General features: G+C 45.8%; 1 protein-coding gene across 3 annotated transcripts; it reads left to right on the forward strand.

The window, feature by feature from the left end:
* Positions 1-58,442: 58,442 nt before the first annotated feature.
* On the forward strand, positions 58,443-232,288 carry SLC38A5 (solute carrier family 38 member 5). 3 transcript variants are annotated; one of them, XM_029610924.1, is made up of 18 exons: positions 58,443-58,588; positions 119,546-119,626; positions 201,459-201,670; positions 202,148-202,349; positions 204,494-204,575; positions 207,736-207,851; positions 209,235-209,308; positions 209,549-209,641; positions 210,702-210,783; positions 211,590-211,672; positions 211,786-211,844; positions 212,454-212,603; positions 216,254-216,333; positions 223,708-223,808; positions 224,349-224,473; positions 224,664-224,808; positions 225,569-225,672; positions 230,895-232,288. In XM_029610924.1, exons 4-18 carry the CDS (start codon positions 202,231-202,233, stop codon positions 230,994-230,996), a joined length of 1,515 nt encoding a protein of 504 aa, XP_029466784.1. In that variant the 5' UTR covers positions 58,443-58,588; positions 119,546-119,626; positions 201,459-201,670; positions 202,148-202,230; the 3' UTR covers positions 230,997-232,288. The 3 variants fall into 3 exon arrangements, with proteins under 3 accessions (XP_029466784.1, XP_029466791.1, XP_029466801.1); XM_029610931.1 differs by lacking the exon at positions 58,443-58,588 and adding an exon at positions 81,455-81,583; XM_029610941.1 differs by lacking the exons at positions 58,443-58,588; positions 119,546-119,626 and adding an exon at positions 176,624-176,692.
* Positions 232,289-270,509: the final 38,221 nt, after the last annotated feature.

Genomic DNA, 270,509 nt, shown 5'->3' on the forward strand with positions numbered 1-270,509 from the left:
AGGAGTATCTGCTCCAGGTGCCAAATACTCCAGGTACGCCTCTGACTGTGTGTTTTTCCTAGTCCCCTAAGGGCTCACACTCTAACTTTCTTCCTGAGGCAATGGAGAGTGAAGTGACTTTCTCAAGGATACAGTGAGGGTTAGTGGGATTTGAAATTTGGCTGCCCTGGTTTGCAGTCGGCTGCTCTAACCACTGTGCGCCTCCTCCACTCCTTAAAGCTAAACTGAGCATCCTTGGTCTGGGCCCTAAATGACTGAGTTAGACTGGTTGAGTGGGAGGCCACAAAGGGCAGTGGTAAATGGAAAGAGGCGTTACTAGTGAGGTGCTGCAGGCATCAGACCTTGTACTGCTTCTTTTCAACATTTTCATAAGCAATAGTGCGGAAAGATTGTCAGGAAAGGTTTATGCTTCTGCCGATGATACCAAAACCTGCAACAGGGTAGATACCTAGGAAGGTGTGGAAAACATGGGGAGAGATCAAGTGAAGCTTGAGGAATGGACTAGAGGATGGCAACTAAGATTTAATGCTAAACAAATGCAGATTCGTGCCTTTGAACTGCAAAAAATCCAAGGGAGCGGGAACAAGTAATTTGGACAAATGTTTTTAAAGAAATAAAGGGGTAAAATCCTGCTATAGGAAACAAGAGCGGGATCTAGGGGTGATCATATCTGGTTTTAAGGTGGCCATACAGGTGAATAAAGTGACGGCAAAAAAACAGAAAAATGTTTGGGTGCATAGCGAGAGGAATGGTCAGCAGGAAAAAGGAGGTCATATTGCCGCTGTATAAATCCCTCCTAAAACCTTCTGTGGAATACTGCATGCGATTCAGGAGCCCACACCTTGAAAAGGGTATAAACCGCATGGAGTCAGCCCAGAGGGCGGCTAGTAAATTGGTCAGTGATCTTTATCATAAAGCCATATATGGCTAGACTTAAAGATTTGAACATGTACTCCATAGAGAAAAGGCGGGATAGCAGAGATGTGACAGAAACATTTAACTACCTCCAAAGTATCAAGGCACTGGAGATAGGTCTCGCTCAACAAAATGGAGGCTCTGGAATGAGGAGTCATGGGGTGAGGGTGAAAGGAGGTAGACTCAGGAGTAATCTAAGGAAATAGTTCTTTACAGAGAGGACAGTGGATACATGAAGCAACCTGCCAGTGAAAATGGTGGAGATCAGGATAATCTCTGAATTAAAGAAAGCCTGGGACAAGCCCAGGGGTTCCCCTAAGGGAGTAGTAGGGGTTGTAGAACTGAGCAGTTGGTATGAATGAGCAGACTAGATAGGCCATTTAGTCTTTTTCTGCTGTCATGTTTCTATGTTTAGCCCCTACTTTAGGGTTTTAGCTGAAATGTGCAGGGGATACTCTCAATCCTGGGGCCTCAGTCTCTGGACACAGTTGCACAGTCCATTCAGCCCTGGAATGGGATGTGTCTCCTGTACATTTCAGCTAAAAGCCTAAAGTAGGGGCTACATAAAATGGCACCCAACGTGGGGCACAAGGGCATTAGAAGGGAGGAAACAGGTGTAAAACATGACTTTTTTTGAGATTGTGAGATATTTTGGAAAAATTTGAAGAAAAACTGAAAAAAGACCCATAGAACTGAATGATTAAAAAATGGCCATCATCCCTGTCTATGAGGGAAGGGAGGAGAAGAAAAAAAAACAACCCTATGCCACTTATCAGAGGCTGGAGGAGCTGGTGTTGGTGCACAAGAAACCTGGTGGTCATGCTGATGGCTGCCAGGAGGCCTAGTGATGTCAGGACAGGAGGAACCTGAAGGTCCTGTGGACTTTTGCTTAAGGATGGAAAGAAGTTTGCCGAGACTCCTGAGGCCTGTTGCTGGTAAGAGAGTGAGGTATAATGCCCTGAAGATGGCAGAGGCAACAACCCAGGAAGAAGAGAAGGAGCCGTCTGCTTCTGCACCCAGCATTTTTCTAGCTACTGGGGAGATGTGCGGGCCTCTGGTGAGGAGTCTCAACTGGGGCCAGGATATTCTGCATCCTGCTGCGCATCACCCTGATCCCTGGAGAACTAAGAGACAGGTCAAGAAGAGCCAGCAGATCGCAGCATCGTGGGAGCCATTGACAGCCACCACGCTATTGAAGGAGCAGCTGCTGGACTGTCGCTGAGGAGAAGCAACAGTTTAGCACAGGCGCGAGCCTGCCGAGAAGAGGCTGGTGGGGAGGCAGCAGAGCCAAACCCAAAAGTACTGAGCTGGGCCTGCGAGGCACAGGCGCGTGCCTGAAGAGAATCAGCTCAGAGCTGTTGCCTTCTACCTCCAGTGTTTGATCCCTTGCCAGAGAGCTAGGGGAAGGGGGGGGGGGGGGGGCGGCAGGACCTGAGAGGAAGAGAGCTATGGCAGCATGATGGTGCACCAGAAGAGAGGAGACTGGTTTCGGGTTTCACTGTTGCCGTGGGAATGGAAGAGACAGACGTGAGAGGAGCCTTGGGAACAAGTCACAGCCCCACAGGAGGAGTTGGTTGGAAGGAGGAGCATGGCTGCTGCTGCAAAGGAGAGTCAGGACAGCAAGAAGCCTCTCTTAAAGGGGCAGGACACTTACTGGCGCTAACAGAAGAGAAGACAGACACAGTACTACAGGTGCTTGCTTTTCAAGGGGCAGCATCTAGGTTAAATGGCAACTCGTTAAAGAGAAGCTTAATCCTTGACCCCTGGACCAGTCCCCTTGAGGAGGTGGTGGTGGCTGCTTGGATGTCACTGAGAGACCCCTGCCACTGTAGACAAGTATCTGGAATTGGATCCAGAACAGATGCCAGACGAGGGGGCCAGTGAAAGATGCTGTGGTAGGAGGACCCGGGAAGAGCATGCCGATGCCAGCAGAGAATCCATGGAGAACAGATCCCTTCCATTGCCTCTGATGGTGCCACTGCTATTGATTGAACTGTATTTCCTTGTTTCAGTTGAATCCAGTTTAAAATGTTGAGAAGTGAAGAACTTAAAAAAAAAGACTGCTTTGCCTTCTCTGTATGTGTCATTTGTCCTGCTCTCTCTCTCTTTCAGGTCCCGGAATATTCTTTGTGAGCAGGACCCCTTTATTTCTGTGGTACTTTATTAAAAAAAAAAAGACGGTGACCCTATCCGTCCAAGCAGGTTCGAAGACCAGAAGAAGCAGCAGCAGTGTATGGTCATCTCTTAGCTAAATCAAGGATCTTTGAATTTGAAGTTACATTTTTAAAGAAAGAAAAGAAATCTACAAAAAAAAAAAAATAGAAAAATCATAAAAAATGGTGTTCCTTAGTTTCATTTTAAAATCATTGTTTTAATTAATTCTCTTTTACCATTACGAATCCATGCACCCAGAATCCACCCTTCTCAAGAATTTTGCTTGCTTTATAGCTGTGAAGAACTCTGGCATCTTCTTGTGTTTTGGTGAAGAAGTGTATTTAACCAGTTTTGCTCCCACAGGCCTTGCAGGAGGCAGTACATCGGAAGTGGAGGGCACAGCTCCTTAATCCAAGGAACCAAGGAGCCCAGCGGTTTGAAAGATGCTTCACAGCATTTCTCAGTGGAAAATGTGATGTGGTGTTTTGTGATATTTCTGTGCGAGATAAGCAGGCATGGGTGGGCATGCCAGGGGGACCCATCTGCCTCCTTATTGGCTATGTCGCCCTCTGTGCTGGCTAGTAATGTGGGGATTAGGTTCGTTATGAGTTGTGCCCATGGTCCTGAGGGATTACTAACTAAGAGCCTGATTTAATAAAGTGAGCTCACAAAATACGTGCATGTAAAACTGTGTGTTCTATTTAGTGCCCTTGCATGGAAATTCCATACAAATTAAGGCTTTAACTATTACTCCCCCCTCCCCCTATGCTGAGGTGCACTGGCTTAACTCAGGTGTACATAACACTGGAATTTTAACTCCTGGTCAGAGGTGGAGGAAAGTTTCCAGAGCTAGTGTTTGACTACGGGCAGAAACCGGAGTTACGGCACTGAGACCCGTAACCTGGATTTATGCGCAAAATATGCTTTGCACACACAAAGCATGTTTTCTGTGCATAAATAAGCTTTCTGCACACAAAAATATGCTTTCTGCACTGAATGCATTTTTTGTGCACAGAAATCATATATTTTTTATTTATTTTAAAACTTTTATATACCGGCGTTAGTGGGGACATCACACCGGTTCACATATTAACAGCAGATCGGAAATTACATTATAACAAGTCGAGGGAACTTGGAGGGGGGGGGGGGGAACACTAGGAAAGCGTAGAAGGAAAGTGAACAAGCCAAAATAAACAATAACAAGCGTTTACAACAATATTTTATCTGCACAAATCATGCTCTGTGCACATAAAAGTCTTTTCTGTGCACCAAACCTGAGTCTCTCAGAAGTTATGTGCACAAAACATGAGTTTTGTGAACATAAATCAAATCTGAAAGACCTGCTCCCCTATTTAAAATGTCTGATCATCCTGTGCTGAACGCACCTTCTAACTTGGGTTTGTGCACACATTTTCCAGTTAGTGCACTTTTTTAACTCCCAGTATGCTGTTTCAGCACACAATTTTAATCCACACCTTATTACACTAGGCCCCTGATGGCCCAGTGTGTGTTCAGTATAAAGAGGAGTCAGTGACGACTAACACTGGAATATTCTCCCTCACAGGAGAGCAAAGTCTACAGTAATCAAGGCCAATGCAAGGGTATTGGGCGCCCTAGGTGACCCATGCACTAACCCCCCCTCCCCCCTACCTGTTTAGGCGTCGACTGTGTGCTTCTCTATTTCTCTTTGCCGCGAGCGGGATAGGCCCCACTTGTGGCACCACGTGGCTGCCCTTTGGCGCCGCCTATGGCTTGACGCTCTAGGCAACCGCCGAAGTTCGCCTAATGGATGCGCCGGCCCTGACAGTAATATATTTATATTTTGCCTTTCAGCCACTTCAAAGTGGATTACATTCAAGTACAGGTGGTATTTGCCTTTTTCCTGGAGGGTTCACAATGTAAGCTTTGTACTTGAGTCAATAAAGGGTAAAGTGACTTGCCCAAGGTCACAAGAAGTAGCAGCAGGATTTGGATGCCATTTTTGCTGGTTTGCAGCCCATTGCTCTAACCACTAGGCTACTCTGCCATATGGAAAGTATTATGAAGGACAAGTTATTATGTGGGGATACTGTTGTTGTGGTTGTGTTCTGTGTGATTTGGAAGTACTTTAAGTAAAGTCTATGCCGGACGCAAACTCCATTTGGGGTTAGAAATCCCCCAGGTGGTCATACTTGGTTTAACAATTTAATTCTTTAATGCTTTATTACTCGGCCTGCCAACAAGCACTTTAAGACCATTACAACTGTTACAAAACGCGACTGCTAGAATTCTAACCAGAGCCAGAAAACTTGATCATATAACACCAATTTTAAATTCTTTACACTGGCTCCCTGTCAAATCAAGGATTGAGTTTAAAGCCTTATTACACAAATACTTAAATAATAATAATACAGAATGGTTGAATGCATCCATTCATCCTTACACCCCACAAAGAAACTTACGATCTGCAGATAAAGGCCTCCTGGTGGTACCAACTATACGTACTGCACACCTTAGTGAAGTTAGAGAGGAGCCATCTCAATAGCCAGACCAATATTGTGGAATTCAATATCTTTGGAGCTAAGAATTAAAACAGATCACTGTTTTTTTTAGAAATAACTTAAAAACATAGCTCTTTGCAAAGTCATTTAGCACTGAGAATTAGTAACTGACTAAGGTTTCTAGACTGTGGCCAAGCTTTATTTTTTAATTTGTTATTAATTATAATGTTCTGTTTATATCATTAATACTTTTTAGCTAGCACTTTTTATTTTTTTGTTATTTTAAATTTTTTATTATTAATTTAATAATTTTGGTTATTTTTTAAAACTTTACATTTTTTTTGTATTTTCTGATTATTTTAATTGTTTATGCCCTACTTATTGTAAACTGTCATAACTGAAAATCAGAATGATGGTATATAAAAGTTTTAAATAAATAAAAATAAATAAATTTCCAAATATTAGGGGACCGAAATTCAAAACAGAACTTAGCCAGATAAGTAGCATCGCTGAATATCCGGCTATGGTCAGCGGATGCCACTTAGCCAGATAAGTGACTTATCTGGCTAAGTTTTTAGCTACATAACACAGGGGTGAGGAATGGGCAGATCGGGGAGGAGTCAAGTTGGTTGAATAAGTTAACCAGCTAACTCAATATTCAGAGTTAACTGGGTGAATTATCTGGCCAACTCTGGTCAGGCCATAGGGCTGTCTTAAAGTTAGCCAGTTTAACTTATCTGGCTAACATTGAGAGAGCCGGGTATATTCAGCGGCGTGGCTGCACTACTGAATATAAAGCTTTAGTTAGCCGAATACGTTTATCTGGCTAATTAGGTGTGTGTCTGTGTGTGTGTGTGTGCAAGAGAGTGTGAGTGTGTGTGGGTGTAAGAGAGAGAGCATGGGTGTGTGTGTGTGTGAGAGAGAACATGAGTGTATGTGTGTGTGTGTGTGTGTGTGAGCAAGAGCTTGTGAGTGTGTGTGTTTGCAGGCCTGGATTTGTCAAGATTTACTGCCTTCCAGCTGTGCTGAATCTCACTCAGCAGAAAACAGCCTTTTGCTTCCTCATCCAGCCTCTCCCTTCCCAGGCAGCATGCAGGGATCAGGCTGGGAGGAGAGTGAGCCTGCAGCACACAGTACAGAGGGAGATCATTTTGGTCAGGTTAGGAGGGGCCAAATGGGGATTAATGGGAGAGCAAAGAGAGGCTTGATGGATGAGAGTGGATTAGCTGGGGGGGAAGGGATAGTGTTTGTGTGCGTGAAGGAGAAGGAGAAGGGATTAGTGCTGGTGTGTGAGTGTAAGTGACAGATTCAGAGGTTAGAGAAGAAATGCAAGAGGAAGCAGGACCAGAGCACAATGGGGTCATCTGCCTCCTCTCCTTCCCCTCCCCCTCCCCCCCCACTGCAATTCAGGTTCTCTCTCCCTTGGTCTCAGATTCTGTCCCTAAGATCCTGGAACCCACGCCCCCAACATATCCTTCTCCCTCCTCCCCTTCCTACATCCCAGAAACCCTATCAGTCTCCCTCTCCTTCCTTTTCTCCCATTTCAGATTCCTAATTTTCTCCCTTTCTTCGATCTTCCCCATTCCCAGCCCCCTTTCCTTCTCATACTGCTCCCTCCTATCCCCAGTCCCTTCAGCACTTTCTCCCCCATTCCTAGTCCATTCCTGGTTCTCACCCTCTCCTACTCTCTTGCCCATCCCTGAGATCTCATCCCTGTACGGATACTTAAGATCCCTTTTCCTCACCCAATAAAATAATTAATTATACAGACAGAATCAAGGTTGTAAAATTACCTTTATAACATAATATAAAAATGGAAATGTTTGCCACAGAATCTAGCCCTGGCTGTCACAGGCCTTGTAGGGCTAAGCCTTAGACCTGCTTCCCCTGCTTCTGATCTTCCTGGGGGGGGGGGGGGGGGCAATAACAGCAACAGTGCCCAGGGGTGGCAAAACCCTAAATCCGTCTCTGTGTGTTTGAAAGAACATGTGAGAGAGCAAGAGAGTGTGTAAGCATGGGGGAGGGGGTGAGAGAGAGAGAGCACATTTGTGAGCAAGCAGGTTTTTGTGTGTTGGAGTGTGTATGTGTGTGAGAGAGGAGAAAGTCTATGCACCTCCCACACTCTGCTAATCCATGACAACCTCAGGATGACTGGAAATCAAAGGTTCCCAGGTATGGCGTGTAGGGGATTTTTAAAACCCTTATTAGTTTACATTATTGGGTGTTGTTTCATGTGTCTGCTGTTTTGAAATATTTTATTGGTGTTTGAGAACTTTCTGAAAATGTATAAGAGGTTTTAATTATTGGATATTCTACTTGTCAGCTGTTTTGAAATATGTATTCTGTCTATGAATATGGTTTTCCTATTATGATTGATGTTTTATGAGGCATGTTGATGTTTCTGTTATCCATTATTTCACTGCATACAGAGTCTGGCTTGTTGCAGTTTCCAGTTCAGTTTTTGTCTGCACGTTTCTATTCATACATTCTGGTCTCTTTATTCTGAATTTGGGGAGGATCCATCTGTATTTCATTTGTGACTGAGGTAAGGTATTCTGCTGGCATGTAATTTCTGTGTAGGGATATATAGCAGCCTGACATTTTCTGTTTTCCTAATAGGTGTTATGATAAGTGGGCCCTTGTGCTGTGTGGTGGATGGTAAGATTGGACAGACTTCTGTCTGAAGCACAGTACAGCAGGCGGGCATACCTTTAACCAGTAGACATCAAAATCTAGTGAGCAGGTCAAGTGTGCAGGCACGCAGCAGACAACGTAATCCAGTAATCAGTCCAAAGATTGAGGCAGGTAGTAGACAACGTAATCCAGTAGCCAGTCCAAGGGTCAAGGCAAGTGGCAGACAATGTAATCCAGTAACCAGTACAAGCTAGAGACAGGAGGCAATCCAGAGGTCCAATACCAAGCCAAGGTCAGAATCCAAGGAAACCAGCAGAGTCAGACAGGGCAATAATAACAAGACAGACTGAACAGCAAGAACACCATGGGAGGCAGGCGAAGGGGAACCAAGACCAGGGGAAAAGAACATAGGCAGGGGAAACAGCAGACCAATGGGGAAGCAATGAGAAGGATACAGGAGCAACACGCACTGAGAACCAGGATCTCAGAAGACCTGTTGTCAAGGCAAGGAACGCCAGGCGGAGTGCGCTAATATGCTAGCAGGTAGGTGTTGTCATCTTCAGGCGACTCCAGAAGGTTCACGCCAATACGTGCATATCATGCACGTACATGTGCACGTACAGGCCTATAGCGTTTATTGGCAGAGTCTCGGAGTCTGCACGTGGTGACACTGTTCTCTCCCGACGTGTCGGCAGGGAACCGGAAGGTCTGGGATGCACAAGTCTCTGATGGTGAGTCCTAACAATAAGAGGTGCATTTGTGTTTTAGGGTCTGGTGTAATATTTGCAGGGTTTGTTGCCTTTTCATAGGTAGGGTTGTTGTTTGAGTGCTGGCAATTATTACTGTTTGGCTATGGGGGGTTTACTATATTGCAATTGTAATTCCATTTACTCGTGGCTTTCTGAGAGCCAGGCCCACACCCAGCATGTGATACAGTAGGCCTAATACACAAATAGTCTGTGGTAAAATAGTTTGAAGTAATAAATATTTTCTTGGCTTGTTATCCAATCTGGGGATATAATTGGGGTGGTAGAATACAATTGACCTAATACCATATGGATTCCAAGAGTCTTTGCAAGGTTTTCTGGTTGGCACCACAGTAGTGCATGTAAATATAAGATATTTACATGCACTACTGCACTACATCTCAAATCCGTCTCATTTCAAAAAATCACTCAAAACACATTTGTTCCAACTTGCATTTCAAACATCCACTCAAGAACAAGTTTAATGCTCATTCATTTCATTTCCATATTCATCAGATTCATCTCATTCCTTCCCCCCTTTTTTACCATTCCCCCACTCCCCTCTTACTAGCTACATTTCCATTTTCTCATACCCCCCCTTCCCCCCCCCCTCCTTCCCTTCCTCCCCCCGATAGGAAGTCCATGGCAACATATTCTTATTATTTTGTTTTTGAGTAATTAATTTGATTTATTTTTTTTAAAGCTAAATTTTTAGCTATTGACTAATTTTTGTATATTTAACTTATTTTTAATTTGACTTTCTTTGAATAATTTTATTTTAATTATGTAAACCATTTTGACAAAAACTCATTTTATAAAACGGTATATAAATATTTTAAATAAAAATAAATAAAATATAGTAAATATTGTTCTAAAGTGATCTTTTTACCTCAAAATGTCCTATTCATGTAAAATCTGTTGTTATAACTGTACAATTTTTAATCATATGTGGAGAGGTTGGGAGTGGGGGTGGGGTGCTAGGCTGTAAGGTTTGCCTAGGGTGCCTAATAGCCTTGCACCGACCCTGCTTTCTGTATATAGACCTCCTGCCATTAGCACGTTACATCCAGTAGTGAGATATGTAACCATTTCCAGTTCTGTTTTACAGAATCTGTATTGCTCCGTTTGACCATTCTTTTCTATGCTGGTGATGAACCACCTTATCCGCAGTCCACTGTCCTGTGCTGCAATTATCAGTCTCTCATTTTTAGGTTTAAGTTCACCCCTCCTAAACCACTGCTGTGTCAAATCGTGATCTATGTGTCTTGGTGCATCTGCCAGTTCTCTCGCCTTGTTTGCTGGCCTGATTCTTTCTCTTCTTTTGCCCTTTCTCTTGCCTCTTTCCCCTTGTGCAGTGGTGGAGCCTCACTCGTTCCTTCTACTCACTGGAACCATTGTCCAAGCTCAAGGGCTGAGACCGATGCTGCTTGTCTGCTTTCGTACCTTCAGCACTTTTGGGGCATTTGGGTCTGTCGATGCCATTAAATAAGGCCTATGATGGCAGCTCTGTAGGCGTAAGACCATATTGCCCTCAGCTCCAGGGGCACACAATCTTGACATAAACTGGTTCTTATAGACTGCCTCATGGGCGTGGAGCTTTCTTGTTTTTATGTAACCCTTATTTGGGGTGTGTTAAGTCCCAAGGGCACTCAATTTAATTTATTTCTTTGGGGCTGCTCCGGCTAATTCTGCATCCCACGCTCTCAGTCCCCGGGGGGGGGGGGGGGGGGGGGGGGGGGGGGGGAGGAGTTCTCGCTTACGGCCCAGACGATGAGAAAAGGTCACCAGTGTGAGTGCTGTACCTTAAGTGCTTCTCGTGCGGTGAAAGGTTATAAGAATTAGGCAGGACCAGGTCTGGGGGTTAAAATAAAGCTTACTGATTCATACTGTTCAATAAAGTGCATTTTGTCCAAATTGATGAGTATACATCTGACTGTAGTTACAGGGTGTCCTTATTATAGACCCCTGGATAGAGCCCAGGGCTCCCTTTTAACTGCAAAAATCCTACCTTTGCCATCTTCTTTCCCACGGACACCCAGCCTGCCCTGGTTCCTCGTTGTGCAGAGATCCAGATGGGGTCTCCTTCTCTTATCCTTTCTTCCTTTATCCTCAGCTGTTACTTCAGGTGATTTCTCTTGTGGAAAAATCAGGGGCTCAGCCTATTCCTCAGCACTGCAATCCCAGTGGGAAGGGGGATCCAAAAACCCCTCCCCACTAACTCAAAGTCTAAAAAATACTTTAATGCTTAACTGGATACTTCTTCCTAAACTGGGGTTCATGCTGTCACAGGGGTTTGCCACATTCAGGGTGTGAATTGGTTAACTGGTCTTCAGCCCTTGTCCTTTGAGTACGGCCAGCAAGGATGACTTTCTACTAGGGATGTGAATTGTTTATCTGACGATTAAAATATCAGACGATATTTTCAATTTCATCAGATATCGGGGGGTCCCCAATAGCGATAGGAAACCCCACGATTAATTTTGTGGGTTCTCTTATCATTATGGGGGGTGGGCGGGAAGAAAGGGCACTTAAAAGTAACACAAACACACAGCCCAACCCTTTAAAATTAGTTCTTTAGTATCCCCCCACCCTCCGGATCCCTCCAACCTCCCCCCCCAAATTTTTAAGTACCTAGTGGTCCAGTGGGGGTCCCGGGAGCGTTCTCCCGCTCTTGGGCCGTCGGCTGCCAGTAAACAAAATGACGCCGATGGCCCTTTGCCCTTAGCATGTGACAGGGTATCCGTGCCATTGGCCGGCCCCTGTTACATGGTAGGAGCACTGGATGGCCAGCGCCATTTTTAAAAATGGCACCGGCCGTCCATTACCAGTTCCTGGTAATGCCATCTTTTGCTCATTCTATTCTGACCTGAGGAAGAGTATTTGTTCTCAAAAGCTAGTTAAGAAATATATTGGGTTAGCCCAATAAAAAGATATCACTTTCTCTTTGTATGTATATTTGTGTATTTGTTAACCTTTATATCTCTGTAGAAAGTTTAATATTATTGTGGAAAGAAGATCTATGGATTTATGAGACAGCTTGAGGATCCGTTAGGTCTTGTAACTTGAAGCCAGTGTCCTTACTTTCTTCAGAGGGAACTTAGTAAGGATTTGTGTAGAATAAGCCTTTTTACACAGCAGTAACCTGTTGCTGTTGCAGAATGCTCCTAATTCTTGCTCCTGCTGAACACGGCAAAAATAAACAATTGTGCCATCTACTGGCAGACACTAAATGACTGGTATCAAAGCCCAGACGATCTACACTTGTGCATGGAAAGAAATCATGATCCTTATATAGCAAAGGGGTTTTTTTCTCATAGACACAGCAGTAGGAGAAGTCGGTACTGAGGTGCATTTGTCAGAGCTGTGTAAGGAATAAAAACCAGAAACTGATGCCATATGAAGACCACAAAGCCCATCTAATCTACCCATTCCAGATGTAATACCAGATATCAGGCTTTCTCCTCACATCCTCACATCTAGGTGTAGCCTTGCTGCACTCCTGCTTTCTCCTCATCAGTTTTCTCCATCCTGCCACAGGGTTCTGTCCTGCAGCTGAGGTTATTTCCCCCCTCCCCCTCCTTTTGTTGTTCTTCACAGTTAGCACCAATGATGCCACCACACCTCTTGCTCCTTCCCAGTAAGAGCATTTGGGATGCTGCTTGAAGAAAAAATGTGTAAAACTTCTGCAATGTTAGATGAGTATGGTACCTGGAGACCATAAAAGTGCATAACATGTATTACACAAAGTAAAATTAAACTAGAATATTTGTTTACAGAGTATAAGCATTAATTAAGAAAACACAAATAATCCAGCTTCACTTTTACCCTAATGCAGTAAAGTAAGCTGCAATATTCTATTTGATATTAATGAAATAAGATCAGGTGCTTTTAACAAACTTCTACAGCAGTGGTTCCCAAACCTGTCCTGCGGGAGCCCCTCAGCCAGTTGGGTTTTCAGGATATCCACAATGAATATGCATTGCATGCAGATTTATCTCATGCATATGCATTGTGAATATCCAGAAAACCCGACTGGCTGAGGTCCTCCAGGACAGGTTTGGGAATCACTGTTCTGCAGTCTCCTCTCTAACAGATCAATACTCTAAGGCCGCGGTAGAAACAGTGCGGCAGTGCCGGGTGCACCCTCGTTCCCCGCATGCACAGTTCACTTCACCTACCGCTCGATACTCTCTTCAAATTGCATGCAAATGCATGCCGAGGCTGCGAAGCGTTAGGCAAGCGTTAGGCCTGCACAACCCATTTTACTGTATAGGCGCTAATACAGCGCGTTGGATCCAGGTGGCGGCGGGAGCCGGCGGGCGCCCGTTCATTCAGGCGGTGGCGGTGGCGGGAGCCGGCGAGCGGGTGGGCGCGCGTTGGATCCAGGCGGCGGTGGGAGCCGGCGGGCGGGTAGGCGCGTGTTCGATCCAGGCCGCGGCCGGGTGGGCGTGCATTCATCCAGGCAGAGGGAGCCGGCGGCGAAAGCGGCCTCCGGAGGCAATAAGTAGCAGTCACGCCTGAAATACCTTAGGGCTTTCCTTCATACTGGTACACCCCCAGGGAGCAAATGAAGGCTATCTTCTTCTTGTCTTCCAGATTCATTGGGATCTGATAATAGCCACTTCAGAGATCCAAAGCATAGAGCCATTTGCTACCTATCAAGCTACCTATTATCTACCCAGGGTGCAATGTACTGATCAGGGATAGTTCTCTTATTTAGGGTGCAATAGTCCACACTTATCCGCACTTGTCCATTCGTATTTCATATGACTGCTATGGATAATGCTTAAGGGCAGAAACTCTCAGTTTTGATGCCAGCATCTACCAACTAATGGATATGCTTAATCCTTACATGTTCACTATCATCTGAGGCCAATCTATTAGCATGATCTCAGTCATCCCTGTACTCCAGTGGCACGTCCTACATCTCACTTTCCACTCAGAATACATTAGGTCTCTCATTCAGATATTTCTTCAAACATTTTTTCCAATATGAAGGAGCGGTGGAATCTACAAAGTTAAGTAGTTCTTGATCTATCAGATTCTGGGCTGTTTGCAAACCAATAGCAATGACCACACTTTCTACTTTGTACCGATTTACCATCACTAGGTATTTCTGAATGGTCACTGACTGGACACATTCCTCACTCTCACAGTAATGAGGGGAAGAGCTAATAGTCCCTACTGTTTCATCAGCTCATTGATCACATTCAGGCTGATACAGTACAGTGCAGTACAACTGCTTTTCTGTATATCCTCCGACTTAATATCATGGCGATATTAGGTCAGAGTTCCCAAAAGTTAAAAATAATTAAAAATAAAAAAAAAATTTTAAATCGGCCCACGGCTCGAAAACCAGATGCTCAGTTTTGCCAGTGTCCGGTTTCCGAACCCATGGCTGTCAGCGGGTTTTGAGAACCGACGCCGGCAAAATTGAGCATTGGCTGTCAAACTCGCTGACAGCTGCCGCTCCTGTCAAAAAAGAGGCGCTAGGGATGCGCTAGTGTCCCTAGCGCCTCTTTTTCCCGCGGTCCCTAATTTGAATATTTTTTTTTTACTGAATTGCACGCACAGGAGAGTGGTCTGTGCGTGCGACTTTTACTGTATCGGCCTGATTGTCGCCATCAGAAGACTCCTCAGCCATAGTCTTAACTGCATCCTGCTGATCTTACACGATTTTCCTAATAAGGTCAATGTCTCTTCCTGGAGGTGATACCAGGATAGCTTTAGATACTTTAACTATCTTTTCTATAGATTGCTTCACATTTTTTTCAACATCTGGGGACTCAGGTTTCCCTAACATCAAATAGTTCCTGTACCCAGGTAGGAGATCTCTTGCACCCTTGATTCATCTGCAAAAGGTATCTAATGATTTAAACATGGGAGGGCAATAATGCAAGTAAAAATGTCTATTTGATTATTGTCTACCCTCTTTGCAAGTAAAAGAAGGTGAACATGTGCACTTTTTCCCACATAGTTTGTAGATGTTCCCAGGGGCATGGTTAGATTGGGGGAGGCAACTACATGCATAGCTACAGATATTCAAAATTTTGATGTTTTACATTTAAAAAGTACCTGCACATAAAGCAGGTGGAAATTTGTTTGGGTTTTTTTTTTAAAAGGGCAATAATCAAAGCACAACTACCCACACAACTTTGCTTTGATTATTGAGGCAGACCCTGTGGGTTTGCCAAGCCATGGTTAGTTTGATTATCTGTCCCATTACTATTGGTCGCAATCAGTGTAGGCGAAGTGGACCCTTGGGCTGAAGGGGAGTTGGCGCTACCTGCGGGTAGGAGCCCTACAGGTCCCCACCATTGGCAGGCAGAGCCAACTGTAGAAGAGGCTCAACTGGAGCTTCGCCAATACCACCCCATGTTCCCCTTAGTGTTGCGTCCGTCGGTGCTAGACGGCTTCATCCCGTTTGCCTCACCTTGTTCACGGCTCCTCCCGCTTACCTAGGAAAGATGGCTATCGCCGCGTCTACAAGCTGACCTCTCCGGCGTCCCCGGAACGGCTATGGTGCAGCCTCCTGCCATGCTCCTCCCAGGTACCTACTAGGGTGCGCGCGTGCGTGCCACCCACGTCTTTATTCCAACCTTGGCGCGAACCTCGGGGGCGTCCCCCCTTGCTGCCATCATGCCATCCGGGTATATAACCTATTCTAATTTGCTGGCTCATTGACGGGCCGATACAGTACCGACGCGGTAGAAAGAGTGCGGCAGTGCCGGGCGCACCCGCGTTTGCCGCACGCACAGTTCGGATGACATACCGCTCGATACAGTATTTAAATGGCATGCAAATGCCAGCCGCGTCCAAAGCGCATCCAAGAAGCGTCCATGAAGCACAATCCATTTTACTGTATAGGCATTGGAAGAAGGCCTGAGACGTCCTGAATTGCTAGCAGGGGAAAGACCAGGGTCGTCCTCATGGAACAGGAGGCAGCCAGGAGATCATGGCAGTCAGATATGGCCCGAGAGCGGGGCCTGCCCCGGTGTTGGGCACTGGGCAAGGCAGTAGATGAGTGTGGCGGCTGGTGGGGGAACGCCATGAACTGGCAAGCATAACCATCAATAAAGGCATTCCATCATGTGAAGAGGAATGGCAGATAGCCCCAATCCCCACTCAAGTGACAAGTACAAGGAAGGAGAAGCAGAAGCTCAGGAAACACAGGAAATAAAGAAAACTTCCTAGAAACTACATTTCCCAGGTTCTCCAGCACCAACAAAGGTCTCTGGGAGGCTCCCACTGGTGAGACTGACAAAGGGTAGGACCAGCCCTAAAATGCCAACAGTAGTCTAGGAGAGGGAAGAAAGGAAGGATGACAGTTCCATGAACAGGAGTAGGAGATCTAGAAGGCACTGAGCCCATGGAGGTGGAGGAGGTAGGCCTTGGAGATACTCCTGAACTAATGGATACCTCAGAATGACAAGCAAGAAGGTAAAAGGATTTCAGAGAGAGGTGAGAATAGCTGAAATCCTCCACACTCTTTGTGCCTTGCTCAAGTGGATTACTGCAGGATAATTACAGCTGCAACAGAACTCTTAATATACGGGCCGATACAGAAAAACCCGCAGGAGAACCGACGAGCGCCTGCTCTCCTGGGCGCGTGATTCAGAAAGAAAAAATAATGAAATGAGGGCCCACGGTAAAAGGAGGCTCTAGGGACACTAGCGCATCTCTAGCGCCTCCTTTTTGACAGGAGCGGTGGCTGTCAGTGGGTTTGACAGCCGACGCTCAATTTTACCGACATCGGTTCTCGAACCCGCTGACAGCCACAGGTTTGGAAAACGGATGCCAGCAAAATTGTGCGTCCGTCTTCCAACCCGCAGGCAGATTTTAAATTTTTTTTATTTTTTTATTTAAGATTTTTTTTTTATTTTTGGGGCCTCCGACTTAATATCTCTATGATATTAAGTCATAGGGTGTACAGAAAAGCAGGTTTTTTTCTGCTTTTCTGTACACTTTCCCAGTGCCGGCTGAAATTAACTCCTGCCTTTGGCAGGCATTAATTTCTGAAAGTAAAATGCCTGCAACATGCATTTGCATTTGCATTTGCATGTTGCAGGCGCTATTAGGTTCGGGAGGGGGGGGGGGGTTTGGCCGCATGTTTTCCACGCGCTATTACCCCTTACTGTATAAGGGGTAAAAATAGCGCGTGGAAAATGTGCGTCCAACCGGGGGCTAACGACTGCATCGGCCCGTAAGTGCTTTGCTGAGAGAAACTTTGTGCCTTGCTCTAGTGTGCTACCACAAGGTAATTGCAAGCTACTAGGGAACTGTTAATTAAGTGCTGGCCCAGAAAAGCTTGGTGCCTTTCTCAGATGTGCTGTGATAGGGGATTTAGAGTGACAAGGAGCCTAGTAACTTGTGGTGGTACTAACAGAAGCTTGTGTCCCATTCAAGTAAGAGCTTACCTTTAGCTTTCTCATGGAGATTGGAGGGGGACTGAACCTGCCCACTGACAAACTACAAGGCCAGCAGTGAGCTCCCAACTGCAAGCAGAGGGCGTTTTCCCGACATCACTGTTCAGAAGTTTTCTACAAATCAAAGTTAAGGCCTCACAAATTTGTTGTGTCCCTGCTAATTCTTTGGAGAACTGAATGGTTACCACCAGGGTTGGATTTAGGCAGGTGCCCTCCATACCCTCAACGAGGATGGAGGTGTAGTGACCTACTGCAAAGAGAAACCCGGGTGCTAACTTCTTTTGAAGGGAAAAGGACTTAAGTTTTGAGACCCAGAAGCTGCCCCTTCCTGCCTGCATTGGAGCAGGGTGAGTTGCCTGTTCCAAGGGATTCCTCCCACCTGGGATCCAAAGAGAGTCTGAGAGAACCAGAGAAGTAACAGAAGGTCATCTAATCACGAGTAAGAGCAACTTAACGACCTCGGAGGACACCCATATGGCGTCTTCAACCCCTGGATAGAGAGAGAAGGTTTCACTTTCTGTGCAAAGGAGAGTGTTAACATTTTTACCAGAGATGTTAGAGGTTTTCCATCCATCTAAAAGGAGCCCCCTGCCCACCTGGGACCTCCACTTCCCCAAGCCCTCGGCCCTGGTCTAGAGATGCATGCACAGATAGAGGGGAAAGACTGGAAGACAAAGAGAGACATTGTGGTGCACAGATAGAGGGTAAAGACTGGAAGACAAAGAGAGACATTGTGGTGCACAGATAGAGGGGAAAGACTGGAAGACAAAGAGAGACATTGTGGTGCACAGATAGAGGGGAAAGACTGGAAGACAAAGAGAGACATTGTGGTGCACAGATAGAGGGTAAAGGCTGGAAGACAAAGAGAGACATTGTGGTGCACAGATAGAGGGGAAAGACTGGAAGACAAAGAGAGACATTGTGGTGCACAGATAGAGGGGAAAGACTGGAAGACAAAGAGAGACATTGTGGTGCACAGATAGAGGGGAAAGGCTGGAAGCCAAAGAGAGACATTGTGGTCCACAGTTAGAGCGGAAAGGCTGGAAGCCAAAGAGAGACATTGTGGTGCACAGATAGAGGGTAAAGACTGGAAGACAAAGAGAGACATTGTGGTGCACAGATAGAGGGGAAAGGCTGGAAGCCAAAGAGAGACATTGTGGTGCACAGATAGAGGGTAAAGACTGGAAGACAAAGAGAGACATTGTGGTGCACAGATAGAGGGGAAAGACTGGAAGACAAAGAGAGACATTGTGGTGCACAGATAGAGGGGAAAGACTGGAAGACAAAGAGAGACATTGTGGTGCACAGATAGAGGGGAAAGGCTGGAAGCCAAAGAGAGACATTGTGGTGCACAGATAGAGGGTAAAGACTGGAAGACAAAGAGAGACATTGTGGTGCACAGATAAAGGGGAAAGACTGAAAGACAAAGAGAGACATTGTGGTGCACAGATAGAGGGGAAAGACTGGAAGACAAAGAGAGACATTGTGGTGCACAGATAGAGGGGAAAGACTGGAAGACAAAGAGAGACATTGTGGTGCACAGATAGAGGGTAAAGGCTGGAAGACAAAGAGAGACATTGTGGTGCACAGATAGAGGGTAAAGACTGGAAGACAAAGAGAGACATTGTGGTGCACAGATAGAGGGGAAAGACTGGAAGACAAAGAGAGACATTGTGGTGCACAGATAGAGGGGAAAGGCTGGAAGCCAAAGAGAGACATTGTGGTCCACAGTTAGAGGGGAAAGGCTGGAAGACAAAGAGAGACATTGTGGTGCACAGATAGAGGGGAAAGACTGGAAGACAAAGAGAGACATTGTGGTGCACAGATAGAGGGGAAAGACTGGAAGACAAAGAGAGACATTGTGGTGCACAGATAGAGGGTAAAGGCTGGAAGACAAAGAGAGACATTGTGGTGCACAGATAGAGGGGAAAGACTGGAAGACAAAGAGAGACATTGTGGTGCACAGATAGAGGGGAAAGGCTGGAAGCCAAAGAGAGACATTGTGGTGCACAGATAGAGGGTAAAGACTGGAAGACAAAGAGAGACATTGTGGTGCACAGATAGAGGGGAAAGACTGGAAGACAAAGAGAGACATTGTGGTGCACAGATAGAGGGGAAAGGCTGGAAGCCAAAGAGAGACATTGTGGTCCACAGTTAGAGGGGAAAGGCTGGAAGACAAAGAGAGACATTGTGGTGCACAGATAGAGGGGAAAGACTGGAAGACAAAGAGAGACATTGTGGTGCACAGATAGAGGGGAAAGACTGGAAGACAAAGAGAGACATTGTGGTGCACAGATAGAGGGGAAAGGCTGGAAGACAAAGAGAGACATTGTGGTGCACAGATAGAGGGGAAAGGCTGGAAGCCAAAGAGAGACATTGTGTTGCACAGATAGAGGGGAAAGACTGGAAGACAAAGAGAGACATTGTGGTGCACAGATAGAGGGGAAAGGCTGGAAGCCAAAGAGAGACATTGTGGTGCACAGATAGAGGGTAAAGACTGGAAGACAAAGAGAGACATTGTGGTGCACAGATAGAGGGGAAAGACTGGAAGACAAAGAGAGACATTGTGGTGCACAGATAGAGGGGAAAGACTGGAAGACAAAGAGAGACATTGTGGTGCACAGATAGAGGGTAAAGGCTGGAAGACAAAGAGAGACATTGTGGTGCACAGATAGAGGGTAAAGACTGGAAGACAAAGAGAGACATTGTGGTGCATAGATAGAGGGGAAAGACTGGAAGACAAAGAGAGACATTGTGGTGCACAGATAGAGGGGAAAGGCTGGAAGCCAAAGAGAGACATTGTGGTCCACAGTTAGAGGGGAAAGGCTGGAAGACAAAGAGAGACATTGTGGTGCACAGATAGAGGGGAAAGACTGGAAGACAAAGAGAGACATTGTGGTGCACAGATAGAGGGGAAAGACTGGAAGACAAAGAGAGACATTGTGGTGCACAGATAGAGGGGAAAGGCTGGAAGCCAAAGAGAGACATTGTGGTGCACAGATAGAGGGTAAAGACTGGAAGACAAAGAGAGACATTGTGGTGCACAGATAGAGGGGAAAGACTGGAAGACAAAGAGAGACATTGTGGTGCACAGATAGAGGGGAAAGGCTGGAAGCCAAAGAGAGACATTGTGGTCCACAGTTAGAGGGGAAAGGCTGGAAGACAAAGAGAGACATTGTGGTGCACAGATAGAGGGGAAAGACTGGAAGACAAAGAGAGACATTGTGGTGCACAGATAGAGGGGAAAGACTGGAAGACAAAGAGAGACATTGTGGTGCACAGATAGAGGGGAAAGACTGGAAGACAAAGAGAGACATTGTGGTGCACAGATAGAGGGGAAAGACTGGAAGACAAAGAGAGACATTGTGGTGCACAGATAGAAGGGAAAGACTGGAAGACAAAGAGAGACATTGTGGTGCACAGATAGAGGGGAAAGACTGGAAGACAAAGAGAGACATTGTGGTGCACAGATAGAGGGGAAAGGCTGGAAGACAAAGAGAGACATTGTGGTGCACAGATAGAGGGTAAAGACTGGAAGACAAAGAGAGACATTGTGGTGCACAGATAGAGGGGAAAGACTGGAAGACAAAGAGAGACATTGTGGTGCACAGATAGAGGGGAAAGGCTGGAAGACAAAGAGAGACATTGTGGTGCACAGATAGAGGGGAAAGACTGGAAGACAAAGAGAGACATTGTGGTGCACAGATAGAGGGGAAAGACTGGAAGACAAAGAGAGACATTGTGGTGCACAGATAGAGGGGAAAGGCTGGAAGACAAAGAGAGACATTGTGGTGCACAGATAGAGGGGAAAGACTGGAAGACAAAGAGAGACATTGTGGTGCACAGATAGAGGGGAAAGACTGGAAGACAAAGAGAGACATTGTGGTGCACAGATAGAGGGGAAAGGCTGGAAGACAAAGAGAGACATTGTGGTGCACAGATAGAGGGGAAAGACTGGAAGACAAAGAGAGACATTGTGGTGCACAGATAGAGGGGAAAGACTGGAAGACAAAGAGAGACATTGTGGTGCACAGATAGAGGGGAAAGACTGGAAGACAAAGAGAGACATTGTGGTGCACAGATAGAGGGGAAAGACTGGAAGACAAAGAGAGACATTGTGGTGCACAGATAGAGGGGAAAGGCTGGAAGACAAAGAGAGACATTGTGGTGCACAGATAGAGGGGAAAGGCTGGAAGACAAAGAGAGACATTGTGGTGCACAGATAGAGGGTAAAGGCTGGAAGACAAAGAGAGACATTGTGGTGCACAGATAGAGGGGAAAGACTGGAAGACAAAGAGAGACATTGTGGTGCACAGATAGAGGGGAAAGACTGGAAGACAAAGAGAGACATTGTGTTGCACAGATAGAGGGGAAAGACTGGAAGACAAAGAGAGACATTGTGGTGCACAGATAGAGGGGAAAGACTGGAAGACAAAGAGAGACATTGTGGTGCACAGATAGAGGGGAAAGACTGGAAGACAAAGAGAGACATTGTGGTGCACAGATAGAGGGGAAAGACTGGAAGACAAAGAGAGACATTGTGGTGCACAGATAGAGGGGAAAGACTGGAAGACAAAGAGAGACATTGTGGTGCACAGATAGAGGGGAAAGGCTGGAAGACAAAGAGAGACATTGTGGTGCACAGATAGAGGGGAAAGGCTGGAAGACAAAGAGAGACATTGTGGTGCACAGATAGAGGGGAAAGACTGGAAGACAAAGAGAGACATTGTGGTCCACAGTTAGAGGGGAAAGGCTGGAAGACAAAGAGAGACATTGTGGTGCACAGATAGAGGGGAAAGACTGGAAGACAAAGAGAGACATTGTGGTGCACAGATAGAGGGGAAAGACTGGAAGACAAAGAGAGACATTGTGGTGCACAGATAGAGGGGAAAGACTGGAAGACAAAGAGAGACATTGTGGTGCACAGATAGAGGGGAAAGACTGGAAGACAAAGAGAGACATTGTGGTGCAGAGGATTTTGTTATTGTTGCCATTCTACTAATTGATTTTTCAACAGTAAAGACTTGTATTTGGACACTCAAGTGACTCCAGCGTGTTTTGGGTTTTTTTGGCTTAAACCGCACACACTGAAGGTAATGAGAGAATGTACATCTGTACATCCAGATCACCCCCAGCGCTCCGGGCCCTGGAAGAAATGTTCTCCACCCCACCCCACCCTCCGCGCCCCACCCCCAATAGAAAAAGGATGCATGCCCTGGGGGAAAGAGCCAGCCAGGGTTTCAGCCCCAAAGAGACAGCAAATAAGTATATGGCCCTATTGGTGTGCAGCCTGCCTCCCGGGATGAGATTACATTTACATTCATTGAAGGGGAAATTTTGAGAAGCCCATGATGTTGCACATGTACACGCTGACCCTGTAGCTAATTTTTAAAGGGCAACTACCCAGGAGCATTGACAAAACTCAAAGGTTTACATGTAAACCGTTGCGATGGTATATAACTTAGCGACGGTATAGAAAAGATTTTAAATAAATACATAAATTAATAAATAAAGGGGGCGGGTGATACCTAAATACTGGGATAGCAGAGGGGGTGCTGCAGGTCAGGAATGAGGTGCATTGGCAGAGTTGTGTGTGAGGGAGGGTCTCTCTCAGTACTGGAGCAGCAGGGAGTGTTGCAAGACAGGACTGAGGTATGTTTGCAGAGCTGCATGTGTGGGTCTAAGTACTGGAATAGCAGGGGAGTGCAGCTGCAGTATTGTTGAGTTGATTTTCTTACTGTCTTCAATGCAGAACATATGTACCTAATATGTTCTAGGATTATGAATGTAGTTCAGATTCTGGGGTCATCTCAATAACAGTGTAAGCCAGTGGTTGATTAAATTCTTCCTTTCCCTGCCTAAGGTGAATTAAATTTCAAAGGAGATAGCCCCTAGCTACTTGTTGGTTACAGAGGAATGCAAATGCCAAATATTCCTGTGAAGCCAACAGAAGATAGTAGACAGAAGCACCTGGCACTATAGTAAAACTAAAGTATTAACCCTGGGAAATAAAGAACATTAGTTTATTTTATGTTAAAACAGAAAATTACTACCCACCCAATGTCTCAATTCACTTCAAGAAAAAAAAAATCAGAACTCCCACCTGAATTAGTTCTCAGTTAAATCTTTGAATCCTTTAGACAAACTTCTCTGTTATTCTGATGACTGAGGAAGTAAGTTATCAGACTGGCTGCGGCTGGGGAAGGCTCATTTCCAACACGTTGCATGAATCCAGGATTAACTTGCTTCCCTGATAGGAATGTCCAAATCTCACAGAAAGAAATAATGATTTTCCATATCTACGCTAAATAAAATGGCAACAAATCTTCCTAAACTTCCCTGAATTAAATTAGTCTTTGTTTATTTAAGTCTGCAGCCAGCTGCAGATAACCCTCAAGACTACTTCTCCGTATCTCTGCCTCTCTAAACAAAAAGAAGTTTGGTGTCAACCTAGTGTTGCAATTACTACAACAATGGCTTTAGCCAAAACGCTCCCTTTGAATATCAAAGGCAAATGTAAATAGCAGCACAGGTAAGTGACAATTGCTAGAGTATAAGGATCCTAATGCTTTGTATGCACGCACTGAATCTGTTTGCATTACTTTTAACAGTAATACATTGTGTGTTTTATTTTATTGTGTTGTTATTTTCTGCTCCAGCCTCTCCTCCCCACCCCTGGTTAAACCTTGTGCTGGCTTGCTACACTTCCCGTGCTAAATCACCAGCGGAGAGGTGAAGTTATTTATTTGGCCCCTCCTAGATTGGTGGGGGGTTTACAACAGCAACACAAATTCATTCTATTACCAGACTCTCTGTGAAGTAACACAAAACCCCAGGCTAAAACACACTCAGCACCTATGTGGCAAACCTGTCATAGCAATCCTGCACTAACACATGGAGCTCAGACAACTACAACCCAGTATACAAAAAGCACTGAAAATACTTGCAGTGAGCCCTAGAACAACAATATGCCTCCTGTTGGGAGAAGCAAATTGGAAAACAGAAAAAGCTGTACTGCTGTAGATACCTACAGAGAAAATATACGCTAGCAGAATACTCACCTTTGTCACAAATGCAAAAAAAAAAAAGAAAAGGCAGACTAGATGCGTTGCTAGGTACCTAAAATTTCCAGGACCTGGCTCATAAACCCTCATTTTTAATCCTCTGACATTTTGATAATTAACTCAATCACAATCAGCAGCTTCCCCTTCCCCTCCAAGAACAATCCTATAAGAACAAATAATTTGACATCACATAATGATCTCTTTTCTACCTTCCCATACAGCTGTCTCTAGACAGAACCTTCTAAGTAACAGAAACCCCTGGACAGTTTCAACCATCTAGCAAAAATTACCACTAAAATTATTCGAGAACATCAATGAATAAAAATTCTTCTATAAGGGAGTGACGTCTGAGGTCTATACAGGATAGGACAAAATCCCAAAATTTACAGTTTGTTCTCCAACAAAGGGTGCAGAGCAGAACAAGGACATTTCCCCTTGCAACTCACCATAGAAATGGTGTGGGCCGTCCATTGCCCCTACCATGTGATGGGACCAGCTAATGGCACCAGTAGCCCCTGTCACATGGTAAGGGCTAAAGGCCACCGGCGCCATTTTGGTTAGTGGCAGCCGATAGCCTGGGAGCAGCAGATCGCTCCTGGGCCCCCACTGGACCACCAGGCATTTTCGTGAGTCTTGGGGGGGCTCAGGAGAGTGGTGTGAAGGGGGGGGGGGGGAGGCTGGGTGAGGCGGAGGCTTGGCAGAATTTAGAAGGCCTGAAGCGGCCACCTCATTCTGCCTCATTATAGAACCGCCCCTGCCTACCTCTTGCGAGCGGTAGTGGCAAAGAGGAATGGAGATTCGAATCCCCACTCCTCTTTGCTGCTGACGTTTGTGGCATGGCTCGTGAGCAGCGGCAGTGCCCCCTAATGGTCGGCGCCCTAAGCCTAGGCCTAGCTTGCCTAATGTTTCCACCAGCCCTGCTCACACATGCACTCTCACATCCACTCCCTCTCTCATGCACATGCTCTCACACCCTCTCTCTCTCTCACACACACACACACACACCCACACATGCTCTCATACAAACTTTCTCTTTCTCACAAACAGATACACTTTTATACACACTTCCTTTCTCTCTCACACATGCTCTCATACACACTTTGTCTCTTTCTTTCTCTCTCTCTCACACATACACACACACACACACACACACACATGCTCTCAAACATACATATGTTCTCATATGCACTTTCTCTCTGTCTCTTACACAAACACACACACACATGCTCTCAATCCGAAAGGCTCTCTCTCACACACACTAGCCCTCACTCCCCAGGCTTCCACAGGCTCCCTCACACACACACACACACCCCCTCACAGGCTCCCTCACATACACATGCCAGCTCTCACTCCCACAGGCTCCCACTTTCACACATACACAAACATGCCCTCAGTCTCACAGGCTCCCTCTCACACACACATATACCCACATGCTTTCAAACCCATTGGTTCCCTCTCACACACCCACATGCTGACGCACACTCTCACAGACTCCCTCACATACACAGACACACTTACTCACACATGCTCTCTCTCACTCACAATTGCTCACTCTTTGACTGCTGTGGAATGGGGTCCACAGTGGCCTATCAGGCTTCATTTTTGGCCATGCTGATATGGGGTTTGCAGTGGCCCGTTGAACCTTCTCTTTAGCCATAATGCAGTGGTTTCCGTGATCTTCCAGGCCTTTTCTTCGGCTGCTATGGAATGGGATCCACAGTAACCCCACTGGGTCTCTCCTTTTTTTCACAGCCCTACAGCTGCTGAAGGAGACTCAGAGCACTGAAGAGATTTGGAGCACCATGTGCCCAGGGCTAACGATGCCCCTGAGGCAGACCCTCATCAAATACAGTTTAAGTAATCACAGACTAGAAATAGAAAGATGCAGTCAAAAATTTGTAACCCCTGAGTTGGATCAGACCTGGACACAGGACCCAGAGGCACATAGAAATAAATTAGACCATCTTTGCAACCGGTTCTCCATGATAGCTTTTTACTTCTGAGGTGCAGGGCTCCCTGTGGGGGGAAGCATAACTTCAAGGCCCTTTTGCATTATTCAAAGTACACAGCCTTTTTCCAGTCCCCGTAAAATCTCCATAGTCTACTCTACAGCAGCGATAATCACACTGAGAAGCAATGTGGTTTCCAACTTATTTATTGATATTGATAAACTGACTGAAGAATCTTTATAGCATTTAGATGTCAAATGAAACTGATGAACAATAATGAAAAATAAAGATTAATACATTTGTGACCTCACTCTTCCAGTAAAGTCTCTGAATTTATGGAAGCCAATTCCTATTTATTTATTTATTTATTTATTTAAACATTTTTATATACTGACAGTCGTTGGGAACATCTTATCGGTTTACAGATATCATAATGCAGCAACAAGCTTTACACGGAACTCGGAACAAGTAACATAATTGGAGCAACAGGCTTTACGTGGGATAGCAACAGGGTTTAAAAGGGACAAGGAAAAAGGGGATGAAATCTAAAGGGATCAAAACAGGGGACAAGGAACAGGGTATAAGATCTAGAAGGGAACAAAGTAAAGGGAGGAACTATGTGTGGACAGCATAAAAATAATAAGTTAAGAGACAATTGAATAAAGATAATTAAATGCAACAGAAAGACCTGGATAGCTGGTTACATTCAATGGGAATCAAGGGCGAGGCTAGTGGGAGGAGGTATATACATGGGAGGGGGGGCAAAGGTTAGGGTTATTCAGGTGAACGCCTGGCTGAATAGCCAGGTCTTGAGGTTCTGTTTAAATTTATTTGGGCACAATTCTTGGCGAAGACTGGGGGGCTTATTGTTCCAAAGAGCCGGACCTGCAATAGAGAGTGCACGGTCTGAGGTGGACTTAAGTTTTGGGAGTTTGGGAGAGGGTGTGAGCAGCATCGCTAGGTATTGGTTTCTGGTGGGTCTGTCTGGGATACGGAATTTGAGGTGTTCGTTGAACCACTGCATGTTTTGGCTGTGGAGGGATTTATGGATGATGGAGAGGGACTTGTATAGTATCCTAGATGTGATAGGCAGCCAGTGCAGATGTTTGAGTACAGGGATGATATGCTCATTTCTGTGGGCATTAGTAAGGATACGGGCAGCAGCATTTTGGAGCATCTGTAGGGGTTGTATAGCATTTTTGGGAAGGCCAAGGAGGATGGCATTGCAGTAGTCAACTTTGGACAGTAGGGTAGCTTGGAGAATTGTGCAAAAGTCATTGAGATGTAGCAGGGGTTTGAGTTTTTTTAACGTATGAAGTTTGAAGAAGCCGTCTTTGAGGGTAGCACTAATGAACTTTTAAAGTTATATTGATTGTCCAGAGTGACGCCGAGGCTGCAGACATGGTGGGAAAAGGTGAAGGAGGCTAGAGGAGTGATGGGCTGGGGTAGGTTAGAATTGATATTGCAGGGTGAGATGGATAGCAGTTCAGTTTTAGAGGTGTTGAGAGCAAGGTAGTTGTCTGAAAGCAGGGTGCAGATAGCGGTGAGGGCTGATTTCCAGGTCTTCATGGCATTAGGCAAAGTGTTGGTTATGGGTATGAGGATCTGTACGTCATCCGCATATATGAAGTGTGGAAGGCCAAGTTTAGTCAGGAGATGGCAGAGGGGGAGTAGGTATATATTGAAAAGGGTGGATGACAGTGAAGAACCTTGTGGGACGCCTTGTATCAGGTTAAATGGCTTAAGAATATAAGAACTTAAGAAAATGCCATACTGGGTCAGACCAAGGGTCCATCAAGCCCAGCATCCTGTTTCCAACAGTGGCCAATCCAGGCCATAAGAACCTGGCAAGTACCCAAAAACTAAGTCTATTCCATGTAACCATTGCTAATGGCAGTGGCTATTCTCTAAGTGAACATAATAGCAGGTAATGGACTTCTCCTCCAAGAACTTATCCAATCCTTTTTTAAACACAGCTATACTAACTGCACTAACCACATCCTCTGGCAACAAATTCCAGAGTTTAATTGTGCGTTGAGTAAAAAAGAACTTTCTCCGATTAGTTTTAATTGTGCCCCATGCTAACTTCATGGAGTGCCCCCTAGTCTTTCTACTATCCGAAAGAGTAAATAACCGATTCACATTAACCCGTTCTAGACCTCTCATGATTTTAAACATCTCTATCATATCCCCCGTCAGTCGTCTCTTCTCCAAGCTGAAAAGTCCTAACCTCTTTAGTCTTTCCTCATAGGGGAGTTGTTCCATTCCCCTTATCATTTTGGTAGCCCTTCTCTGTACCTTCTCCATCGCAATTATATCTTTTTTGAGATGCGGCGACCAGAATTGTACACAGTATTCAAGGTGCAGTCTCACCATGGAGCGATACAGAGACATTATGACATTTTCCATTTTATTCACCATTCCCTTTCTAATAATTCCCAACATTCTGTTTGCTTTTTTGACTGCCGCAGCACACTGAACCGACGATTTCAATGTGTTATCCACTATGACGCCTAGATCTCTTTCTTGGGTTGTAGCACCTAATATGGAACCCAACATTGTGTAATTATAGCATGGGTTATTTTTCCCTATATGCATCACCTTGCACTTATCCACATTAAATTTCATCTGCCATTTGGATGCCCAATTTTCCAGTCTCACAAGGTCTTCCTGCAATTTATCACAATCTGCTTGTGATTTAACTACTCTGAACAATTTTGTGTCATCTGCAAATTTGATTATCTCACTCGTCATATTTCTTTCCAGATCATTTATAAATATAGGGGCGGATTTTAAAAGGCGCGCGAATAGCCTACTTTTGTTTGCGCTCCAGGCGCAAACAAAAGTACGCTGGATTTTAGTAGATACGCGCAGAGCCGCGCGTATCTGCTAAAAACCTGGATCGGCGCGCGCAAGGCTATGGATTTTGTATAGCCGGCGTGCGCCGAGCCGCGCAGCCTACCCCCGTTCCCTCCAAGGCCGCTCCGAAATCGAGCGGCCTCGGAGGGAACTTTCCTTTGCCCTCCCCTCACCTTCCCCTCCCTTCCCCTACCTAACCCACCCGCCCGGCCCTGTCTAAACCCCCCTTACCTTTGTCGGGGGATTTACGCCTCCCGGAGGGAGGCGTAAATCCCCGCGCGCCAGCGGGCCTCCTGCGCGACCTGGGGGCGGGTACGGAGGGCGCGGCCACGCCCCCGGACCGCCCCGGACCGTAGCCACGCCCCCGTACCCGCCCCCAAAACGCTGCCGACACGCCCCCGAAACGCTGCGACGACCGGGCCCGCCCCCTGACACGCCCCCGACACGCCCCCCTCGGAGAACCCCGGGACTTACGCGAGTCCCGGGGCTCTGCGCGCGCCGGGAGGCCTATGTAAAATAGGCTTCCCGGCGCGCAGGGCCCTGCTCGCGTAAATCCGCCCGGTTTTGGGCGGATTTACGTGAGCAGGGCTCTGAAAATCCGCCCCATATTGAACAGTAAGGGTCCCAATACAGATCCCTGAGGCACTCCACTGTCCACTCCCTTCCACTGAGAAAATTGTCCATTTAATCCTACTCTCTGTTTCCTGTCTTTTAGCCAGTTTGCAAATCCACAAAAGGACATCGCCACCTATCCCATGACTTTTTACTTTTCGTAGAAGCCTCTCATGAGGAACTTTGTCAAACGCCTTCTGAAAATCCAAGTATACTATATCTACCGGTTCACCTTTATCCACATGTTTATTAACTCCTTCAAAAAAGTGAAGCAGATTTGTGAAGCAAGACTTGCCCTGGGTAAAGCCATGCTGACTTTGTTCCATTAAACCATGTCTTTCTATATGTTCTGTGATTTTGATGTTTAGAACACTTTCCATTATTTTTCCTGGCACTGAAGTCAGGCTAACCGGTCTGTAGTTTCCCGGATCGCCCCTGGAGCCCTTTTTAAATATTGGGGTTACATTTGCTATCCTCCAGTCTTCCGGTACAATGGATGATTTTAATGATAAGTTACAAATTTTTACTAACAGATCTGAAATTTCATTTTTTAGTTCCTTCAGAACTCTGGGGTGTATACCATCTGGTCCTGGTGATTTACTACTCTTCAGTTTGTCAATCAGGCCTACCACATCTTCTAGGTTCACTGTGATTTGATTCAGTCCATCTGAATCATTACCCATGAAAACCTTCTCCATTATGGGTACCTCCCCAACATCCTCTTCAGTAAACACCGAAGCAAAGAAATCATTTAATCTTTCCGCGATGGCCTTATCTTCTCTAAGTGCCCCTTTAACCCCTCGATCATCTAACGGTCCAACTGACTCCCTCACAGGCTTTCTGCTTCGGATATATTTTTAAAAGTTTTTACTGTGAGGTTTTGCCTCAACAGCCAACTTCTTTTCAAATTCTCTCTTAGCCTGTCTTATCAATGTCTTACATTTAACTTGCCAACGTTTATGCTTTATCCTATTTCTTCTGTTGGATCCTTCTTCCAATTTTTGAATGAAGATCTTTTGGCTAAAATAGCTTCTTTCACCTCCCCTTTTAACCATGCCGGTAATCGTTTTGCCTTCTTTCCACGTTTCTTAATGCGTGGAATACATCTGGACTGTGCTTCTAGAATGGTATTTTTTAACAATGACCACGCCTCTTGGACATTTTTTACTTTTGTAGCTGCTCCTTTCAGTTTTTTTCTAACAATTTTTTTCATTTTATCAAAGTTTCCCTTTTGAAAGTTTAGCACGAGAGCCTTGGATTTGCACACTGTTCCTCTTCCAGTCATTAAATAAAATTTGATCATATTATGATCACTAATGCCAAGCGGCCCCACCACCGTTACCTCTCTCACCAAGTCCTATGCTTCACTGAGAATTAGATCTAAAATTGCTCCCTCTCTCGTCGGTTCCTGAACCAATTGCTCCATAAAGCTATCATTTATTCCATCCAGGAATGTTATCTCTCTAGCGTGACCTGATGATTCATTTACCCAGTCAATATTGGGATAATTGAAGTTTCCCATTATTACTGCACTACCAATTTGGTTAGCTTCCCTAATTTCTCTTAGCATTTCACTGTCCGTCTCACCATCTTGACCAGGTGGACGGTAGTATACCCCTATCACTATAGTCTTCCCCGACACACAAGGGATTCCTGCCCATAAAGATTCAATTTTGTATTTAGTCTCATGCAGGATGTTTATCCTGTTGGACTCTATGCCATCCCGGACATAAAGCGCCACACCTCCTCCCAAGTGCTCCTCTCTGTCATTGCGATATAATTTGTACCCCGGTATAGCACTGTCCCATTGGTTATCCTCTTTCCACCATGTCTCTGAGATGCCAATTAAGTCTATGTATCATTTACTGCTATACATTCTAATTCTCCCATCTTACTTCTTAGACTTCTGGCATTAGCATACAAACATTTCAAAGTTTGTTTTTGTTTGTATTTTCATTCTGCTTTTTAATTGATAGGGATAAGTTAGAATTTTTTAGCTCAGGTGAGTTTTTAGTTAAAGGCAATTGGACTACTTTTCTAATTATTGGAACCTCACTGTCGGGATGCCCTAATTCTAATGCATCATTAGTATCCTTTAATGCCGCTGTGGCAGTAGCCACAGCGGCATTCAAACACTGCACGGAGCGGCAGTAGCCACAGAGGCGTTCACGGAGCGGGATGCCAGTGGCCAGTAGTTGGTGTTCCACCTTCACGGAGCGGAAGGATGGAGGGCTGCTATTTCCAAAAAAAACAAAAAAACAAAAAATAAAAACAGGGGTGGGTAAGAGTATGGGGCAAGGGGGTGGCCTGCTTGTTGCAGCGGTTGCTACCCCCAATTGAGCTGGATGTCACTTGGATGCAGATTCAAAGCTGCTCTCTAAATTGGGTGGAGGGGAATTAGGGCTGGAGGGTACTGGAAGCCAATAGAACAGGTGGGAGAGAGAAAAAGGGAAAAAAAATGGATAAAGTGCGTAGCTTGCTGGGCAGACTCGATGGGCCATTTGGTCTTCTTCTGCCGTCATTTCTATGTTTAAAGATACCTCTCTCTGAACCATGCGCTGCTGAGCGACTGTCAGCTTTCCCCTTTGTTCTAGTTTAAAAGCTGCTCTACCTCCTTTTTAAAGGTTAGCGCCAGCAGTCTGGTTCCACCCTGGTTAAGGTGGAGCCCATCCCTTCGGAAGAGACTCCCCCTCCCCCTTCCCCATAAGTATTCCCAATTTTTACTCTGTATTGTCTGTTGCTAAGGTATGATTGCAACCAGCGGAGGGCAATGCCAGAGATGCCAATTTCTTCAAGTCGTGTTATTAGGTTGACAGTGTCGAATGCAGAGGATATATCCAAAAGGGCAAGAATATATGATTGGCCTTTGTCTAAGGCTTTCAGGATGTAGTCTGCAAGGGTGATGAGGAGTGTTTTGATGCTATGGTGTTTGCAGAAATCATATTGGGAGGGGAGGAGGATTTGATGTTCATCTAAGTAATCCATAAGTTGATGATTAATTATTTTTTCTAATATTTTTAATATAAATGGAAGATTGGAAATGGGGAGGAAGTTGGCGGGATCGGAAGGGTCGAGGGCAGGTTTTTTAGAATGGGTTTTATGATGGCTTGTTTAAGTTGGTTTGGGACTGTGCTAAGGAAGATGGATCTATTGATGATGTTGGCTATGGGTTTTGAGATGATGTTGGGGATGGTGAGGAGGATTTTGCTAGTAATCGTATCTGAGGAGTGCACAGCGGGTTTGATTTTCTTCAGGATGGATTCTATTTCGATTGATGAGATGATTTCGAATGAATTAAGGGTGGCGTTGGTGTTAGTTGTTTGAGTATTGGAGGGCGTGGGAGTAGTGGTTTTATTATTATGTATTTGGGATATTGTGGGTGTGGGCGGAGATGGGAAGCGAGACATGATTTTATGTATTTTATTGTGAAAATATAGAGCAAGGCTTTATCATTCAAATCAGGGGTAGGGTGGAGGAGTTTTTGTTAAATTTGATACATATTCAAAGAGGGCACGACATTGTATTGTAGTTGGTGAATTCTTTGGGAGTAAAAGTCTCTTTTGGTTTTGTCTATTGCTTCTTGGTAGGTGTGGAGGTAGGATTTGAATTTTGCCAGATGGGCAGGCATGGGATCTCTACGCCAGCTTTTTTCTTGTTTACGTAGGTTGTGTTTCATGGTTTTGAGTTCTGGCCTGTACCAGGGTTGTTTTTTGTTATTTGCTGGGTTAATTTGACGAGACTGTGTGGGTCAGACGTTGTTACCAACAGTGCTGGTGAGTTGAGACCAGGAAGAGATAGTGGATTAGCATCAGTTAGGTCAAGTTTGGAAAGTTCATTGGAGAGGGCTGCGATGAGGTCATTAGTTTTGTAATGTTTGCGAAAGTGAATAGTTTTTTTGGGGGGTGTGGGATTGCAATTATTTTTTGTGGTGCAAGTAGTTTCGATGCAGAAGTGGTCGGACCAAGGGATAGGAATGCATGTGTGGTGGGGGGGGGGGGGGGGGGGGGGGGGGGCGGTCTGGTAGTATCAGGGCATTGGTAAAGATGAGATCCAAGGTGTGGCCTGCCTTATGTGTAGGGCTGTTGATTATCTGCTTGAAGCCTAGTGCATTCATGGATCCAAGGAGGGAGTCGCAGGAAGAAGATAGGGGTACCTCAACTACAAGGAGATTAAAATCCCCAAAGATAATTGCAGGTGAGTTTATGTCTATGTTTTTGGTGGTATATTCGATCAAAGGGGAGGGGTTGGTTTCGAGGAGCCCTGGGGGGGGGGGCGTATATTAAGCAGATTTGGAGGTTGGGTGCTTTAAATAGACAATTTCCAGTTTGTGGGGGAAGGAGATCGGTTGTCAAATTAGTTTAAGGCTCTTTTTTGCGGCAAGAAGGAGGCCTCCTCCTCGTTTCCTGGGTCTGGGGATGGATATGATGTCATATAGGTCAGTTGGAAGTTAGTTTAGTAAGACAGCATCAGAGTCCTTTAGCCATGTCTCGGTGAGAGCAAAAATGTCAGGGCTTTCATCAATGAGAATGTCATTGAGTAAGCCGTTTTTTTGACGATAGATTGTGCATTTAAGAGGAGATTTGTGAAGGTGGTAAGGCCAATTAGTTGGGTGAGGGGTGTAATCATGATGGGGAACAGTGTTCTTTGGTGTTCATGGGGGGGTTTTGGGCTTGGGAGTATGAGCTGTAGGAGTGTAGTGCTTGAGAGTGGGAATGGGGTGGGAGCGCATAGTGAATGGGTGGTGGAGCATGTTTCACCATGGGGTGTAATGGAGGAAGAGGAGTAGTGGGCCAGAGGAAAAGGCCAGAAATAATGGAGGGGATATTGGGGAGAAGGGGGGAGGGGGGGAGGGGAGGGTGAGAGGTAGAGGGGGAAGATACGAAAGGGTGGGTGAGGGGGGGCAAGAAGAGGGTGGGTAAAGAGGGGGTGAAGAGAGGGAAATCAGGTAGAAGTCACAATTGAATCGTCACATATATGGAATCAATACTAAAAAGTAAAACATAGGCAAATGACGGATATAATCGTGATGTATTGAAGGGAAGGCAAAATAATAGAATTGATACTGGCGATGAGGTCAAATTTTGGGCACAATACTAGAAATATATGTTGTAACCTGAGGCGAAAAAGGATAATAGGATTGTAAGAGCAGAGAGGAGCAGAAGGGGGAGCACGAAGGGGCGCACTAAGGGGCAAGCCCCTTAGTCGCGCGCCTTTGGCACGCGACACCTGCGGTCTATGCTGGCTTTTAAAGATCCCCTTCGGCCCCGCTGATGACATGTTCCGGGGGGTGGGGCAATGGTCGAGATGGGGAAAGGCAGCGGTGAGGGTGTCCAAATGGCCGCGTGGCCGCGTGGCACAAGAGAGGCTCCTTTGACCCCGGCGGGTTGGTGCCGATAGCGCAGGGCCTGGGTGCCGGCGTCAGAGGATGGGAACGAAGAGAACTACCTGCGGTCTGCTCTGGCTTTTAAAGATCCCCTACGGCCCCGCTCCTTCTCCTTATCAATTACTCAAGTTGAAGAAAATGCAGTCCTTCTTCCAACTCACAAATCTATCTGAAGCTTCTCCCCATTGAAGAATGGTTAGAATTTGGTCCCAAATTACCTATCAGAACACAGCAAGTTCTAATTCTAATACCTCTCCTGCAGACTTCTTCAATATCTCAGATCTCCTTCTGGAAACACCAGGTGGCAGTTTCCTCCCAAATATAGGATGTAATGGATATGGGGTGAGCCATTGCACTGCGATGTAGTTGATGCAGCTTCGAGGCTAAGCCCCTGAGGCCTATGGCAGCAGCTGTGAACGCACCCTGTAACGGGTCAGTCTAGAGCTTCACCTTTACCAGCCACCTCCTCCGCAGGTTGAGCCCTTAGATTCTGGCAAACGGTGGGACTTAAGCAGTCCCTGGGGCAGAGGTGATAGTTTATAGACACACCAGAGACAAAGTAGACAGCAGGCTTATGGAAGTCAGAGGAGAGCCAAGGTCAGAGAAGGCAGCGAGCAAGAGTAGTCAGGTCCAGGCAGGAGGTCAAGATCTGAAGCGGCAATCCAAGATAGAAGTGGATACTCAGGAAACACTGACAACGAGAATGAAGAAGGCAGGCTGGACAGGCAGGGCAGGAAGGTGAGGCGCGGCATGGCAAGGCCGAACTAGAAAACAAGACAAGGCACAGGAATGCTGGCAACACACACTGCAAGGAATGCAGGAGACCCATTGCTGAGGCAAAGTGGGGGCATCCCAGGGGTCCTTTCATAGGGCAGCGTCAGTGATGTCATCTAAGAGTGCCACGTCCTTTTTCCACTATGTTATCTTTAAATCTGGCAATGTCAGGCACGCACGCGCCTAGAAGGAAGGCTCAAGACAGCAGTCCCGGTGGCGTCCTACCACATCTACAAGATCCAACAGATCTTGTCATTGAAGAGAGGAGTCCCAGTGTTTCGTGGCATCGGGGGTGAGTGTGGTGGCCTGCGGAGACATCCCACTGGCTGCCAAACATAACATAGGGCACTTGGGTCAGCAGATAAAACTCTTGACCACTACCTTCAGCTCTTTCTCTCTGGTAATGGAAAGGAATCCTCCCTCCTCAGGCTCTTCCTAAGTGAAAGACATCTCTTCTTCCCAATGATTTGGAAACTGGGTCCCTGGAACCAAGGGCACTCAGTCCCAAAATGGAACAAAATACACTCTACCTCAAAAGGGGGAAAAAACAAAGAAAGAGACAGGAAAGGTAGAACAACTTCCTTGCCTCCCAAAAGCAGAAGATAGTTCCTGAGGAAAAGCAACTCAGAAGTGAAACTCCTCTGCATCGGGCCACTGACTGATGCTAATCTGTCCATGTGAGGTGAGATAAAGAGCAGCAGATCTTCCCTACCCCTCAGTCTAACTTTACACAGAAACTCCCCAAATCCTCCATGAAGGGGCACCAAGGATCTCATGGGGAAGGCTTCCAAAAAAATGGTTAAAGAGAACAGCCCTGCAAAAATGGGTCAGTCTGATAGGTTGAACCAAGGAGGGAACTCAAGAGACTCTAACAAAAATCCACAAAGCAAATCCAGAACTAAAATCCTCACCCTACAATGGTGGCAGGGGTTTCTACACCATCTGCAGTTCCCATTTGGGGGACTCAAAACCTAAATCTCTCTTCACTTAATCTCTCTGAACCTCCCTAGCTAGATAGTACATTACTTTTGGTAAGGAAACCAAAGGTTCCCTACAAACTAAGGACCTGATTTAATGCGGCCTTTCTCCCATTCTGTATCTACAGGAAAAATGCTCAAGTCAACGAGGCACTAAACTGGAAACTCCAAGAAGCCAGATTCTGTATGCAGTGCAACACTGGAGAAATAGAAACAGAAATATATTTCCCCATGTGCTGTGCAAAATAGAAAAAGATCAGAGAGGCACATTTCCCAAAGCTGACAGAGAAAATCCAAGATTTCCCACATAAGAATGAACAAGAAAAACTCTGTATAATCCTGGGGAAAAGAAGAGAAACAGTGGCTATAGCCACAAAATATGTGGCATCCTGCCACCAGGCCAGAAACGAAACCTGGGCAGGGGCAACACCAAGCAGCCCCAAAATCTGAGGCATGTCCCTGAAGCTGTGCTTTCTGTAACCTATGCCTTGGCTTGACTTGTTACCATTTTGTAATTTTTCCCTTCTTTTTCCATCCTTTTATTTTAATCACTGTGTATATCACTTTGTCAACGCATGTAAAACTGTCATGCCAATAAAGTTATCTGAATCCTTTCGGTATGAAAAGCTTGCTGTACAGTGACTTCCATAACACACTTTTGTAGCTGTTAGCTGGAATTTGGCCAGTGCAGGGGGATTTTAATCAAACTAATTCATGTCGTTAACAGATTAGCCACTTGATGCCGCCAGAGCTGCATAGAAAGGCTGGTTATGTTGCCCTGTGCATGGGTGTAGATGGGACAGGTAATTTCTACAAGGGGAATAGTCAAACGTTTCCATTTAGACAGATAACATGCGAGTTATCTGGCTACAGGCCTTTGAACATTGACCACTATATGTGCACAAAATATAAATCTATCAAAGAACTCAGCTGAACATGGAGACACACAGTTCAGGAATAAGTGGGTGTTTGTGCCTTTTTTTGGGCTCGGAAAAGGTGGTGTGTGTAGCTCATGGCACAGTATTCTTGGTTTTGCCGTCTGTTTTCTCACCAAGAGAGGGAGACCCACTAAGTTCCAGAATGTTTTAGGATGAAACAGGAGTTTAAATCAAATTAAAAAGAGAAAAATACTGAGATTTGTAAATCCGCCTTTGCTGGATCAGGGGACTGGCTTCAAAGGGGGTTCCGTAGAGAGGGGGTGTTGTTTGTTATAGGGAATGACATTTCCAGGCCATGCAGTGTACATGGGGGTTGGCGACTGTCAACGTCTTCCCTCCTAGTATACCACCCCCATGGTCCTCCTCTAGCACCGTGCTCATCTTCAAAACTTGCAGCCTGGCTCTACTAATCCCCCACAACTTGCAAGATTAACAGAGCCGACCCGTGAGTATCGGTGCGAAGAGGCACCAGCACTGCCGGGGGAGCAGTGTGCTGTATGGCCAGAAGAAGCAGGATTTTGCTGATGCCCTCCCCGTCTGAGGCAGGGATGGCAGAGCAACATGCTGTGGCATGCGTCTTGTCACTTTGACAAAAAAAAAAAATCATTGCTGGCTTCTGTAGCAGAAACTTCTAACTAAGATTCTTGTGGGCTAAGGGGTCCATTTTGAAAGGGTCCAGGCAAATATTTAAAAGAGCTAGGTGTGTAAATTGCTGGCTTGGAAAACTGGCTAGCGCTCCTAAAATGTGGAGAACTATAGGAGTGGAATTAGTACGGGGGGGGGGGGGGGGGGGGGGGGGGAGAATGATAGGCATCTAATGTGGATTTTCAATGCTAGGCATCTAACTTAGGTCTCCAAATCTAGGTGAATGAACTGCAAGCTTAAATGTAGGTTCATTTTAACCTGAAAATTTTAACACCTGACTTCTACTGAAAATGTTCCTAATCGTAGCACTGTACATTTTTTGAAAATTGACCATGAGATATTTTTCACAAAATCATAAAGGGGGTAATTTTTATAGAGACCCCCTGGTCTCCACTAGTGGCCCTAGCTCCCTGCCCTTAGATGGATAGCAAGGAGGGAGATACCATCCCATTAGCATCTCGGAAAGGGTTACCCGTTGATTTAAAGAAGCGGTAAGGATGGGTTAAAAGGGATAGTGAATCGCGGGTTGGACTTATGCGGCCAAATTGCGGGTACAAAGCGGGTTAGAAACGGGGTAATTGCGGCCGCGCTTTATTGTATCGGCCTGTTTATTTTTCTCAGATAGCAAAACAGTTACTCACAAAAATCTCCTGCTCAGCTCAAGGGAAAATCCTACTGGTGCATCTTCAGGATCCTCCAAACCCCAAAACAAGCTCCCTCTAGCACAGTTAGACTTCCTGGCACAGATGCCTTGGTTAAATTCAGACTTTATCTTTTAACATCCAACTTCCAGGCTGTACCACACTCTCTGCTTCTCTGCTCTCAAGCCTCTGGGGATTTTTAGAGAAAAATCCCTGCACTCGTACTGCTCCCTTCTGAGATCCCGGGTGAGGGTCACAGCTCCATTCAACTCTCTTTCCCTGCAATCTGGAACAGCTCCAAACTCAGGAGAGTCGGGGTCTTTTATCACCTCTGCTCCATATCTGAACCCCTTAAGGGATGAACTCCCTTGTCTATCAAGAAGGCAAGTTACACCTCCTGACACAGAGCTGACCCAGGGAATATTCCTATACTGGTTCCAGATTAACCTCTTGCCCCATGCACAATATGTGCATTTACGGCAGATGCTGGAACACTTTACAGTCCTTCAAGGCTCCCATAAAAAAAGGAAACCTGCGTTTTTTAACATTAAACCTTTCAGCACCTTTAACCTCTATGCACTTTCTGTGGCATAGGTGCCACATGTGCATACCGGATGCACACAGCCCTGTGCACAGACAGTCATTTTCAAATAATGCGGCCAGGGCTCGGTTCTGAGGTACTCTGTATCTGCAGACACGAGCCCAGATTTCCAAAGCAGGCGTATGTACACAAGTCGGCTTTGAGAATTCCCGGGTGGTGCCACGACCCCCGCCACAGACATTCATGTGCAGGATTAAACCTGCTCCCATGTGCAGGGAGATTTACACGCATACTTTATCGAAATGTGAAAATATGTGCATAAATCCTTTCCCCGCCCCCAACTCCATCCCTGGAACATCTGCACTAGGCCATGCACAAAAGTTTGCAGGAAACTGGGTTTTGCCGAAACGTCTGTGGGCATAGGCCCCTCGTTGATTTTCAAAAGGCCATTTACACACATAGAGCTGGGATTTATGCACATTAATCCTTCTGAAAATCAGCACCCACAATATAGTCAGTCCCTGCTTCTTGGAGTTCACAGTCTAGTCAAGACAGCCAGAGAGAGATGGAGGAGTCACACAAGCAACAGACAAACAAGAGGCTTTGAGTTAAAACAGTGAGGCCATGATTGAGAACAGCTAAAGCAGGGACTGTCAAACTCTACTCTGAGACGCCCAAATTGACACCCAGACTGATCAGAGGTTCAAGTTAACTTACAACAGCTTTCTGCAATTCTAAACAAGAGAACAGGGGAGAAGATTTAAAGTCTCAAAGGTGGGCTTAATAGCAGATCTGAAAAGTGTCCCACACTAAATGGGAGACTTCTGCTCTCCAACACAAGAGTGGAAAACCTGCCTTACCTGAGCATATGGGCCCTGAACCTGAGAAAGAGAAGAACCTAGGTTTGTTGGCTGGAGGTGGGGGGAAGGAAGGAAGGAATCCAAGAAGATAATGTTACGCTCGCACCCGCAGCCCCGCAGTGCAGTCCTCTCACTTTTCCAAGCAACCTCCAGGCTCCAGGCTCCAGCACCCTGTTGCCTGCGGCAGTGGGCTGCTAGCTCCGACCTCGGGCTCCTGCCAGCGCCTCCGGACCTGCTCCACTTCCCGGCACTTCCAGCCGTGATGCCTCCATTGGTCGGGCCTCTCTGCAGGGTTCACGGAGAGACGCCGCCAGCAGCGCCATGCCCCCTCCCTAGGTGCACATGCGCACATCAGTAAAATCTTTAAAGGGCCAGTGGCGAGAACCTGGCCGCAGATCCGGATGCTGACGTCAGATCCTTCAGCGTATAAAAGCTCAAGCCCTGCACTGAAGCTTTGCCTTTGCAACAGGTCTCCTCAGTTCCCTGTCAGTTCGGAGTACTCGTTGCCTCCGTGCTTCCTCGTTCCTTGTTCCTGAGTGTCTTCCAGTTCCCGTGTCTTCGTTTGTCTTGTTTGTTCTTCGACTGATCTCCTGGTGCCAACTTCTGCTACGTCCGACCATTGCCTGCCTTCTCCAACCCTGACCATTGCTACGCCTGACCACACCTGCCTTCTTCGTGCCTCGACCATTGCTTCGCCTGACCACGCCTGCCTTCTCCATGCCTTGACCATTGCCATGCCTGACCACACCTGCCTTCTCCGTGCCTTGACCACTGCTAAGCCTGACCATGCCTGCCTCATCCATGCCTTGACCACTGCTATGCCTGATCACGCCTTCCTTCTCCGTGCCTTGACCATTGCTACATTTGACTACGCTTGCCTTCTCAGTTCCCTGACCATTACTACAGATGACTACGCTATAGACACCTTAGTGTCCAGAGTTCTACGTTGCTTGCTACACCTTCTATTTGCCGCCAGCTCTCATTCGAGTTTGACAGTGATGCCTCTGTCCCTATCCTCTGGACTTGGACTCCTAAGGCTCCAGCCTTTCTCTGCTCAAGCACCTTCAGTCAAGCCTCGTTCCTTGGTGATTGGGTTCCTGTACTGAGACCAGTCCAGGATAATACTTCACCACCTGCTGGCTGCTGTCTCTGAGCTATCCGCCCTTTTTGTTCCACCCAAGAAAGAAATCTAGGCATCATAGTGAATAACACATTGAAATCGTCAGTTCAGTGTGCTGCAGCAGTCAAAAAAGCAAACAGAATGTTAGGAATTATTAGGAAGGGAATGGTGAATAAAACGGAAAATATCATAATGCGTCTATATCGCTCCATGGTGAGACCACACCTTAAATACTGTGTACAATTCTGGTCGCTGCATCTCAAAAAAGATTTCATTGCGATTGATATAATTCATAACTCTGGTTCAGAACTGTGGCTCATTCAGCCATTCCCAGAATCCTCAGAGGGCTGAATCACACTGACACTGTTGAAATATAGTGACTTTCTGACCCTCTCAGACTCAAAGAATGTAGAAGAGTTGGGAAACTTGTGGCTCTGGAAAGCCTATAATTAAAGGCCAGGTGGGCATCAATGACAATATTTGCACCATAATACAGGGAAGCTTGGTTCGCATGAAGCCAAGATGCAAGCTTTTGTCTTACAGATGCCTATCTCAACGACAGGAGCCAGGTGAAAAGAAGATTCTTTTAAGGTTACAGTTTTAATTAAAGTCCTGGCGCCAGCAAACGGAATTCAGGCCTATTTTCTATTCAGAATACAGACTTGCTATCTGTTTACACAACACAGCGGATCAAGAGAAGATCAGAAGAAACAAAGGGCATCAAAGCCATGTAGATAAAGGAACTTTTATGGTGGGAGGATGGACAGGTTTAGCTGGTGAAGAATTCTCAGGGTGGGGGAGTGATCCTCACAAGCATTTTCTATACATGATAGATTGTCATGACAACAGCATAATGTGTCTCTGTAAGTGAGTCTTTGGGCAGTCACGTGATTCTAGAAACTTTGGCAATACTGTATGTTTAACTATAAGGAGCCAGGTGAAAAGAAGATTCTTTTAAGGTTATAGTTTTAATTAAAGTCCTGGCGCCAGCAAACGGAATTCAGGCCTATTTTCTATTCAGAATACAGACTTGCTATCTGTTTACACAACACAGCGGATCAAGAGAAGATCAGAAGAAACAAAGGGCATCAAAGCCATGTAGATAAAGGAACTTTTATGGTAGGAGGATGGACAGGTTTAGCTGGTGAAGAATTCTCAAGGTGGGGGAGTGATCCTCACAAGCATTTTCTATACATGATAGATTGTCATGACAACAGCATAATGTGTCTCTGTAAGTGAGTCTTTGGGCAGTCACGTGATTCTAGAAACTTCGGCAATACTGTATGTTTAACTATAAAAGTAGAGTTACTTCCTGTATTCAATGAGATGCTGGTTTTGAAAGATAAAGGGCACCCAATATGCAGCATCTCCCAGTAACACTTTTAAAGACAAATAAAATTTACTTTATACCTTTTGCTGAGTCTAAGTATTCTTGTTGCCCTGGCCCTGAGTACAGAAATTATGTACACGATGGAGAAGGTACAGAGAAGGGCGACCAAAATGAGAAGGGGAATGGAACAGCTCCCCTATGAGGAAAGACTAAAGAGATTAGGACTTTTCAGCTTGGAGAAGAGATGGCTGAGGGGGAATATGATAGAGGTGTTTAAAATCATGAGAGGTCTAGAACAGGTAGATGTGAATCGGTTATTTACTCTTTCAGATAATAGAAAGACTAAGGGGCACTCCATGAAGTTAGCAAGTAGCACATTTAAAACTAATTGGAGAAAGTTCTTTTTCACTCAACGCACAATTAAACTCTGGAATTTGTTGCCAGGAGATGTGGTTAGTGCAGTTGGTGTAGCTGTGTTTAAAAAAGGATTGGATAAGTTCTTGGAGAAGTCCATTACCTGCTATTAATTAAGTTGACTAAGAAAATAGCCACTGCTATTACTAGCAACAGTAGCATGGAATAGACTTAGTTTTTGGGTACTTGCCAGGTTCTTATGGCCTGGATTGGCCACTGTTGGAAACAGGATGCTGGGCTTGATGGACCCTTGGTCTGACCCAGTATGGCATGTTCTTATGTTCTTATATTCTTATCTCGAGGCCCGCCTAAGTCCTGCTGGCCCCGGCACCCAAAGGCTCAACTTGAGGGGAACGTGGGCTGGTATAGATGAAGCTCCAGTGGCCTCCAGCTTCAGCTCACTCCACCTGCTGACGGTGGGGACCCGTAGGCCCTTGCCTGTGGGTTGCGTCAACCCCACCTCAGCCCAAGAATCCACCTCCAGCACAACAAATAATGGAGGAAACAGCAAAGGAGAAAGGAGAGAATGAGAGAATAAGAGAATAAGAGAATAAAGGAGAGAGGCAGGAGAAGAAAGGAGAGAAGCAGAGGAAAAAGGCAGAAAGAAAAAGAAAAGTATTAAAATTTCCTCTCTGAGGGGAAGAGACAAAGAAGGAAGAAAGAATACAAAAGAAAAGGAAAAAGGAGAAGGACACCAGAAAGAATGAGAAGAAACTAAACTGAGAGAAGATGAAAAACAAGCAGGTATAAGAGGATGGGAATAATACTACAGACACATAGGCTGGAAAATTGTTTCTTTTCATTTTTGCAAGGATTTCCTGCTTTTGTTTTTCCCTGTGCTAGGTAGTTAGTCTAAGGCAAGGGGCTCCCCCAAGTACAGGAAATTGCTTTTATATTCATCCCTGCTGTCACTGATGTAAATAAGTTATTTTTGTGGAAGGACTGGGAGGGAAGAGGGAACCAGGTGCACTGGACGCTGAAAATCTTCCTTTTAAAATTGGCTGCCCTTTGGCTGCTAATAGCTGGGGATTGCTGCTAAAACTGAGGACAGTGCAGTTTCTGGAATCCATTGGGTTACATTATCCGAGGCAGCATGGTTTTACCAGAGGTAAATCCTGTCAGACAAATCTGATCAATCTCTTTGACTGGGTGACCAGAGAGTTAGATCAGGGAAGAGCACTAGATGTAGTGGGGTAGATTTTCAAAGGGGTACGTGCGTAAGATACGCGCATACCCCCCGAAAACCTACCCCAAACCCCCCTTGCGCCCACTGAGCCTATTTTGCATAGGCTCAGCGGCGTGCGCAAGCCCCAGGATGCGCATAAGTCCCAGGGCTTGCATGGAGGGGTGTGTCAGGGGGGCGTGTCGGGGGCGTGCCGGGAGTGACGCGGCATTTCGGGGGCGTGTCAGGAGTGACGTGGCATTTCGGGGGCATGGTTCCGGCCCGGACCAGAACATGGAGCGCGGCAGCCGGCCTGGTGCGCGCAAAGTTACGCCTGCTTCGAGCAGGCGTAACTTTCGTGATAGAGGTAGGGGGGAGGTTTAGATAGGGCTGGGGGGGTGGGTTAGGTAGGGGAAGGGAAGGGAAGGTGGGGGGAGGGCGAAGGAAAGTTCCCTCCGAGGCCGCTCTGATTTTGGAGCGGCCTCGGAGGGAACGGAGGCAGGCTGTGCGGCTCGGCGCGCGCAGGCTGCCGATTTTGGGCAGCCTTGTGCGCGCCGACCCCGGATTTTAATGGATACGCGCGGCTACGCGCGTATCTATTGAAATCCCGTGTACTCTTGTTCGCGCCTGGTGCGCGAACAAAAGTACGAGGTTTTATAAAATCTCCCCAGTGTACTTAGATTTCAGTAAAGACTTTCGCACGGTTCTCCATAGGCAACTTATATGTAAATAAACGGAGCCCCCTCCTTGGTATGGTCCCTAAAGTGACTAACTGGATTAGAAACTAGCTGAATGGGAGGTGACAAAAAGCAGCGGTAAATGAAATTCACTCTGAGGAGAGTGGCGCTACTAGCGGTGTGCCTCAGGGATTGGGTCTTGGCCCAATTCTGCTCAACTTTTCATAAGCGATATTGTGGATAATACCAAAATCTGCAATAGGGTAGACACTCAGGAAGGTGTGGAAAATATAATGAAGCTTCAGGAATAGTCTAGAGCCTGGCAGCTAAGATTTAATAATAAAAACTGCAGCAATGAATTTGGGTTTCAAAAACCCAAGTACAGTATTAGGATGCAAAAAACAGGTACGGGATCCAGGGATGATCATATCTGATGATATTAAGGTGGCCAAACAGGTGAATAAGATGATGGCAAAAAGCCAGAAAGATGCTTGGGTGTATAGAGAGAGGAAGGGCCAGCAGGAAAAAGGAGGAGATATTGCCTCTCTGTATAAGCAGAGCTCTAATGGGTCTCAACTAAAAGTGTAGGCAGAAGACAGGCCCCCTCGTGGGCTGCTGTATTGGCAAAATCCGGTTTCTATAAAAACCAGAGACACCATTTTGGGGTGTGGATTTTTAGTTGTCTTTTTCAGGAGGCAGGAGGGGGAAGAAGAACCCTTGGACTTTATGTCTTAGAGTCTTCATTGAGTCTCCCTTTTGTTTTGGGAATAGAATTGTGTATCTTCAAAGTTCTATGGAAGCAGGGCTGGAGGAACCACTAGGCGAGCTAGGCCTGTGCCTAGGGCACCGCGATTTAGGGTGCGCCGCGGCCGGCAGCAGAATTTTGAAAGGGCAAAAAGTGCCCTTTCAAAATTCTGCCAGCCCCTGCCTCACCCCCCCCCCCCCCCATGCCACCCTCCCGACGCCCCCCTTGTGGTCCACCGGAGGGCCCGGGAGCGATCTGCCGCTCCCGGGGCCTCGGCTGCCACTAAGAAAAATGGGGCCAGTGGCCTTTAGCCCCTACCATGTGACAGGGGCCAACCAATGGCACCGGAACTCCTGTCACATGGTAGGGGCTAAAGGCCACCGGCACCATTTTGGTTAGTGGCAGCCGAGGCCCCGGGAGCAGCAGATCACTCCAGGGTCTCCACCTGGACCACCAGGTATTTTGTAAGTTTTCTATGGGGGGGGGAGGAGTCGGGGCTACGACCGGGGGCAGGACTGGGGGCAGCACGACAGGGGGGCGGCACAAGGCTGAAGGTACCTAGGGCGCCCAATCCCCTTGCACCGGTCCTGTATGGAAGGATGATATATCCACTCTTCCTTCTCCTTTGGAGATTGGTCCTATTTTTGTTGTCACCTAAAGTCCCCTTGCCAGAGGAATTTAGACCCCCATCAGCTACAAGAACTCCAAGGAGCCTGGGAGATTTAACCATGTATTTGAAGAGGATGTTAAAGTGAAAAGAGAATAGTGGCACCTCTCTGGTGTTAACCACTTGAAATATCATCAAGATATTCTGGAGAGGAGTTGGGAGGTGCCATCCAGGTACCATTAAGGGAATGGAGGAGGTTGAAGAAGCAGTGAGAATTTCATTCAAGACATCTTGATGAAGGCATTAGAAATGGGACATCAGGAGTGAATTGGCCTATTGGGGTTTTGGGCATGCCCCGGTGGGCTGGTAGGCCCAATCATGTGGATGATGTTGATCACAGCGGCCCATGCCTGCAGAGCCTCTGGGTCCAACATCAGCCTGTATCAGCAATTCTCTTGCTCAATTCTCTGCTTTTAATTTACAATGTAGTGGCTGCATGGGGCCAGCACTCCCCTTCTCCTTAACCAACACAGAAGACTGAAGCCGCTGGCTGCTGCTGGAGACCAGGCCGGAAGAGCTGAAGACTGGAGCCACTGGCTGCTGCTGAAGATCAGGCTGGTGGGGCCAAAGACTGGAACCACTGGCCACCACCAGAGACCAGGCCAGTGGGGCTGAAGACGAGCTGCTCAGCTATGGACCAGTGTGTGTATATGTGTATGTATTTGAGATTGAGAGGGTGCTTCTGTGTGTGTCTGTGTGTGTGTGTGTGTGTGTGTGTAGGTAGTGTGTAGGGTACGTGTGTGTGTGGTGGGGAGGGTGCTTGTTTGTGTGTATGTGGTGTGTATGTGAGACAGTGAGGGTGCTTGTGTGTGTGATGTATATGTGAGAGGGCGAGGGTGCTTCTGTGTGTGGTATGAATGTGAGAGGAGGAGGGTGCTTCTACGCGTGTTTATGTGTGTTGGGTGTGTATATGAGAGAGAGATGGTGCTTTTGTGTGTGTGTGTGGTGTGTATGTGAGAGAATGAGGATGCTTCTGTGTGTGCATGTGTGAGCATGATTCTGTCTGTGTGTAAGAGAGAGATGGAGCATGTTACTGGCTTTCTGTGGCTGTGAGAGAAAGAGGGAGTATGCTTCTGATTTTGTGTGTGAGAGAGAAAAGGAGATTGCTTTTAACAGGGTTATGTGGGTGGGAGGGAGAAGAAAGTTTGTACATCCACCCTCTCTTGCTAATGTATGACAATCTTAGGATGACTGGAAATTGAACATTCCCAGGAATGAAGAGCACAAGATTTTTGTATCGTTATTATTTTTAATTATTGGATGTTATTTGGTGTATCTTCCAAACACCAAAAACATATTTCAAAACAGTAAATAAAAAAAAGGTTTTAATTATTGGTTCTTCTATTTGTCAGCCATTTTGAAATATTTGTTCATTATTTTAGAATGTTTTTACTATTGTATTTTATATTTCTTAGTTTTATTGTTTGATGTTTTATGAGAAATGATAATGTTTTTGTTTTTCATATACAGTGTCTGGCTTGTTGTGGTTTCCATATTTATTGTGTGTCTGCACATTTATTTATATTTTTGACTAGAATAAAAAACTCTCAAGTATAGAGAATGGTGATTTTTTTTATTTTTATTAGTTATTTGATGTGTCTGTTTTGAAATATTTTATTGCTGCTTGGGAAATATTTTAATTTTTTTATTTATGCTTTATTAGGCTTTTTAAATCATATAAAATATGATACAAAAACTAGGAATATAAAAAAGAAGCAAATATAATAAATCAAAAACACCATATGATAAAGTTCACATTACTAGGGACTGCTAATACAATACCCGTTATAAAGAAAAATACAGCCTATTTAGATCAATTATCCCTTTCAGCACACAAAAACTCCATGGAAGATTATGTTGATTTATCTACAATAAATGTTTCCAAATGCATAGGATCTACAATAATAAACTTATTGCCTTGATAATTAACTATACATTTGCGTGAAAACTTCAAGAAAAAAGTAGCTCCCATTGACAAGAGCTTAATTTTCATCTGTATAAATAATTTCCTCTTTAATTGAGTCTCCTTAGAGACATCAGGAAAGATTTGTACTCTGCGGCCACGGAACAGTGAATTCTTACATTTAAAATATTGTCTAAAGAAGATCTCTCTATCACTGCTCAAGGCGAAAGAGTCAATCAGTGTAGCTCTAGAAAAAATCATGTATAAATAACATAGCGCTAAAGACTGTAGGATCCTTGTAGAAGTAATGTGAATCACAACATAAGTCACTGAGGACTGTTCCAGATACTTTAGATCTCGCTCTATCCTACAGTCTTTAGTGCTGTACTATTTATATATGGTTTGCTACCAGTGGGTAAACTGCTCATCTCCTCCACCTTATTTTTTGCTGTGCTCTAGAAAAAAATATCATCATTGGATGTCTGAAGAAATAAAGGTAAGATCTGAGCTTGGGGAGGGGGACAAAACATCCATAGCCCCCTCTACAGGATTCAGGGCTCTAGATTTATCAGGAAGATAATAACAACTGGAAAGCAAAAAAAGGTTTATCTGGTGTAAATTGAAGGACTGCAATTCATATCTCTTAAACAACTCATTGCAGGAGATGAACCTAGTTTAAGGGAAATTCAGTAAATGTAGAGTATTAGCTCTCAACCGATTTTCCTACTGCGCATTCTTATGATGTAATAATAAACTATCTTTAATACCAGCAGCTACTGACTGCTGTAAATTGGCAACTGCGCCTTTCCGTAACTCCAGTTGTATTTCTACATTATTAAGCCTATTTATCCACCTCAGATACTTTATCAGATGTGCCTGTCGAAAATTCAAATAATTGAGACACTACATTGGACAAATGTAATTCAGTACGATTAACTGTATTCCCAGGGCTGGTGCAAGGGTATTAGGCGCCATAGGCAAACCTTACAGCCCCCTTCTCCCCCCCCCCATACACAATTTTAAATTATGTATTTATAACAACAGATTTTACATGAAAAATGACATTCTGAGGTAAAAATAATATACATGTTGTTGTGATAGTTACATGCATAGTTGTGATGCCAACGAGAAAACTTTGCAACTTGGAATTCATATGGCATCACACCTATTGTAACATGTTTAGTGTCGGCATGGTCCTCCCGTATCAACACAGTACTATTTGCCAACACTCAAACAGTAACAACCAAAGGAATACCACAAATATTACACCATAATCTAAAATATCAATACACCTCCTATCAGGAAAACAGAACAGGCCAAGCTACTACAGATCCCTGCAGAGAAATCACATGCTAAAAGAATGCGTCATCTCAGTCTTTGCATGCAGAACACAAACCCTCACCAAATACAGAATAAAGCCACCATAAAGTATAAATACAAATGTGCAGACAAAAACTGAACTGTAAAATGCAATACACCAGATTCTATACTGTGCAACAATGGAAAACCAAAACTTCCACCATTCCTCATGAAACAAACAATAAAATCAAGATATATAAATCATTAATCATAATAGTAAAATCATACTAAATAATTTCAAAACAGCTGATGAATAGAGTATCCAATAATTAAAGACTTGTGCAAATTTTGAAAGCTTTCCCAAACACCAACAAAATATTTCAAAACAGCAAACACAAAAACACCACCCAATAATTAAAAATAAGGATAAAAAACTCTCCCACACTCCATACCTGGGAACTTTTGATTTTCAGTCTAGCTTATCATAGATTAATGGGAGGAGGTGGTGGCTGCAATACAAAGACTTTCTCCTCTGTCTCACATACACAGGCTCCAATGCAGGCATACTTGCTTACTCACACATATTCATACACACTCATTCTCTCCCCCACATGCTCTCTCACACAACACATATGATCTCTCCTCCATATGCTCTCACATCCACATACACTTGCTTTCTCTCCCCTACATGCTCTCTTTCTCTCTCTCACACACACACACACATACATGTGCTCTCTCCCCCTCATGCTCTGTCAAACACAAATGTTCTCTCTCCCCCACAGGCTTTCACCCCACACACTCGCTCTTCCTCACATGCTCTCTCTCACAAACACATACTCTTTTTCCCCCACATGCTCTCTCTCCCCATATGATCTCATATACACATGCTCACATGCATATACTCTTTTTTTTTTTTTACTCTCCCTTCTAGGTGTAGGCAGCAGCAGCAGCAGCAGCTTTCTTCTTGGACTTCACAGCATCAGGAGATGCTGCTTCTCTTCTGCAGTGAGCCTGGCCAATCCTGCCTCTTTCCTTTCATATGGTCCGGCAGATCCTGCCTCTCTCCTGCCTCACGGCCTAGCCAATGCTGCCTCTCTCCTGCTGCATGACCCGGCTGATTGCTGCCTCTCTTCAGCTGTGCGGCCTGGTCAATCCTGCCTCTCTCTTGGCGCTGCCGAGCCAATTGTGCCTCTGCCTTTCACGCAGCCTGGCCAATTGCGCCTCTCTCCTGTCACGCAGCCTGGCCGATCATGCTTCTCTCCTGTGGCACGGCCTGGCTGATCGCGCCTCTCCTGCCACACAGCTCGGCCAATGCTGCAATTGACCCTCTCAGTCTTTCCTTCCAGCTGCTCCTTCCATCTATGACGATTGGGCATCCTTCTTCCTGCCCACGTGGGCCCGCAACACATTTTCTCTTCCAGTCCTCGAGGGTTAGAAGAAGGAAATCCAGTTGCCTAGGTCCTGCAACTGCCACCAGTGTCGGGAATCGGGACAAAGGTTTTTCACAATTCTAAGCAGGTCCGATGGAAGCAGTAGGTGGCTGCTGGGTCGCCCCCGAACCTGTAGCACCCTAGGCGATCGCCTAGTTCACCTAGTGCTTCCACCGGCCCTGTGTATTCCAAATATCCCTTAAGGAAATATCACCAGTATTACCTACTACATCTGAACCAGCCACTTGAATCCCCTGAGGCAGGGAAACAGGAGCAGGAACAGGGCGTAGTGGTCTCTCATTAGGTAAAACAGATAAAGTTTCCAAAGTTCCCTCTGGAGCATACACTTGATTGGAAATAGGAATTACTGTCTTCTGTTGTAAGGGGGAGTTTATAACTTCCACTGCATCTACCTTTTGAAGACTCTGTGCGTTGGGAGGGGGGAGACTAGCCTTGGGGCTCAAGGAAGTTTCCAGTTCATTACTCAGATTAAACTGCAGTGTTGAACTTGGACGATTAATGTGACGATCTATTGGTCCTCTAATTGGTGAAGACATCTGGGGGGATTTATAATCTTCCCTTTTCTTTTCCTTCCCATCTTAGAGTCGGAGAAAGCTGACACAAAGGTGCACCCCTTTGGTGCGTGGCTTCAGTGCGCCGCAGGGCGCTGCTTTTCAAAGGCCCCGCGGCACACAGATGGTGTCCCTGCGAGGTGGCTCCAATGTTGCCAGAAGCAGCGAATTCCCTCCCAGGGACTTGCGATCAGGGAAGATAGAAAGCACGGTCCATTCTCCCTGCCACAGGGCGCCGCTTTTTAAAGGCCCTCCTCGGCACACAGATGGTGTCCCTGCGAGGTGGCTCCGATGTTGCTAGAAGTGGCGACTTCCCTCCCAGGGTCTCGCAATCAGGGCAGGTAGAAAGCACGGTCCCTTGGGAAATATTTTAAACATTTCCCAATGAGTTTTTATTTATTGGATGTTCTATTTATCAGTTGTTTAGAAATATTCGTTCATTTGTTTAGTATGGTTTACTAATATATTTTATGTGTCTTGATTTTATCGTTTGATGTTTTATGTGGAATGGTTACTGTTTATCCATTGTTGCACTGCATACAGAATCTGGCTTATTGCAGTTTCCAGTTCAGTTTTTGTCTGCACATTTCTATTTATACTTTATGGTGTCTTTATTCTGTATTTGATGAGAGCCTGTATCAGATCTAGGTGCGGTAAGAATATGAGTGAGTCAAATACCCCGTGGGCTGGTTTTGAAAAACTCCTCTGGGCTGATATTTTCCTGCAGTCTGACCCTGTGGGACATTGAATTGTGTCATTTAGTTCAGTTCAAGTATCAGAACCACCATATTGGGAGGAAGCTTCAAAACTGACCCTGAAGTTGGGAAAGAATATTGAACAAAAGATCAGGCATTACCAACAGATTTATTGGGAATGGATTCACTGGTCTACATTTGAAAAAAAGTTTTCTGCTGACCTAATTATTTTTGCTGATTTTACCCAAATGAAAGGAGCTGATTCCAAATATGACATAAAAAAATATGCAATACTTCAAATTTTTTCACAAATGAGAAATGTTTGATTAAAGATTATAAAGTCGACTATCAAGGGTAAGAAGAAGTTCTGAAGAAGCGATAGCACGTAATATATTTGTTTCATGCAAAAAACCAGTCTATCGTCTAACCAAGAGAGCAATAGTTGTGTAAATTTTAATTGTTAGGGAGAAATTTTCTCTTTTTGGATGCTCTAGAATAGTTATGATCAGGGTTGTCATGCTGTAAACACCAGCAGTAGTCTGCCATCATGTTTGTGTCTTATAGCTGAGGGGAGATTTGGGTATTGGTTGGAAGATTTTGTCTTTGTGTTCATGCCTGTAATAATTACCACGCAGAAGTAGCAGTCATCAACATGGTTTTGGGGCTCTCGCCACATCATTGGAACTCTGAAGCTGAGATTTTTTCTCTGACCTTTAGTCCACTGTCTCAGGTTTTCAACACATGTCCTGCACACTTTGAGGTAGATCTTTAAAAAGTATGCCGGGTTTTATAAGATACATGCGTTGCCGCGCGTATCTTATAAAATCCGGGGACAGTGCGCACAAGGCTGTGCAAAATTGGCAGCCTGCATGTGCCGAGCCGCACAGCTTGCCTCCGTTCCCTCCGAGGCCGCTCTGAAATCGGAGCGGCCTCGGAAGGAACTTTCCTTCCGTGTCCCCCACCTTCCCCCCCCTTCCCCTCCCTTCCCCTACCTAACCCACCCCCCCCCGGCCCTACCTAAATCCCCCTCCCCTACCATTGTTGGGCAAGTTACGCCTGCTTGAAGCAGACGTAACTTGCGCGCGCCGCCTCGCATCCCCCAGCACAGGCTGCAGTGCAGGGGGACTCGGGACCGCCCTCCCGGCCTGCCCCCGAACCATCGCCACACCCCTGGACCCACCCTGGACCGCCCCCCCCCGACCCCGGACACGCCCCCTCCTGCCCTTTTTACGAAGCCCCGGGACTTACGCGCATCCCGGGGCTTTGCGCGCGCCGGCGGCCTATGCAAAATAGGTGCCCCGGCGCGCAAGTGCCCTGTGCTCGTAAATCTGGGAGGATTTACGCGTGCAGGGCTTTTAAAATCTAGCCCTTTATGTGGTGCCCAAGGTTTGTCCTGGACACCCAGTTTAACCCTGAAATATGCATGCTAAGCTTTTCGTACAAAGTCAGATATATTTGTCCTTTGTTTGGGTGTTGTAAAACAACCACAAATGTAACAGAATATATCAGGATCATTCCGGCACCGTCCACGAACTAGTCGAGTGTTGGATAACATTCAACAAAAACAGATTTAACAGAGTTAAATTTATTGTGACTTCTAAGCCTCTTGAACGACTGAATGCTGCCGTCGGTTTTCACGCTGCTTATATAGCCATAAACTGTTTAATAAGCAGTCTTCCTATTGGTTATACCGATTGCATATTCAGCATGTTTTTCTGCGCATTAATTATCTTTTTGCGTATTCAGCATATCTACATAATAATGTTACGTTATTGCTATAAGAGTTTATGAGTAGACAGCGTTTTGTGGAAAAACCGGACGTGACTGGAGGAAACGGATGTGATTTTTGGATTCAGCACACTAAAATACATAACGATCACATGTCTCTTGTAGTCAGCAAAATTGATGTAGACCTGGTTATGCAATGGGCAATATTGAACAAGGACTTGCACTTTGTCATTCACATCATAAAATCAACTACCAATAACGTTATGTTGGAACTACGTCACGAGTCCAGGGTGCTTATTTTTGGTTACTTCACAGAGCGTTGGAAAATGCCCAGGGCCTTGGAGAGTAATCTTCACTCCCACCCCCACCCCAGAGAAGGAATCCTGGAAGAAGAGTGGGGCTTATGGATGGCATGGATGGTGAGGCCATCATAAGCCCTTGAAAGAAACGCGTGTCGTTGGTTCCTCAGTGAGGACTTCAGCCCAGGAGGTGACATATAAATCCCCGGTAAGATCGCATGGTCAAAGGCCTTTATCATAAAGCCTATGGAGACAGACTTAAAGATCTAAACATGTACACCCTGGAGGAAAGATGAGAAAGAGGAGATATGACAGACATGTTTAATACCTTCAAGGAATAAATGCACAGGAGGTTGGTCTCTTTTAATGGAAAGGAAGCTCTAGAACAAGGGATCATGGGATGAGGGTGAAAGGGAGTAGACTCGGGAGTAATCTTAGGAAATATTTCTTTACAGAAAGGATGGTGGATGCCTCAAACAACCTCCCAGTGGAAGTGTCGGAGACAAAAACAGTATATGAATTCAAGAAAGCATAGGAAAAGCAGGGAGGATCTCTGAAGGAGAGGAAGGGACTATAAAATTGAACAGGAGATATGGATCGGTATACTGGCTGGGCCCTATGGTCTTTATCTGCCCTCATGTTCCATGTTACTATGATCAATTGAGAACAGCAGGGACCTCTTTAAATGCCATGATGACCTCTTTTCCAGTTCTCCAGCATAGCAGTGCACAGCCTGCCCTGTGCCTATAGGGTGGTCAACTGACCAGTTTTGAACTGAACAGCCTGGTTTTAAAGCTTGCTGTACAGTGTCCGGTTACAATGGGTAACCGGACACTGTAAAGCCCGGTCAAGCAAGGGAGGGCTGGGCATCTCAAGAATCAATCAGCTGGCTAAGGGCTTAACTAGGGCCTATTGATGCAGCCACAGAGTTGGAAATAAAGAAGCAGGCTTTGCCTGACCGCATGCTTCTCATCCTGACTCCGCTGCTGCTGCTGCTATCGCTGCTTTGCACGCCGGCCAGTGGCGTACCAAGGTGGAGGGGCAATGCCCCTAAATGCAGGGCCATTGGGGGGCGCTGATGGGCGACATGGAGGCCTATGCGGCAGCCGGTGGACCTCATCCCACCGGCGGCTGAGCAGAGAACTATTGCTGTGCTGTGTGTACCAGCCACACACAGCAGGAAGATCCGCAGGACCGTGGTGGAAATCATCTCACCACAGCTCGAAGGAAAAGGTCACATCCAAACCTGCAGGTGCTCCTCCTCCTTCCTGCCTGCGTGGCCGTGGAAGAAAAACTTTGTCAGAAGAGTAGCCGTGCTTATGGACAGCCTCGGTTTCCACGTCGTGGCGGCCCCAGGAGGAGGCCCGGTAGCAAGGCTGCCGCGGATCCCATGTTGAGGCGGCCTGAGAAGATCAGGGCTGCCACAGAGCCCATCCTGCAGTGACCCGTGAAGAGGAGGCCCAGAGGCGAGAGAGAGGCTGAGGGCCTGTAGAGTGTGTGTGTGTGTAAGAGTGAATTGAAAGACTGTGTGTGAGAGTGAGTTGAGAGCCTCTTTGTGTGTGAGAGAGACAGCATGTGACAGTGAGAGCCTGTGTTTGAGTAACACAGCATGTGGGAGAGAGCCTGTGTGGATGTGTGTGAAATTGAGACAGCATATGCAAGAGAGAAAGTGTGTATGTATGTATGTATGAGAGAGAGCATATGAGAGTGAGAGTTGTGTATGCATGAGACAGTATGTGAGTGTGAGAGCCTGTGTGTGTGTGTATATGTATCAGCATGTATGTGCATAAGAGAGCATATAAGAGACAGTGAGAATGCATGTCAGCAAGCATGTGAATGAGAGTGTGTGAGGGTCAATGTGTGTGTGTGAGCATTCCTGCTTCTTAATCCAGCTTTCATTGAGACTGTGTGTGACTGATCGTGTGGGTGTGTTATATAAGAGAGAGAGGAGAACGTTTATGCACACCGTCCACCCCCCACTAATGCAAGACAACTTATTTGATTTTAAATTCCCCTTTTAAGCCACTTTAAAGTAGATTTCATTCTCAGGATGACTCTAAAAAAATTTCCAGGTATTGGGAGTGGAGGATTGTTTTTAATGATTATTAGTTTTAATTAGTGGGTGTTAATTGATATGAATCCTTTTTGAAGTATGTTGTCGGTGCTTAGGAATTTTTAAGAAATGAGTTTTTAATTATTGGTTGTTCTATTTGTCAGCTGTTTTGAAATATTCTTTTTATTAGTATGATTTTACTATTATGTTTTATTTTTCTTGATTTTATGGTTAGATGTTTTATTTATTTATTTATTATTTATTTAATGTCTTTTTTATACCGATAACCGTTCACACATCGTATCGGTTTACAGTTAAACAGGAACCATTGGGCAGAACCCTTACATATAACATTGCAAACAGGTTAACTTTTGGGCAGGGCCCTTACATAAAATTGAGAACAGCAAAATCACTATATACATATCACCAAAACTATATACAAAAGATAAGTACATAAATAGCCGAGTCAAAGTACAAAATCGATAGGCATACAACATTATGAGGAATGGTGATGTTTCTGTTTTTCCATTGTTGTACTGTATACAGAGTTCAGCTTGTAGTATCAAGTTCATTTTTTGCCAGCACATTTTCTATTTATACTTCATGATCTCTTTGTTTTTATTTAGTGAACATAAGAACATAAGAAATTGCCATACTGGGTCAAACCAAGGGTCCATCAAGCTCAGCATCCTAATTCCAGCAGTGGCCAATCCAGGCCATAAGAACCTGACAAGTACCCAAAAACTAAGTCTAACCCATGCTACTGATGCCAGTAATAGCAGTGGCTGTATTCTGCATGTTTGATCAAGATGAGGTATTTATTCTGCTAGCATGTAGTTCAGTTTGTTTACTTTCTAGATAGCTTTTAGATCCCTACACCAGAAAAGAAGCTTGGTTTGGACTGTTTTCCTTATAGGAGGTATATTGCTGTCTTAGGGTCTGGTTTAATATGTGCAGTGTTACTATTTCATAGGTATGGTTCTTACTGTTTTGAGTGCTGGTCGTGTGTGTTGTTTACCCCATCTTCAGTTTACAATAGGCCTAATACCATATGGGCTCCAGGTTGCATGATATGAAAAAATGCAAATTGATGCAAAAGAGGGGGAGGGAATAAACATGGCCCTCGGCCCTCAAGTGTCCAGTCCTGATCTGTGGAAAAGTTGGCAACCCTATGTGCCTATCAGTCAGATGCCTGTATGGAGCTCTGATTAAGATCGGCACAGCAACGCCCCTCGATTTTCAGATACACGTATTGACAGGACAATTTTTACACGTGTTGCCAAAGTGATATAAGGTGATTTAACATCCATATGTGTAGGAGAGGCTACGTTAGGAGCAGATTACAGAAACTTTAAACACTAATCTCTTAGAAATCGGAGGCAAACTTGAGCTCACCCAGGGACACATCTGCCTGCTTTCGGTTTGTTACCCCACATCACACTTCATGGTTTTTTTTTTGGGGGGGGGGGGGGGTGTCATCAGTCATGTAGAGATAGGACATGCTCTGTACTGGAGGGGAGGAGGAGGAGGAGAGAGGCAGCGAGGCGCTGGGCTGGCCGCCTGCATTGGCAGTAAAACATTTTGTTTGCTTTCCTGCTCTCTTGTCTTTCTGCTGGTGCCGCCCGCGCGTGTCCCGAGAAGCGGTGGCAGGGAGCCCCCGTGACCTAATAAACTTCCAGTAACCTGATCTTCCCTATCCGCCCCCTCTGCTGCCTGCCTGCCTCCTCTTCGCCTCCTCCTCCTCCTCCGCAGGCTGCTGAAGGCTCTCCCTCTTGGCAAGAACACCCCCCCCCCACACTCTTCACTTTCACGCGCGCACCCCCACCTCCAAATTTGGATTCTCGACTGGAACCCAATAACCTCCTCGTGTCCCATCCCCAGGTCTAAAAAAAAAAAGTGAGTTTTTGCTTCCTTTTTTTTTTTTTCTTGATTAAAAAAAGAGTTTGCTTGGCACTTGGTAGGGTGGGGGGTGGGGGGAGAAGAGGGAGCTGAACTTGACAGAGAAGAGGGGCCGGACCCTGTGTCGGATCTCAGGGGGGCCGGGGGGGGGGGGGGTCCCAGCCTGTGCTTTCCGCGTGAAATCCAGAGAAACGCTCAGTAAGTCGCGCTGCAGCTCGCGCGCCTCCCTCTTTGTCACTTGCTTGTCAGGAGCTGGCGGAGAGCGCTGCAAGTTTCCAGACAGAAAGGGGACGGTGACAGAAGCTGGGAGGGGGGGGGGGGGGGAGATTAACGTGGGAGAAAAAAAGGGGGGGACGGGACGCTGACCATGCCCAGGACTCAAAATATTTCCAAGTGCCCCTTCCTCCCCGCCCGTCCCCGAAGTCGCTCAGGAGCTGAGGGGGGGGGGGGGGGGGGGAGCCCCGAGGGGAACCGAGGAAGTGTCCCTGAGCTGTTTTTCCAAGAATCCCATAACAGGCGCGTGCCAGACTGGAAACCTCGGCTCGGGCTTGGCTTGGGGGATCTTCTTGTAGCTTGACCAGTTCCATTTACAACTGGCAGCCTGGGAGTCCCTGCCTTTTGGGAACTGGGGGGTGGGGGTGGGAGGTAAAACTGTGCTTGGCTTAGAATGGCCCCGGGGACCCAGAGCCACCTGGGATAAAGCAGTGTGGTTGCCACGTTAGAGAGAGCACCTCCACGCGCAGAAAGAAGAGTTCAGCAAACCAACAAAATTAAGCCATAGGAAGATGATCACTTTTTTATTGGACTAACAATACATTTTTTAAAAATAGCTTTTATTTATTTATTTGAATTTTTTTTATATACCGAAGCTTGGTGTCATCCTTCACTCCGGTTTACAATTGTAACAACGATTTACATTAATACATCAGGGAACCAATTAACATTAGGTAACAATGGAAACATAATAACCATTAGACACATTGAGTAACACTGAGTGACATTAGAAGCATTGAGTGACATTGAGTAACAGTGGGAAGCATTGTGTAACCATTTAGGTTGATTGATGAGTAAATATAAGTAAAAATTATAAATAAATCAATAATGATATATAAATGGTAATATATAATGATCATTAACATTGAGTATCATTGAGGGTGGAGTGATAAGTCTGGTAGTAGGTATGAGATGTTAAAGAGGTATGGTTGAGGTGTAGTGAGAGATATTAGGTGGTTGGTTGGGTAGTGGGGAGGATTATTGTCTTATTATTGTATTATTGTCTTTTGGGTGCTAGCACTCTCTCGGGTCAAAACAGAATGAGCAAAAGATAACATTTGTGTTCCTTTTTAATACGTTTGCTAAGGAATATTTTCTGGTAATGCCACCTTTTGTTCATTCTGCTCTGTATCTATCTATCTATCTATCTATCTATCTATCTATCTATCGATATATATAGTTGTTCACCTTTATTTCCCTCCAGAGTCGTTTAAAAGAGAAACCACTGAAAACTTGAGGCCACGGGTTTGAAAATGCCTTGAGCTGTGTAGCTGCTGTTTTTGTGTCTTTCTTGATGCACGATCTTATTTGAGTAAGTTATTGAGAGTAGGGGGCTTTCTTCCCTTTCTTCATATACTTTGGGTGTAGACTAATTATGGAATAACTAAGAGGTTACAGGAGTAGGGTGTGAACTAGCTTATGCACTCTAGGAACCGAAACTCCGCACACAAATTCTTAAAGCAGCGGTTAAAGAAAAAAAATGTTTAACCCTGGATACAGTAAGCTAATGGAATGCTAATGCGTGGAGAGCTAGAACATGTGTGCACAAACCTGAATTAAAATGTCCATTCAGTACAAGCTGATCGCATATTTTAACTCGGGGGAGCCTCCCTGAGCCATGATTTATGCACACAAAAATCTTCAGCGCAGAAAACATTTTTTTGTGCTCATAAATCATATTTATGCTCCAGGAACATGCTTTGTGTGTAGAAAGAATGTTTTCCTGCACAAATCCTGATTCCAGGGCCCAGCGCTGGAACTCCTGTTTCTGCCCATAGACTGATACCACCACAGGAAACTTTACTCCACCTCTGGCCCGGAGTAAAATTCCTATCACAAAAGAAAGCCTGAGTTTACTCAGCGCATGCACCTCTCTGCATTGGAGATGGGGGGGGGGGGGGGGGAATTGTTAATGTCTTCATTAGCATGGGCTTTCCATGTGAGGGCGCTAAGCAGGATGCACAGTTTTACACACACATTTTATATGAAGAAAACTCCTTGCTGTATCAGGAGTAATATTTGCAGACAACTGTGGGTAAAAACGTATGCTCTGCTGAGTGGAATAGAATGGGTAAACGTTAATCAGTTGATTACTCTTTCAAAAAGTACAAAGACTAGGGGGACACACAATGAAGTTACTGGGTAATACATTTAAAACTAATAAGAGAAAATATTTTTTTACTCAATGAATAATTAAGCTCTGGAATTTGTTGGCAGAGGATGTGGTGAAAGCTATTAGTGTAGCTGCGTTTAAAAAAGGTTTGGACAAGTTCCTAGAGGAAAAGTCCATTAACTATTATTAAGGGAGAGTTGGAGAAATCCACTGCTTATTCTTGGGATAAGCAGCTTGGAATCTATCTACCCCCTGGGATCCTGCCAGGTACTTGTGACATGGATTGGCCACTGTTGGAAACAGGATACTGGGCTTGATGGACTCCAGTATGGCAAGACAAAGAGTACACCTTTTTACAATGGGCTCCAAAGAAGGGACTTCATGCAGGCAGTGTGGTAAAAACCAGAACAGGATTTGCCTTTCCTGAAAAAAAGCCTCCAACTGGTACTGACAGCTCATAATCTATTTGTGAGGAGAAGTTTGGTATTAGTTAGGGACAGGGTTACCATTATGCCAACTCTGTGGGTGCACTGGATGCTTGAGCACCCCATTATTTGAGCAAACTCCTTCACTGTGTCTAGGAAGGGATCATTTCCTTTTGAGTTTAGCAGGCCCCCCCATTGGTTTTGAAAAATTAGCTCCTATGGTTGCTGTCTCACCCAGGTCAACCTGAAGAGGCCGAGCCAGTCCTGGCCTTTAGCTCACTACCTGTATGGAGATGTGGGCTCTGCTTAAGGGAAGAAAAGTCCCTGCCTGCAGGGGGGGCAAAACTAGGAGTGGATCTGCCTGTTGTGTTGACTTACACGAGGTGGCAAGTCGAGTGGTAATATCCCCCAGTTTAAAGGCGCTAGAAAAGGCAGGACTGGTGCTTCCATTAGGAAAACGAGGCAGTTGCCTAGAGCAGTGGTCCCCAACCCTGTCCTGGGGGCCCACCAGCCAGTCGGGTTTTCAGGATATCCACAATGAATATGCATGAGAGAACATTTGCATGCACTGCCTCCACAACAAATTTTCTCTCATGCAAATTCATTGTGGATATCCTGAAAACCCGACTGGCTGGTGGGCCCCCAGGACAGGGTTGGGGACCACTGGCCTAGAGCACCAAGATTTTGGGGATGGCAAACTTCTGCCAGCGTGAGGTCCAGAAGGGCGCTGTCTGAGAGCCAATACTGCCAAAGAAAGGAGGCAGTGCCGTGCTGGAGCTTCTGCTAATAATTGTTGGGGTTGGGCGGGGTGAATGACCAAAGCTTTACCTAGGGTGCCAAATCTGCTTGCACCGGCCCTGAGAGAAGGGATACCAGGGCTTGAGGTAACTAGGAAAGAAAAGTCCTCAGATCCCACCCTGACCTGCCAAAAAAACAAAAAACCCACTCTCGCCTGCAATGCAGACAAGAAGATATGAGACCACTCTTCCTCTTCATAACCAACAGACATGGGGGCATCTTTGTAATGCGGAGAATTTTTGCTGCCATTACAAAGTTCTCATCGTAAAACTTCTTGGTCATGTGGAAGAACTCGTTCAGTGGCCTTGATGAAGTGAATTTGATTGAAAAGATGGAAGCTGGGAGAGAGTGCCGGGACCAGTGAAACTGAGTATTACATAAAGGTTGTGATTGGGGAATGTGTTTTTTGCTGCCCCGGGGAGCAGCGGCATGCAGCCTCACCAGAGAAAGGGGAGGGTGGGGGAGGCAGTCCCTGCTGATTACATTATCTCAGCCAGGCAGGAGAGGTTCCACTTCGGAGAAGTGGGGCCAGGTTATGCACTGCACCGGGCTTATGGCTGGGCAGATTTTATCAGTCTTCGTGGTTACCATACCGAGCAGGAAGCTGTCTTGAGGCGAAGCAGTAGGCTCCAGTTTGATTCCTCTCCTTACAGGGAGTGCTGGCTCTGCATGGGAGGAATGGTACAGAATAGTATATTCTAATCCTTAGGGGCCCATGTCCTGGAGAGTAGTGCAGGGAATTGTGTAGTCCTAGCTTCTTCCAGCAGGAGGCACCATGGGGGAAGCGTGCAGGAGTGCTGGTTGCGGGAGAGGGGAGCTCACAGAACTGTATCCTAGAACAGGTTAAGGGCACTGCTCACGTTCCAGCATTTGACACTGAACATGATTCTCAGTTACAGGGAAGAACAGCTCTGTGATGTCCTGAAACCTTGTTATAACCTGTATTATATCACTCACACTGATCTACCTGTTCTAAGATATATGTAGACACAGATACATAATATATATATGTAAGGCTGAAAACATATCCTGCTTCACATCCTCCTGATTATTTCAGCACCAAACACCAAAAGAATCTGTGGCATGAAACATTCTCCCCTGGGGTGGATCTCTCTGCTCCAGTGTAGTTTTACATTGGCTTGCTGACTTTCTTTGCAAATTTCTTGCTGGTCTCCTGCCCCCGATCCCTGGTGCAGGCTGATTTGGAAATTAGGTCTCCGCTATTTATACAGGTTGTGCACCTAGGTTAGTGTTTCCCAACCAGTGTGCCATTAGGACCTGGTCAGGTGTGCCACGGAAACGTCACCACTGCCTGAAGCTTCGATCCAGTCCAGCACCCGGGCCCTACTCTCAGCGCCTCACAGCAACAAAAGACACCGGTGGTGGTTCTTAAACACGTAGGAGCTCCTTTCTGAGTATACGCCTTTCTTTCCTCGTTACTGCATGAGCCCTGGAGTTTGGGAATTAACAAGCAACCTGCAGGGTACAGATAACTGGGCTCTGCTTTGTGCAGCAAATGCATGGGCCGATACAGTAAAAACGCAGGAGAGCGGGCAAACGCCTGCTCTCCCGGCGCGCGCACAGGCCTCTCTCCTGTGTGCGCGATTATGTATTTAAATGAGGCCCGGCGGTAAAAACAGGCAAAAGGAGGCGCTAGGGACACTAGCGCGTCCCTAGCGCCTCCTTTTGGACCGGAGAGGTGGTTGTCAGCGGGTTTGACAGCCGCCGCTCAATTTTGCCAGCGTCAGTTCTCAAGCCCGCTGACAGCCACGGGCTCGGAAACCGGACGCCGGCAAAATTGAGCGTCCGGTTTTCGACCCGACAGCCGCCGGCCGACTTCAAAATTTTTTTCTTTTTTACTTTTTTTTACCCTTCGGGACCTCCGACTTAATATCGCCATGATATTAAGTCGGAGGGTGCACAGAAAAGCAGTTTTTACTGCTTTTCTGTGCACTTTCCCGGTGCCCGAAGAAATTAGCGCCCACCTTTGGGTAGGCGCTAATTTCTGAAAGCAAAATGTGCGGCTTGGCTGCACATTTTGTTTTCTGTATCGCGCGGGAATTCCTAATAGGGCCATCAACATGCATTTGCATGATGCGGGCGTTATTAGGTTCGGGGGATTGTATGCGCGTTTTCGGCCCCTTACTGAATAAGGGGTAATGCTAGCGCGTCGAAAACGCACGTTCAATGGCGGGTTAACAGTGAGCTCCGTCGGAGCGCACTGTACTGTATTGGCCCGACAGTGATCACAGAACTTCCTTATTTCCCCCTCCTCCTCAGCCATTCTCCTTTGAGCCCTTCCAGCTTCTGTCTGATCCCCCGGTGCTGAGTGAGAAAGGGAAACTGCACTGAGAACTGAATGTGATTCATTCTGGACTTTGGGAGCAGCAGCGGTGGAGGAGCTCTGGCAGACAGATGCAGTAGCCAGGGGAAACTAACTGATCCGGCTGCCAGCACCACACCAGCTTCTCCCTTCTCTTGCACTTGTGTATAGACTAGAGAATTGGGCCATTGTGATGGGTTCCTGTGCGCCTCTGTCCCGCCTCTGCCCTAGTTTTACTATTTGAAAGAGAGACTGGTGGGGCTCTCAGTGCTACGTACCAGTCCTCTCCATCTCTGAGTCTGCACTGCCTGCCCTGTGGAGGCTGGTGAGCCACACACCATTTTTGTTAAGGTAGGTGTGTGCCTTGGGCTTGAAAAGGTTGGGAAACACTGACATAGGTAATGATGGGAGTTTACACCCACTCTTTAGGACTGGATTGCTATAATTATGATAGACTGCCTCTTTGACATTTCTTTGTTGCTTTTCATAAGTAAACAGTTATCCCTGGATACCATGTAGTATTGAAAAGGGGCAGAGCTGCACTCACTGTGGTCTTGCTTGGTTGTGTGCACATTTTTGTGTGCACATTTTGCAGAAAACATTGCATACAAAGATGAGTAAAACTGTGTATACAAATTAGTGAAGTAGTAACCTAATGGTATTCTAATGCATCGGGAGTTTAAAAAGCACACTAACCCTAAAATGTGTGCACACTGGCTTGCTTAGAGTCCATAAAACAGGTTCTCTGCATTGAAAGTGCATTATGTGCACAAATTGTGTTTTCTACACATAAAAAGGAAAATTGGTTCTTACCTGATAATTTTCGTTCCTGTAGTACCACGGATCAGTCCAGACTGCTGGGTTTTGCCTCCCCACCAGCAGATGAAGACAGAGAAGTTTTGACTGACTCTGCCCTATACCTTCAGGTGCCACCTACAGACCATCAGTATTACACTGTATCCAAGCAGAACATTTTAAAAACTAACCTAAACAATAAACTAGTACACTTCAAATTCCACCCCGGCAGGAACCTGGGGAAGATAACCATCCTACAACAGTCACTGCCTGGTCACTAACCCCAAGAAGGAGCAGAATCCGTGAAAACATTGAAACTTTGAAAGTAGTGTGCAGAAAAGATAAGGAAGTACTGAACGAGCAGACTCTCCGTTATCTCATACTGAAATGGGCGGGACTCTGGACTGATCCATGGTACTAAAGGAACGAAAATTAGCAGGTAAGAACCAATTTTCCTTTCCCTGTATGTACCCGGATCAGTCCAGACTCCTGGGATGTACCAGAGCTTTCCTACACTGGGTGGGACCCTGAGAGTCCCACTTAGATCACACCTTCACCAAACACACCAGAGCCTGGGGCCTGGACATCCAACCGATAATGCCTGGCAAAGGTGTACAAAGTTTTCCAAGTAGCCGCCCTACAAATTTCTTGCGGTGAAACTTGTTGACACTCCGCCCACGAGGTTGCCTGCGAACGGGTAGAATGTGCATGAAGTCTGACGAACTGGCTGGCCATGAATCAGATATGCCGAACCAATAGCCTATTTCAACCAGTGAGCAATTGTCACCCTAGATGCCTTATGCCCTTTTTTTGGGCCACTCCACAGCACAAAGAGATAGCCTGACATTTGGAAGCTATTTGTAACCTCCAGATAACTCAACAGCACTCGACACACATCAAGTTTCCTCAGATTTCTAGACTGGGGATCAGAGCGGTCCAAATCTGGAAAGGATGGGAGCTCTACCGACTGATTCAAATGAAAGTAGGTCACAACCTTTGGGAGAAAGGAAGGAACCAATGCCATCCGCAAGGAGACTTCCGCATCCATAATCCTCAAAAAGGGCTCTCTACAGGATAATGCTTGAAGCTCCGACACCCGGCGAGCTGAGGAAATAGCCACGAGAAAAAACATCTTTAACGTGAGATCTTTGAGTGTTGTCCTCTTCAGAGGCTCAAATGGCACCACACACAGAACCAAATTTAGGTTCTATGATGGACAAGGATTTCGTACTGGAGGACTCAAATGTTTCGCCCCTCGGAGAAAACGCACCACGTCAGGATGCACGGCTAAGGCTACACCACGTATTTTACCACTGAGACAACCGAGGGCCGCCACCTGCACCCTTAGAGACCTGCATGCTAAGCCTTTAGCCAGGCCGGCCTGTAGGAAGGACAAGATATCAGATACTGATGCCTGAGCAGGGACCACTTCACGCTCTATACACCAAGACTCAAAAACTTCCCACACCCTGACATAAGCCAGGGAGGTAGAGGTCTTCCTTGATCGCAAAAGGGTAGCTACGACTGCGTCTGAATATCCCTTATCCTTTAGCCGTCGCCTCTCAAAAGCCAGGCCACTAGACAAAAGCGATCTGCCTCTTCCAAACAAAAGGGCCCCTGACGCAAAAGGTTTAGGAGGTCCCGAAACCTCAGGGGTCTGTCCACTGTTAGGTTGACTAGATCCGTGATTCATGGACATCTCAGCCATTCTGGGGTCACCAGGATCACCTCCGTCGGATGAGCTTCTATGTGCCATAACACCTTGCCTATCAGAGGCCAGGGCGGAAACACATACAGCAGAACGTTTGTCGGCCAGGAGAGAACCAGAGCATCCACCCCTTCTGTCCCTGGCTCCTGACGTTGACTGAAGAAGCGTGGGGCTTTGGTGTTCCGAAACATTGCCATCAGGTCCATGCTTGGTGTGGACCATCTGTCGCATATGAGAGGGAACACCTCCTCAGAGAGCTCTCACTCCCCTGGATCGAGGCGGTTGCGACTGAGGAAATCCGCTTGAACATTGTCAACCCCCACAACTTGGGAGGCCGCAATCCTCTGAGATGTTGTTCTGCCCAGGCTATCAACAGTTGGGCCTCGATTGCCACCGGCTCTTGGTGTTGCGGCTCCGGGTCGGCCCCGTCCGCTTCACTTACAATTGCGCGGTTCCGCTCCGCTCCAGCCCTCCCCGGGCCTCCGAGGACCCGTGCCGCCACGTTTCCGGCGTCCCTACGCGGCGCCCAGGCCTGCCTCCGCTTCCCCTGTGCTGCTGCCGCGCCGCCGAAGCAGCCGGCATCTTGCCGCGGCTGGCTCCGCCCCCTAGGGGCACGCGCGCGTCTCGGCCCGGGATTTAAAGGGCCAGGCGCGGGGAACCTGCCTCCACCCTCCAGTGATGTCAGACGCGACTGGGCTACTTAAGCTCTGCAGCTCCTCTCCTCAGAGCCTTGCAACGAGGTTCCCAGGTTCGTCCTGCTCCCAGTTGCTGTGTTCCTGCTCGTCACTTGATCTCCTGGTTTTCGACTTCGGATTGGCTTGTGGTTCTTCCTGGCTCCTGACTCTGGTTTGGCTTCGGTGTCTTCTGGCTCTCGACTTGGCTTGGCTTTCGGTACTTCTCTGGCTCTTGACTTGGACTGGCTGACGACGATCCCCTGGCTCTAGACGCGGACTGGCTGACGGCGATTCTCCGGCACCTGACCCTGGCCTGGTGAGCAACGACTCCGTCGGTAGAGAACTCCTAAGTCCCAGCGGCCGGGTTCCTACGGGCTCCTCCCGGGGGGACACCGGCTTCCAGGGTGAATCGCCTAAGTCCCAGCGGCCGGACTCCTACGAGCTCCTCTCGGGGGAGTACCGGCTTCCAGGGCGAAGATCCTCTTCCACCGGGTCAGCCTCTCCTCCTGGCCCTTGGTCGCATAGGGCCCTTCGTGTCCTCCTCTCAGCTGTCCGCGAGCCTGTCTTCGCCGCCTCCCAGTTGGAACCGGTGTCTCTACCTCTCTAAGGTATTCCATCTCCTGGTTCCGATCGGCCCAAGGGTCCACGAAGCTTACAGATTGCAAGGCCATGGACCCGGCGGACCTTGCTGGTCTCAAGGCTATTCCAGGCCTGGCCCAGAAGTTGCAGCAACAACAGAGCTGCCTCGACACGCTGATGTCGACAGTACAACGTCTGGCAGATCGCGTTGATGGAGCCTCCGCAGCAAGTTCCCGGGCGTCTATGTCCTAGGCCAGTCCCGACTCCGCCGCTCCCGTACAGATGCCTGCTCCATCCCGATATTCAGGGGATCCGAAGGCATGCCGGGGGTTCCTCAATCAATGCTACATCCGCTTCGATCTACTACCCGCCCAATTCCCTACGGACCGAGTCAAGACGACCTTTATAATCTCCCTCCTGGAGGGGAGACCTCTGTCTTGGGCTTCAGCTCTTTGGGAACGACAGGATTCCCGACTGAATAATCTGGTTCAGTTTGTCAAAGCCTTCCGCAGAGTCTTCGACGAGCCTTCCCGGGCCTCCACGGCCGCTTCCGAACTGCTTCAGCTCCGGCAGGGCAATCGGCCCCTAGAGGAGTACGCCACAGAGTTCCAGACCCTGGCCACTGAGCTGGCCTGGGGGACCGACAGCTTGCACGACATCTTCATGGAAGGCATCTCTCCTCGTCTTCAGGATGAGCTCGCCGGCCGTGACCTCCCCGACAACCTTCAAGAGCTCATTGAACTAGCTGGGCGCGTAGACCGACGAATTCAGCGGCGGTTCCGAGAGCGACGGCCTACTCAGGGCCAAACCACACGCAGGATCACTCCGCCTCGAGTCCGGACATCTCCGCCTGCAGCCACCACTCCATCAACCGAGGAACCCATGCAGTTGGGTCGTGGTCCCCTATCTTCTGAGGAACGCCGACGCCGCCGTACCCAAGGACTGTGTCTTTACTGCGGGGGCCAGGGGCATTTTCTGGCCCGTTGTACCGAGCGTCCGGGAAACGCCCGAACCTACAGCTCAGAGGGAGTTGACTCTAGGCAACATTTCACCTAGCTCCCCATGTACCGTTCCGGTACGCCTGTGTCTTCCGGAGGGAGGCTTCGACACCCTAGCCTTACTCGATTCTGGGTCCGGGGGGAATTTTGTCCTCCAGGAGCTGGTACAACAGCTACAGCTCGAGGTTTGCCCACAAGAACCGCCTGTGCGGGTTTCCTCCATTCAAGGGAACCCACTTCCTGGTATAATATCCACTCGCACCAGCCCTCTGAAGCTTCAGGTGGGAGCCCTCCACCAGGAGGAAATCTTGTTTGTTATCCTGGAAAAATCCATCCACCCAGTCATCCTGGGCTTACCCTGGCTTAGGGAGCACTCTCCGGTGATCGATTGGAGGTCTCTACAGATTACCTCCTGGAGTTCTGCGTGCCACCGTCATTGCCTTCCTGCACGCCCGCTGCAACCCATTTCGCTCTGCACGGCCTCGTTAACAGTACCTCCACAGTACCATGCCTTTCAGGATGTTTTCTCCAAGGAGAAGGCAGAACTACTCCCGGAGCACCGACCCTTTGATTGCGCAATTAATTTACTACCAGGAACCACACCGCCCCGTGGGAGAGTCTACCCCCTGTCTCTGCCGGAAACCCAAGCTATGTCTGCCTATATTAAGGAAAACTTGGATCGGGGTTTCATCCGACCCTCCAAATCCCCGGCTGGGGCCGGGTTTTTCTTCGTAGGGAAGAAGGACGGGTCTCTTCGCCCCTGTATTGATTATCAGGGTTTGAATCAAATCACTCGCCGAGACCGTTACCCGTTGCCTCTGATTCCAGAGCTGCTGGACCGCCTCCAAGGGGCTCGTGTTTTCACAAAACTAGACCTCAGGGGTGCTTACAACCTCGTTCGAATACGCCCAGGGGATGAGTGGAAAACCGCTTTTAACACCAGGGACGGCCATTACGAGTACCTTGTCATGCCTTTTGGTCTCTGTAACGCCCCAGCAGTATTCCAAAATCTTATGAACGAGGTCCTCCAGGACTTCTTATATACGTCTGTTATCGTGTACCTGGACGACGTATTGATCTATTCCCAGGATCTCAAGTCACATCGGCAACACGTCCGGCAAGTTCTTCGGAAGCTAAGGGAGAACCACTTGTACGCTAAGCTAGAGAAGTGCCAGTTCGAACAAGAGGCACTGCCCTTCCTAGGATATATTGTCTCCTCTACGGGCTTCTGAATGGATCCGGACAAGGTGAGCGCCATCAAGGGTTGGCCACAACCATCGGGAGTGAAAGCTCTTCAGCGGTTTTTAGGCTTCGCGAACTTCTACCGCCAGTTTATCCCGCATTACTCTAGCCTGGTTGCCCCTCTGACGGCCCTCACACGGAAGGGTGCGGACGCCCGAAACTGGTCTCCAGCTGCCAGACAGTCCTTCCAGGATCTCAAGGAGGCTTTCTTACAGGACACTTGTCTCCGGCATCCAGACCCTCAACGCCAATTTATAGTGGAGGTGGATGCTTCCGATGTCGCCGTCGGGGCGGTGCTGCTCCAAACCTCTTCGACTGGCAAGACCCGGCCTTGCTCATACTTCTCCCGCAAGTTTTCTCCGGCCGAGAGGAATTACGGGATTGGCGACAAGGAGCTGTTGGCCATAAAATTAGCGTTCGAGGAATGGCGGCAGTGGTTGGAGGGAGCCCAACATCCGATCACGTATATACCGATCATAAGAATCTGCAATACTTGTCTCATGCTCAGAGGCTGAATCCCCGACAGGCCCGCTGGTCCCTCTTTTTTAGTCGGTTCGACTTCTCGCTTCATTATCGACCCGCAGCCAAGAATGTCCGGGCAGATGCCCTCTCTCGCACCACAGAGGTTGACGACACAACGGAGTCCCCTCAGTACATATTGGACCCAGCTAAAGTCCTCCTGGCCGCCACGGACGTAGGACCTGAGGGGAGGACGGTGGTTCCAGTCCGTTCCCGGAGGAAGGTTCTGGCGTGGGCACACGACTCCTTGACGGCTGGTCACCCTGGGATTTCGCGAACCCTTGAGTTGCTCACTGAATTTTATTGGTGGCCGCGGGTGAAGGAGGATATCCGGCACTATGTTCAGTCTTGTCCCACGTGCGCTCAGCAAAAGCCGCCACCAGGACACCCGTGGGGTCTACTCCAGCCGCTCCCTATTCCCACAGAACCGTGGTCCCACCTATCCACCGACTTTGTGGTGGAGTTGCCTCCCTCTGAGGGGAAAACCGTAATTTGGGTCACGATTGACCGCTTCTCTAAGATGGCACATTTCATCCCTTTACCCAAGCTACCTACGGCTCCTGAGCTGGCTGACCTCTTTGTCCAGCATATTTTCTGACTACATGGACTGCCCTCGCATATCGCTTCGGATCGCGGTCCCCAATTTACGGCTAAGTACTGGAGGGCATTATGCAAAAAGTTTGGGATACAGTTGGATTTCACCACGGCATTTCATCCCCAGGGTAACGGCCAAGTGGAGCGGACCAATCGGTCTCTTAAGACCTTTCTCCGAGCTTTTGTGGATGAGCTCCAAGACAACTGGGTCTCTCTCCTTCCCTGGGCAGAATTTTCTCACAATCGCCATAAGCACTCCGCTACGCTACAGTCCCCCTTTCAGCTAGTCTATGGGAGGGTCCCAAGACCCCCACTGCCATTACCGGTGACCGTTACCTCTCCGGCAGCACAGCTAACGGCTAGCCAGCTTCACCACCTCTGGCTTTCCACGCAGGAGAAGCTCCGCAGCACTGCAACTCGCTTCAAGACGTATGCAGATCGGTCTCGACGGCCCGCTCCGGTATTCTTACCCGGGACAAGGGTATGGCTAAGTACTAAGCACATTCAATTGCGGACCCCCTCCATGAGATTAGCGCCTCGTTACATTGGACCCTTTCCGGTGGCCGAACGCATAGGGGCTGTATCCTATAGATTGCGACTGCCCTCCTCGCTTAGGATCCATGATGTCTTCCACGTGTCCCTCCTCAAACCGCTGGTACTCTCTCGATTTCGGGCTTCCCCGCCGGAGCCCTCCAATGTTTCCTTGGATCCGGATGTCATCTACATGGTACAAGAGGTCTTGGATGTCCGGTGCCGTCGCCACCGCTGGGAGTACCTACTGTCTTGGGAAGGTTACGGCCCGGAGGAGAATTCTTGGGAGCCTGCTTCCCACGTCCTGGATAAGGACCTTCTTCGGCAGTTCCACCTCCGCCATCCGGACAAACCACGGCCCCCCGGGAGGGGGCGTAAGGGGGGGGGGTACTGTTGCGGCTCCGGGTCGGCCCCGGCCGCTTCACTTACAATTGCGCGGTTCCGCTCCGCTCCAGCCCTCCCCGGGCCTCCGAGGACCCGTGCCGCCACGTTTCCGGCGTCCCCACGTGGTGCCCAGGCCTGCCTCCGCTTCCCCTGTGCTGCTGCCGCGCCGCCGAAGCAGCCGGTGTCTTGCCGCGGCTGGCTCCGTCCCCTAGGGGCACGCGCGCGTCTTGGCCCGGGATTTAAAGGGCCAGGTGCGGGGAACCTGCCTCCACCCTCCAGTGACGTCAGACGCGACTGGGCTACTTAAGCCCTGCAGCTCCTCTCCTCAGAGCCTTGCAACGAGGTTCCCAGGTTCGTCCTGCTCCCAGTTGCTGTGTTCCTGCTCGTCACTTGATCTCCTGGTTTTTGACTTCGGATTGGCTTGTGGTTCTTCCTGGCTCCTGACTCTGGTTTGGCTTCGGTGTCTTCTGGCTCTCGACTTGGCTTGGCTTTCGGTACTTCTCTGGCTCTTGACTTGGACTGGCTGACGACGATCCCCTGGCTCTAGACGCGGACTGGCTGACGGCGATTCTCCGGCACCTGACCCTGGCCTGGTGAGCAACGACTCCGTCGGTAGAGATCTCCTAAGTCCCAGCGGCCGGGTTCCTACGGGCTCCTCCCGGGGGGACACCGGCTTCCAGGGTGAATCGCCTAAGTCCCAGCGGCCGGACTCCTACGAGCTCCTCTCGGGGGAGTACCGGCTTCCAGGGCGAAGATCCTCTTCCACTGGGTCAGCCTCTCCTCCTGGCCCTTGATCGCATAGGGCCCTTCGTGTCCTCCTCTCAGCTGTCCGTGAGCCTGTCTTCGCCGCCTCCCAGTTGGAACCGGTGTCTCTACCTCTCTAAGGTATTCCATCTCCTGGTTCCGATTGGCCCAAGGGTCCACGAAGCTTACACTTGGTTCCTCCTTGGTGGTTGATATAAGCCACTGCGGTCACATTGTCAGACAGAACCCTGATCGACTTTCCCTGCAGAAGCGGCAGTAGAGCTTGCAACACTAATCTCACTGCTCTGTCTCCAAATGATTGATCAATCACCAGGTTTCTTCCACTGACCATTGTCCCTGCACCGATCTGTCCTGACAAACCGCTCCCCAACCAGAGAGGCTGGCATCTGTAGTGACCACTGTCCAAGTGGGAACTTCCAGGGCCACTGCCTGGTGCAAATTGTCTGAGAGGAGCCACCAATCAAGACTGGAACGTGCAGAGTCTGTAAGAGGAAGGAGGAGATGAAATTGTTCGGACACCGGGTTCCAATGGGATAGCAAAGCTGACTGAAGAGGTCTCATATGAGCAAAGGCCCATGGGACTAACTCCAAGGTGGAAGCCATTGAACTGAGGACTCTCAAATAATCCCAGACTCTTGGAAGACTCTTGCACAAAAAATCCTGAACCTGCCCTTGCAGTTTGGTGATTCGCTCCTTGGTCAGGAAGACCCTCCCCAGCTGTGTGTCAAATAGGGCTCCCAGGAATCCAGGGACTGGGAGGGAACTAGATAGCTCTTGGCTAGATTGATCACCCAACCTAGTGACTGCAACAGATGAAGAACTCGGTGTATCGCTGAGCGACAGAGAGACTCCGATTTTGCCTGAATCAGCCAATCGTCCAGATATGGATGAACAAAGAAGCCTTCCTTCCGAAGTTGCGCTGCCACCACAACCATTATCTTGGTAAAGATCTGGGGCACCGTGGCAAGTCCAAATGGCATAGCACAGAACTGGAAATGGTCCCCCAAAATGGAAAACTTCAGGAATGTCTGATGGTCGGCTCTGATCCTGATGTTCAAATACACTTCGGTTAGATCCAGGGATGCTAGGAACTCTCCTTTGTGCACCAATGCCACGGCTGCCCTCAGGGTCTCTATGCGAAACCTTGGAACCCAAAGACAACGATTGACCCTCTTTAAGTCCAGAATGGGTCGGAATGTGCCTTCTTTCTTGGGCACCATGAAGTAGATGGAATAACGGCCCCCTCCACTGCTCCACTGGAGGCACTGGTACAATGGCCCCGAGATCACGTAAGCATTGTTTTCTTGTTCTCAATTTTATTCATTGTAAAGCCTATTCACTGTTGTTATGTTCTGTGTAAACCAATATAATGTTCCCAACGAATGTCGGTCTAGAAAAAGTTTAAATAAATAAATAAATAAATAAATAAATAAATTGTAAAGTGTCTTTCACCACCCGACGCTTCTGTGTGTAGGAGCATGGAGAGACAAGAAAGCGGTTGTGAAGGAGCCGTGCAAAATTTAAAGCGTAACGTTGTCTTATCACATTGAGGACCCACTGGTCTGCTGTGAGTTTGGCCCACTCCTCGTAAAACTGAGACAACCTGCCTCCTATAACGGGAACCGAGGAGTGGACCGGCCTCATTTAATTGGGAAGATTTGTTCCTCCCACAGCCTGGGGTCCGGTCCTACCAAAATGATGCCCCTGAAAGGATTGGGACCAGGACTGTTGCCTACTCGAGCCTTGTCTGGACAACGAGCCCAATGACCTGGAAGAGTGGAACCTCCAAGACCCCAGAACCGAGACCAAGGAGGAAAGGAACCCCTCACCTTGGATCTGTCCTCAGGCAGGTGATGAACCTTGTTCTCCCCCAATGATTGAATCATGTCTTCCAAATCTTTACCGAACAGCAGTTTGCCTTTGAAAGGCAGAGAGCCCAGCTGAGCTTTGGAAGAGACATCTGCAGACCAGTTTTTCAGCCAAAGTAGTCTACGAGCTGACACTGCTGAAATCATGGACCTGGCCGAGGTGCGGAGCAGATCATACAGGGCATCTGCACTGTAAGCTACCGCGGCTTCCAAGCACCCTGCTTGCACAGCCTCCTTCTCTGACAGTGACGTGTTATTCTGCAGGAGCTGTACCCAGTGAAGTCCTGCCCACAAGGTGAAACTGCTGCACATGCAGCCCACACTCCCAGTGTGAAAACCTCGAGAAGCTTCTTCGAGCTTACGATCCTGAAGATCCCTAAGAGCTGCTGCCCCTGTCACCGGGATGGTGGTCTTCTTAGTGACTGCAGACACCACCGCATCCACCTTGGGGACACAAAGAAGATCCAGGGCTTCTTCTGGTAAAGGATACTGCTTATCCATCACTTTACTGACTTTTAGACCCAAATCTGGGGTGTCCCATTCAAGAAACAGTAAGTCCGTAACAGAAATATGGAACCGGAAGGACCAGGACGGACCACGAAGACCCACTATGACAGGACCAATGGACCCCATCCGGGAGTTCTCCGGAAGGGAATCAATGCCCAATTCCTCCAACACCACGGGGATAAGTTGACCCAACTCATCCCTCCGGAACAGACAAACCACCTTGGGGTGATCCCTTTCAAGAATTGGGGGGCCATGTCTGATAGATTGGGCCTGGACCTCCTCCTGGTCCGCCCCCGGTAGAGGCTTGTCCCAGGGATCTCCATCCTCAAGATCAGAAGCCTCCGAGGAGGAAATGTCCAGTGGCCGGGATGTCGTGGACCACAGGGGGTGCTTCTTTCTTGTTGCCCTCTCCTCCTCCAGGTCTCTGGACCACTTAGGACCTTTGTCCCCTGGAACTGAACCATGCCTCTTGGTGGCTTTCCTTGCTTTAAATGCTTTGTGCAGCAACATAATAAAGTCAGAGGAAAAGGAGGATGAAGAGGAGCCTGAAGCACCTTCAGGGCTCTCCTCCGCCGTGACTATAGCCTCCCCACTCAGTCTGCCCCCCCCCCCTTAGAGGCCACCTGCTGTGGAGATAAATGCGGTGGAGATTTCCCCTCCCCCGCTGCGGCCCACGCACCCACGTCAATTGAATCCAAAATGGCATCCATTCCCACGCTGAGTGGGAATGGATCTGCTGAAGAGAGTTGCAGTCCCCCGAGCCTCCCGGGATCTTGAAGCACCTTAAAAATGCCTCCCCCGGCAGCTTTGGATGTGCCCTCCCCTCCGGTAAGGCAGGCGGAGCATAAGCCACTCATAAGTGAGTGGCTTGAAATAAATTATCTGAAATTCAGAAAAGGGGTAAAGACATGGTTGAAACTTAAATTGTAGGGATTGATGGAGGTTGGAGTAATGGGGATTGATATTTTAAATCATTTATTTATTTATTTATTTTTATTCTTTATTTTGCATATTTCAAATTTGATACATTCAAATTCTGAAAACCATAATTCAGGAGTAAAGATAATATTATCACTTATATTATCCAAGACAATATAATCTATTCATAACAATATCACATAACATATATTCTTTTAACTCCCTGTTACCAAACAAGAAAGGGGAGTACCATTCTTTAAGCAAGTTACACAAAAAAGAAGAAAAAATATTTCTAAACAAAACATTGAGAGACTGCAGAGTATCTACTTTCCTCCTACAACTATTAAGAAGATTCTGTTTCGTGCTCTGCCTCGTGGTTCCTACGATTCTCGAGATATTTCGCTAACTGTTCAGGTTCATAATATACAAATTTAACACCATCAATTTTCATTACACATTTACAAGGGAATCTGATATTTAATTGAATCCCAAACATTCTAGCCTGGTTTGCCAATATTAAAAATTTCTTACGTCTTGTCTGCATCTCCTTAGAGACGTCAGGATAGACCCACAGTTTTTGGCCCAAGTATAACAAAGATCTTTTACTTAGAAATAATTTTAATACGGTATCTCTGTCCTCTGAATACTTAAATTTTACCAATAAGGTTCCTCGCATTTCAACTTGAGAGCTGTAAGGACGAGGAGGCACTCCATGAAGTTAGCAAGTAGCTCATTTAAAACAAATTGAAGAATATTCTTTTTCACTCTGCACATAGTTAAGCTCTGGAATTCATTGCCAGAGGATGTGGTTACAGAAGTTAGTGTAACTGGGTTAAAAAAAAAGTTTTGATAAGTTCCTAGAGGATAAATCCATAAAATGCTATGAAGGTAATTAATAAGCAATAGTAGCTTGTGATCTGTCTAATGTTTGGGTACTTGCCAGGTACTTGTGACTTGGATTGGCCACTGTTGGAAACAGGATACTGGGCTTGATGGACCCTTGGTCTGACTCATTATGGTATTTCTTATGTTCTTATTAGAAAGAGACATGGGTGAGGGAGGTCCATCACCAGGACAGGTAAGTGGATTGTGGTGGATGGAGAATGGGGAGGAGAGCTGGGAAGCAGGAGGGTGAGGGCTGGCTGGAGGAAGATGCTGGGGCAGGAGGAAGAGACGGAAAGAGGAGGGAGAGAGGGAGGGAGAAGAAATGGCAAGGGGTGTGGGTGCAGGCGAAAAGAGGTGGAGGGCGGGAGGGAGAGATGGAGGAGAAAGGCTGAAGGGAGAGGATGGGGCAGGGACAAGAGCAATAGGGAGTGGGGATAGGGAGAGAAAAGAGGAGGAAGGGAGGAAGAAGGGGGAGAGAGGTTGGGTGCTGAAGGAGGGAAAGGAGAGGGCTGAGAGCAGCAGGCAGGGGAGAGAGAAGAGGAGGCTTCTCCCCTACCACAAGTTGCCTTCTCTCTTTCTCCTGCTCCCCAGCACTCTCCTTGCTCCCCCATCCCACTCTTCTCCCTTCAGCCTCTTCTCCTTCTTCCTATCCCACCCTCCTCTTTCTTTTGACCCCTGCCCCGTTCTCTCCCCTCAGCCTGACTGTGGTGGCTGGGTGTGGGTGAATGGAAGCCTGCCTGGGATGGGTGGAGTGTGGGTGAATGGAAGCCTGCCCGGGATGGGTTGATGGGTATAAATGGGATAATCAAACGAGCTGGTGTTAAATGTGAATATCTAGGAGCGCTGTTATTTGTGGATAACTTTATCAATAATTTCATCAAGAGGAAAAGAGGACCTCAGCACTGGTACAGTTTCTGAATATTCAATCAGATTTGAAACCAGTCGGTGCAATCATGAAATTATTAAACACTCACTTTTTTTATTTTTACATTTTTAATTAAAACAAATTTAGTGCTGGATCAGCTACTTCCTATCTTGTTAATGCCAAGATTCCAGTGCCACATGGGGTAATTGTTTCAAAAATGGCTGTTCAAACAACATCCAGGCAACATTGTAGCTATTGGAACAGACTGTGATAACTTGTTACAACATTATCCAAGTTCTAATAGTTACAAGGTTGCCTGGATGTTGTTTGAACAGCCATTTTTGAAACAATTACCCCATGTGGCACTGGAATCTTGGCATTAACAAGATTGGAAGTAGCTGATCCAGCACTAAATTTGTTTTAATTAAAAATTTAAACACCAGCTCATTTGATTATCTCATTTATATACACTGGTGAATCCTTTGATGGTTGGGTATAAATGGGAGCCTGCCTGAGATGGGTGTGTGGGTGTGGGTGTAGGGGTGTGTGTGTGTATGTGCACTCGTGCATGCATGCATGCATGGAAGCTTTCCTGAGATGGGTGGGGTGTGTGAGAAAATGTGATGGGTGTGTGCAGGGGCAGCTAAAGGTAATCTGCTGCCTGAGGTGAGGGATGAGATGGTGCCCCTTGCCCTGCCTCCTCTCGCTCCGTCCCCCCGCTCGCTCTGCCCCCTCCTCCATGCCGCCGGTCTGGCCTCTGGTGGTGGCAGTGGAGGCCCTCCTCCCTGCCGTTAGCCTGGCCTCAGTGGCAGCGACCCTCACATAAGAACATAAGAAATTGCCATACTGGGTCAGACCAAGGGTTCATCAAGCCCAGCATCCTGTTTCCAAAAGTGGCCAATCCAGGCTACAAGTACCCAAACACTAAGTAGATCCTATGCTACTGATGCCATTAATAGCAGAGGCCATTCCCTAAGTCAACTTGATCAATAGCAGTTAATGGACTTCTCCTCCAAGAACTTATCCAAGCCTTTTTTAAACCCAGATACACTAACTGCACCAATCACATTCTCTGGCAACAAATTCCAGAGCTTAATTGTGCACTGAGTGAAAAAGAATTTTCTCCAATTAGTCTTAAATGTGCTACTTGCTAACTTCATGGAGTGCTCCCTAGTCCTTCTATTATCCGAAAGTGTAAATAACTTTCTTTTCTGCTGCCACCAGCCTGGGTCGGTAGCCGCGGCAGAGGCAGGCAGGGTGAGGCGGATGCCATAGTGGCGTTCTGAGAGGGACATTTTTTTCCCCTCAAAATTCTGCCACCTGAAGTGGCTGCCTCACTCTGCACCATTATAGAACCTAGGTATGTATGTGTGCACGTGCGCATACATGCATGCATGAATAGGACCCTGTCTGGGATTTGGGTGGATGTGAATAGGAGTTTGCCTAAGATTTGAGTGGGTGAGGGTGTGTGAATGGGAACTTGCCTGGGAGTATGGGTGTGAATGGGAGAGTGCCTTGGTTGTGTGTGTGTGCATGAGTGAGAGAGAGAGAGAGCATAGGGCTGCAGGTGGATCCCAACCTGCCAGCAGGTGAAATGGAGGGCCCGAGACTGCTGGCAGATCCCAATCATAGAAGAGCTGGAGGCACCTGGTTGTGTGTGCGAGTAAGCATGTGTGAGTGAGCTTGTGTGTGTGTGTAAAAGAAAGAGAGGACAAAATTTGTACACCCCACTCCCACTAATCCATGATAATCTTAGGGTGACTAGAAATCAAAGGTTCCTATGTATGGAGAGCGTGAACTTTTAAAATCCTTTTTAGTTTTATTTTTTGGGTGTTATTTGATGTGTCTGCTGTTTTGAAATATTTTATTGGTTTTTGGGACCTTACAAAAAAGCTTTATAAGAGTTTTTAATTATTCAGTCTTTTATTTATCTGTTTTTGAAACATTATTATTAGTATGTTTTTATTATTATGATTATGTATTTATTATATTTCTTGATTTTGTTTGATGTTTGAGGAATGGTGATGGTTCTGGTTTTTTTTATTGTTGCATTACACAGAGAATCTGGCTTCTTGTGGTTTTCAGTTCAGGTTTTGTCACATTTATATTTCTACTTTATGGCTGCTCTATTCTGTATTCCCCAGTTCCTTGTAAACCGGTGCGATATGTATTCTTTACAGGAACATCGGTATATAAAAATAAAAAATAAATAAATAAATAAATATTTGGTGAGGGTTTGTGTTCTGCATGTGTGACTGAGGTGAGATGTTCTCTAATAGGGATTTCGGAGGGTCAGATTTCGGAGGGTCAGACCCACACACAACACACATTACAACAGGCCTAATACCATATGAGTACCAAGTGGGGTTTTTTTTTGCCAGGATTTCTGGTTGGCATCACAGCAGTGCATGTAAATATAATTTAAGTGATATTTTTACCTTAGAATACGGTGCTTTGATATTTTTCACATTAAATCTTGTTATAAATGTATAACTCTTAACTTTGTGAGAAGAGCAGGCCGGGGGCATTGTGCAAGGCTATAAGGTTCACCTAGGGCATCTGATACGCTTGCACCGGCCATGGATTCCAGGGCAAGGGGTGAAAACCCAGGGCTTGAAGGAGGTGTCAGTTTTTAGAGTTTGTATGGCTGGAGAGAGCTGAGGGTTTTGGTTTTTTTTTGTGGGCCCGAGACAGAGAGTGAATGAACCGGTGGGTGGGGGTGGGGGGTGGAGGGGGCAGCACAGTAATTGTTCGCACAGGGCAGCAAAAAAAAAAAAAAAAAAGCTAGCACCGGCCCTGGGCTTAGCCAGTGCTCAGGACTGAGGTCTCTGTCTGTAGGCAGCCAAAGGGGCATTGGAAAGGGGCAGGTAGCTCCTCTGGGGAGACAGCTGTCCTTTTTTTTCTCAAGGGCTCAGCCCCTGTGAGAGAAATAGGAGCTGAGGGGCAGGGCTGGCTTCGTTTCACAGCAGCCTCTGATAGTCTGATTGGTTAAGGAGGGGCTGCTTCGCTCTGTGTGTGTAGGCGGGTGTGTCCTTAGCAGTAGTGGTTTGGCAAAAAAAAAAAAAATTCATTCTTTCTTCCAATGCTTTTAAAAGGCAGCAGGGGGGAGAAAAATAAAAAGGGGGGTTTACCACAGCAACAAGGAAAGAGAGAGACCTCCTTCTCCTTCCACCCCCCACCCCCCCCCTCCCTAGAGAGGAAGCCATCCAGAAGGAGAGCACCGCTGGGGTGAGTGAACGAGACGCAGAAGTGGTGGGAGGGTGGCAGCGAGTGTGACATGAAGCGCTGCTGCTGCTGCTGAAACACCGCCAGCCTCTTGCATCAGACTCACGTTCTCCACAGTTTTGGGATGGGGGCGAGAGAAAGCGAGAGCACCAGAGTCAAGGGGGGGGGGGGCGCTGTGACTTTTCACCCCCAACTGGGGGGTGAGGGAAAAGGAGATGAAACCTCACCAAATGCAGCTCTCGTTGAAAACCGAAGGTGGGGGTGGGTGGATGATGCAACTGTCAGCCAGCAGCAACTCATGTGGCGGTTTTGTAGAGTTGGATTTTCAAGAGCATTTGGCACTAGTTTGAAAAGTAGGGCCCTGGGTCTGCCTCTCCTTGGCTGGTGTTTGCTTACAGTGCTGACCCTGGTAATGTGCAGGGAGTGCCTAGGTAGGGGCCATCTGGAATAAGATTCTTTGCCCCCCCCCAGAGAGGAGCAGGTGCTGCCACAGGACCCCCTGACTAGCAGGGTTAGGGGGTGGGCACGCTTTTTGTCTTAAGTCGGTGGCAGGAGAGGCCTGAGGAAAGGGGAAGTGAAAGCCAAGGCTGTGGGCCTCTAGTTAGGGAGCAAAGGACTTGAGTGTGGGGTTCGGTCAAGTAGCACATTTTTGGAATTCCTAGAATTCTCTGTGGAGAAGCAACACGTACAGTGGACTTCTGTTGCGAGAGTACTTTCTGATCTTAAGTCAAATGTCATGTTCTCATCAAGAATCCGTGTCATAGGAAGTAGGGGTGCGCCTGGAAAAAAAAAGTTCCGTTTCGTGTCATTATGCTGTTTCGTTTCAGATTTATGCTGTATGCAGCCTTTTGGATTTATGCCGTTTTTTTTTCTGGTTTTCAGCTTGTCATTGAGGGTTTTGGTGTTATCATTCCTTATTTGGATGTTTTATTTTACTGTTCATAAGGCAATCTGGACATCAATAAAAATTACTAGGGCATCTGAAACCATACTTGGAGTTGTCTGCTCTTAAGAGCGTGGCTTATGCCCTGGTTCCTTCAAATCTGGATTAGTGCAGGGTAAAGTGAATCAAAAATTGCAACTTATTGAAAATACGATCGCCTGCTTAGTTTTGGGGAAATCTCGAAGAAGTTCTGCCAAACCTTTGTTGCTGGAACTGCACTGGTTATCCATAGTGGATAGAAGCAGATTCAAGAACTTAGTATTGGTATTTAAAACCATAAATGGTGCTAGTTCTCCCACTTTGAGGGGAATCTTACAATGGCATGTTGCTAAGAGAATTTTGTGTTCTGCAGGAAGGCGGTATTTGGACCTTCTGTCTGCAAAAAAATGTATTCATTCCCAATTGGGTGCAAAATCATTTTCAAATGTAATCCCGAGTTTATGGAACAGTTTGCCCTTGGAGATAAGAGAGGAGTTAAATTTGGCTAAATTTCGGAAGAAACTGAAGACTTTGTTTATGTTGGCAAATAATTAACATCTATTTATATATGATTAACGTCTGATCCAGGTTTGGCAGGAGGTGGTTCTTGACCTGTATAATTAGGGTGGGGGGGGGGGGGGGGGGGATAGGTATATGCAGGGAATGTTGTTATTTTTATTTTATTTTAATTGTGTTTTATATTGTTTTGATATTTTGTTTTGAATTTTTGTACATCGCTTTGGGTGATATTTTATCTGGAAAACAATTAGTAATTGCTAATAAAGAAAGAAAGATTTCCAGACTCAAAGTACAGGAAGATAATGAATGTTGGTTTTAGCACCCAGAGACAGGGGCTTTCTCACATATATTTCTGTAACAATATAAGGAAAATTTGAACAGGAGTATTGAATATCCAGTGCAAACCTCCATTTCTAATTGTTATTTGGAAATCAGCTGCAATTACCTGTGATAAAATAATTTGATAGATTATTTCTATTTGGTCGATAGAGCAAGAATTACTGTTTGTAAACTGGCACATATGCAGACTCTGAAGGTTGCCCTAACTCTGTCCCTCCCGAAGAAGCCAACAGGTGAAACATGGCCATCTTGGGGGATGTACTCGCTTTGAACCTCTTTTGTAAACCCTATCTGGTTTGAAAGACTTTGAAAGCCTTTGAATCATTTTGTTGAAGTGTACATATTTGTGATAAGTTGCAAATGAACATGGAGCACTTTCAGCACCTTATTTAAAGAAATGCTGCTCATTAAAATCATGTGTTCGGATACTTTTGCTCCCGCATGCTTTTTAAAATGAAAGAGCATTTGCGTGAAGCTCCCCCCCCCCCCCCCCCCCCCCCTCTGTTCCCCTGGAATGTCTCGCTACAGTTTGTATAAGAATACGCACGAAACCCGGATTACGCTCCTCTTCCGCTTGCATGAGCCCCGGCCTGTTTTAGAGCAGCTATTCACATGCACAAAATCCTGTCTTATGCACAGAAATGGATTTGAAAATGATCTCCTTAAATCTTTGAGAACTCGCAGAGTTACATTTTATCTTTATCTCTCCCGGGTTAGTGGGAGGATGGGCTGCCATGACAGGAGTGGCCCCTGCAGGTCTCATCAGTGGCACTGAGGGTTCGCCTTGGAGCAGGCTACCCTCCAGGCCTTGTGCTGGCAAGTGGTTCCAGACCACCCGGGCATCGGTGTCTGGGGAGAGGCAGAGGTACCAGAGACTGTGAGGAGCAATTGGGAAGAGACAAAAAAACAACAACATTATATACCCAGGGAGGCAAGATTTACTTTAGATATAGGTAATGTAGGACCAGATATACACAAAATGGGGGGCGGGAAACTCCTTAGTATAGCTGATCCTTAAGTTGTAATTTATTTTATTTATTTATTTATTTAAAATCTTTTTCTATACCGTTGCTAAGTTAAATACCATCGCAATGGTTTACATGTAATGTAAAATGCAATGCCCCTTATGGTTTAAAAGATATCTGTATCAAGGGTGGACAAAATATGGCCCCCACATTTGTGGGGGCCTACCCACCTGTATCTTCACTCCCTTATCTCTGGCCTGCCAATGCAATCCTCAGTCTACCTACCTGATGTCATTATCGATGGCCTGACATCAATGGCATCAGGCAGAATGAGGAAGGGAGAGTGGGCCTCGGTGCCACCCAGCAGAGCTCATCCCACTGCGATCGAAGAAGACCTGTGAGTGAGAGAGGGAGGAAGTGGGTGTAAGTGAGAGAATTCTGATAGTCTTGTTCATAGAAACATAGAAATGATGGCAGAAAAGGTCCAAATGATCCACCCAGTCTGCCTAGCAAGCTTATGCCAGTATCTGCTGCATTGTGCGAGTTACCCCCAAGCTCATCAGTTTACCAGACAGTAATATTCATTATTCAGGGCCCTAGGATGCTGCTTGAATTCAATTTCCCTTAAACGTAGCTGTGAAAGCAGAGAACAATGTTTGAGTTGCATCTAAAGTATCAGGCTTAGTGATTAAGGGTAGTAATAGCCGCATCGGCAAGTTACCCCCATGCTTATTTGTGCCCCAAATTGTAAAAATCATAGCCCTCATTGGTTGTTGTCTGAATCCAATTCCCCTTTCCTCACTGCCATTGAAGCAGAGAACAATGATGGAGTTGCATTAACAGTATCAAGGCTTATTTGTTAAGGGTAGCAACTTCCACACCAGCAAGTTGCCCCCATGCACTCTTTTCTTTATTTCCATCCTCTAGCCTTTAGGGATCCACAGTGTTTATCCTGCGCCCCTTTGAATTCCTTGACAGTTTTCATCTTCACCACCTCTTCCATAAGGGCATTCCAGGCATTCATCTCCCTCTCTGTGAAGAAATATTTCCTGACATTGGTTCTGAGTTGTCCTTCCTGGAGTTTCATTTCATGACCCCTAGTTCTATTGATTTCTTTCCAATAGAAAAGGTTTGATGATTGTATATCATTAAACCTTTCAGATATCTGAAGGCCTGTGGCCTTTCTCCCCTTACCTCCTCTCTTCCGGGGTGTATACATATTCAGATCCTTCAGCCTCTCCTCGTAAGTCTTCCAGTGCTGATTCCTCACCATTTTTGGTTGCTCTTCTTTGAACCGCCTCCATCCTGTCTTTATCCTTTTGGAGATAAGGGCACCAGTACTGAATGGAGTGCTCCAGGTGAGGCCTCACCAATGACCTGTACAAGGGCATTTTCACCTCCTTTTTCTTACTGGTTATTCCTCGCCTATGCAGCCCAGCATTCTTCTGGCTTTAGCCATTGCCTTGTCACATTGCTTTGCCATCTTCAGATCATAAGACACTATCACACCAAGCTCTCTCTTCCAGTCCATGCGCATTAGTCTTTCACCGCCCATCACATAAAGCTTTTTTGGATTGCCACATCCCAGATGCATGACTCTGCACTTCTTGGCATTGAATCCCAGCTGCCAAATCTTCGACCACTCTTCAAGTTTTTTTTAAATCACTTTTCATTTTCTCTACCCCTTCAGACATGTCCATGCTGCTGCAGATCATAGAATCATCCACAAATTGACAAACTTTACCTTCTATCCCTTCTGCTAGGTCACTCACAAAGATATTGAACAGAATTGGTCCCAAAACTGATCCCTGGGGCACTCCACTGAACACTGTTCTTTCTTCAGAGTAGATTCCATTTACCAATACATGCTGTCCCCTGTGAACCCATTTGCAATCCATGCTACTACTACTTTGGCACCCACCACCAAGCTTCTCATTTTGTTCACAAGTCTCCTATGTGGGACCGTATCAAAAACTTTACTAAAATCCAAGTAAATCACATTGAGCACTCTTCCCTGATCCAATTCTCTAGTCACCCAATCAAAAAAATCAATCAGATTTGTCTGACAGGACCTTCCTCTGGTGAATTCATGCTTCCTCGGGTCAAGCAACTCACTGGATTGTAGATAGTTCACTATCCTCCTTTAGCAGAGTCTCCATTAATTTTCTCACCACCAAGGTGAGGCAAACCAGCCTGTAGTTTCCAGTCTCCTCTCTACTCTCACTCTTGTGAAGCAGGACCACCACTGCTCTTCTCCAGTCTTGCAGCACTACCTCCTGTTTCCAGGGATCTATTGAACAGGTCCTTCAGTGGATTCGCCAGCACATCTCTGAGCTCCCTCAGTACATCCTGGGATGTACCTCATCCTGCCCCATGGCCTTGTCCACTTTCAGTTTTCCTAGCTCTTCCTATACATTCTCTTCTGTAAACTGAGTTTTGTCTACTCCACCCCATACACAATCAATCTTGTTAACTAATGACGGTCCTTCTCCAGGGTCTTCTTTAGTCAACACCGAACTGAAGTATTTGTTTTAGGGATGTGAATCGTTTTTTGACGATTTAAAATATCGTCCGATATTTTTTAAATCGTCAAAAATCGTTAAAGAGTGCGATACAATAGAAATTCCCCGATTTATCATGAAAAATCATTAATCAGGTTTGTGTCCACTAACGGGAGTTATTTGGGCGGGGGGCGGGAAAACCGGCACACCAAACAACCGCTAAACCCACCCCGGCCCTTTAAAACTAATCCCTTACCTTCCCCCACCCTCCCAACCCCCCCAAAACGTTTTAAAATCACCTGGTGGTCCAGTGGGAGCCCCGGGACCGATCGCCCGCTCTCGAGCCGTCGGCTGCCACTAATAAAAATGGCGCCAATGGCCTGATTTAAAAAAAACCCACCCCGACCCTTTAAAACTGATCCCTTAGCCTCCCCCACCCTCCCGACCCCCCCAAAATGTTTTAAAATTACCTGGTGGTCCAGTGGGGGTGCCGGGAGTGATCTCCCGCTCTCGGGCCGTCGGCTGTGCTAATAAAAATGGCGCCGATGGCCCTTTGCCCTTACCATGTGACAGGGTATCCGTGCCATTGGCCGGCCCCTGTCACATGGTAGGAGCACTGGATGGCCGGTGCCATCTTTAAAAATGGCGCAGGCCATCCAGTGCTCCTACCATGTGACAGGGGCCGGCCAATGGCACGGATACCCTGTCACATGGTAAGGGCAAAGGGCCATCGGCGCCATTTTTATTAGCACAGCCGACGGCCCGAGAGCGGGAGATCACTCCCGGCACCCCCACTGGACCACCAGGTAAGTTTAAAACGTTTTTGGGGGGGTTGGGAGGGTGGGGGAGGCTAAGGGGCCAGTGTTTTAAAGGGTCAGGGTGGGTTTTTTGTTTATCGGATTGGACGCAGCCGATAAACAAAAAAACCAATCGGGCCGGATGATAAAAATTATAAGATTTGAATCGGAACCGGAACCGAACCGATTCCGGTTCCGATTCACATCTCTAATTTATTTAATATTTTGGCCATTTCTTCGTCTCTCTCCACACATTGGTCTTTGTCACCTTTCAATTTCACTATACCACTTCGGACCTTTTTCCTTTCCTATATCTGAAAAATGTTTTGACACCTTGCTTTACCTCTTTGGCAATCCTTTCTTCTGCCTGACCTTTTGCTTTCTTGATTTCTTTCTTTGTCTCCCTCAGTTTCACCAGATATTCTTCCCTGTGTTCCTATTTTTGGGATCTTTTATATTTCTTGAACGCTGTTCTTTTTGCTTTTATTTTATCAGCCACCTCCTTTGAGAATCAGATCAGTTTCTTATTTCTCCTACTTTTGTTTACTTTTCTAACATATAGATTTGTTGCCTTTGTAATTGCTCCTTTTAGCTTGGCCCACTGTTGTTCCACCTCTCTCCTTTCTCCCAGTCTTCTAGTTCTACCTCCAGCTACTTCCCCATTTCGACAAAGTCCGTATTTTTGAAATTCAAAACTTCGTGTGACTTCTCTGTATCCTATTTGTGGTATCAAACCATACCATTTGATGATCACTGGTGCTGAGGTGGGCACCCACCCCGACATTAGAGACATTATCCTCATTAGTGAGCACTAAGTTGAGTTTAACTCCCTCCCTCGTGGGTTCCATTACCATTTGTTTGAACAGAGCCCCTTGCAGGGCATCCACGATCTCTTTACTTCTGGTATATTCTGCAGAAGAGATTCTCCAGACTACGCCCGGCAGATTAAAATCGCCAACAATCAATACTTCTTCCTTCTTTCCCATCTTTGGGATGTCTTCGACCAGATCTCTGTCTAGTTCTTCTGATGAAGTCGGAGGCCTGTAAACCACACCAGTAAAAATGGGTGCACCATCATCTTTTTTTTTTTAGGATGGCCCATAATGCTTTTTTTCTACCCCACATTCCTTGCAGTTCACTTGCTTGGATATTGTTTTTGACATAAAGAGCTATTCCTCCCCTTTTTCTGTCCTTCCTTAACAAGTTATAGCCCAGTATGGCCATATCCCAATCCGCCTCCACCATTTAGGTCTGCAGACCTGGGATTTTATTGCCCAAACTATGAGCATTTGTAGTCATAACTTTCCAATTTTTCCAATTTATTGCACTTCCTAGACACCTTTTCCACTTTTTTGATCTGATTGATTTTGTTATTTTCTCCTTCCACTTCCTGTATTGCTTGGAGGTGACATGCCAATTTCTTTGGCCATCTTCTCCCACCCCCATTCTTTAGTTTAAATGTCCAATAATATATGATATGAATTTCTTATTTAGCATCCTCCTTCCTGCTACAGACAGTGTTGGCCAACCTTACCATATAGCCTTTTACTGCTCCATACACGACCTCAGCTTCCAATGCATCCAAAACCACTTTCTGTACACCAGGTTTTGAGCTAGGAACTGAAATTATCTATAGAGCATAGCTTCTCATGGCCCTTTCCATGAACAGGTAATACTTCTGAAAAGGCAATAGTCTTTGCAGTGTGTCTTATCATCTTTCTTAGATTTTGGAAATCTTTTTGTACTTCATGGATACCATTTCTATTGAGGTCATTGGTCCCCAGATGGATGATAAAACTGATATCAAAGTTCCTACTTCCTTCTTCAATGACTTGGACTACCTGGTACAGGGAAAGAAGGCCTCGGGGCCACTCAGCAGAGCTCATCCCACTGGCAGTCGAAGAAGACCTGTGAGTGAGAGAAAGGGAGAAAATGGGTGTAAGTGAGAGAATTCTGATGGCCTTGTTCAGATTCTGATGGCCTCATGGTTACAGCAATGGGCTAAGAACCTGCAAAACCAATGTTCAAATTCCACTTCCCTCACTTACCTATGGCAGGGCTAGGCAGACCATTTTTTTTCAATGGCATGGAGTAACAGGGAATTGGATTCAGTTTGGGAAACTGATAAGCATGAGGGGTAACCTGCACAGAGCGGCAGATAAGAAGCTTGCTGGGCAAACTGGATGGACCATTTGGTCCTTTTCTGCCATCATTTCTATTTCTTTGAGAAAGAGCAGGTGTGAGTGAGTAAAAGCAAGAGGAAGGGTGTGTATGTGGGAGAGAGAGACTGGAAGAGAGAGAAAAGGAAGAAAGTCATGTAGGAATGAGAGACGGAGGGAGAAAGCGATGAATCTGAAATAGACATATTTCCCTGGAGGACCTCCAAGGGATACACCCCACCCCTCCTCCACATCTGATCCCTGCTACATATGAAATGTGGCTCAGGTTTTAAAAAATTGCCAACCCCTGATCCATATACTGGAGGGTTCATATTCATTCTGTAATGAATGAATCATTGCTGTGAGTAATATCTTTTATGGTAATAAGATAATGGGACTTATTAAAAAATGACTATTTTCCATACCTATGTAAAAAAAAAAAATCTATCTTGAATATAAGGTCCTTTGTTTCCTACAATTTTGCTGGACCAGATTTTGGGGTGTGTGATCTGTGCGGCTGCAAAAGGCCTCGTGCTGAAGGGGGCACTTCTGCCCCCTCCCTCCTGCACCCTTCCATATGATGCCTGCCAGCGGGAGAATCAGGAACTCTGTGCAGGAGGAAGGAGGCTTCTGTTTGTGGTGGTAGGTGAAGGATCAATCTGTAGGGAGGAAGAGGAGTGGAGGCGAGAATAAGAGAGGAAGGTAGGGTTGCCACCTTGCTCCAGATTTTCAGGACAGGTTGATCCAGTGCTGGTTTTACTCCCCCTGCATGCAGGTTCTTATAGTTTTTGGGTTTGTTAGGGAATGCAATAGGGAAATCAGAATAAGTCCCAGTATGCAATGGGGTAAAACCAGGACTAGATCAACCTGTCCTGAAAATCTGGAGCCAGTTGGCAACCCTAGGGGGGGGGGGGGGATGCTGCTGGGCAGGAAAGTGGGGTGTGAGAGAGAAGATGCTAGAGGGGATGCTGGGCACTATGGGCAGGGGAAAGAGAGTAGGACAGGGGATACTGGTGCTGGGCAGAGGATGGAGGGGAGAGAGGTTAGTATACTATAGTATACCAGAGCTACTACCATTGCTGAAGTAGGAAGTGCTATGCCAGTGCTGCCTCCGGGGGAGGGTGCCAAAGGTGCCAATTTCAGTTTTTGCACCGAGCACCTGTTATCCTAGAGCCAGTTCTGTGGTTTTGCATTTGAAATCATATGAAAAAAGGGGGTTCAACATTATTTCAGTCCATCTAAATAAAAAAACAAAACAAAAACAAAACACAGAGAGTAGAGGGAGAAATAGAAACGCTTGATAACTAAATGTGTAATGCACATACCACCGGGTAGGAAAGTGTTACAAAACTGAATTTCATACACAAGCCCTGTACAAAAATTGGCGGGATGGAGAGTATTATCTAATCAGTGCAAAATATCGTGGGAGCCAGTTAAAAGTCTGTGCTCTAAACATGCCTGCCACACAGAATTTACATATTGGGAACAGTGGGATTTGGTTTGCTGATTTGGCTTTTTGATTTGTGCTTAATTAATTCTCTTCTACCCGTCAGGGTTAGATTTTTGCGCTGGGTCCTAAATATTGGGTGGCAACAAAACTTTAAAGAGAGAATGCTGTTTTAGGTATGTTTCAAGAGTAGGTGGCTACAGTTTTCCCAGGCCATAGTCCCTCAGACCAGAGCCGCTCCTCCTGCTCCCACCCCACCCCCCACCCCCACCCCCACTTTGCAAATTAAGTTCGTGCTCCACTGCTGGCATCAAAAAAAACAAGAGTCCTAGATTTTTTCACCAAAAAAATTTGGTAACTGTACCGCACAACCACCAAACTTTGTGAGGCAGTTGTCCAAAACATCTGGCTTCCCCAGGTTCATTGTTTGAGTTTTAACTATGGCCACTCCATGCGGGTTACTGCAGCCTACTTGGAAGCCCAATGCAGACGTACCAGTGCTGTTTAGGGTTGTACCTACCGCTCCAAGCTGGTTGCCCCAGTGCCTACTTGGAAGCCCGATGCATTGCTATTTAGGGTTGATAAGAACATAAGAACTTAAGAACTTGCCATGCTGGTTCAGACCAAGGGTCCATCAAGCCCAGCATCCTGTTTCCAACAGAGGCCAAACCAGGTCACAAGAACCTGGCAATTACCCAAACACTAAGAAGATCCCATGCTACTGATGCAATTAATAGCAGAGGCTATTCCCTAACTAAACTGATTAATAGCCGTTAATGGACTTCTCCTCCAAGAACTTATCCAAACCTTTTTTGAACCCAGCTACACTAACTGCACTAACCACATCCTCTGGCAACAAATTCCAGAGCTTTATTGTGCGTTGAGTGAAAAAGAATTTTCTCCGATTAGTTTTAAATGTGCTATTTGCTAACTTCATGGAGTGCCCCCTAGTCCTCCTATTATTCGAAAGTGTAAATAACTGATTCATATCTACTCGTTCAAGACCTCTCATGATCTTAAAGACCTCTATCATATCCCCCCTCAGCCGTCTCTTCTTCAAGCTGAACAGCCCTAACCTCTTCAGCCTTTCCTCATAGGGGAGCTGTTCCATCCCCTTTATCATTTTGGTTGCCCTTCTCTGTACCTTCTCCATCGCAACTATATCTTTTTTGAGATGTGGCGACCAAAATTGTACACAGTATTCAAGGCGCGGTCTCACCATGGAGCAATATAGAGGCATTATGACATTTTCCATTTTATTAACCATTCCCTTCCTAATAATTCCTAACTTTGTTTGCTTTTTTGACTGCTGCAGCACACTGAGCTGACGATTTTAAAATAGTATCCACTATGATACCTAGATCTCTTTCCTGGGTGGTAAATCCTAAGATAGAACCTAACATTGTGTAACTATAGCATGGGTTATTTTTCCCTATATGCATCACCTTGCACTTGTCCACATTAAATTTCATCTGCCATTTGGATGCCCAATCTTCCAGTCTTGCAAGGTTCATCAGTGATGTCATTAAAAAACAATCCCTTGTCACTGAACTAGTACTTATTTCTATATTCTTACGCATGTTCCTGCATTGTTACAGTTCAAACAACGCCAGCATACCCAAGAATAAAAAATAAAATGTTGTGCTTAGTAAGCTTATACTGGAGCAAGACATAACATATGTCTTCGGTGACATGACTGTTCAACAACACGGCTGTCTCCATGTCAACTGGACTGTAGTTTGAAATGTTGAAAGTAAAAACGATTTTACTGTGGCTGCATAATTCTCTTCTTGTTGGCTATCCACAGTCCACACATGGCAGCCCTCCTTGAAAAATGAAAAATTGCATCCAAACATTGCACTGCAACTGCACCTCAATATGTAGAGGCACACAGGGAGGCTGATGTGTCTGCTTCAGTCGGCTAATGACAAATTGCTGTTTTATTTTTAGTATAATTATTATTTTTAATCTGAATTCATGCAGCGCCTCCCCGCTTTGGGAGTTTCAAAGAGTTCAAGGCGGTAAGAAAACATCGTAGCACTGAGATAACCCCAGTTACAGGAACCCACCTCTGAGAATAACAAAGAAAGTCAAACAAACTGCCAGTGACCTGCAACAAAAGGCACCAAGAATTAGGAACGCCTACTTTTCTTTAAAACCGGACAAAGGTATTATTTTCTTTAAGTAGAGCGAAAGTGGAAATTATAGCAAACTGTCTGAAATAGATGAGTTACACTGTGGGCATCCAGTACCACCGAGCTAACCCACATCATCTCCCTTCACACAGGATACAACTCAGACAAATAACAAATCAACAAACAACTGTTGGAATCAAAATTGGCCACAGCTCTATTACCGCATTTACATATATATGTACCGAAGAGTAACAATATTAATAACTAACTCATTGCCCCGTGAGCATCTGCCATGCCCCTAGCAAAATGCCCACCCCAGGCTAGCCAGCCTGCAGGCATCCAGCAGCACCACCACTGCTACCGTGTGAGGTTCCCACCACATCGCAGCAAGGCGCCCACACAGATGTGACTATCCCAGCCACACCTTCTAACTAAATGATGAGTATTCAGCCCCCCTGGCCAATCCATCGAAGGAACAAAGTATAAGTCCGCTCGAATAACACCGCCTTAGTCATGGGGTAGTCGGAGATCTATCCTCAGCATTCTCCCCAAAGCTGTGGCCAAAAAACAACTGGTACAACAACCTCCAAGGCCTCCTGGAAAGCATTATTTAACAAATCCTGCCCAACATCAGACAAGTGAACCTGATATATACAGGCCAGCAGAAATAGCTGAAGCCCACTTGTGCCTCAAATGCCTACCGCCCCACTCCCCCCCCCCCCCCCCCCCCTGCTTGCACAGCCAGGAATTAATTTATTGGTTAAGCTTAGCCCAACTGTGACCCCAAAGCACCTGATCCCAAAAAATGGCCTTGGAATGATGTTGGACCAAATCAACACTGTATTGGGCAAACACACTGTAACAGTAGAAAAATCCTTGCAAACAGCATCCAGCAATTGACGACATGACCATAGTCCCAGATCATTGCCCGCAAGAAGTATCACGAGCGCCAAGGGCTGCCCCAAATCATCAGCAACTCTCAGAAAAAAGGAAGCAGCTGGTCCCAAACATCCCATAACAGCTGAACCAACACGTCCTCACTCCTTGAACAGCAAACCCAAGTGTGGACCGTAAGGACGCTGAAGGGCACATCTATACGCTTGGACAACATAAGAATGCCCAACAATCCAGCAACTGCATTCACCCCTCCAGTGACCTGCAAAAGAGAAACAACATTAAAACAGTGGCAAGTCCCCAAACGCACATCCACTCATATCCGGACATAGTACTCGAAGGCATCCGATCTCCAATGACCAATACGACAAATGATATCTTCTGACAACCCCAACACAGCTGCAGAAGTAGCTGCACTGATACAAAATGAATGCATGTTATAACGACTGACGTCCAAACCCAGATGGCCCAGCACCTCCCTCAACACTGCAGCAAAATGATATTTAGTCAACAGAACACCATCCTCATGCACTAAAAATTGCACACCGACCGCAGGCCACACAGACAAAAAAGCATGAACATCGTCAAGTGGGCAAGTCATAAACCATCAATCGCCACCAAAGTCAACCATACACCTCTGCCCTTCTGATCCATTTTTGAACAATGAATTTTCAACAGTCACCGTACCCAACACCACATGTTCCCGCAACAATCTAGAACAATCTGCTTGACCCACCACTCTAGCGACCAACTCCCCAACCCGAAAACCCCGAAAACACCAAAAAAAGCCACCAAAATGAGACATGTCTCATAAGCCGAAAAACAAACATCCACCAACTTCTACCAATGCGCAACAATAACTTATGCGTGATTGGAAGCCTGCCATCGAGAATCATACCCACTTCCTGAGAGCAACCGAACAGCATATGATGCATAAAAAAATTAGATGGGCACCCCCACCTGTGCATCTTAAAAAAAAAAAGGGTAGGCCAGAAAGGTGACCAGAAATCTCAGCTTTGGTAAAACCCACAGACCAAGAACCAATAATATAGCCATCAACAGATCATCAGACACTGAACCCCAAGATCATCCCCAAAAAACAAAAACTGCAACACTTTCCTGCAACTGCTGACATATGATGTCCAAGTACATGGGGGCTAATGATGCCTGCAGCATTTCCAGGCCTTTGGACACCGAACCTCCAAAGAAATCGGGGACTGCCGCTCCTAAAAGATCTGCTCCCAGCACCAACCTCCAGAACACTGCCCACTTAAAATGAGAAAGAGAATCTGGGCTAATATTATCAACACCAGGGACATGCCGTGCCCACACCGTCAAATTCAGCTGCAGATGCCACAAAACAAACTCTTGCAACAAGTCCGCAATGAATACACATCCATCAGACTGCCTATTGATTACCTGTATGACTCCCAAGTTGTCACACTAGAATATGACCTGTCTGTCACACAACCTATCATCCCAAATGACCAATGCCACCACAATTGGAAACCATTCCAAAAAGGTAATATTCCTTGTACCTGCAGATACCCACAGCTCCGACCAAGACGCCATGCACTAAGCTCCCTGACAATAAACACCAAAACCAATGTCCCCAGCCACATCTGAAAACAAGTCAAATTGGACAACAGCTCATCCTGCCACACCAACACCTTGTTAAAGGAATCCAGAAAAGTGGACCAAACTCACAAGTCCTCCCGAATGTGACCAATAATCCTGATATGATGATGCCTTTTAGAAACACCCGCCATAGAAGAGGACAAACGACGCAAGAAAACACGATCCATAGGCATGACTCGACAAGCAAAATTCAGACTTCCTACCAAGGACTGTATTGGATGTAAAGTAATCTTTCTAGCTGACAAAGTGCACTCAACCAACCCTCTCATCTTAGACAACTTCTCCTCCAGCAAATGAGACACCATAGCAACAGAATCCAGCTCAATACCAAGAAAAACTAACCTTGTTACCAGCCCCTCCATCTTTTTCTCAGCAATTGGAATGCGAAAATGCTGCACCATAGAGAAGAAACTGGCCATCATGGACTCACAAACTTCTGAAGATCCAGGCCCCAGAAAAAGAAAATCATCCAAATAATGAACAATGTTATTGCATCTCACCACCTGTGTGGTCACCCAGTGTACAAAGGTACTAAACATTTCAAAATACAAGCAGGAAACAGAGCAATCCATTTGCATAAATTTAACAAAACTATAACTACCCTGAAACCGAAAACACAAAAGTGGAAAACTGTCAGCGTGCACAGGAAGCAAATGGAAAGCCGACTCAACATCTACCTCGGCCAACAAAGCCCCCCCTACCACACCTGCGCACCAGCTGCACTGCAGAATTGAAAGAAGCATAGTGCACCCTACAAACCTCCATGGAACAAAATCGTTTACAGACTGACCCTCAGGCAAAGACAAATTGTATATCAAACGAAAGATTCCAGGATCCTTCTTGGGTACTACGCCAACCGAGAAAAAATCATTCTCTGAAATGGAAGAGCCGAAAACGCCCACCAATCCTACCCCAACACAATTCTTCCCCCAATTTGCATGCAACTACGTTAACAAACCAGCGAATGGAAGCCAAATTCACACCGTTCCCCATCCACAACCCAACATAGGGAATCTGAAATCCCAAGCTGAAACCCTCATCCAACATCACAGCCACTATTCAACGCAGATACTGATGCAGCACGAACACTTGTTTTCATAATGATCAGTGAAGGAGCTTTGTCTAAAACACCACTATTTCACTCTCCCTGCAGATCCTGCAGCACCTCGGCATGAACATTTACTGGCTGGGTGATTGGCGGAACAAACGGAATTCAGGTGTTTAAAATTGCACTCCTGAAAGGAACATCCAGATCTATTAAATCCCCAACAAACATTGGACACTCTCACAGAACTCTTTATCAAACCAAATGGCATCGCTGTGCCATCAAAGGGCATTCCTGCCAATGAAAAAGATGACCTCCAAGGCTGGCTTCACCACTACTGCTTTATTTGTCATTTGAGTAAGCCATACGCTCACATCCTGAGTGCCCCAGGACATGAACTTATTTTCCTCCTTTTTATCCCTAAAGCGCTCATCATAGTTGAGCCAAGCTCAACCCTCATAGTCCTTCTGGGCAGTCAAAATCATGTCAGCATAAGCCAACAATGCCTTCCATTGGGAAGAGTCATAATGGCCAACTGCACTAGCCAGCCGCAGGAACATAAGAACATAAGAAATTGCCATGCTGGGTCAGACCAAGGGTCCATCAAGCCCAGCATCCTGTTTCCAACAGAGGCCAAACCAGGCCACAAGAACCTGGCAATTATCCAAACACTAAGAAGATCCCAAGCTACTGATGCAATTAATAGCAGTGGCTGTTCCCTAAGTAAACTTGATTAATAGCCTTTAATGGACTTCTTCTCCAAGAACTTATCCAAACCTTTTTTGAACCCAGCTACACTAACTGCACTAACCACCTCCTCTGGCAACAAATTCCAGAGCTTTATTGTGCGTTGAGTGAAAAATAATTTTCTCCAATTAGTCTTAAATGTGCTACTTGCTAACTTCATGGAATGCCCCCTAGTCCTTCGATTATTCGAAAGTGAAAATAACCGAGTCACAGCTACTCGTTCAAGACCTCTCATGATCTTAAAGACCTCTATCATATCCCCCCTCAGCCGTCTCTTTTCCAAGCTGAACAGCCCTAACCTCTTCAGCCTTTCCTCATAGGGGAGCTGTTCCATCCCCTTTATCATTTTGGTTGCCCTTCTCTGTACCTTCTCCATCACAACTATATCTTTTTTGAGATGCAGCAACCAGAATTGTACACAGTATTCAAGGTGCGGTCTCACCATGGAGCGATATAGAGGCATTATTACATTTTCCGTTTTATTAACCATTCCCTTCCTAATAATTCCTAACATTCTGATTGCTTTTTTGACTGCTGCAGCTCACTGAGCTGACGATTTTAAAGTATTATCCACTATGATGCCTAGATCTTTTTCCTGGGTGGTAGCTCCTAATATGGAACCTAACATCGTGTAACTACAGCAAGGGTTATTTTCCCTATTTGCAACACCCTGCACTTGTCCACATTAAATTTCATCTGCCATTTGGATGCCCAAACTTCCAGTCTTGCAAGGTCTTCTTATAATGTATCACAATCTGCTTGTGATTTAACTACTCTGAATAATTTTGTATCATCCACAAATTTGATAACCACACTCGTCGTATTCCTTTCCAGATCATTTATAAATATATTGAAAAGCACCGGTCCAAGTACAGATCCCTGAGGCACTCCACTGTTTACCCTTTTCCACTGAGAAAATTGACCATTTAATCCTACTCTCTGTTTCCTGTCTTAACCAGTTTGTAATCCACAAAAGGACATCGCCTCCTATCCCATGACTTTTTAGTTTTAATTTAATCAGGAAGCGCCTGATTAAATTTAAAATAAACCTAGGCATGCTCCACTCCATAACTTGAACATTATCCTTCTTCCCCTTCTTTTTCCTGTCCTTTTGTCTGCCTGTCCTGCTTTCCAGCAAACAGAAAATATCATACTTCCACTTTTGTATCTTGTCACAGTACAACTGAGACACACCCTCCCACAATTCCATAAGTGTGTCACCAAAGTCAAATCACCCCTCTCCCCGCCTTGTGCTGCAGGAACAACAACTGGCACCAGTCTAGGACACAAGGATGATGAAGAAGAACTGAAATTTCCATGCCATCTATGCTTCTTCTTGGCCTTCTCATGCACCCCACATTGCACCGACCCCTCAAGAACAGAACTCTGCTACCCCACGACACTGGCTCCCTCCCTCAATGAGGCCAGCCTGCCAGACACAGACTCACCGGGTACAATGCAGCCAGTCTGACAATAGATTCCAAAGGTGCAGACTGTCCTGAACCAGATTGTAACCCATCACACTGCAGCTGCTCAGCCACACCCTGATGAATCCTCCAAGCTTCCTGCAGTGAAATCCCTGGAAGATCCTCAGCACCAGCAGCCCCACTCTGTCGCTGGCCCACCTGCAAAGGAAGAGAAACAGACATCCTCTGCCTGCCACACTGCACTGCCACAACTTGTAAAGAAGATTCAAGAGACTGCGCCAACATAGGCCCACTCGAAAGAATCCCAACCCTACCACCATGCCAACTACCATGCCAATTAGGCTGCAGCATTGGGAACCAAGAATCCCACCCAAAAGAACCTACAGGGTCATACCACCCTTGGTACCCATTACACTCCCAGCCTGACCCGATGACGGCACTGACATCCTAACAGAACCCAGCCCCCTTAGCTGACTCAAAGCAGAGCCCTGAAAGAGGCCCATCCCAAACAAAGAATCAACAGGCTGCAAACCAAAGTCTTCCACAGATTCTGCCACCACTACAAGAACCCCTAGCTGTTCCAACCTGCTCACCAAGAAGAGGCAGCTTTGATGACACCCCAGAAGAAAGAACCGAGGGTCAGGAAGGATCTCGCCACCAAGCTCTACTGGCACTCCCACCTGATTTCCCAAACTACATTGCATCCCAACAGAAGTCCCCTGTCCACTCGGAGCAGAGAGTCCTCTTCTGCTCAGCTCCTTTGCCCTCGCACTGCAAGTCACGACAAGGCTGCCATCAAGCCCAACCACAGAACTTGTAGCAAAGGAAGGCCCCAAGTGTATCCCAATAGCAACAAAAGGAGGAAAGGACAGCTCCCACTCCATATCACCCATCAAGCTGACACCATACGCATAACTTGCCCACACATGCACCCACTCTTGACCTCCTGCACTGCACACCACGGCCAACATGTGCAGGAAGGAAAAAGAACTCGCCCAGCCCAGGACTACTACTCAAAGCCGGAATGCTGCTAGCTTCAATGACCCTAGGGCTCTGAATGTCACATCTCACTGATCACACTCCTGCCCTACCCCACTGCTATTTACTAGGCCATGATCGGCACTCAATCAGCTCCTTTCTTCCCACCAATGGATCAGGGCCACTGATGCCAATGCTCCCTGACGGCTTCCATCTGGCGACAAACCACCGATTTCAGCTGCAGGAACCCAGAATGTCCAGTCATGGTCAGCACCGAACCAACTTAACCTGAAAGACAAGCAGGCCCATAGGACCTGCGCTCTTATATCCCCAATCCCACATGCCAAATTCCAAGCCCAGTGTTCCCAGTGGAGCCAATCAAACTGCAGCAAACCTTGCCTGGTTTGAAAGCTCCACTGGGAAACAAGGACTCCCACTATGTGATCCCCCACCACCCCCCTTGACCCAAAAACCACCCGAGGATGCATGCAGCAGGGACAGGAGCCCACATTGTCATGGGCAAACCAGGAGTTGTCCTGATCTGCCCTGTCAAAATTAAACCAAGAAGGTTGGGTAGAGTTGATACTTTAGTAGGTAAACGATTGTTGAAAGATTCAAGTTTTCACTATTGCTAAGGTTCCTTCTTGTGCAATGAAAATATTAGATTAGTGGGCTCTTTTGCAGGCTGCGATGGCTTTTCTTGGACCAACCAGAGGAGTGATTTGAAGGTACTGCTGCATAAGAGTTTTCGAGACCACGCATAGGTCCCTTCTTTTGACATAGCCTCAGTCTCCTGTGAGACCTCTAAAATGTGTCACAAACCACAGAGTCCAGCTTTCCCCAGGGCATGATAGAGCTACCAGAATTCTCTGCAAAGAGCTTGATTCATCTTCCCCTTGTTTTGAGCCTTTGCTTGGCAAATAAGCACCCTTGTGTTTGGGCTTTGCCATATGTCAGATGTCAAAAGTGGTTATATTTGGGGCTATCCCCAGTGTCTTGAGCACATCAAGAGACAAAACCCTGGGATGCGCAAGGGGTGGTGTTGCAACAGACTCTCCACTGGCGCCTTTCTGCTCTCCAGGGTGTCATCACCCATCTGCTTGCATGGACCTTTATTGTCTTCCGAAGGCTTTCATCCCAAAATTAATTGGGCCTTCTATTTTTTTTTTTATTTTGCTGAATAGCTCTTGTTATCTTCTGGGGGAGGAAAATGTCAATTTATTTCTCTTTATCCTTTCATGGAAGCCAGCCAGCCCACCTTGCTTTCTTTTACTCTGTCACTGTCATGGAATATGAAAAATTATTCAGGAACGAGATTGTTTCTAAAGAGACAGTAGCCCAGCCTGAGATCACAGCACTCATTTTTTTGTGAAAGTAGCTGCCCTTAGCAACTTAGCAGATGACAGCAGATAATGATCAAAACGGCCCATTCAGTTTGGGTAAATGCACATATAAATTCCCACATGCGGTTCAACCCTAGTTCCTCCCTCCCCTGTGTCTTTTGCCTGACCTCTCGACCCTTTTGCCTACTGCTGCCCTGCACGTGTGCCCTGAGCATGTCCATCATCTGTTAAAAGTGACGGCCTTTACCAGCCTCTGCTGGCAGGCCACTTCAAGCCTTGTCATTTTTAACTCTTACAAGAACAGTACTTAATTTAACTCCTCAGGCCCTTTACTGTGTTTTACCACCAAGTTCCGGAATAGTTCACGCAGCCACCAAAAATTGGGGAAGCTGTTGTCCAAGACATTCCCATGCTCGGTGAAGTTAAACTTTAACCAGAATCTCCCCGTGCAGGTTACACCGGTTTTCTTGAAAGTACGATGCAGCTGTAACACTGATGTTAGGGTTTGTGATCATTGCTCCGTGCAGGCTACCCTGATGCCTTCCTGGAAGCCTGAGGCGGTCATACCACTGCTGTTTCGGGTTGCAACTGCCACTTCGCAGCCTGTTACGCCGAAGCCTTCTCGGAAGCTTGAAGCAGCCCTACCACTGCTGTTTTGCATTGTAACTTGACAGTGCTGCTCTGTGCAGATTACCTCAGTGCTTCTTGATGAGCATACAAGATGCCATACTTTTTCCAGTGCTCAGCCTCATCCCCACCATGTCTGACCAGCAAGCTTTGCAATAATCTGAAATCAGTGTCTCTGTTGCGCCATCATCTGATCGCCCTATTCCTCCCGGCCCTGAGGATCTGGATCTACTAGACGGTACCGGGCCACCACCGACCTACCACCATTGACTTGGTTTGCTTCTGTGATTTCCATTCTCTACACTTCCGATTTGTACTTATCACCTCTCCCCTGGCCTCTACACTTGAGTGAGTGAAGGGTGTTGTTTGGTTTTTGTTTTTTTTTACAATACCGTACTTCCCAGCACTGTTCCTATCCATACTGTAGAATATGATAGCAGATAAGGACCATTTAGGCCCATCCAGTCTGCCGGTATTACCTCTGGTGCAGTGCCACAGTTTCCAGTGTCTCTGCCTCTCCCCTCTACCCTTTGTCAGTAGGGATCCTCTTTTTCTTATCTCATGCTTTCAAAAGTTCTGTTACTATTTTTGCTCCACTGCCTCCACTGGGAGTCCATTCCATGCATTCACCAACCTCTTCCATGGAAAAATATTTTTGGATACCGCTCCTGAATCTGTCCCCTCCCCCCTCCTGGGAGCCTCATAGCTTGACTATTCTTCTGAAAAGAAAATGCACAATTGTTTCTTTTGCTTGATCTTTTAACTTTCAGGTATTTGAATGTCTTTATCGTATGTCTCTCTCCTTTCCTCCATGGTATACACATTTAGGTCCATAGATCTCAAGTCATATGGCTTTTGGTTTAGACCCCCATCCCATTTTGGTAGTCTTTTTTCTCTGGACCACCTCCAGTCTATCTATATCTTTACAGAGGGTTGACCTCCAGTTGAGGTCTCACCTACAAAAGCATAATCACCTTCTATTTTTTCTGCCGGTCATACCTTGCCCTATGCACGTCTGGCACATTCTGCTTGTTACACATGCATGCCTATACACTCACTGACCACACATGCCCCATGCTCATACACTTTTTTACATGCCTGCACCTCACACATACACTCACATGCATCAGTCTCACTCACGTGCCACTGGAGCCTGTATATAAAAAAAGAAACATGTTACTAAAGTTGCCAAAATATCAAGGTTTTAAGTGTTTAAAGTTTTTTGTTTTTTCAAAATTACAGTTTCATTTCCTTCCGCGCTGTTCTGGGCGGGGTGTTGGATCCATGGCATCTGCTTGCAGAGGGTGCAAGCAGGGATGTTTTTTAGGCTGGGGTAGGACCTGGCGGGCTAACAGAATGCTGGATGCTCCATAGGCCCTGCTCTCACAGCCTGCCACCTTCGTGCCTGCCCAGCGCCAGGCTCATGAATTACCCCAGCAGCTTCCCCCTCTTTAGGAGACAGCGGGTTTAGAGACCCAGCTCCCTCCTCCTGCTGCTGGTCCATGCTACTAGCCCGTCTTTAGACCTGTGTGATATGGAAATAAAGGTCAACAAATAGAAAACAAACAAAAAATATACAAGGTGCTACCTTTTTTAATGGACAAATCATTTCTTGAGCTTTTGGGAGCTAACACTACCTTCCCTCAGGTCAGAATAGAATGAACTAAAGTTGACATTACCAGCAAATATAAGTGAATCATAGAAGACTTTCCAATGATAGCAGGAAGGAGAATGGGAAGGGGTGAGGGGGGAATCAATGGGTGATCAGAAGGTGACAGACAGTATAACTTTACGGATCATAATGAATTAAGAAAACCTAGGTCTTTGAGTCTTTTCTTGCCTTTTCCATAGCTTCAAAAGTCTTACATTCCTAGATTGTTTTAAATTTTCCTTTAATTATCCTGATCATAAGGTCATTGATGCAATGGTCGGTTCCAAACAGTGCTCCTCCCATGCAGTTGTCACCTTGGTCTTTTCTGTGATGATTGATCTCGTGTCTGTGTGACTTGACTCTTGCCTTGATGTCTGGCTTGTCTCACCGGTGTAGCATGCTTCTTCACATTTTCTGCATTGAATAATGATGGTATGATATAAACCCTGAGGGCCCCATCCACGAGGTCTGGTACGGTCGCATTGCGCACACCTGCATAAAAATGGTCCTAAACAACTAAGAGCATACTCTAGACCAGCAGGGAGTAAACAAAGCTGTAGACCCCCATTCCATCCATGCAAATCGTTTGGGGGCCACACCACAAGTCTGCTTAGCAGAATACCTTACCTTAGTCACACATGTAGAACAAAAACAGACCCTCAACAAATTCAAAATGAAGAGATTATAAAGTATAACTAGAAACATGCAGACAAACACTGAACTTGAAACCGCAACAAGCCAGACTGTATGGAATGGAAAAACAAATATCATTCCTCACTAAACATCAAACAATAACATCAAGAAATATAAAGCATCAATAATAATACTAAAACCAAATTCATAAAAAGAATAAATACATCAAAACAGCTGATGAAAAGATCATCCAATGATTACAAACATATAACATTGTTTTAATTTCCCAAACATCAATAAAATATTTCAAAATAGCAGACACAGCAAACACCCCCAATAATTAAAATTAAAGCTAAATTAAATCCCCTGCTCTCTGTTCCTGAGAACTTTAGATTCCAGTCACCCTGAGATTGTCATGGATTAGTAAGGGGTGGGGGTTATGCACAACTTCCTTCTCTCTCTAACACACATGTTCATTCTTGCACAAACTCCCTGATATTCTTTCTCACACACATGCTCACTAGATCACATACTCTCTCGTACATGCTCACTGGCTCACATGCTGTCTCTCACAGATATGCTCTCTGTGTCACACTCTCATGCTCTTGGTAACACACATGCTCACTGGCTTAATCGCTCTCTCATATACATGCTCACTGGCTCATTTGCTGTCTCATATACATGCTCACACACATGTTCACTGACTGGTTCTTGCTGACACACATGTTCACTGGTTCAATCGCTCTCTTTTATACTCACACACAGGCCCATTGGCTTAAATAGTCCTCTTGCTCAAACATATGTTCATTGGCTCACGCGCTCTTTCTTGCTCACAAACATGCTTTGGTAACCACAACAAGCCCGACTGTATTATACAGTTTCACAGTGGAAAAACAGAAACATAATCACAACTCACAAAACATCAAGCAATAAAATCAAGAGCTATAAGACATCATTCATAATATTAAAATCATGAAAAGAATGAATATATTAAAGCAGCCAACAAACCTAGGGGGTCCAATACTCAAAGCGTATTCAGCACTACTTAGCCAGATAAGTAGGACTTATGTGGTTAAGTAGCGGCCGCTGAATATGCGCTTACATGTAGTGGCTGCTGCTTAGCCACATAAGTCCCTTATATGGCTAAAAAGTTAGCTGTATAAGTTGTGGGCGGGCAGTGGGTGGAGCGACTTAGCCGCATAACTTATGCAACTAAGTAGCAATATTTTCTCTTAGCTGCATATGTTTACCAGCTATGTTAGACGATTATAACTGATATGGCTAAGTACAAATATATATGCGTACATTCAATGACATAGCCGTGCTGCTGAATATACTGGGTAATTTAGCAGGATAAGTTATATCCGGCCAAGTTACTTAAATGAACATCTTTCAATATTGGGCCCCTAATGATTTAAAAAGCCACATAAATTTGTTCTATTTCCCAAATACCAATAAAATATTTCAAAACAGCAGACATTTGAAATAACACCCCAAAATTTAAAATAATTAAATAATCAAGATGTAAAATATTTCAATGATTAAACAATCTCCAGCTCTCCATACCATTAAATAAATAAATACCTGGCATCTTCTGATTTTCCAAAGATTGTTGTAGATTTGTATTAAGAAGGCCACAAAATCTTTATCCTCTCTCTCTCCCCTACACACACATACACATGCAGATTCTCTCTCTCATACACACATGCAGGCTCCCTCTCTCTCTCTCTCATGTACATTACAGGCTCTCACTCTTTCATGCACACATGCAGGTACTCTCATACAAACATGTAGGCACGCTGTCTCTCATACACATGTAGGCGCTCATTCTAATGCACGTATTTAGGCTCTCTTATACACACATGCAGGCTCATTCTCAGGCACATATTCAGGCTCTCTTTCATACACATATGCAGGCACTCTCATACACATATTCAGGCTCTCTCTCGCTCTCTTTCATACACACATGCAGGCTCACTCTCAAGCACATATTCAGGCTCTCTCTCTTTCATACATACATGCAAACTTACTCTCTTTCATACACACATGCAGACACTATCTCATGCACATTTTCAGGCTCTCTTTCATACATACATGCAGGCGCTCTCTCTCATGCACATTTTCAGGCTCTCTTTCCTACACACATGCAGGCTCACTCTTATGCACATATTTAGGCTCTCTCTCTCTTTCATACACATATGCAGGCTCGCTCTCATGCACATATTCTGGTTCTCTTTCATACACCGATGCCAGGGCTTTCTCTCATATACACACACACACACCTCTCAGGTGTCCTCCTTTCTTCTGGGCCTTGGCCGAGCCCGTGCTGCTCATTTACTGCCCGAGGAGGAAGTGAGAAGAAGCGTCCCAGCAACTGCCAGATGCTTCCTGTTGCCGATCCTGTAGGCCTTTCTTTGGGCCAAGCCTCCCTCAGGCCACACGGATACCTCCCTCAGGCCGCGCCGACACTTCCCTCGGGCCATGACGGGTTTGACTTCATCATGGCCCTGCCGAAACATCCCTCAGGCTGCATCGAGTTACGCGGCAATCACTCAGCAGGAGCTGAAATTATCAGTTGACCAGGGCAAACGGACCTCCGGGGAATGCCCGATCCTCTGATGGGCCAATCCGCCCCTGGCCCTGGGGCTGATAGCTCATCCAGTTAGAAAAAAAAAAAAAAAGAAGGTGGGAGAGACAGGAAGGTAGGCTGGGGCCAGGACACTGCTGCTCCAACTGGAGCATCAGAGAGAGGCAGGCCAAAGGCATGAGAGTGTGACTGGAAAACAGAGCACTGTCATGAAACCAGCAATAGAGCAGCGTTTAATTTTTAATTTTTTTTTTTCAAATATATGCAGCAGGTACTGACTTACCTGCAACAAGTACCAGCCTGCCTTTGCTCCCTCCAAAATTGAAGCCCAGCACGTCTGCACACAAAGACAAGGAGCTAATTACTAGTGTGGTTGAGCCACAAGGAAAGCCGAAGAGCCTGAGAGGAAATGACACGTGACCAATCTGACTGGCCCACTGGGGCATGCCCGATCCCCCAAAAGACCAATCCATCCCTGATTCTATCTGTGGACTTCACCCCTAGGCAGGGTGTAATAAAATTTCCCGGGCGGTATGAGGATCCAGGCTGCAGTGCAGCCCACCTGCCTACAGGGGCCCTCAGTGGGCCACAGGCTGAGCTGCATAGGCCTTTGCCTTGTAGACTCCATGAATCAGCATTGACTTGCCTTTTTAAGCCCGCCTCCCTGTAAGTTTGTTGGCTGAGCAAGCTCTGATTCTTAGCCTTGCCTTTTCTGTATGTTTGGTCTCTTGTTCTGTGTGCTTGTCCTATTGATCTCTTTCTGTTTTGTTTGCCCTGGTCCAAGTATAGTGGCCTTTTGGTTTTGTGCGTTTCTTCTCTGTGGCCTTGCTTATTTGTTTGCTTGCTCTGTCTTGTCTGTCTTGCTTACTGGGCACCCTTTAGTGCTTTCCAGTACCAGCCCTGTCCTCTTTTTTAGTAGTGCCTTCCAGATACGTGTGTGCTCCTTAAGTCCTGCCAACCACCAGAACCTGGGGGCTCGACCCAGGAGGGAGGTGGTTAGTCAGGCAGAAGATCCCTGGTGTTAGGCTAGTCTCATCCTTGCAGTCCCTGGGTCCAGACTCGCTCCCGCACTGGGGGTTACCTCATAACTGGCCAGCGGGCTGTGACATCATGCTAAGCCCAGCAGAACCCCCAGGAGTGCCAGTAATGGACCCTTGTGAGCCAGGCTCAGTTTTTTCAAGCACAGGCCTGCAACTTCTCAGGCATGTGTCCCTCAAAGATCCTGTTCTTGTACAATAAACTTGTTTTCCCTGGCTCTCCTCCAGCTCTCCTCCAGCTATTAAGGCTAGGGCCATACTCTCAGCTCCAACAGTTCCTGAAGCCCCTTTCTGGGAGTACAAGTGCTGCAAATACAGAAACAAGACAAACGGTACCAATTTGTATTATCTGCTGTGGTACAAAATCATTTCTTAAAATTCAGACCTCACATCTAAGCAACCTAGCATTTGACTCTTTAATCCCGACCCAGTCAGCCAAGTCAAGTCCCGCTTTACGTTTTGCTTGCAGTATATTGAAGCCAGTCTTGGCAGTCCGAGTTGCAGCTCCAAATAGGTTCTGCACAATACATACAGGATTATCAGCCTGTGCTGAAATTATTTTACGGCAAGATACCACTGATATTGTAGGGACCATAGAATGAATATTGAAATCTAAGCAACATAAGCGGAATCTTTTAAATAAGGTGGGTGTCTTACCTTCTGAGACTCCAACCCAGTAAGCTGCTTTCATTTTAGTTCTGATTACTCTAATTTAGCCATCTGATTTTTGTTTAAAAGTCCAGACTCCAGGGCGGTCATCTGATTCAAATCTTACATTAATGAGACTTGCCATAGCACCAGGAAAGGTAGCCTGTGCTGTTTGCCCAGTCTTTTTGTCTGACTCTTCCCTGGTTAAACCTGTCTCAACATTAGTTTCTACTAAGATTGCCTCAGTTACAGTTTCAGTAAAGTCTGCCTTAGTCTTTGAGAAGCTAACACTTGCCAACCTGATCCTTTTCCAGAATCCAGGTCTGATTTTGCTCCTGTGTCTGTGTTCCAGCCAGCTGTTTCTAATTTGCCCTGTGGCCTTCAGTTTAGCCAGCAGTTCCAGAGAACCCAGTTCCAGATTCCAGGCCCGGCTCTAATCCAGCCTCTGCAGCAGAAGAATCTTCCCTTGTAGAGGCCCTGGTGTCCAAATTTCAAGACCTCCATTTGTCTTCCAAAAAAGAGCCAGATTATGCTCTTGGCCGTATGTCTATTCCAGGCCCAGCCTCAGAGGATCCTGATCCTATACCAGTACCAGCAGCAGCAGTTTCACAGCCTGCTACAGATACTGCATTATCAATAGCTGTTTCCTAGCCAGCTCCAGAGGATCTGGTCCAGCCAGCAGCAGCAACTACTTTGCAACCAGTTCCAGAGAATCCGATCCAGCCTGCAGTGGCTGTCTCCCAACCAATTTCAGTGAATCCAGATCCAGTAGCAGCACCTACAGGTCTGCTCTGCTTTTGGATTCCATTCCAGGCCTTATAGCTCTGCAGACACCGCATCCAGACTTTGACTCCATTCCATATTCCGTTCCAGGCACTCCGCTTCCAGGCTCTGACTCTGATCCAGGCACTCCGCTTCCAGGCTTTGACTCTGATCCAGGCACTCTGCTTCAGCTGGAATTTCACCCTGTTCCAGGCCTAGTTCCAGATGTCCTACCTTTCCCCTGCAGTTGGGACCAAGGGGGAGGAGGAGCCTCCTAAAGGCATCTAGAATCTGCTCTTTTTAGGGGATTCTGGCTGCAGTGTGGCCCTCCTGCCTGCAGGGGCCTCATTGGGCCACAGGCTGAGCTGCATAGGCCTTTGCCTCGCAGACTCCATTACTCAGCATTGCCTTTCCTTTTTTAAGCCTGTCTCCCTGAAAATGTGTTGGCTGAGCGTGGAGTTTCCTTACTCCGTGTTCTGCTCCATGCTCTGATTCTTAGCCTTGGCCTTGCCTTGCTGTTTTCTGTATGTTTGTCCTGCCTTGTCCTACTGGTTTGTTTCTCTTTTGTTTGCCCTTTGTTCTTGCCCAGGTATCGTGACCTTTTGGTTTTGTGTGTGTCTTATCTGTGGCCTTGCTTGCTTGTTTGCTCTGTCTTGTCTATCTTGCTTAGTGGGCACCCTTTAGTGCTTTTGCAGTTCCAGTCCTGTTCTAGCCCTGTTTTAGCGAGTGCCTTCCAGTACCTTGTATGCTCCTTAAGTCCTGCCGGCCACCAAAACCTGAGGACTCATCCCGAGGGAGAGGTGATTGGTTAGGCAGAAGATCCCTGTTTCTGCTGTCCGTGGATCCAGACCTGCTCCTGCACCTAGGGTTACCCCATAACTAACCAGTGGACCATGCCGGGGGGGGGGGGGGGGGGTGTCACATGATACAATGAACAAGACAGGTTGTGTACTCGTCTTGCTTCAAATGCTGCCCACTCATATCCCCTGCCCACATTGACCTCCATCTGCAATAATAAAATACTGATTTAGGTTGCTGAAGTGAGATGGGATTTGACTCTGTATAAATTATTGAGATATGCTAGAACTGCCAAATAAAAAATAAATAAGGTGAGGCCTGTTGAGAACAAAATGGTGACTGCTGACCTTAATGATGAATTGAATTTGCTAAACTCATTAAATCCTGCTGCAATCACAGAACTGATAGCGGTGATGGTGCAGGTGTTGGAATCCCAAGTTTGAAAAGATGTATGACAAACTGGAAGAGGTAAGTTCAACGGTAGCAACTTGAAACTGCCGCATTTCCGAAGTTGAGCAAAGAGTGTCAGGACTGCATAATGATCAGCAGAGACAAGCTGAGGCCCTTACGTCTCTGCATTTCTGTTTTGGAGGAGAAGATGGAGGATACTGAAAATCGGTCATGCTGGAATAACCTCAGGTTTATCAGTCTGCCTGAGACCATGCTAGATGCAGAGCTCCGGAGATATTTACATAGTAATGACTGCAGAAAAAGACCAAATGGTCCATCCAGCCTGCCCAGCAAGTTTTTATGGTAGTAACTGCCACTCTGTGCTGGTTACCCTTAAGCCTTATGTTAAGGGTAGTAATATTTACAAACAAAAACCAAGCATCTGGCAAACCCATAACAAAATTACTGCTAGCAACATTTTTATGGAGTGAGCAGCCTTCTTGATAATTTAGGCAATGCTGCTTGAACATGCTCTGCTTTTGGACTTGGATGTAGAAGCAGTCTAGTGCTTTTTCCCTAATGTTTGCATATCAGTACCTCAGACCATAAAAGTCAGGGCCCAGTGATGGCTGTCATCTGAATCCAGTTGTTGTGGATGTGGACCCTTGTACTGAGGTGAGGTTGACGCTACGTACAGGGGTGAGCCCTGCAGGTCCTCACTGTCAGCAGGCAGAGCTGGCTGGAGCAGAGGCCCAACAGGAATTGCACCAATACCAGCCCTTATTCCCCTCAGGTTGAGCCCTTGGGTGCCGGGGCTGGCTGGACCTAGGCGTGGGCCTCTGTACGGTGAAGCATCTGTCGCAGAAGTAGTAGGCCATCAAGAAGAAGACAAGGTCAGTCCAGGCAGAGATCAGGGCAGGCAGAAGACAGCAGCGACGAGAACAAACCGAGGTCAGGGCTGGCAGCAATCCAATGAAGTCAAAGGAGGTCCAATGTCAAGCCAGGAATTCAAACTAAGACGAAGCCGGGGTCCAAGCCGAGGTCAAGCCAAGAAGTTAATCCGTAGTGAGGAAGGTGAGGCGGAATAGCAAAAGAAACAAAGAAAAACAAGGGATCACGAGACAAAGACATAGGACCACCGAGGAAGCAGGAATAGGAACCGAAGACAGTAACCAGGAATGCAAGCAGGATCAGGAAGCAGGAACAATGTGGCAAATGGCTACTTCAATGAGTGGGACCAATTGCTGAGGCATCTGAGGCAGGACAGAGTAGACCTTAAGTATCAGCATGCCTGTGATGTCATCCAGAAGCGCCACAGGGTTTTTCCTGCCATGGGCCCTTTAAAAAGGGCTAAGCTGCTTGTGTGCCTAGGGACATCCACTCATCTGAGCGGTGTCCCTTGCGCGCTGCATTTGCCTGCACCGTGGTTGTCTGCATCTCTGCCAGCAGGCGCATCGGAGGACTCCCCTCGGGCCAGAGGTAAGAGCAGGATGGACCCCCTTTTGCCCCTTTTTTGGAGACATGGATCCCACAACAGTTAAACGTTGCCGACTCTGACAGCTGCCTCCATATTGAGAGAGTATACAGACCGGGACCATGGAGAGAGATGGTGAGAAGGCCCTGCATGGTGATTGCTCACCTGCTAAACTTCATGCAGAAGGTGGCGATTCTCAGAGTGGTTCGTGATAGGAGCTGAATTACAATAATAAAACTGTTAAGTCTTTCAATATTTCTCTGCCAAATTGTCTGCACAAATGGAAGGAGTTTATGCCGATATGAGCAAAGCTGCATGCTTTGAAGATCGGCTACAGCCCAGTTTATCCTGCCAGATTATGCGTGGTCTACAATGGAGGAATATAGTGGTTTTTGGTGGTGGAGGAGGCCAAGAAATTTGTAGCCGTGCTTGAAGTAAAATTGGGGACAGCGAAAGAATCGGATGCAGGTTGTGGTTGAACAGCTTGGCGGCTCTTTATTGCAATATTGTCGTTACAGCAGTATTTTTTGATGCCTAAATTGGAGCATAAATCTGTTCTAAACATAATTCAAAGATGAGCAACTTTGCTTTCTTATTCATTCTGGTCAGTTTGAAATGCTGCGCTGGCTGAGGACAGCCCCTGCCGCCTACAGTTTGGAGGTTTTGTTGAATACTGTGGGGTTTTTTTTGGGTTGAGTTCAGTGAATTCTATTCCCCATCCCTCTCGTTACGAGTAGTGGTTTGCTGCTATGGTTGAGGTTTGGCCCTGTTGGTTGCATCACCATTCAGTGGCAGGCTATTTGGGCCCCCGCTCAGAGACAGAGCAATAAAATACTTTTCCTTCCCTTTACAACAGTGATGATGCTAACCTTTTATCTGTTGTGTGTTTTCTATGTAGACACAACATTATGGGGTAGGGAATTGGGGAATACAGTGTGAGTTAGCAGATTCTTGGGCGCAATGGAGATGGGGGGATTGGGAGGGGGCAGCACTATAGTGCATTGAGAATGCCCATCATCCTCTATGAAGGGAAATGAAGTGTTTGAGGAGGGTGGGGATGGGATAGTGATGGGAGTGGTGGTTACGGGGGACGGGAGGGGAGGTGGTTGGACATAGAGTAATAAAGCTATGGGTGGGTAGATGGGAGGGAAGTGGTAAAAGGGATTGGTGTAGACGAGTTTTGTTTTTTGTTGGGTCACATAGATTTCAGAGGTGGTGGGAGCCATGGCTGGGGGACTCACACTGCGGATTGATTAGACATGCATTATATGTACATTGAGATTTTTCTTTTTTTTTGTTAATATGGGATGACACAGATAGGTACCGAGATAATATCATGGAATGTTGGGAGGTATTAATTCTGTTATTAAGAGGCAAAAAAATACTGGGTTTTTAAATAGAAGCAAAGCAGGTATTGTCTATTTACAGGAAACACTCAAAGCTGAAGCGGTGGTGGGTAGGGCAGGTGTGGTTCTCTTGGGTGTCCACTAAGAGAACTGGTGTAGCCATTCTCATTAGCAAAGGGCTTTCACTGGAGGTCTTGCAAGTGATTAGAGATCCTGCAGGTCATTTTTTAAATTTTGGAGGCACACCTATGAGATCAGCCTATTGTTTTGTGCAATGTTTATGCTCCCTAATGCATATGGTCATTCATTTTTGCAGGTATTGTGAGCAGGTTGCTCCGTTATGATCCCAATTCGATTTTCTTTTGGGAGGGGATTTTAATTGTTTGCATAATCCTGAGTTGGACAAATTGTCTAGTTCACCCAATGAGAGAATCTCTTGCAAGAAGAGAATCCCTTTTATGTTAGCTTCCCTTCAGTTATTGGATACTTGAAGGGTGTTTCACCCATTCCAAAGGGATGACTCTCATTTATCCAGGGCCCATTCCACTCTCTCTCAAATTGATTACCTCTTGGTGCCAATAGGGTGTTTTTCTAAGATTGTAGAGACTGATGTGGACCAGATAATAATATCTGATCATGCACCAGCTTAGGCATTTGTACTTTACTTTCTATTTAATGTCAGATAAAGGGTTTCTGGAGTTTCCTAGGCAAAAGTTAAAAATTTTTTCTAGACACTAACCAAGGGCATCTAGAGGATCCAATACTTTTTTGGGAAACAGCCAAGGTAGTATTGAGGGGTGATATTTTAGTATACTCCATTAAAAAAAAGAAAGACCTGGATGTCACAATCCTGAGATTAGAAAAAGCATCTTCATAAGGACAAATGCTATTTCATGCAGAATAAATCCCACATTGTGTGGGAACAACTTTTGGCCACTCAGATAGCTATTAATTCTTTGATTCATCAGAGGGCTTCCAAAAATATGTTATTACAGATCTAAATTATATGAATTTGGAGATAAACCAGGAAAATGGATTTCCAACTTTATTAGAAACAGCAGTGGTCCCAAGCATATTTTGGCATTACAAAATTGTGGGAGGTGGGGGGAGGGGGCATTCAACTGTGCAATTCTAGCCAGGAAATCGTCCACATACTGGAAGAGTTTTATAAGGAACTATATGTGGCCCAAGGTAGTGATTTTGAGCGTTCTGCTGCCTTTATTAACTGGGTAAACCTTCACAAATTCTCCCAAGAGCATCTAGCAAAGTTGAATGCACCCCTAACATTTGAAGAGATAACAGCAGATATATTAAAGTTTAAGTCCAGTGAAGCCCCAGGACTTGATGGATTCAATGCGGAATTTTACCATATTTTAGCAGCTAAGATAGTCATGCCCTTGTCTTCATATTTTGATGCTTTGATACAGATAAGGCAGTTTCCCTCTAATTTGAATGTAGCTTTGATTACCTTTATTTCTAAGTCAGGGAGGGACCCCACATTGGCGGGATCTTACTGGCCAATTTGTTGATCAATTGCGAAGCTGTGGGCCAAAAGATCGGCACTTGTGTTTCCAGACTATATAATTGGAAAGTCAGGTAGGGTTTGTGCAGGACAAATTCTCAACTAGCAATGTTTGGAATATGGAAATGAGTGGAAAGCATGGGATTCTCTCACTGATGATCAGTTTTGATGCCAAAAAGGCCTTCGATCATGTGGAGTGGGGATTTGAATTTCACCTGTTACAGCTGATTGGGATGAAAGGGAACTTTCTTCAGATGTTACACTTATTGTATTCCAGTCACTCTACTATGGTGTAGCCAGTTGTCATAGGTCTAATGTGTTCCCGTTATATAGAAATAGTAGGCAAAGCTGTCCATTATCCCTTTTGCTGTTTATAATATCCATAGAAACCCTACTGTGCTTTATTCAAGGTGATGCACAAATTTGAAGCATTCAACTTGGTTTATAAAGTAGGAAGATAGCAGCCTTTGATGATCATTTTTGGTCTATCTTACAGATCCCAAAACATCTTTAAACATTTTCAATTGGTTTAGAGAATTTTTGGGTTACAATTTAAATACAAATAAGCCTGAGGCTTTGGCTTTCCCAGATCATGTTAGAGAAGGATGGACTGATAAATTGGGGCTTTCACATATTTAGGGATGAAATTAACCAATGATCTTGACCCTCTGAATGATGCTAATGTAGCTTCATTATTGGAATATACTAGAATTTAATTATAACAGTGGCAATATTTACCCTTGTCATTGATTGGCACTGTAAGATAGTGCACCTAGTGTTCCCCTATTTACCTGTGCAGGACCAGGCTAGATGCCTGGTCCACCTTAAATCCACTAAGGAGAGTATGCTCTGTGGGCGGGAGCTCAGAGGGCATACCCTGAGACTGGGGAATAAAAGCAGGGATTTAGGTGGGAATGACCAAATCAGGCCCAGGTCTCCAGGAAGAAGGCAGCTCCTGTAGCATGCCACTGTCCAAACACTGAGCTGAGACAAAGCTGCTGTGAGTACTGAGGGAAGCAGTACTGAACTGTAAGTAAAGACAGTACACTGTTCTGAAGGGAAGACAGTCTACTGTTGTGCATGTATGAAGATGTAAGAAAAGCTGGAGTCAGACTAGTTTATGCCTCCAGCCTTGTGGGAATCACCACTCATTCCCAAATATGGTGTCATGCATGGGATTTTATTAAAGCGTTGCACAGAAAAAAAAATAACTTAGCCTCTAAGAAAGTCTCTGTTTGGAGTTCAGAAAGAGCTGTTAAGAGGACCTGTGGTTCTAAACATAGTACAGAACACAGGAGCCTGTGGCTCTAAAGCAAAGTACAGAGCGCAGGAGTGCACAGAGCATGGTAACTTGTGAAAGGGTATAGCTCAGAAGCTGCACTGAAGAAAAAACCTCAAAGTTTAAAGGTTTCAGGTAGAGAGGAAACTGTGTGCGGGCCTGGTTGCACGGACAGCTAGAAAATGTTAGGTTTGTACTGGCTAACGGGAGAAGCTCAACTGGATGTAGGTAAGGAATTAAAAAATATTTAATCAGTACTGGTTATGGAGGCTTTTTCTTTACTTTTTTTGTCTTGAAAAAAGAAAAGAGGAAGGAACACTGGTGCAGCAGAGCTGTGGTGAACAGGGTGTGGCCCTGGAAAAGCTGCCAGAGTGGGCTGTGAGTGTAGTGAATGGAAACAGGGCAGGGCTATCATCCAGCAAGTAAGCTACTCTGCAGGGAAGGTGTGTAGCCATGAGAAAACCTGGAGTGGAGCTGCCAGAGTACTGTAGCACCAGAATGCAGCAGTCTGAGAGTATGACTGAAGGAAGCTGGCAGAATTTCCAGAGGGTGATAGGAAGTTACAAGTCAGCTTTGCAAGGAGTCAGTGGCCTGGGCTGAGCAAAAATGGAACCAGGAAGTACACTGGGCCATGGTCAACTTCTATGTGGAGTGGAGCCTTGTGGCCTTGTAAAAAAGTGGTGACACAGAGTGCCCAGGAGGGGGCACTACAGAGTGGCCAGGAGGTTGCAATATCAATTGGCCAGAGGATAGCGCTGCAGGTGGTCCTGAGGAAGACCTTTGGAGTGCCCAAACACTATCAGGAGTCCAGAGACTGCTCCTGTGAGAAGCCTCGAGAAGGAGGCGTTGAAGAACCATGAGAAAAGGGTCATCGAGAGCCCTGGAGAGGGCAACACAGACTGCCCAAGAGGAGGCAGTAGTGAGAAGGTGGAAGTTAGCACTACAGAAGATCCCGAGGAAGAACCTGTAGGGTGCCCAGACACTACCGGGAGTCCAGTGACAATTCCTGTGAGAAGCACAGAGAGAGCATGCACGGAAAGGCAAGCAAGAGATGCCATGGAGAGCCGAGAGGATTGCGCTGCAGAGTTCCCAGCAAGTGAAGCTGCGGAGGAGCCAGTGACCAGCATGGATGAGTGGCCAGAGTGTATGAGGTGGAAACTGCGGAGAGCCCAGAGGGAGGCGCTGCAGTGTTTACATATGAGGAAACTGCAGAGAGCCCAGAGAATGGCACTGTGGAGACTCCAGCAACTGAGGATATAGAGGAGCCAAGGAGGGGCTCTACATCAGAGATAACAGATGCCAGGGAAGCGGGCGCAGCTAGTTATAGAGGAACCAGCACTGGTAGTTCCCCAGTTGGTCCATAAAGCTCAATTGGAGTGGAATTCGAACCTGGAGCTAACAAAGGATTTAATTAAAGGACTGGGGTTGTGCCCTGCATGAATGGTACACTAAGAGCTGGTCGTGATGCTGTTAAAGGTAACCCTAAGAAATGGGGGTGAGCATGCCACTAGGTTCCCGCTACCAAGCGTAGCTGGTGGGAAGCCAGAGGAAGAGGAATGGGATGTCTTGGATTCTCCTGGATGGGATCCAGGAGGGGGTACGGAAACTTGGCCCAACAGATCCAAGCTAAGGGGAAGGGTATGTGAGATAGTGCTCCTAGTGTTCCCCTATTTACCTATGCAGGACTAGGCTAGATGCCTGATCCACGTTAAATCCACTAACAGTATGCTGTGTGTGTGGGATCCTGCAAGGCAGGTAGAGCTCAGAGGGCATAATCAGAGACTGGGGAATAATTGCTCGGATCCAGGTGGGGATAACCAGACTAGGCCCAGGCCTCCAGGAGGAAGACAGCTCCTGTAAAATAACACTGTCCAAACACTGAGCTGAGACGAAGCTGAATGGTGAGTACTGAGGGAAGCAGTACTGAACTGTAAGTAAAGAGAGTATACTGTTCTGAAGGGAAGACATTCTACTGTTATGCATGTGTGAAGCTGTAATAAAGATGTTTTAAGAAAGACTGGAGTCAGACTAGTTTATGCCTTCAGGCCTGTGGGAATCACTGCTCGTTCCCACAGGCACATTAACCTATTAACATGGTGATGTTTTGGACTTCCGGCAATGACGCGGACCTGAGTGGAGGTCACAGCTTGGAGCTCCTAGGGAACCAGCTATAATCTTGTGTCATTTGCAGTATATAATAAGAGCCATACTTTTCATTTGGCACAGGATGTTTTTTTTACACCTATGGACACTCCCTGCACTCAAAAATCGTTGGGTATGTCCAGCAGACAAAAGAAAATGGGGGGGGGGGGGGATTTGGCCCCACTAGAGGAAAAAATGACGCCGGAGAAATCAGTGCAAGCTGAAGTGGTGTCAGAAGAACTTGTCCGGGAGCTAATGAAACTCGTATCTGCAGCCCTGCAGGACCAACTTCAAACAATACAATCTTCGCTTGATGAGCTCCACAAAAAATTTGAAAATAGTCAATTGGCAATATCTGCCCTTGACTTTAAGGTGGTTCAACATGAGGAGAGGCTTGATACTATGGATGGGGGGGGGGGGACACAGTTGAAAGAAATAACTTGGAAAATGAAACTAAACTAGATGATTTGGAAAACTGAAACAGGAGAAATAGTGTTCACATATTAGGTGTCCCGGAATCGATACAAGAAGCAGCTTTGATGCAATGGTGCAAATCATCGTTGCCAGAAGCCCTCGGGGTGGCAAGTACAGCACGACTGATATTAGTTGAGAGAATGCATAGAATCGGGCCTAGTCCTAACAACAAAATGATACCACTCCAAGTCCTTGCTAAAACCTCAATTTTACTGATAAAATGCAGATTCTTGATGCATTTCGCAAACGAAAAAAACTGCTATGTGAGGTCAACAAGTTGCAGTTGTTTCCTGACTTCTCTGCGAATGTGGCGACAGCCAGGAGAGATAAGACACTATACTGCTCCTTGCTGTTTAATAAGGGGGTGAAATTTTCGCATCAGTATCCTGCTAAACTCAAATTTTTCCATAATGGAGAGACTCGAGTGTTTCTTACTAAAGAGGATGCAAAACAATTTGTGGATCTTTTAAAATAAAGCTACTGGAACTGCATCTGAAATGAACGTGCTGCTTTCAGCAGTTGTTTGCCTGGGCTTTTGGCAAGGACCTGGTACCTATATACCTGCTTAATGATGTTCACATTGAGACTGTGCTTTCGAATTGTTTGTTGATATTTGCGGAGATTTGTTATATAGTGCACTCCATAGACTTGGCTAAAAGGTGGATCCTGCTAATAGTGCAAGTGTTTTTCTTTTTTGCGAGCTGGCCCAATAAAGTTTTTCTTCTTCATTGTTTACCAGTTTCTGGAGCCCTGGAGTCCTGTTACGTCCAAGCACACGAGAAGAAGACACTGGAAGAGACATATGCTGAGTCTTGGACAGGTATCCCTGGGATTTAGCTTTGGGTTTGAATATTTTGTTCTGAGGGATGGGGAATGTTTGTGGGTATGATTTGTGTGAATGGGTGTTTGCTTGAGGATGAGTGCCTGAATGATGTTACAACATTAGAGATGCTACCGGCTTATAAAGTTAATGAGTCTTCAGTGGGGAGTCTGAGCTGGGGAACTCCTCCTCGTTTAATTAGATGCTTAAATCTTTGTGAAATCTCTAAGTTAAACAGTATTACATGACTACCATCTCTTTTTGTACACTGAATATTGACGGTTTGCATTCTCTAATTTAAAAAAAATGTTTATAGATTTGCGTAAATGTAAAATTGATGTGGCTTTTTTACGGAAAACCTAACTCGAAGACCCAGAATACCAGAAACTAAAGAGAGAATGGGTGGATCACTATTTCTACTCTTCCTTTAATTCTCGGCAGAGAGGGATTGCCTTATTGGTTGCCAAAAGTATGCAGTTTGATTCTGAGCAAGTATTAACCGATTCTAATGGGAGATATGTTATTGTTTTGGGCAGGCTGCAAGGCATCAAGGTGATGCTCGTTAATATCTTTGCTCTTAGTTCTTATTCTCATGGATTCTTTAATACTATTCTAGAGAAAATTTCCTCTTGGGAGTCTTATTCAATTATAATGGGAGATGATTTTAATATCTTAGACAATTCCTTAGTAGATTGCAAGCCTGCTAAAACTCCTAAGGAACACCAAGCAACCCTCAAGGCCACCTCTTTCTACCTGCACACTTTGTTTCTTTCCTAGTTATGTTTATTCCAAGTTATTCTCCTCCTTGTTCTTTGTAAGACATATTATTGTCATTATTTATTGCCTGTTAGAATGTAAACCGGAGTGATAAGTAACTCTGTTACCTGAACCTCGGTATAAAAAAGTTATAAATAAATAAATAAATAAATAAATAAATAAATAGGTATTGGTTTATTGTACTCGGAGCTGCAACTTATTGATGCTTTGTGCTCCCTTCATATAGCAGATCAGGAATTTACACACTTTTCCCATGTACATCAGATCTATACTTGAACTGATTACATTTTGGTAGCAGAAACACTTTTTGATAAACTTTCCTCATGTGTTATTACTGATGTCTCTTTTTTTTTTTGATCATGCTATGGTGGTTACTATGCTGAATTGGGAAAGGGTTGGTAGGGGAGTGTTTCAATGGAAAATGTCACCCTGGCTGTTTGAGGATAAAGTTTTTGTAGTTTATTTATGCAACAGGTGGCGAGAATATTCCAAAACTAACTCTACGCTGGATGTAGATTACATCACCTTTTGGAATTGCTGTAAAGGATGTGTTAAGGGGATACGTTATTGCATATCAAATAAATGAAAAGACAGATAAGGAAATGTAAGAATTGGCTAAAAGAAATTGAAATGTATTCACGTATGTCACCTGTCTCAGAATTCCAAAAATGAACTAGTGGCAGCTAAAAAAGAGTTGAATGAGGTGTTGACGACTAAGGCACAACAATCTTTGTTATTTTACAAATTATGATTATATCAATGGAGAAGCAAATCAGGGGTTGCTACCCCTGTTTGAACTGGATGTTCACTGGGATGCGGATACAGCGCTGCTCTCTGCATGGTGGAGGGGTGGAAGGGAGTTGGGGCCGGAGGGGCCTGGAAGCCAATAGTGATGGGTGGGAGGGAGAAAAAGGGTGGAGGGAGAAAAAGGGTGGGAAAAAAAAAAGGGTAGAGGGAGAAAAAGGCTGGGAAAAAACAAAAAATAAATAAATGGATGGACTACGTGGCTTGCTGGGCAGACTGGATGGGCCGTTTGGTTTTCTTCTGCCGTCATTTCTATGTTTCTATGTTTCTATGGTTTGGATAAATCTATAAAGAATAGGAAACGATTACACAAATGATACAGGATTCTCAATTTTATGAAACTTCTCCTCTTATTGGGCAAGCATTCCAGAATACTATAAGCAGTTGTATTCTGCGGGTTTGCCATCTGTTCAGGAGAGAAGTAAATTTTTTGACAATATCACACTCCCAATTGTGAGGGAGCACTCTCAAGATTGTTTAAATATGCCTATTACTGTATTTGAAATAGGTAGAGCTATCGAGCAATGGAAATTGGCCAAAATGCCAGGGCTGGATGGCTTTGAGTCTGAATTTTACAAGCTACTGTCTGATCAGATTGATACACCCCTTAAAAATATGTTTAATCTGGTATGGGAGCGAGAATTTTTTGAACAAGGTCATGATTTGGTAACCATAGAACTACTTTCTAAGCCTGATAGGGACCAACAGTTTCCAGAATCTTATAGACCAATTTCGCTACTCAATCAAGATATATTGATTGCTGTACTTGCTTTTAGGCTGAATCAGGTATTTTAGGAGGTAATTTCCCCTCACCAGTCGGGATTCATAAAAGACAGGCTTTCTAACTCTTATATTCTCAAGGCCTTGTCTGCACTTCATTCAACTCATCAGAGAGACATGGAGGGAATGATGATTAGTCTAAATGCGGAAAAGGCATTGGATTGGGTTGAGTGGCCTTACTTAGAGTGGATTTTAGAGAGGTATGGGTTGGGGACTCAGTTTATTCAATGGGAAAGGCTATTGTATGCAGCTCCTATGGCCCAAGTTTTAGTAAATGGAACACGTTCTGAATTATTTTTTCTGGAAAGGGGCACAGGCAAGTTTGTCCATTATCACCATTATTATTTGTTCTTACTTTAGAACACCTCGCCATAAAGTTGTGCACATCGAAGTCTTTTGAGGATATTCATGTTGGTCCAAGATAGTGAAATTGAGTCTTTTTGCTGATGACATGATGCTATTCGTGAGAAACCCTAAGGAGAGCTTTGGAGTAATTATACAAGAATTTGACTCTTTTGGGGCCTTTTCAGGATTATGAATTAATTATAGCAAGATTGAAGCATTACCCTTAGACTGGCTGCTGGAGGAAAGATGGGTGGGCCCCTTTCCTTTACAATGGGCAGCAGATCATTTGAGATACCTGGGGATACAACTGGTCTGTACTGAAGATGCTTTATACAAACTTAATTTTATAGGAATTTTGGAGAACATTAAGTTTTTATTGGTGAGGTGGAGATGACTGCCGCTGTCGCTCTTGGGCAGATGTGCTTTAATTAAGAAGGCGATCCTCCCCAGATTTTTATACTGCTTGCAAATGCTTCCTATTTGGGTTAAACAAAAGGATGTTCTGGTCTTTTGTTCAGTGGTGACAGATTTTTTGTGGGGTGGTAAAAGATCTAGAATAAATTATGATACTTTGAGGTTGAGGAAATGTCAAGGGGGATTATTGCTTTCAGATATGCGGCTATATAATACCTCCTGTTTATTGTGTTTCATTCAAGATTGGGTTTCCAACAATAATAAATCTGATGTGGAGGGGTTCATATATGAATGGACCTATCCATATCAACTTACTACGTTTACCCAAAAGAAAAATGCCCTCTATTAGGGGTCTTGTTTTTTTTGTTTAATGCTGCTCACAAGCTTGGTGCAGTTGGAGGAAACTGGTGAATCGTGACTATAGAATGTCTTCTTTTTTAACCTTAACTGGCAATAAGGAATTCCCGCCAGGTTTGGGTAAATCAGTGTTTAGCGACTGGAAACAGAAAGGATTGAATTCAGTCAACAAATGGGTGAAGGCAGAGTCTACGTGTCTTCTTTCTTTTGACACTTTAAGGGAAACATGGTAAATATCTAGATCTCAATTTTTTGTCTACTTACAGGGTCGTCACTTTTATTTGCAAAGGAAACTTGGGATGTATTGTGGCAACAAATGCTGAGGAAAGCTTTTGGAACCTATTTCAAAATTTAATAAAATTGCTATTTGGTCAGATCATCTTCTTTCCTTGTTGCCCTATTCTCACGTTACTGTTGGGGGTGCAATGGAGTAGGGTCTTGGGGGAGAATGCCACTGAGGAATGTCTTGTGCATGCTTTTGCAGACGGGTACAAGCTCTTCATGTCTGCAAATATGAGAGCAATTCAATTTAAACTGCTCCAAAGAGTGTACATTACTAGAGTATTGAGGTATCACGTAAACCTATAGAATACTGCCTTATGCTTGAAGCATCAAACACGGGAAGATACTTTCTGCCACATGTTCACAGGGTGTCATAAGCTACAAGCGTATTGGAGTAGAGTTTATTCTTCCCTGGACCGGATTTTGGGAACTTGTGTTTATTGGTCGGACTTATTGGTCTATTTTAATTTATCCATCACAGGGATAAGATTGCCAGGGGGGTGGGGTAAATTTCTGGCTGTTGCACTTCTATTGGCCAAGAAAGAGATATTGTTACATTGGAAAAATGAAGAGCTTCCTTCCTTTAAGTCTTGGAGAGAGCTTATGATACAAACCGCATATACAGAGAAATTACATAAGACCAGTAGTTCACTAAATGTAACAGCTATAATTAACTTAAAAAATAATTTTCAATTATGGGAACAGGTCTTGAGATTTTTCAACTGATGGATAAGAGTTTTCAGTCTCATAGTGGTGTATAGTCTTTGCAAGATTGAAGGTTGTTGTGGGGGAAGTACAAATGGTGTGCGAGTGAGGGAGGTGGTGGGGAGGAGCCTTATTTAAATGGGGGGGGGGGACTGTTTATAATATGTAAAAGAAACAATTGAGTTACTAAAGTTTCAAGGCATGTCTTGTTTAAGTTTGTACTGTGGATGTTATTGTTAGTACTTTTTTTTTTTGTGAGTTTTCCCTCACAAAAAATGTTTGTACTTTTATTTGGTGACTCTAATAAAGAGAATTTAGAACAAAAATGGTGGTGTTTCCTAGGTAATTGTGCATGTTGCAGACTCTTCCACTTCACATCTTGCAAAAAGATCTCATAAAGCTGAATAAATTTCTCTCTACATTTCTTTTGTGGAATCCGTGGCCTAGAATGCGGCCATCTATGATGGTTGAAGCAGGGGTGGCAATCGGGAGTTTGGTGGTACCAGATCTCAAACTGTGTAATTCAGCTTGTCCTGGCCCCGAATCATCTGAGACTGGCTATTTGACACCTTCATTTATATTAATAGCTGGGTTGAGTCTGCTATCCTCGAAAGGCTTGTAAGCAGATATCTATGACCGTTAAGGGTCGCCCTCCTGTTTTATCCCTCATTCCTATGCGGTGCAATTTGGATTTTCCACCAGGGAGGTCAAGTAATAGCCTTTCATAGCTGGGCCAATGCCGGGCTTTTAAAGCTCCGTGATATGATAGGACAAGGGGAATTTATTGTCTTTCCAACAACTCCGAGAGAAATATCATCTGTGCACCAAAGATCTTTTTGCTTATTTGCAGCTAAGGCAGTATATGTTCATTCTCTTGATCCGTCCCATTATTTTTTTTAAGGGGGGAGGGGGGCACTAAGATAGATGAGCTTTTCCAGGTAGAGATGATGGAGAAGGTATAAATCCTGACAACAGGAGAAGGTATAACTTGTTGATTTCATGGCATACAGAACCTGGTTCTCTTCCCACCATCAGAATCTGCAGGGGTGCTTTAAGAGAATTAAACTATTGGCTGGTAATCAAGCCCTGAGAGAGACGTATTTTAAATTTTTGTGCAGGGCATTTCTTTCCCCAGCAATAGCATGCAAGGGAAAATTGACTGCGTCTGCTTCTTGTTTGAAGTGTAGAGCCAAATCCGGATCATTTTCCCATTTTTTTTTTTTGGTTGTGTCCTTGGATTCAGGACATTTGATTAAAAACCACCAGCTTTCTAGGGGATATTTTGGGATGCATTGATTTGCTTAAACTTGAGGCTGTCCTCTGATAATGTTTCTTTCCTGCAAAACAGAGATAAGAAGGAAGAAACTGATTTGTGAAACATGGGAAGAATATTTTATCCTCTTTGATGGAGGCTTCTTCGCCATCCTTTTGGCACTGGCTTAACTTGTTTCGCAGGACAAGGCAGATGGAAAATGTGGCTAGTGCCATTGAGGTTTTGAGTCATTGAGCTGTTATAGCATAGATGTATTCAGTATTTATCTGCCTGCGCTCGCAGCGTTGATACTCAACTATTAATATCTCTGTCATCGGAATTCTAATGTTGTGAATGTTGTTTGATGTGAGGAGTGTGGTGTTGGGGTGATCCACGCAGCCCATTGAGAGAGAGAGGGAGAGAGTAGGCTTTGGTTGGGGAAGGGGGGAGGCTGGGTTAGGGATTGAATTACCAATCTATATTTCTGTGCTATCGTAATAAGAAGGGGTTAAAATATGAAAATTTGCAGATTGTAGCTGTAAGATTTAACCTAGTATGCATGAGGAACCAATGTACCTAGGCTTTTGTTTGTATTTTGGTTTTCAATTAAAAAAAAAAAAGTTTGAACATAAAATGACCCCCTGACTTAGCAATAACAGTCACACAGACATGCAGCTAGTTTTCCAAAAAAAAAAAAAATTATTTAAAAAAAGTAGCTGTTAGTTAGTTTTTCGAGTAACTTTACCTTTCATTCACTTGAGAGACTGGACATGTCACCCCTGTTGTGGCCCTCCTGTGTGTACAAAATGTTTAAAGTCCAAGCTGTGAGGGGAAGGCATTGAGCTGATCCTGTTTTTATAATTCCTTTTTCTATTATTATTGGAGTCAGGGAGGGGGGTGGATGCGATCCCCCAGCGATGGATTTTCAGGCAGGGAAGAGAGATGGAAGGAAATGGATTTGCAACCCTGACAAGGATCCTATAATGCACTTCCAAGTTAGGCGGGGGGGGGGGGGGGTACCAGATCTCTGCATGTGACCTGGGACAAGCTGAGCTCAAGCTTGCATCCTTTTACATTCGTGGAACTTTTAGACCCTAGAACTTGTTACTTTAGGGGGAACCCCCCCCCCCCAAAAAAAAAACCAGGCATGCATTGGGGGAAGGGGGGAGCAAAACTGGCTCAGGCTCAGCCCACCCGCTGGTCTTGTATAATTTCAAGAATAGCAGGGGGAAGGCGTTACGGGGGAGGGGGCTGTTGGAATGTAGGCCAGGAAGCAACAGAAAGGAAATCTGCAGGGAAGCACCAAAGGAACCTTCAGTCCTCTCTAAGGCCGGGAAAGGGCCGCCTGTCCTCCTGCACCGCTTTATTTTCCCACACGTGAAGAGCTTCACACCGGGCAGGACAAAGCGCACGCGGGAGACACAGCAAAGGGCTCCCTGCAGGCCCCATCGCGACAGGAGGCTCTTTGTTTTGGCAGAGCGATAAAGCAAAAGTGCTTTTTTTTGCCGTCTTGCCTTTTTTTTTTCTTTAAATCAAAGCCGCCCCATATGGCTCAGTTGGCAGCCCATCTTGGCTGGGAGCCCTGGGACCGGGGCTTTTGCTTGGCACGGGGCCCGTCGCCGACACCGCTGCTGTGCCGGGCACCTGCCCTCCAGATGACCTGCTGAGGCCAGGGGCCCGGGGGACATGAAAGATGGCAGGAAGCATGTTTGCGTGAAAGCCAGCATTCCCAGTGGCCTGGCTGAAATTCAACCTGGCCTCGGGCCTCCATCCTGTACCTTATTTTAGGTGCCAGGGAAAAAAAGAGAGCCAAAAAGAGTCGCAGCCTCATTCCACCCGAGAGGCGGTGGCCAGCAGTGTCGGGGCATAGGTATTTGGCGATCTAACCGGTGGGTGCTGCTGGTCTGTGAGTTACAGGAGCTTATTTTTGTTTGTTTGTGCGGGGGGGATGGGGAGGCGATGGAAGGTGCACCTGCTCCATGCTGTGAGGCCAACCTGCCCTAGGAATCTGCTGGTGAGTAACATTTGTTCTCTCTTCCTTTGGTGGCTGATGGGCCACCGTCAAGTCTTGCATCCTGAACCTTTCATAGTTGAAAGGAATTTGGAACAGAGAATATTGGAAGCAGCGCTGCCATTAACATTTTTTTTTTTTTTTTACATTATTCTTTTGGGTGTTTGCCGAAATACCGTCAGTAAGGTTCACCCGTTTTCCTCATTTTGATTCAGTTTTGAGGAGGCATGCAGGGTTGGGGAGGAATACTTATGGTGCGCCTCATAAAGGCGTGGCACTGTCCATTGTAATTGTTAGATGATACTCTACTGTTTTAAATGTGTAATTTAAATGATTGTGTCATTGTGGTTCTGTGTTGTATTTACTTTTTTTTTTTTTGTACCGTTGGAATCTGCCTAGAACAGGATCTAGTAAAAGGCGGAATAGAAATTATTGTAAATAAATAAATAATATGTAATGCCCCCCCTTGACCGCATACCCACGCGGTCTAGGGCCAATCTGGCGGGAGCCTCCCCTAGGGCAGACTCCATCGATCCTCGCGTTCTTGGCACCTGGTGCCTCCACCTGAGGAGGAAGGTGTTAGTGGGTGGGATTTCCCTCCCTCCACCCCAGGAAAACAAATGGGATGTGAATAAAGCTGGCAATATGTACAAATGTATACAGGTTTATTAGTCTATATAAGTATGTACATTTCTACATGACTATGTACATTGCTAATAGGATGTCAAGCAGCACACTTATCTACTCATGGTCAGTAGTCTCAGGTCATGCAACTATATACATTTCTACAAGATAGCAAGAACATTTAATATTTGGCTACTTGGGGTTATTGGTCCCCACAGTGTACCACCATAAAGAATAGGAGGGACCTCTTGCGTTCCCGCTTAATCAATTATTATTATTATTATCCTCCCTCTTTTATCCCAAGTCTCACCCTTGTGAAAAAATGCAACTGGGCTAGTGGGCAGTGTTGGTCTGGGGGGGGGGGGGGGGAGGGTCTGTTGTGTCTAACTTGCTGCCATCTCCTCTGCCACTTTTGCTTCGCTGACAGGTCCGAACTCTCTTTATGGGACTCGACTCTGTCAACTGGTTCGACGCTGGGGTCCCCACCATTCTGGGGGATCCCAACTCCACTTCCTGGTCCATGCCTTCCTGGGGAACCTGATTCCAGCTCCTGAGCCACACCCTCCTGGGGGACCTGACTCTGCCTCCTGGTCAACCCAACTCCACCTCCTGGAGGGCTCAACTGCCCTGACTGTGACTCCTGGTCCACCACTGGGGTTCCCTGCCTCATGGGGGCCCCGGGGTCACCTCCCCATCTGCTACTATCCTTAGGCCTTTCTTCCTCAAGACGGTTCTCCCTTGCTTTGTTTACAGGCAGCCCATGCCTTGCTTATCATTCAGTGATTCCGGCTCTCAGCAGTCTCAGCTTTCAGTGATTCCAGCTCAGCTAAGCTCATGGCCAGTCATTTGCTTTTACCCAGCCTGGAGGGATCATTTCCTCTCAGCTAAAAGGCCAAGGCCCAGGCAGGACTATGAAAAGAGCATATATGCAGGCCCTTTCATTCTACCTGACATTTTTCTGTTGTCTGAGAACTTTGTACCTAAGGCTTCTGACGCCCCTTGTCAGGGTGAGAATCTGTTTGCTTCCTAGGGCTGTTTTTCAGTACATTTCACTCACCAGCCCCTCTCTCAGTCAGAATTCTGCAGTGTAAGACCTTTTCAGTCATAGTTCTGTATTTTAGAATTTTGCCATCCTTTAGGGCCGATGCAATAAATGAGCGCGGAAAATGGGCACTCACTATTGAGCACCCGCTTTCCTAATGCCCACCCAAGCACCTCTCCTGGATGCGCAATTCAATATTTAAATGGGGGATTGCGCTGCCAAGGAGGCGCTAGGGACAATTGTGCGCCCCTAGCGTCTCCTTGGCAGCGGGCACTTAGGAGAGGTTGGCTGTCAGCAGGTTAGGAAAATGGACAATTGTTAATTAAGTGTCCGTTTTCCTAACCTCAGCACTGGCACTTTTTTTTTTAAATGTTTTTTTAAAACTTTTAAAACCTTTTGATACTTCTGACTTAATATCGCCATGATATTAAGTTGGAGGATGTACAGAAAAGCAGTATTTTTCTGTACAACGTTTTGGGCTGCTCAGAAATTAACGCCTGCTCTGGGGAGGCGTTAATTTCTGAGTATAAAAATGCGCACATTTATTTATTTATTTATTTTAGATCTGGGGTGAATAACTAATAGCCTTCAACATGCGTCCAAATTGCGCATCCAAGCATGGGTTAAACGGTGCGCTCAGGTGAGCGCACTGTTTTGCAATGGCCCCCTTTGTTTTTGAAGTGATGTTTTACTGCAAGTTACCTGCAGTAGTCAAGGGGGCCATGACTCATCTATTCAAAGGACATTTAAGCACCTTCCCAGTAAGAGGTCTGGCAACCTTTTCAATCTCATTCTGGTTTTCCTGGGCTGGCAGCTCCATAGCTTTAGTGCCCTCTGTTTTTTCTGCCGCAGTACACTTAAATGGTAGCATTCTTTTTACTCCCTCTCCCTTGGAGGTGAGGGTTCACATACAGCATGGGCGGCTGAAGAATAAAGTTTTGGTCACAGTCATAGAGTTTAATCCCCCTGGAATCTTTTTCCCTTGTTCCCTCCTCCTTCCAGGGCCTTCATTCTGCTTCTGGAGCAGTGTTTTAAACTTGTAACCACACCCAGAAAACAATTAATTCGTTTTCACTGCCATGAGCCAAGTAGTGGGACAGCCTGCCCCCACTGCCTGTCTGTAGTCTATACAGTACCAGAATGTCCCTGTAGTACCTGAATGCAGCCTGCTTTGAAGCGGCTGAAAAGTGAAATATAAATCAAATATAAAGAAATAAATACAGAATCTGTTGCAGAGCTCCCTGCAGGTCCCACAGTCAGTCAGATTTTCAGGATATCCACAATGAATGCACATTAATTACATTGCTTACGCTGGCTCTTCAGCACATGCAGATTTCTCTCATGCATATTCATTGTGGATATCCTGAAAACCCGACTGGATGGGGGAGGGTGGGGGTTCCCAGAACAAGTGTGGGAAGCTCAGATTTATCATCTCTCTCTCTCTGCAGTATCCTTTCTTCTCTGTTGCTTTTAAGCGGAGTGAATTTACAAGCAACAGCTGAAAGACAACTCTGGTACACAGAGCCGGCCAAGGCCCGTTACAGGACCGCGTGTGCGCATGAGAGCTGTCTATGCTATGCAAGATGCCAGATATGATACTTGAAGCATAATCCACCAGATGTGGTGTGGTGGGAAAAGAAACCCATCCCAGACCCTGTGCAGCAGAATAGCAAGTGGCAAAAAGCAAAACTGTTTGCATATCAAGCATCCACTTTTTGGGCCCGTGACACATTAGTTCCAGATGGGGGATTGGTGGTAAGCGTCATTCTCAGGCCAGTGTTGATTCCTGAGGCATTCTAACGTGCTTCCCTTTAGTGTGCTATAATGTGGATATATTATGGGCATGTCCTGTTATTGATGCACCGATCACAGCAGCAGGTGTCCAGCTCCCCCATCATGTGACTTACTGCAGCACAAACTTCCTGAGTTTACCCAGACATGTAGCCACCATAAAACAAGGGCCTGCGAGCAAGGCTTGATGGATTTACAGAGAGCACTTTTGCCCTGGAAATTTCTTAAGCAAGCTTGAATTGAACCTTGTGTGGAAATGCATTTTAAGAGGGTTAACAGAGGAGGGCCACAGGCCATCGATGTCTAGATGAGCCAGTCCGGAATTTTCCCCAGTGCAACTATAAACTTATAGTTCCAGTATCTCTAGGAATGGCAGAACTACAAGTCCATAGATGCAATGGGGTAGAAACATAAACAGGATCAGCCTGTCCCTTGTGAACTTGGTCAGGTGGCAATCCTGCTCCCTACATCAGGTCAGTGCCTGTGACTAAGAAATCTATGACTGTTCAAGAGAACGAGATGATTATAGATTGGATTACACCAATAGTGCTGAGAAGAAAAAGTATAATCCAGCTCAGAAAGACTGCGCCCTATTGTTTGATAAAGGTGTCCATTGTAAAGCAAAGCAGTGGACTGTGAGGAAGTGCAGAAGGACCTTTGTGAGACTAGGAGACTGGCTATTTTTCATTTAAATGGCAGGTGAAATTTAATATGAAAAAGTGCAAAGTGATGCATAATAGGGAAAAATAATCCCAACTGTGGGCAAACTCTGAGTTCTGCACTGGGCGTCTCCACCCAGGAAAAGGACCTTGGAGTCCTCGTGGACAATGCATTAGATTCCTTAACTCGATTTGCGACAGCAGTGGTCGAAAAGGCAAATAGAATGTTAGGAATGATCCGATAAAGGAAAATACCATATTTATCCATTTGATTAGCTGAAAGTTGGAATTTGGTTATGGCAATTCTCAACTGGTTTTCCTCTTTTTTTTTTTTTTTTTTTAAATTGAATGTTTACAGCAACTGTGATTGGGATCCTCTCACTTCTGGGGTACCTCAGGGATCTGCTTTACCAACTGCCCTTCGTAATATCTATGTGTTACCTCTCACCAAATTGCTTAAAACCTTCGGGATACATTATCATTTATATGCTGCCGATATTCAGTTAACTTTTCCCAAATGATCCCTACCAATCCAACTGTTCCATCTCTCATGAGCGACAGTCTTCAGCCATTACATTCTGGATGATCACAAATAAACTGGCCCTTAATCTTAGTAAGACCGAAGCACTTTGAATTAGTTGATTTTCTTCCTCTGTTGCTTTGTCTAACTTTGAACTGGGCCATGTTTCTATTCCTGTTCCTTCTGAAGTGTGACACCCTGGGGTTATCATAGACCTGCAGTTATCTATGAAACCTCAAATTAAAGCTGCAGCCACCACTACCAGCTTCTACAAATTAAAGCTTGTCCGACAAGTTAAAACTCCTCCCCCCCCCCTGCTGATTTTCAGTTTGTTTTGCAATCTTTGGTTCTTTCTCACTTTAGACTATTGTAGCCTTCTTTACCTGGGTCTTCCAGCCTCACTTTAGCAGGTCCTCCATTTAGTTCAGAATTGCTGTTGCCTGCCTGCCTGACTGCCTTTGTTTCTCGTCTTGGTTATGTTTCTCCAAGTTTGCAGGCTCTGCATTGGCTAGCTGTGTGATGGCAGGTCCAGTTTAAAATAGTTAAATCTAGTTTTTAAAGCATTTCATTGTGAGGTGCTGTTCCATTTGCATTGCATTTTGTATATTTGCATTCCTGCTCATGTTTTAAGTTCTAGGAATAGGTCTACCTTAGTGGTTCCCGCCTTTAAAATTGTCTTGTTGAGAGTAGAAGTAGAGTTTTCTCGGCAGCCATTTTGATATCGTGGAATTCCCTTCCTCGGCAGCCATTCTGATATCATGGAATTCCCTTCTTGAGTTCCGCACAGAAGAATGCTTCTTAACTTTTCATGAGAAAGTATAAACTTGTTTTCTGGGTAGCCTTTCTTATTTCTGGGGCCAATGTAATTGACTGAGCGTTAATACTATGCACTGAAATTCAACGCCCAGTTTCTTAATGCACAATCTAAATGTTCTTTTAACTAATGCACTGGGAATTAAAAAACGTGCAAAGCCAGAAAGTACATAAAAAAAGGGTTAGTACACAGAAAAATGTGATTTATGCACACACATAAAGAAGATTTCTGCACATAGGTACATGAGGTGGTGGGGGAACAAGGAAGGCAAACTGCACATGGGGCTGTATCTGTAACAGGGAGAGAAAGACCTATATAGGTAGATTGGGAGCTAGGGAGAGGGAGGCTACATGTGGTGGAATCAAGTAGGATAGAGTGGGAGGGATAGGGAAAGGGAGGAGAGAACTTAGAATAGGGACATGAGAGAGGAGGATCCAGGATTGAGAGAGAGATAACCACAGATAGAGGGAGAGATGACAAAAGTTTATTTTTGAAAGGCTACAAGTGCAAAAATTTTCTTTTGTGCAACTTTTTATAAGCTGAGTTCAAACTTATTCTATATGAGCAGTATAATACAAATATCAGGATGTCTTGTGCATACTAAGCTTTTTCATGTGTGCAGGGTTCACAACCTGTGTGCATGTGCACATGCAGAGAGTTTAGAGGGAACAGTGGAGAGGACTAGAGAAAAGAGAGGACTGGGGCTGGTGGGATAGAGAGGGAGAGGGGGGTCCAGATTTTGGGTGAAGAAAAGATTAAGAGAGTACAGCATATCGGGGATGAGGAGAGGCAGAGAAAGAGAAGACATGAGATGGAGGAAGCTGGAGAAGGGATTAGGAAAGGAAGGGAGATAAAGAGGGAGAGGGGGACCAGGATGGCAGAAGAAAAGGACTGGAGTTGGGGGGAGTAAGCAATAGGGAAGGCGCATCAGTTGGTGAGGGGATGAGAGACAGAACAAGAGTGCTAGGGAGGGGCTGAGTACAGAGGGTGGAAATGGGGGAACTAGGGAGTGAGTGGAAGACAGAGGGGAAACAGGAGGCTGGGGAAGAAGTGGAACTTGGGGAATGGGAGGAGGTGAGAAGGGAAAAAGGGCAGGAAATGGGGATAAGATTAGGAGATGGAACACTAGTAGGTAGGAGAGAGAAGACAATAGGGAGAATATGAGGGCTGGAAGAGACAATGGGGATAACAGAGGTAGGATGGGGAGGGATGAGGGAGGGTGCAAGACGTAAAAGATGTGAAGAAATGACAGGGAGAGAGAGGTAAAAAGCTAGGTATAGGGGGTGCTTGGAGAGAGAGAGAGTGTCCGCTTGAGGATGGTGGGGGGTGAGAGAAGCATAAAAGAGGCAGCAGTTGGGGTGGAGGGTAAGGACGATGGAGCCAAATATCTACAGATCAATGAGGCGGAGAAGAAAGCTGAGAGGGGTAAATAGAGGGGCAAGTTAGGGAGCTAAAAAGCTGAGGGAGTGTGAACTGGAGGAAGAGGAGGGGTTATACTAACTATGCGTGAACAGCGAGGCAGAGAAATGAGATAAAAAGAAAAGATCAAAGTCAGAGACAGATGTAGGGGAAGAAGTGACGCAAACAGGTGGAGAAAGAAAAGATTCAAAAAATGGAAAGGATATCTTGGAAAAGGAAAATGGAGAAAAGGGAGGCACTAAAAGCAGAAAGAGACTAGGACCAACACAATTATAAAAATTAAAACCCAGTCAAGAAACATAGAAAATATTTTAAGTTTAGTAATTGGAATTTGTTACCTTTGGGATTGTGCAACTGATGTCTTTTTATTTTGCACAGTACAAGAGGAAATGTACTTCTCTTTCTCCAGTAATGCATTGCATGCAGAGATTGGATTCTCAGGATTTCTATTTTTAATTTGTGGTCACTTATTATGTACTTGGTGAGGGTCTGTCTGTGTTCTGCATGTATGATTGAGGTGAGGTATTTTAATAGAGGTCAATATTCAAAGTCATTTAGATTGATAACTCACAAGTTAACCATATAAAATGGCAAGTTATCCATCTAACTTGCGAGTTATCCATCTAACGCCAAATTATCCATTTAAAGGTTTACTTTTGAATATTGACCTTTGGAGGAATCTGTAACCGTCTGACTTATTCTGCTATTCCCAGTAAGAAGTGTATTGGTGTTCTAGGGCCCTATGTAATGCTTGCAATGCTCCTTTCATAGGTAGAATTTTTGCTGTTTGAGTCCTGGGAGTTAGTGCTGTTTTGGTATGGCAGTTTTGCTATATAGGTTTGAAAAGTGTTTGTTTTTTGCAAGATGTTATATTATTTCCAAAGTTTTTGATAGTGGAGAGTTTGTGTTGCTGTTAATGAGATGAGTTCAGAACTTCACATGTTGTACGTTGTACGTTTTACAGATCAATGAGCAGAACATTTAAAAACAGTCATAGTTGAGTGGTGTATCTGACTTCCTATTAATATAAATTAGTCTATTTCTTTTTTAAATAACTTTTTTATTCACACAGAATATCTTACAACAGGTATATATACAAAAATACAGTCAAGCCAATAGTACAACATAACATATATTCCATGAAAATATAAACATGATAAATTACATAGCAATCACAGCTCTATATAATATCAGGTACTTTTACAATTTACAGAGCAAACATACCCTCCAGTAAAAACAATTATCAGATATATCTATGAGTTAAATGAGTCTATTTCTGTCATGCAAACTGTGTGAAATAATAGTTGTTGATGGGACAGTGGTAGGGTGGGGATAAGGGAAGATGTATATGAGAAGAGGAGAAAAAAATTGGGGGGAGGGGTAGAATGGATGGAGAGAGGGAGGTAGAAGGGGAGAATGCCTGGGGGGGGGGGGGGGAGAGAAGGAGAATGGAATTAGCGATGTGCACTGATTTTTGTTTCGGGTCGTTTTCGCTTTGGGTTGTTATCTGTTAGATTTCATTCTTAAAATGGTTCGGGAGGTATTTATTTTGTGTTTTCCTACTTTCAGAGTTAGTGCGCACTAACTGAAAATGTTACCAATCAGTTAAAAAGTGTCAATTTGGGAGGAATTAGTTAGCTAGAGGTATGGTTCTGCATTCCATTGGCTGCCTCCTTAGTTACCGGTACTTGTTTGTGTTGCTATGATTGCAAGGTGGTGTTTGTAGGAGTAACAAGTGTAAACAAACAAGTGATGTAATTTTATAGCATCAAGTTCTAGTCAGCAAAGGCATGTAACGAAAATGCATATTTAGAATTCACCAATCCTTGGGCTGCTGACGTCACCGGACAGGATGACCTCTTAATCTCGAGCTCCCTCATGCACCGAGCTAACATCTGATCAAATCATCTTTGATCCATTTTAAAAGAGGCTATTTTTTGTTCAGGGCTGTCTCCCTACCTGTTTATGATGACCTCCAAAAAGAAGGGGCCCAATTTCAAGCAGTATTCGTACTCAAAAGCTATGCCAGAAGGGGAAGAGCACGGCGGGCTGGCCGAGGTAGAGAAGCCAGACGCAGCCGACAAAGAGATTGAAAAGGCTGCAGGTCATACACTACCCTCACAGACAGACATACCATTGCGGGAAGAATTTCGCCAATGGTTCAGAGAAATAAGGAAGGAAATGAAAGAAAATAAACGTGAGGAAATGGCCGACATAGGCTGGAGAGTTGACGAGTGCCACATCCAGTTAGAGGCTCAAGCAGATAAAATAAGCAGGCTGCAAACTGCATGCAATAAACTACAACTTTCTTCTGATACAGATTTACAAACAAAATTGGAGGACCTAGAAAATCGAAATCGAAAATGCAATCTACGATTCCGGAGTCCCGGAAACAGAAGAGTTTGGGGACTGCCATGCGGTGGTGAAACAGCTCTTTTTATTTATCCTGGAACAGGATAATGCTAATGGAACTATGTGTGACCCACCGACCATCAAACTTGAACGGGTGCACAGATCATTGAGGGCGAAGATCGGTAATAGACCTCGCAATATCATTCGCTTCCCAGTTAAGGAGTAAGTGCTCATGATCACTAGGCATCAACAATCTTGGATTTGGAAATCCCACTCTATCTCTGTGTTTGCTGACTTATCACCAGTTACCATCAAGAAATGCCTGGAATTTCAAGAAATTACATCTATCCTACGCAAGGAGGGCTTCAAATACCTCTGGCTGTTTCTCTTCGGGATAGCCATCACAATCCGAGGCACTACATCGAAAGCCAACACGATCAGCGAGGCGGCAGCCATATTGAAGATGGAGGGGATCGCAGTCAAGATGCCAACTTCTTCTGCCGTTCAGTCCACCTCAGTGCGCGAAGAAACCCCCAGATGGCAAAGAGTGGGGAAGGGTGGAAGAAGGTTGCGACGGCACTCGGGCAACCCCATCTTGGTTAAAGACTCTGGCCTTGGCTGAACTTTGCGTAGCCAGTTGTACCTAAAAAAGTCTGAATGGGTCCAAACAAAGGATGGTTTGGGAGGACAGTTTGCTTGTGTGTAAGAAAGTTTGCCTCTTTGTATGGATAGTTTGAATGTGTGGGGGTGGACGTGTGTGAATGTTGGGATAGGAACTTGGGGGGGTGGCGGGAATGGCTTAATGCCCTGTGTAGTTTACCAGCCTCACCTGCACTGATAGTTCTGCTACGAGTCAGTAGCGGTTGGATCTGGGGGGGAGGGGGGATTATTATTATGGCTATTTTCACTAGAGTTCTTATTACTATTAATGCTGTTGTCTATTTTGACATTATCTCTTCACGTTCTATCTGTAATCATTCTGGGTAAGGTGGTTCTACAAAATGTTAGATATTTGGAGGGTGGCCGAGAGTGGTGGGTTTTTGTATGGAGGAGTAGTTATGTAATTGCTATTCAGTGGGTACCCTTTCCCCAGACAATACAAAAATCTATGACATACTCAGTACATGATGACTCATACTAGGATTTTATCCATGAATGTAAAAGGGCTGAATTCTCACCGCAAGAGACAATTATTGAGACCTGAGATTTTAGATTCAGGGGCCTCTGTGGTGCTTGTGCAGGAAACCCACCTGAAACGACGCTATGAACATGTTATGGCATGGTCCATGTTTTCTTCCTGTTTTTTTGCACCAGCCACCAAGGAGGCAAAATATTCGGAGGTGGGGATTCTATTCCTGAAGTCCTTTGATTGTTCCATTACCTGCTCAGTGGTCAACCCAAAATGAAGATTCTTATTGGTGAAATTTGTGTTGGGGGGAGAAGTTTTTACTTTACTGAATGTTTACGCCCCTTAATGTAGAGCAAGGTCTCTTTTTTGAAAGTATATTTCAGCTAACTGAAAAGGAGGGGGATGGATATATCATAACTGCGGGGGATTTCAATCTGACTCTATCCCACCAGCTAGATAACTCGGGAGGTGGAGGCTTAGGAACTAGTTCACATCACAAACACCTGAAATCCCTTATGAAATGATGGGGTCTGCTTGATATCTGGAGACAGCGGTCCCCTAACACTAGGAGCTATTCATTTTATTCTAACCCACACAACTCATATTCAAGGATAGATCTTTTCCTAGTAGATGCAATCATGGTTAGTAAGATTACAGCTGCGGAGATTGGCTCAGTCACCTGGACAGACCATGCTCCCATATGGTTGGACTTCTCGGGTGGGGGAGTCGACTCAGGGAGCCACTTCTGGAAGCTTAATAATATGCTTCTATCAGAAGATGGCTTTTGTGCTCAGTTTACTGAGACTATCTTAGAATATCTAGATAGACATGAGGGAGTGGGGGTAAAACCCGCCTTATTGTGGGACTGTCTTAAAGCAGTAATGCGGGGCAATTGATTTCAAGGGTGTCCTTTGTGAAAAAAGATAAAATGCATAAAAAGTTGATGCTACAAGCAGAAATAGCAACATTGGCATCCCAGCATAAAAGTACACTTTCAAAATCAGTATTTTTTCAACTACAAAAGGCTAGGACTGCCTTGCAGTCATTGGAGATGGACAGAATTGCATTACTGTTCAGTTTGATAAAGCAAGAACAGTTTGAATGGGGTAATAGGTCTGGCCGATTGCTAGCTCATCAATTGAAAAAGCGTATCTCACGAAATCAGATCACGGGGATAAAGGATAAAGGTGGTTCCCTTTTCACATCCCCCATCGATATCAGGATGAGGTTCCAGCAGTTCTATGGGGATCTGTACAGTGCAGATTCCTCCATCTCCACTGAGTAAATCACAGCCTTTCTATCTCAAATTGATCTTCCGAGTCTCACTGAGGAAGAGAGAAGTTTTGATCAGGAAATCTCAGTTTTTGAAATACAACAAGTAATCAAGGATCTTAAGGCTAATAAGGCTCCAGGCCTAGATGGTTTCACCCCCCATAGTTAACCCTTTAAGGGCAATGTTTAATTTGTTAAGAGAGGGCAACTCTTTACGTCAGGGTGCAATACAGTGGGAATTTCCATCTTGGGCAAACCTGGGAGAGACTTGTCATTATGTGGGTCATATTGCCCTATTTCTTTATTAAATGTAGATCTCAAAATCTTGGCAAAGATTTTAGCTACCTGATTGAATAGAGTAATGGCTCAATTAGTTCATCCAGATCAAGCGGGTTTCATCCCAGGTAGGATGACCGCTGACAACATGCGTAAAATCACAGATCTTATCTGGTGGGTGAAAAAAGAAAGAATTCCAGCAGTTCTCCTATCTGTGGATGCTGAGAAAGCTTTCGACTTAGTGCACTGGCCATTCCTGTTTAATGTCTTAGAGAAGATTATTTTGGCCCTATGTTTCTCAATTGGTTAAAGCAGCTATACAATGTTCCAATGGCAAGGGTAAAGGGAAACGGTTTTTACTCAGACCCTTTCGAGATCCAACAAGGAGCTCAACAGGGCTGACCCTTATCCCCATTGCTCTTTGCCTTATTTTTAGAGCTCTTTGCTTTGCGGTTGCATAACTCTTCTATGGTACAGGGAGTGACAGTGGGAGGGGTTGATTACAAAATGTCCCTTATCGCTGATGACATTTTATTTACGTTGACCTCCCTGGAGGAGTCGCTAGCAGGAGCAGTGAATATCTTACAAGAGTTCAGCAAAGTATCAGGATTCAAATTAAATCTAGAGAAATCCGAGTTGTTGAATATCTCCACTTCTGCTGATGTTCTCTCTCGGCTGAAGCTAGCTTTTCCCTTCAAGTGGGCAACTCAGAGGATCAAATACCTTGGGGTTCATATCAGTAACACTTTAGATGACCTATTTAAACTTAATTATAAACCCCTTCTCAACAAAATTTTCCAAGACTTAGACTCCTGGTCTGGGCTTTCCCTCTCCTGGCTTGGCAGAACTGCTTCTATAAAAATGAACGCGTTACCAAGAATTTTTTTTATCTATTCCAGTCCCTGCCTATTTATCTAACTTCAGCTATGTTAAAGCAGTGGCAGAAGTGATTTTTTGCATTTATCTGGAAGCGCAGACCCCTTAGAATCACTAGGAATATCATGTACAGGCCCAAATTAAAGGGGGGATTAGGGGTGCCTTGCCTTGTCTGGTACTATGCGGCAGCACAACTCAGAGCAATATTTGATTGGAATAAAAAGGGGAGAACCTAAGCCTTGGGTGATGTTGGAACAGGCCCTAGTTGGGAAAATGCCCTTATGGGCGCTGACAGAGCAGTCACTGGAGACATGGCTACCCACCCGATATATACCGCCTGCTACAGCTACTCCTTTGAAATTGTGGCAGCATTGGTGATAAAGATTGGTGGGTTCTCGGAGATTTTTTTTAGCTCTGCCATTCACCACAATCTCTCTTTCCCAGCGGGATGGGAAGCCAGTTCATTTTCCTTTTAGGCAGGGAAAGGGCTCACCCGAATAGGCCAGCTTTGGGAATCAGGCACCTTTTTAGCCTTTTCAACCCTTAGGGACAGGTTCCAATTAACCCCACCCGATGTGTTTCCTTATCTCCAAATATGCCACTTTATGACAATGGAGGGAATGGGACAAGACTTATCCCTTGCCAGAACACAATTTGAACACTGGGGCGATGAAGCCGGTAGAATGAAGGGCCTATCTTGTTTCTATAAATATCTTAATGCAGACCCAGTGGACAAGTCGGCATTTGTCAGAGCATGGAAGCAGTACCTGAAGCGTCCTCTGTCAGAGGACCAATGGGACAACATTTTTTATAATACTAAGAAGGGTTCCTTCTCAGCTGTACTAAGAATAGTTACAAGGTTTTACTATGATGGCATCTCACACCTGTAAGGCTTCATAATTTATTATTATTATTATTTATTTATTTTTATATACCGACATTTGAACTAGTACATCACATCGGTTTACAAAAAATAAAGAGAGTTGCTTACAATGGCATCTTCACAGAGTTTCTTGTGATAAGACATAAAGACAGATTAGTTGGAAATTCAAATAAAGGTAAAATCATTTGCTGTTACATACATTCTTAGGCAGAAAGGCAGATAACATGTTAACTTCATCAATATAATCAGGTGTTATTCCAAACAGATCTTATTACATAATGTCAGTGGCGTCGGCCGCGGCAGACCGGGACCGGGACCGGGTGTCATGGCCGCCAGCCGCGGTCGGCCGCGACTGAGGCAAGGCCGACGGCGCAGCTAAACTAACTCACCCGGATCGCCGGGTGTGGTTGAGGGTGCCTGCAGGGCAGGCAGCCCTTCTTCCTTTCCCTCTCTTGACCGCTGCCATCGTCCTGTCGGCAACGTGCTCCGACGATCCGGTTCCTCCTCCTCTGCCCCTTAGGGTCGCGCACGCGGCTGAAGAGAATTCTTAAAGGAGCCATGACAGGAAGTGTCATGGCTCCCCCTGAAGCTCCTCCCTCGGTTTCCTGTACTTAAGGCAAGGGCTGAGCATTCAGTGTGTTCCTAGCTCCTGGTTCTTGGTTCTTCGTCCCGCTCTTCTCCCCTGCTCCGTGGATTGATTCTTGGCTGCTGACTTCTGGATTGGTGGACGTGTCTTCTCCTGGCTTGATCCTGGTACGGCTTTGGACCCTTCTCTGGCTTGACCCCGGTATGGCTCTGGACCCTTCTCTGGCTCGATACCGGTACGGCTCTGGACCCTTCTCCTGGCTCGATACCGGTACGGCTTCGGACCCTTCTCCTGGCTCGACCCCGGTATGGCTTTGGACCCTTCTCCTGCTTCGACCCTGGACTGGACTCGGACCCCGCTGGTATATTGATTCCCAGACTGGCTTTGGACTCTTCCTCGATTCCATCCTCAGACTGTCACGACCTGCTGGAGGCACCAGCCGTCTGGAACCCATGACCTGCAGGAGGCGCCTGCATCCAGACTTCTTACAGTCTTCAGAGGAGTAGCTTAAGTCCCAGCGGCCGGACCCCTACGGGCTCCTCCTGGGGGGGTCACGTGCTTCCAGGGTGAAGTCTTCTAGCAAGTCTCTACGGTCCAAGAGGCCTCGCCCTTCGGTAGCCAACTACCTCGACACAAGGGTCCACTTTCATAACAGAATACCAAGGCCATGGACCCGGCAGAGGCCTCGGCTCATCAAGCCATTCCAGGGCTGGCTCAGAAGGTCATGGAACAACAACGTATTTTGGAATCCATGGCTTCATCTCTAGAATGACTTAATGCACGTCTGGACTCCATGGCAGCTGCCCAGGCTGCTTCTGTCACCGTGCCTGCGTTGGCATCAAGCTCTACCCGAACTACAATTCTGCTACCCATACCTCCACGCTATGCAGGGGATCCTCAGTTGTATCAAGGATTCATCGATCAGTGCAATATGCATTTTCAACTCCAAGCCTTTTCATTTCCAGACGACCTCACTAAGACAACTTACATTTTGTCTCTCTTGGAGGGGAAGGCCCTGGCATGGGCTTCTCCCTACTGGCGACGATCAGACCCTATCCTGCAAGATCTTCAAAGGTTCCTGGAACCTTTCCTCTCGGTTTTCGATGATCCTGGGAAACAGGTAGTAGCCGGTTCTAAACTTCTGCAACTGCGACAAGGAAACCGAGCCCTCGCAGACTACACTATCGAGTTCAGAACACTGGCTTCGGAACTTCACTGGGAGGAGAACTGCTTGCGTTCTATATACCTGGAGGGTCTGTCGTCGAAGATCAAGGACGAGATGGCAGCTCGTGAACTACCGAGGTCCTTAGATGCTATCATAGATTTAGTAAACCGAATAGACTATCGTCTGCATTACGCTTTGTCATTTTGCAATAAAAATATAATTTACAAAAACAAAGAATTCACCAATCCTTTTGTATTTTAGGAAAGGCGCCCTGGCATTTTGAAATATGCATACTTTGAATTCCCCTGGTGTTAGTCTGTGTGTTTGGCTGGGGGGCGGGAGTGACTGATGAGAGGGGGAAGTGATTTGGGTGAATGTATGGGGTGACAGGTGGGAGAGAGTCTGGTTGGGGTGGTGAATGGAGAGAGAGAGGCAGCCTGGCATGTATGGAGGGGGGGGGGGTAACCTGCCATACCATACAGTTACCCCAGTCACCCCCCCCCCCACACACACACACACACACCAGGCTGCTTCTCTTTCCCGCGTCACCCCATACAGTCACCCCAGTCACTTCTCTCACAAGTTCCACTCCATACACAACAGACTGTCTTTTTTCTCACCAGTCACTACCCCAAGAAGTCTCTTTCTCACCTGTCACCCCCCTACAGTCACCCCAGTTACACTCTCTCTTGCTAGTCACCCCCCACATATCAGGCTGACTCTCAATAGTCACCATCTCAAACCAGTTTCTCTCCCCCACCATCACCCAGTCACCCCAGTCACTCCCCCTCTCAAAAGTCACCCCCACATACCAGGCTGCCTCTCTCTCACCGGTCACTACCTCAACCAGTTTCTCTCCCTCATCTGTCACCCCATTCACTTCCTCTCACCACTCCAATTAGTCTCTCTCCCACCTGTCACACTATATAGCCACCCCAGTCACTCTCCCAACCATTCTCTCTCACCTGTCACCCCATAATCACCCCATTCACCCCTCTCACCACTCAACACTCCAATCAGTCTCTCTCTCACCTGTCACCCCATATAGCTACCCCAATCACTCCTCCTATACTAGGCTGCCTTTTTCTCACCAGTCACCACCCCAACCAGACTCCCACCCGCCACCCCATACATTCACCCCAGTCACTTCTCCTCTCACCAGTCATCGCCCCACACACCAGGCTGCCTCTATTCCTCCAGTCACCACCCCAACCAATCTCTCTCCTATCACCCCATAGTCAATCCATTCACCCCCTCTCACCACTCCAATCAGTCTCTCTCCCACCTGTCAGCCCATATTGCCACCCGACACTCCCCCTCTCACCAGTCACCCCCACACATACCAGGCTGCCTCTCCCACCCCCCCCCCCGACACTTCCCCTCTCACCAGTCACCCCCACATACACCAGGCTGCCTCTCCCACCCACCACCCCATACATTCACCCCAGTCACTTCCCCTCACCAGTTACCCCCCCCCCCCCCCACACACACACCCAATCACACAGACAGACACCATCGGAATTAAAAGTATGCATGTACCAAAATGCCAGGGACCCTTTCCTAAAATACAAAGGGATTGGCAAATTCAAAATATGCATTTGCAATACACGCTTTTGCATTTGCTGACTAGAAACTTGATGGTATTAAATATTTATTATATCAGTTGTTTGCTTTTGTTTGTTACCAGGCACTGGCCATCCCCCCACAAATACCACCTTGCAACCTTGGCACACAACAAGTAACTATAGGAATGCATAACCATAACTCTAGCTAACAAACTGCTCCCCCAATTGACACTTTTTAACTGATTGCTAACATTTTCAGTTAGTGCGCACTAACTATAGTTAGTCACGAAAAGAGACAAAATAGAGAATTTTGTTGCCATTATCTATTTCGTTTAAAATGAATGCACATCTCTAAATGGAATGTCCAGAAGAGAAAGAAGAGAATGTCTGGAAGGAGAGGCGGTAAGGGAAGGGTGAGGAGAATGGCTGGGGTGGGGAAGAGTAGAAATGGGGGTGACAGAATAAAGTGAGGGACGGGAGGAGAAAATGCCTGGCAGGAGGGAAACAATAATTCCTGGAGGGAGAGAAGGTGGGGGAAAGAGAGAGGGAATGCCTAGAGAGAGAGAGAGGGGATAAGGAGGAGAGAATGGGAGAGAATGAATGGAAGTGGGGGAAGACAGGAGAGAATTCTTGGAGAGAAGAAGGAATGGAGTAAAAGAGAATGTCTAGAGGGAGGGAAAGAGGGAAGAGATTGCCTGGAGGAAGGGAAAGAGGGAAGAGAATGCCTGGAAGGAGGAAGAAGAGAATGGAAAGGAAGAAAGGGGAAAGAATAAAAGGAGTGATAGAGGATGAGAATACTGAGAGGTAGGGGGAAAGAAAATGCCTGAAGGGAGGGATAAAAAATGAAGAAAATGTCTGGAGGGGACAGAGAAAATGTGGAAAGAGAGGGGGAGAGAATGTCTAAAGGAGGAGGAGAGGCACCATCCACAGTTTTTCACCCTAGGGAGCCATTTGCCCTAGAGCTGGCCCTGTTTGCCCCCTCTAAAGTACCTGCAAAAATGTGTGCCTGCTTTTCATAGCAATGTGTGCCTGCTTTTTTCAAGCAAAACAACACACCTCATTGTTAATATCTGAAACTACACGCGGAGTTGTTCTCCTAGCTTAACCCCGTCCTAGAATAGCTTGCAGACGTGTGTGGGTAAAAGTATGCATGTTGTTGCCATACACATGTACTTTTATCCTTGTAGAGGGTAGGCAATAATCAAAGAGCTTATTTCTATAGAAATGGTTTTCATTATTGCCTTCGTCATTGTCATCCTTCTCTGTTTTTAAAAATCTTCTTTACTGAGCTAATTTGTCAGCTGTCTGTGCTGTATTTGTGCTTTACATGTATCAGGGTGATGTCTGCATGAGACTCAAGTGAAAATTCCACTGTTCAGCTGTCTGTGCTGTATTCCTGCTTTATGTGTATCAGAGTGATGTTCGCATCAGACTCTGGCGAAAATCCGTAGTTCAGCTGTCCGTGCTGTATTCAGGGTTTACGCGGGTAGGTATGATGCCTGCTTGTGACTCTGGTGAAGATCCGCTGTTCAGCTGTTTGTGCTGTGTTCCTGCCATATGAGTAATAAGTGTGATGCCTGACTAGGGTTCTGATGAAGATCTGCCCGTCAGCTGTCTGTCGTATGTGTGATGCCTGTAATGGTCTCTGATGAACATCTGTTCTTCAGCTTTCCAAGGTGTACTTATGCCTTATTTATATTGGTGAAGTGTCTGCTTGAAGGAATTTGATGGATGGGAGAAAGGAGGAAAAAGATATAACAGCTGAACATAAGGTTGCACAGGGGAGCTGTCCCAAAGTGCAGAAAGCAAATATACAAAAATTGATCTCCAGATTAGGATCACTGGGCTCTCTGCTCACGGAAGCCCAGAGAAGAGAGATGCATGATTTGAAAAGGAGCAGGAGAAAGACCTTGGGGTGATAGTATCTGATGATCTAAAGGTAGCGAAACAATGTGACAGGACAGTCCTCTATAGCAAAAATGGCAGAGTCAGGTGGCACCTTATAGACTAACCAATTTATTGCGGCATGAGCTTTTTGTAGAACTAAGAGTTATGATGTGACAACTCTGGTCCTGGGAGAATTCTGCGCTACTGCGGAGGGCAGAATTCCCCCCTGCGCGGAAAATAGCAGAGACCCCAGCATGCCGTGAATGGAGCGTGTGCCGTAGGACGCGCTCTGTTTGCGGCGAAGAAGGAAGGCCCCCGTGTGCCGTGAATGGAGTGTGCTCCGCTCATGGCGAAGAAGGAAGGCCCCGGTGAGAGAGAATGTGTATGTGTGTGAGAGGGGGAAGGGGAGGGTGTGAGAGAGAGCATGGGAGGTAAGAGAGCAGGGGGGGATGCTTGAGTGTGGGTTTCAGAGAGAGGGAGCCTATATGAAGGGAGGGGGGAGGGGGAGGGAAGGGTGAGAGAGAGCAGGAGGGTGTGAGAGAGAGCATGGGAGGTAAGGGGGATGCTTGAGTGTGGGTTTCAGAGAGAGGGAGCCTATATGAGGGGAGGGGAGGGTGAGAGAGAGTAGGAGGGTGTAAGAAAGAGCATGGGAGGTAAGAGAGGGGGGAATGCTTGAGTGTGAGTTTCAGAGAGAGGGAGCCTATATGAGGAGATTGTGAAGGAGTGTGTATGTGTGTGAGAGATTGGGAGCTCGTGTGTATGAAAAAGGGGATGTGTGTCTGTGCGAGAGAGTGAGGGAGCCTGTATGAGGGTGTGTGTATATGTATTAGAGACAGAGAGAGGGAGCATGTGTTTGTGAGAGAGCGAGGGACAGAGGGAGCCTGTGTGAGGGGCAGTACTGAGAACGGGGTCAAACTCTGGGACTGGCAATAGAGTGGAAGGGGTTGAGCCTAGAGGTGGAGGGGAGAGATACTGGCAGTGGAGGAGTTGGGGCCTGAGAGGGCAAAGTGGCCAGGGGTGTAGGGAGAGCAAGTGGAAGGGACACTCTTACAGTGAATTTCTAGGGAAATTCTGCTCAAAATATTTAAAATTCTGCATCTTTAATAACTTTTTTTTGTATTAATTTAAAATATAATTACTTAAAGACTGTAATGTAAATTGTGTTATGTTGACCAATATAAAGTTTTCAGAATTTTGCAGAATTTTAAGTTTTTGTGCGCAGAATTCCCCCAGGAGTAAAACTCGAGTGGTGTAGACTCAGGAACAACATCAGGAAATATATTTTCATGAAAAAGGCGGTGGATGCCTGGAATGGCCTCCTAGAAGAGGTAGTGAAGACAAGAATGGTGACATAATTCAAAAGAGCATGAGATAAACACAAGAGGATCCCTAGTGAATTGAAATGAATTACTGGGATAACATCCTAACTTTTCTTTAGGGGGGAAACTTGGACAGTGTAGCAGTAACCCTGAAAAAAAATGAATGGATAACCTGCATGGATTGGCAGCAATATCTTTGAACAAGGCGAAAAGGTAACCTGTATGGAGTGGCAGTTCCAACACTAAACAAGAAGAAGAGGTAACCTGCATGGAGCGGCAGCAACAACCCTGAACAAGAAGATGAAGAGGCATCCTGCATGGAGCGGCAGCAACAACCCTGAACAAGAAGATGAAGTAACCTGCATGGAGCGGCAGCAACAACCCTGAACAAGAAGATGAGAAGGTAACTTGCATGGAGTGGCAGCAACAACCCTGAACAAGAAGATGAGGAGGTAACCTGCATGGAGCGGCAGCAACAACCCTGAACAAGAAGATGAGGAGGTAACCTGCATGGAGCGGCAGCAACAACCCTGAACAAGAAGATGAAGTAACCTGCATGGAGCGGCGGCAGCAACAACCCTGAACAAGAAGATGAGAAGGTAACTTGCATGGAGCGGCAGAAACAACCCTGAACAAGAAGATGAGGAGGTAACCTGCATGGAGCGGCAGCAACAACCCTGAACAAGAAGATGAGGAGGTAACCTGCATGGAGCGGCAGCAACAACCCTGAACAAGAAGATGAGGAGGTAACCTGCATGGAGCGGCAGCAACAACTCTGAACAAGAAGATGAAGTAACCTGCATGGAGCGGCAGCAACAACCCTGAACAAGAAGATGAAGAGGCATCCTGCATGGAGCGGCAGCAACAACCCTGAACAAGAAGATGAAGAGGCATCCTGCATGGAGCGGCAGCAACAACCCTGAACAAGAAGATGAAGTAACCTGCATGGAGCGGCAGCAACAACCCTGAACAAGAAGATGAGAAGGTAACTTGCATGGAGTGGCAGCAACAACCCTGAACAAGAAGATGAGGAGGTAACCTGCATGGAGCGGCAGCAACAACCCTGAACAAGAAGATGAGAAGGTAACTTGCATGGAGCGGCAGCAACAACCCTGAACAAGAAGATGAGGAGGTAACCTGCATGGAGCGGCAGCAACAACCCTGAACAAGAAGATGAGAAGGTAACTTGCATGGAGCGGCAGCAACAACCCTGAACAAGAAGATGAGGAGGTAACCTGCATGGAGCGGCAGCAACAACCCTGAACAAGAAGATGAGGAGGTAACCTGCATGGAGCGGCAGCAACAACTCTGAACAAGAAGATGAAGTAACCTGCATGGAGCGGCAGCAACAACCCTGAACAAGTAGGGGAAAATGTAACCTCTATGCAGCAGAGGTTGCAACCCTGAACAAGAAGCTGAGGAGGGAGTGGCAGTTGCAAACCTGAACAAGAAGATGAGGGGGGTAACCTGCTAGGACTGGCAGCTACCGCCCTGGACATCTTGCTGGGCAGACTGGATGAATCATTTAGTTTTTTATCTGCCATCATTTGATATGTTACTGTGTTGAGAAAGAACAAACAGATAGCTCAAAATGCCATTAGAGTGCTTGCCTCTTGTCCCTCGCCTTTGAAAGGTAGCTTTATTCACAGTTTCTCAAGAGTTTCTAATAAAACACATACTTTCAAATTCCAGTTCTTCTCCTCTGCGGGCTTCGGTGAGCACCGTCGTACATGGTAACGTTTGTCAGAGGTTACCTCATCTCTCTCCCCATCCAGGTGCACGCATACTGGGGAACTTTTGTGAATGGGTAAGGAGGAGGCAGAGAAAAATGTCCTGGGGAACAGGTGCTTGAGTGCCCTGGGGGTGGAGGATTGGCCTGATTACCTGCAGATACTGTGGAGGGGGGCGTCTTCTGCCACTGTGGGTGCATTGTGCTTCAGGCCGGCATGCACAGGATTTCCCAGTGAGTACTCCTAGCTCCCCCCCCACCCCGTCAGCAATTCGCAAAAGCAAATCTGTTAAGATTTTGGATGATGACATTGCAAAGAGCCACAAATCTGTTTCTTTTGGGGGTGGGATGGGGTGTTGATTTCGTTAATGTTGATCAGAAGCGATATTTTTAGCGGCCTTTCTGAGATACTGCACACGCTTTGTGGGGATGGTGACAAACTTAGCGCTTGTGAATGTTAATGGCGAATGCTGCTTTATTATTTATAGGGATGGAAACTTTATTAAATTTACAAACTGGTTGAGCAAGACAAGCTTTTAAGTTTTATGATGGAAACATTTAAAATACTTCCAAAGTTTTACTTGTAAGACGAAAGTAGAGCAAGGCAGGCAGAGCAGAGACAGAGAGAGAGAGAGAGAGGTTGATGGCTCTCGAGTTGGATGGAGTTCTTGCAGTGACAGAACAGAAAAGCATTGTTATATGATGCCAAACCAAAAAAAAGAGAGGCAGAACTGTGAGCATCTAGTCTGTATAACCTAGGGCAGGGGTTCTCAACCTTTTTTCTGTTGCTTACATGCATGACTCGCTGAATACGTGACCATTACGGGGCTAAATGTAAACATATAACGCTGCATCCATAGGAGATTTCCCCATATAACTCATCATATAAAAATATATATTCTGATTCAGTGACAGAAACACAAACTCCCTTATTACCAGCACACATTGTAAAATGCAAAACCTGAAAAAAAATACAAAAAACCAGCACATGTGTAGCATACCTGCCATACCATAGCAATACTAACCCCAAGAACTCAGATGGCAATATACCTTCCTATGGAAAAGACAGTAATTTTACCACGAATGCATGTCCCATTGAGAAAACACAACAAATAAGACTGATACAAATCCCTACATACTAGTAAAATACCTCACCTCACTCACACATACAGAATAAAAGACCACAAGTTATAAATGTGGAGACAAAAACTGGAATGGAAACCTCAAAAAGCCTCTCTGCATGCAGTGCAAATCTGGAGCGCTAGAAACAGAAATACATATCCTCCCTCACTAAGCAAAGTACAAAGAGAGAAGAAATGCACATTTCCCATAACTGACATATGGTTCTTGTACCCCTTGACACTCTCCTTCCATGCGTCCATCATCCTTCACTTTTCCCAATTACTCCCTTTTAATCATCCATTCACACTCACATCCCTGCCCAGCATTCCCAAACCCCCCCACCACATCCTTTTCCCTGTGCTCCCTCTCTCCCGTGCTTCTCTCCCTACCCCCTCCCTGCCCAGCTACCCTGACCCCCTGTTTCCCCACCCCTTCCTGCTCAGCAGCCCCCATACTCCCTCTCCCCTCTACTTCTATCTGCCCAGAATTTCCAACCTCATTTCCCCCACCCTCCACAGGGTGAAGAGATCATCAGCAGCCTCACTCCCAGACTCAGCAGGGGAAGATAAACTTTATGTCCCATCAGGGCCCAGATCAGCAGGAGCTGGCAATGTCTCGCTCTGATCTGGGTGAAGGAGGAAACAGCCTCCCACTGGGCCAGAAAGAAGAGAAGGAAGTGAGAGCAGCCTCCCATCAGGCCTAATGTAAGAGAAGTCAACCCACTCCCACCCAGGCTGATAAGGAGACAGCTGGCCCTGCGACACAGCTCCCAGGGCCTTCCGACACATCTGTTGAGAACCACTGATCTAGGGCACACTTTCAGTTGCTTCTTTGCGCCTCTCGCTGTATTGTGGTGCTGTGTGTACTCTGCAAAGCTCATACCAGATCAGTTCGGCACACTATAGCCCGAAGGGCGGACCACGCTGGCTCACGGGGTGGGGATGGGGGTGGCAGTTCTGACAGGCAAGGGTAAAGGAAGTGTTTTTCCATAACTCCACTTTCAACAGCAGTGGCGGTGGGATGCCAGATAAAGCCAGAGCGCAAGCTGAAGCCATCGGTGTCAGGAGGAGCAGAGAAGCCATGAGCACAGCCACCGCATCAGGGGAGAAAACCTCCCACTGTGTAATATAAGGGAGAGAGCTGTGAAATGTCCCTCAGCACCCCCTCTCCCCCATCATACACAAGCTTTGCCTTTGTAACAGCCATCATGCACGGGCCACTGGTTCAAATTGTGAAATGAGATGGAATAGGGTCAGCCCAGTCTCTGGGCCCATCACAAAAATGTTCATGTCAGAGAACCTGTCAGATCCCAAGAATCTGTGAATCCTACTGTGCACCTTTGTGGCAAAGACACTTACATCCCTTAGGTATAGTTTTCATACACTGTCTCTCTCTCTTTACTCTTCCTCTCCCAGCTCTAATTGGAGTTCACCGTTTTCCTCTTTGTAAAGGGATGGAGGGCATTGCACAGGGAATAATCTGCTCCTTCTAAAGCTGGGGAGAACAATGGACAGGGAATCCTGTCTCTTTTCTGCCACCTGGAGATGGCACTGGAAGCTGGGAATCCCTTCAGGCTTCTGCAAGTGTAATTACTGGTGGTACCGGTTATCGGGGCTAGCAACCCCCCCACCCTCACCCTCACCCGACCCTGTGCTGTGCTCTGCTCAGCCTATGTTTTTCCTAACATTCAGGGCCGGTGTTTCCATTAGGCAAACTAGGCCTAGAGTGCCAAGATTTTGGGGGCGGCAAAATCCTGCAAGTATCTAGAGGGGTGCTGCTATACCACAGCAAATGTAAAAAAAAAAAAGAGAGAGCTGTGCTGGAGCTACTGCTTAAGAACATAAGAAATTGCCATGCTGGGTCAGACCAAGGGTCCATCAAGCCCAGCATCCTGTTTCCAACAGTGGCCAATCCAGGCCACAAGAACCTGGCAATTACCCAAACACTAAGAAGATCCCATGCTACTGATGCAATTAATAGCAGTGGCTATTCCCTAAGTAAACTTGATTAATAGCCGTTAATGGACTTCTCCTCCAAGAACTTATCCAAACCTTTTTTGAACCCAGCTACACTAACTGCATTAACCACATCCTCTGGCAACAAATTCCAGAGCTTTATTGTGCGTTGATTGAAAAAGAATTTTCTCCGATTAGTCTTAAATGTGCTACTTGTAACTTCATGGAATGCCCCCTAGTCCTTCGATTATTCGAAAGTGAAAATAACCGAGTCACATCTACTCGTTCAAGACCTCTCATGATCTTAAAAACCTCTATCATATCCCCCCTCAGCCGTCTCTTCTCCAAGCTGAACAGCCCTAACCTCTTCAGCCTTTCCTCATAGGGGGGCTGTTCCATCCCCTTTATCATTTTGGTTGCCCTTCTCTGTACCTTCTCCATCGCAACTATATCTTTTTTGAAATGCGGCAACCAGAATTGTACACAGTATTCAAGGTGCGGTCTCACCATGGAGCGATACAGAGGCATTATGACATTTTCCGTTCTATTAACCATTCCCTTCCTAATAATTCTTAACATTCTATTTGCTTTTTTGACTGCTGCAGCACACTGAGCCGACGATTTTAAAGTATTATCCACTATGATGCCTAGATCTTTTTCCTGGGTGGTAGCTCCTAATATGGAACCTAACATCGTGTAACTACAGCAAGGGTTATTTTTCCCTATATGCAACACCTTGCACTTGTCCACATTAAATTTCATCTGCCATTTGGATGCCCAATCTTCCAGTCTTGCAAGGTCCTCCTGTAATGTATCACAGTCTGCTTGTGATTTAACTACTCTGAATAATTTTGTATCATCCACAAATTTGATAACCTCACTCGTCGTATTCCTTTCCAGATCATGTATATATATATTGAAAAGCACTGGTCCAAGTACAGATCCCTGAGGCACTCCACTGTTTACCCTTTTCCACTGAGAAAATTGACCATTTAGTCCTACTCTCTGTTTCCTGTCTTTTAACCAGTTTGTAATCCACGAAAGGACATCGCCTCCTATCCCATGACTTTTTAGTTTTCGTAGAAGCCTCTCATGAGGGACTTTGTCAAACGCCTTCTGAAAATCCAAATACACTACATCTACCGGTTCACCTTTATCCACATTTTTATTAACCCCTTCAAAAAAATAAAGATTTGTTAGGCAAGACTTTCCTTGGGTAAATCCATGTTGACTGTGTCCCATTAAATCATGTCTTTCTATATGCTCTACGATTTTGATCTTGAGAATAGTTTCCACTATTTTTCCAGGCACTGAAGTCAGGCTCACTGGTCTATAGTTACCCAGATCGCCCCTGGAACCTTTTTTAAATATTGGGGTTACATTTGCTATCCTCTAGTCTTCAGGTACAATGGATGATTTTAATGATAGGTTACAAATTTTAACTAATAGATCAGAAATTTCATTTTTGAGTTCCTTCAGAACCCTAGGATGCATACCATCTGGTCCAGGTGATTTGCTACTCTTTAGTTTGACAATCTGGCCTACTACATCTTCCAGGTTCACAGTGATTTCGTTCACTTCTGGTAGTTAATTTGGGGAAGGGGTGTGTGAATGACCAAATATTCACCCAGGCCGCCAACTAACGCCACTGAAGGCTTGAAAGGGAAGGCAGCCCGCCAGCATGGGGGCAGATCAAGGCAGTGCTTCCATTAGGCAAACTAGGTGGTCGTCTAGAGCACCAACATTTTGGGGGAAGCAAAATTCTGCCAGGGCAAGTTGTGCTTTGCCAGAGCCAGTTCGGCCAGAGAAGGGTGCACTATGCTGGAGCTGCAGTCAACAAGTGAAATGGGGTGAGAGAGGCTCTTGACTGAAGTTTCACCTGGGGCAGATGATACCCTTTGTTCCTCCAAGCAGTATTTAATCTTTTAGAAAATAAACTCTGTACTCTTCTCAGGAGATGAATCCTTTATTCCAAAAAATTGTTTAATCTGTTGGGAGATGATGCCATTATTTCCAGAGAGATTATGCAGGTGACGTTTTGCATCAGGAATGGGCAGAATATGTGGACCTTCAGGTCTTTCTCTGTTGTCATTTCCTGTGTTAGTCTGTTGGGAGATGAATCCTTTATTTTGATGTCTCTGCTTTTTTGTCGCTCCATAACTGTGAACAGAAGTTCCCAGCTAAACAGTGTATGTTTTGTGCAATGGCCACCAAGCACTTTTGCACTTGCTCTGCTGCTGCTTACTTGCTCACTGTCTGAGACATGGACATTCCCTTTGGTTATTTCAAGAAAACCTTCGGACATTACCAGGCCGCTAACCAGCCTGTTGGCACCAACACAATGGGTTTCTAGTTAGTTGTAGCCTGCTAACTCACACCCAGCTAACCAGTTGCCTGCAGCATTATTAGGGCCTGCTCCCTTTATCTGCTCCTTATTTTCTCTTACGGGCCGTTGCAATGTCTGTGCGGTGAAACAGGCACTCACGATCGAGGGCCCATTCTCCCAAAATGCACCAGTCGACTTCTCCGGGGTACCCAATTTAATATTTTAATCAGCTGCTGCGGTAAAAAGGAGCCGCTAGGGGAAACTGCGTGCCCCTAGTGCTTCCATGGCATTGGCCGCCCAGGAAAAAGTGGATTGCATGGGTTAGGTAAACGGGTGCTCAGTTTTTTACGAGCCTCCATTTTCCTAACCTGCGCACTGTCACGGATTAGGAAAAACGGATGCTCGTTAATTGGACGAACACTTAATTTTTACATATGGAGGGGAATAGCTAATAGCCTCATCAACATGGCATTTACATGCGAGGAGCGCTATTACCCACCTGCTGGTTGGATGCGTGTTTTAGACTCGCTAATCCCCTTATTGCATAAGGAGTTATGGACGTGCGTCCAACCGCGGGGTTAACCTGTGCACTAGCCTGAGCGCACGGTATTGCATCGGCCTGCAGGCCTCGCGCTGATTTTGCTTGCTGTAGAGAGCCCTTAGATCCCAGCTGCCGTGCTTCCTTCAGTGCTGGGCCAAGCCATTGAAATCTTCTGCTGGAAGTAGAGGCCTCCATTGGGTGCGTGCAAATCTAGGCCTGAAAACAGCAACAGACTATGTCCTGCCCCAGGGCTGAAACAATGCCAAGTATCTATCACCAGAACCCAGGCAGTGGCTTTTTGGTATTCCTCTTCCGGTACTTACTGTATAGTTCTCTCCTTTTACCGCTTTCCGTATTATTTATTTTGGTAACACATCCACAAATTGCCCTGGCAGTTAAAGGAGAGGGAAGGAGGCAGGGACAGAGAGAGCAAGAAAGGGAAAGTACAGGGGAGGTAACGCCCATGCTGGCAGCGAGCCGAGCAGAAAGGGAGGGTGCCGAGGTCTCGCAGCTCTTTGCTGTCAGGCTAGGCTGCAGCCTAGAGAGAGAGAGAGCAGAGGCAGGGGCCGTGGGAGGAGGGCTCCGTGACTTGCGCAGATTGCTGTGGGGGTGTGGAGAGCGCTCCTGGTCCCTGTCCCTGGCCCTGCCCTCCTCTCCCTGCTGCTGCGACGTGGCGCTGGCAGAAAACCTCCTCGGGCAGTAAACAGGGCAGAGAGTAGCCCGAGGCGCCCCCCTGTGGCCTGTAAGGTGAGCTGCCTCCCACTGGGGACTGAGCGGGGGTTCAGCTATCAGCAGGATAAAAGTCAAACACTTGGCCCTGGATGGACTTTAAAGACCTGGGTCAGTTCTAGAGCGTTGTTTACATTTCGTCAGTGAAAACAGAGTTGCCAAGTGGCCCGTTTGCAGTAGGAACACCGCCCTGGTTTTTTGTTTGTTTTTGGTTTTTTTACCTCACCTCCGTCAGTGCATTGTAGTAATTTCAGTCCCTGGGCTAAGCATAGTTAATAGCCCAGGTCCAAGAGTGCCACAGCTTCAAGTTGGGGGGTCTTCAGATTTATCTCATGTATAGTCAATGTGGATATCCTGAAAACCTAACTAGCTGTGGGGTCAACAGGGCAGGCTTGGGAATCACTGGCCTAATGTCTGCCTCTAGGGCCGGGGTCACATGCCATCTGATCCAGGTCAGTCGTGACAGGCTGATCTGCTCCTGGTTTTTGTCCCACAGCAGCTAGAGATTTGAGGTCCGGCCTCTGCTGCTGCTGCTGCAAAAAAAAATGGGAATTACAAGCCCATGGATGCACTGAGGCAAAACCAGGACTGGTTCAGCCTCTCATGATTTACCTGTGTCAGGTCATGGCCTGGTCACATGGCAGTGCTGCATTTACTGCAGAAAAGACTCTAGAGTGGGCAAGATCCACTGAGGAAACTGGAGTTTGTGGGGCGACTGCTAGATCAAGAGGCAGACAAGGGTGTCGCACAAATCCACGATTTGCTTCAGCAGCCAGCAGTCCAACTGACACAAGCACATGTAACAACATGACTTAACTAAGCAGTGTTGCCAGATCTGAAATAAAATATTATTGTATGCTACTAAAATTGGAAAAATATGCATTGCAAACATATGGCGTGACAGAAAAATGCTTAAAAATACATAGAACAACCCTGAGAGATAAATTTTGCAATCTCCACAAAGAAACCTAGTATGAAAGCGAAGCCACCCTGTGCCACCTGTGTATCCAGATTCCATCCACCTCGTTTGAACCGCACGAGGGTTAAGAGTTAATATGGTCCTTGGCACGTACACACAGAAACTCCCTCAGGAGAGGAGTCTTTGATGTCACGGAAGAGCTGTGGGAGGCAGCAGGGAGGAGAAGCCACAGCACAGCAGGTGCCTGAAGGATCAGCATGTGGTGGCAGTGCCACAGTGAGACACAGTGAGGGACATGGCATGAAACAGAGAGCAAGGAAACCCTTGAATGCAAGGCAAACCGAGAACAGAGTAGCCACAGGTGGCAGGAAAAGAAAGAGCAGCCTACACAGAGAAAGAGCTTGCAGCAAGCAGTTGGTGGTTAACAGTGCACATGGTCAAGTCTGGAGTCAAGCACAGATGGAGACTGGGATTCAAGCTGGGCATAAGCAGTCATTTTAACACAGCATGGTAGCGGGAAGTGGCCTGGCCAAGCAGAGAAAGCACAGACAGTGTTGGCATCAAGCTAGGGGAGGTGGGAGGGGTGAGGGAGTTTGGAGGAGGACAGAGGTAAAGGGAGCAGGCTTATTGCTACAGCTACAAGTTGCTCACTCTGCAAGTACTATATTTTCTGACATGCATCACCTCCAAAGTGAGTATGTGTGCAGGAAGTCACGATTCCCACCCCAGTTCTGGTTGGTTGTGCAAGTTACCCCCACCAGTGCCCCAACTGCCCATGGATCATGGCTTCTTCTCCCTTCACCCTATGCTGCTACTCCTTTCATTGGCACAACCACTGTCCATCGGCATCCCTGAAGCCAGTGAGCGAGAGTGGTGGGAAGGCAGCAAGAATGGTGAATGTCAGAGGTGAGGCTGAATCTTAGGGGTGAGGGGGTGTTCCTTTTCTTAGGGAGCAGTACCGGAGTGGAAGAATTAAGGGACTAGTGTAATAAGATGAGCATTAAAACTGTGTGCTGAAATTCAGCACACAGATTCTCAACCCACGAGCTGACATTTTTTAACTTCCAATGGAGATTGCTAATGGTTTGGTAATGCACCTGGCGTTAACAAATGCACACAGATCTAAAAAGGTACACAAAGAAACTTTTTAGCACACACAAAAAACATAATTCATAGACATAAACCTTGTTTGTTGCACATAAAACATGATTTATTTTTGCACATAAAGCATTTTTTGGGCACATAAATCATATTTTAAGTGCAGAAAACATGATTTGTGCACAAAATCCCAATTACAGTTCTGGCACTGGAACTCTGGCTTAAATCTGAGCTCTGTGAGGAGGGGCTAAGAGCAGGGCAGAGGGGAATGCTGGTGCCGGGCAGCACAGATGGATCTATTGTGCTGGAGACATTGCCACTTCTGTGCCAGAGCTGCTACCGGGTAGGGATGGGGGCCCCAATTTCAGTTTTCCCATATGGGTGCCAGTTAGCTAGAGACGGTCCTGGGTAGCAACCCTACTCAAAGTATTGGAGAAAGTCTTAGTCTTGCACCTTTTATAAAGGGCTGCAGGGACTCATGCAGTGTGTTCATGACTGGAACAGCAGGGGATGCAGTGGGTCAAGACTGAGGAGCACTGGCAGAGCTGTGTGTGTCTCAGTACTGGAATAGCAGGTGATGCTGCAGGGCAGGAGTGAGGAGCACTGGCAGAGCTGTGTGTGTCTCAGTACTGGAATAGCAGGTGATGCTGCAGGGCAGGAGTGAGGAGCACTGGTAGAGCTGTGTGTGTCTCAGTACTGGAATAGCAGGTGATGCTGCAGGGCAGGAGTGAGGAGCACTGGTAGAGCTGTGTGTGTCTCACTATTGGAATAGCAGGTGATGCTGCAGGGCAGGAGTGAGGAGCACTGGCAGAGCTGTGTGTGTCTCACTATTGGAATAGCAGGTGATGCTGCAGGGCAGGAGTGAGGAGCACTGGTAGAGCTGTGTGTGTCTCACTATTGGAATAGCAGGTGATGCTGCAGGGCAGGAGTGAGGAGCACTGGCAGAGCTGTGTGTGTCTCAGTACTGGAATAGCAGGTGATGCTGCAGGGCAGGAGTGAGGAGCACTGGCAGAGCTGTGTGTGTCTCAGTACTGGAATAGCAGGTGATGCTGCAGGGCAGGAGTGAGGAGCACTGGCAGAGCTGTGTGTGTCTCAGTACTGGAATAGCAGGTGATGCTGCAGGGCAGGAGTGAGGAGCACTGGCAGAGCTGTGTGTGTCTCAGTACTGGAATAGCAGGTGATGCTGCAGGGCAGGAGTGAGGAGCACTGGCAGAGCTGTGTGTGTCTCACTATTGGAATAGCAGGTGATGCTGCAGGGCAGGAGTGAGGAGCACTGGTAGAGCTGTGTGTGTCTCAGTACTGGAATAGCAGGTGATGCTGCAGGGCAGGAGTGAGGAGCACTGGCAGAGCTGTGTGTGTCTCACTATTGGAATAGCAGGTGATGCTGCAGGGCAGGAGTGAGGAGCACTGGCAGAGCTGTGTGTGTCTCACTATTGGAATAGCAGGTGATGCTGCAGGGCAGGAGTGAGGAGCACTGGTAGAGCTGTGTGTGTCTCAGTACTGGAATAGCAGGTGATGCTGCAGGGCAGGAGTGAGGTGCACTGGCAGAGATGTATTGCGTGAGGACCTCAATACTGGAATAGCAGAGGGTGTTGTGAGGCAGAATTGAGGTGCATTGGCAGAGCTGTGAGTGTGGGTATTGGGGGGGGGGGGGGGGTCTCAGTAGAAGAAGTCCTTGGACTTAAGACACAATTGAGTTCTAAAATCTGAGTTTTCATTTGACATGTTGTAACTAGAAACTGATTTTCCCATAAGAACAATGTTATAAACGGGGGATTGGTTCCAGCACCAAGGCCCAAAACTTTGTTTTCACCAAAATAAGCCATAATTTAGTAATATAAGAACTTAAGAAATTGCCATACTGAGTCAGACCAAGGGTCCATCAAGCCCTGCATCCTGTTTCCAACAGTGGCCAATCCAGGCCACAAGAACCTGGCAATTACCCAAACACTAAGGGGTAGATTTTACAAATCTACGCGCGAGTGCGTACTTTTGTTCGCGCACCAGGTGTGAACAAAAGTACGCGGGATTTTATAAGATATGCGCGTAGCCGCGCGTTTCTTATAAAATCCGGGGTTGGCGAGTGCAAGTGGGTGCACATTTGTGCACCTTGCGCGCGCCGAGCCCTGCGCGCGCTGCCCGTTCCCTCTGAGGCCGCTCCGAAATCAGAGCGGCCTCAGAGGGAACTTTCCACTCACCCCTCCCGCACCTTCCCCTCCCTTCCCCTACCTAACCCACCCAACCCCCCCCCCCCCCCCCGGCCCTATCTAAATCCCCTCCCTACCTTTATCTTAAAAGTTACTACTGCCTCCAGGCCACGCCCCCGAAATGCCCCCGAGCTGGAAACATGCCCCCGGACACGCCCCAAAAACATTGCGTCACTCCCGACACGCCCCCCCAGGCAAGCCCCGGGACTTACGTGCGTCCTGGGGCTTGCGCGCGCCACCGAGCCTATGCAAAATAGGCTTGGTGCGCGCAGGGGTTTTTTAAAAGGGTTACGCGTGTACCTTATGCGCGTAACCCTTTTAAAATCCGGCCGTTAGTCTATTCCATGTTACTGTTGCTAGTAATAGCAGTGGCTATTCTCTAAGTCAACTTAATTAATAGCAGGTAATGGACTTCTCCTCAAAGAACTTATCCAAGCCTTTTTTAAACCCAGCTACACTAACTGCACTAACCACATCCTCTGGCAACAAATTCCAGAGCTTAATTGTGCATTGAGTGAAAAATAATTTTCTCTGATTAGTTTTAAATGTGCTACTTTCTAACTTCATGGAGTGCTCCCTAGTCCTTCTATTATCTGAAAGGGTAATAACCAATTCACATCTACCTGTTCTAGACCTCTCATGATTTTAAAGATCTCTATCATATCCCCCTTCAGCTGTTTCTTCTCCAAGCTGAACAGCCCTAACCTCTTTATTTCCTCATAGGGGAGCCATTCCATGCCCTTTATTATTTTGGTTATCCTTCTCTGTACCTTCTCCATCACAACTATATCTTTTTGGAGATGCGGCAACCAGAATTGTACACAGTATTCAAGGTGTGGTCTCACCATGGAGCGATACAGAGGCATCATGACATTTTCTATTTTACTCACCACTCCCTTCCTAATAATTCCTAATATTCTGTTTTCATTTTTGATGGCCACCGTACACTGAGCCGACGATTATTTCAATGTATTATCCACTATGATGCCTAGATTTTTTTCCTGGGTGGTAACCCCTAATATGGAACCTAACATCGTGTAACTACAGCATGAGTTATTTTTCCCAATATGCAACACCTTGCACTTGTCTGCATTAAATTCGATCTGTCATTTGGATGCCCAATCTTCCAGTCTCGCAATGCCCTCCTGCAATTTATCACAATCCACTTGTGATTTAACTACTCTGAATAATTTTGTATCATCTGCAAAACTGATTACCTCACGGGACATATTCCTTTCCAGATCATTTATAAATTTATTGAAAAGCACCGGTCCAAGTTCAGATCCCTGTAAAAGGCACAGACCCATCCTAAAGCATTACATTGTTTCTGCCTGAAGAGGAAAGTGATAAGGCATGTCTACAGGACATTGCGCTGACATTTGTTCTAAGGAGAGGAAGTCCCCGGTGCACTTCCTGATGACATCATCTTGCTGGGCCTCAGTCATCAGCGGGTCAACGAGTACCTGCTGGCTGATGCTTACGTACTATAAAGTTGAATAATGGGTATCAGTTGAAAAACATTTGTAATTCAAATGTCTTAAAGTTGAGGACTGCCTGTATTAGAAAGACAGGAGGTGCTGCAGGGCAGGAGTGAGGTGTATTGGCAGAGATGTGTGTGTGAGGGTCTCAGTACTGGAACAGCAGGGGCGTGCTGCAGAGCTCTCTGGGGCGGATTTTCAGAGCCCTGCTCGCCTAAATCCGCCCAAAACCGGGCGGATTTAGGCGAGCAGGGCCCTGCGCGCCGGTGAGCCTATTTTACATAGGCCTACCGGCGCGCGCAGAGCCCCGGGACTCGCGTAAGTCCTGGGGTTCTCCGAGGGATGCGTGTCGGGGGCGTGTCGGGGGGCGGGCCCGGTCGTCGCGGCGTTTAGGGGGCGTGTCAGCAGCGTTTTGGGGGCGGGTACAGGGGCATGGGCTACGGCCCGGGGCGGTCCGGGGGCGTGGCCGCGCCCTCCGTACCCGCCCGCAGGTCGCGTCCCGGCGTGCGGGGATTTACGCCTCCCTCCGGGAGGCGTAAATCCCCCGACAAAGGTAAGGGGGGGCTTAGACAGGGTCGGGTGGGTTAGGTAGGGGAAGGGAGGGGAAGGTGAGGGGAGGGCAAAAGGAAGTTCCCTCCGAGGCCGCACCGATTTCGGAGCGGCCTCGGAGGGAACGGGGGTAGGCTGCGCGGCTCGGCGCGCGCCGACTATACAAAATCGATAGCCTTGCGCGCGCCGATCCCGGATTTTAGCGGATACGCGCGGCTCCGCGCGTATCTACTAAAATCCAGCGTACTTTTGTTGGCGCCTGGAGCACCAACAAAAGTACGCCTATGCGCGCTATTTGAAAATCTACCCCTCTGTGTGCATCTCAGTACCTTTTGACCCAAGGCTTTATTTTCTTGCAGTTTCAAGAGGGGAAAACAATTCCATACTAAATCTTGTGGAAAAAGCACTGTGGGATTTTTCCCTGATTTTTATATTCACTCCTTTCTGGTACAAAGCTCTTTGCAGAAGATTTTGCTTGTATAGATGTTCTGTGGTATTTTTTTAGGGGAGGGGGGTGTGCATTTGTTTTAAACAAAATTAAAACTGTAACTTGACAGGTGTATTTCATTTTGGTTAAAAGTGAAACAACCCCCCCCCTCCCCGAATTATTTTCATTGACTTTCTCAAATGAAAATAACAGACATGAAGTTTCCCCACTCCCCCACCTTCCTGGGACCATATTTGCTCCTTTCTCTGAGGTAGAAAGGGGCAGGAGTGATACCCTGTTGCTCCAGCTCATGTCTGAAGCTGGTACCATACAGTATATGACTCCAGGCTGGCTGCAGCTGCTGCTAATTTCAAACCCAGCGACTAGGGATCACTGCTTTCTGCCTTGGAGATGCAGGGGTAAACGTGGTCCAAGGGGGTTCGGGGGCCACCATTTCTTTTTGGGTTTTTTTCTCTTGGGGGGTGGGGGAGGTAATTTAATCTTTATTTTGGTTCAGCCAACAAAATGAACCAAACTAAATATTAAACAAACCGAAACCCAAATAAGTGGCCCCCTTCCCCCCAAAACAAAAAACCAAAACTGAACAGCTTTTTTCCCCCCATGTACATCCCTAGAAATTAAATCCTTGTATAAGAGATGCTGCATCAAAACTGCTCAAGCAAACTGACTGGCTCTTAGAGTTTCTGTATAGTTATTCACTCACTTTTGCCCAAGAAGTTAAATTTGGCCGAGCAAGAGCTGAAAGTCAGTGCCCTCTCTCACTAAACATCTGGGATCAATTATTCTTGTAAAATTAACATTTTCATCTCACACTTCTCTCCAGCCAAAGCACTAATAATGTTAGCAATAGCCAGACTGTGGCCAGTGTCTTTTTCAATTGACATAATGGTCAGACAAATCAGTTTGTCTTGATCAAGCATTGATAAAAGCAGAACATAAGAATTGCCATACTGAGTCAGATCGAGGATCCATCAAGCCCAATATCCTGTTTCCAACAGTGGCCAATCCAGGACACAAGTACCTGGAAGGATCCCAAATAATAGAGTGATGCCATGCTGCTAATGCCCAGGGATAAGCAGTGGCTTTCTCCAAGTCTACCTGGTTAATAACAGTTTATAGACTTTTCTTCCAGAAACTTGTCCAAACCTTTTTTAAACCCAAGTACGTCAACTTCTTTTACCGCATCCTCAGGCAATGAAATCCAGAGCTTAATTGTGCATTGAGTGAAAAAATATTTTCTCTGATTTTTTTTAAATGTGCTCTTAGTAAATTCATGGAGTGTCCCTAGTCTTTTTATTTTTTGAAAAAGTAAACAGCCAATTTGCATTTACAAGTTCCACCCCACTCATGATTTTATAGACCTCTTATCATATCTCCTCTCAGCTGTGTCTTCTCCAAGTTGAATAATAATAAAATTAATGTATTTCTTGCGCACTCCACAGTTTGTGGTGAGTTGCAATGAACAGCCCTAATAAAAAGCAGAATAAAACATACAAAGACGTGATCACCTTTGGCACCTCACTCTGGAAATGGACTTGAACTAATGCTAACTTACTACTCCAGAACCTTGCTGGAATGGGAAGGTTTTCAGATGTTTTGTAAAAAGCTTGTGGCATTCGGTCAACCAGAGATTAACCGAAAGAGTATTCCACTAGGTGGATCCTGCCACTGAATTCGCCCTCTCCCTAGCGTCATTCACATGCCCAAATTTAGGAGAGGAAATCTCCAGCCTTACTTGGCTGCTAGAGGGCAGCACATGCACTGGATGGTAAATTATAAGCACAGAAGAAATACATAAGGGTGTTCAAGAACATTGCTTTGTTAGTCTTACTCCTGTTTATTCTTAATTGAGCCGTCATCCTTTTTTCAAATTTCAGACAGACATTGTATAGCCAAGTTTAGTGTATCAGCCCATGAGATGCAAATGGGCACAAAAAATTGTTTATCGTCTGTGTAAAGAGCCCTAATCTCTTTAGTCTTTCCTTAAAGGGAGCTGTTCCATCCCTCTTATCAATGTGTTTGCCTTTTTCTGTACCTTTTCCAGTTCTTCTACAACTTTATTGAGATGCGGCGACCAGAACTGCACACAGTACTCAAGGTGAGGTCTCACCGTGGAGCGATACAGAAGCATTATGACATTGTCCATTTTATTTGCCATTCCCTTCTTAATAATTCCTAACATTCTGTTCGCGTTTTTGATTGCCACAGCACACTGAGCTGATTTCAATGCATTGTCCTCAGTGACACCCAGATCCTTTTCCTGAGTGGTGATTCCTAATATGGAACTTTAATTCATTTAACTGCAGTTTGGATTATTTTTCCCTTTGTGTAACACTTTGCACTTGCCCACATTAAATTTTATCTGCCATTTGGATGAACAGACTTCTGATCTCGCAAGGTCCGCCTGAAATTTCTCACAATCCTCTTGCAATTTAACAACTTGGAATAATGTTGTCTGCAAATCTGATCGCCTCACTCATTGTTCTCTTTCCCAGATCGTTTATAAATATGTTAAAAAGCACCAGTCCCTATATAGATCGCTGGGGTACTCCACTATTTACTTTTTCCATTGAGAAAACTAACCATTTGACCCTACTCAGTCTTTTAACCAGTTTGCAGTCCACAGCAGGATATTGCCTCCTATCTTATGGCTTCTTAATTTCCTGAGGAGCCTCTCATGAGGGACTGTGGTAACTTGGGCTACAGCGGTTTGCAAACTGCCAGAGAAATGAGGCAGATTCTGGCCGTTCCTTAGGTGCTGTTTATTTACAGTGGAAAAATCAAAACAAACAGTACAGCTCACCTTAACTTCAAGTAACACACAGTCCTTAAATGGGACAGGTCTTCTAGGCCCTGAGTTCTCATACTCTGGTGAAGGGCTCTTTCCTTCACCCAGGATTCCCTGTGGAAAAGGATCTTAAGGAGGACTGGGCAGGAGAGCTGTGCCCAGTCCCTTAAGATAGTCTGAGGGAGTTTCCTATAGAATCTCTCACAGGGACTTTATCGAATGCCTTCTTAAAATCCAGATACATTATATCTACTAGCTCACCATTATCCACATGTTTACTAAGCCCTTCAAAAAATGTAGCAGATTAGTGAGGCAAGACTTCCCTTGTGTAAATCCATGTTGGCTCTGTCCCATTAAACCATTTCTATTTATATGTTCAGTAATTTTGTTCTTTAGTATAGTTTCTATGATTTTTCCTGGCACTAACATCAGACTCACTGGTCTGTAGTTTTTAGATCACCCCTGGAGCCCTTTTTAAACATTGGCTTTACATTGTCCACCCTCTAATCTTCAAGTTCCACAGATGATTTTAATGATAGGTTACAAATTACTATTAGTAGGCCTGCAATTTAATTTTTCAGTTCTTTCAGAACTCTAGGGTATCAACCATCTAGTCTGGGTGATTTGCTACTCTTTTTAGTTTGTCAATGTTCCCTATTACATCTTCCAGGTTCACCATAATTTCTTTTCAGTTCCTTTGATCATCACCATTACGGTAAATACAGTTTCCAGCATGGGTGTCTCCCTAACATCCATTTTAGCAAACACTGAAGCAAGGAATTAATTTAATCTTTCTTCCATGTCCTTGTCTTTCCCAAATACCCCATTTACCCCCTCGATCATCTAATGGTCCAGCTGACTCCCTCACAGGCTTCCAGCTTTGGATATATTTGAAAATGTTTATTGTGAGTTTTTGCTTTTACAGCAAGCTTTATTTCAAATTCTCTTTTTGCCTGTCTTATTGAAAAACATTTTGTAATGTGGATCATTTTGAAAAATAGATGTTCCCCTTTATAGACTGTCAGTCAGAACAGAAAAAGTAACATTTGGAAATATGGCATCCAGACTCTTTGATTTACTGAATTTTAAAAGTTTAAATGGTGATTTTGCTTTTGTTTATACACCCACATGTCCAATGAATTAAAAAATCAAGTTCTAATTCAGACACACAATCTGTGTTGTGTCAAAGTCCATTTAACACTTCCCAGCACTTTGCAGCTTTCCACAGTCTGCAGAAATAAAAAATGTGGAAATTTTAAATCTTTTGCTATCTGGAGGCTGCCTGACACTCCACAAGGGATGATTTTGATTTGTCCGTGGCCACGACAAAAAAAGGTTTTTTTGCAGACAGTTTGGAGTGGGAGCTGTTGAAGATGTTTCCTCCAGTGCTTCAGACTCATCCGTGTGGCACTTCTGCTGCCTAACAGTTTGTTTTCATGTCTGTATATCTGAGAAATTGAGAGCGTCTTTCTCCTTGTGTCTCCAGTTTCACCCAGCTGGTCTCTCCGAGGGCAATTTTAAAAACCATTTCCCCTGGGTAAATCGGTGCTCTCCCTCAGTCCAGCTAAAAGCCTGCATGGAGCACGGTTCCACAGCCCTCGTACTTTTAGGGACTGCGAGGAGGCGTCCCCGGGAGCGGGTTTAGATCAGGAGAGGAAAGAGATATCTATGGAGGTTATTTTGCATTGGCATTTCACCTGGGTAGAACACAGGCACAAGATTAAGAACCCCCGGAGGATGCTTTTCAAAGGTGAAGCACGTGCGTACTTTTCCCTTGAAAACCAGTTAGGAGGTTTGTAACCGCACACTGGGCACCTAGTCAGAGGTGTCTGAAAACTGTGCTCCTCAGGTGAGCAGTGAAATCCTCAAACAAATGTAGTAACAAACCTAAAGACAAGCACGGAGGCTGCGGAATCCCACAAGCATCTTTTTTTTTTGTATTATTATTATTACATCATTTATAGGTTTAATATTTCCTGCTTTGGCGATGGTTTGTAATGTAATTGTGTCCCCCAGTGTAGTCGGATTGTACAAGCACTCAGTTTCAGCTTACAGGCCAAGAAGGGACCATCCTAAGTCTATGGCTCAGATCCCATGTTTGGATCTTTCTCAAAAAGAAGCTGGGATGGATATCTTCAAGGAATATTCATGATCCTCGCTGCCTCTTTTTGGCCAACGAGCATCTGTTCCAGTGCTCTGCCATGAATGCAGCCATCGACCCTTCATGGCAACGTACAATGCCACTCGCCTTTGGTCTTGTGATTGGTGGTTGCTCTTTTGACCCAGCAAGGTTTTTTGTGTTGTTATGCAAGTCACTGTAGTTCAAGCCCTGCACCTTTCTCGAATCTGAGTGATAGCAGCACCATGTCGTTGTTGATGATAATCTTTCTTGGGTCGGTGCCTCTGAATATCTTTGTTATGCGTATACCCTCACAAGAATGAGCCTCACCCGTAAGGCAGGGTATGCTTGGTATTGATCTCCAGGGATGGAAAATTTATTTAGAAAATTTGAGCACCAGCCAAAATTTTTAGGAACCAGGCCAAAGTAATGTTTTTTTCTTTGTAACCATGTTTTCGGCCTGGCAGTTTCCCTCTTGCTCTGTTGTACCTCCAGAAATGGGGCTGGAATCTGGTGCCATGAGCCATCATCCAATCACCTGGGAATTTTTCCTCTTATTCTATACTCCCTTTCCCTCTACCACAGTATATCTGGTTATTCCAGTGATAGTCCTGGGCTGGGGTGGGGGGAAGACATGCACCAGTGCTCCTTCCGGAAGCCTGCAATCATAGGCCCTGAATCCAACCACCAGGTGCCACCCTAAAGCAATGACTGAGGGCCCCCACCCCACCCCAGGCTGGGAAAGGTGCAGAGGCTGTGCTCAGCCCCTGGGTGGGGAGGAGGCTCAGCTACCATTCAGTGGTGACACCTAGTGGCCAGACTGAGGGTCTGCAATGGCTGGGTTAGAGCGAGAACTGTTGTGTGTGACCCTGGCCCAGGGCTGTCACTGTAATGAATTGACTCGGGTGGGAGGGGGATATGAATTTGGAGGTAATATCAGCTCATGAGATATCTAATCTATATGTTGCCAGATCAGAACTTAGGGCTAAGATGCTACACCAGACTTACCCGTTCTCGTTTTTACTCTAGGATCTCATCTAACTTCTCCAGTTTGTGCTGGAGGGGATGCCATAGCATAGATACTTTTTACATAGGTCCTGGTCCTGCAGTTTCCTTCAGGTTTTTTTCGAAGGACATAGAACCTGAGTTATCGGCTATCCTGGGAAGAGCAATAACTTAAACACCTGTAATTTGTTTGATAGAGTATTAGAGAAAAGCTCATTTTACCTTCTCTTAGTGTCTTCAGCTGGCGAGCCAGAGCTAGGCTGGCGCTTTCTGGCCACGGCGTCCCCTCCATAAAATATTGGGGTAAGCAAACATTTGAGAGAGCGATGATAAAAAAAACCAAAAAACTTAACGTTTGCGCCGAGAAGACAGTTTACAGAAAGACACCATAGTACGAGATAGATTTTGGCTGCATTATTAAAAAAAGAAGAAAAAGTCAGTCTTCTAACTTAAGTTCTGATGTATTTACTTGTTACGTTGTATAATTAAATCGGTAAAGGAGGTGCGTGCATCTGCAGTGCTTTTGGTCTGGCCAAAAAGGGACAGGCTGTTGGGTATTGGTGAAGCGGCGGGAGAGGGGGAGGACTCTTCGGGGGGCGATTTCCGAACTCTGCGGGGAGTTGCGAAGCCCATGGACGTTCTACCGGGTCTGAACGGGAGAGCCCGCCCCCACTTTCTCTGTGAGCTCTGCCTGGCGCGAAAGTGCCTGCAGAGCTTGGCGCCTGCTCCTCTCCACCCTGCCCCGCAGGCGCGCGCGCTCTCTCACGGCCCCACGAGCCTTGTTTTACAGATGCGAAACTCGGCCTTGTTGCCTCCTCCCACCTAACTCCGCCTCCTCCCCCCCCCCGGTAAAAGTACCTTCCTTATTGATCCCCCCCCCCCCCATACAGGATGGGCCACTTTTCAGAAAGTTCTTTTGCCCAGATAAATGGCTTTGGAAAAAAATTGTCCTCGCTAATAGTTGTGGGAATTTAAGCTGCATTTCTTTGGCAGTTTATGCAGTGTCTTTTGCTGGTATGGGATGTTGTGTGCAATGTTTGCTCCTTATATAAATAAAACGTTTTTCTGTTTTGTTTTGTTTTTTTTACTTGGGAAAGAAATCCTTGGATACAGTCACAAGTTGCCGTAGCCTTTAATTTTCGCGGAACGCGGGCGCTGACTTTTCAGCACCTGCTTTCTTAACGCATGCATGGCGCCCGCAAGGGAGGCTCCATGCAATAGGCAAATTAGGGGGTCTCGCTAGCAAGGAGGCACTAGGGTCGCTTGCGCGACCTTAAGGCCTCCTTGCTAACGCGACCCCGCGGCAGCTGCCGGTTATGAAGACCGACGCCGGAAAACTTGGCATTGTTTTTCCTAAGCGGCTGTCTGCCAGGAACGAAAATGGACGCTGATAAACTCTGAGACACACATTTATTTTATTGCTTGCGGAGTGAATGAGTAATAGCCTCATTCACATGCATTTGCATGTGATGGGGCCGATGCAATAAAGGCGCGTAGAAAGCGGACGCTGAACAGTCAGCGCCCGCTCTCTTAATGCACGCATGGTGCCCCAAAGGGGGGGGCACCATGCAATATTTAAATTAGGGGGGTCACGCTAGGAAGGAGGTGCTAGGGTCGCTTGCGCGACCTTAGCACCTCCTTCCTAGCGTGACCCGCCACGGCTGCCTGTCTGCCAGTAATGAAAATGGCCCCCGAGTTTATCGGCGGCCATTTTCATTACTGGCAGACCGCTGAGTTTTATTTTTTTTTAACTTTAAAAAAAGAAGTACAGAAAAGCAGTTTTTTCTGCTTTTCTGTACTTCTTTTCAATGCACTCAGCTATTAACACCTGCTCCAGGCAGGCATTAATGTCTGAGCCATAAATATGTGTCTGAGAAGCACATTTATCTTTTTGCATTGGGAGTGAATGAGTAATAGGCTCATTCACATGCATTTGCATATGATGAGCGCTATCTCATTCACTCCGCGTTAGATGCGCGTTAAATAGGCACTAATCCCCTTATTGAATTAGGGAATTGATTAGCGCCTATTTTACCCATGTCTAACTGCTGGTTGAGAGTGCCCTCAGCATATTGCATCGGCCCCAATGAGCGCTATCTCATTCACTCCGCATTAGACACGGGTTAAATAGATGCTAATCCCCCTGCTGCCTTTGACACTTGTTGATCACCAACTCTAGCTTTGTCTCTTAATTGGCATTGAAGGCACTGCCCTTAAATGGTTTGAGTCATTCCTGTCTCATAAAACACAATCTGTTACTTGAGCCAATAATCCCCTCAAATCCAGAGAGTTCGCGTGCGGAGGGCTCCTTCCTCTCTCTCTGATCCTTTTAAGCATCTACGTTTGCCCAGCCTATTTCCTCATTCTGTCCTTAAATACTGAATGCCACTTTTTTTTTTTTTTTTTTTTGGGGATGACGTTCAGCTCTGCGTCAGAATTGGATGCAACCAAACTTCCTCCATTGCTAATCTAAATAACTTTCTCACAGCAGGAGCCCAGTGGCTTTAGCAGCCATACACTAAAACTGAACCTCTCCAAAACTGGAACTCCTCTAGATCAGCCTCCCAGGTCGTCCCTTATAATTGCTAACCACCCTGTCAGGTACCCCTTTGCATCCCAAAAAATTGAGTGTGAAGTAGTGGCACAGCAAGGGTCTCTGGCACCTCGGGGCTAATACATTTGTGTTGCCTCCCTCCTGCCTCCTCACCCTATCAACACCATCACCACCACCATCCTCCTTGTAGAAATACATAATGGTTATAGAAACTGCAGACATTTCAAATAACAACCTCTTCTTGCCTCCTATCTGCGTGCAGCTAGGAAAAAAAAATACAAAAAGAGACTCCTGGGTGCCCCCTACAGCTTGGTGGCCAAGGGCTTTGACCCCCCCCCCCCCACCCCCACTCCCTTCCTTACTACACCGCTAGTATGAAGCATAGGGAATTCAACTCAGTCAGAACCTCAGTATGAAAACTCACATCACGAAGGTGGTAAGAGCCTCGCTTATGCATCTGTGCCAGCCCTGCCACCTGTGCGAATTAGCCTGATGAAAATAATCTTGCCAGTGTGTGACCCATGCATTAATTATCAGCAGAACTGACTACTGCAACTCTCTCTCTCTCTCTCTCTCTCTATCCAGCAGCCTCTCACAATATAATATGAAGCACCTCCAGCTTCTAGTACAGCCGCAAGGAGCCAAAGCCGAACAGACCACATAGAACCAATACTACATCAATTACACTGGCTCCCAATCAAAAGCAGGATAACATGTAAAACTATCTGCTTTATTTTCAGGTGCATGAATATATAGGCCCCAGATTACCTTATCTCAACTTCTTCTTCCTTACACCCCCACAAGAGAGCAACAATCCCCTCAAATGGCCCTTTTTTCCTCACCTCTGGCCCCATGCCAGATTGTGCTGTTGTAGACCCTTCACCTTATTCAGTAAGGGGTAATAGCGCGTCGAAAATGCACATCCAACCCCCCCCCCCCCCCACCCGAACCTAATAGCGCCCGCACTGGCCCTATTAGGTATTCCCGCGTGATTCAGAAAGCAAAATGTGCAGCCAAGCCGCACATTTTACTTTCAGAAATTAGCGCCTACCCAAAGGTAGGCGTTAATTTCTCCGGGCACCGGGAAAGTGCACAGAAAAACAGTTTTTACTGCTTTTCTGTGCACCCTCCGACTTAATATCATGGCGATATTAAGTCGGAGGTCCCAAAAGTTAAAAAAAAGTTTAAAAAAAAATTTGAAATCGGCCCGCGGCTCGTGGGTTGAAAACCGGATGCTCAATTTTGCCGGCGTCCGGTTTCCGAACCCGTGGCTGTCAGCGGGTTTGAGAACCGACGTCGGCAAAATTGAGTGTCGGCTGTCAAACCCGCTGACAGCCGCCGCTCCTGTCCAAAAAGAGGCGCTAGGGACGCGCTAGTGTCCCTAGCGCCTCTTTTTGCCGCGGACCCTCATTTGAATACAGAATCGCATGCACAGGAGAGTGGCCTGTGTGCGCACCGGGAGAGCGGGCGTCCACCTGCTCTCCCGCGACTTTTACTGTATCGGCCCATTTCAGAAAAAAAAGCTTAAGAATGACTCTTCGGCCAGACCTTCCTGGCAGAAATCTCTATTCCGCTAACCAGGTAGCTAACCTATCTTGAAAGCCATAAATTACACACCATTGGATTCTTAACTGCTGTGCTGTGAAGAACTCAGCTGTGAATTTGACACTAACTCTATAGTAATTACAATGGTATCTGTTTTTAATTTGCTGTAATCCGCCTTGAGGCCATTACTGGTAATTACAGTATATGCAGGTTTATGTAAACATCACCAAACTGCCATAGGGGTTTAGATGCAGAATTTAATCCCGAGCCAATGCAGGAGACTGGGAGCTTCGTCTACAACATCACTCAGACCCCCTCCTTCCTGCCTGAACCCTTATCCACTCTCTCATCACCTCCCACTTAGACTACTTCAGCATGCTCCTGGCAGGTCTCCTCCTAGTAGTGAAACATCTCACTCTCCTCCTAGTAGTGAAACATCTCATTCAGTCTGTCCAAAATTCATTCTGCACGACTTCTATCCCTACAACCATGTAACCTCTTTTCTCAAGTCACTACACTGACTCCCCATCTGCTTCCGCATACAGTGCAAGCTTCTGCTAGGAGGCACGTAGAACCTGAATACGGATACTTGAGAGAAGAAGAGAAACCGGTGGGAGGAGCGATATGATATTGCTGTCAGATACATCAATGGTATTAATAATGCACAAGAAGTCAATCTTATTCAGTAGAAAGGACATTTTAGAGCTAGTGGCCATGATATGAAGCTCCAAAGATGCAGGCTGAGGGACACCATCAGGAAATATCTTTTCACGGGAAGGATGGTGAAATGCTCTGCTGGAGTGGGTGGTGGAAGCTAAAATAGTAATGGACTAGGTTAAATGAAGAGGGTCCTTGCGTGCACAAAGTGAAGGGATAATGGAATGTGGAAGCATGACCTAATGGCCCCACAGGCCATGGGGTAATCTGGATAGAGTGGCGATTAGGACCCTATCACTTCCGTGTCACAGAATCTCTTCCTTCATCACAAGGATCCTCTCCCTGCATCTCTCCCCGCCCCCCCTCCCCCTCACCAGTACCTGAGATCTTTTTCCCCCACCCATCCATAAACCCCAAAATAGAATAAAACGTGTGATACACGCACATAAGCAAGCTTGGAAAATTGCTTCATTTTTATAATGTAAAATAAAACATTTCTGTTATTCAGTATGCAAACCTATGCAAATAAATGTAACTATGTCCCAGAATCTACCCTTGAGCTGCCTCAGGACCAATAAATTTGATTCTCTTCATCTGTGAGCCACATTTCAGAATCTGCAGTCACTTGCAGGATCCAGTCTGTGTTGCCCCTGTCTCGGTTTCCTTCTCACTTCTTGTAGATTTGCTTATGGCGGGAGCAGCAGGGTCACCTGTGGGCATCGCAAAAAATGCAGACCCTGGCACTGCCCCAGAATTTGAGCTTGAACCCTGGCAGCCAGCGGTGCTGCAGGCGTGATCGTGGTCAGTACTGATACTGGCTGTGCTGAGGAGGAGGATAAGGTGTGTGAGTGGTGAGGGGGGGGGGGGGGGGGGTGTGGAGCCAGGGTCTCATCTCGTCTCTAAGAAGTTGGTCGGCCAGTTTTTTTTTTTCCCCCTGCAAAATTTCATTTTCTTTCTGAGCCTTAACATTTTGCAACATCACTTGATAACCTTTAACAGTTACAACAAAATCTAAAAAAAAAGTATTGCTTGCCAACTGTAGAAGAGGAAGCGAAATGACATGCATGAATATTTATAAAAAATGTTTATGGGCCAATATATATCTACCTATCTAAATATCTACATACCTATTTATCTATATAAAGAGAGAGAGCGAGGAGGGGGGGGGGGGGGGATATAGGGATATGTGCCAGTGTAATGCCAGTTTTTTAAAAAGGGATCAAGGGGTGATCCAGGAAATTACAGACAAATATAAGTCTGAAGTCAGTGCCAGGTAAAGGGGTAGAAACTGTAATAAAGAACAAATTTGCTGAACATATAGATAGGCATAGTTCAATGGGACAAAGCCAACATGGATTTAGCCAAGGGAAGGCTTGCCTTACAAATTAGCTACATTTTTTTGAGGGGGGTAAATAGACATCTGGATAAAGGTGAGCCAGTTGATATAAATCTGGATTTCCAGAAAGCATTTGACAAAGTCTCTCATGCGAGAATTCTTAGGAAATTAGAAAGTCATGGGATAGGTGGCAGTGTCCTACTGTGGTTTGCCAACTGGTTAAAAGATAGAAAACAGAGAGAAGGGCGAAATGGTAAGTTTTCCCCATGAAGAAAGGTGAATAGTGGAGTGCTCCAGGGATCTGTTCTGGGACCGATGCTTTTTATATATTTATAAATGACCAGGAAATGGGGACAACGAATGAAGTGATGAAATTTGCCGATGACACCAAATTAATATATTCAAAATTGTTAAATCACAAGAGGATTGTAAGAAATTGCAAGAGGACATTGCAAAATTGGGAGATTGGGATTGCAAATTAAATTTAATGTGGGCAAGTGCAAAGTGATGCACTTAGAGAAGAGTAACCCAAATTATGGCTACAAAATGCAAAGCTCCACATTAGGAGTCACCACTCAGGAAAAGGATCTCGGTGTCACTGTTGAAAATACGTTGAAATCTTCTGCTCAGTGTGCAGCAGCAGCAGCCAAGAAAGCAAATATAATGCTAGGGATTATTAAGAAAGGAATGGAGAATAAAACAGAGAATATCATATTGCCTCTGGATTGCTCCATGGTGTGACCTCATCTTGAGTATTGCGTGCAATTCTGGTCACCACATCTCAAAAAAAAAAAAAACAGAATTAGAAAAGGTACAGAGAAGGCAACCAAAATGATAAAGGGGATGGAATGATTCCCTTATGTGTTGTGTTCTTGGACCCTTGGGCCAAGGCAGGATTGGTGCAACCTGCAGGGAGGAGCCATGCAGGTTCCCACCATCAGTAGATTGACCCGGACGAAGCGGAGGCCCAGCTGGAGTTTCTCCTATACCAGCCCTCATTCCCCTTGGGTTGAGCCTTTGGGTGTGGGGGCCTCTGCTTGTCTGGCTATTTGGCAGCGGGAAGTAGCTGCCAGATAGCTGGATAAATTGGTACTTGTATATATGTAGCATGTTGCCGGATAAAGTACTTATCCGGTTATGTAGCGGTAACTGTTGCCAGATAGACAGACAAGTTGGTACTTATCTGGCTAGGTGGTGGTGGTGACTGCCGCCATGTACCCACTCAGACATTTTCTTTCCCTTTTTAATTGTTTTTTCTATAGCGCTGGAAACTTAACTCCAACCTTGACTCAGGCGTTAGGTTTCCAGCGTTAAAGAAGGTGCGTTGGCCGGATGCAGTCTGTCTGAATCAGGAAGTAATACTTAATGTCCTCATTTGCATGGGATTTCCATGCGAGGGCGAGAAGTATTACTCTCCTTGAGGTACACACACACTTTCTGCGTACAAAACTCCTTCCTGCATCGGGAGTAGAATTTGCTCACAGAAAAAGTGTGCACGAATGCAGGCTAAAAGGAGTGTGGCACCGAGACCTCCTTTCTGCATCAGCACCCTTGATTGTGCTTTCAAAATCCCGCCGTCATTGTCCCGGTACGGACAGTTTGGGAGTTGCCCCTCTGGGTTTCAGTTTTTCTATGGATTTTAGTTGCAGCAGCTGAGAACACTAATTAACTTTCAGCTGGTAGCTCAGTACAAGAAAAATCAACTTCAGCTTTTGCATTCAGATCCATCCAGTCTGTAAAAACCACCTCAATTTTCAGCTATTCTACCCCCAGCGGGCAAAGACCTTTATACTAGTGTGAAATATTCAGGTGTACACACACACACACACACACACACATAAATCTGCATATTTATACGGTGTTTAGAGGTGGGCAAACCAAATAATTTGCTAGGTGAGCCAAGCCCAGGGGCATAACTTGGCCCTAAGAGTCGACCATGACCTGAGCCAAATAGTGTGTCACATAAGAGGCTGGTCCTTTGATTCTGTGACTCAGCGGCAACACATGAGACTCCTCGTCCGTCCGGGCAGGGTGAAGCTCGGGAACCTGGAGGAGGTGAGTTGAGGGGAGGGAGGGATTACTGTGTACTGTCTCTCCAGCAGCCTCTACTAGCAGAAGATTGGCTTCCAGGGTTTTACTCTTGGAGGAAACTTCCCTCCAGCTCTTGGCCAGGAAGGGATCCTGTGTCATCCAGGCAGGAGATTGTATACCCATATATATACAAAAGGAGGGCTAGAGATATTTTTAGGTACATATATTTAAAAATATATCTAACCCTCTATCCATGCTCTCTAATCCACTCTTGCCTTTTTCTATTTCCCCTGTTGCCTGCACCTTCAGGGATGGGCAGGCAGCCCCTCTCCCTCTCTCAGGGACCAAGAGTGCCATGTGGGGCAAATCCCCCTTTCCCTCTGCAGCTGTGCTGGGGCAATCTCTCGGGGTGCACTGAGGCTTCCTTTACTTCTCTCGCAGCCTTGGGACTTCTGCCATGCAGTGCTGGGGCAAGGTTCCCTGTCGCTGGTCACATGTTATATGAAGTGGCTCCCCTCCAACTCTCTTGATTCCCTGCTCCCTTCCCTGCAATCCTCTTGCTGACTTTGCTGCTGGGGGGTTGATCTGGACTAGGCTGTGGCCGTTGGCTCAGGTTCATTCCTTGTGTCAGGGCCCAGCGAGGGCCAGACCAGTGCCACTGGCACTTGACTTCCTAACTTCAGAAGTTTTCCCCACCGCAGGACAAAGGAAGGCAGAGCGTCAGTCTCGAGAAGCTGCTATGGCTAGGCCAGGCAAGCAGAGGGTTCGCGCCTTTCTGCCTCCTGCCTGCTTGCTGTAAGTAGCACGCAGAAGAGCCCAGACCAGGAGTGCCCCTCTCCTGTGGCACCATCAGTAGAGGCTGCGGCACGAGAGCTGTGGAGCCGGCGTGCTACCATGGGCTTCTGCCCAGAGCCGTATCTGACCTTCCTTGGAAACAGGAGGTCTGACAGTGCCTTAGTGGCAACAAAAACCCTTAAATCTGTCACTGGCCTAAGGAAGCAGAGAAATCTGCAAGAATCCAACCCCAGCATGGCTCCTCCACTGAGCATAGAACCAGTCAGGGCCTGAGGGAGTGGGATAACTCTGCAAGACCCTGCCCCAGCACTGCTACTTTTCTGAGCACAGAACTGGAATTAAAATGAGCTAAGGGTTGACATCTGCAGCCTGGAGGACAGAAACACGTGATTTTATCAATGCTTATATTGTGTACGCTGTATGTTGTATTTTGCATATTGTGATGGCTCACCGTCCGTGAGGCCTTGGGCGCCGCTCTTCCGTCTTCAGTCCTGAGCTGCCACCAGTTGCCAAGGTCCCGGGAGTTCGACAGGCTCACGTAACTCCCTGGGTCCGTGCCTCCTCTGGCCCTGGTTTGGCCGGGCTGCTAGGTTCCCTTCAGGCAGGGTTGGGGGTAAGCAGCCCCCCCAATCCCCAAAGGCAACACAGAGAGATAGCTAGTTCCTTCAAAGCAGTTTGTAAAGTAATAACTGGATACATTACATGGGGGCTGCCCCCTCCCCCTCCAGCACTCAGGTTCTCTTACAAGCGGTGCTATTACAGAGTAACTTTTTACCTTTTCAGCTCAGTTCTATTACCAGCCCCAACAAAACAGGCCCCTTTAGAGCCCTCCTCCCGGGCTTCCCCTTTAGGATAAAGATTATACTTCCCCCCACATAGATTACTCCGTATCCATATACGAACTGGAGGACTCCTCTCCCTCTGAACCTACCTCCATCTCTTCCTCCTCTGACTCCGAAGAGCTGGGCTTTTGTGGCCAGTTCCACCAAGGGGGCACGCCCTCTTCCTCCACTTCCATGGACTCACCGGTGTCTGCCTCATTACCCTCTATGTCTGCCACCTGTTTGCCTTCAGGTTCTCCTCCCAGGTCTGGTGGTGTTTCAGGGAACCTGGGATTCGTAGTTCTTCTCCTCTTCCCCTGCGCCCCCTGCTGTCTGGCTCTGGTATTACTGTTGTTCTTATGGTAGCTTGTCAGCTCCTGCCTGCGGCCGGGCTGCGCTACATCACAATATGTATGTGATTACTGAAATCTGCACACACATAAAATATAAGAGAGTTAACAAACTTTATTATCACCCTACAAGAGGCCCTTGTTTCTCCATAAAAGACTTCATCAGGGGGCATACTGCATCAAAAACATTACAATGGTGACTATAATGCTGAACCAGCTGCTCTTATTGTTGCAACCGCCGGTCTGCGACGGCTTCGCCTCACCTACCTTACTCTTCTTGCGGTGTCTGTCTGCCGACCTCTCCGGCGTCCCTGGACCGGCTTTGGTGCTGCCTCCTGCCATGCTCCTCCAAGGAACCATAGGGTGCGCGTGCACGCCGCCCTCATCTTTATTTCCTCATTGGCGCGAACCTCAGGGGCGTCCCCCTGAGATGACGTCACGTTGCCCGGATATTTAAGCCTACCTCTTTTGCTAGCTAATCGAGTTAGCAACTACTCGGATACTGCGGATGGGATTCACTCTCCGTACAGAAGCTACTCTGCCACTCCAGCGTTATCTGGAACTCTTACTGCTAACGGGGTAACCTGCTCCTCGGGAGCCTCTTCTGCTTCTTTCAGGTGCTATCAGGAAACTGGTACTTGCTCCTCGAGGGCCCATGTTCCCTGAGTCGCTGCCTGCATCTACAATCCTTTCTACTTGGAAGACTTCACTAACAGTTTCCATCTGTGAGTACAACTACCATCTATTCCACAGTACTGCTTCCCTGGAACCAGGTACTCACTGCTCGAGGGCCTTCCCTCTGTTCCAGTGCCAGACCTCTCGTCTAGTGGAACCGCTGTATGAGTACAATACCACTGAGTCTCCCTGCTCTAAGGGATCAGGTACTCGCTCCTCGAGGGCCTGCTCTCCCTGTCTCGGAGCTTCTCCTAATTCTACCTGGGACTCTGAATGCTTCTTATTGTGTACTCATAACTCTCAGTCTCTTTCCACTACAGCACAGCCTAGCAGAGGACTCGCTGTTCCAGTGTTCTGTGAGAGACCTGCCCAGCCGGGCTCAACATCTACTACTCACTGCTGCCACCTCTGGTGGTTTTCAAAACTGTTTAAATAAAGATTCAATCTGTGTTTGGGTGTCCAGAGTCTAGCCTGACACCGTGGTCCCTCACTTGGGCATAATCAGCCCCCACAGTATCCAAGGATTCACCCAAACACCAATAACCATAACACTTATACAGGATGGCTCACACAGTAACCAACTCTTTAATACCAATATGATTAATCGGAGATGGGAAACCCATTTTTCACCACCCACAGCAATATCCAAACCGGTTCCAGGGCACCCTGAGATTGAGAGCGATTTGGAACCGGCATTATAGTCACCATTGCAATGTTTTCGATGCGGTATGCCCCCTGATGAAGCCTTTTATGGAGAAACAAGGGCCTCTAGTAGGGTGATTGATCTTCACGAGGAAGGAAAATTGTCAACAGCCAAAAAAAGAAGAACAGATTGTAATGCCATTGGGTAAATTGAGATTGTATTTATTGTATTTTTAATTTTTATATACCGAAGTTCTTGTATCAAATACAAATTACTCCGGTTTATATAAAACAGTGAGATGCCCAAAAAAGGGAGGGGCTTTACATATAACAATAGAACAAAGTACAAATTGAACATAGAATAGAATAGTTACAAGAAACTTTTGAACTCTGAATCATAGTATAGTAACAAATAAAACCATAGGTGTCATAGTATAGTAAAATAAAATATAGTAAAATAAAACAATAAAACACAGTATATATATTATATTTTATACAATAAATTATGTATAAACACAGTATATACAATAAAGCACAGTATCTTAATAGGGAAAAGGGGACGGGTTGACGTGATTGACTACTGAATCTATAGTATGCGTGCATCTAGGCAGCATTAAGTGTCTGGAAAGGCTTGGCGGAAGAGCCAGGTTTTTAGGTTTTTTTTGAACTCCTGATGACTAGGCTCAAGTCTTAGATCTGGGGGGAGTGCGTTCCATTGGTGGGGGCCTGCTGAAAATAGTGCTCGTTTCCTTAGTAATGTTTTTGCAGGCGGGGCATACAGTGTGCCTTTGGAGGCGCTTCTGATGGGTCTGGAAGATGTATGAGGTTGGAGTTCTGTGCTTAACTTGATGGGCGCGAGTTTGTGAGTCACTTTGTGAATGATTGTAAGAACTTTGAAGAGGATCCTATGTTTGATAGGAAGCCAGTGAAGATTACGGAGGATTGGTGTGATATGTTCTCTTTTGTTGGAGTTTGTGAGGATTCTGGCGGCAGCATTCTGTACCATCTGTAAGGGTTTGATGGTATTTGTGGGGAGTCCGAGTAGAAGGGAGTTACAGTAATCTAGCTTGGATAGTATGATGGATTGGAGTACTAGCCGGAAATCATTGAAGTGTAGGAGGGGTTTTAGCTTTCTGAGGACTTGTAATTTGTAAAAGCAGTCCTTTGTGGTAGTGTTTATAAACTTTTTTAGGTTTAGATTGTTGTCTAGCCAAGCTCCTAGATCCCTGACGTCAGGAGAGAAATTGATATTTGTGTTTGTTGATTGAGAGGAGCTTGCTGAGATGGTGGGGGGGGGGGGGGGGTGTCATGAGAGATAATGAGCATTTCCGTTTTATTGGCATTCAAAACTAAGTTGAGACTAGAGAGTAGGTCTTTGATTGGCTGAAGGCAGTCATTCCAATAGGTAATAGTTTTTTGCAGGGATTCTGTGATCGGGATAAGGATTTGTATGTCATCTGCATAGAGTAATGGGTAAGCTTAAGGTTTGCGAGTAGGTGGCAGAGCGGGAGGAGGTATATATTGAAGAAGGTGGGTGAAAGTGAAGATCCTTGAGGGACTCCTTGGTCTGTAAGGATGGGATGAGATTCCTTGTTGTTTATCCTGACTTTATAGAACCTATTGTTCAGGAAGGACCGAAACCAACTGAGAGCTGAACCTTTGATGCCTATGTTGGCTAGTTGGTCTATAAGTATTGTGTGTTTTACCGTGTCAAAAGCTGCGGACAAATCTAAGAGAACAAGCAGGTAGGATTGTTTTTTCTCCAGGTTTACGAGGATGGAGTCCGTGAGTGATAGTAGGAGAGATTCTGTGTTTCGGGATTTGCGAAAGCCGTACTGAGCCGGAGATAGAATGTTATGATCTTCAAGATATTCTGACAGTTGCTTGTTGATAATTTTTTCCATCAATTTGGCAATGAGAGGTAAGTTTGCGATTGGACGTAAGTTAGCTGGGTCTGATGGAGAGGCATTTGGTTTTTTAAGCAGAGGTTTGAGGATTGCCAATTTTAACTGGTTAGGTACTAGACCTTGAGATAGAGATGTGTTAATAATTTCAGAAATTGGTTTAGAGATTGTGTTTGGGATGGCGATGAGCAGGTTTGTCGGTAATGGGTGGGAGGATGGTTTGAGTTTCTTGAGTGTATTTTCTATCTCAAAAGAAAAGGTGGGTTCAAATGACTCGAGACTAGCGTTTTGTTGAGGCAGGGTTATGAGGTGGTGTATTGGAGGGAGGCTGTTGGTTGTGAGAGAATAGGTAAGGTTGGAGATTTTTGTCTTAAAATAGTTGGTGAGTTTGTTGGCTTTGTTGAGTGCTTGGTGGTCTGGGATAGTGGGAGGAGAAGGTTTGGTAAGTGAGGAGACGTAGGAGAAAAGTGCCTTTGAGTAAAAAATGAAGTTGTGGATTTTTTTTGCGTAGAAATCTCTTGGTTCTAAGGATGGCTTTCCTGTATGTGTTGAGAAGGGATTTGTAGATAGTGTGTGATGAAGAGGTTGGGTTTTTTCTCCAGCTTTGTTCGTTATTTCTTAGTGTTTGCTTGAGGGATTTAAGTTCAGGGGTAAACCAAGGTTTCCTGTTGTCCAATGTGGGTTGTATGGTTTTGGTTGATGTTGGGCAGATTTGATCTGCAATTTTATTGGTGAGATTGATCCATGAGGAGGTTGCTGTGGTTGCGACTGTGAGGTCAAGTTGGTTTAGTGCTTTGGATATCTTTTCGCTGAGTAGGTCTAGTGAGCATGATTTCCTGAAGTGGATGGTGGATTTGGTGGGGACTTGAGGTGGTTGATTTTTTAAGTTGTTAGTACTATCAAAACTCTAAAACTCAGAGAGATTATTGTCAAACCAATAACCTACATCATCAACCTATCACTCGAGCAAGGAATCTTCCCAGACAAACTCAAAAACACCATCATGAAACCTATCATCAAAAAACCTCAACTCGACAAAACAGACCCAGCAAACTACAGACCAGTCTCCAACCTCCCATTCTTAGCAAAAATTATCGAAAAAACAGTCAACAATCAACTTACAGATCATCTTGACACCCATAATGTTCTCCAGCCAACACAGCATGGTTTCAGAAAATTCTTCAGCACTGAAACCCTCCTCCTCTCTCTCACCGATACCATACTCAGAGGATGCGACAAAGGCCAATCTTTCCTCCTGATACTTCTTGATATATCAGCCGCCTTTGACACCATCAATCACAGAACACTCCTCACCAGACTTAAAGAAATTGGTCTACAAGACACTACAATCAAATGGTTCAAGTCCTACCTCTCAAACAGATCCTACATCGTCAAGACAAACTCATCTGAATCCACCCAAGTGCCCCTCACACATGGTGTCCCTCAAGGATCTTCACTATCCTCAACCCTCTTCAACATTTACCTCCTCCCACTATGCAAATACCTCTCAGATGCAAACCTCACCTACTTCGTCTATGCAGACGACATACAAATATTACTCCCCATAAGCAAGTCCATTGAACACACCATGGAAAGATGGAACAAACTCAGCTCAAAATTATCCCACCTGCTATCTCAACTATCACTCTGCCTCAACCAAGCCAAAACAGAAATCCTTCACATCCACGATGACCTTCCCTCATCTCCCCTCAAGTGCACCCCCTCAAACAACTCAGGAAGCTCAAACAACCCGGGGGTCCCAAACATCTCAGGAATCTCACTCACACCATCCACAAGAAACCTAGGCGTAACAATAGACAGCCAACTTAACCTTAAATGCCACATCTCCAATACGATTAAGGATGGATTCTTCAAGCTACAAACTCTGAAAAATCTCAAACCCCTTCTCCAAGCGCACGATTTCCGAACAGTCCTTCAATCAATTATTTTCTCAAACCTTGACTACTGCAACTCCCTCCTCCTTGGCCTCCCAGAAATCCACATCAAACCCCTCCAAGTTCTTCAAAACGCCACTGCCAGAATCATCACTAACAGCAGAAAATCCTCCCACATCACACCCACTCTCAAAGAACTCCACTGTCTGCCCATCACACAAAGAATCCAATATAAAACCTTCACCCTCATACACAAAAAATAAACAACAACAAAATGAACTGGCTAAACACCGCAATACACCCATATCCCACACAAAGAATTCTCAGGTCCACCAACACTGGCCTTCTCTCCGTTCCCAATCTCAAAACTGCACACCTCAACGCAACCCGCAAATCAGCCATATCAATAGCAGGCCCTACCCTATGGAACTCCCTCCCCCCCCATCTCAGAAATGAACCCTCATCGCAAGTCTTTAAAAAACATCTCAAAACATGGCTGTTTATAAAAGCCTTCCCACCAGACCCTTAACCTGCCCAAACGCATCACACCCCCCCTCATACATCCCATCCTCCATTCCGCCCTTCCCTGACCCACCCCACACCCTATTCCCCTCCCTGACCCTTCTCCCCCCCCTCCCCCACCCATCCCATGCCTACCTTCAATCAATCCTTATACCTAAATTATATTGTCACCAAGTCATAATGTATATATGTTATATGCTATAATTTTATTTTTTCCATGTATATTTGTTATAATTGTTACCACGTTATAATTGTTATCATGTTATAATGAAAAATAGGGCGGACCTCACCCTATTCCCTCAGTTACCTGTAAACCGATGTGATATCTCTATCAAATGTCGGTATATAAAAGAAAATAAATAAATCTTAAGGGTCGTGTAGATGATCCGGTGGTCTGACCAGGGAACTGGAGAGCAGGTGGGATTGGAGTGGATGGTAAAGCTATCGTTAATGAAGATGAGGTCCAATGTATGGCCTGCCTTCTGGGTGGGGCTGTTGACAATTTGAGTGAAACCCAAGTGACTAAGTGAGGAGAGAACTGTTACGCAGTTGATGGATTGTGGAGAAGCGTCCACATGTAGGTTAAAGTCTCCTAGGATTATTGCGGGTTTGTCTGCGTTAATGTGTTTGGTTATAAGCTCAATCAATGGAGAAGGGTCTGATTCTAAGGTTCCTGGTGGGGTGTAGATGAGGGCTAATTTAAGTTGTTCAGATTTAAAGAGGGAGAATTCTAGTTTGGTGGAGGTGTTTGTTTGTTGTAAAGTTATGCCTAGTCCTTTTTTTGCTGCCAGGAGGAGTCCTCCACCTCTTTTTTTGGGTCTGGGGACTGAAAAGAGGTCGTAAGATTGCGTGGGAAGCTGGTTTGTTAGTACTATGTCCGTATTTTTTAACCAGGTTTCTGTGATTACACAGATGTCAGGGTTGACTTCTATAAGATAATCATTGAGGATGTGCGTTTTTTTGGAGAGCGACTGAGAGTTGAATAGAGTTAGAGTAAACAGAGAGAGACCTAAGAGTTGAGTGATTAGCGATATCATTATTGGAATTAGTCTTTGTTGTCGTGCCATGTGATGATATGCAGGTTGTGTGTGCATTCTGCGTTTGTTCCAGATTGTAGGTATGGTGCTAAGGAGCATCTTTGTGGCTGTTACGAGCGTGCGCGGGCGCGGTCGTCTCCAGCGGGTGGTGAGCCCTTGGGCCACGGCAGGACTCAAGGAGGAGCCCAAAGCCACACCGTGGGAGGTGAGCTGAGCAGGCATGGGGAGCCAGGCGGGTACAAAAGCAGGGAGTCCGACCCTCAGCCGGACCTGCACGCCCATGGTAGCCAACACTGGGAAGTTGACTGATGAACGGTCCTCAGACTGTTCCCGGCCCTTTCGGACCTGCCGCTGGGAACGGCAATGGGCAGCAGGCCGGACAGAGGCGAGGGCAGACAGAGTCCTTTACACTGAAGACATCGTAGACGAGGCAGGTGCAGACATCGTAGACAAAGGCTAGTGCAGACATCAAAGAGGAGGGCTGGAAGGAGACACGGGCACTGTCCCTGAGGGCACCCTACTCAGCCCACCCACGGGACTGAGTCGCGGACCACCCCGTCCCATACGCACCCTACAAGGCCCAGGAAGGCTGGTCGCGGACCATGTTGAGAACAGGAGAGCGCAGGGAAGATCCAGGCGAGCAGGAACTCCGATGCTGGGATACTGACATCCGAAGCCCCTTCGGCTGGCAGGCAGGGAAGCTCCAGAGTGCAGGGAAGAATCCCACCTGTTGGCCACTCCAGGGCCCAACAGGCCAGAAGGCTCAGGAGCCAGACAGGACGTAGGGCAGAACAAGCGGAACTGGATCAGGACATCAGGAACACATCAAGGCAGACATCAGTAACATCAGGAAGCAAACATCCGGACAGAGACCCATCAAGGCATAGGCAATCACAGAGGACCTGGATCGGCAAGGTTACAAACGACTGTACAGCCCGATCCAGAGGCCAGTTGCAAGTGACAAGAAAGTCCTTATATACTGGAGGTTGAAGGCAACTCCCTGGGAGGAGTTTATCTGGACCGCCCCTCGCTGGTCCTATAAGTAAGGTGGAGAGCTGCGGGCCAGCCCCTAGGGAAACGGGCGTGGCTGGAAACCAGGAAGTCCAAACAGCCAAGCAAGCCACAGGAACAGCTAGGCCTCTCAGGCCCTGGAGCAAGTCCCGGATGGAACACAGGCGAGGCCCTGGCTTCGGAGCGGCCTCCGGTGGAAGGTGAGAGACCACCTGTAGCGCAGCAACAGGGGGGATCGTAACAGTGGCAAAGTTGATGGGAAATATGTTGTGATGGGGTAGAGATACTGCTGTGAATGCTGGAGTTGCTGGACGAGAGCTGGAGTGGCTGGGATGAATGCTGGAGTGACTGGACGAGAGCTGGACTGAATGCTGGATGAATGCTGGAGTGGCTGGACGAGAGCTGGAGTGGCTGGGATGAATGCTGGAGTGGCTGGGATGAATGCTGGAGTGGCTGGGATGAATGCTGGATGAGAGCTGGAGTGGCTGGACGAGAGCTGGAGTGGCTGGGATGAATGCTGGAGTGACTGGACGAGAGCTGGACTGAATGCTGGACGAGAGCTGGAGTGGCTGGACGAGAGCTGGAGTGGTTGGGATGAATGCTGGAGTGGCTGGGATGAATGCTGGAGTGGCTGGGATGAATGCTGGAGTTGCTGGATGAGAGCTGGAGTGGCTGGGATGAATGCTGGAGTGGCTGGACGAGAGCTGGAGTGGCTGGGATGAATGCTGGAGTGGCTCGGATGAATGCTGGAGTGGAGATGCTGGAGATCTACACATAAGTTGTGGCCTATTGAAGAGAGGGGGGAAGACCTCAGCACTAACTATATTATCAAAGATGTATGAACATTATTGAAAAGATGATTGTTCTGATGTAAAATCGCATACAGGTCTACGTTAAGTGTTGTAAAAGGTACACAAGCCATAAGGGTATAAGATCTTTACCGATATATGTATATATAGTTTTTCCACATTCATTTGTGAGTTGGCACAGTGAGGCTGTTCAATGACAATGCTGGTACCTGTGTTTTAAATTGAATGAATGAGCAAGAGTGTAAATGAGTATAAGGGTGAGTGTTGTGAAACCATCGAGACACATTTTATGGTATGTGTTAAGTAATTTGTGATAATAAAGTTTGTTAACTCTCTTATATGTTATGTGTGTGTTACAATAATTGTTGAGAGCATAGGTAATATCACCCATTTTGTATTACTGAAATCTGCCAGAACAATATGGATGTGTGCAGAATATAATTTATCTAAAATAAAATAAAAAAAGATAAATCCCAGCAGCATGTCCTACTCCGAGCCCTGTGTGGAAAAGCTGAAAGGACACAATGTGGTGAGGCTGCAATAGGCTGGGGAGAAAAAGAAAACGGCCCTGATTTTCATTATATTGGACAAACTCTGATGAAGAAATCGTTGAACTCCTGCCTGGAAACTGTCTCTGTCATGCTGTGCTCACCATACACAGATTATTATGATATCAGTTTTAAAACCCTCTTATCACCGTGGCGAGTAGAGCAATATTAGAGCTGTCCCAATCTCTAGACCAGAAAATGTGCTGGTAAATAAAATATTTGATAAGAAGGTAGTGGCAGCATCCAGGCCTGGATTTGTCAATAGACACACTAGACCCTGTGCCTGGGGGTGGGGGCAGCAGGCTGGCTGAAGATTTCCTGCCTTTCAGCATACAACAGTCCTCTGCTTCCTGATCCAGCAGGAAACAGGTTGAGCCTGGAGCAAAGGGGGATAATTGTGGGGCCATTAGGAGAGGTTGAGTGGGGGACAGAGACCAGGAGATGAAAGGGGATTGACTGGGGGCATGTGCCTGTGTGTGAGAGAGAGGGGAATGGGGAAGAAGGGAGGCAGTGTGTGTGTGTGTGAGAAAGAGAGAGAAGAGACTGGTGTGGTGGGAGGTTAGAGAAGTCATACATGGGGGAACAGGACCAGATCATGGTAAGGATACCTGCCTCGTCCTCATCCCCACCAATGCAGTTCACATCATTGCTTCCTTGATCTTGAATTCTTGAAACTTACTTATTTTATTTAGATTTATATTCCACTTTTCACAGTGGTTCAAAGTGGATTACATTCAGGTACTGTAGGTATTTCCCTATCCCAGAGGGCTTACAATCTAACTGGCTGATACAGTACAGTGCGCTCCGATGGAGCTCACTGTTAACCTGCCCTTGGACGCGCGTTTTCCCTTACCCCTTATTCAGTAAGGGGCGGAAAACGCGCGTCCAACCCACGGCACCTAATAGCGCCCATGTTGATGGCCCTATTAAGTATGCCTGCGCGATTCAGTAAGTAAAATGTGCAGCCAAGCCGCACATTTTACTTTAAGAAATTAGTGCCTACCCAAAGGTAGGTGCTAGTTTCTGCCGGCACTGGGAAAGTGCACAGAAAAGCAGTAAAAACTGCTTTTCTGTGCAACCTCCGACTTAATATCATGGCGATTTTAAGTCGGAGGTCCCGAAGGGTGTAAAAAGAAAAAAGAAAAAAAATTTAAAATGGGCCGGCGGCTGTCGGGCCGAAAACTGGACGCTCAATTTTGCCGGCGTCCGGTTTCCGAGCCCGAGGCTGTCAGCGGGCTGAAGAACCAACGCCGGCAAAATTGAGCTTCGGCTGTCAAACCCGCTGACAGCCACCACTCCTGTCAAAAAGGAGGCGCTAGGGATGCGCTAGTGTCCCTAGCGCCTCCTTTTGCCCGTTTCTACCGCACCACCTAATTTAAATACAGAATCACATGCACAGGCGAGTGGCCTGTGTGCACGCTGGGAGAGCGGGCATTCATCCTCTCTCTTCCGTGGATTTTACTGAATCAGCCGTTAGTTTGTACCTGAGGCAATGGAGGGTAAAGTGACTTGTTACAAGGAGCGACAGCGGGACTCGAACGCTGGTCTCCTGATTTATAGCCCACTGCTCTAACCACTAAGTTATAATCCCCCTTCCAATCCCTAATACCAAATCCTCCATCCTCTGGATCCCCTCATCTCTTTCTCCCTTCTTGTCCCCATCCCCCTATCCTCCCCAACCCTAGTCCTCCCCATCTCCAATACTCTCTCCTCCCTCTCTCCTTCATCCCCACTTCTTCTCACTCTCCTCATCCCAATCACCAGCCCTCCCTCTCCTCTCTTCATCCCTATTTCTCCCACTCTTTTCTCCTTTCCCCATCCTGAGAACTCCTCATGGTACTTTCCTCATGCAATAAGAACAAAATAAATAATACAGCCACAAGCAAGTTTGGAAATCTCTTTTTATGATCAAATTTGCAGATGACACAAAATTATTCATAGTTAAATCACAAATAGATTATTGGACAGCCATATGGCAGATGAAATATAATGTGGACAAGTGCAAGGTGATGCATATAGGGAAAAATAACCCATGCTATAATTACACAATGTTAGGTTCCATATTAGGAGCTACTACCCAGGAAAAAGATCTAGATGTCATAGTGGATAATACATTGACGTCATCATGCAGCCTCTTATTAGCATGGTGGAGAAACAAGCCTTGGTAAATAGACTCAGATCCCATATGTTAGAACTCAGTCCTACAAAACTGTACATGCTTTGGGTGATGTAGGGTGCCTTCCAGCTCATTTGCTGATTGAGGATACTGAAAGTAAGCCAAAAGAAGTGGTCTGAAGCCTGGAGGTTTTCCTGGATGTTAAACTTTCATTAAAACCTCAGATTTCCTAATGGTTAGATCAACAAATGTGTCTCTACAGATTATTAGGCAGCTGGGGTCTTATCTGTCCAAAAAGGATTTGGCAGCAATGATTGACGGGCTAGTGACCAGTCAATTTAACTATTGTTATTCCCCTTATTGGGGATTATTACCCTTGGGTTTACTAGTATGGTAGCAGCTGCTCCAAAATACCGCGGCTAGGATTTCAGTCCATGCAGAAGTCAGAGAAAATATTGCCTCTGTTATGCAGGAACTGCACTGGCTCCCAGTTAAGTGGAGACTGCAGTTTAAGATTTTGCAAATTGCATTCAGATGTGTCAATCAAGGCAGGTCCATTATTTCCATTATTTTCCACAGAGAGCATTACATTCCTCACATCAAGCTTCATTAATTGTTCCACTGTCATGGCAGGCTAAATTGGTCCCTTTGGAAATCTGCCTTGTGCCACAGTATTTAGGGTTCAGGAATAAAGTGGAGACCTCACTCATTAGGCAGGCGTATTCCTGAACATCTTAGATGAACCCAACAGGTTTGCTAGTCTGGTAAATTAACACAGCTTATCAGTTACTACCCTTAACAGAAAGTATGGGGGTAACCTGCACAGAACAGCAATTACTATCATTATCACAACACATAAGAACATAAGAACATGCCTATACTGGGTCAGACCAAGGGTCCATCAAGCCCAGCATCCTGTTTCCAACAGTGGCCAATCCAGGCCATAAGAACCTGGCAAGTACCCAAAAACTAAGTCTATTCCATGTTACTGTTGCTAGTAATAGCAGTGGCTATTTTCTAAATTAACTTACAGGCCGATACAGTAAGGACGCGGTAGAAAAAGTGCGGCAGTGCCGGGCGCCCGCTCGTTTGCCGCGCGCACAGTTCGGATCATATACCGCTCGATACAGTATTTAAATAGCATGCAAATGCAAGCCACGTCCAAAGCGCGTCCAAGAAGCGTCCATGAAGCGCAATCCATTTTACTGTATAGAGCGCTATACAGCGCCTATACAGTATCCTGGGTGCGCTGGTACCTGTCATTTCAAATGTCATTTGAAATGACAGGTACCAGGAAGTGGATCCCAACTTTAATCAAAAGAAAACCTAAGGCGAGCAGAAAAGCGACTCGACATGCTATTAAAATATTGTAAATAAAGTGTAACAAAAGTTAACTTACTTTTTCTTACAGTCCTCTCTGCCCTCCTCCGGAGGCACACACCGCGGCTCCCCTGCCTCCCGGGGGCAGCCGGCGGCAAAAGCGGCTTCCAGTGGCCCCCGCCGGCGAAGATGGATGAACGCACGCGTACGCCGTGACGTCACGCACGCCCATTCATGCGCCTTTGCTGACGAGCGCCCTTGCACTACGGGCGTGCGTTCATCCATCTTCGCCGGCGGGGGCCGCTGGAAGCCGCTTTCGCCGCCGGCTGCCCCCGGGAGGCAGGGGAGCCGCGGTGCGCGCCTCCGGAGGAGGGCAGAGAGGACTGTAAGAAAAAGTAAGTTAACTTTTGTTACACTTTATTTACAATATTTTAATAGCATGTCGAGTCGCTTTTCGCCCTGCGCCTTGCTTCGCGAGGAGGGGAGAGAGGACTGGGGTTGCCCCGGAGACCGGTGGCCAGGGCAGGTGAGTGGGGGCTGGGGGAAAGTTTGCCGCCTACCCTTACCCCTGCCTCTAATGCAGGGGTAAGGGTAGGAGGTAATTTAGCAGGTTAAAGACGCGGCTAAACTGCAGGTTAAAAGGCGATAGTCGGGGCGCACGTTACTGAATGGGAGGGAATAGCTAATCGGATCGTTTACATCTAATATACATGCCGCGGGCGGAAAGGGTTACCCGTTGATTTAAAGAAGCGGTAAGAATGGGTTAAAAGGGATAGTGAATGGCGGGTTGGACTTACGCGGCCAAATTGTGAGTAAACAGCAAGTTGGAAACGGGGTAACTGCGGCCGCGCTTTACTGTATCGGCCCGTTAATTAATAGCAGGTAATGGACTTCTCCTCCAAGAACTTATCCAATCCTTTTTTAAACCCAGCTACACTAACTGCACTAACCACATCCCCTGGCAGAGTTTAATTGTGCGTTGAGTGAACAAGAACTTTCTCCGATTTAGTTTTAAATGTGCCACATGCTAACTTCATGGAGTGCCCCCTAGTTTTTCTATTATCTGAAAGAGTAAATAACACAGAGTGGCAGTTATTAACCTTAACATAAGGCATGGGGTAATCTGCATGGAGCAGCAGTTACTACTCTTAATAGAATGCACAGGGGTAACCTGCACAAGAGGCAGTTGCTACCCTTAAATGAAAACATAGGGGTAACCTGCAAGGAGCGGCAGTTATTACGCATAACGGAAGCATGGGTAACCTGGATGGAGTGGCAGTTATTACCCCTAACAGAGGGATAGGGGTAACCTGCATGGAGCAGCAGTTACTACCCTTAACAAAACACATGGGGATAACCTGCATGGAGTGGCAGTTACTACCCTTAACAGAATGCATGGTGGTAACCTGCACAAAGCGGCAGCTACTACCCATAACATAAGGCATGGGGTTAGCTGCATGGAGCAACAGTTACTACCCTTAATAGAACGCATGGGGGGGGGGGAGGTAATCTGCACAAGCGGCAGTTACTATCCTTAAATGAAAGCATGTGGTTACCTGCATGGAGTGGCAGTTACTACCTTTAACAGAACACATGGGGATAACCTGTTCAGAGCAGCAGTTACTACCCTTATCACAACACAAGGGGTAACCTGCATGGAGTAGCTGTTGCTACCCTTAACAGAATGCATGGGGTAACCTGCACAGAGCAGCAGTTACTACCCTTAACAAAAGGCATGGGGTAACCTACATGAAGCGGCAGTTACTACCCTTAACAGAACACATGGGGGTAACCTGCACAGAGTGGCAGTTACTACCCTTAACAGAAGCAATGGGGGTAACTTGCACAGAGCGGCAGTTACTACCCTTAATAGAATGCATGGGGTAACCTGCATGGAGCAGCAGTTACTACCCTTAACAGAACACATGGGGTTAACCTGCATGGAACGGCAGTTACTACCCATAACAGAAGACATGGGGTTAACCTGCATGGAGCGGTAGTTACTACCCATAACAGAAGACATGGGGTTAACCTGCATGGAACGGCAGTTACTACCCATAACAGAACACATGGGGTTAACCTGCATGGAACGGCAGTTACTACCCATAACAGAAGACATGGGGGTAACCTGCACAGAGCAGTAGTTACTACCCTTAACAAAACACATGGGGGTAACCTACATGAAGCGGCAGTTACTACCCTTAACAGAACACATGGGGTTAACCTGCACGGAGCGACAGTTACTATCCTTAACAGAATGCATGGGGGTAACCTGCACGGAGTGGCAGTTACTACCGTTAACATGGGGTTAACCTGCATGGAGCGGCAGTTACTACCCTTAACAGAACACTTGGGGTAACCTGCATGGAGCGGCAGTTACTACCCTTAACAGAACACTTGGGGGTAACCTGCATGGAGCGGCAGTTACTACCCTTAACAGAACACTTGGGGTAACCTGCATGGAGCGGCAGTTACTACCCTTAACAGAACACTTGGGGGTAACCTGCATGGAGCAGCAGTTACTCCCCTTAACAGAACACATGGGTGTAACCTGCACGGAGTGGCAGTTACTACCATTAGCAAATTGCTGGGTGGACTTGATGGACCATTTGATCTTTATTTGCCATCATTACTATGTTACTCTTTTATGTGTAATTAGAAGGGTGTTCTCTAATAAGCTAAGAACTACATCTCCATTTCTGTAGAACAAAACCCGGGCTGGATCAGCCTCTTCATGTTGACCTGGATGAGGTGGCAGACCAGCACCTGAATAGGCAGATTGTAAGTGACATCAGATACACTTACTTCAGCTCTCCCTCTCCTGGACTGAGCCTTCAGATTATGCAGTGTTATCTGTAACATTAAACCTGAGCTTTTCTTTATTCATAGGAAGTGGCTACAGGAAGTTTACTGCTGGAGGAGAAGGGAGACCAAGGAAAGCCTATGAGGGTCAATTTGAAGGCCAAGCCTCAGTGTAGGGTATGTGTTATAGCCGGGCTGAGTGATGAGAGACATTTAAAACCAGGACAGATTTCTTTTTATGGAGGGAACCCACACAGAAAGTACCTGAAACTTAGAGCGCAGCTAACAGATTCTCAGATACTCAGGAAGGCAAAGTAACTGGCCAGAATAAATATAACCAGACTGAAGTGACCATGTGAGACCTACGGTATGATGGAGCCTGAGTGAGAGACCACAGGGAGAAGAGCTTTGTAACCCCCTGGTCCTCCATGGGAACTGCAGAGAGCTGTTGGAAAAGGAGAATGATCACTAGACTGATTATTTCAGGGTGCATTTTTATTAAAAATTCACCGAGCAGCAATTTAGCTGTCTTTGTTCTGGTTAGGAAAGTTTAAGCACATTTTCAGAGGCAACCTAGTCAGAGCAGGGGGAGAGGTGGAGGAGAGAAGATGCACGGGAAGGGGTGTGTGTGTGTGGAGAAAGAGAAGACCACAGGAAGAGTGGGAAGGAGCCGGGAAGTTGGCAACCCTACTGCTGACACCTCACCTACTGGCCTGCTACTGGGTTGCGGCCTGTCCATCTGGCTTCTTACCTGTGGCCCAGCGTGCCAACACTTTCTCTGCTGATTCTGCCTCCTAGCGCCTCCTTCCCTATAGCAGGGTGAAGCATCAGCAGGCCAGAGGGGAAAGTAAAAGCAGGTCATGGGTGATAACAGGTCAGCAGCCAAGTGTCAGCAGACTGAATTGCATCAGACGAGTTGGCACAGGCTGCAGAATTGATAACCAGTCCGAGGGGAGAGCAGAGGCAATAGAGCCTAATTTCCTGTGATTCCACAACAGAAAGTGAATTCTGCAGTTGTGCCTGGTGCCACTGAATAATGAGAAAGCAGGGACCCTGTATATTTGTCTATCTCCAGTGCCTTTTATCAGATAACCTGCAAATCCTACAAGGTGCATGAGAGAGACTGCATCAGTGGTTGGTTTGGAGAGCTATTTAGCATTGAGTGTGGGGTTAGACAGGACTGTCTTCTGAATTCTTTGTTGACATGTTATTTCTGTTGACCTTCTCCTGAGACCTTTCATGCAAAGCACAAAAGATACAGGGAGTCTATGTGTTGGCCTGCTCAGAGGATCCCATAGTCTGTGTACCAAGCAGAGAATCACAAGCTTGTAACTGCTGAGAGAATCCCTCACATTGGATTCCCATGTGAACTGGAATAAATCTGTGTACTGTCGAGGAGAGCTGCGTGGGGGTCCCACTGTCCTGGCCACCATCCACCATGGTCCACGGCTTTTTTTTTTTGGCCTTCGTCTGGATGTTTCTCTTACCACCTGCATTCCCGGTTAACTCCCTGCTGACATAGCCTTTCTCTGTTCTTTCCATGTATCCAGTCCAAACCAGTCTTCTTTCCCTCATCTTCTCTGCAACCTCAGCCACCTTTGGTCTTCTCTTAACCTCTTTATTCCAGGCACTGTCACTTCGAAGACGATTTTCAAGGGATCCACAGAGCTGGTGTTAAGAGTGGGTGACGCTGTGATACTGTACTTTCTGTGTGACTCGTGCACTAAGTTCTTAGTGAACATATTAGTGAGAAAGCCCACCTTGGAGTATTGTTGCCACTGCACTGGCTGCCATACTTCTCTCTCTCTCTCTCTGTGCCCTGGGGTGGTCATTCTACTACATTTGCTGTTTTCCTCCTCTTTTAGTGCTTTTGGGTTTGTGCCACTAATTGTGCTACTTTGCCACTCTAACGGTGGCCTGGGCAGGACATGCCACTTTTTGAGGTCCTTTGCCCCTCTTTTGGTGCCGCGGGGATGCATAAATTGAAGGTTACAGCCACCAGCCTAGCCCGGGCCACAGAAGTAAGGCCAGGTAAAATAAAAATAATTACGCAGGGTTGGCCACGTTAGCTGTTGATTCACCTAGGCCTGAGCCTGACCAGTACTGACCAGAGAAGGCTGGAACAACACAGAGGGAAAACTCCTAGGCATCTCTTCCAGTTAGAGGTTAAATTAACCCTTTAAAGCCAGCGCACTGAATATAACAGAAGCTGCGAACGTGTAGACTGGCACACAGAAACTTTGCAAAATAAAGCATGAACACAGCATTAGGAAGAGCAACAGAAAGGCTGCTGTGGAAGAAGGACACTGTGAACACAGGACAAAACTGAATAAAGAGGAAAGCATTTGTGGAGATGGCAAATATAATGCTCCTCGTGTAAAGCCAGATCTCTTGGACAAACTGAATCGTGTACAGCAGTTGAAATGCTCTATAAAAGCACATTTTTGTTCTAAGGGATTGGCATGCATGATCATCATGGGACAGGTTATATTTATTTGTAACTCTACCCCAGTCATAGGGGGGTGGGAACAGTTTTTAAATCATTTGCCCTGGCTGAAAAATGGCCTCCTCAGTGTAGATAAACCCCCACCAGCTTTAACAACATTTATTGATTTTATTTATTTTTAGCTACAGGGAGGAGGCATTCCTGGGGGGTGTTTATTTATTTTTTGTATTTTATATAATCATGCTTGATATTCTGCCCACTCCAAAGGTGCTTTCAAGACAGATGATAATTTACAAAACAATTAATATTAATTGGAAAATGCAATAATAAGATATTGACCAGGATGAGAAAGCAAGCCATAAACCCGGGGAAAAACAACCCCAGTTTTTAATCTTCTCCCTAAAATCAAGATAATTCAGCGCCAAATAAAGTTCCAGCTGGACCTTGCTCCATTCTGCTTGTGCATAAGAGTAAAAGGCCCCTCCACTTAGCTTCCACCAGTTTATATTCTGTCGCGGCTGGCTGGTGCCAGCAGATCCCGTTGAGAAGATCTTAAAAGTGTGCTAAAATCTTTCAGGTATTTTGGTCCCGTTTGATGTAAGGATCTTAAAACCATAGACAAAACCTTGAACTTGACCCTCTGTTGGGAGCCAGGGCAGCTCTTTTAGAAGAGGTGTGATGTCATCTGTTGGTCTCCCCTTTACTAGTAATCGTCTAGCTGCAAGCGCTGCATAATTTTTCCGGGAGGCCAAAATACAAGGAGTTCCACTAAGTCAATACGACTAAGCGCCAGTGAATAAATTAATGCTTTACATTCCTTCCTGTTTAAAATGTCATGTGACAAACAAATTAAATGTAGTTGCATAAAGCAACACCTGACTACCAATGAAACCTGTAGTTCAAAGGATAAAGGGACATTCAAAATAACTCCCAATGAGCGAATCTTCACTATATTAGGAAACATATCTAAATCCATAATGTGTCTGACTTAGATGGATTTAATCTTAATTAATTTATTTGATTTATTTTCCATCTCTCGGGTATTTCAAAGCAGATTACATTCAGGTGCCCCCAGAGAGCTTACAATCCAAGCTTGTCCCTGAAGCAATGGAGGGTGAAGTGACTTGCTCAAGGTCATAAGGAGCAATAGTAGGATGTAAACCCTGGCTACTAGCCTGTTGCTCTATTAGGCTACTCCAACTATAACATCACTTGGCTGATTCAGGCTTGCTTGTTGACAAAGAAAGCACATCAGTGGTTTAGCCCTCATTTAGGGGCGGATTTTCAGAGCCCTGCTCGCGTAAATCCGCCCAAAACCGGGCGGATTTACGCGAGCAGGGCCCTGCGCGCCGGGAAGCCTATTTTACATAGGCCTCCCGGCGCGCGCAGAGCCCCGGGACTCGCGTAAGTCCCGGGGTTCTCGGAGGGGGGCGTGTCGGGGGCGTGTCGGGGGGCGGGCCCGGTCGTCGCGGCGTTCCGGGGGCGTGTCGGCAGCGTTTTGGGGGCGGGTACGGGGGCGTGGCTACGGCCCGGGGGCGTGGCCGCGCCCTCCGTACCCGCCCCCAGGCCGCGGCCCGGCGCGCAGCAGGCCCGCTGGCGCGCGGGGATTTACGTCTCCCTCCGGGAGGCGTAAATCCCCCGACAAAGGTAAGGGGGGGGGTGTAGACAGGGCCGGGTGGGTGGGTTAGGTAGGGGAAGGGAGGGTAAGGTGAGGGGAGGGCAAAGGAAAGTTCCCTCCGAGGCCGCTCCGATTTCGGAGCGGCCTTGGAGGGAACGGGGGGAGGCAGCGCGGCTCGGCGCGCGCAGGCTATACAAAATCGATAGCCTTGCGCGCGCCGATCCAGGATTTTAGTGGATATGCGCGGCTCCGCGCGTATCTACTAAAATCCAGCGTACTTTTGCTTGAGTCTGATGCGCAAGCAAAAGTAGGCTGATCGCGCTTCTTTTAAAATCTACCCCTTAATGAATACAACGTAGATGGGTCATCTGGAAAGAACATGCATCTTGCCCACAGACCTTAAGATATGGCGTGCCTCAGGGATCTATATTATCCCCAGTGCTCTTCAACATATACCTTCAACCATTAATAGACTTAATAGGAAGTTTCAGCATTACATGTGATGTATATGCTGATGATATACAGCTAAATATATATTGGCTGGGTCAGACCAGGTGACTGCAGTTAATATCATCAGCATATACATCACATGTAATGCTGAAACTTCCTATTAAGTCTATTAATGGTTGAAGGTATATGTTGAAGAGCACTGGGGATAATATAGATCCCTGAGGCACGCCGTATCTTAAGGTCTGTGGGCAAGATGCATGTTCTTTCCAGTTGACCATCTGCATGAGGGCTAAACCACTGATGTGCTTTCTTTATCAACAAGCAAGCTTGAATCAGCCATAGTGCATGGGTGGTGTCATCCAATGGAGCCAACATGGACCCAGCTTTCAGAGCTCAGAAGTCGGGTGGTGTCATCCAACAGACCTGACATGGACCCAGCTCTCAGAGCTCGGAAGTCGGGTGATATCATCCAATGGAGCCGACACAGACCCAGCTCTCAGAGCTCAGAAGTCAGGTAGTGTCATCCAATGGAGCCGATACGGACCTAGCTCTCAGAGCTCGGAAGTTGGGTGGTATCATCCAATGGAGCTGACACAGACCCAGCTCTCAGAGCTCAGACGTTGGGTGGTATCATCCAATGGAGCCAACACGGATCTAGCTCTCAGAGCTCGGAAGTCTGGTGGTTCATCCAATGGAGCCGACATGGACCCAGCTCTCAGAGCTCAGAAGTCAGGTGGTATCATCCAATGGAGCCAGCTCTCAGAGCTCAGAAGTTGGGTGGTATCATCCAATGGAGCTGACACAGACCCAGCTCTCAGAGCTCAGAAGTCAGGTAGTGTCATCCAATGGAGCCGATACGGACCTAGCTCTCAGAGCTCGGAAGTTGGGTGGTATCATCCAATGGAGCTGACACAGACCCAGCTCTCAGAGCTCAGACGTTGGGTGGTATCATCCAATGGAGCCAACACGGATCTAGCTCTCAGAGCTCGGAAGTCTGGTGGTTCATCCAATGGAGCCGACATGGACCCAGCTCTCAGAGCTCAGAAGTCAGGTGGTATCATCCAATGGAGCCAGCTCTCAGAGCTCAGAAGTTGGGTGGTATCATCCAATGGAGCTGACACAGACCCAGCTCTCAGAGCTCAGAAGTCAGGTAGTGTCATCCAATGGAGCCGATACGGACCTAGCTCTCAGAGCTCGGAAGTTGGGTGGTATCATCCAATGGAGCTGACACAGACCCAGCTCTCAGAGCTCAGACGTTGGGTGGTATCATCCAATGGAGCCAACACGGATCTAGCTCTCAGAGCTCGGAAGTCTGGTGGTTCATCCAATGGAGCCGACATGGACCCAGCTCTCAGAGCTCAGAAGTCAGGTGGTATCATCCAATGGAGCCAGCTCTCAGAGCTCAGAAGTTGGGTGGTATCATCCAATGGAGCTGACACAGACCCAGCTCTCAGAGCTCAGAAGTCGGGTGGTGTCATCCAATGGAGCTGACATGGACCCAGCTTTCAGAGCTCAGAAGTCGGGTGGTGTCATCCAATGGAGCCAACATGGACCCAGCTCTCAGAGCTCAGAAGTCAGGTGGTATCATCAAACCTCCTCAAATCACCCTCAATGAATATGCACAATGAATATGCATATTCATGCATATGCACAATGAATATGCACAATGAATATGCATGAGAGAGATTTGTATGCATTGCCTCCATTATATGCAAATTTATCTCATATATATTCATTGTGGATATCCTGAAAACCTGACTGGCTAGAGGGTCCCCAGGACAGGGTTGGGAACCACTGATGTAGAGGTTGTATCTTCTTCTGTTCACTCAGAGGTTCATTAAAACATACAGTTCAGCATTCCCTAAACATTTTCACACAACTGTAGATAGCAATATCATAGAAAGAATAACAAAAAAAGAAAACAACTGCTACACTTGATAACAGTTAAACCACCAGACATAGCAGATGGAAATAGCCATACAACATCCCAATCACAGGTTATCTTATCAAAGAAAAAACTTCAAACCCAACTCTCCAACTCCTAGGGAAAATCTTTTCGGATTATAATGCAAACAGTATTTTTCACATCTGTTCACGAAGGGATGTTAAGTGTTAGCTCGCCAAAACTCATATTATTTACTACAGGCTTCATTATTTTCATGTTTTTAGCTTGTTAACACTTAATTCCCCTTCATAAATAAGTGCCTTTATGTTCTTTCTGCTCAGTTATCTATTGATGAACTTTGTTACACCAATTTGTATATATTGCATATATCAAATAAATACATTTTAAATTTGTGATATTAAATACAAATTTGTAGGGCAGGAGTGAGGTGTATTGGCACAGCTGAATGGGGGGGGGGGTGTCTCAGTACTGGAATAGCAGGGGGTGCTGCAGGGCAGGAGTGAGGTGCATTAGCAGATCTCAGAGTAGAAGGGGGTCTCAGTACTGGAATAGCAGGGGATGCTGCAGGGCAGGAGTGAGGTGTATTGGCACAGCTGTGTGGGGTATTTCAGTACTGGAATAGCAGGGACTGCTGCAGGGCAGGAGTGAGGTGCATTGGCACAGCTGTGTGGGGGGGGTCTCAGTACTGGAATAGCAGGGGATGCTGCAGGGCAGGAGTGAGGTGCATTGGCATAGCTGTGTGGGGGGGGTCTCAGTACTGGAATAGCAGGGGGTGCTGCAGGGCAGGAGTGAGGTGAATTGGCACAGCTGTGTGCGGGGTTTCAATACTGGAATAGTAGGGGGTGCTGCGGGACAGGAGTGAGGTGAATTGGGTGTGTGAGGGGATCAGTACTGGAAAAGCAGGGGGTGTGATGGTCAGGACTGGAGTGCATTGGTGGAACTCTGTGAGATAGGCATGTATGCGCTCTCAACTGTTGAGTTCATGCTCTTAAATATCTCTGTGTTTATTTATACTACATTTATCATGCACATATGAATGAAAGATTTTCACATATTTTGTCCATTCCCCTAGGTTTCATTGTTTCACTGGTTAATCTAATACATGCGCTCTTTTCTTCTCTAGGTATTTCTTATTGAACTAAGGAAGACACAGAACCAAAACACTAACCACCCCTCTCGCCCAAAGCTGCATCTGTTACGGGTTCTTGTGGATTCTCAAATGTGAAAGGACCTATTGACTGGACACGTCACACTAGAGAATTTAGGGGATATCCAAAGGGGCCACAATCACACCACGCTCACCCTTCAGGGACAATAACCACAAATTGATCCCAGGTTGGTTTATTATGTAGCTCAGTTATGATAATAATGCAATAAGAAATGATACATTATAAAGGTAGTAGGAACAATAATAATAATCCTATATGACACAACACTTATGAGACAGAGTCCTTTCTGCAAGAGATCTCAAGGCATAGCTCCCTGTTCCTCTATCTTCGTTCTTGTCTTTGTCTGTCTGAGGCAGTTCTTCACCTTACTGATGCTCAGCTGCCAGGTAGCAAGGGGCACCTTGAAAGCGGATTGGGTCAGAGGTCCTTTAACCTAATCCTTCTGCCAGCGGGAATGCGTGGGGGGATTAGGTGTCAGGGATAGTTTGCTGCGGCCCTGCACATTTGTAAGTTTAAGTTAACCGGTTCTGAGTTGGCCAGACCCAGAACCAGCTCCCTTATACAATGTGTGTGTGTGTGTGTGTGTGTGGATTCTGAGGTCACAAAAGGGTAGGCAGACTCATGCTGAATAATCTCATTACAGTGCCCTGCTAACATCCACCTGAGGACCCTTCCTCCTGTGAAATCCACCAGGATTCAGAACATCTCATCCTTTCAGCACCGAAAATGGAGAGAGAAATGTCCACCATGGAACTGCAGAAAATGGAAGAGGCAGACGAGACTCAGATGTTGAATGGAAGCAACTTAGAAAGCTTTGAAGCGGACAAAGTGACACTGGAAGAGGGGTGAGACCCTGGACAGAAATCTTCTCTGGGCAACAGGCAGTAATCTCTCTCTCTCTGTCCATTTCTGTTTCTTTCCTTATTGCTGGGCCAGGACACCTAAGAATGAGGGGCTGGCTCATCGTATTGGTCACCAAGCCCGATACCCTGGTTCTAATTCCCCAACCCCGATACCCTGGTTCTAATTCCCCAACCCCATTAGTGAAGTTGAGGCGGTCACTTAATCTCCATGTGCAGTCAAGCCCTTGGCTTAGGAGCTCTTCACCAAGGGACCTTGTAACAATGTCTTTAAGCCATTTTATGAATTACCTTTGCTCAGTGTTGATCCTGCTCCTGCTCACACAGATATTTTGCTGAATATGATGGGCTTTGCCAGACATGTCTTGCTGTGCTGTAGAATGATGACTGCCCTGGTGTGCATTTTCAGCTTCTGAGTGGTCAAGGTTTTGCTGTGCTAACAACAGAGAAATAGTGTGAGGGAACTTAACTTAAGTTGTCTTTGCTGTCAGTGCCACAGGAGAACCTGACTAGTCAAACCCTTGTGTATTAAGGGCAATAACTTACTAGTGAGGTGATTGTCTTAGCCAACAACCTGTTTGCCTGTGTGCTCCTATGTGTTACAGAAACTTGTGTGTCATCTCTGAGAATCTCTGTTGCAGAGTGCTCTGTCTCTTTACATGCAGCAGGATTATTATGTCTGCGTGAAATCTGCAGTGCAGGTGGGCGAGATGAGGAATGTCAGAATGTAGGAGAGGGGCCTTGGAGTGGTCATACCTGATGATCTCAAGTTTGCAAAACAGTACGACAAGGCTGGAACCAGAGCCAAAGGAATGCTAAGGTGCCTAGGGAAGAGGTGTAGCCAATTTTTTAAAAAAGGACAGTGATTATGCTTTCTCTCCAAGTCTTTGACGAGATCTTGCCTAGAGTATTGTGTCCAGTTCTGAAGCCAGCATCTCCAAAACAGATATTATAGACAGAGTGGAGGTGGTCCAGAGAAGAGCTAGCAAAATGTGCAGAGTCTGTACTTAAAAGCCCTTAGAAATAAGATTTAAGCACCTAACCACAGTATGCATGCCTTAGAGGAGGGGGCAGAGAGGAGAAATGATAGACATTGTGATACCTCAAAAGGATAAATAATGCACAATTAAATTAAATTAAATTAAATTAAGACAATTTTTCAGTGGAAAGAAAGTTTTAGAACAAGAGATCACAATATGAGGCTCCAAGGTAATAAATTGAAAAGGTAGGGGATACAGCAAACAACCTCCAAAAGGAAGTGGTGTATGCAAACATTATTAATCAAAAGACAGTATGCCTTCCTACATTCAGAAAAAGACTCAAAACCTGGTTATTTATGAAAGCCTTTCCAGACACAAATTGAACTTTCTCTCAACCAAATCAACTAAGACCTCCCCTCAGGGTAAACATAAACTCTAACAACTCCATAATGTTATTTCTCATTAAATGAGCAGGTTTTTTATGTTGCTTTTATTATATACGGTATATTATACACGGTATATTATATATATGGTATGTTATATATTATATATTATATTTTATTATATTATATAAATTTATTATATACGGTATATTACCTTGTTACTCTTTTTATCACATTGTTAATTTTCTATCGCTTTCCTTACTTTCCAAGTTACTTTATGTCCCTGTTTTATTGTAACTGCTATTTCTTCTTATATCACATGTTAATGTTCTAAGTTTTTCTCCTCTTGTCACACCCTGTTAATTGTAAACCGACATGATGCGACTCCCATCGCGAATGCCGGTATATAAAAAATTAAAATAAATAAAATAAATCCTGTGATGTGTGGAAGTAAATGCAGAGCTGGAGACCAAGTAGGGTCTGCATTACTGCAGCAGGAAGAAGTTAGGAGGAGTCTGGTTGAGCCATTTGGTCGTCGTTGTCTCATTCTCTGTGTCCTGTGTATTGATGACAGCAGGACAGTGTCACAGGGAGAACTCTAGTAGAGTTATTTCAGACAACCTGTACGGATGTGTTCAAAACTGAACTGCATGTATTCTTGGCTGCTAATAACAGCACAGGACAGAAATGGCGTTGGGCATGCAGGGCTGAATGACTGAAATCTGTGCTACTGTGCTTAACTTCTCTCGACTCTCTCTTTTCTTAGGTATGACGTGGAAGAGTCAACCACAGCTGAGCAGGATGAGTTCCTCCCGCACAAAGTCAGCAAGAAGACACAGTTCACTGATGTAAGAGGGGGCAGGGAGCAGTGGGGACAGAATCAGCCTGAGAAAGCCGGTGGGATCTGGCATCACAGCACAGCACACGTGTTTATACACACATACACACGGGCATGTGTTTTACATGCACAAACCACATGGGTCCAGTTGCCACATGGCATCTATGCATGCATAACATGTGTGATCTCACACAAACACACAGGGAGGGTAAGTTTCAAACAGACTTCTGGAGATAACACAGGGTTTTACACACAGAAATGGTCTTTTACAAAATTGCCCACCCAACATGTGGGTAAATTTACGGGTGTGTGTTATGTATGTACATAAGTATACCTGGACTGAGAGCAGGTCTGAATGTAGGCACATACTTTGGAATTTCTAAACGTATGTATATAAATTTGCAAAAAAATGTCAGCTAAAATGTAATTGCATGCGCCTAGTTTTGCCAGGATAATTTTTAATTCTAACGATTGTTGTTGCCTTACTTAAACTTTTTACCAACATATACATTTATTATGAGAATGGGTGGTAGTTTCATAGATTTTATAAGGCACTCTCCATTTTGCCTCCTTTAATTTAATCATTAACTACCCTCCAACCTCCATTTTTTATTCGAACAAATCTTTTAAAATTTCAAGTTTGGCTTCAACATTAGACCATTACTTATAACTTATGACTTATTTTTCTTTTTTTTAAATTTTTTTCGTGTATGCACACCTCTTAATTTTTATCACCGTCATTGTAGCCTTAAACAATTACTTATGTTGTTTTGGCTTTTAAATGTTAACTTAACTTTCGCTTTGAAAGTCCCCAATAATTACAAATACTCTTCAGCACAATCCCAGATGGTAATGTTGCAATATTCCTATTTTAGATTTTAAAAGTTTACTTAGCTTGCACTTTGAAAAACTTTGACAATGTTACAATGTTCTTCCACACTATCCCTGAAGGTAGTGTTACATTGCTCCAACATTGTTCCAACATTGTAACACTACCTTCGGGGTTAGTGTGGAAGAACATTGTAACCATCAGAGATTTTCAAAGTGCATGCTAAGTAAACTTTTAAAATCTAAAATAGGAATATTGCAACATTAACATTGGGGATTGTGCTGAAGTGTACTTGTAATTATTGGGGACTTTCAAAGCGAAAGTTAAGTTAACATTTAAAAGCCAAAACAACATAAGTAATTGTTTAAGGCTACACTGACGGTGATAAAAATTAAGAGGTGTGCACACACAAAAAAATTAAAAAAGAAAAAAAGAAAAATAAGTAATGGTCTAATGTTGAAGCCAAACTTAAAATTTTAAAAGATTTGTTTGAATAACAAATGGGGGTTGGAGGGTAGTTAATGATTAAATTAAAGGAGGCAACATGGAGAGTGCCTTATAAAATCTATGACACTACCACCTATTCTCATAATAAATGTATATGTTGGTAAAAAGTTTAAGTAAGGCAACAACATTAGTTAGAAAGATATATTATTCAGGTAGTATTGTGAGACATATTAAGTGTAACCTGGATGAATCATCTCTATAATATATAGGATCATTTTTAAAGCAGATTTATGCCTGTATGTCTGCTTTGTAAATAGCTGTAATTTATGCACAATATTACAGAATTACCTCCCTATATGTATACACTGCTGGCGTGAAATTTACTGAAGGTGGAATGCCTACTGCTAAAAGGTCAATATTCAAAAGAATTTCTCTGGCTAAGTTTGGGACTTAGCCAGACAAATCTGTGGTTTAAATATCACCCTCCCCGCACTGTCCAGATAAGTTTTAGCTAGATAAGTCATTATCAGGCTAAACCATATTTGAATAATAAAGAGGCGTTGGGGGCAGAGCTCGGATTTAACCGGATAGCACTGACTATCAGTGCTATCTGCCTACATTTAGCCAAGCGAGTCTAAATGCCTTCAGAGCAGGTCTAACGTTATCCAGGAACATAAGTCTGGATAACTTTAGCCTTAATTGGCTGTATTCATACAATCTATAGCCGGTTAAGTGACTGCAATAGGAAAAAAAAAAAAATCAGTGTTGGCCCGCAGGCCCGATTTCCTCCACCCCATAGCACTGAAGAAGTAAATCTAATGTGGGTCATAGTGCCCGAACCCCCTCCTCCTTCCCCGCCCCAAAACCTCCCAAAAGATAATACAAATCTTGTGAGCCTATCGCGCAGCTCCCGGTGGCATCCAGTGTATTATTTCGACAGCAACACTGGGGACACTGCTGAGAAGTGGACGCTTGTGCCACGCTCCCAGCAGCCACGGAGGTTTTGGGGGCTGCTGGGTGGGGGCAGGGGGCATTCAGGTCGGGGTAGGGCAGAGCAGGAGGAAAGGGGGCTTAAGGCCGGGATGTAAGATTTATTTCCCAAGTTTGGGGCAGGGAGGCTTCTCAGGCTGATAGGCCCGCAATGTCTTTTTTTTCTCTTTTCGGGGCAGGGAAGGGAGCTCAGGCACCATGGCCCATATTAATTTAGTTTTTTTAGCAGAGTGAGGGGGGAGGGGCATTTTGTTTTCTCTTATTGCCACCACTGAACCAGCTACATAATTTTAATATAACTGGGTAAGGCGAAAGTTATGCAGATAGCACGGACCCAGATAACTTTTAATCTAACCAGCTGTATATTCAGGCATAGCCAGTTAGATTTTAAAGGTAGCCAGGAAACGTTAGCCAGATGATTTTATTTAAATATATTCAGATTTAAAGAAAAAGGAGGAGAGAGAGAGAGAGCAGAAGGGCGCAGGGAAGAGTGGGCAGGAGGATATCGAGAGGGGAAAAAACAAGGGAAGAGAGGGAGCAGGGCGAGAAAAAGAGGAAAAAGCAAAGGGGAGAGAGAGGCAGTGAGCAAGAGAGAGAAAAACAAGGCGAGAGAAGGAATAGTTGAGAGAGAGGGGAAAATGTAAAGAGAAAGGTGCAAAGGTTGAGAGAGAGGGGATGGGGAGGGACAGGGGTGTGGCGGGGGGGAGAGAGGAGCAGGGATAATTTATCTGAGGGCTAGAGGGGCTAAGAAAAAAAGCCTCACAATCCCTCGCCCTTCCCCTCCCCGCTGCTAATCTACACAGGGTGAGTAGGACTCAGAGGTTCCCAGGTAAGACCATAGCTACCTCTTGACCTTAGCTTATTGTTTTGTTTTGTTTTGTTTTGTTTATTTTGGCTCCTGCAGTTTGAAGGAAAAACCTCATTCGGGATGTCCGTCTTTAACCTGAGCAATGCCATCATGGGTAGCGGCATCCTGGGGTTAGCTTTTGCCATGGCCAACACGGGCATCGTGCTCTTCGTGTGAGTATCACAGTGTGTCCTTGGCCTGGGCGGGCTGTCATTGGTGGGAGGGATCCCAGGGTGACAGGGATTCATTACTAGGGAGCAGGGTAGACATACAGGGAATAATTTAGAAAATTTAGGGGCCAGTCATAAATTTTTAGGAGCCAGGGAAATTTTTTCCTTACTTTTTTCTTTTCTTTTTTTTTTTTTTTTGTTCTTTTGTGTTGTTGGTGGTGCTTTGCTTGTTATTTTGTTTGGCTATTTTCCTGATTTTTCTTTTTCATAGTTTGGTTTTTAGTATTCTTTTTTGCTTTTCTGAATTTTAGGCACCCAAGTGACTGGCTTCTGGGATTTTCCCCAAACCTGGCTTTAGGATATTGTCTGCATTAGATTCATGTGTTGAAAAAATAATAAAACCAATCCATTAGACACCAACAAACATTTTTTTTTTTTTTTTTATAAAACTACAAACAGCAATAAATAAAATATAAAAATTCTTACTGTTTGAATGGTGGCTCCATGAATGCCACTTTCAACTCTCTCCCACTTCTCTCCCCTCCTTTGCCCTTTCCTCATCTCCTTCTTCTCCATCTCTTGTTTTCTGTCCCCTCCTCTTTTCCCTTCCTTGTCACCAACCTTCTCCCAGTGCCCATCAGCTCTCACAGGGAGAACCCTGCCTCTCCGTCTCACACCCTGAAGCGGCCTCTGTGCTGCAAAGGCGTAGGAAGGGCCCAGCCAAGCTGTAGTTTTGAAACTGAAAAGAGGTGACAAGGGGGGGGGGGGGGCAGTGAAAGAGCTGCATGCTCTGTCCCCATGGTCGCCCATCTCTCTGGTCCCCCAGTGTGCACTGCCACTCTAAACAGGTAGCATGCGGCATGGAACTACGAGTAAGAGAGGCAGCTGAGGGACTGAAGGGCAGCTCTCTCACTTCGGTCGTGGGGCTGCAATGTTCCTGGTCCTTTCCTTCTCCTCTGTGGCAATTCCAAAGCTGGGGAGGCAAGAAGGCCCTGCAATCACAGGCTCCGAGTCCGGCCACTAGGTGTCACCATTGCACAATGACTGGGACTCCCTCCCCCAGACGCAGTGAGCACTGCTCCCACGGCATCCCTGGCTGAAGAACTGAGCTGGAATCAGACCCGAGTCCCTCAGTATAGCGGTGCACGGTCCTTTAATTGTACTTCTATTAGTTTTGTTGGGGTTTTTTTTTTTTTTTTTTTTTATCATTAAGGCATTCTTCGCTGTGTCTGACTTCCTTATACCTTACCCCCTCCACAGGGCAAATCTGATAATTCCAGAAGGTGGAGGACTTGAACTCTCTTGAGAACGTACTGTGCCAGTGACAAATAGATCTGTAATGTTCCCTCGTCAGTGTAAAGGCCATGCTGTGCATTTCTTTTCCAGGATTCTCTTGATCTGCATTGCTCTGCTGTCGGCCTACTCCATCCACCTGCTGCTGAAGTGTGCGGGGGTAGTAGGTAAGCCTGGGCCTCATGGAAAAGGCGCCCATCAGAATTTTAAACGTATATTACATGCTGATCCACTGCAGCCCACATGCTGTTCCAATGTTGTGCCACCGTTAGACCACGTGCCGTTCCACGGAAATTCGCACACTGTGCCCCGTAATCTGTGTGCCGTACCTCTAAATCCAGTGCATGCTTGTGACGCTAAATCAATCTCCCTGTACTAATCTGTTTGGTATTTCCCATGCTGTGCAGGGATCCGGGCATATGAGCAGCTAGGGCAGAGAGCCTTTGGCCCTGCAGGCAAAATCGTGACGGGCCTCATCATCACCCTGCACAACGTGGGAGGTAAGGAGAAACCGTGGAGGCACCAGTGCTAACACTAATTGAAACTGACTTCATTGTATCCAGAGCACTGGCGACCTGCAAGGGACAGGTTCCCCTCAACTAGTGCCAGGAGCCCTGTATCTGTCATGCCCAGGGAGAGAGAGCTAATTGGGAATTTTATGTTTCGGCTCTTTTACCAGAGCTTAAGATCGTGCATCGCCCTCGTTTCACGCGAACGCTCTTCCCTCTGGAAGACGATGCCGTCGACGTTCCACAGATTCATCGAACGGACAGATAGCGAAGAGGGCGAAGAGTTATGGAAAAGGCAGAAAGGCAAAGGACGGATGGAAGAGCGGGGGGAAGCCCCAAACAGAGGATGAGGGGGAGTAAGAGAAGGAGAGAGAGAGAGAGAGGGGCGGGAAAGAAAAAAAAAAGTAAAAATTCAGAATAAGGAGAACGAGAGACAAAAATGAGGAAGGAATGGAGGGAAAGTACAAACGGAAAGAAAGAGAGAATTAGGGCGGGGCCAGCCCTGTGGATCAGTAGCAGGTTTGCTTGCTTTCCACAGTTCCCAGGCTCGGCCTCCGCTCCTTGGACCCGCCAGGCCTGAGGATGCCACAGAGCCAACCCGCCCAGTTCCAAGTGGCGGGAGATTTGAGACGTTGCCCGGCATCACTCCCAGTGACCAGACTCGGGAAGGGAGGTGGGAGACGTGTGCCGGGGACGGTGGCCCTTGGCTGAGGACCTGCCACAGGCATTGGCTGGGCTGGACAGAAAGGAAGGCGGAACAGCCGTCATGTTCTGTGTTTTTGTGAAAAGGGAGAAAAGCCCCCCCCCCCCCTCCTGGTAGTCGCAAGCGAAGATTCAGGCGCACACTGCAGCGCCAGCAGCGATGGCTCCACTTTTGCTGAAAGCCCAGAAGCAGCAGGAGGAAACTGCTGGGCCAGAAAAAAAAAGAAAAGAACCAGAGGGGAGGGGGAGGGGGGGGGGGGGGAGCGAGGGAGCCATGAGCAAGCCTAATGAAAACATTCCTCTGGGTTTATTTTTATTTCATGCTTTTTCACTTTTCCCGCTTTCACAGCAATGTCAAGCTATTTATTCATCATTAAATACGAGCTGCCGCTGGTGATCCAGGCATTTCTGGGACAGACCGAGACCACAGGGTGAGTGAGGCAGAGGATGGGGGAGTCTGATTGCCTGGGCAGCCGAGCACTTCATGACGCCTCGCAGCTTCGCGGGAAGGAGTTAAAGCACCAGCTTAAAGTGTGATGGGAATGGAGCTGCGGTCCGCTGTGTGGTGTCCTTGCCATGTTCGGCTTCCTTGCTGGGGAAGTCTGATCAGCTGTCAGCCGGCTCATGAGTGATGAGCTTACAGAGTGCAGCAGCTGGGCCACACTTGGCTTTGTTTTGCATCTAAAAATGGACACATCTGGCAGCCCCATGCTCTGTTCTCATGCCCTCCAAGGCTGCCAGAGCTATCGGAGCCAGTATTATCCCTCCTCCTACCCAAGGCTAGCAGCTGAGAGCAGCACAGTACCCAAACACCCCCACATAGGCCAAGTGATACAGCCCCAATGCACTCAGCCAATCCTCCAACTCCAGGCCAGCTTCAGTTGGTGATCCGGTCCTGGTTTTCCATATCCTCATGAGTCGGGAATCCAGTCCTGCTTTTCTAACTCCCTTCCCAGTACAGGTTGTTGCTTGTAGCCTTGCCAACTGCATGGGGGAGATGCAGTTTGTAGAATCTCACACTGTGGAGCTAAGTTGGCAGCACTCCATTTTTTTTTTCCCAGCTGCCTCAGTTTAAGCAGCATTGCTGTAGCCACTTTCTGCCTTCACCATCCTTAAAAGTGAATTCTTCAGCCTGCAGGGTTGTACCATGGCCTTTCAGTGTCACTCTATACATGCTTGAAGGAGGCTGGGGCATTGATCAATATAAACAGCTCTCTTTGTATCTCTTCCCTCGCAGAGAATGGTTCCTGAAGGGAAACATTTTAATTATCATCGTCAGTGTTATCGTCATCTTGCCCCTTGCACTTATGAAGCACTTGGGTAAGTGTACTTCCCTGCCACTGTCCTTTTGTTAATTCTCTTTCTCTTGTGGCCATGAAGAGGGCAATTGCCAGCTTCTTTCATACCGATAACTACTCTCGTCCTCTCTGCAGGGTACCTGGGATACACCAGTGGTTTCTCTCTCACTTGCATGGTGTTTTTTCTCATCTCGGTAAGTGAAACCCATGCACGATCTAGGGGTTTCCATCTTCACTGTGGATCTCTGCTTGTGAGAGTCAGGAATCGGTGGGGGAGGGGGAGCAGGGCCATCCAAAGTCTGCTCCAGTTTGAGCAAATGGCTTCATCAGTAAATATTAGGAGGCCCATTCTTGGTCACCTTGCACACAGAATGCAGAATAGTTTCCATGTGCTGTTGGCGCCGTTCCCATAATAGCTGCTTTGTCATTTATTACCTCACAAATATCTCTGGAAGGCCTAGAGATGTTTGTCCTCATGCTTCCACCTGGCTTTTGTCTCCCTGACAAATCCAGGCATCCTTTTTCCTTGTGTCTGCTGCCTCCTGCCATAGTAAAGCCCTTCGGTCTGCCTCCCCAATGTACCATGGTACGTTGTCCCAAAAACTACAGCAGGGTAAGGACCGAGGAAAAAAAAATCTCTTCCAGGGTTTAGGGCATAGGATCCACCACTCCCCCTGTATGTGACGGATTGCAGGACCCTTACACTCAGTTGGAATTCCGCAGGCCACTGGTTGACATCCACACCCCCACTCCATGTTTATCAAAAAGAGGGTTGTTTTGTTGTTTTTTTTTTGCACTGACAGGTGATGTACAAGAAATTCCATATTCCCTGCCCCCTGAACGGGACCCTGCACAATGAGCCTCAGCTGTATTACAACGGCCACAACAGCACCACTGAGGAACTGGAAGGGAAAGACATGTGCGTCGCCAAAATACTTACCGTCAACTCGGAGGTGAGTGACAGACAGCCACGCTGGGGCACTGGTGTCTCCCACCTGGCCAGATGTGCCCACGTGCATTTAACAGAGGATGCACTAAGAGTCTGGTCTTTGTATCCGTTCTCTGTAGGTGGACTGTTCTGTTGCTATAATAACACGGAGTGGGGAAATAGGGATCAAAGATAAATCATTTTATCTCCCTGTTCCTCAGTTCTAATCCTGGCTCTGTCACTGACTGTGTGTGACCTTGGCGGAATCAATTCTTATCCCCTCCTCAGGGGGGTCCCTTTATCTCCCTGTTCCTCAGTTCTAATTCCCAGCTCTGTCACTGACTGTGGCTGTGACTTTGGGAGAGTCACTTTATCTCACTGTGCTTCACTTTGAATTCCTGGCTCTGTTGTTGATTCTGTATGTGTGTTTCTTTCTCCCGGGTCTTGGGCCTTGGTGCCATCACTACAGGATAAGCTGAACCAAAGAGATGGTTAAAAGACAGGAAACAGAGAGTAGGATTAAATGGTCAATTTTCTCAGTGGAAAAGGGTAAACAGTGGAGTGCCTCAGGGATCTGTACTTGGACCGGTGCTTTTCAATCTACTAGATAAGGGAGCCCTGACCGACGTGCCGCAAATGCGCAGTAGAGATCAACTCTACTGCGCATGCGCAGGCAGCACGTCGGCCAGAGCGGAGCGTGCCCGGAAAAAAAAATGGCGCCTGCTCCTTAGGAGCAGGAGCGGCGGCAACGAGCAGGAGCGGGAGGAGCAGCGGCGGCGGCACACGCGAGGGAGGGAGGAGCAGCAGCGGCAGCGGTGCGCACGCAAGGAAGGGACCACCCCCCTGTCTGCCGGGTGTGGATGAGCTGAAAGGGGAGGGGAGGGGAGAGGAGGGAGGAGAGAGTGGGGGAGGGAGGAGAGAGTGGGGGAGGGGGAGAGAGTGGGGGAGGGGCGAGAGTGAGGTGGGGGAGGGAGGAGAGAGTGGGGGAGGGGGAGAGTGAGGTGGGGGGAGGGAGGAGAGAGTGGGGGAGGGAGGGAGAGTGAGGTGGGGGAGGGAGGAGAGAGTGGGGGAGGGAGGGAGAGTGAGGTGGGGGGAGGGAGGAGAGGGAGGGAGGGGAGAGGGAGGTGGGGGGAGGAGAGGGAGGGAGGTGAGAGTGAGGTGGGGGAGGGAGGTAGGAGGGAGGTGAGAGTGAGGGAGGGGCGAGAGTGAGGTGGGGGAGGGAGGAGAGAGTGGGGGAGGGGGAGAGTGAGGTGGGGGAGGGAGGAGAGAGTGGGGGAGGGGGAGAGTGAGGTGGGGGAGGGGGAGAGTGAGGTGGGGGGAGGGAGGAGAGAGTGGGGAGGGAGGGAGAGTGAGGTGGGGGGAGGGAGGAGAGGAGGGAGGGGAGAGAGAGGTGGGGGGAGGAGAGGGAGGGAGGTGAGAGTGAGGTGGGGGAGGGAGGTGAGAGTGAGGTGAGGGGAGGAGAAGGAGGGAGGGGAGAGTGAGGGAGGGGCGAGAGTGAGGTGGGGAGGGAGGAGAGAGTGGGGGAGGGGGGAGGAGTGAGGTGGGGGAGGGGGAGAGTGAGGTGGGGGAGGGGGAGAGTGAGGTGGGGGGAGGGAGGAGAGAGTGGGGGAGGGAGGGAGAGTGAGGTGGGGGGAGGGAGGAGAGGGAGGGAGGGGAGAGGGAGAGGGAGGTGGGGGGAGGAGAGGGAGGGAGGTGAGAGTGAGGTGGGGGAGGGAGGTGAGAGTGAGGTGAGGGGAGGAGAAGGAGGGAGGTGAGAGTGAGGTGGGGGGAGGGAGGAGAGAGTGGGGGGAGGGGGAGGGAGGGAGGAGAGAGTGGAGGGAGGGAGACTAGAGGGGGGAGGAAGTGGGAAGGAAATGGACCGAAAAATGTAGCCCGTTGTTACAGGCTTAACGGCTAGTATATTATAAATGATCTGGAAAGGAATATGATGAATGAGGTTATCAAATTTGCAGATGATACAAAATTGTTCAGAGTAGTTAAATCACAAGCAGATTGTGATAAACTGCAGGAAGACCTTGTGAGACTGGAAAATGGGCATCCAAATGGCAGATGAAATTTAATGTGGATAAGTGCAAGGGGTTGCATATAGGGAAAAATAACTCATGCTGTAGTTACACGATGTTAGGTTCCACATTAGGAGCTACCACCCAGGAAAGAGATCTAGGCATCATAGTGGATAATACATTGAAATCGTCGGTTCAGTGTGCTGTGGCAGTCAAAAAAGCAATCACAATGTTAGGAATTATTAGGAAGGGAATGGTAAATAAAATGGAAAATGTCATAATGCCTCTGTATCGCTCCATGGTGAGACCGCAGCTTGAGTACTGTGTACAGTTCTGGCCACCACATCTCAAAAAAAGATATAGTTGCACTGGAGAAGGTACAGAGAAGGGCGACCAAAATGATAAAGGGGATGGATCAGCTCCCCTATGATGAAAGGCTGAAGAGGTTAGGGCTGTTCAGCTTGGAGAAGAGACAGCTGAGGGGGGATATGATAGAGGTCTTTAAAATCATGAGAGGTCTAGAACAGGTAGATGTAAATCAATTATTTACACTTTCGGATAATAGAAGGACTAGGGATCACTCCATGAAGTTAGCAAGTAGCACATTTAAGACTAATCGGAGAACATTCTTTTTCACTCAATGCACAATAAAGCTCTGGAATTTGTTGCCAGTTGATGTGGTTAGTGCAATTAATTTGTTGCCAGATGATGTGGTTAGTGCAGTTAGTGTAGCTGCGTTTAAAAAAGGATTGGATAAGTTCTTGGAGGTGAAGTCCATTACCTGCTATTAATTAAGTTGACTTAGAAAATAGCCACTGCTATTACTAGCAACAGTAACATGGAATAGACTTAGTTTTTGGGTACTTGCCAGGTTCTTGTGGCCTGGATTGGCCACTGTTGGAAACAGGATGCTGGGCTTGATGGACCCTTGGTCTGACCCAGTATGGATGTTCTTATGTTCTTAATGTAGCTAGGTTTAAAAAAGGTTTGGATAAGTTCTTGGAGGAGAAGTCCATTGACTGCTATTAATCAAGTTGACTTAGGGAATAGCCACTGCTATTAATTGCATCAGTAGCATGGGATCTTCTTGGTGTTTGGGTAATTGCCAGGTTCTTATGGCCTTGTTTGGCCTCTGTTGGAAATAGGATGCTGGGCTTGATGGCCTCTTGGTCTGACCCAGCATGGCAATTTCTTATGTTCTTATGATGGCAAAAGGCAGTGGATCGTCTCCGTATCTGAAGAGACTTCCTCACAGAAACAACTTACTGCGGGAAGAGCTCCCCTCTCATGTTTCTAGCAGATAGCAGCCTGTGTATCACAAGAACTGATAACCCATCCCCTTTTATCTACCAGCTGCCCAGGAATTACTTGCAGATGTCTCTTCTCTTATCACTGCTGTGAATCTGTGCACTGGACCCATTCCATGTAACGTACAGTTGAGTTATAATATTATCAGCAGCCTGGCTTCTAGCACAGTGTTAAAGACTCCTGTCATTGTTTGGTGCCTCATGACTAGCCGATGTGCTGATGGGACTCTGAGATGAGCTTAGCCCCTTGGCCCTTGTGATTGTACGTTCTCTTGTGTGAGTTAAGATGTCATTTTTTTTTTTTTTGTAACGATGATAATGTTTTGGTTGATGTCTAATGTGTATTTTTTATGTTTGCTTCCCAGACAGCATACACCATTCCCATCCTGGCCTTCGCCTTTGTCTGCCACCCTGAGGTTCTGCCCATCTACACTGAGCTGCGCAGGTGAGCAGCTCGCCTTGGTGCCACACTCCAAGGATTTTGCCCTTTGCCTGCTTGTCACTGCTTGCCATCCTTTAATTCTTTTCACCTACCCTCTCCAGGTTCCTTTCACCGTTCCGGCTCCTGTGTAATCTCCCTGTGTCCTGATACATAATCTGGTCACATCTGGAGGCAGATGTTTCTCAGCTGCCAAGCCCTCTGTCTGGAATGACTTGCCAATGTCTCTTTCCCCTCCCTGACTTTCTCCCTTTCTCTTCATATCCTTTGTGAAGACTGTACTTGTCTTCTTTATTCAAGAGAGCAAGGTCAATGGGAACATGGAAAATGGAAATAAAAATACCTTAGAAAATTTCCCTGGACAAACAGGCATGAATTAGTCATTACACATGGGTGACAGCATCTGATGGTGCTGACACAGCTCTCAAAGCCCAGTAAATCTTTAAATCTTCCAGTGGCTTTTGCTAAATTCCAAGATTCCCCTAGTAGTCCTGTGCCCTGGTAAGAGCAGGAAGGTCTGCAGGTGTCTAGTGCTCCTCACTGACCCTGGGGCTAGTGCTAGAACGGGTGGGTTAAAACTGTGCAGTTTCTTAACGCACAGGTTAAAAAAAATGTTAACTCCTGATGTAGTAAGCTAATGCGTCAGGAGTTTAAAAAGTGCGCTGATTGTAATGAGTGCACAACCCCAAGTTTAAAATGTGCACTCAGCACAGGCTGAAAGAATTCAGGAGACTCTCAGCCCTGATTTATATGCATAAAACTCATATTTTGTGTGCACAGAAGACTTTTATGTGCACAAAACATTATTTGTGCTCATAAAATATGATTTATTGGTGTGTGCAAAGCAATATTCTGCACATAAATCCCGGTTACAGGTTACGGTGCCATAACTTCTGCTTCTGCCCATAGACTGATACTAGCACAGAAAACTTAACTCCACCTCTGACCAGGAATTAAATTTCCAGTCCTAAGAAAACCTGAGTTCAGTTAATGTGTCAGGAGTTTAAAAGGTTCGCTGTCTGGAAAAAGAGCGCAGAAACCCAAGTAAAAATGTCTGCTCAGTACAGCCTGACCACACATTTTAAACTCTGGAGAGATTGGGGAAGTCTCTCAGCCATGATTTATGCAGTTTTTGTACACACAAAGCATCTTTATGCCCAAAAAACATGCTTTGTGAGTGCAAAGCATGTTCTGCACACAAATCCCAATTCCATATCCCAGTCCTGGAACTCCTGCTTCTGCCCATAGACTACACTAGCACAAGAAACTGTACTCCACCTTAGACCAGGAGTAAAGTTCCCAGCGCTAAAAAATCCCAAGTTAATGAGAAATTACTAGTAATCTGGTAATTTCCCTTTCTTTAGTGAAGACAGGTTAATCCACACCAGTGGGTTATGCACCTCTACCAGCAGATGGAGACGGAGCAAAGCTGATGTCACAGTATAAATACCCCTGCACTGACTTCAGCCCGCCAGTATTCTCTGCAAACGTCAACTGTGGACAGACTAACAAAATTTGATTATAACTTGCAACAGACAACCACTCAAGCACTCAGATAACAGCGAACACTAAGCTCTGACAAAAAGTGTAACATTATTAATCTAGGGACTGAGATTGACACTTACCAGTCATCCCTGGTAAAACCACAGACTGGCAGCCAAGGGTGGGAAGGTGGATTAACCTGTCTTCATAAAAGAAAAGGAAATTATCAGGTAAGTAGTATTTTCTCATTTCTTAGCATTCAGACTGTTTAATCCATACCAGTGGGATGTACCAAAAGCTACTCCCTAATAAGAAGGGAGGCTGCCCTCAGTCCAACCCACACTGCACGCTCAAAGGCTGTGTCCTGCCGGGTCTGCACATCCAGGCAGCAATACCTGGAAAGGTATACAATGGAGAATCATGTCACAGCTTGGCAAAACTTGATGCTCCACAATCAAAGCTCCAGCCATGACCCTGCTCGAGCCCTAGTGGCATGAACCCTAGCCCGTCTAGGTAACGGCTGCTCAGTATTCACATTCATGACTGAGATAACTTCCTTAATCCAGCGGGCTATGATAGCCTGCAACGCTGACTCGCTCTGTTTACTGTCACCGTGGATATCAAACAGGTGGTCAGTGTTCTTGAGAGGTTTAGAAACCTCCAACTACCTCATCAGATGCCTCTGAACATCCAAGGTCCGCAACAGAAGATATTCGTTCATACCCCTCTCTCTCTCTGTCTGTCTCTCTCCTTATCCAGCAGAGGCAGAGAAATTAAATGATCCAAGCGAAAGTCTGGACTATTTTTGGCAAAAAACTCAGAATAAACTGAAGCTGGACTGCCCCTGGAGACACTCAAGGAACGGTCCCCAGCCAAAGAGCCTGCAGCACAAAACTCCATGCTCAGAACAAATTGCCACGAGAACATCGTCCTCAAACTCAGTAACTTCAAGGAAGACTTAATAGTGGTCGAAAAGAGAAACTTGCCCAAAAGTTCTAGAACCAAATTAAGGTTCCATAAGAGCCCCGGCAACTGTAAGGGAGAACGATGATGCCTCACACTCTTCAAAAATCGGACCACATCCGAATTTGCTGACAAGGGTCTACCATTCACCTGACCCTGGAACCGGGCAAGATCTGACACCTGTGCTTTCAAGGAGTTCTGGGCCAAGCCCTTAAGTAGCCTATCCTATAAGAATTGCAAATGAGTGGCATCTTAATCGAAGCATGCCTCATTCCTCCCACCAAGCCTCAGACACACTCAAAACTCTAATGTAAGCTAAAAAAGTGGAAAACTTCCACGCTTGAAGCAAGGTGGAAAACAGCAGTGGAAAATCCACACATCGGCAACCGAGCCCTTTCAAGGGCCATACCATAAGACAAATCAAGCCAGAACTTTGTGAAGAACAAGTCTCTATCGTAGCAGGTCCCTGTGGATCGTAAACCGGAAGGAGCATTCGCAAGAACCTCCACAGTTATAAATACCACGGCCAACTGGGCCAATCTGGAGCCACCACAAGCACCAATTCTGTGTCTCCTTTGAAATTTTAAACCAGTCTGGGCTATGGTGAAAAGGCATACGGAAACTTGCCTTCCGGCCACTCCTGCATGAGATCATCGATACCAAGGGCTTCTGATCTCTACTGTGTGGAAAAAGTGAGAAATCTTCACACTGTACGATATCTCCAGTAAGCCTATAAACATAGACTCCAGAGGGCCACTATGAGCTGGCACGCCTCATCTGACATCGCCCAGTCTCTTGATTCAGGCTCTGCCTGCTGAAAAAATTGGCTGTTACATTGCCCTTTCCCGCAATGTGGAAGGCGGTGATCTCCTGAAGATATACCTCCTCCCAGTCCCAGAGCTGGGCTATGTCCTGCGACACTTGCTGGCCTTTGGCAATTGACATACACTACTACCGTCATATAGTCTGACATTACTCAGTCCACTTGACCCTGCAAGCGGTTGATGAACCGCAAGCATGCCAGCCAAACGGCACGCACTTCCAGGCAAGAGATGCCCCAGAGAATCCTCTGCACTGCAAAGCCTCTGCACTATCAACAGTGAGCTCCTTAATTCCGGAGGCTCGCATCCATCATGTGTATCAGCTAGTCTGGGGTCTGTAGAGAACACCCTTCCTTAGATCATCCACTTTCAACCACTCTTGTAGTTGGATGACGATCTACACCAATATCAGAGGTCTTTTAAAAACATTTCTTTTTAAGATATCATATTGTTGATTTTATTTTGCATGCACCAGTTTATTTATGTCTTTTGAACTGTGCAGATATTTTTTATTTTATTGTTATATTTTCTGTATCTTTTATGTATGTTCCTTTTGTATATTGCTTAGACCTATGGCAGTGTTAAGCGATTAAGAAATTTTATTAAATGTAAATGTCCTGAGTCTTGGTGCAAACAGAATGCACTGAAGAGGACACATATTCGTCCTTGCCCATGGAACCACCTCCTGGGTGGCTACCATCAAAACTAGCAGTTGTAGGTAAGACCAATCATCGGGAGGAATACCTTTGTCAATAGTCACACCTGTGCCAGTAGTTTCCACATGTGGCCTTCTGGCAGGAACGTTCTGCCTTGCTTTGTGTCGAAACGAACACCGAGATAGTGAAACATCTGAGATGGCTGTAGACTGCCTGAAGACTCTCCTCCAGGCTCTTGGCCCAAATTAACCAAGCTAGGGAGGGGAGAACCAGAATGCCATCCTTTCTCAACCCTGCTGCCATCAACACCCTGACCTTGGCAAGGTTCTGGATGCGGTAGCTAGATTAAAAAGGATCACTCAAAATTGATAACTCTACTCCAAAACAGCAAACTGCATAAACCGCTGATGTTCCAGCCGAACGGGCATATGTAGATATGCCTCCGACAGATCCAGAAAGATCAGAAATTTCCCTGACTATATTGCCATTATCACCAAGCTAAAGGTTTCCATACAGAATTAAGTCACTTGCCAACAATGATTGATTCCCCTTTTGGTCCAGGATGAAGTGAGAGGAAACTTCCTTCTCTGGATTAATGAAATAAATACAATAACGGTCTGTATCTTCATGCGACTTGGGCAATGGAACCACATCCTGGCAGTTCAGGAGCCTTGATAACATAAACTCCATTGCCTGTCTCTTCTGTGGAGCGATGCATTGGTCTGATATGAACTTGACCCACCTCCAATAGGCGACCCCTTTCTCTCTTGCTCTGTGAGATGGGTCACACCTACCCCTGAGCCTGCACATGTCTGGGCTGCCCAGGCCAGAAGGACTGAGCCCTACTCAGGAGCCATCCTCTAAGAAGCTATCCCTCTAGCAACTGAGGCACCAGGACTCATTGATTGGCCATCTTTCTTTGTTTTTTTGTTTTTGTTTGTTTTTAACTCACTCCCAAACAAGAATGATCATTTACGGGGCAATTCCGTAAGATTAAACTATGAAAATGTATCGGCCCGAACAACGGCTTAGCCACAGCTGCTGTCTGGCTGCTATCCCCGAAGCCATTCCTCTGGTAGAGGTACGAACCAGGTCCAGCCTGCACCTGCCAATCAGGCGGTATCACTGCCCTGGTATTCAAACCAGACTCATCGACTTCCTGAGATCGGAACAGACAAGAACGAGCCACCAGGGAGCAGCAAGAAGCTATCTGCATCCTTCAGTGCCGCTCCCCCTTCCACAGGAATGATAGTTCACTTGGTGACGGAGCACACCAGCACATTCCCATTTTAGAAAATGCGACTGCTCTCTGTCTCGCTGCCAGATCCAAGGGGGTACAGCCCTACCAAGGCTCGTCCCCCCTCTGAAACCAGCTTCCGGAGCATCCCATCCAAGACCATCAGGCCTTGACTGGCATCCATAATGGGGAAGTAACTTTTTTGGCTCAGAAATAGAATCAACTCTTGGCATTCCCAACATTTTCAGTGTCAGGGTGAGAAGAGCCAACTTATCTCTCAGAATAATCTGTAAGGTTCGCTTTTGTCATCCGTGCCACCTGGGTCCCCATCGGAGTGACCCTCAGCAGCCCAAGGTATACTCTGATGCTTACCTGTGGCATATATATATATATATATATATATATATATATATAATATATATATGGCAGCAATGTAAATCACAAGGCGCTTAGGCTTCTTTACTACTGGCACCATGGATAAAGCATCCACTAGCAGCATGCTTACAAGGGACTGACAATTGTGTGTACAACTGTGCATCTGTACAAGGCAAAACCATCAGTAAGCCCATATTTAGGACGTCCAAATTTTTAGGATGCCTAAGCATGTAACGTTCAAGTATGGGACGCCCAAGCTTGGGACACACAAGTATGGGATGACCAAGTATAGGATGTTTAGATGTATAAGTGCGTACTTCAGACGCTCAAAACTTATACGATCAACCACGCGCCCCAGATGGACGCCCAACCTGGACGCGCAAGAGCGAACCGACTTTAGGAAACTATTTTGCGGCAGACCTGCGCAGAAAAAAACGTGCAAACACCACCGTGGCCTATCAAGCAGCAACTCAGAAGACCTGAAAGCAGGGCCTAGCCCAGAAGGCCGCTCAACCCGCCAAAACTGCCATGACTCCCATCCCCCTATGGAGGCAGAGGCGAACATTGGATCAACCTGCCAAGGCTCAGCAATCAAAATAGGACAGAGAGTGAAAGGAATCCCTAACATTATCTCTCTCTCATGTTCTTCTTCTTCTTCTTCTTCTTCTCTTTCTTTTTTTTTTTAACTCCTTACCTGAACTCAGCCTATCCCTGCCGAGTATAGAGTCTGTCTCCAGCTGCAGGGGGAGAAGGCAAACGCTTTCACCACCGTGCTTGGCTTCCTGTATCTGCTAGCCTTTTAGTTGTTCTCTCCTGGCAGCTAATTCCACACCGGAAAACCAATTACTGGACCATAGCACTCGACTGAGGGAGGGATTATGAGATATCACCTCAGGAGATCTTGACTGAGGGAAGGATCATAAGGTATCACCTTGGAGAAGCATTGCATAATTAATCTCCTCCTTTTTTCTCCTTTTTTTTTTAACAAGCAATTCCTGTAGGAAAATGCACATCTACCATCTGCTGGAGACAGAGAATACTGACGAGCTGATGTCAGTGCAGGGGTATATATACCATGACATCAGCTTTGCTCTGTCTCCATCTGCTGGTAGAAGTGCATAACCCACTGGTATGGATTAACCCGTCTGAATACTAAAACACAGTGCACCTCTCTGCATTAGGTGGGTAATGGTTAATGTCTTCATTAGGATAGGATTTCCATGTGAGGGCCTAAGCAGGATGCCCAGTTTTACATGCATATTTTTTGTGTGCAAAGCAAACTGCTGCATCAGGAGTAACATTTGCACACCAAAAATGCGTGCACAGCTGAGGGAAAACTGTGCACTCAGCTGAACATACATCGTCCTTGCATCGTCCTGCCAGTCAGAAAGCTGCAAAGCCCCTTGTGACACTGAGGTGAGAGTGACAGACTTTGCCTTAGGTCTGGACTGCCTGAGACCTCAGCTCCTGTGCCACAGCAGGGCTTCCTTACTCTTGCCTGGTTCAGCCGCCCTGCAGACTGCTGCCGCCCCCACGCCAGCTAAAGTTTTTTTTTATACTGCACTTGCTGATGTCACCTCTGCAACTTGTGTCCATGGTTTCAGAAGCCCAAGATTCGTAGTTTCTTGACCTTTTCCCCTCAAGTCTAGACACAAGAAGCAATTGGAAGAGCTCTGTGTATCCCAGCATGTTGATCCTCTGTCTCACCCATGATCAGGCGCTCTACAGTACATAGGGGTCTGAGAATGTCCTGGTGCTGCACTGTGTCATGCTGGCGGAGTGCAGGATGAGTCCCGATCCCCTCCCCTCCCCTCCGTAACATAACCCCTCTCCTTTTTCTTGGCAGTGCCACCAAAAGGCGAATGCAGAATGTCGGCAATATCTCTATCTTGGCCATGTTCGTCATGTATCTGCTAACAGCCATCTTTGGATACCTCACCTTTTACAGTAAGTGCCAAGCTGGACGGGCTCCTGCTCCGGGCATCCCGGGAGGAGCGGGTGAAGGAAGTTTCTTGAAGAACCTTTGCGTCACATCTGCCCAGTATACAAACAGTGCTGACCTTAAGTAACTCCTTTAACTTGTGTCATTTTCTCCCTCATTTACTGCAGAGAGGCAGTGGATGAAGAAGCTCAGAATGTGTTCTGAAAGTCCCTGGGTAATAATAATAATCCCTTTAGACATCTCCTGGGTGCATGTCTTTGCTCTGTGATGCCTGAAATGTCCCTGCCTCAGTTTACTGCAGCCAATAATGATTCTCATGTAGAAATTAGAAAAGACGCATAATGTTAGCCCAGCTAAAAATGGATTAGCGAAGTATCACCCAATGAAAGAGACTTTATTCATTGTGAAAGCTTGCCTCTTTAAACATTCATTAACCTGAAAAAAAATATTGCCTTGGTCCCAAGGTTTTGTTTCGAGCAGTGTTGTCATTTTTTGTTTTTTTTTTTTGCTGGTGTGATTCTAGTTCTTCCCATATCCTCTCTCAGGTAACGTGGAAGCAGAGATGTTGCACACTTACAGTAAGGTGGATCCACTGGACAAGCTCATCCTGTGCGTACGAGTGGCTGTCCTGGTCGCTGTCACTCTCACCGTGCCCGTTGTCCTCTTCCCGGTATGTGTGCCTCTCAAAGGAAAATTGTCTTTTTCACAAAGTAACTCCTACGCATCACCTTGTGAAGATTAGCTATTATGCAGCCTCTTCCCCCCCCCCCCCACCCCCTTGACTGGGTTTACAGTTTGTTTGTTTTTTTTGTTTGCCTCCTTCCTCATTCTCTGCTCTCCCTTCACCTCCTGCATTATAGATCCGCCGGGCCATCCAGCAGATGCTTTTCCCAGGCAGGGACTTCCACTGGATCCGGCACATCGCCATCGCCATCTGCCTCCTCTTTGCCGTCAACCTGCTGGTCATCTTTGTTCCCAACATCCGAGACATCTTCGGAACCATGGGTGAGTCGTGCCGTGTCTCCTCCTCCCCCCCCCCCCCCCCCCGCCTATGCTGGTGCCACCCGGAGCTGGGGTTGATGGGCACAAGATCAGTTCGGTCATCAAGGGATGAAGGGGGTGGCCCAAGGCTCCGGGGGGGGAGGGGCGGCTGCCATTGGATTCCACCACATTATTCGTGAAGGTTAATCATGTGGCTTGGTAAACAGCAGGAAGAGCATTGGAAGCCCATGGTCCTTAGCTGAATATGATGGGCAAAATGACTCTTTGGAAAGTTTGGAAACTCTGTGGCTATATGAGGGAGAGGTTACAAAGATGTAGAATTTAAGAAGCTGTCTCTCCCTTCCTAAATGGCCCTCTTCCCATGCCCACCATATGAGGGAAAGCATCTCTTATTTTCCTTATATTTTAACTGCTCTTTCACATTCATTTATGCGCCAGGTGGGGAGGGGGGTGAGGGTGGGAAAGGGAGGGAGGGAGGGAGGGAGCGGCCTAGGCTGGTGGTTAGAGGAAGAGACTGGCGGAGAACTAGGAGATCCGAGTTCAAGTCCTCCTCTTGACACTCGCAGCACATTACCTTGGACAAAGTGTCTTCATCTCCCACCGCCTCAGATACTCACTTACGCGGTAAGCTCTTTGGGGAATGGACTTGGGCGCAGTTTATCACGGGGTGCCGTACAAATGCTGAGCAGACCAGTATCAGCGCTGCTTATTCTTCAGCTGGTCAAGCTTCTCTCTTCTTTCTTTCCCCCTTACTGCACGCCAGGAGCCACAACGGCCCCCAGCCTGATCTTCATCCTGCCTAGCGTATTCTATATCCGCATCGTCCCCAATGAGAAGGAGCCACTGAGGTCCCGCTCCAAAATCCAGGTAAATTGGTAATGGGTTAATCTGCTGTGCTGCCTGTCTCTCACTAACAGGCCGATACAGTAAAGTCTGTGGGAGAGCGGGCGAACGCCCGCTCTCCCGGCGCGCACACCGGCCACTCGCTGGTGTGCGCGATGCAGTATTTAAATTAGGTCCGGCGGTAGATCCGGGCAAAAGGAGGCGCTAGGGACACTAGCACGTCCCTAGCACCTCCTTTTGACAGGAGCGGCGGCTGTCAGCGGGTTTGACAGCCGACGCTCAATTTTGCCGGCGTTGGTTCTTGAGCCCGTTGACAGCCACGGGCTTGGAAACCGGACGCTGGCAAAATTGAGCGTCCGGTTTTCGGCCCGACAGCTGCGGGCCGAATTCAAATTTATTTTTTTTTAACTTTTTTTACTCTTCGGGACCTCCGACTTAATATCGCCATGATATTAAGTCGGAGCAGTTTTTACTGCTTTTCTGTGCATTTTCTTGGTGCCGGAAGAAATTAGCGCCGACCTTTGGGTCGGCGCTAATTTCTGAAAGTAAAATGTGTGGCTTGGCTGCACATTTTACTTTCTGTATTGCGCGGGAATACCTAATAGGGCCATCAACGTGCATTTGCATGTTGAGGGCACTATTAGGTGCCGCGGGTTGGACGTGCGTTTTCCTCCCCTAACTGAATAAGGGGTAAGGGAAAACGCGCGTCCAATAGTAGGTTAACAGTGCGCTCTGTCGGAGCGCACTGTACTGTATCATTCTGTGAGTGAGGCTGGAGTGGAACTCGTGTAAGGAAATATTTCTTCACAGAAAGGGTGCTGGATGCGTGGAACAGCCTCCCAGCAGTGGTGGTAAAAAAAAAAGGGTATCAGGGTTCAAGAAGGACTGGGACAGGCAGAGAGGTCCCTCAGCAGTGGAGGAGTGAGGGGTAAAGGCTGGGGCAGGCGCAAAGGATCCTGCACAGCGAAGGAGCAAAGGGGTAAAGCCTGGGGCAGGCACAGAAGATCCTCAGCGGTGGAGGGAGTGAGGGGTAAAGCTGGGGACAGGCATGGAGGACCCTTGACAGTAAGGGATCGAGGGAAAATCCTGGGATGTATGGGACAGAGAGGATTGTTAATGATGGAAGAGTTAGGAATAAAACTGAAGCTCATGCAGTGGGTCCTTTATAACAGTGTGCATAAGTCAGCACAAACACGTATACATATGTGCACACAGAGTTATACCTCTGTATAAAATAGAAGGAGCCATACAGTCTATACAAATATGAGCATGTGTTTCAGTACATTCACATTTTTTAACACAAGGAGTCAAATATCTAGGCTGAAGAGAAGCCTGCTGCAGCTTCCCTTAAGGCGATGTGCTGGTGCTTCCAATCTACAGCCCTCACACTCCTCTTCCTTTGCCTAGCCCAGCTGGGGAAAAAAGGAAGGAGTGGGCTGTTTCCTCCAGAGCCACAGAGCTGCAAGGGAAGTCTTGCCTCACCAATCTGCTATTTTTTTGAGGGAGTAAATAAACATGTGGCTAAAGGTGAGCCAGTTGATATAAATCTGGATTTCCAGAAAGCATTTGACAAAGTCCCTCATGAGAGAATTCTTAGGAAATTAGAAAGTCATGGGATAGGTGGCAGTGTCCTACTGTGGTTTGCCAACTGGTTAAAGGACAGAGAACAGAGAGAAGGGCGAAATGGTAAATTTTCCCAATGGAAAAAGGTGAATAGTGGAGTGCTCCAGGGATCTGTTCTGGGACTGATGCTTTTTATATATTTATAAATGACCTGGAAATGGGAACAATAAGTGAGGTGAACACATTTGCAGATGACACAAAATTATTCAGAGTTGTCAAATCACAAGAGGACTGTGAGAAATTGCAAGAGGAAATTGCAAAACTGGGAGACTGGGCATGCAAATGGCAAATTAAATTTAATGTGGGCAAATGCAAAGTGATGCACTTAGGGAAGAGTAACCCAAATTATAGCTACAAAATGCAAGGTCCACATTAGGAGTCACCACTCAGGAAAAGGATCTAGGTGTCACTGTTGAAAATACGTTGAAATATTCTGCTCAGTGTGCAGCAGCAGCCAAAAAAAACAAATAGAATGCTAGGAATTATTAGGAAAGGAATGGAGAATAAAACTGAGAATATCATAATGCCTCTGGATTGTTCCATGGTGTGACCTCATCTTGAGTATTGTGTTCAGTTCTGGTCACCACATCTCAAGAAAGATATAGCAGAATTAGAAAAGGTACAGAGAAGGGCAACCAAATTGATAAAGGAGATGGAACAATTCCCCTATGAAGAAAGGCTGAAGAGGTTAGGACTCTTCAGCCTGGAGAAGAGAAACTGCTGAGGGGAGATATGATAGAGGTCTATAAAATAATGAGTGGATTGGAATCAGTAAACACTAATCAGTTGTTTACTCTTTTGAAAAGTACCAAGACCAAGGGACACAAATGAAGTTACTAGGTAATACATTTAAAACTAATAAGAGAAACATTTTTTATTCAATGCATAATTAAGTTTTGGAATTCATTGCCAGAAGATGTGGTGAAAGCTATTAGTGTAGCTGTGTTTAAAAAAGGTTTGGACAAATTCCTGGAGGAAAAGTCCATTAACAATTATTAAGTTAGAGTTGCAGAAATCCACTGCTTATTCTCGGGATAAGCAGCTTGGAATCTATCTACCTCTTCGGATCCTGCCAAGTACTTGTGACCTGGCTTGACCACTGCTGAAAACACGATACTGGTTTTGATGACTCTTGGTGTGACCCAGTATGGCAAGCCTTTATGTTCTTATCGGAGTACTTGGGCCCATAATCTGTGAAATTCATGGGTGTGCCAGAAATTATGCAGTGGGGGCTGACTCCGCTGGACAGAGTTATAGTTTTGTAAGAGTGACTGCTGGAAAATGGGAGGCAGTGACAGGGACCAGACCACGCCTCATACACTCTGTTTCTTATATGCTTCCTCTGGGCACCACTGCTTGGCCCGTCAGAAACAGGATGCCAAGTGAAATAGGCTATTGGTCTGTCTCAGCTTGATAATTCTTATGTTTCATACAAGCAACCAGAATATGGCATAGGTTTTGCCCAAAACCCCATCCATACTGGGAAAGAGTAATGCGCATGCTTGAGACTGGGAGAAAGACAGAAGACAAACGGAGGAGGTGTATGTTTATACGGATAATTCACAAGAGAGGAGAATTCTTCTCTTTTTGCACCTTCCCCCTTGTGCTGTGTGAATTTTTGCACACCTCTTAAGTGTTACCGGTGAAACTAGGATCCTTTACGAGGCTGGAGGCTGGCTACAGGCATACAGAGGGCTGGAAGAGGTAAAAACAGACACTGGCTAGAACACAGAGGGAGTCAAGGGACTTGACACGCTAATACGGATCATCCTGCACTCTGACACTACCCATGGGTTAGACAGCATTACTCAGCCATATGGAAAGCTCCAGCAATGCCTGTATCATTCCTGATGTTAACACTAGCATAGTTACTAACAGGCCGATACAGTACAATGCGCTCCGGCAGAGCGCACTGTTAACCCGCGAATGGACGCGTGTTTTCGATGCGCTACCATTACCCCTTATTCAGTAAGGTGTCGAAAGCAAAATGTGCAGCCAAGCCACACATTTTACTTTCAGAAATTAGCGCCTACCCAAGGTAGGCATTAATTTCTCGGGGCACCAGGAAAGTGCACAGAAAAGCACGCCTGCTCTCCCGCAGACTTTACTGTATTGGCCCGTTAGCTGGTTAGGTTGAAAATGGTCCTGAAAGTTACAAAAAGTTTAAAAAAAAAATTTGGAGTCGGCCCGCGACTCGCAGGTTGAAAATAGGACACACAATTTTGCCGGCGTCTGGTTTCTGAACCCGTGGCTGTCAGCAGGTTTGAGAACCGACGCCAGCAAAATTGAATGTCGGCTGTCAAACTCGCCGACAGCCTCCGCTCCTGTCCATGCTAGGGATGCGCTAGTGTCCCTAGCGCCTCTTTTTACCTCTTTTTACCACCGAACCTAATTTGAATACTGAATCGTGTGCACAGGAGAGTGGCCTGTACGTGTACCGGGAGAGCGGGCAAATGCCCGCTCTCCCGCGGACTTTACTTTATCGGCCCGTTAGCTGGTTAGGTTGAAAATGGTCTGATCTCCCTCTAATGGCCTAACATCCCTCTCAATCAGGCTGATACAGTAAAGCACGCTCAGCTGAGCGCACTTTTAACACGCTGTTAGACGCACGTTTTGGATACGCGTCCACGACTCCTTACAACCATAAGGGGATTTAGCACATCCAAAATGCGCATCCAACTCCCCCTCTGAAATTAATAGCGTTCATCGCATGCAAATGCATGTTGAAGAGGCTATTAGTTATTCGCCCCAAATACAACAAAAAAAATGTACACCCAATCTGCACATTTGATGCTCCGAAATTAACGCCAGCATAGAGTAGGAGATAATTTCTGAGCGGCCCAAAAAAGTGTAGAGAAAAGCAGAAAATACTGCTTTTCTGAACATTCTCCGACTTAATATCGTGGCGATATTAAGTTGGAGGAACCAAAATGTTTAAAAAAAAAAAAAAAAGTGTACCGTGGTCAGGTAAGGAAAGGGGACACTCAATTAACGAGCATCTATTTTCCTAACCCTTGGTTGTGCACATGTTAGGAAAACGGATGCTCGTAAAACTGAGCGTCCATTTTCCTAACCCGCTAACAGCCACCTCTCCTGGGCTTCCACTGCCAAGGAGGCGCTAGCGGCGTGCAATTGTCCCTAGTGCTTTCTTTTAGCATGACCCCTCATTTAAATATTATGTGGCGCGCCCAGGAGAGGTGGCTGGGCGTGTGTTAGGAAAGTGGACGCTCAACACTGAGCACCTGTTTTCCGCACAACTTTACTGTATTGGCCTGTATGTGGTGATCCAGAGGAAGGCAAAAATCAAAACAAACATCTCTTGCATCCACCACCAATTCTGCAGCATATTAATGACAAAAAAAAAATCCTTCCTGACCCCAAATCTGGTGACTAGCTCAAGTCTTCCTGGCTCGGCACTTTTACACCAGAGTCTCACTACCACACACACCCATCCCTTTTTCCTTCAAATTCTCTGTCCGGTTTTCTTTTGACATTTTTTCATGTGAGCAATACCATCGCTCAAATTTTAACTGCAACAGTGGAGTAAAAAAAAATGTTAAACTTGATTGTTTTTTTAATTTGTTAGTAAAAATGTTTTCTTTCTCTCACTGTTACTCTTACAGGCAGCCTGCTTTATGGTGCTGGGTTTCATCTTCATGGTCATGAGCTTGTGTTTCATCATCATGGACTGGCTAATGGGCCAAAGTCGAGGCGGGGGTCATTAACCAGAGGTCGGGCCCAGACCTTCCCTTCCCTCCCCCGGTCCCTTTCTTGCAGAGACAGAGTGACGCAAACAAACTCAACTTCCTTTGTCTTGTGTGTTGACTCCATGCAACCTGCAGAGAGCAAAGGCAACAACAAAAGACAAAGTGTTTGTCCATCCATCCACACTCTCCCTCCGCCAACTCTTCGGTCACCATGGAAATGGCTCCAAGCCACCACCTATTCTCTAGCCATGGAAATGGGCTGGCGGATTTCCTTGCATCCCCATCGTTATCTCTCTTACTGTGGAAACAGGATTGCGGCCTTCCACTATTCCCCACTGTTGTCTTTGGCACCATGGAACCAGCTTGTGTGCATTGCTCTGATTCCTGCTGCCATCTTTGATGCCATGGAAACGGGTCCTGTAGTGCTCTGTTTCCGGCTTTGTTTGGAGTCGTGGAAACCAGTTCACTTTGCCGTTGCTGCTGCAGTCAACCTCCGTCACATCTGCACCCATGAAGGCACAAATTTGCCTTTCTTTGCCGTCCCCCAACAGCTCCTTCATAATCATGAACACGGACTAGCCTTTCCCAGTCTCACTCTTTCCATTGCTGATAAAAAACTCACTCAAACAAACAAACATCCTCTCAACTTGAAATCCCCCAAAACCAAAGAAAACCAACAACACACTGCATGCCAAATAGCAGTGTCAGTCTTTAATCGGTTCTGGAGTGGAGAGAGTCAACAGATTTCCACAGAGAGAATGGATGTCATTTATTGCATTTATTTAATTCGAAATGGTAAAGAATGAGAGAGGGAAGTGAGAAACCAGCCCACTATGGGCTCCCCCCCCCCCCCCACGTCTCCGGCCTGTTCAGGAGAAGCGGAGCAGACAGGCGCACCCTTGTTATGTAAAACAAAACAACCTAAAAAATTTTTAAAAGACAGAAAAAACATTTTTGCCTTTTTGTAATTTTTATTTTTTTTCTGGGTAAGTCTTCATTTGACGCAAACGGTCTGTACCAAGTATCAGTAAATGCCAAAATAACAACTGTGCCTTCAGAATCTGTGGAGACCTGCTCTTTCAAATGGCCTCTACATTACCTGACTTCGGCTCAGGCCAGTCGCCAAACCGGTAGGTCTTAGACACAGGATCACGTGACTGAGCCAAAAAAAGAAACCTCATGTGACTCACTGATCATCCTCTCAACCCCTGTTGTCGCAGACCAGGAAGAGTTGTACAAATGAAAAAAAAAAAAATTGCATGTATTTAAGTTTATTTTCCTGTCTCGCAAATGCTAGCGCATTGGATCATGTAACGCAGCTGTCTTCTGTGCACGGATGAGCTATGGCGAGCCGCCTTCCTGCTGCCAGCTCTCCTCTGATAGCTTTGGAATGCCAGCGGAGAGAAGAAGTCAGTGGAGCTGTGCACTGCATGTCACCCACAACGGGCTCAGCCACTCCTAGCTTTTGCCTCTCCTTCCCCCCACCCCCATTGCATGCATGGGAGTTGAGGTACTCATTTCTCTAAGCAAAGCAGAGACTACATCTCCCTACAGCATTGGAGGCAAAGCCAGGACTGACCGAGCTTGTCCTAGGTAACGTGGAGTCATCGTGGGAAGCCTATGGCAGCGAAATTTTGAATGAATGCCAGGGACTGGCACCCATTTTTAGAATTCAGGATGGATGTTTCAATGCCAGCTTGGATAGTTTTAGCCCATCCATATATATATATATATATATATATATATATATATATATATATATATATATATATATTTTTTTTTTTTTTTTTCTTCTTTTTCCCGGGAGAATTAGGAGTTTCTTAATGGGACAATCAAGACCGCGGAGCCCAGGACTGTGTAGGGGATAGGAATTGAGAAATAACCAAAACGTTCCCACTGGTCATTGGTGCTGGGTCCTGCCCATCCTAATCTGTGCTGCATACAGGAAGTGGGGCATTACCCCGGGGAGGAGCGGTGGTGATTTTCTGCCAGGTCACCAGCCTGTGGTGTTTTTTGAGTGTCCTTCCCTTTCCCTTATTGGGAAACAGAGGAAGGCGGAGGCTGCCACCTACCCCCGCTACCTGAAGAAAGATGCCTGCAACCTGTCGCGGGTCCTGTCCTGTGAAATGATGTCGGCGTGAGGAGAATTCTAATATTGGAGGCAATCTTGGGGAGAAATAAGCTTGCCAGTTGGTGAGAAGGGGCGGTTGTTGGTAGTGAGGGACGGGGGACAGGGGATAATGTTTAATAACAGGAAAAAGCAGGTCTCGATGCCACACCCTACCGAAGTTGCCTGGAACAGGATTCACCTTTGGCAGGAACAGAATAGGAAAAGCCATAAATCTTTCAAATTATTTTCATGTCACAACACACCCTACAGCGCAGACTGGTGTGCTCATTTAATGAAAAAGGAATTGACAAAAGTAAGTCCAAATTCCTGTTCCCTCAAGGAGGGAGCCCAGTCAACGCTCTCTTCCCTTCTTCTCTGTAATCTTCTGGCTTAAGCCTGACACGTGTTTTTTTTTTTTTAACAAAAAGCTTCAAACAAACAAACAAAAAATTCATCCAAAGGATTAAGTGTTTCTATTTAAGAACTACCTCACCAAAGCCTTTACTGTGAAGACTGTTATCTTTTCAACACATGCTCAAGTATTGTGGGAAGATTCCAAACCCAGAGCCTGGTTTTGGTGCTCAGAGGGCTCTTGGTGTAACTCCGGAGGGGGCAGGTAACCCTTTGAAGGGTGCCGGAAAAATTTAGAATTTGGATCACTGCTGAAACCACTCCCCAGATTGGCAGGGGCCCATATACCACTGATCAGAGGTATCAAAGTTAGGTTTAATGCATCTACATGGAAGATCGTCCTTTCCACTAATAATTCGCATTTAAAGAGCGACAAAAGTGGTTTTTTAATGTGTGTCTTTTTCTCAGACTTCTGCTGACTGCTATTGCTATTCTATGCAAGCAGCGTGACTGCACCAGGGCCTAGGCACTGGGAGTAAGTGGACTATTGCTCTTGGAGATTGGAAAGGAATTGCAGCTGCCCTGACTTCAGCTTGGCACCTTGTGCCTCCTGCTGGTAAAATGAGTTACACAAGTCCATTCAAGAGTGGAAACTGGGTGATAGAAAGGGGAGCGGGGAGAGGGTGTGAGAGAGAGAGAGAAAGGGTGGGGAGGGCCCAGTTACTGTTTCCTCACCTCAGGGCCCATGCTAGCCACATTAGGCTTCTGCTTGGGATGTGCTGCTGTTGCTGCTGAGGGGTCCCTCATCACTTGATCACACCCTTTCTTGTTTCAGGAGGAGCTGCCTCCTTGTCCTGCTCATCCTCCTCCCTAAAGACTTGCTTGCTCTTTGTTTTCCACAGAGCTGGAGCTACTTGGCAGGTGACCTCCTCCTCACCTTTACAGCACCAGGGATGGCACTCATTCCCTCCGTGGGGTGATGCAGAATTTCACTCTGCAGCTCAGCCACCGACGGGAGTGGAATGGGAGGAGGACCTATGCAATTCCACTGGACTTTAGAAATTAAAAACGGGATGTCACCTGAAATCAGAGCAAAGGGCAAGGAGAAGAGGGAGACAAAACGCCCAAAGCCTTAACATTTATACCAGTGCCTTTCTCTCTGGTGTTGCCACGCTGCAGTACAGCGCCGGACAGCAAAGGATAGCAGTCTCTCGTTTCAGACATGCACGAGCAGTCAGGAAAGCACGCAGAGGTGTGCACAAATTTACTCACCTCCCTACGTGCATTCGCAACCGCACAGGGACAGGTTGCGAACTCACCCCACCTCAGCCGAACAGGCTGAGCAAGTCCTGGTTTGCAGTTTTGAATTTCCTGGGGCGGTGAATGGTAAAAATCAGAACTTCAACTCCATGCATGCAATGGGGCAAAACCAGGACTGGATTAGCCTGTTCAGTTGACCAGAGGTGAGGTGGCACCTGCAGAAAAGATTGCACTCACACCAACATTGCCTTCTAGAGCTCTCCACAATTCTGACCTGCTAATGCTGGGCAAAACTTACTTGAGAACTTACAATTAATCATCAATGAGTTCTAACGCCTCAGGGCCAGGCTGAGCAGAGCCGGTCCTGGTTTGGGCCACGTGGACTTGTAGTTCTAGCTTCTCCAAGAAAAGCAGAAACTCCAGGTCCCAGAATACAACTGGGTGCTCAGCCTCTACCTGATAACCTGGAACTTGTTGGCAGCTTTACTTTAAGTAGAAATGAAACCTTTGGGTCTTTGTATCTGTGATTGGAAAAAGAAAGCATATCACAAATTATGTGTTATTATCTGGATGGTGAATCAGAGCTTTATTTTACTTTTTCTTTAGAATTTTGGTAGAATGGATATTAATGTTTTAAAAAATATAAGTTGCCATTTATAAAGCGTTGGAGCAGGATTAGTAATACTGCTTGAACGCTGGTAAGAGTAACACTAAAATAAACACTGCTGGTAACCTTCAGGAGATGCATGTGTGTGTGTGTGTGCGATAACTCTGATCCTCAGTTCAAAACGACTTCATTTACTACGTCAGTGTAACTACTGCAGAGAGAAACTGGATTGTGAAGCGCAGCCTTCATCTTCTGCTCGGACACGTTATTGGTCACCGTCTGCTGATGTCCTCCTCACGAGCAGAGAGAGAGGCACATTTTGCAAGCCTTGCTGACAAAACAAATGAATATAGATAGACGTAGAGATATATTTTAAGACTGTAAACTAAGACATGTGAGCTGGGAGTCAAAGAGCAAAGATATACATACACAGGCGGTTATCATCCAGCAAGGGGGGGAGGGGTGTCATTGTGACTTATCGTTTTACGGAATTTGTAAAAGTAAAGAAGCTGTCATTGGTCATCGCTGTAAGCGGAGCTGTATGAGCAATGGAAAAAAAACACATTTATTCATTCTATTTTTAATTTGAACAGAATAAAAGGATCTCCCATTTAGCAAGCCAGCATACACTCTTGAATTACAGTCTGAGGAGAAAACTTTACAATAGCAGAAAAGAAAATCCCCCTTTCTTCCCTCCCCCCCCCCCCCAAAAAAAAAAACAAAAAATCCAGGCACTGCTGCTTAATCGTATGATAAAACTGAGTGACTCACCCAGGCATAATTCTAGTACTGAAAAGTCAGATAATGTAAAAAAACTGTATTTAAACATACAAGACATGAAATGGTGCAGTGTATCTGTTTTATATTCACAAAACCACCCTCTTCTACTAGTTAGCTCACCTTGCTGCCTCTCCTGTCACTGACTCTAGCTGTGACCTTGGGGGAGTCCCTTGATCTCCCTGTGCCTCAGCTCTAATCCTTGGCTCTGTCAGTGTTACATGCAGATTAGAATTCAGGACATCTGAACTAACCAGCACCTATTTCTCTTATTTAGCAGGGAGGGATTTAGGAAGAGGCAACATAGGCAAGCGCTTACAGCATCAAATTCTGAAGGCACCCAGAAACTGGGACTTTTCCTTCTACTTTTTGATTTTCGGGGAGAAACCTTCCCATTCCCAGTCCTCTGTCTATGGCCGCCATAATCTTACATCCAGCCCTGCTATTTAAAGAAAGTACAAAGTGTATCGGAGCATTGCTGGTTGGGGTTAGTCCAGAAATGAATCAGTCTCTCCTTTTGTGCCTGGGAATCAGGTGACAGTTTGCCAGTAAATGCTGTTCTTTCCTCACTATCTCTCCTGCACCTTTACTGGGGCAGGGGCAAGGAGATCATTGCCCCCTACAGATAACTGCACTTTTTTCTATTTTTACTGTGTTATAAGCAACCATAATGAATTGAGCAAGGGGTCATTGACTGTTAGGATTTTTTTTTTTTAAGGCGGATTCCCAAAGATTTCCTGTCTCCCCCCTCCCCCCCCCCCCAGCTCCTCCTAATGCCCAGAGTTTAACAGCTAGCCTTCCCCCCCCCCCACCCCACCTCCATACCACGGTTGTAATGAACTAATAACAAAACATATATAGTGTTGACTTTTGTAAACTGTTCTGTCTTTCAGATTTCAGGGAGGAAGGGAGTTGTACACATGAATTTGCTGTAAAGTGGCTTTGTTTCTTTTGAAAGAATAAAATTACTGAATTTTATTTCTGTGTATAATATGTTTGAATGTATAAGCCTATGTGGGGTGGGGGGAAGGGAGAGTGGCTATGGTAATAGCAAAAGCACAATGAAATCTTTGCCTGATTTTTTTTTTTTTTTAACTGAAAGTTTAATCCTGTTTTGGCCATGGTCATAAAGTAATTATGTCCCCAGTGAGGTTGGGTTGGCAGGGCATTAAACCCATCATAGTCAAGTTCTCAGTCTTGGCCAGAAAAGGCTAAGAAAGGAACTGTCCTTAGCTAGGGTTTTGCCACTTCAGCCAAACAGGCAGATCCAGTCCCCATTGCATGAAAAGATTTATAGTTTAGATTTTCCTAGGGAAATTGATGTGAAAAAGATCAGAAGTACAACTCCCTATTTGCAATGGGTGAAACCAAGCCTGGATCAGCATGTTTGGTTGACCTGAGGTGGGATGGCGACCTCATCGTCAGTTCATAGCTCAGGCCCTGCACTTCGATCATACAGTCATAAGAACATACTGGATCAGACCAAGGGTCCATCAAGCCCAGTATCCTGTCTCCAACAGTGGCCAATCCAAGTCAGAAGTACCTGGCAAGTATCCAAACATTAAACAGATCCCATGCAACTAATGCCATCAACAACAGTGGCTATTCCCTATTGATTAATAGTAGTTTATGGACTTCTCCAGGAACTCATCCAAACCTTTTTTTAAGCCTAACTACACTAGCTCCCTTAACCACATACTCTGGCAACGAATTCCAGAGCTTAATTGTGCACTGAGTGAAAAATAATTTTCTCTGATTTGTTTTAAATGTGCTACTTGCTAACTTCATAGAGTGTCACCTAGTCCTTATATTGTCTGAAAGAATAAACAACCATTTCACATTTACCCATTCAAGTCCTTTCATGATTTTGTAGACCTGTATCATATCTCCCCTTAGCTGACTCTTCTCCAAGCTGAACAGCCTTAACCTCTTTAGCCTTTCTTCATAGGGGAGCTGTTCCATTCCCGTTATCATTTTGGTTGCCCTTCTCTGTACCTTCTCCATCGCAATTATATCTTTTTTGAGCTGTGGTGACCAGAACTGCACACAGTATTCAAGATGCAGTCTCACCATGGAGCGATACAGAGGCATTATGACATCCTCCATTTTAGTGCCTAGTTATAACATAGGCACCTTGTCCTCTGTAGTTCTGAAAAACTTTCCCTGATTGTTTTCGGACAGATGTCTCTGCGATGCCTGACTCCCAAAAGAGTAAAAGTTACTGCTTTCTATGAGAGAAAACAAATTCTGTTTAACTCCATGTTTCGTGTGGTAACAGAACACGCATGTATATTCTGCAGCTGCAATAGATTTGCTTAGGGGAACTTACTAACTAGAGAAAATATTGCCTGACTATTAGCAAATTGCTACAATATGTGTTATTGAGTGTCACCTATTTTTTTTATCTGTGCTAAGTGCACTTAACATGGATAAATGGGCTTTTGAAAATTGCTATAATAGTAAGTTACATTTTCCTTTGTAACTTACACTGTAATTGTATAACTGAGGCAATGATAATTGAACTGACTTGGACAAGGTCACAGAAAGCATCATTGGAAAGGCAGGATTTGAACCCTGACTTCCTAGCAGAGTCATGCATCTTGGGTGTGGTAATCCAAAAGAGCTGCATGTGATGGGGGGTGAAGAGCTGTTGTGCACGGAACAAGAGAGAGATATTGGGATGATAGAGCTTAGCGATCTGAAGACAGCGAAGCAATGTGACAAGGCGATAGCAAAAGCCAGAATAATGCTGGGCTGCATTGAGAGAGGAAAAACCAGTAAGAAAAAGGAGGTGATAATCCCCTTGTACAGCAACTTGGTGAGGCCTCACCTGGAGTACCTGGAGTGTCCATTTCTGGAGACCATATCTCAAAAGGGGCAGAGTCAGGAGGAAGGCTATCCAGAGAAGGGTGACAAAAATGGTGGGGGATCTCCATCAAATGACTTATGAGGAGAGGTTGAAGGACCTAAATATGTACACCCTGGAAGAGAGGAGGTGCAGGGGGGATATGATACAGACCTTCAGATACTTGAAAGGTTTTAATTATGCACAATTGACAAACCTTTTCTGTTGGAAAGAAATCAGAAGAACTAGGGGGTCATGAAATGAAACTCCAGGGAGGACGACTCAGAACCAATGTCAGGAAATATTCCTTCATAGAAAGGGTAGTAGATGACTGGAATGCCCTTCTGGAGGAGGTGGTGAAGGCAAAACCAGTAAAAGATTTCAAAGGGGCATGGGATAAACACTGTGGATCCCTTAAGGCTAGAGGATGGGAATGAAGAAAAGAGAGCATGGGAGTAACTTGCTGGTGTGGCAGTTACTACCCTTAACCAAGAAGCCTGTTTGCTGTTGATGCAACTCCAACATTACTGTCTGCTTCAATGGCAAGAGGTAATGGGGGAATTGGAGTCAAAACAGCAACCAACAAGGGCCCTGACTTTGACAGTCTGGGAAACTAATAATTATAAAGGTGGCTTTTATGGCTAGTAGTTATTACCATAAGCTTGCTGGGTAGACTGGATGGACCAGTTGGCCCTTTTCTGCTGTCCTTTCTGTGTTTCCTGGTTTTTAGCATGCTGTTCTAATAACTAGGCTACTCCTCCACTTGCAATCCCTAAATCCAGTGGCAGGTTTAGATAGTGTTGCTGCTATGAGATGTGGTTCAGCAAGTCCTATGACTGGGATATGGCCATACTAGGCCATTATCAGTTCAGGAAAAGCAGGGTAGGCAGAAAAAGAGGAAGAATAGTACTTCATATATAAAAATAATATTAAAGCTTTTGAATTGCAGAGGAATGGGGAAGAGAGACACTGGATTATCTTGGAAAGGGGAAATAGCTCTTCCATCCACAAGGATATAATCTACAGACCTCTAGAGAACAGATAGAAGAGCTGGCCAGAGATCTCATTAAAAACATATATAAGATTACAATGGAAGAGGAGGCTTTATTTCACTGGATGCTGAGTGGAACATTTTGTCGGCAGAAACTTGTTAGATCCTGCAATCCCTACAAGGGGCAACTGCTAAAAGAACCCATGGGGAAGGGGGGGGGGGGGGTAGGGAAACAATATTAGACCTGGTACCTACAAAAGGGAAAGTGTTTTTAATGTCACAGGAGCTGATTACCTGTGCTGCAGTGATCACTAGACTGTGATATCACATAAGAACTAAGGCAGGGGAATCATACAAAGATTAGCATCCCGAACCTTGTTGAGGTGGAGAGGGGGAGGGGAGAATCTTAGGGAGGTGCTGGCAGGATGAGAAAATCCAAATGAAGGAGGAGAAAGACAGTGAGATGAACTAAAAGGAGCAGCTGAAAGGACAACAAATCTTTGTATCAGGAAAGCAAATACAAGTAAGAGAGACCAGTCTGGTTTGAAAGGAGCTGGCTGAAAAGGTAAGGACAGAAAGATTAACATTTAAAAAAGGAAAAGGAGAAGCTGGCCCAGTGGCTCAGTAGTCCCTACGCTAGGTCTTACACGCCATGGGTCTGCTGGGGATAGGGATGTTACAAATGGCTGGTTCCCCTTTCCGGTGATGCTGCTGGCACACTGCTGCTGCTGCCCCAGGGAGGAACCTGTCTCGCACCCTCTTCCCCCACATGACAGCCCTGACCACCTTCTCTCCTTTCCCCTCACTGTCCAACCCCCTCGCTCCTCCTTCCTCTCCTCCCCTCACCTTGCTACCCCATCTTGCCCTCCTCTCCTCTTCAAATTGCAGCCAACAGGCACCTCTCATATCCTGATCCTCCTGGACATTTCTGCCGCCTTTGACACTGTCAATCATAATATAATAATCCAATGCCTTTCAGATATTGGCATTACAGATACTGCTCTTCAGTGGTTCCAATCATACCAGCAAGAGAGGCAATACAGTGTACAAATGGGCAACTGCACCTCCAAAACCTTTCCACTGCCTCATGGTGTCCCCCAAGGATCCTCCCTTTCCTCCACCCTGTTTAACATATACCTCCTCCCTCTAGGCCTTTTAACCAATCTAGGCCTCCCACACTTCATCTACGCTGATGATGATTGAAACCTTGAATTCCACTTTATCAGTTATCAATGCTCTCCTGACAAGCAACTATTTGGCACTCAACACGGCCAAAACCGAGCTACTATACATTTCTCCGCAAAGTATTCACCCCCCCACTACTAACAGGATGCAACCCAGACTACAACGTTGCTTTCAACCAACAGGTTCGCAGTCTTGGCATCACTATTGACTGCCACCTCTCATTTAAAAAACACATCAACAACACTCTCAAAGCCTGTTATTTCAAACTGCACTCTCAAAAAAATTAAACCCCTTCTGCACCTTAATGATTTTTGCACCATCCTACAAGCATTCATTCTATCCAAAATCGATTACTGCAATGCTCTACAACTAGGTTTACCCAAAAGTACCTTGCTGCCGCTCCAGCGTCTACAAAATGCTGCTGCATGTATTCTTACTAACACACATAAAAGCGACCACATCACCCCTGTTCTTAAAAACTTACATTGGTTACCTGTCGCCGAAAGAATATCTTATAAAGCTCTCACACTGATTCATAAGGCCCTCCACAACCAAGACATGCACTGGTTCTCTGATCACCTCATCTTTCACAATTCAATTAGACCAATAAGGCAACAGCACAGGGCTACTCTTGCTATTCCTCACCCAAGCAATATAAACTTGCTTCCACCAAAGCTCGGGCACTATCCTTAGCTGGACCCGTCCTTTGGAACAAACTCCCTCCCTTCCTATGCCAGGAACCCTGCCCAAAAAAATGTAAACACAATCTAAAAACCTGCCTCTTTAAGCAAGCATTTGCTTAGCAGCTTTCCCTCTGCACCTTGCCATTTGTAATTCAACTCTCAAATTATTATTTAACCACACACTTCTCCTGTAAATAGCTCCTTCCTTTTTTTCAGCTGATGCCCTTTGTAAGTTAAGTGATGATTCTCTCCTGTTAGAAATTATTTGTTTTGTTCCATTTTGCATATTGGTTCCAACTTTTCTCTGTAAAGCTCGGTTAGCTATAATTTTGTTTAATGTAAACCGATGAGATGTTCCCAATGTTCACCGGTATATAAAATCTTCTAAATAAATAAATAACAGCAGTTGTCTCTTCTTGCAATATTCCTATCTTCCTTATTCTACTCGGACAGTGGTTGCAATTGAAAAATGTTGCCACAAAAGCAAAAATATATATGTCAGATGATATCTTTATATTGGACCAACTTAATACATTTCTTGACTGGCTTTGGTGAGCTAAAACTCTCTTCCTCAGGTCAGAATCTGAATGATCAAAAGATGACATTACAGAAAAAGATAAAGCAGTACGGTTGCCGTAAGTGAAAGGCATTCCAGTGACTTTTCAAAATGATTCAGGATGCTAAACTCCATGCAAATTTCCCTCTTCTTTGACACACTTATGTATTTACAAAAGTGATATTCTGCTCTTTGCCAGGAATGCTGGCAAAGTGGATTACAAACTACAAAGTATGAATATACAGGTTCATTAAGGAAAGTAATAGTTAAAGCTGTGTACCATTAGAGTATTTATTTTATTTATTTAACAGTTTTTTATACCGACCTTCATGGTAGATAACCATATCGGATCGGTTTACATTTTAACAAGGGAAAACTAAGGTAACAATTCTGGTTAATAATAGATAACAAAGGAAAAAGGAATAAGTCAAAGTTACAATCAACAAGGAATGGAAAAAAACTTGGAGGCTTAAAGACAAGCTGGAAGGAAGATAAAGGCAGGTAGAATAAATATAACGTGATACGAATAAATTAACGGGTTAGAGCATATGCTTTAACCTGGAGGTGCCAGTGTCCATTGTTCAGGAGGAAGTGTGTCAAAAGACCTTGTAAGAAGTGTGGCTCAAACTAGTGATTATCCGGTGGATCTGGGAAGGCTTGGTGAAAGAGCCACGTCTTTAGTCTTTTTCTGAAGGTTAAGAGGCAGGGTTCCAATCTGAGATTTGCTGGGATGTTATTCCAGATAGATGGGCCTGCTATTGAAAAAGCTCTGTCTTTGGTCGTAGCGAGGCGTGTGGCTTTAGTCGGGGGAAATTTCAGAGTGCCTTTGTGGATATCTCTCGTTGGTCTGTTAGAGGAGTGGAGTTTGAAAGGGATTTCCAGGTCGAGCTGGAGTTGCTGATCGAGTTGGAGTTGGAGTTGGAGTAGGCTGGACACTTTGGTAGGAAGACTATTCATCCTCATAAGTTCATTAAGGGAAGGCCTGGTTGAATAAGTATGTCTTAAATTTTTTTTTTCCCAGAAAACAAGGTAGTTTGGTTCCAGGCGAACGGGCAGAGGTACCTTGTTACAGATCTTGGGAGCATGGTGACTTGGGAGCACGGCAGTTGTGACAGTGTGCCCAATTCTGCCCCTTACATAGTAGCTCTGCCCATTACAGAAATGGCAGCAGTGGCTTTAGCTGGTCTAAGTGGTCTAACTGGGGCCAATGCAATAAATGATGATGACGGAATAATTATTGTCCAATCTCCAACTTAACCATCATTGCAAAAATACTTGAAAAAACAGCCCTTACCCAACTTGAAAATCATCTTGAAGACAAGTAAGATACTTTATCCTAACCAATTTGGATTCCGGAAAAACCATTAAACAAACTCTTCTTCAGTCCTTAACGGATCCTATTTTATGAGATTTTGACTCAAATGTCAAAAGTCTGCCTAGTCCTGATTGATCTAACAGCTGGCTTCAACACCGTTGACCATAACCTGCTATGCCAACAGTTGAAAAACATTGGGATTGATGGAAATTTGCTAAAATGGTTCACCTCTTTCCTCGCAGATAGATCATTCCAAGTAAAACTCGACACTTACTTGTCCAACACCTTCCAAAGCACAACAGGCATACTGCAAGGATCAGCGCTATCAGCAACATTTATTTAATATCTCCCTGCTGCCCATATGCAAATTACTAACAGACCCGGGCTTAAACTTCTTCCTTTATGCGGATGATCTTCAATTCTATATCCTTCTAACAAAATCATTTGAAAATTCAATATCTCTAATTTTTGAATATTTGATTAAAATAAAAGAAAAACTAGCTCGATGGAAACTTGATGAACCCCCAAAAAACTGAAATAATTTGGTTGAGCCGCAACCCACAAAAAAACTATACCCCCAGGGATTGATTTCAGAAGTTGCCACTTAATACCAGGCAGCAACCCAAGTGAGAGACCTTTTTTTTTTTTTTATTAAATGTTTTTATATACCGGGATACGTTGGGAACATCATCTCGGTTTACAGGTAACTCAAAACAGCAAGGAGCTTTACAGAGAACAAGTAACAATGTGCAACAAAGGAGAAATAACGGGAAACTGGGAATTGGATGGGTAACGGGGGTATATCCAAATTGATGAAAATTTAACAATGAAAGCCAACATAAGTAAACTGATTAGATCTGGTTTCCATAAGCAGGGGCGGATTGGCCTATCGGGGGATCGGGCATCCCCCGGTGGGCCGATCTCTCCGGTCACGTGGTCTGCCGTGTGTGGCTGTGACAGAGCCGCGCTCGGCAGACCACGTGATGTGGCCTGGGCTGGCCTGGGCGGCAAATACCCGGGCCAGTCCGACATCGTGAGTCCACCGCTGTCCATAAGCTGCGGATTTTGAGCTGATTAAAACCTCTACTAAGCACAACAGTTTTTAGAACAGTTTTACAGTCTCTCATTTTCTTGATTACTGTAATTCATTACTTCTGGGTCTTCTGACTAGTCACTTAAAACCCCTGCAACTTCAACAAAATGCCAAAGCTAGACTATTATCTGGAGCAAGAAAATTTGACCACATCACCAAAATCCTGATGGCTCTGCATTGGCTTCCTATACAGACAAGAATACATTATAAAGTTCTGACAATAATATTCAATAACATTAACCCGAACAACAATGATCTGCTGGGAATAATATTTAAACAACACAACCCCCCCCCCCTGCGAACCCTCAGATCAGAGAACAAAGGCCTCCTAGAAATCCCGAACTTAAGAGACTCTCATCATCTAACGCTAACTAGAGGTAGAGCGATTTCAATTGCTGGCCCAAAACTCTGGAATTCCATGCCAGAAGATCTTCGAACATTAACAGATAAAAAGAAATTCAAAAGTGACTTAAAAACTTGGCTTGGACTTGACAGAAATCCCCAGCTCCCCATGACTCAGATAACCAAAATAAGTCTTGAACAATAACCCCCTTGCAAACCCCTATCTAGCTCCGTTTTGAAGTTTGATGTCTACCATTGTATTACTTCCGTTTCTATGAATGTTTATCCGCCTTGCAACACTCATTATATTTATGAATATTTTACCTGTAAACTGTTATGAACTAGCGATTCTCACATGGAACGACGGCATATAAAACGTTTAAATAAATAAATAAACAAATAAGTGCACTCGGCCTAGTGCTCAGATTTACGTGCAGTTGGGTGCGCAATTTGGACGCACTGGACTAGCGCCCAGTGCAATAAGATTAGTGCGCCCAAAACACACGCCTAAACAAATGCATACATGAAAGCACCCATCAGCTGTAATTGCATGCAGATGAGAACATTAGATATGATGTCCCCCCAATGCAGTAAAGCGCTGGGCATCCAATGCATGCTCTTTAACGCGGCAAGTTTCTTTGCAAAAAAAAAGAAAAAAATATTTGTTTTTTTCTTCCAATGTTAAGCCAACATAAGACAAACTATCACAGTGGGGAATAAAGCGCTGGATACCCACTGCACACTTTTTAACATGGCAAATTTAGCTCCAGCCTTGGAGGTGGCGTAAAGACAATTTGCATCCAAGGGCTCATGAAAAACCTTTAAAAATAGGTTCTCTGTGTTACGATAAGTGTGCTCTCCTCAGTATCATTGTAACACTTTAATTTACTGCTTTTGGTGGAGAAAAATAAATGTATATTTTAGTGTGATTAAAAGAAACCCACTTTTCTTATGGCCACACAATTTAGACATCCATAGCAAGGAGTGCCTCATATTTTGCTGAGGTTGCTGAAGTGTATTATAACACAAAAAAAACAAAGAAGCAGGAAGAAAACGGATGCTTATACTGAGTGCCTGTTGCAATTGAGCGCCTGATGCAATAAACTATTCAGCACTACGGACACACAAGTTTCCCTGAGTGCGCCATTTTTAACGCTGCCTCTCATTGGAATATTGCAGCGGGCTCCCAGAGGATGTGGCTGCGTGCACGGTAAGAGAACGGGCACTCGGTATTAGTGCCCATTTTCGGCACACGTGTAACTGCATCGGCCCCAGTGTATGTCAGGGGGTCTCAATCAGACCCTGCCCCTGTAGTGACAGCGTAGTGTCAGTCTTATAGGGAAGTGGACCACTCCTCATTGGAAGGGGTTGTGAGGTTGAATAAAAGGGCTGCACCCATGTGTTGCAGTCAGAGGGGGGGAGAACTGAGAAGAACTCATGAGGAGGATTCCAAGATCTGGAGTTCTGCAGGATGTCCTTCTCCAGACAGAGTGGTGCCAGTGGGCCTTATCCCTCCACAGGGGAAGTGCCAGAAGAGAAGTGCTCCTGCTTAGGAAAGGTGGCTGGGAACTAGGGAAAAGGCTGACCAAGCCTTACTGGGGGGGGAGGGGGAAGAACAAGGAATCCTAGAGGGAGAGCTCCTGGGATTCCAGAGTGAGAAGTGTTTTATGGAAAAACCCAAGTCTGAGGAACCCAAAGAAGAGGGGACTTTTTCAGAGTGGGGTGGATGTGTGTTCTGTGGAACTCTAAGGCAGAAACAGCCTGCCCTGGGAAAGTTTACAGACTTGCTGACTGACCCAACAAATCAGCCAGAGGCTCTAGTAAGAGAGAGAAACAGAAGTGAGTGAAACAGAAAGAAGAACTGCTACGCAAAAGGTACTGGGAGGGCTCAGGGAGGAAGGGTCCCTGTCCCAAGAGCTTAACTAGCTGCCAAGTGTGGGGAAAGAGTGAAAAGAGACTGGATTTAGTTTTTTATGCTATTTTAGACCATTAGTTACACTACTGGAATCTTAACACTGGTGTTTCCAGATGTTTAAATTTTGTTTTCCTACTAAGAACATAAGAAAATGCCATACTGGGTCAGACCAAGGGTCCATCAAGCCCAGCATCCTGTTTCCAACAGTGGCCAATCCAGTAAAGCTCTATTTTTAAACAGCAGCTTTTGGAGTCAGAGTGGTGATTTTTTTTTGAGTGACTGGACTGGTTTGCAGAAAAGCCCCAGAGTAAGCAAATAATTATAATTATTCTTCCCTTCCTGGGAACCCTGGGAGGTCATGAGGCCTTTTGTGGTCAGTAACCCTCCCTGTATGCCTCAGCGCTTGAGCCGACCAGATAGGGGGCTGCACAGTGAAGGAGTTTGCTCAGTATTGGGGGTGTTCAAGCACCCACTGAATCGACACCTTCGGGCAGGAGTAGCAGCAAAGGTTTCATGAGACGTTGGACTTTTCCCAGCCCACCCCAGTTTTTTGATGAAGTAATTAAGCAACCAGTCTCAATGTCTGGCATTATGTGGTGTTAACAAAGAGACACGGATACCATGTTGAGTTGGAAAATGAAGTTGATATTGTTTTCCTCCTCCTCAGCAATTACTACCAGACCTGCATTACCCAATAGGCACACTAAGCCTGTATCAAGGATGGTAGAAATCTGGGGGGATGGGAAGAGGCCTGCAAAGTTGCAGTCTCCCAGCTGTGCTGAATCTCACTCAGCTGGAAAGAACCCCATTACTACTACTATTTAACATTTCTATAGCACTATTGGATGACACAGCACTGTGCAAACACCACATAAGAGACAGTCCTTGCCTGGCAGAGCAGGTTAAGAGGTCTGTGGAGTTTCATATAAGACAATGGTTAAAATTAGTTAATGAGGATGAAGGAGGACTGTCAGGCTTAAGATTTAAAAGCAACCTCAAAAAGATGGGTTTTTAGATGGGATTTAAACAAGGAGAGAGAAGTCAATTCCAAGCACATGGTGCAGCCCGGTGGAAAGCATGGGGTCGGGAACTGGCAGTAGAGAGAAGGGCATAGATAAGCGTGATTTGTCTGATGAGCGAAGTGCATGTGGAGGGGTGCAGAGAGAGAGAAAAGAAAGGAGAGGTAGTGAGGAGCTGCAGCGTGAAAGCTCTTTTAGGTGAGTAAAAGGAGCTTGAACTGATGGGGAGCCAATGTAGTGACTTCAGAAGAGGGGGCTATATGGGTGTAGCGACTTTGGCGAGAGATAAGTCATGCAGCTGAATTTAGGACAGATTGTAGTTGAGAGAGATGAGTCACTGGAAGACCTGTGAGGATCAGGTTGCAATAGTCTAAGTGGAAGATGAAAGAGTGGATAAGGGTTCTGGTAGTGTGTTCAGAAAGGAAGGGATGGATTTTGGCGAAAGAAACAACACGTTTTAGTGGAGTTTTGAGTATGTAAAGAGAAAGAGAGAGAGAAGTCAAAGATGAATCTTAGGTTACAGGCTGAGGGGGCTGGGAGGATAACCAGAAATAGAAAAAGGGGGAAGAGGGGAGGTGGGTTTGAGGGGAAAGATAAAGAGCTGTCTTGGCCATATTGAGTTTAAGGTAGCGGTGGGACATCCAGCCATCAATGTTAGACAAGCAGGCTGAGATCTGGGACTGGATTTCTGATGACATTTCTGGTGTTGAGACGTAAATCTGGGAATCATCAGCTTAAAAATGGCATTGAAACCTATGAGAGGAAATCAGAGTACCAAGGGAACAAGTAAACAGGAAGAAGAGAAGAGGAAACAGGACAGGATCCTGAGGCACACCAACAGATAGTGGAATGGCAGTAGAGGAGGCTCCACCAGAGGAAACACTAAAAGTGCAATGGGATAGGTAAGAAAAGAACCAAGACATGAGGACAGAGTATCAAGGAGTAGGTAGGGATCAACAGTGTCAAAAGCAGCAGATAGGTCAGGGAGGATAAGGATTGAGTAAAGGCCTTTGACTTTAGCCATAAACAAGTTTTTGGAGACTTTGGCAAGGGCTGTTTTTAGTTGAATGTAGAGGGTGAAAACCAGACTGGAGTGGATCAAGAATGGCTTGAGACAGCGGTGGTGAACAGTACGTTCAAGTAGTTTGGAGGCAAAAGAGAGGAGGGAGATGGGACAATAGTTGGCAGGACAAGTAGGGTCCAGTGAGGATTTTTTAAGGAGTGGTAAAATCAAAGCATTTTAGAAGGCAGCAGGAACAGTAGCAGTGGAAGGTCAGGCCCAGCACCACCAAGTGTGCAAACCCTGCAATTACACAGGGCAGCACTCCCAGGGGGCAGTGTCGGGAGCAGAGAGAGGCCTGTGTGGCCGCCAGAAGAATCAGGAGGCCCACCCGCCATATCCCAGAGCAGAAGAGGAAGCCCGTCCTGCAGCTCCTCATGTACTAGCCCTGCAGTATTCAACACTCGAGGTGCTAGCACTTCCTCTATGCTCATCTCGTGAAGAGGAGGAAGTGTTAGCACCATAAGTGTTGAATGCCATGGGGCCAGCATGCAGGAGGAGCCGCAGAATGGCTGCTTACCCCAACGAATGAGATACATCTCCATGCAGCAGCAGCAGCAGCGGAGGAAGAATAAGAGGTCCCATGGATTCTGCCTGCCTGCCTGGGAAAAAGGCACAAGATGAGTTTTCTTGGATGTTTTGTTTGGTCCCATTTGTGAGATTGACACTGTTCTGAATGATGCAGAAACAAGGAAACTGGCAAAAATCAAAATTGAGGATTGAAAAGTAGAAAAACACTTTTTAAATTTTATCTTGAAGAATCATTTGCAGGAAAGGTTGCCAGTAAAGGACAAAGGGATACATATATGTGTGTATGTGAATGAGAGTCTGCCTGGAATGGATGGGTGGATGTGGATGGAAGGCTGCCTGGGATGTGTATTTGTGTGTGACTGGAAGCCTGCCTGGGATGGGTGGGTGCGAATGGGAGACTGACTGTAATATGACCGTTGGTTGCAGACGGCTGCGACTGCATCTACTCACGTCTTGTACTGCCCCGCTTCCCTCTCTGGGCCTGCTCGCAGTGGGGGCCAGTCTCTACTGCCGCACATCTCATGGTTCCTCATGGTGGCCGGGACGCTTCCGCCATCCATGCCAACTCTGGGCCTTCCTAGGCACGTGTGTGCACCACCAGGCCGTCTTTTGTAGTTGCTATGGCAGGAACCTCAGGGGCGTCCCTGACTGATGACATCATTTGGTCAGGGTTCTTAAGCACCTCCTTCGCCCCCTGCTAGCCGACTTGGCAACGAGTTCCATCACTACTCTACTAGCACCTCAGACCTGTGGTGAATGTCTCAGACCCTTCTTGGATTCTGGACCTGGCTCAGGTACCCGCACCTTGGGGGCCTATGTGCGCTCTCTCCAGAGACTCGGTCTCCTGGCTTCCCCCGCTCCTCGGGCTAGCCCTGCGCCTTCCAGGAGTCCCATCCGCCGGCTTCCCGCTCCTCGGGGTTGCATGTGGGAATGCTCTCACCACTTGGGATATCTATCTCCGTGCTTCCCCACTCCTCGGGGCAGCGCCTACGTTCATCACTGGAGACTGGCTGCGCTTCCCCGTTCCTCGGGGCCGTGCCTACATTCAAACACCGGTATTACCAGTACTCCCCTGCTTCTCGGGGTTGTCTATATCATTACCTAGAGACCCGACTTGGGCTTCCCTGCTCCACGGGTTAGCCTACATCGTTACATCAGTACATCAGTACCTCCCTCACTACAAAGCTCCATCCCTCAGGGTTGCCTCTGCAGTATACCTCCTGCTCTTCCTGCCTCGTGCTTCCCGCTCCTCGGGCCTGCCTAGTGCCTCGAAGGTCTCTGCCCAGGTACTGCTCTCTAGCCCAACCTGCTTACTGTGGGGCTCCTCGCTGCTCTGTCTCTCACCCCACTCCTCGGGACCACCCACAGACTCTCCCTCAGAGCTCCTGAGCAGACCTTGCCTCCCGACAGTGTGGACCTGTGGGGGTTAGGGTTAGGGTTAGGGTTAGGGTTAGGGTTAGGGTCCTCCCCACAGGTGGTAACAACTCTCACCTCAGGCCAAGGGTCCACGAAACCCACAAACCATAACAGACTGGGGTAGATGGGTGTGAATGAGAGTCTGCCTGGGATGGGTGTGTGGGTGGGTGTGAATGGGAGATTGACTGGGGTGCGTGGGTGTGAATGGGAGCCTGCCTGAGATGGGTGGATGGGTGTATGCACGCACGCATGCATGCATGCATGCATTTGAGTCTTCCTGGGATGGGTGGAGTATGTGTGAATGGGAGCCTGCCTGAGATGGGTGGATGAGTGTATGCACGCATGCATGCATGCATGCATTTGAGTCTTCCTGGGATGGGTGGAGTATGTGTGAATGGGAGCCTGCCTGGGATTTGGGTGGATGTAAAAAGCAGTTTGCCTGGGATGTGCATGGGTGGATATGAATGAAAGTCTGCCTAGGATTTGAGAAGGTGAGGGGGGTGTGATTGGGAGCTTGCCTGGGGGCTATGTGGGTGTGAATGGGAGCTTGCCTGAGTTATGTGTATATATGTGTGTGTGTGTGTGAGTGAGAGAGAGAGAAATGGGCCTGCCTGAATTGTATTTGTGTGAGAGAGAGAGAGAAAATGGGAGCTTGCTGGGTTTGTATGTGTGTGAGAGACAGAGAGAAAAGGAGCTGCCTGGGTTGTGTGTATGTATATATGTGTAAATGTGTGTGTGTGAGAGAGTGAGAGAGAATGGGGCTGCAGGTGGATCCCAACCTGCCAGCAGGTGAAATGAAGAGGAGGACCCAGGGCTGCTAGCAGATCCCAACCAAAGAAGAGCTGGAGATACCTGGGTGTGTGTGAGAGCGGAAGCATGTGTATGTGAACTTGTGTATTTAAATATATATATGTAAGAAAGAGAGGAGAACGTTTGTACACCCACTCCCAGTAATCCACAATAATCTCAGAGTGACTAGAAATCAAAAGTTACCATATATGGAGAGAATTAATTTTTTAGAATCCTTTATAGTTTTATTTTTCAGGTGTTATTTGATGTGTCTGCTGTTTTGAAACATTTTATTGCTGCTTGGGACATTTAAAAAACATTTGTATAGGAGTTTTTATAATTTGATCTTTTATTTGTCATTTGTTTTTGAAATATTATTATTAGTATGTTACTATTATGTATGTTACTATTACTATTATGTATTTGTTATATTTCTTGATTTTGTTTGAGGATTGGAGATGTTTCTGTTTTTCCACTGTTGCATTGCCTACAGAATCTGGCTTCTTGTGGTTTCCAGTTAAGGTTTTGTTATGTTTGCATTTATGCTTTATGGTTGCTCTATTCTGTATTTGGTAAAAGTCTGTTTATGTTCTGCATGTGTGACTGAGGTGAGGTATTCTTCTAATAGGAAGAATATTAGTGTTTTTGGGTTTTTGGAGGGTCAAGCCCACACACAACACACATTACAAAAGGCCTAATACTATACGGGTTCCAAGCGTCTTTTTTGCAGGGATTTGGTTGGCATCACAGCAGTGTATTTAAATATAATGTAAGTGATATTTTTACCTTAGAATACTGTACTTTTCATGTAAAATGTTATTATAAATGCATAACTCTTAACTGTATGTGTGTGGAGCAGGCCGCAATTGCATTATGCAAGGCTTTATGGTTCACCTAGGCCTAGGGCATCTAATACCCTTGTACTGGCCATGGAATCTGGGGCAGGGAGTGAAAACCCAGGGTTTGGGGAAGGTGCCATTTTTTAGAGTGTGTATTGCTGGAGGGAGCTGGGCTTTTTTTTTTTTGCAGGGGGGGGGTGGTGGTCAGGAGAGAGACTAAATGAAACAGGAGGAGGAGGGCAGCACAGTAATTGTTCGTACAGGGCAGCAAAGAAGCTAGCACCGGCCCTGTGCAGAGTGATAGATTGAGGATGTGACAGATGGAAGGGATGACTGCAGCGGAGATGGAGCTGAGGAACTGGGTAGGAATAGGGTCAGGGGAACGGGGAGTGGGTTTGGAGGAAGAGAGAAGATGGGCAGTTTCTTCCATTGTAACTTCAGGAAAGGAGGAGAGAGTGGCGGAGGCCCAGGGTACGAGCAGAGGAAAGAAGTGGGGGAGAGGCAGGTAGAGGTGATCTGGTTGAGAATTCAAGACTAATTTGTGAATCTTGCCATGGAAGTAGTCAGCCATAGTCTGGGCAGAGAGTGCATCCTGCTCCATCTCCTCCCCTCCAGGTAGTGCGGGGGAGGAGAACAGGAGGGGAAGGATGAATCTGGAGAGGACAGAGCAGAGCACCAAAAAACTGCTCTGATCCCTAAGTCAGCCTCTTCCTTCCTACCCTGTTACTGCCATTTCTCTCTCAGCTGCAGTGACAGAGGTATTAACTGGGGATGAGAGGGGGGACCATGTGAGTGGATGCAGTGGGGAAGAGGAAATGAGAGAGGGATTATTGTGGTGGGGAAAGAGGAGGGCCTGAAAGAGATCAACTAGGAGGCAGTGACTGATTTATGATTTTAGCATCCCTAGGCACTGTTGGTGTTGTCACTCCCTGTCATCCCTCTAAACCCCCCCCCCCCCCCCAGGTTGGATATCAAGGCTAAGACACAGTCCCCTAGTTTCCTGTGGCAGCTCAGGGGTAGATCCTGTGGCAAACATTAAAAAATTGTGAAGCAAATTGGCAGACATTTCCATCTTTTATATTGCATTATAAAAATAAAGTAGTTTTTACACCCTAATTATTAGTATTATTTATTTAATTTTTTATTGGGTGAAGAAAAGTGATATCAAGAATCAGTACAAGGAGGAGACCTCAGGAATGGAAAAGGAAAGGAGGGGGATCAGGAATGGGGTGAGGAGAAAGGAGGAGGAGGAGAGTGAGGAGGGAAGAGGACTAGGGATGGGGAGGATGGGAAATGGGGAGTAGGAATCTGGGATGGGGAAGAGAAGGGAGAGAATTGGGGGGGGGGGGGGGGGGGGGGGGGGGAAGCACTTGGATTGAGGTAGGGGAGGAGGAAGTAGGAAGGATTGGGGGAGTGAGTTCCAGGATCTGGGGAGAAGGGAGAGGTAGGAAAGAAGGAAGGGAGGTTTCAAGATCTGGGAGATAGAATCCAAGATCAAGGGAGGGAGGATTTCAATTGCAGTGGGTGGGCAGGAGAGGAGGGAATAGGTCCCTACTATATTCTGGTCCTGCTCTTCCTTGTAGCCCCTAACATCCCTCCCAATCTGACAAACACATCCCTCCTCTCTCCCACACATGAACAATGCCCCCTACCCTTGTTCCCGTCTCTCACACACACAGACATACACCCCCAGCTAATCCCCCCTTTCATCCCCCCCCTCTTCCCACCCTCCATTGATTTATACTCAGACCCTTCTAATCTCCCCAAAGCAATTCCCCCTTTGTTTTGTCTGCTGCAGGCTCTCCCGTTCCCTGCCCGCTGCCTGGAGGGGAGGCACTGAATCAGGATGGAGCTGGCTCTTCTCTGCTGAGTGAGATTCAGCACAACTAAAAGGCAGCAAATCTTCAGTCTTCCTGCTGCCCCCCAGATTTCTGCTGCCCGAGGCACAGTCCTAGTGTGACTATTAACAAATCCAGGCCTGCTAAAAGGTAAAGCGGGGCTGAGGGAGCACAGGGGGGGTCATTTTTGGAAGTTAGGAGGAGTGAAAGGAGGGTCATTGCAAGTGAGCTGATCAGCTGGGCAGGTCATGTGCCTCAGTGTGTGAGAGAGGGGAAAGGGAGGGGAGCAGGACTTGTATGTGTGAGAGAGAAGAGATCTGTGCCAGTCCTCTCTATGTGTGTGTGTGCCTGGCTGGGTGGGAATTTAGAGAGGAGTTAAGAGGTGCAAGAGGGAGCAAGACCAGAGCAGGGCAGGGATGCCTCTCTCACCCCCAATTCCTCCTCTGTCCCCTGCTGTTTGGATCCTCCATCATTTCATCTTGGATTCTATCCCCCACATCCTAGAATTTCCATTTCTTCCCTCCTCTTCCTTGTTCTGAGTTCCTGGAACCCTTCCCTCCTCTGACCTTCTCCTACTCCTTCTTCTTCTTCTTCCTCCTCGATCCTCAAATCTCCCTCCTTCTCCTAAACCCTTTGAGATATTCAAAAGCCATTTAAATGACTCAGTGGTAAGTTTTGGTATATTTAAGTCATTATCCAGCTCAAATTTAGCCCAATAAAAAAGGCATTCCAGGAGTGTAACTTGGAGCATCTACTTATCTGGTTGACTTAGCCGGATAAGTAATGATATTCAAACTTATCCGGCTAAGGTATCTGGTTAACTACAGACCTGCTATTAAGCAGATCTAAAGTTAGCCTGTTATCTTATTCGGCTAACTTTAAACTTATCTGGCTATATTCATGAATATCCCGGCTAACTTACTTAGCTGGCTATGTCTGAATAGGGGCCTCTTTGTAGTTGATATTTAAAGGGTTTGTCCATCTAACTTTTGTAGTAGTCCAAATCCAGTATTTGAATATTTCCCTCCCGCCTCACTTCCTGGCTAAATTTTGGGAACAAAATTTACTCAGATAAAGAGAGGAAGTGCTGGGGGTGTTCCAGTGGTGCAGTTTCATTTTGTCTGGGCAGCGCTGATATTCAGGCCTAGACAAGATAGCTGGGTAAGTCTGGTTGGACATTGGGATATATTCAGCAGAACACTTATCCAGGTAAGCTCCTCTGAATATCTGGTTTAAATTATTCAGGTAACTTCCCTGCTCGCTGGCTTACTCAGTATTGACCTCTTGATTTTTATAATGTAACATAAAACAAGGGTGAAGACTTTGCCTTCTTAAGCCCTGAAGATAATAGAGGAAGATTAGAACCTCCCCTATCCAAGATGGAGGACATCTTCCCATGTAGTGGAACTGATCCAAGTCTTACGCTGATACATACTATTAATTGCATCAGTGACATGGGATCTTCTTAGTGTTTGGGTAATTGCCAGGTTCTTATGGCCTGGTTTGGCCTCTGTTGGAAACAGGATGCTGGGCTTGATGGACCTTTGGTCTGACCCAGCATGGTAAGAGCTTCCAGCATTGTGATGGATTCTCCTGCTCGAAGGGAATCCCTTCAGGAATCAGAGGATGAAGCAGCAGGCTCCGTCCACTCTGCATTCCTTCCAGACATTTTCCCATCAAACTAGCACAGGTCTCCACTGCAGTCATCTTCATCATCGGGGTCACAGCTTAGTGTTCACCGATGGTCAGGAAACGAAGAGGATTCCATGGGGAATCCATCTGACCCCTTTCCAGACTTGCCACAGCATATCTCTCCTCCAAAGAATGTTTGCTACTCCAGGTTTTTGAATAAGCTGATGAAGAATCTATCAGGATTAGAAAAGAAAAGGACTCAAGAATAGATGTGTTCAAGCACCTTTAGTTCCTTCAACCCTCAGCAGATCCTGTAGCTATCCTGTTTCACAAACTTATCCAGGATCTGCAGGTAAGCATGTGGAAGATGCCTACATCGTGCCTTCTGATAGCACTGATCTACTGCTAAAATGCTTCCAAAATGAACAAAATCAAACTTTACTAAATCTGGACTGCTGAGAAAATGATATTTAAAACTGTTGATTGGCTTTGGTTTTCAAGGTATGCTACTGGGTCAGTATATACAACCTTTGACTTGGAAATTGCGGAGGATAAGTGAGTTAAGAAGGGAAAGGATCTCAGATTAAATCAGAAATGACTAATGTACATCTTTGACAGAATCTATGAATAAATCTATGACTGAGTTTGGACAGTACTTGCTTTTAGGGCACAACAATGAATGATGCAATGTGTAGCTCGTATTGCATCTTACATGATATGAATTGCATTATGTTATTCCTAGAAGTCATGGATGGTGCAATCATAATTCAGTTTACATTACTCTACTGAACAAATCAACTCTAGAAATCATATAGTAGACAAAACTCAAGCAGCCTTCAAGTACCTTGGTGGTAAATTTCCAAGGTTAAGTGAAGCTAAGATAAAAGAAGCTGTCTTTGTTAGCCCTCAGATTTGCAAAGTTTTTGAGATGATGCATTTAACTGCATTGGGTGGCAAGGAAAAGACAGTGTGGAAAGCCTTCCAGTTAGTGGCAACTAATTTTCTCAGAAACAACAAAGCAGTCAACTATAAGGAGTTAGTGGAAAACCTCCTCATGGCATACAAAAACCTTGGCTGCAACATGTCACTAAAGATACATTTTTTGCACTCTCATCCAGATTTTTTTCCACCAAACTGCAGAGTGAAGAGCATGGCAAGCGATTTCACCAGAACATTGCAGCAATGGAAAAACAGTATCAGGGCAAATGGAGCCCATCAATGCTTGCAGACAATTGCTGGACATTGACAAGAGATGTTACATTTAGGGGTTCATTTTAAAAAACAGCGAGCGCGCGTACTTTTGTTCGCGCAACCGGCGTGAACAAAAGTACGCCGGTGTAACTTGCATGCCGCTGTGTCAGGGCACTCGGCCACGTCCCGGACCACGGACATGCCCCCGGACCACAGACACACCCCCGGACCGCCCATTTTAGCAAGCCCCGGGACTTATGCGCGACCCAGGGCTTTGCGCGCGCCGGCAGCCTATGCAAAATAGGCACGTGGGCACGCGAGTGCCCTGCGCGCATAAATCCGGCAGGATTTACGTGCGCAGGGCTTTTAAAATCTACCCCTTAGCGAATACAAGAGACAAGCCAAGAAGAGCTGAGTAGCTCCTTATCCATTTCATTTACAAAGCTTTCGATAATGTAGCTGGGACTTTGGCTGCTTCTATAGGGGCCCAAAGGTTCGTATGATTGTCATTGAGCTCCTGCCATGCTCAAGGTTGGCAGAAGTAAAGGCATGAACCTAAGGCTCAGCAGCAGGCACAGCCTAAACCAGACACCAGTTTTTAATGACACGTGCGGTGGAGGGAAGGGTTTAGTCCTTCCTTCCAGAATGGCTTGAGATCACCAAGGCAGCTGCCTTTAGGGGAAGGCGATGGCACGGCTTCTCCTTCTTCCCAACCGCATGGCCTGGAAGAGGAAGTGGTGGGTCTGCGTGGGCAGGAAGAAGGAAAACCATGCAGTTGCGACCAGAAGAAGCAGAAAGAATGGTTCATCACTCAGGCCGCCACAGGAAGCAGCAGCTTTGGCCCCAGACCCATGCAGAGTTTGAGAGTAAAAGGAGCAGCAGCAACGGTCCGCCCCCCCCCCCCCCCCCCAACTCTCACAGGTGCAGGAAGCAGAGCAGCATCAAACTCTGCCTCAAGAAAGTTGAAGAGTCCTGTTTGCCATGGGGCTGAAGGAGAAGGCTGCTACTGTACTTATGATGGGGAGGGGGAGGAAGTGAGAGAGAGTGTGTCTGTGTGTGAGAGCATGTCTGTGTGTATTAGAGCATATCTGTGTGTGTGTGTTACAGCATGTCTGTGTGTGCCTGTGAGAGCATGTCTGTGTCTGTGTGTGTGTTAGAGCATGTCTGTGTGTATGTGTGTGATAGAGCGTGTATCTGTGTGAGTATGTCTATGTCTATGACAGCATTTCTGTGAGATCATGTCTATGCCTATGTGTGTGTGACAGCATATCAGTATGTATGGGAGAGAAAGTTTGTGTGTGCATGTCTATAAAGTATGTCTGTTTGTCTGTGAGAGCATGTCTGTGTGAGAACATGTCTATGTATGTGTGAGGGAGAGAGCATGTCTGTGTGTGAGTACATCCTTATGTATGTGTCTGAGAGCATTTCTGTATGTGTCTGTCTATATATGTGTGCGAGAGTATGTCTGTTTTTGTGTGTGTGCATGTTTGCGTGTGTGTGAAAGCATGTCTGTGTATGTGTCTGTGAGAAAATATCTGTGTGTGTGTGTGTATGCAAGAGTATGCTCTGTGATTGAGCATGTGTGTACGTAAGAGAAAGAGGAGAAAGATTGGGAGCAACAGCCCCTCTCCTCTCTCCTGCTAATCCATGACAATCTCTGGGCATTTGGAAATCAAAAGATCTAAGGTATGGACAGACGTTTTAAGTATTGGATGGTGTTTGTGTCTGCTATTTTGAAATATTTTATTGGTCTTTGGAAAATTTATATGAGTTTTAAATTATTGGATGTTATTCTTTTTGTCAGTTGTTTTGAAATATTATTTTTATTAGTGGGGTTTTACTTCTATTGATGATTTATATTTCCTGATTTTATTGTTTGATGTTTATGAGGAATTATAATACTTCTTTTTTTTCAATTGTTGCACTGCATACATAGTCTGGCTTGTTGTGGTTTACAATTCAGTTTTTGTTTGCACATTTATTTTGCTACTTCATGGTCATTTTATTCTGCATTTGGTGAGGTTCTGTTTATATTTTCCATATGTGACTGAGTTGACATATTCTTTTAGTGTGTAGGTTCTGGTAGGGATCTATAGCAGCTTAGCGTTTTCTATTTTCCTAATAATAGGTGTATGGGCATTTTAGGGTCTGGTGTTATATTTGCAGTGTTGCCTTTTCATAAATAGGGTTGTTAGTATTTGAGTGCTGGCAGTTATTGCAGTTTTGGTATGGGATATTTAGTAATTTACTATATTGAAATTGTAATTAATTTTACTCCTGGCTTTTTGAGGGCCAAGCCCATACCCAACACACACTACAACAAACCTAATACCAATTCCAAAGGTCTTTTTTATTTTTTTGCAGGCAAATAAATATAATATACATATTGTAAGTGATATTTTTACCTCAGAAGACTGTATTTTAAATGTTCTTGTTCATGTAAAATCTATTATTATAAATGCGTTATTCTTATTTTGTGTCTGGGAAAGGTGTGATGGGGTGGAGGGGATGGCAGGCTGAACATTTCACCTAGGGTGCCTAATACCCTTGAACCAGCCCTGCACATATGCTTCTCTTGCCTTCCTCTTACCCAAGGATTTCAGTCTTCAATCCTCCCTAATCTGCTCAACTACAGCTGGAGGTGGAGTTTTTTATCAAGCAGAGGGCAGTCAAATGCTCCTTCCCAGGAGTGTGGCCAAAGATTCGATTCCCAATATTTCCTAATCCCCAAGAAGTCAGGGGATTAAAGTCTATACTGAATTTGCGAAGACTGGACAAATTGCTGGTTCGGGAGAGGTGCAAGATGAGTCCTCGAGACAATCCTTCCTTTCATTTATCTGAAGGATTGGATATGTGCTCTGGATCTGAAAGATGCTTATGCACACATTCCCATTCATCCTGTCCATCGGACGTTCCTCAGGTTTGTGGTGAAGGATATGCAGTATGTGATGGAGCTTTTCCAGTCACTAATATTATTCCCATGTATTTTTCCAGCAAGGGACAGTAGGAGGGGTTTTTACATTTTTTGATTTCTCCCTTGGCCAAAATCACACCTTTTTTGGGGAAAAGCTTCTAAGGGTAAATAATCCCTTGGAGCATGCTCAGTGATTCAGAGGGATAGGAGAACATCTAGAGATCCTCACTGGATCTCAAGGATGTGTGAAAGCGACTGGAGAGTCGAATAGGTGTTGAGAAGAGCTAGAGATTCCCCTAGGATCTCAAGGCAATTCAAGCATTCAAGCAGGAATTTTGAAGAAGTAGATTTTGAGAAGAATTTTGGATTGACTGACCAGTTCCAGAAGGAAGGGCATACCTCAGTATCCCATATGACTGGGCCAAAGATCTTTTTGCACAGATGACCAGTTAATAGCGTAGGTGAGGCGAAGGACCAAGACTTTTGAACCAAGAACTCAAGAGGCTTGAAGATTTTTGCAAATGGGTTACAGTTTAATAATTTTGAACCAGTTGGGATTATAGTGCTGTTTTTTTTACCTTTTTGGAACCCAGTTTGATATTTTTGTGCTTAGGGATATTTTTCAGTCTGACTAGTTTTATGCTGGAGCTACATTCTAGCTATTCCACCCTCAATGGTAAGGATATACAGTATTTTCTATGGATGAAAGTGCAAGAGCAGGGAGAGAAGTGAGAGAGAAGAGAATGGCTAAGGAAACCATCTGTTTTGTCTTGATGATTTGTTTGATGCTGATTCTTATTTTTGTGATTTTGACCTGGATACTTTTCTTTAAGTTGCAATAAAGACTTTATTTTGAAAACCACTTTGGAATCCGTTTGATTTATCTTGCAACCTCAGTGCACAAACTGAATCTCTAGATACTGGTCTGAAGTTTGGTTTCTATCCATTTTATTGGTTCGGATTCCTTGCTCCTGTTCTGGACAATTTAGGACCTTCTGGAAATCCTAAAACTAGAGTGTAAGTTTGTGGCTGAAATTGTGATTGACAGCACCAGAGGCCCTGAAAGATAAGAACATAAGAATATGCCATACTGGGTCAGACCAAGGGTCCATCAAGCCCAGCATCCTAATTCCAACATTGGCCAATCCATGCCATAAGAACCTGGCAAGTATCCAAAAACTAAGTCTATCCCATGCTACTGATGCTAGTAATAGCAGTGGCTAGTTTCTAAGTCAACTTAATTAATAGCAGGTAATGGACTTCTCCAAGAACTTATCCAAACCTTTTTTAAACCCAGCTACACTAACTGCACTAACTACATCCCCTGGCAACAAATTCCAGAATTTAATTGTGCATTGAGTGAAAAAGAACTTTCTCTGATTAGTTTTAAATGTGCCACATGCTAACTTCATGGAGTGCCCCTTAGTCCTTCTATTATCCGAAAGAGTAAATAACCGATTCATATTTACCCGTTCTAGACCTCTCATGATTTTTTTTTTATATTTAAAGTTTTTTATTGCTCAATTTTGCAACATTACAAAAAACAAACGGTACAGAAATGAAGTTCCTGGTATGCTTTACGTACAACAGAAAGCTCCATTATTAATACTTGGAAAAAAGTATATAATTGTTGCAATGCCTGGTAACAATAGAAAACTCAGTGTGCATATATAAACTCAACATTCCCCCCCCCCCCCCCCCCCCAATCTCTCACAAGTAGTATGAAGGTGATATCAAATGTCTTCCTGAAAAACCATTGAATACAAAGAGGTATACAGCAGACCAAAGAACTCATGAACTCATGATCGTTGGAGAAACTGAAAGTAAAGAGAGTGTGCCAAAGGCCAACCCTTCATATCAAATAGCCACCACTTAATCATCGGAAGACTTACCCAAACCCTCTTTCCACATACAATACTTGTGCCAGGTATCCCGAAATCCTCCCAAAGTTTTCCGGAGATGGGCCGTAATTTCTGCTAAATGACAGATTTGCTTCACTTTATCTTGCACCACCGCTAAGGAGGGAATTTGAGGAGAGTTCCATCTTCTCGCAATTTCAATTCTAGTGGCCGAGAAGATAAAATTAGCCAGTACATTAGACTTATCCTTCCCCTGGGATAATGGAACACCTAACAGGGCCTGGTGGGGGAGGATACGAATGTCAGTACGATATATCTGGATCACCCAAGCTTCTAACTCAAACCACAGTGGCCATAGCACTGCACATTCCCACCACATATGGAAAAAACTACCAATTGTAGAGCGTCCTCTCCAACAATGTTTGGAGATCAATGAGGACTTGCGATTTAATCGTTCTGGAGAGTAGTACCAGCGCAGCACCAATTTCCAGGAGTTTTCAATCATATGTGCTGCTAGTAATCCTCTACCAGTATTAAAAAAGATCTCCTCCCAAGCACTTTGAGATAAAGAGATATTCAGATCCGCTTCCCATGCTACGACATAATTGGGTTTCAAAAAGTTCTCTTTACCCAGGAATGCGTAGACATTCGAAAGTAGTTTAGCTGTTTGGTGCATATTTAAACATAAGAGTTCAAAATCAGACTTCCCCTGTGAGAAGTGCCCCTGAAGATGATTGGAATGTGCAAAGTGGCGGAGCTGTAGGTACAAAAAAAGGTCAGAGCTCGCAAGATCATATTTCTGTTGGAGCTCAGGGAAACCTAACAAGCCATGTGATCCCCAGATCTGGCCCCAAAATTGGATCCCCTTCCTAGCCCATCCCTGAAATGCAGAGCTCTCAAACCCCGGAGTAAAGAAGGAGTTGGCATAGAGATATGTACTGTAATGATATTCTTGGGATCCCACTATCGCAAATTTCTTAGATTCCCATAGCTGCAAGGGTAATAGCATAGATGGCGGTAATACTGCTCGGGACTGGACAATCCAAGTCTTTTTCGGCTGCCAAAGAAAGCTAGACAAGGGAACTGGATTCACGAGTTGTTGGCTAAAGAGTACCCAGGGTTTCTGTAAATTGCTCCTGTGCCATTCCACCAAAGTTTTAAATCTGACCGCCAGAAAATATCGCTCTAAGTTGGGTACGCCCAGGCCCCTATGAATTTTGGATTTATAAAGAATCTTGCGTGCTATTCTAGTTCGTCGACCACCCCAAATATATAGTAAGAGTCATTTCTGCCAGTTAATAATACTCTTCTTGGGGATAGCAATTGGAAGGGTTTGAAATAAGTAGAGGAGTTTGGGTAGTATTGTCATTTTCACTGCAGCGATCCTCCCAAACCATGATATCCGATAACGATTCCATTCCTCAAGATCCCTAGTAATATGAGCCCACAGCTTATCATAATTGAGTTTGAATAAATCCTGAGTGGCACTAATATAAACTCCTAAATATTTTATGTGATTATGGGCCCAACGAAATCGGAATTTCTCCCTTAAAAACATCTCCATAGTGGGAGAGATATTTATTATATTAAGAATCTCCAATTTCTCCCAATTAATACAAAAACCTGATACTTTGCTAAAAGCGTCAAGGGCTTGGGGTAATGGTGTGAGAGACTTCTCTGGATCAGTAAGCATAAGCAAGATATCGTCCGCAAAGAGTGATAAGTTTGTAGAGAAGGTTCCCACATGAATGCCATGGATCTCTGAATTCCTCCGGATTTGGTTTGCAAATGGCTCAAGAAAAATGGCAAATAAAAGAGGTGACAGAGGACAGCCCTGCCTAGTGCCCCTCTGTACACGAAAAGTGGGTGAATATCCCCCATTAATCTTAATAAAAGCTAAGGGGTTATTATAAGCTGATGGAGCCATTGAATGAAATTATCTCCAAATTTCTGCCGTTTTAACAAGGCAAATAGGTAAGGCCAGTGAACCATATTGAAGGCTTTCTCGGCAACAACCGAGAGAGTCACCGTTGGTATCTGATGTTTAACCCACCAAATCATGTCCAGGATTTTATGTATATTATCACTGGCCTGACGTCCAGGAATAAAGCCTGCCTGATCTGAGTGGATAATTTGAGCAAGAAACCCATTCAGACAGTTGGCTAAAATTTTGGCAAGGATCTTCAAATCAATATTAATGAGGGAAATCGGTCTATAAGAACCACACACCGTAGGATCCCTACCCAGTTTAGCCAATTTTGTGATGCCTGCTGATGGAGAAAGTGGCTGCCCCTCTTTTAATGACTTAAAAAATTTTACCAGTACTGGGGCGAGTAGGGAAACGAATCTGTTTTTATGGTTTTAGACCAGAAAAACGTGAACGCAGAAAAGAAAACTGTGACACTTAATGATATAACCAGTTATAAATTAGTAGATACGACCAGGAATCTAGGATTAATTAAATTATTAATTAATTAATTATAGACTATGAATTGAATTTTAAGGCTCATGTTTCAAAGAAAGTTAAAGAGGGTTTTAGCAAGTTGATGTTGCTAAAACGGTTGAAACCATATCTCTCTAGGGAAAACTTTAGAACAATACTCCAAGCTTTATTATTAACTGGACTTGATTATTGTAACTCTACCCTGTTAGGGCTTCCAAAAGCAACACTCCGTCCCTTACAGGTTCTTCAAAATACGGCAGCTCGCATCCTTTCGAATACTAGAAAAATGGACCATATTATGCCAGTTTTAAAGGCTTTACACTGGTTACCAGTTGAAAGTAGGATAAATTATAAAGCCTTATGTATTATTCATAAAATATTATATAGTGACATGTCTGCTTGGTTAAACTCTACATTAAAATTACATGTCCCCCAACGCAATCTAAGGTCTACAAATAAAGCACTTTTGACAATTCCAACAGCCAGGTCTGCACATTTAAGCGAAGTCAGAACATGGACTATCTCTATTGCTGGGCCAACTCTCTGGAACAATATGCCCCAAGAGCTACGGTTACAAGAAAATTTGAAGAGCTTTAAGAAAGATCTGAAAACATGGCTTTTTAGACAAGCTTTTGAAATGGTCAATGAAGTTTAATCCAGGCCTTCTATATGATTATGTTTTTGCTTTTAACCTGTTCTTATCTTTTTTTAATGTTAATTTAGCTCTATTTTAAATTGATTTTAATTGATATTGTATTTTTCTTTTCCTTCCTTTTATCATGTTCTTAAAATGTGATCTATGTAAACCGTAGAGATAGAACTTGTTTCTGTGCAACTGTATATAAAAACTGTACAAATAAAATAAATAAATAAAATAAATTAACATTGATGCATTTATTGAATCTATAATACCTACAATAAACCAAAATCCTCATTCTGATGCTACTGCAATGTTATCATACTGGGATAAAACCATAGAAGAGAACATAAATATATTTGCACCTCTTAGAATATACAAAAAAAAACTTCAAAAGTTACTTCACCGTGGTATTCTGATTCATTAAAAACTTTCAAATGAAAACTTCGTAATTTAGAATTTCACTGGCGAAAAAAACCTGTTACCAGCACGCAAACAAGCATATTATACATACTTGCAACAATATAAAAAAGAAAGAATAAAGGCAAAGAAAGAATACTATGCATCTAAAATTCAGACTGCCAATGGAAACCCAACAGCTCTATTTAATATCATGAGAAGTCTAACGACAACACCATATAATACATCCCAATTAGCAACCGATGAATTATGCAATAACATAGCAAACCATTTTGAAAAGAAAATAGAAAATGTTTCAACTGAATTTGCTACATTACCTATTCCTAATTCGACCCTGCCACAAGCCACCTGCTCTTTATCAGATTTCAGTAAGATAAACAACAACATAATCAACATTCTAACAAAATCTAAACCTTCCAATAGTCCATTCAGTCCTTACTCTGGACATTTACTAAGGAACGCCAAAGAATATATTGCTTAGTCTATCTCTAACATAGTGAATGCCTCATTGTCACAAGGTATCTTTCCTGCATCTCTGAAAAAGACATCAATTACACCAATACCAAAGAATAAAACCCAAGACCCACTAGATGTATCAAATTACCGCCCTATTGCTACATTTCAATCAATGGCCAAAATCATCGAACCTGTTGTACTTCGCCAATTATCTGACTACATACAAGACAATATATTACATGCTAACCAACACAGATTTAGAAAAGGATACAGAACTGAATCTTTACTTCTTTCATCATTTGACAACATTCTAAGAGGATTTGACTCAAACACAGATTACATCATGGTGCTGCTTGATATTTTGGCAGCGTTCGATACCTTAAATCATGACATACTACTGCTAAACCTTAAACAAATAGAAACTGCAGACAATGTTCTACAATGGTTCACATCCTTCATATCAGAATGTCCCCAAAGAATAACATTAGGAAGATCAAAATCTAATTGGTATACCACCAAATCTGGAGTTCCTCAAGGATCATCGCTCTCTGCGATTCTTTTCAAAATATATCTATTACCACTATGCCATCTACTATCTGGACTCAGTTTATCTTTTAAGATTTATGCTGATGACATTCAGTTCATCATACCATTCACCGATTCTTGGAAAAATACATTTTCGCTATTACATCTATATTTAACTACGATAAAAATTTGGTTGTCTCAAAACAGACTAAAATTAAACACATCAAAAACCGAATTACTCTTCTTATGGTTTATGGTTTATTTGGTTTTTTATATTGTCACATCAGTAATAAAACCATCACAACGGTGTACATTCAATAAAAAGCAAGGAAATACAATAAATAGCAATAAAAGGAGATAATAACAGCTAATATCAAAGTAGAAATAAAATAAATATAGCTTTAAAATTTAGCTATCTTATCTATGATTCCTGATTCAATTCACCAACAGCCCAAAACCTTCACTTTTGAAGGGCAAACACTAAAATAAAATCATACGTCAAAAATCTAGGTAAGGTTATTGATTCCAGACTATCTATGTCCAACAACATATCAGCATTGGTAAAGAAATCCTTCTATAAACTTCATATGCTAAGAAAACTTAAACCACTATTATACCCATCAGATCTCCAATCCATAATACAAGCACTCATTTTGACAAGTTTAGATTACTGTAACTCTCTATATATAGGATTACTAGTCTCCACTACCCACCCACCTCAACTCATTCAAAATTCCACGGCCCGCTTATTATGCAACATATCTCGTCGACATCATATCACTCCAATATTACAACATCTTCACTGGCTACCAATATCCTACCGAGTCACATATAAGGTTCTTACAATGATTCATAACCTACTTTACAACCCAACCACAATATGGCTCTGCACTCTACTACAGATTTACAAACCAACTCGACAACTGTGATCAATGGACAAATGTATCCTCAAAGTACCCTCAATAAAATCTGCACACTTAAATCTAACTCGTAGACAAGCATTCTCAGTAGCAGGCCCAACTCTTTGGAACTCTATCCCTGAAGAAATCCGCTTAACATCTAATACAAAAGAATTTTAAAAACTTCTCAAAACATACCTTTTTACTTTAGCATACAAAATTAGTCAATAGACTTATACACACATCTCACAAAGATAACATCTTTATTAGCATGTTTTATTTGATATTTTAAATTAATGTATTTTAATGTATTAATTTGTTTGTAATGTTATCCTTGTTTTATTATGTATGTTACATATGTAAACCGTTTAGACGGTCAGCTTTCTGCCCATACTGCGGTATATAAACACTTATAAATAATTAAATATACATCAAATACAGCAGTATACACATCAAAAACATCAAATACCATATATCAAATGCATAGCATATTCAATAAGTAATTTAAAAAGGCAATAACTATATTTCCTTCTCCCTCCTTTCACAAAAGGATAAAATCCTATATTGTTCCCACCTAATCTCCATGCCCTCCCCCTCCCTTTAGATCACTCCCAAAGGGATAACCCCTTTTGGTATCAAGCCTTTGGGAATGATACTCCCCTTCACAGTGGCCAGCTTCTGTATTTAGCCTTCAGTGATCTCAGCAGAAGGGAGCATGACCAGGCATGCAGCATTGCAGGAATGGGAAGCAGCAGCAAAAGCCTGCAGCATTGTGGGGGTGGGGGGTGGTAACTGAAGCGTAGCGGCTTGGGAACAACCTGAGGTAAAAGGAGACAGACTCTGGCTGTTCCTTAGTGTACACTTTATTTACAGTGAAAAAATCAACACAAAACAAATAAGGCAGCTCAGCTTAGCTTCAGGTCATACACAACACTGGAAAAAGTCAACTCAAAACAAAATAATCAGTTCACCTTAGCTTCAGATAATTATACAGTTTTCACATGTAACAAATGATACTTCTCTGCCTGCTCCCTGAAGCTACTCTAACCCCTCTGGGCTCTGCCTACTTATGTTAGGCTGAGGGGATCCTCCCTGGGCCCAGAATCCTTTGCAGGGATAATCCTTAAGGAAAACCCGGCTAAGTCTCTATGGCTGGTCCTTTAAGGTAGTTTGAGGGAGTTTCTGGTATATTCCCTCACAGGGGGCTAGATGACAAACACACTGTTCCCCAGTGGCAATTCACAGTTTCATCTTGCCTCTGCATTGACCAGTTCCTTCAGGGATGTGGGTGGCTATACCCAGAGTAACTCATCTTTTATTTCGTCACAAAATCCCAGTTGAAACTGATGCCACAGGGCTTGTTCATTCCATCTGATGTACCCTTGTAGCTGATGGAGCTTGCATGTATAGGAAAAAAATTACTCTTTGCCTTGTTTCAGCTATGGGAAGTGCTGCAGAACATATCTAGTGTAGATCTGAGAACATTCGCTGATATTCATCCTGCAATCTCTCCTAGGTCAAATACTGGTTTCATTACATGAGGGCTGTAGCCCATTTAAGGGCATCTCGTGTAAACAAGATTACAGCCCAGTATATCTTTGTATTTCCCTCCTGGAGTGAAAGTCACATTGGTTTAGAAATCTTTGGTAATGTTTTCTGCTTCCATCAAAGCATTCTGGTGACAGTGGGCTGGGGCCTGGGGAATTCCTCTGAACTACACTCTTGAGCTTTAGATACCTCTAGGGCAGGGATCACTCCTGCTACTGTGTTTTTAGGAGCCGATACTATTGTAACAGCTCTTGAAATTATGCAGCCTTTCATATAGGCACACAATCTTTAAAGATAGCCTTATCAATACATTCTGGCAACCAGTGGTATATGGTGACATTTATAGTAGAGGATTCAGTCTCACTCCCTCAGCCCCCTCTCCACTTCCTCTCACCCTACTGCCCTCAAGTCTTCAGCAGTCTTGCTTCCTCTGTCCCTTCTCTACAATATACAAAAGACATTTTGAACCCATATGGTATTAGGCCTTTTGTAATATGAATTGGGTGTGAGCTTGGTTCTCAGAAAGCCATAAATAAACAATTACCATATTGTAAAGCTCCCATACCAAAACAGCACTAACTGCTAGCACTCAAACAGTAACATCCCTAGCTAAAAAAGCAACACGTCACATAGCAGGCCCTAAAACACCAAATCACTACATATTAGGTAAACAGAACAAACCAGGCCGCCTAAAAATACCTTCAAAATAAAAAATATCTGTATCTAAAAACATTGTACAAACGCTTTTAAAATTACATTGGCCCTGTCACATAATACCGCAGTGCTACTCCTAATACCCATGCAGAGCAACTTTGTGGCCACTTGGAGGGTCCTGCCAAGCACTGCACAAACCCGCCTGCATCTGTGCATGTGCTCCTATACTGGCAACCTTCCATCTACCAACTGGGTTTCTGCTTGCCTCTGGGCAAGGTCCCCACCCACAAGCTATCTCCTGGTAGTTTCCAGGGACACTGAGACTCCTCACAACCAAGGGTCACACAGTTCCTAGAAAAATACCCACAGAGCAAATATATACAATACCAGGATCAATAGTCAGTCCAAGACAGGTAAAGCTTACAAACGAATAAGTTTATTAAGAAAAAGTAAGAACAGTGAACGAATAAAAGTTTTACACTGCAAACAGAAATATGTGGCACAACAAGGATTAAACAGTAAAAACTAACTAAACACTTTTCACTACTTTCTAGTGCCTGAGGAGGTCAGGAAAAAGGCTGTCCACATGAGCTGAACAGGGCCTCAGTGCATATATCTGCTCCCTCTGCACTCACAGCTGAGACTGGAGAATTCCAGAACCTTCAGGGCAAGTTCTGTGTCTCCAGGGTCAATCAGGGCACACAATATTAAGAGTTAGCTTTCTGGCCAATGGCACTGCAGGGTGTTCCAGTATTACATGCACTCAGGGCTGCTGGGATACTGATTAAAGTCATTTTCAATCAAGGCAGCATCCAAAGCCTCTGCTTGAAC

The sequence above is a fragment of the Rhinatrema bivittatum genome, chromosome 1, assembly GCF_901001135.1.
Source record: "Rhinatrema bivittatum chromosome 1, aRhiBiv1.1, whole genome shotgun sequence".
NCBI classification, from domain to species: Eukaryota; Metazoa; Chordata; class Amphibia; order Gymnophiona; family Rhinatrematidae; genus Rhinatrema; species Rhinatrema bivittatum.

Excerpts from the sequence above, each read along its gene's own strand:
- SLC38A5 (XM_029610924.1), top strand. The coding sequence starts at position 202,231 with ATGGAGAGAGAAATGTCCACCATGGAACTGCAGAAAATGGAAGAGGCA. Across the intron at positions 211,845-212,453 it reads TGGTGTTTTTTCTCATCTCG|GTGATGTACAAGAAATTCCA; the intron begins GTAAGTGAAACC and ends TTGCACTGACAG. Across the intron at positions 225,673-230,894 it reads GGTCCCGCTCCAAAATCCAG|GCAGCCTGCTTTATGGTGCT; the intron begins GTAAATTGGTAA and ends TTACTCTTACAG.